General features: G+C 36.5%; 1 long non-coding RNA gene across 2 annotated transcripts; it reads right to left on the bottom strand.

Annotated features, from left to right (window-relative positions):
- Positions 1 to 54,223: 54,223 nt before the first annotated feature.
- Positions 54,224 to 188,112, bottom strand: LOC123575210 (uncharacterized). 2 transcript variants are annotated; one of them, XR_010577317.2, is made up of 4 exons: positions 188,026 to 188,112; positions 166,906 to 167,040; positions 123,463 to 123,565; positions 54,224 to 57,706 (listed from the first exon to the last, which is right to left on the bottom strand). It is a non-coding gene; the product is annotated as an uncharacterized lncRNA (long non-coding RNA). The 2 variants fall into 2 exon arrangements; XR_012416452.1 differs by lacking the exons at positions 54,224 to 57,706; positions 123,463 to 123,565; positions 166,906 to 167,040 and adding exons at positions 141,648 to 144,753; positions 182,815 to 182,849.
- Positions 188,113 to 288,358: the final 100,246 nt, after the last annotated feature.

The following is a 288,358-nucleotide window of genomic DNA, read 5'->3' as shown; positions in this document are numbered from 1 at the left end:
AATGCAAGACACATAAAATGAAAACTAAAAAATATTTTTGAAAGATATCAAGGAAACCTAAATAAATGGAAAGACATCCTGTGTTCATCATTGAAAGACTTAATATTATTTAGATAGCAATACCCAAATTGATATATGAATTTAATCCAATCCCTATCAAAATTCCAAATGCCATTTTGCACAAATGGACAAGCTAATTCTGTAATTTATATTGAATTGCAAGTTTTCCCAAATAGTCAAAATTTTTGAAAAAGAAAAACAACGTGGAAGGACTCAGACTGCCTGTTTTCAAAACTTAAAATAAGGCCACAATAATTAAAACAGTGTGGTACTGGTCTGAGGATAAATAAAGAGATCAGTGGAATGGAATTGAGAACCCATGAATAAATCCATATATCTATGGTCAATTGATTTTTGACAAGGGTGCCAAGATTATTAAGTGAAAATGTTGAAAAGAATAGTCTTTCCAACAAATAATACTAGGACAACTGTATGTCCATATTTAAAAGAATGAATTTGGACACTTACCTTACACTATATACCAAAGTTAACTCAAAATGTATCAAAGATTCTGAATTAAAAGCTAAAAATGTAAAGCTCTCAGAAGAAAGTATAAATGAAAATTCTCATGACCCTAGATTAGGAAACAGTGTTTTATGTATGACACTAAAAGCAGCAAAAAAAAAAAAAAAAAAAAAAAAAAAAGAGAGAGAGAGATAAATTGGACTTCATTAAAATTAAGAAGGTTGTACATCAAAGAATACCATGCAGAAAGTGAAAAAAACCTATGCAATGGGAGAAAATATTTGCTTGTCACATATCTGATAAGGGTCTAGTATACAGCATACATAAAGAATCCTTAATTACAAAAATACAAACAATGCTGTTTTAAAATGGAAAAAGATTTGAATAAATAATTATCCAAAAAATATAAAAATGGCTAATTATATACACGGTAAGATGTTTAAAACCATTAGTTATTAGGGAAACAAATCAAACCACAATGAGATACAACTTCATATCCACTAATATGGCTATATTTCTCAAAAATCTGAGAAATAACAAGTGTTGATGATGATGTAAAGAAATTTGAAACCTCGTGCATTGCTGGTGGCAATGTGAAATGGTATAGCCACTATGAAAAACAGGTTAGTGTTTCCTCATAATGTTGAGACACAGAATTACCTTTCGACCCAGCAATTCAATTTCTACATATATACCCAAGAGAAATGAAAGCAGTTGTCCAGACAAAAACTTGTACTTGAATGTTCATGCAGCACTATTTATAATAGCCAAACAATGGAAACAGCCCAAATGTCCTTTAACTGAGGAATGAATAAACAAAATGATCTATCCATACAGTGGTCTATTACTCAGCTATAAAAAGCAATGAAGTACTGATGCATGCTACAACATAACGGAGCCTCAAAGAAGCCAGCACAGAAAGTTACATATTGTATGATTCCATTTATATAAAATGTCCAGAATAGGCTAATTAATAGAAAAAAAAAAAGATTAGTAATTGCCAAAGAATATAAGGAAAGATATCTCAGGGTTTCTCAGAGAAACAGGACCAATAGGAGATGTATACTTATATAAGTATATATTTTACATATTTATACATATGTATATATTCTGTAGTAGATTAGATAGATAGATAGGTTGATAGATAGATAGATAGCTATCTTGTAAAATATGTAACATATATACATGTCAAGCATTCCAAATCTGAAAATGTTAAATATGAAATGCTCTAAAATAGAAAAATTCTTGGGTGCCATCATGATACTCAAAGGAAATGTTCATTAGAGCATTTTGGATTTCAGATTTTCAGATTTGACATGCTCAATTGGTGAGTATAATGTAAATATTTTAAAATCTGAAAAAATCTGAAGTACAAAACATCTCTGATTCCAAGCATTTTGAGGGATACTCAACCTGTACTATGTGTGCACACATACATATAACATAAGTCTAAATATATCTTATATAATGTATATATAGTATATATACGTGTTTTTCTCCCTCTGTCTCTCTCTGTATATACATGGAGAGAGATTTTGAGGAATTGGCCATGCAATTATGGAGGCTAAGAACTCCCACGATCCGCCATCTGCGAGCTGAAGACCCAGAAAAGTTGGTGAAGTAGTTCAGTTCGAATCTGAAGACCTCGGAATTAGAAGAGAAAATGGTGTGTGAATTTTAGACTGAGGCCTGGAGAAGGCCAATGTTCCAGCTCAAGCAGTAAAGCAAAAGGGGAAGAATTATTTCTCCCTCAGTGTTTTGTTCCATTCAGACCCTCAACAGATCAGCAGATACCTGCCCACATTTGGGAGGCTAATCTCATTTAGTGAGTCCCCTGATTCAAATGCTCATCTCATCCAGAAGCACCTTAACAGACACATCCAAAAATAATGGTTAGCCAAATACATGAATGTCCATGGCCCAGTTAAGTTGACACATACAATTAACTATTGCAAAGGTAGAGTGGAGGACAAACTTTAATCGATAGAGTTTCTGTGGGGTAAAAGTGTTATGAAATTAGTAGTGATGGTTGCATTTTGAGTATAATTAAAACAATCATTATGTACACTTGAAAATGGTTAAACTGATCAATCTTATGTGAATTTTATCTCAAATTGAAATACTATCGGCCTGTTGCAGTGGCTAACACCTGTAATTCCAGCACTTTGGGAGGCTGAGGCGGGCGGACCACTTAAAGTTAGGAGTTTGAGACCAACATGGCAAAATCCTGTCTCTACTAAAAATATACAGATTGAACTGGACACGGTGGTGCGTGCCTGTAATCCCAACTCCTTGGGAGGCTGAGGGAGGAGAACTACTTGAACCCGGGAGGTGGAGGTTGCAGTGAGCCGAGATTGTGCCACAGCACTCTGTTGCTCTGAGTAACAGAGCAGACTCAGTCTCAAAAGAAACAAACAAACAAAAAATCTGGGCATGGTGGCACTCACCTGTAATCCCAGCTACTCAGGAGGCTGAGGCAGGAGAACCACTTGCACCTGAGAGACGGAGGCTGCAGTGAGCCGAGATTGTGCCACTACACTCCAGGAAGAAATATATTTTGAAGTGTATTCATCAGTATCATCTTGGTGCTAAAGAATTTACAGTTAGCTCCCCTAGTGAAATTCATATTACTTTACATAATTAGCAACATAGAGAGTTCTGGGAAATAATTAAGCAAAGTCTTGAAGAAATTATGTAGAGCAATATGATTATAATAATGGAATGATGTTTTTCTATACAGAGGTAAAACTATCTATGGTAGGATTTTGGGGAGGGGGCTATTGGATTTAGAAAAATTTAGAATCCCATGGAAATAGAGAAAAGTCAAACACCCTGGCAATGTTTTTTCTTAATGCAACTTGAGTAGAATTAAGAACAGGACCAAGATTTCAGAACTTGGAGAATGCACTGCCAATTGCTTTGTTTTTTACACCGAAAAGTACTAGTACCAGATTGTCTGCCTGGCAAAGTTTTTTTGTGTCCTTACCCTTCCTTTCTACCTTTCCCTATCATCTTTCCACATTTATCAGGTGAAAAATTCTTTTTCAACTTACCAACAATAAAAACATGCTGAATTTCACTAGGGGAGCTAACTGTAAATTCTTTAACACCAAGATGATACCGATAAATGCACTTCAAATATATTTCTACGTGGAGGAATTTGCATTTTATCAGGTAGCAGAAGACCTGCAAAGGGTTGGATCTCTGTCAGGGGTATTTTAAACATTTTCTATGTATTCTTTTAGAGGTAGGAATATTTATAGGACCTCTAAGATTTTACCATGTGGGTATACACCTGCTCTGACCACCTGCAAGGTTAACCCTGTGTCTATTTGGTGCTCAAATCTCCCCTTACCACCTGGAATCTTCCTTCCAACAAAGCTCTGTGATTGAAAACATTCCATCCTGTGCTTCTGTTTTTCAATGTAATAGGAGGTTGAGAAGGGCACTGGTGACGGTTTGGATTGGTACGGAATCTATCCTGCTCTCCTGGATTTGTCTTTCCACTCCACAAGTACTTGTCTGCAGGCAGACATATTGCAGCCTGGGTTCTTATAGCTCTGTGGCAGATGCCGCGGGCTCCGTCCACTTGGTGCCCAAATCTTGGCAGTGCCGACAGAAACACACAGCAGGGATAAGCTGTTGGGCAAAAGTAGCATCTGCCCTTGTCACAGGTAGGAAGGGCTTGCTCTTCATATAGAGGAAAATAGGGCAAACAGGGCGGTGAGGCTATGTGTGAAAACTAAAATCTGCTCTTTGAGCAACGACCTCCAGAGATAGTTTGTCCTTCCTATAGGGCTAACATGGACACGTTTCTGTGCTCTCTAGCATAACATTCAAAAGAGAACGTTTTCTTAGCCAGCATTAGCTAGGGTTGCTCTAGGTGGATCACCATAAAGGAAAGATAGAAATAATTATGTACTTGAGAACAGAATTTTTAAGTGAGGGGGAAGGTATGTCTCATTTTTACATTGACAGTAATAGGAACAAAGTAGATAAAAGTGTAGAAAGAATGAAAGGTAACAGGAGTGGTTCAGTGGAGGGCAGTAGAGAAACTGGTAGCATTAGCATCAAAGGAGAAAACATAGTTCAAGGGGTGAACTATTTGGGAAGCTGAAGACAGGGAGGACACTTGCCTTAAAATGAGAAAACCAAAGGGAGCTCAGAGGAAAGGATATTCCAAAACCAAACCTAATACAGCTGCTTGGAATTTTTATTTAAATTTAATAGTAAATTCAGTGAAAAGGTTTTCGAAGTACAAATGAAAAGCCAGAGAATTTAGAAAGCCAGGTGGAGATAAAAGCAGAGAGGCAGCAGGACTTGAAAGGAAAGTAGTTGTATTTTACATCTTCTCCTAAGTTATTGTGATTTCATTATTTCTAGTTGGGAAATGACTAGAGAATTGTCCTTGCTTGTGGTTGTAACCAAGTAGTAATTTATTTCAGTTTTAGTGCCTCCATTTTGAAACTGACAGGTCCACCCAGAGAGGACTTTCCATCAGTATTTGAAGAGGCTGAATTTCTTCTTGTGCAAGAAAATAGAGCTTATCTAATTTTCTTCTGTCCTAGGGGTACTATCTAACATCTAATATTTACTCTGTAGGAAGCAAAGGTTTTTTTTTTTTTTTTTTTTTTTTTTTTTTAGGTTCACTATTCCCAGAATAGTGGAAAGATAGTCAGATATTCAGGCAAGTTGGTGCTGGCTAAATAATACCTGATATTTATCTGCATATCAGCAAATCAGCCAGTTATTTCTGTTCTGAATAATTTAGAAAAACAAAGCTGGCCTATCGCTTTGAATAGCAGCATTTCTTTCAAAACAGTCTCTCTAGATAAGCCCATATCTCAATGCTGTGTTAAAGACTGTCTATAATATAAAGAATCAAATTAATATCTAATCTTGCACTTGAACCTGCACAAAAAGGTTTTTGTAGAAAAGAGGAAAAACAATGCTGGAGAAAACTATACTTCCTGAGCTTTTCAGAGTCTTTTAATCATAACACAGCTGAGATGCTGCTTTCTGAGTAATGATCCTTTGTTTCAAACAATTAGCAAAGTTGTTTTAGTGTAAGTTTGATAATAAAATAAATAGGAAATAAAACCAATGTTGAAGCAGATTGCTTGCTAATTCTTTTCTTGGCTGCTCCAATTCTTTAAACCTTGCCTTTGCAAACATACAGGACAGAAAAATAGATTAGACACTGAGAATTGCTAAAGAGCCTTGAGGTCACAGACTCCCACCCGCCCTTTTTACCTATGGGTAAATTGAAGCTTAAAGTGTTAGGTGAATAGCTGTGGGTGGAGAGCTGCTGTGACTAGGTCTCAAGATTATTTTTCTCTGGCTATCATGTCCTTTTACGCCTGTCTTTGATATCCTTTCAGTGTACATTTCCCCAATCAAAGTACTTGGTACATGGTCTTATAAGTTCATGTTTGTCTTTCACTCTTACCAGGCTAAAATCTTCGTGAAGGTAGGAAACAAGATTGTAGGTTCTGAAATACACTGTATAGTTAATTTTATAAAGGTTTTCTCTCTCCTCCTTAACTGCAAGCTCTCTGGAGGTAGTCTATCACTTTCATTCCTCTTTTATATCCATGCTTACATCCCCAGTTCCTAGTATAACATCTTACATGTGGCAGACATGAAGATTTGCAAATGAAGAAAAATCATGCTCTGCAGTTCTTATGGAATGCATATTCGTGTCCACCTAAAATTCATACATTGCAACCCTAATCCCCAGTGAGATGGTATTTGGAAATAGTGCCTTTGGAAGGTGAGGGTGAGGGCCTTGAGGGTAGAGGCCTCCTGATGGGATTACTGCCCTTGTTGAGTGGCCTCTGGGCTGCCTTATGCTTATGGAATTTGGGGGGAGCAGTTTCTCAAGAAGTGTTTGGTTAAACACTAGTTTCTTGAGATGTTCCCACAAATAAAAGGATTCTGAGATCAAACCATTTTGAATATCCTGCTTTTTTATGCCTTCATCTGGAGATCCCCAAATGTACAATAGCATTTATTAAAGTCTCTAAATTCACAAGAAACCTATTTATAACAACTCAGTATTTTAAGACCTTCTTAAACAAGAAGATTTTAAAATACATAACATTTCTTAATATCCTGCAATACCACTTTTAGATAGGCAACACAGAAACACAAACCATGAACTGTTCCTAGTTAAATTTCTGAAAAAGAAAGATAGAGCATTAGAAAGTAGAACTTAATGAGCCCACTACAATGAACAAATATATATTTTTAAATAATAATTTTGAAAACTCTCATCTCGAAAATTCAAGATTGTTGCCCTCAGACTTGAGTTTAATAAATACATCTACAAAACAATGCTGTCATATACCTCCATTTAACAAGAAGATCTTATAACTCTTTTAATTTATCTGGATTTTAAAAGCATTTGCTTGACAGATTTTAGATGATCAGCTAATCTGTCATTTACAGAAGGGATAGTGATGAGTGGGGGCACTACTTAATTCATTCATATGCTCTTTTATCTGTTGATTTAATTTATTTAGCTCATTCTTTACTAAAAGTATTGACAGATGGGGAAAATATTCAATCACAATCTTGCAGGTTAAAAAAAGAGATGTTGATATCAGGCTCAGGACAGCGGGAGAAAGCTGGGATGTTTCTGATCCCAGGAGGAAAGGAAAATGTGATTGACTGATGGTTATCTGACCTATTTTATTCTGAATTGTCATGGATGCCACAATAGTGGTGAAGAGCTTCATGCATGTGACAGGTATTCACCAAAGGCTTTTTCTGCATTGTGTGTAATCATGAACACAATTTCTCGTCCACATTGTTTCTGGGTTGAATTTTTGTTAAGGTTAAGATTATTTTAGAATTCTTTGTTACGGTTGTGATTAAAAGGAATCAGAAGCGAGAACTGTGATGATATTTTATATATGGAGAGAAGGTCATTTCATGTTCCCTGGCCTTTAAAGGTTTTTTATTTAATGTGTTTATTCTATTTTCTATTTTAATTTTAATTTTTTAAAATTTAGTTCTTAGAATTATTGCTCATTGGCCATGAAGCTATCCAGAGAGTTAAAAATACACTATTTAAATGATAAAAACTGCTTTTGTTTTTTATTTTGTTGATTTTGATGGTTATAAAGCTACGGGTGAAAATATTTGGAATAGCAGTAAGAGGATTCAATTTCTATTCTTAAAAAACAGTAGTTTGCTTTTTAGTACAATTGAGAAAAATCACCCACACTAATAATTTTTGTGTGTGTGTGTGTGGTCTGATTAATCTTTGCTCTAATGGACACTGTTGAAGGAGAAATGTAGGCTTGCTTGGAAATAATAGAAAAATGGAGAGATCAATTTGGAGATTTCATAAGTTGAGGTAATGTAAGGTCCTATAGCTTTTGTGAAGACTGGTCTTGGATTCTGACTTGTTTCTGAATGAAATTCTTGAAATGTTACCCTCCAGTGGGGATTTCTCCCTCTGAGATATCTATTTACATGATCTCATGGTCACAAAGTCACAGGTAGAAGAGCTTTTGCACAAGTGCCAAGTATCTCAGAAAAGTTGACCCAAAGATCAAATTGAACAGGTATACATTCATTTAATAAGTACATATTGAGCATCTACTATTAAATTCTGGGTGTTGAGCAGTGAGCAAATGAGACTTGATTTCTGCTCTCATGGAGCTTGCAAAGTAGTGATAGAGATAAGATATAAGCCAATTCAACAAAAAAAGTACATATGTAATGTCTAATTGTGATAATACCAATAAGAGAAAAGGACAGTATTTTTTGAAGACTAACATAAGAAATCAAAATCAGATGGAGAAGAAGTCAGAGATGTTGCTTGAGGAACTGGTATTTAAGCTGAAATCAGAAAGATGAATAGATCATTAAGACAGGAGATGGTTTAGAGGGTGAGGGTAGAGCCAGAGGAGGGATAAATGTATTTTACACAGAAGAAACAGCACCTGTAAAAGGCCTTGCAGAAAGTGTGTGGAATTTCTGAGGAACTAAGAGAATGCCAGTGTGGCTCAATTTAATGCAAAAGAGAGAGGGTAAGTCAAAATGAAAGTGGAGAGAAAAGCAGTGTCAAAATCATCAGGTCTTATACACCCAGTTATTATGTTGGATTTTAGCCCTAATTGAGTGTTCTTAAATAAGTTGGGGGCTAAAGTTATATCATTTATGTTAAAAAAAATAGTGTGACTATTATATGAAGAACAGATGATAGAGTGGTAGCCATAGATATGACAAGATTGTAAGCAAAGAGAATAGTGAGAAATTATTGTACTACTCTATGTGAAAAATTACTGTCACTTGGACTAGAGTGATATTAGTGGGGACAAAACTAATTTGCATTTGCCATAATTGTAGAAAAATAATTGAAAGAACTTGATGATTCATTGGTTTGAGAACATAAGGAGGAGAGATTTGTCTAGAATAATTCTGTGTTCATGGCTTATGCAAAGAATGGATAGAGTTGTCATTTACTAAGATGAGGATGATCAAGGGTCAACTTGGGGAGGTAGTAAGCTTGAGATGTCCATGACACTTGAGCAGACATCCAAATGGCCATTTGCAACATAGAAAAGAAATCGTGCTGAAGATAAAAATTTCAGAGGTAACATACAAATGCTACTTAAAGCCATGGGGAAGATGAGATCACTGACAGAAAAAGCCTAATAGATAAGAGAAGAAGGTCTAGGACTTGGACAAGGGGCATCCAACATTTGGAGGTTAATGAAGGGAGACACAAGTTCTCTGGGTACTATTGCTGTGTAACAAACTACCCCCAAATTAGTGGTATAAAATAATAGCGATCGTTCACTACTATTATGGCACATTGTTCTGAGAGTTGACTGGACTCAGTGGATGTTTCTTACTCAGGCATTCTGTGAATGCCATCAGTCACTGATGAGGTTGGAATAATCTCAGAAACTCATTTTTGCAGATGATGCTCAAATAGCTGAGGGCTTGACTTGGTGAGGCTTCTCTGGCTTGTCTTCATCTTGAGGTCCTTATTCTTGTACAGCAATTTCAACATAGGCAGACTTCTCACTTGGCAGCTCAGGACTCCAAAAATATATTTCTCAAAAAAAAAAAAAAAAAAATAGAGGGCAAACCTTTAATGACAGAACTTGGAAGCTATATAGCTGGTTTCATTTATCATCCTATTTGTTAGAAATGAGTTACTAAGCCCAGTCCACATTTAAAGGGTGGGAGTTTAAGTTTCATGTGTTAAAGAGAAGACTGTCAAAAAAGTTATAAACAATGCATAAAATCCCACAATAACCTCAAAAGCACAAGCAACCCAAGCAAAAACGGACAAATGGGACCACATCAAGCTAAAAAGCTTCTGCACAGAAAAAAGAATAATCAACAAGGTGAAGGGACAACCTACAGAATGGGAGAAAATATTTGCAAATGACCCAGCTGAAAAGGGATTAGTAACCAAAATATATAAGGAGCTCAAACAACTTAATAGCAAAAAGCCAGGTAACCTGATTTAAAAATAGACAACGGATCTGAATAAACATGTCTCAAAAGAAGTCATACAATGGCCAACAGGTATATGAAAAAATGCTTATATCGCTAATCATCAGAGAAATGCAAATCAAAACCACAATGAGATGTTATCTCATTCTAGTTAAAATTGCTTTTATCAAAAAAGACAAAAAATAAATTCTGGGGAGAATGTGGAAAAAAGGGAACTCTTGTATACTGTTGATGGGAATGTAAGTTAGTACAGCTACTAAGAAAAATAGTATGAAAGTTCCTTAAAAAACTAAAAATAGAATTACCATATGATCCAGTAATCCCGCTACTGGGTACATATCCAAAACCCTAGGCAATCAGTATCAAAGAGCTATCTGCATTCCCATGTTTATTGTAGAGCTATTCACAGTAGTCTATAGTCAAGATATGGAACCAAACTGTGTCCATCAACAGATGAATAGATAAAGAAAATATGGCACATAGACATAATAAAATATTATTGAGTCATAAGAAATAATAAAATCTTGTCACTTGCAACAACATGGATGAAACTGGAGGAAATTATGATATGTGAAATAAGCTGGACACAGAAAGACAAATATCACATATTCTCACTCATACATGGGGGCTAAAAAAATGATCCCATGGAGATAGAGGGTAGAATCATGGTTACTGGAGGCTTGGAAGGGTACTGGGGAAGGGGAGGTAAAAATGGGTTGGTTAACGAGTACAAAAATACAGTTAGATAGTAAGATAGGATGTGGTATTTCATAGCACGAGGGGGTGACTATATTTAATAATTTATTATATATTTCAAAATAGCTAGGGGAATGAATTTAGAATGTTACCAACATGAAAAAATGATAAATGTTTGAGATGACAATGATAAATGTTTGTAATGATCCTGATTTGATCATTACATATTTTATGCTTATATCAAAATATCAAATGTTCCCCATATATTATGTACAACTATTATGTATGCATCAAATTTAAAAATAAAAAAGTTAAAATGAAAATAAACAACCCCTCCATCACAATAACTTAGAAAGAGAAGAGAATATAATTTTCTGGGAGCCAAAGGAATAAGTAGTTTAAGATTTTCTTTGCAAAACTTTTATTTTAGCAATCTACAGAGTCTTCACCCTCTTCTTTCTGATCTTCCCTTTTGTAGTTTTACAGAGAAATTGATCTGTAGCAAACAATTTGTGTTACCTACTTTAATTCAGATTGAGTATGTAAAAAGAAAGAGAATAATATGGGCTTTCAAGAAAAGTCAGTCTGAAGCAGAAGTAATTTAATTTATGAACTTAATATTGTAAACTATTGAGCCAGATCAGGGAGAGATGACTCTATTTTGAAGACTGTTTGTCCACAACTGAATTAACTTGGTGGTGTCAATCATTATTTTTTCAAAATGTTTTGATGAAAAGATAATGGAACCGCAGTAAAACATTTGATTATGTGTCAGTGTGTGAGTGAGCACCGCAGAGTCAGTCTTCAAGAGGTGCTTCACGCACTTGCTCAACTGAACAAACCAGAAAGAATGTTAGCCTCCAGTGGTTGAGAATTGGAGGCAGCCAACAAACAGTTATGAGGCCCCCTGTGCTCAGTCTTTGGACAAAGGCGATAGGGAAATCATCAACCACTGTCCCAGCCCAATCCCTGACTTGGTCCCTTCTCTAAGTTTTGCTTCATCTAACACTCTACCATACCCTCTTCTCTTCACCTTCCCCTCCTCCCACCACCAAATGTTTTATTTTTCTAGTTTAAAAAAAAAACACGCTGGAGCATTATGTGGAAGCTATTGATGTCAAATAATTAGTTAAAAGTCAATAAAATGTCCATTATTAAGCCTTCTTTCTTCTGTTCGTCCATCAATTTCACTCTTCACCATTTTCCACCCTGCCCTGTGTCCTGGGAGGCTCACTGTCTAGGTTTACATCAGTGGTGGATTTTCTTTTGTTTTGTCTTTCTCTATGACTTCAGGAATAGTGTAGGAGCTCTGAGGTAAGGAGGAGAGTGACCATGGGGTATTGTTTTCTTCTGCACCCCCACGCTGTGCCGAGGGCTGGCTACCTTCATTGTCAAAGAAACACAGATCCTCCCAAGTCCTCTTCACACAGTCTTCCCTGCCTGTCTCAGGGTCCAGCAGCCACTCCCTCCTGCTGTCCCTTCAGGCCTAGGATTGGGCTCTGGATTCTCACTGTCATTTCAGAAGCACTGCAATATTACTTGGTGGTTTCTTTGAATGCCACCCTCACCTTTGTAAATAGTTACTTGTTAAATTCTCTGTATATTACATAACCTGAGTATGTTTGAAATGACTTCTGAGTTTATGGCTTAAAAAACTAGAAAGATAAAGATTCCATTTACTATGATGAGGAAGATGAAAGGTTGGATCTGGAATAGACAACGTTAAGTTTAAGATGTCCATGACACCTGAGTAGATACGCAATTCCCGGTTTCAACTTTTCTTCTGGTTTCATCTTCTAAATAGGAAGTTGAAACCGGAAGAGAAATCTGTGCTGAAGATAAACATTTCAGATACATCACACAGATGCAGTATGCCAGAACTCTGACTCATACAGGAGAAGGCCAGTGGCTCACCTAGGTGGCAGGCACAGATGGAAGGACAGCTGATGAGGTGCTTAATGTAGTCAAGGCAAACTCTTTGCCAGCCAGGAAAAGGGCCACATTTTTTGTCACTAAACAGAGGAAAGGAGAGATGCCAGCTCCAGTGAAGGCTTGAGTGAGGGGTGGCTGCGAGCTGTGATTCAGCTTTGGTGTCTTCTAACATTACTAGGCTCCATTTCTCGGCTGTGTCTGAGCTTTCCCCTGTTAGATCTCTGCCTTCCCACCTGCCCCTTGTCGCCCAAGCTCCCCTTCTGTAAACCAGATCATTCCCTGGTCCATTTTTCTAGTTCCCCTTGAAGTCTCATTGTGGTTTATCCCCTTCTACTTTCCTTTGGAATCTTCTTTTTCTCTTGCTATTACTTAATAGACTTTGATGGACCATTAAACTCAAAGCACAAATCATTAGCCACTGAAAAACTCACTCTCTTCCCAAAGCCTCCTAGGGGAGAAAATATTTACATTTCATCCTTTTAGTGCAGCAAAGAAAGAGAGAGGAAAAAAAAAAAAAACAAACAAAAAAAAAACAGGGACCCTACCCCACTAAACATCCTAAAGGAAAATGGAGGATATGATCTGGACCCTTTGAGGTTTTACAATCTGATGAAGCTGGAAGAGATTGGTTGGTGACATAAAAATATAAAGCTTACAATGAAATTGTAGCATGAGTAAGTTCATGTATAAAAATCTACGTGAGAAAGAAAATTATAGATATTGAATCAGTTAAACTAGGAAGATTTTAAGGGGCAAGAAAATTGTGGATGACAATTGAAGAGCAAGAAAAATGTGAATCATAAGAAAGGAGGTTATCTTCGGTAGTAGAGAAATTAGGTAGTGTTTGAATGCACAAATTGAAACAAGAAAGTTGTATTTTGAATACCCAAGCAGATTTATTTTCTTTGCATAAATGGTGATGAAGAATAGTAAAACCAAGAAATGAAGAAAGTTTAAAGCTGAGCATTTGTATCTCAGGCCCAGAATTTCTTGGTATCATCAGTAACTCCTGTGAAGATTTAACAGGGGTTTCAACTTCCGTGTCATGACCCATAGATGTAGACAACTTTGACTCATCTGACTCCTCATCTTAGATCTGAAGGAAATCCTATGTTGATAAAAGAGCAAAGATGAGAAAACATGGCAACCCCTGGCCAAATCTCCTGGCCTAAGATGTTCAATCAGGTTCACAGCTAGACCATGAAGAAAGAGTTCATTCTCACCAGAAAAGTACCAAGCCAAGAATAGCTTATGGAGTATTGGAGAATACCTACAGAGGACACACTTATTACAAAAAGATAAAGATTTGGCTTGGTGAGATTTAATCAACGGTGCTCAGGACAAGAGAGGTAGCCCCTCTAGATTGAGAGGATTCTTGGATTGGGAACTGAATAAAAAGAAATTTTTTTTTTTACATGTAGGCATCAATATCACATCACAGTACTTATTATTTTATAAATTACCATAATCAAATTTTAATTTTGGAATTTTGTCATGTCTTCATAAAACATAAGTATCTGACAAGTCAACAAGAAATTAAGTAAGAAAGTGCAATTGAACCATCTCTCTGGTCGATTGAATTAATGTGTGTGTGAGTGATGTGCGTAAAGACTGCAGCCCAAGAGAGGGATGACATGTGACCTTGTGCTGACCTAGGCTCCTACAATAGCAGGAAAGCACCATCATCATTTTAATCTTGGAACCCTGTTTATTTTTTTTCCCTGTAAAGCAGACACTCGTTATGTGATAGTATTATGTTTTCTTTTAGCTCAGAAATAAAACGCAGCTTGAAGAAAACATTTTCCGTCGCAAATGTGATACAAACTAATTTCTGATTTCTCTGACTATTGAATTACAGGTATGAGCAATGAAAACACATAAAGGAGAAGTAAGCCCATCTGTTGGTCAGAAAAGAATGGGAAAATAAGCAGAGAGTTTAATAAAAAATATAAAGGGAAAATTATAAGTAAATTAAATTTAAACTCCACTGCACTGCAAACACACTGAGCAAAGAGGGTACTGATCCTTCACTATCAAATTCAAACGTCTAAAGGCTACATGGACTAGAGTGTCTTCCCAGTTGTTCTAGCTGTAAATGAAAAACACAACTACTACACAAAGAAAAATTAGTAATAAAAATTAACTACAACCTCCATAACATCCAAATGAATTGCAATTAATTACTTCATTAAAAAGTAAATAACTAAATAAAAAGCTTGCAGGAAGGTATGCCAAGTCTCAAGAAAATGACTTGTAATATTCTCGGTTAATTGCTGCACTTCCTAGTATCTTTCTAGCATCATATATTTCCTTGGTGCCGCTTGTGTAAAAAGTATTCTTTAAGAATTTTGAAGATCAGTTACAATGATATCCCATGTCATTGGAAGTTAGAGGACAAATTGAGAAAAAGAACCCCCCCCAAAAAAAAAACCCTAAAAAAAACAAGCACCTATTCATCAGATGATTAGCGCAGATTGTCTTCTATGTAGATTTTGGCAGTTGCCAGCCTGTTTCAGTTGTGGTTTTGGTTAAGAAACGATGTGAACTAAAGACCACAAGCACCATGAGACCCTGCATCTGAGAATCCATGGTCAAATAATTTAAGTCAAATCTAGATTAAACATGCAATGTCAACAGTTTTGCTTGTTTGTTGTACTACAGATCTTCGTGGATCTGATCTTCTCCTATGCAACAGTACGTTGTGATGTCTAAGAAGGGACAATGTCATACAGCATTTTCTGAGCATATTTAAAGATAGGATCCTTTTTTAAAATGAACCTATCACTAGTGTTGTCTGATACTATTTTTATTTCACAAAATATGTCATAAACTTTCATGGGAACTACTTTGGGAAGTTAATAGTGTGAAAACACTATGATCACAAGCAAAAAAAGCATTAAATGCATCTTGGACAAACCATGCAGTCCTGGAGTTTACTCTGCTATACACTAGTCAAGGATCTGGCTCAAATATTGAAAAAAAAAAAAAAATGAAGAAAAAATTTATTTCTGCCTGTGGGTGCAGTGACTTTATCACTTTTAGTGAGCAAGTAGAGAAGGAAGGACTCAGAAATAAAGGTGGGGTTAGAGAAAGTGTGGTCAGGGGTAATTCTAACCTCAACTCCTAACCGAGAAAATAGTATATATTTTTAAATGACTGATAATCTCCTATGGAAGATGGAATTTCTGCCCCAAGGAGCTAATAAAAAACTTGGGGAGACCTATAAGAAATTCAGCAAATATATCCAGTGGGATAATTTGGCTAAACACAAGGTTCTGAGAAAGGGATTGAGAGAAGATATAAACTTGTTTTGGAACAGGTGAGGATTGAGGGTTTGCTCAAGGAAGGCTTTCCAAATAAGTAGTCATAGAGAAAGCTGAATCCTAAGGGGTGAGTGTGAAGCAGCCAAAACCATTTTAGGGGGAAGGATACTTTATACAGAAGAATTTAAATACTCATGAAAGCATGGGCAACTGAAGAAAGGCCCCAACTTACTGAGAACTTGATACTCAGATAGGTCGAAAAGTCATTAATTATCAACCTATGCTGAGTAAATGAAAAAGATCTTATCTAAGAATGAGGTGATATATTTCAGTTCTAATGTACCTATTGAGTAACTGAATCTAAGTTCATGAAAATACTTGAAACTAGTTTCCTTTTCTCTCTACTGATGGTTACTTATAAGACTAGATGACCTTGGAAGCTAACTTCAGCTATAACAATAATATACAATAAAGCAGTATTAATAGTTAATGCTTAATAATGTTTACCAGGCCCTGTTTTTAGCACTTTGCATAAAATAACAAAGAGGAAACTGAGACCCACTGAATTTAAATGCCTTTTTCAAAGCCTCTCAATAGTAAAGACAGAAGTGGGACTCAAAATGAGGAAGCCTGGTTTCAGAGTTTGCACTCTTAACCACAGGATAAACTGTCTCCCAATATAGAAAATAAAGACAATAAAAATTATCAGATTTCTATAATTTTCTTTAAACCATAAGAGAGGGAAACAATAACAAGAAAGAGAAACAACATAAGTAAACTCCTTAAAATATAGCATATTTAGTTCAAAACTTTTTTTTAGTAGTGAAGAATTATGAGGCTACACAGTACTAAATAAATAGGTAAATATATTCTATTTATACTGAAATATATTCTAATCACTTAAGAAAATGATACTGTGTGATAATCCACATCCATTATTTCTAGAGATTCAAGCTAACATTCCAGCTAAGTTCCACATAGAAATTATAGAATTGGGCCATGCGTGGTGGCTCATGCCTGTAATCCCAGCACTTTGGGAGTCCAGGGCAGGTGGATCAGTTGAGGTCAGGAGTTTGAAACTAGCCTGGCCAACATGGCAAAACCTCATCTCTACTAATAATACAAAAAAGTAGCTCGGTGTGGTGGTGCATGCCTGTAATCCCAGCTACTCTGGAGGCTGAGGCAGGAGAATCGCTTGAATCCGGGAGGAGGAGGTTGCAGTGAGCCAAGATCGTGCCATTGCACTCCAGCCTGGGCAACAAGAGCAAAACTCTGTTGGGGGGCGGGGGGGAAGAAGAAGTTGCATAATTAGTCAGAGTTGATAGAAACACTGGAACAAAGACAGAAAGATAAGCTAATTTCAAATTAACTTTGTGATGCAAATGTTAAATTAACCCACCCTGGAGCCTTATTGCTATGCTATGTTTGAGGTTTATACCAAAAGATGTCTTTGAGAATCCAGTTATCATAGATCCTTTTTGTTCTTTAGTAACCAAGTCTTCATGCTTGAGTTTCAAGATATATGCATCTGTTTATCAAGAGTGTTATAGTCAAATTTCATTATTCTTAAGCCAATTCTTTCAAATAGTCCTTTAAATTAACTTTATTGTTGATATGAGGTGTTTTTATATATTTTAATGGCTAAATATATAATCAAAAACATCACACAACAACACAATGAATAATGATCCTTGGATTACCCAGTCATCTAAGAGAAGCATCTATCTGTAAAAAATAGTATTTTAAAATTTTAAAAATAGAAATATTTCTTTCTTTGCAAAGAAAGGGCATTTCTGGGGAGACCATATAGAGTGGAAAAAAACCTGGGTCTTAAAGAAACTGCACCTCTCTCACTTGCATAGGACAAATTATTTAGCTCTGCTGTGCTTCCATTTTCTCATCTGCAAAACGGAAACAATAGTACTTTGTGGGTAGGGGTTGGGAGGAAGGAGAGAATGAGAAAGAATAGCTAGTAGATGCTGGGCTTAATGCCTGGGTGATGGGATGATCTGTGCAGCACAGCACTATGTCCCACATTTACCTATGTAACAAACTTGCACATCCTACATATGCATCTCTTAACTTAAAATAAAAGTTGGAAAAATCAAAACAAAACTGTGGGGTGGCAAGGAAGGGAACAGAACATAAAACATACATTAAAAATCTAATAAATATATGCAGCTTTATAAAGGAAGCAAATCCTGACACATGCTACAACATGAATGAACCTTGAGGACACTATGTTAAGTTAAAAAAAAAAAAAACGAAGAAAGAAAAAAAAAGTACTCACTTTGCAACACTGAAAGACTAAATGTAAACATTAATGTGGTAAGGACACATCAATCATATAACGTACTTTCTGGCACATAAACATTGTTCAATTAAAGTTATTATATTACCATTGATGTTATTAAAAGGATTATTAGAATTTATAACAAAATTTCAATCGCCTATAAAACGTGTATTTTGACTTTTAGTGATTTATCTCATCATTTGAAAAATGTATTTTTTACATGAAAATTAGAGAGATATTTGATGCCAATCCAAGTTATCTAATTCTGTTAGCCATTTGTTTAGAGGGACATACTGATTCAATTCACAAAATTAATGTTGAGTTCCACTGATGGTTAAAAAAAGAGACGTATTTAAAAAACAATATGAGAAAAAAATGAAAAAGGATGTTGATGAGAGTCATTTGAGGATTTTCAGTTCACCATTGACAGTAAATATGCTGTAGCTTCTTTGTTGTAGATGAAATAAAATAGTCCCTATTGAGTAATGGAACTTAGTTTCTGTCTTGAAGGAATAATTACAGAATAATAATGGGATCATTAAGAAATTTATGAGAACAAAATACGTGTCTTTACCATAATACCAAGATATGATGAAGTAAAGAAAGTCAATGGACCCATCTCAAAGCCACTTAAAAGTGTTAATGTCTCCCGAATGTCAAAACAACACAATTTAGTTAAAAAATAGTCAAATTCCTTCACTGTGTGTTAACAAAACACATAAAATATATGCTTAAAAGACTAAAGTGTTTATTTTTAACCAGTTTCTTTGAAGTCCTCCAAAGAATTCCAAGGTATTACCTTATCGTGTCCCTAGTGCCAGGGCCAGCTTTATGGCATGAAAACCATACAGTCACCTAGGGCCCTGTCCTAAGAAGGGTCTCATGGTTGAGGTTTAATGCTTTGTGACTGCCATCTTAAAATTTCTTAACAATTTTATCTTTGAAATCGTTTATGTTTGTAATGAAGTCTTGTGGGACAATGGAATATGTGTCACAGGGTTGGAGCCTTGCTCACACATAATTTTGCCTCCTTCCTTCCTCCCTAATGTGCATTCCAGACTGCCCACTCCCCAATCCCTGGCACTCTAGGAACTACCTACCCTCCTCCTTGATGCCCCTGCCCATGGTAAGTGCTTATGTGCAGGAAGGGTTGGAACGAGATGTATTGGCTCCTGTGTCTTAGGGTGAAGCATGGTGGTAGCTATCCCAGTTCAAGGCTGGGAGCACTGCAGCACACTCGCAGGGGACTACCAAACCCCTCATCCACACCTGAAGCAGGTACCGAGCATACGCTGAAACAGAAGCTATAATTTATTGGGGTGGACTGTCCACCGTGAGCTGTAGCAGTTTTCCTGTGGGAAGGGGAGATGCCTAAGAAGTGGAGTACCCCATTGCCTGAGGGAGCATGACACTAAATAGCAAATGAAATAAATGAGGACAGGCCAAGAGAGTGAAAGAAAAGGATTGTATGTGTCAGTACCTTGAATAGCATTTCCCCCTGTTTTGGAATAATCAGTTCGACATTTTCATTTTTCACTGTGACCTACACATTGTATAACCAGCCCCTCCTACTGCCCATGATGCTGTGTATGCAGTAAGTACTCAGCACATATTTATTTAAAGGACGAGAAATATACTCTTCGCTAAAGAGACTGCCATTTGTTAATCTTGACAATTTTCACTTATCAAGTAATAAAAAATTACCTTATATTTCTTGATGAAGGAGGATTCATCCTGTTAGTTACAAAGGAGAGGAGAGTGATAATGGCTAGTGTCACATTTTTGGCTCATCAGAGAACCTCAACAGAGTCATTGTTCTTGTCCTTGCATAAGTCATAGAAAAAAAGTCAAAATTCAGGATTATGTAATGTTCAAATTCAGCACCCTTTACTCTTGCTTCATAACAAGAGCATTAAGGAGTCCGAGATATGGAGCTCAAAACGTCTTTTTTTTCAAATACTTTCAGCTTTATCCCTATTTTAAGATTGATTTTTGTATGAAATTTCCTTTGAAAAAAGTTTAAAAATTACTACCAGAAAAGGAAGCCTGGAGACTTCTAATTATGGGAAAATGAAGTGGACATTTAATTCATTTCTTCTCAGTAAATCTAAAATCTCTGGACATTATATATATTTAAAAAATAATGAGGACCTTAAAAGGTGGAGACAAGAAGGGACCACCCAGTTACCATGAGACCTGGAAATGAGGCTACAGCAAGTTCTCTGAATTTTCCTTTTGCCTCATATGTTCCAGACTTGATGCTGAAGAAGTTGTCAACTCAGAAATGTGAACACTTTTACACCAAAAATAAAAGAAAACAAAATAAGAAAGCTCCAAGAAAAGCCTGTTCTCTATAGCCAAAAACCAGGAAAGGGGCAGCCTACCAAAACAGGACCCTATTAAACAATAATCATTCTACTGTAGTCAAACAAGACAGAAAGAAACCGTGGTCCCACCCCCAACTATACCACCTAGGTCTGAGTGGGAAGCCTAAAATTCCACACTCATGAGGCTGTGACAAGGTGCCCCAGTTGCTACCAGGCTGGTATCAAAAAAAGCCAAGTAGGTAGCTAGGACTTTCATCCATCTGGTAATAAGCAGTCCCCCCCACCAATCCCTTACCCAATTCCATACAAAACAAAGTGGGGATCTTGAACTTCCATCTCTACTCAGAAATAATGAGATACTCATCCTCTTCATTGCTGGGGTGCTGTCAGAGGAAGCTCAGTGAGGGGTCAGGACCTTCAATATCAGCAAGCAGTAATGAGGTTACCCGATTGTGGTGTCTGTGGAAGCCATATGGGGAGCTGGAAATCTCACCTTTGCCCAGCAGCAATAAGCCCCCTATATTTTTTGTTTATTTTCTCAAATGTTCATATTAGGAAATTTGTATCATTCTATCTCTGTTTCATTGATTTCTTCTTTCTTCGGTTGATATCATAACTCAACAGAAGCTGAGTGCCTCTAATGAGATAGCCTTTCCCTTCCCTTAACAAAGCAAGATCATGGAAGACCAGTTAAAACAAAGTTTTAAATAGGATCCAAAGTCTCATATAATACAAAAATGGATAATAAAAAATTTCAATAGAAAATCACTTCCATACTTAGATATAAGAATATCTCAAACTGTGTAAAAAGTGGAAATCAATAGATGTCAACACTGAGATGGTAGACATTAGAATGATTTGACAAAGATTTTTAAGGCAGCCATGATACAAATGTTTTAATCAGCAATTACAAACATGCTTCAAACACAGGAAAGAATAAGAAGCCTCAGCAAGGTTATAGAAATCCTCAGCAAAGACATAGAAAATAGAAAGCAGAACCAAATGGAAATTCGAGAACTGAAAAATACAATAACTGGCATAAAATGCTTAATAGATATGCTGATAGCAGAATGTGGGAGACAGAAAAGAATCAATGAAATCTATGAAACAGAAGATGGAGTGATACATGCTACCTAATCTGGTTGAGAAAATAAACAAAAGAATAAATAAACAAATAAACAGAACCTCAGTAACTTGTATAGCATAACAAAATATATAACATTCCTATCAGAGTCCCATAAGAAGTGAAGAGGAGTGAGACTGAAAAAGAAATTGAAAGAATAGTGGTCGCAGAGTCCCAACTTTGGCAATAGATATATACTTACAGATTCAAAAAGCTGAATGAACACTAAACCGGGTAAAACCCTAAATATTTATTCCAAGACACAGTGTATTTACATTTCTGAAAACTGAAAACAAGGCAAAATTTGAAAATAGCTGGAGAAAAAAATACCTCATAAATATAGATGGAAAACAATTTGAGTGACACTGAAGATAACTTATCAGAAAGCACTGCGGCCAGAATAAAATGGCATAATATATTTCAAGTGTTGACAAAACAGAACTATCAAGCTAGAATTATATACCCAGTAAAAATATCCTTCAGCAATAAATGAAAAATTAACACATTCTCAGGTGAAGGGAAACTAAGAGAATTTATTATCTGTAGATCTACCTTAAAAGAATGACTAAAAGAAGTTCTATGAACATAAGGAAAATGATTTTTTAACAAAGTAACCTTAAAATATCTGAGGAAAGAAAGAACATGATAAACAAAAACATGGGTAAACTAAATGGGTTTTCTTCTCTCGAGGTTTCAAAATAATGTTTTAAAGTTGAAGCAAAAATTATGATGTCTACTGTGTTTCTAAGGATACATACAGAAAATATTTAAGACAATAATATTTTATATGGGTCAAGCTAAAGGGATGTAAAGGGAGTTAAGGTTTCTATACTCTATTTAAATCTCTATAATGATAACAACAATAACCTACATATTTAGTGGCTGCTATATAAAAAGAAACACTCAAAAACATCAGTAAATCAAAAGGGAATTTTAATAAATGTACAAGCAACTCACAGGAATGAATAAAAGAAAAAATAATAAATAGAACAAAAAAGCAAAAGAAAAAGAAAATAGTTGGCTTTAAACCTTAACTTAATTATATTAAATATGAATGACGTAAATAAACCAATCAAAAGACAGATATTGGAAGAATGGCTAAGAAAACGTTACCAAATATATGTTATTTATCATAATCTCACCTCAAATGTGATTATATAGACAGGTCAAATGGAAAAAACATCATGCAAATATTAATCCAAGAAAAGCAGGGTGGCTTTATTACTATCAGATGAAGTAGAGTTCAGAAGAAGAAAATTACCAGAGACAGAGAGAGGTGCAATATAGTAATAAAATGGTCAATTTACCAAGAAGACATAGCAATTCCAAACATGTATATACCAACAATAGAGTAGCAAAATATGCAAAGCAAAAGTTGATAGAATTGAAAGGGGAAATAGACAAATTCACAATTATGTAGAAAGATTTTAAAACCTCTCTCTCAACAATTAAGAGAACAGCTAGACAGGAAATCAGCAAGGATATAGAACTCATCAACACCACCAATCTGTAGGATCTAATCAATGTTTATAGTACACTCCACCCAACAGGAGCAGAACGCACATTCTTTTCAAGTTTTCTCGGAACTTATATGAAAATAAAACATATCCTGGGCCATCAAATGAAGCTTTACAAATTTCCAACCCAAGGGTGTCAAATTAGAAATCAATAAGAAAAATAACAGGAAAATCTCCAAGCACATGCAAACTAAACTATACACTTTAAATAATCTATTGGTCAAAGAGAAACTCTCAAGGAAAACAAAATGCATAGAACTGAATAAAAATAAAAATACAACATATCAAAATTTGTAAAACATAACCAAAACAGTGCTGACAGAGAAATTTATCACACATAAAGAATACATTAGAAAATAGGAAAACTCTCAGAGCAGTAACCTGAACACTCAAATCAAGAACCTGGGAAATAGGGCCGGGCGCGGTGGCTCAAGCCTGTAATCCCAGCACTTTGGGAGGCCGAGACGGACGGATCACGAGGTCAGGAGATCGAGACCATCCTGGCTAACACAGTGAAACCCCGTCTCTACTAAAAAAAAAAAAAAATACAAAAAACTAGCCGGGCGAGGTGGCAGGCGCCTGTAGTCCCAGCTACTCGGGAGGCTGAGGCAGGAGAATGGCGTGAACCCGGGAGGCGGAGCTTGCAGTGAGCTGAGATCCGGCCACTGCACTCCAGCCTGGGCGACAGAGCGAGACTCTGTCTCAAAAAAAAAAAAAAAAAAAAAAAAAAGAACCTGGGAAATGAAGAGTGAAATAAACCCAAGCAAACAGAAGAAATGCAATAATAAATTACAGAAATCAATACAATTTAAAACTGAAAATATAGATTGAATAAATGAAACAGAAATCTAGTTATTTTAAAAATCAATAAAATGACTCTTGGAAAACTGACAAGGAAAAGAAATAAGGCACAAATTACCAATAAATAAAGAATAAAACATTTTATGTTTTATGTTTTATTTTATGTTTAAAATTTTATTAAACATAAATAAAATAGAATGTATTGCTATAAGCCCTGTAGAGCTCAAAAGAAAAATATGATATTTCAAAGAACACCTCCACACACATAAATTTAACAACTTAGATGAAATAGACCAATTTCACAACAAACACAATCTATCACAACTGACTCCATATGAAACAGATAATTTGAATAGCACTGGAACTTTTTAAAAAAGAAATCTATAGACTGATACAAGTGCAAAAATTCTTAACAAATATTATAAAATAGTGTTCAGCAATATATTAAGAAATTATACAACACGACTAAGTGCAGCTTTTAATTTTTCCTACCCTAGGGATGTAAAGTTAGTTAGAAGTTCAAAACCTATCAATGTAATCCCACCATATCTACAGGCTAAAGTTGAAAAATTATATGACCATATTAATTAATGGAGAAAAACATTTCCAAAGTTCAACAATCACTTATGATTAAAGATTCTGAGAAAAATTGGAATAGAGAGGAATTTCCTCAAATTGATAAGGCATATCTACAAAAAACTTACAGATAACTTTGCATGTAGTAGAGAGAAACAATGTTTTCTCAAACATGGGAGGAAAAGCAAGGATATCTGTTCTTACCATTCTTATTCCACATAGTGTTGGAAATTTTAGCCTGTGCAATAAGGTAAGAAAAACAAAGAAAATACATACAGACAAGAAGGGAAGAAATAAAACTGTTCTTATTTTTAAGTGACATAATTGTTTGTATGGAAAATTCTCAGGAATTTACAAGAAAAAAAAAAATTCCTAGAACTCAGAAGTAAGATCAGCAAGGTGGCAGGACCCGAGATAAGCAAAAATTAATTTTATTTTTAAATACTAGCAATAAACACAAATAAAATTTTAAAATATAGTACAAGTGAAAACTGCTCAAAGTAAATGCAATACTTAGGTATAAATCTGGCAAAGCTCATATGGGACTATATCTAGAACACCTGGACCAGATTAAAGAAATGGAAACTTAAATGGAGAGATATACTGTGTTTATGGCTTGGAAGACTTAGCATATAAAGATGTCAGTTTGCCCTTAAATTAGCATACAGTTTTAACATTAGCATTACCAAAATCCCAGAATGATTTTTTTGTAGCTATAGATGGGCAAAGAAACTAAATAGCTAAACAATTTGATGAAGAAGGAGAAGGAGGAAAGAATACGTCTCTTTGATTTCTTTACAATAATCAAGATTGTGTGGTGGGGTAAAGGGAAAGACACATAGATGAATGAAAAAGAAAAGATAAACCAAAAATACACCATCTTAGGTTTTTTTTTGTGTATGTGTGTTTTTTTTTTTTTTTTTTTGACGGAGTCTTGCTCTGTCACCAGGCTGGAGTGCAGTGGCGCGATCTTGTTTCACTGCAAGCTCTGCCTCCTGGGTTCACACCATTCTCCTGCCTCAGCCTCCCGAGTAGCTGGGACCACAGGGGCCCGCCACCACGCCTGGCTATTTTTTTTTTTTTTTTTTTTTTTTTTTTTTTTTTTTTTTTTTTAGTAGAGATGGGGTTTCATCGTGTTAGCCAGGATGGTCTCAATCTCCTGACCTCGTTATCCGCCTGCCTCGGCCTCCCAAAGTGCTGGGATTATAGGTGGGAGCCACCACGCCCGGCCCCAACTGAGTTTTGACAAAGGAACTAAAAGTTCACCATTTTGACAGGGTGCAAGTTTAGAGTTTGACAAAGGTTCAAAAGCAATTTAATACAGGAAGGATATCCTTTTTAGCAAATGGTGCTCAAGACAAGAGAGAAAAAAAGAAAGAGAAAAATAAAAAGAGAAATTAAAAGAAAAGAACCTCAACCAAATTATCTCCACTTATACAAAAATGCCACTTAAAAATATCTTTAATATAAGTGTCCATCAACAGATGAATGGATAAAGAAAATGTGGTACGTGTATACAATGGAGTAGTATTCAGCCATAAAAAGAATGAAATTAAGTTATTTGCAAAAACATGAAAGGAACTGGAGATCATTAAGTTACGTGAAATAAGCCAGGCGCAAAAAGATAAACATTGCATGTCCTCGCTCATTTGTGGGATCTAAAAATCAAAACAATTAAACTCATGGAAATAGAGAATAGAAGGATGACTACCAGAGGCTGGGAATTGTAGTCAGGGGTTGTGGGGAGTGGTGAAGGGGATGCAGGGATGATTAATGGGTACAAAAAAATAGCATAAATGAATAGGGCCTAGTATTTGATAGCACAACAGGGTAACTACAGTCAAGAATAATTTATACATTAAAAATAACTAAAAGAGTATAATTGTTTGTAATACACAGGATAAATCCTTCAGGACGAGGAAACCCCATATGCCATTATGTGATTATTATGTGTTGCATACCCATATCAAAACATCTCATGTACCCCACAAATATATATACCTACTGTATACCCAAAATAACTAAAAATTAAAAACAATATGCATCACAAACTTACATGTAAAATATACAACTGTAAAACTTTTAGGAAAAAAAATGGAAAAGTGTTGGGATCTAGGCCTAGGCAAAAAATCCTCAGATTTGACACAAAGGGCACACAATACATAAAAGAAAAAAAAAAAAAGATGAAGTAGACTTCATCAAAATTCAAAACTTTTGCCGTGCAAAATACCCTGTTAAAAGGACGAAGAGATAAGCTACATGCTGGGAGAAAAATATCTGTGAACCATATATCTGACAAAGGATAATATCTAAAATATATAAAGAACTCTCAATTTCTTCAATAAAAAAGCAAACAATCCAATTAAAACGTGGACAAAAGATATAAAAAGACATTTCACTGAAGAAAGTATACAGATACAAAATACATGATTAGTAGGTATCATTAGAAATTATGGAGATGCAAATTAAAACTACAAATAGATACCATTACGCTATCAGAATGGCTAAAATAAAAAAGTAGTCACTGCACCAAATGATGGTCAGGATGCAGAGGAACTGGATTACTCATATTTTACTGGTGGGTACTGCTGGGAATATAAAACAGTAAAATCACTTTGGAAAATAGTTTGGCAGTTTCTTAAAAAAGTAAACATGCACTTAATATATGACCCAACAATTACACTCTTGAACTTTTATACCCCATAAATGAAAACTTGTGTGCACACAAACAGCTGTACACAAATATTTATTTTGTAACGCTTATTCATAATAGCCCTAAACTGGAGACAACCCAGTTGTCCTTCAGTGGGCAAATAGTAAACAAACTGTGCTACATCTACACCAAGGAATACTATAAAGGACTGAACTATTGAGGTAGGCATCTGCTTAGAAGAATCTTTACAGAGTGTGCTTAATGAAAAAGAAATGCAGTCCCCAAAGGTAAAATAGCCTACAATTCGAGTTATCTAACATTCAAGAAAGCAAAGTGACACAAACGGAGGAGACGTTTCCAGGGGCTAATGAGGGGTAAGAGGGAAGGGACTGTGGCTGTAAAAGGGCAACAAGAGGGATACCTGTAGTGAGAAAATGTTCAGTATCTTGCTTGTGTCAGTGTCAATCTTCTGGGTATAATACGCTATAGTTTTGCAAAACTATATAGTTTTGTAGTCATTGGAGGAAATGAAATAATGCTTATGTGGGATATTTCTGTATAATTTCTTACAACTGCATGTGAATCTACAATTTTCTACATATAATTTTTAATAAAAAAACTTTTAAAAATCATAAATTTGCGAGCGTTTAAGAAGGACTCATAGCAACTGCATAAAATAGAACCTAATAAATAATTAGGTTCATGAATATCTCAAAACTTAGCAAAGGGAAAAGCTTACCACCTGTATTTTTTAGAAGTCCTTTCTGTCTTGAACAACATCTAGCAGACTAAAGTGAAAAATTAGGTAACATAATTAGAAAACCTTTAATAGAACATTGTAAAGGATTTACATTTAGTATTTCCCAACAAAACAATGGAACTGGAAAGCTTTGTTTCCGTTGAAATCACTACAAAATTGCCACAAATAGGAATGTACCAAAAATTGGAGTGATGGAAAACCTGAAGGGGAATTCATTGAGCAATCTGAATCTTTCATAGTCATGAAAGTGTTAATGCACATTTCTAAAAATCCCAGTCCACATGCTTATGTACCTCCCAGGAACCTTTGCATTCTAGCTTTTTAATATATGCCTTGGGTGTTTATTAATAGGCACTTTGGAAAATCATTTAGGCCACTGGCTTCCTTCCTCTTAGTGCGGGGAAATAGTAATTTACTAAATAGCAACTCATTAATGTGAAAGAGTTAATGGAAAGACTATGTTATGCATTTTGATCATCGACTTCAGTAAATATAACTACATAATGATGATTATTTAGAAATATAAGTAGTAATAGTAAATCTAAATAAAGGCATTATTTATAAAGTTAGGGCCAGTCATATTTTCCTCTGTATTGGTAGGATAAAAGTGATTACTTTTAGTCGTTTTAAATCTAAACTGTTGGTAATTTGGAGTGAAGAAGAAAAATAAATCATTTCTGGGGAAGTCCGGAGAAAGAAGCTTGGAATAAGGATGATTATGGCAAGTTCTTTATCCTTGAAATTTTTCTGTGTGTTATCAGGTCATCTACTTTCCCTCTCCTTTTACTTTATTCACAAGGCGAAGCCTTCCAGCAAGTTCAATGGTGGGAGTCTCTCCCTGCTCTTCCTGCACAATCATTTCCCATTGAGGAAGAATATGAAAATGATGCACAGATGAGGGAGGCATACTATAAGACCACTTCTTACCTTTCGTTTCCCGGAGCCAATCTGAATGAAGACCCAGAGAGAGAAGGGAAAGAGAAGCTGACAAAAACAGACAATGGGAGAAAAGAAGTGAGCACCAAGAGCATCCTGGGATGAAAATGAGGAAGGCTGGAGATTTGTCATTGTCATTTTCTGTTGTATTTTAAATCTCAGAGCTCTTATGGTGGGAGTATATGTGCTGTTTTATAATAGCTTAGAGAAAATTTTTCATTGGATTTTTTAGTCCATTTATTCCTTAGCACTTAAAAAATTCACAGGCAAAAATCAAACATGCAAGCAAATCCCAAACTCTCTATATGTACAATGGTAGATTCTAATTATTTTTCAAATTTGTGCAGATGTTGTAGTTATGCAGTTGCTGCGTATTTGTATTTATCTTTTTTATTAAATACATATTAACTAGTCTGCCTGATTTATGATTGTTTTATTTAGCTTTCTTTACTCCTTGTTTGTACTTTGGGCCTGAAGTTTTAGAGGATGATCTGACAAAAGTGTATTTCAATCTGGGAGAAGTGATCATTAGTCAGTGACCCTGATTGATCATTGATCATTAACCATGGATTAGCCATGGGATGATTTGTCCTAGAGGATGAGGTTTTAGCCCCTATCATTGTCACTCTATCTTATGTGGGGCTTAGAATCTCATCAAAATTTTCTTTGATGCTTCTGGACTACCATTATCCATTTGCTCAGAATGTGTCAGTCCCAGCCCAGTGATGCCTAACTAGCAGCATTATTGGGTCACTGCACATAGTTTTGTAATTAATTCATTTAAAAATAAACTGTCCTTGAATTATACTGACTTGTGTCATCCATTTCCTGAAGAAATTCTGGTTGATATACCTAGTCAATAATTAGGTGTGAGACCAGCCTCTAAAAAGGGACTCTAGTTGGATACCTTACAGATACTGGATTTCCAGTGCCTGTGCTCCACTAATTTCTTGTATTAAAGAAAACTGGTAGAGATAACTTTTCAAAGAAAACAAAAGGAACATATTTGCTTCCTTGAAGAGTCCTTGGGGAAGGCAGATAGGTCTGGTGGGGATTTGCAACATTCTGCATAATGCTGTTAGCCTCTCTCTCTAAGAGGGCCTGGCACGCAGTCCATGCCAGATGTATTCTGTATTCTCCTGATCCATTTTTTCTTCCTTTTACACCTTGCTTTCTGCATATGAAGGCTGAATCTCGTGGACTACATCAACTGGCTCTGCACAGGCTATTAGTTGGGTTCAGCCAATGGGGAAGCTCGGCAAGAGAAAAAGGAAAAAGAAATGAGGTCAGGGCAAATATTGCCCTGGTTTCCTAAATAAGGTGTCATCTCAGGCTGACCATGTCCCTTCATGGAAAATCACTTCTCTCCGGATTCCTTTTGTATGTAACTATTCTGTATTTCAGTAATTTCTCCCATCTGTCATCCCTCAAGACGAGGGGCAATAAGAGCCCACCTGCTGTTACCCCTCTGTTCCTCAGCCATACTTTGTGAATTCCCTATACCCTGCACACACCTTTGTGATTAATTCAGATGAAAATAAACTCTCCTTGAATTATGCTAACGTTTGAGTGTCATCTGTTTCTTGTTGAAATCCTCATTGATATATCTAGTCAATAATTAATAGTTAATATTTATTGAATATTTACTATTCTAAAAGATGCATGGGTACTGACACATTAAATCATCCCAATAGGAAATATTAAGATATACTACTATTATCCTTATTTCAGAGCTTAAAAGAGATTAAGCCATATCTCTGGGGTGCACAACAAAAAAGTGGTGGAATGTGATTTGCCCCAGGGCGTTCTTCTCTCTCCAGAGTCTGGGCTTTGCACAAATGCCCATTGAATGAATGAATGCATACAAAAATACCTGAGAGTTTCAATTTTACTGTTCTTTCAAAAGTACTGGGTATGATCATTTATATTTTTAGCGACTGAAATCTAGAAAAGTTGCCTCATTTTAATTTGCATTTTGTTGATTAAAGATGAATATTTATTTCCGTATGTTATCCCTAGTTATTTGTCCTCAAAAGGGATTGTGTTTGTGGTATTTGACTGTTTATCTATTGAGATCTTTGAATGCTTTTTCTATTTAATGAGCTCTTTATGTAATAAAATTTTCCTTATTTTATGCATTTTAATTTTTATATTTTTAGAATGACAAAAATTTGTATTTTTATAATTTTATTCATTTAGAGAAAGATTGTTTTAAATATACAGTCATTGAAGTATGTTTATTAAACATATAGAAAGAAAAAAAAATTAATAAAATTCCTTTAGAATAGTCAGAGATAACCATTGTCCCCAATTTGAGCTACTTTCATATAGGTTTTGCTTGATATCTGTGAATGATGTTTTACAGTATAAACTGTTTTGAAACTTTTGAATTTAAAGTACTGTTAATATCTTTGCATTTCTTTACATTTTTGTTTATGTTATCTGATTTTATTTTAATTTATAAAATTTGTAATTAAAATAAAGAGCATGTTCATTGTAAAATATTAACTAATAAAGAAATGCCCTCCTGTTGTGACAGCCCACACTATACATGAGAAGATGCTCCTAATGGCTTGTTGTATGGGCACTGGATCTCTTTCTTTGTATGTACAAACGTATTTACATGTATGTATGCTATTGGCGTATTATTGGCTTAACTAGCCCTCTATTTTTGATATTTATGCTGTTTCCAGTGTTTTATTATGATATTGAAGCCCAAGGCTCTTGGTAGCTCATACTTAAGGCCAGTGTCTTTGAGAAAAAAATCAAACAAAATGCTAAAATTTCAACTTTTTGTGGGCTAAAAAGAATATATTTTCTTCTAGGAGTGCTCAAAGAGAAAATAGTGAAATAATGAGCCACATCTTTCACAACATACTAATAATAAAGTAAGAAAATAAAGTAAACTAATAAAGTAAATAAACTAAGAAAACCAATGAGTAATGAGAGCGAAATCCTAATATGAAGTCTCCCATCAAAGAAAGGCTCCGGACCTGATGGTTTCACTGCTGAATTCTACAAAATATTTTAAGAAGAAGTAATATTAATTCTAATAATAAACTTCGGAATTTGCTTCATAGAAAAATTTTCTTTTATAAGTTATATCTCATTATATAAATGACATTTATAATAGAAAGCTTAAACATTAAATATAAGAAATCTAAAGACAATAAAATTTCTTCATAATTCTTATTTCCTAGAGATAGTCACAGATCTCATTTTAATGTAAATTCATTTGTAATTTTCTCTCCTTGTGAAAAGATCATGCTTTACTTACTACTATGGAATATTTAAGGTCAGGAATAAATGGTTGGAGTGATTGGGTGTTGTGCTCAGTGAGCTTGTGTTTCTCTGCCTCCTACTGCATGGCAGTGTTTCTCAGAAGGCTCTGACCCCTTTTGATTCACTTCTTGCTACTATTGCTTCCTATTGATTATGATCACCAATATCCTTCCATTAAACCACAGAGTGGTTTCCATTACTTGATGCCAAGAATGGCAAATGATCCACTGTGAAGTGTCAGTTTCAATATTGCTTTTCCCAAATTACTTCGTAGTTCTCTCAACATCATTTATCGAATAGTCCTTACCTTTGTACTTTCTCACTCCTAGCATGCTGTTAAACAATTAGACTCTTTCTAGGCCACATTCTTCCTTTAATCAATCTGAATAATTTTCAATTTTGGCATTTATTTTTTAGTAGCACCTTCATATATTCAACAAATATTTATGGAGTAGCTACTATGTGTCAGTCATGACAGTGATTAAAACTGATAAGGATATAAAGACAGAAAATGTGGTGGGATATGCTGTTTCATTTAGAGTGGTCAGTGATTTCTCTGATAAAGTGAGAGTTGAGCCAAAAACTGAATAAAAGGAGGGAAGGAGCTATGTGACTATTTCAGGGAAGATCATTTCAATCGGAAGAAAAGACAAACACAAAAACCATGAGGTTTGAACAGGTCTGGTGCATCTATGAAAGGGTTTTGAGCAAGAGAATGAAAATCACTGACTTTTCTGCTATTATTTTGAAAATAGATTGTGGGGGGCTGGGCACAGTGAAAACTGGGATGGTAATTAAGAGATCCTCGCAATAATCCAGGTGAGAGTTTTATAATATGTGTCAAACATGGAGGGTACTCATTCTTGGATGGGGATAATGAGGATTAGCTGTGAACCTCTAAAGGACTAGCATCACAGCTTATTAATCATTATTTTCCTGGAATCCTCAAGTATGGGCTTGGCACTATGTTCAATAAATGCTCCTTGGATGAAGTCCATTATTGGAAGTTGGAGAATAATGTGGCCAAGGTCCTGTCCTGCTCGACTTTCAGGCCAGGGGTCTCAACTCTCTGCTAGCATCTCTCTAAATTTAGACCCTTACCCTGGAAGAAAATGTCCCAAAAAGTTGTCTTATTTTCTGTTCTCCCAGGCTTTTCTTAAACATTTCTTCTGATACGCCTTTTCTATGAACAACATTCTATCCTTTTAAAACATGAAGAATACAGTTCCAGGTACCATCCACTTGTTATTCAGCAGATATTTATTGAGCACTTCATATGTACTGGTCATTGTTTCAGGCTCTTGTAATGTAGCAGTAAGTAAAATAGAAAAAAAGTCTCCTCTAATAGAGATTACATTCTAGTAGGTGAAAGGAGAAGGTAAACAATGAAACATAAAAAATAAGTAAATAAGATGGTATAGTATGCTAGAAGTCAAGAAGTAAATTTCCACCCCCAATTTTTGTTTAATCCTTAAAACCTTTCTTGTGTGTTTCTTTTCAACTTATTTTGCTAAGGTTATGTCTGATACTAACTTTCTAGCACAATGGGGAATTTTACTAATTTGGGGAATTATAATAGTATTTTTTATTTTGCATAGTATTTCAGATATTTATATAGTATTTTATAGTTAACAAATTGCATTCATTCTTTAAAAAGATACTCATTAGACTTCATATTATTGCTGTGGGTTAGATATAATTTTCCCATTCTAAAAATAGAGATACTGAGAGAAATTTATAAGATTTTATACAGAAATATAAGTGACAGATGCAGAAATATAGTCTAACTTCCTGAGGAAAAAAATATTCTTGAAAATTATATCTTATGGTGATTTTTAATACAATTTTTTTTAGCTTTGGGTCATCATCCCACAGATGCAATCAGCATTCACATGATGTCAGCAAATTGTGTCGTTAAGTACATATTAACATGAATTAAAATCAAGGAAAGCAATGCTCACAAGGAGTATACGATTTGTCACCAACTATAAATATAGGATCAGAAATCTCAGGGTTCATGAGGTCCAATTTGTGAACTGAGAATTGCTATTTTGTTGTACACAGGCATATAATTTTTTTTTTTTTTTTAAGAGACAGGTCTCAAGATGTTGCTCAGGCTGACCTCAAACTCCTGGGCTCAAGCCATCCTCCCACTTCAGCCTCCTGAGTAGCTGGTATCACACATGTGTGTGCTACCATACCTGGCTGTTATCATTTTAATCTCATAATAATAAGAAAAAAAATGTGAAAAAAAGAGGCAAGAGGGAGAAATATTGCACGGATGGAGGATGGGAAGAAAATAGACTTGATTTTCATAACTTTCAAACAATCGCTAGAGTAGATCTTGAGAGGGCCCTCCTTACTGCAGGTCACCTGCACAGTTGCAAGTCAGATGGCTAGGAAGTCAGATGGCTTCCTCCTAGGGTAGAAGGCATCACTCCAGGCTCTTGAATCAATCACTGTTAGGAAATACAATGTTAATCTAAAGCCTACCTTCCCTCTGCAACATTCTCCCCATTTTAAATCTAGTTCTTGGTAAGTCATTTTTGTCTCTAATACAAAACCATGTGTCCGAAGCATGCTCAATGTGATGGTGTAAGTGGGCCTTTACTTATAAATTAATATGATAGAGGGTGATTTTTCCCTGGTTTGAACAGCAAAGACTAAATCTGTAACCTCTCACCTCCGTTTTTCACAAATGATTCTATAATGCTTTTGGGAGAAAATGCTAAATTATCCTAGTCTTATCACACAATGGGTGACACAAGGCCCGTTCCAGTAGGGCATCAAGAAGTGACAGTCACAGTGAGACCAATCCAAGAGAAAACAAAGACGGGGCTCCTTCTGACACCACTATGGTCTCCTGTGCATTCCATGGCAGTTTTAATGCCGGTAACTCTCTTTCTTCCACATTGCGATACCATCCTAATGGGTCATTTATTGGAGTAATTACCCCATCTCCTCCTACTGTGATACTATAGGGAAATACTTAGCTTTCCAACAGTTACATTTTCTATGCCATATTATATCATAATATAAGTTAATACTCCTTTTGGTTACTGATTTTATTTAAAAAGCAAAATTACTACTTTACAAAGCATTATAGAGAATCTTTTTTTTTTAAATAAAAAAAACTAAATATTCTGTACCAATGCCATAACAAAAAGTGTAAAATAGCCCAAATTCTCTGATTCATATATGGCTGTTGGCTCTGCTGATTATCCACAAAAATGTACATATCTGATGTTTTCTATTGAATTGTGTCACATGGTTTCACACAACAGCAGAGGAAGACAACTTGGAAATTACAGAAAGTATAAAACTTTAGAACAATGGCTTAAAGTGTTTAATGTACTATAAACAGCTTCTACTGTTTAAATGTCTATGAGCAGGGCAATGACAAAGAACAGCAAGGAATAGAAAACTGTGTAGTTTATAATTAGAGCTATTAGGAGTGCTAAAGTGAATATAGAAAGCAGCTACTGAAAGCGAGCTGCTCACCAAACCTTACACAAAGCCTATACTGGAGGGTGCGTCTACACTAGCCCTTTCAAAGGAAACACATTAAAGCACATTTATATCTGCTTGGTGTCAGCATGTAGGCAACAAGAATGCATCACACTCAAAGAATGCTTTCTATTATGTGCAGTAACATCTGTATTATACATCACAATGATGGGCATTATTGTGGTGTCACTGCCACAGCTTTCAACATTAGCACGAGGAGGAAAATGGACTCTTTCTGTGTACCTTAAGCTAAAAAATGCTCCATGAAAAAATAATGTTTATCGGTGAATTCATGTCACTCCCAAATAAATTTTGTTTGTCAATAATGCATAAACATGCCTAATGTATGTTCAAGATTTATCCCTTTTACTTTTATATTTAAAATATGTTGAACAACTTCATTTATTCCAAGTGAGTTTTTTCATGTTTATAGTGAGTGACTTGGTGTTGCTAATTATACTGTGCCTCGGAGTCTAAGGAGATCCATGTGTGAAAAGGGAGAGAGACGCTTTGCCAGAAACATGTCACACTCTTCATAGTGTCCATAATTCATAGTGTCCATAATCAAACAAAACAAAACAAAACAAACAAACAGAAACCACTGCTCTACAAGGATTGGTGCAGTCTTTGTTCATACCACAGTTATCTAAACTGCTTTGAAATTACTTCTTCATTCTACTGTATTATAGCATAGAGTGTCTGCAAATGGCAGTGGCAAAATCTATCAATATGGACAAGTTCAAGGGAAGTATGGTGACAATTGATTTTGATATTACAGATCGTTAATGGAATACAACTGAGTTTCCTAAGTAAGGCCTTTGTATTTGAAAGGGACGGGCTTGAGGGTCTATGAATCTTGGCTCAAAACTTACTCTATTACTAAGATGTTGGATGTCTTTGTATGTTGACTCAGTATCTCTGAATCTTGATTCCTTTTTTGTATCCTACTGCAGATTATGCTACTAAACTCAAGGTTTTTATTATATTAAGTAGTAGAACGTACATACACATATACACACATTAGTATTTGGGTCAATAGATTATAGTTCATCTCCTCAGCCATGTGTTCTAAGGGATAATGTTTGTTATTGTCTTTATATTGACCTAAGTCACAAAATCAGAAATTTTCCTCTCTCTTCTCAGGAAAGGAAATAAAATTCCATTAAGAGAGCTTGAGAAAGTGGACTTGACTAAGCTGGAGTAAGGAGTGCAGAGAGTGAGGAGACAGGATGCGAAACAAGAGTGTGTATTTTGTTATTGGGTTTAGTTTTCGGCTTTGATTTTTCTTCCAGTGGTTGCGTTCTTCTACTGCGTGAAAGAACCTGTAGTCCTGTTATTGTAGCTTGTTGTAAAGTTACCCACAGACTCTCTAACTACTCTGGAATTGATGGCTAAGAGCAGAACTTAGATCTTATCATGCTGTGGACTTCAGAAGCTTAATGCCACCTTGACCATGTCCACTTTGACTACCAGGTCTTTCTCTTGGTAACACTACTCTTCCCCAACCTCTACTGTCCTAGCTTCTACCTCCTTTCTTGTGGGTAAATTTCCTTAGGTGTTGTAAATACCCAGTTCCCTTGGGTATTTACCTACAAGAGAGGAGGTAGAAGCTAGGACAGTGGAGGCTGGGGAAGATTAGTGTTAGGAATTCTTATACAAGCCAGTACACTTTTGAAAGTGAAAAAAGTGCTATTAATAATTACATTAATAGTAGACACATAAACCACAGCTATCGCTAGCAAATAGACATGTGGGCACTCTACATATTGACCACGGGCCCTGATATGTTAACTAAATCATTGCTTCAGCACTATTTGTGAGCCACTAGAGGAATAAAAATGGGTATAAGACAAGACTCTAATCCTTGTAACAAATTAACAAATATGAAAGAAATAAAACTTGTAAACTGAAATATGATATACAGTCTAATGTGTAGGCATGCATAGTTTAGAAGCAGAGAATCTAGTTCAATAAGATAAGGCAATAAGAGAGAAGCAGTTCCTGAGTCAGATCTTGAATTGTGTTGAATTGACAGAGAGATGGTATATAGATGAGAAAACTTCAACAAAGGTGAAGAGAAATTGACTTAGTCTTTGATTGACTTCCTTTGTGACAGTTCTAAATCTTTATCCCTTTTCTCAAGGGTATTGTTACTGCTCCCAATCACTGCTCCCATCCCAATGTAAGCATTTGTTCGTACTTTAGAAAGAGGAAAGTGGACTCTAAGGAGGGAAGTGCCTTTCTTTTCCTCTCCTTACCTACATAGATATAATCTGTACCCAGTCTCATTTCCTCTTCATTTCCATAGAAAAGTGTGTCCCTCTAGTTGATAACTCCTCTCTGGGCTTTTAAATCCATTTTCTTCTTGTATCTTTCCAGATTTATCATATCATTTATTTCACTTCTCCCCTCTATATTTATCTTCTGTCTCTTTACTGGATCCTCCTGGGTCCTTCTCTGTTGTCTACAAACATGCTCAAATATCTCCCCTCTTACATTATATATATATATATATATATATATATATATATATATATATATATAGAGAGAGAGAGAGAGAGAGAGAGAGAGAGAGAGAGAGAGAGCACATCTTACATATATATACATATAGCATCCCTCCACTGCCATGCACTTTCTCTAATTAATGTCCTATTTATCTCCATGGTTATGCTCCTTAAAGAATATTCTGTAGATATTCATATTTCCTTCCATGAATTACCTCCACACAACCTGGCCCCCTTGCCTACCACACCACAAAAACTGCTCTAGAAAATATCTCTAGTATCACTGTAATGTACACCTAATGGCTAAATCCAAGCCACTCTTCATATGTTCTTAATTTTTGTGCAGTACTCAACACTACCAATCAACCCCTCTTCTCTTGACATCCATCTCAATTATTTCTCCATGACTCTCAGTATCCCTTGCTTACTTCTTTTCCATCTGCATTACACACTCCTATATCTGCTCAAGTCTTAATGTTCTCTAGAGTTTTGTCTTTACTCTCTATCTTGTATTATGCATTTTCTCAGAACAATTTTATTTTCTCCCTAAGCTTCAGCTACCACTTATATTCTGGTAAGTCCAAAACAAGCATCAACATCTGATAAGTCCCAAACAATACCAACAACATCTACAAAACATGCTAGATCTTTACTGAGTGCAAAACCTTTATCTCCAATTGTCTCTCACTTTCCACCTTGGATATCCAGGGGCAATTCAGGTGCAGGATGCTGATTCCTCCTGAGCCCCTCTCCCAGTGAATGGCATAAACTTCCAGTGAGGCAGGCTAGCTAGATGTAGGTAATCATTTTAAACATTTTTTTCTTTATTTTCCCAAGTGATTTAATACATCCAACAGCTTCTATATCTCAGGTGTCTCAAGTGTCTGCCAACTCCTACCCCCAGCAGCCTCAGATCCATAGCAAAGGTTACTCTGTTTAAAATCCCATAATTTATAGTCTGGAGTCGTTAAATAAATGCTCTTCCAGCCCTGTTACTGTTGGATACATTTCTCAAGTATCTTCAGAGATCTCCTTAGAATTTCCCTGCTTAAAGATCCAGTTGACAGAAAAGAGTCCACAATTTCTGCTGTATGTGTTTCCTGAGACAGTATGACAATTTACCACAAACTTGTTGGCTTAAAAGAACAGAAGTGTATTCCCTCAGCATTCTGGAAGTCATCAGGATAAAGCCAAGGTGTCATCAGGACCAAGGTCCCTACAGTCTTTAGAGTAAGACCTGTTTGGCCTCCTCCAGTGGTTAGTGGCTCCAGGTGCTCGTTGCATCACTCCAGTCTCTGTTTCCATGCCCACATAGCCTTCTCCTCTTCTGCCTGTCAAATCTCTTATGTCTATCTTTTATAAGGACCCTTGTCATTGGATCTAGGGCCCACCTGGATAATCCAGGATGATCTCTTCATATACATATCCTGGATTTAATTACATCTGCAATGGTCCTTTTTCTCAAATAATCATGTGTCCTTGGAGTTAAGACATGGACAAACCACTTTGGGGGTTGCGATTTACCCTCTATACCTGCTTAAGAAAAGAAATTTCAGATTACTTTATATAGCATCGAAAACCCTTCATCTAAATCTGTGCTTTACTGTTCCTCAAAATCCCTTGGATATTATGCTTAGCCATGCCAAACTGCTTGTCATTTCTTAGATGTCACTTCCTATTTACTCCTAGGGGATTTTGCTTACTGATTTATGTGCCCCACACTCTCTTCACTATTTTCTGCTTGCTAAATGCAGTGCATCCTTTAGGGTTCATTCAAGGATTATTTTCTTAATGAAATGTGTGCTAAGCCCAGAATAACCTCCGTTATCACTGGACCCTCCCTGCATTGTGACATTATTGTAATAATATGTCCTCATAGTACATTAACATTTTGAGCTCATATGTAATTATGTCTGCACCCTCTCACTTTCTATATCCTCCCTTTACCAACCTATTTTTTTTTTAATTTTACGTTTCATGGAATGTATATCTCCAGAGTCTAGTATGACACTTGTCATAAAGTAGGCTTTTAATAAAAGATTGATGAATAATGTTGGCGACGAAGTACCTAATATGTGGTAGTCATCATGCAGGGTATTTATATATGAGATATTTGTTGTAATCCTCAAAGTAAGACTGAAAGGCAAGTATTCCTGGTCCTAGTTTAAAAAGGAAAAACTAACACTTTAGAGGAGTAAATAGCTTGTCCAAGGCCACAGAGAAAATAATTGCCAAGCTTATTATTTCAGCTGAGATCTATCCAACTTTGACGCTATTTTCAGTTAAAAATATTGATTACCTAAAAATTACTATTAGAAATGTGTGTGAGTTATTGAAGTTGGTCAGCTTTTGATACTATAGAAACCTGAATTGCAGACAGAAATTTTTTTATTCAAAAATATTTTGTCGGTTACTTACAATGTGCTAGGTATTATTCTCACACCAGGGATATAGCTATGAACAAATAAGTCTGAGTCCCTGTTTTTGAAGAGTTTACATTTTAGTGGGGAGATAAGAGCAAATATATAAGTGGTAGTGATACGTACTGAGGAGAAGAAAATGAACCAAATTAAGGAAACATAAAATGATGCAGTGGTCCTTTGTTAGAGATCATCAGCAAAAGCCTCTCTGATCAGTTGCCATTTGAGCCAATATCTGAATAAAATAGTGGAAAATAACAGCCATGGGGCAAGCTGAGGAAAGACTATTCTGTGCCAGGAACAGCATGTGCAAAGGTCCTGCACTGGGGATGCGGGGTGGGGTCTGGATGAATTCAAGGAAAGCAAGGAAGCTAGAGTAAATAGAGTGGAATGGTCAGTGCAAAGGGTGGATGAGATCCATCCCAAAGGGAGTGAGTGAGTCTTGTCAGCTACAGTAAAGACAGTGGCTTTTATTCTAAGGGAGATAGGAAGCTGATGAAGATTTATTATTATTATTTAAATGTATAAACAACAGAAATTTATTTCTCACAGTTCTGGAGGTTGGGAAGTCCAAGATCACATCATTGGCACATTTGAGATCTGGTAAGGGCCTGCTTCCTGATTCATAGATGGTGCCTTCTAGTGCAGTCTCACATGGTGGAAGAAACTAGATAGCTCTTTATGATCTCTTTATTAGGACACTAATTCTATTCACGAGAGCAGAGGTCTCAGGACCTAATCACCTCCTGTACTAGGCAGGGTTCTCCAGAGAGACAGAACCAATAGAATCAAGTTTTTTGAGCAGAGGTGTGATTATGATCTGACTCAAGTTTTAAAAGATCATTTAGACTGCTGTGTATTGGGGTGTAAGAGAATGTAGGAGGCATTCAGATAGCTGGGACCAATGGTGATGGTGGCTTACAGCAGTGGGAGGTAGAGAAAGTGGGAGTAGTTAATGAGATTCTGGATATACACCAAAGCTAGAGCCAAGAGAATATCCTGTGGACTTGGGATATTGAAGTATCACCCTAAAGTTTGGGGGTCTTTCATCTATACATGTTATCTAAAGCCATGAGAATGAGCGAGGCTGTCTGTTGTCAACACCCAGTCCTGTGAAACTTCTTGATGTATTACAGCACTATCCAATAGAAATACAATAAGAGCCTTTGTGAACCACAAATATATTCATGAATTTTCTAGTGGCTACATTAAATAAAGTCAACAGAAAAAGAAGAAATTTATTCTGAAATATATTTTGCTTATCCTAGCACACCCAAAATACTATAATTTCCATGTGCAATCAATATCGAACTTTGTAATAAGATATTTAACTCTGTATCTCCAATATATTATCATTTCAACATGTAATCAAAGTAAATTACAGCCAATCTTTCTTGCTTGTAGATTCCATATTTGTGGATTCACCTACTAGCTAACATTTATTTGTAACCCCTAAATCAATACTTACAGCGTTTTGTGGTCATTCTCAGATGCACAGAACAGCAAAAATTTAAGCCACCTGATGTGTGTATTCCCAGCTGACATCAAACAAAAAGGTGATCTGCCTTCCTGTTCCAGTTCTCCTATGGGAAACAAATGTCCTTTTCATGATCTGTTTAGTGTCATATTTCTGCATTTTTGTGTGTTTTTTCTTAATAATTTTATGGTTTTAAATGTCCCCTAAGCATAGTGCTTGAAGTTCTGACTATTGTTCCTAAAAGAAAGATGCTATGATGTATCTTCCAAAGAAAATGTGTGTAAAATAAGGTTCATTTAAACCTGAGTTACAGTGCAGTGGGCTGGGAGTTCAATATTAAGGAATCAACAATTTGCATTTAAACAGAAACCTACATGACACAAAGTTATTTATTGATCCATTGATGACCAGAGGCTTGCAGGAACATAGCCCTCTATTTCCCTTGGGAACAATAGTTCAGAATTTGCTAATTCAGTGTTTCTGATACTTTATAGAACATTTATACTCTGAGTAATGAGAATCAACTGCATATTAATAAGATAGCTTACATTATTTTTCATACTAAGTGTTAAAAATCTGGTGTGTAGTTTACACTTACAACACATATTAATTCAAACTAGCCATGTTTCAAGTGTTCAATTGTCACAAGACTAGAGATTCAGAACTCAGGTAGAGGAGGAAAAAAAATGGCAAATAAGGTTCAAAAGGAATGGCCAGAGAGTAAGAAAAAGAAAGCCAGAAAAGTCTGATGGTATAGAAGAAGGCATGAAATGAGAAGGTGCACAAAGAGAAAATTTCATTCATGTGAAAAGGTACAAAGACATCAAGTAAGGTGTGTGCTTTATTACTGACTGCATGGACTTCATTGTTTATCTTAGCAAATGATGTGTTATTCAAAACTGGTGCCTGGGACCATATGGAGTCATGATTTGGAGTGAGATTGGGGAGAAAGTGGGTAGAAAACCTTTTTGAGAAGCTTGGCTGTTAACAAAATGTTTAGGTGCTGGTTGTATACATGAAAGGATAATGCCTACACCTCAAAGTGTAGGCAGTTGCTGTTGTATTTGAGAAACCAACTAAGATGAACCTGCTAGAGCTTTTTATTTTTTATTTTTTTCCGACACCAAAAAAGTACCAAATGCCCATTTTCTTCCCCTGGGGATGAATGCAGTCATAATGCAAAGCAACACAAACTTGATAGTTGTGCAACTTGCAACATGGAAAATGAAATTCAAATAAAGTCAGCTGCGCTGTGGCAGGGCTTCATTGGTAAGAAAATAACTCACTTTTCTCCTCACTGGGATTACAAAGTAATTCCTCCATGTAATAGAACTGAACTGATTCTCAACTTGCCAACTTAGAATTCTGTACAGAGTGATGAGGACCAAGCAGTTTCTTGAAAATGCTGCTTTTTGGTATTGCTGATTTTTCAGTATGTGTCATGTTTCATGTTGATGCTTATTATGCTCACATTATGGCATTGTGGACCCAAACAGGAAAAATATAAGAGTGCACATAGAACATCTTATAAACTCCGTGTTGGCCAATGTTTGTGTCTCTTGGTGACTGATGCTTAGCTTTGATAGCATGAGGCCTGCCAAAGCTACTGGCTGCTGGAGGATCCCTGGAGCCTAGGAGGGCCCAGGCACACAATTTCCTTACCTTGTAAACGACTCTGTAAAGTTCTTTCCCCTATTTATTTCCAAATGGGAAAACAAAGAGCTGCAGTTATCATGCCATCAACTCAAACAGCTACTTTCTCCATTTTGAGTGTGGATAGAAAGACATTTCAGGAAAGGACCTACTTTCTGCTTGATAAATAAGAATATTACACAATCATTATTTGAAGAAAGAATATAAAGAGAAGTTTTCACTATGTGTCAGAAGTGGTCACTGCAAAATAAGCCATAAGAAATAGTATAATTTCCTTAATAGATAATAGTCGCCCAAGAGTTCTCCTAAAATATCTATGTTGGTGTTTATTTGCTTAGAAATAACAATGCTCTTCTTTTATGGTGGTTAGGGGAATCCTTCTTTGAGAGGTCTCACCTCTGTCCCCAGTCTTTTTTGGGAGAAGTTTTAAGAAACCTACTCTGACACAGAAGTCAAGGCTCCTGTGCCTGTGTGAACAGGTGTTTGTCTCCTAACAAAATGGAGATGATTTTGAACCTGTGAGAAGGATGAATGGGGGAGAGAGAATGACTTTTCCGGGTACAAATGTAATACCCTTCTGGAGGGACCCCAAATCACTAGTGAAGAATATGAAACTGTTAATTGTTATTAAATGCTATGTGTGAACTTCAAAATGACCTACCTAGTTTGGAATACTGGTTCACAGGTGGCCTACATGGAGTCAGCCTACAGTGGACAGGGTAACAGCTAACACCAGGTACACTGAAATACATTCATTCACTTATACTGCACACCTCTTTTTATGAAAAAATTGGAGATACTTTATATTAAGTGTCACAAATAAAATAAAACGTAAAATAAACAAGGAAGTTCAGTTATAAAAGGAGAAAATTCAGTGATTTTACTATGCTCACAATGAGAAGTTTTTAAAATTTCATTCATGCTTCAAGAAAGACAAATGTATTCCTAGTTCCAAGAACATTTTCACCAAGAAATAGCCATATAAAACATGATTTTAACAGGAGAATTATTTTTAGCTCATCTAAATAAAGTTGAAGGTAAGAAGGAAGTATAACTCAAGAAAGGTAAGTCTACAGAGACAAAATGAATTTGGTCTAAGTTCATATCTGATCATCTGATCTGAGCTACTGATAGAACTTCAAACATCAGTACTAGAGGATGCGTATGTTTGTATCTCACCTACTTCCAGGTCTTCTCAATGTTCTGGTTTGGTTTTTCCTTATCTTGTTGCATTTAATATACTCAGTAATTATCTTGAAGTCTTCTATTCAAAAGAAAACACAATAAGGAGATTGCATGATACAGCAGAAAGAACCAGATTCTAGGGGTCATTTTAGGTCCAAATTTAGCATGGTTAAAGACACTATCAGGATGAGTTTGAGTAAATAAGGGGCTAAAGTGAGATTCATAAATATCTTAAAGAAAACCTGAATTTGATGAATATCCTGGAAATCAAATTGTGGAATTAAGAATCCCATAGACCCTACATTAAACCAGTCTGAGGAGAAGAAGGAGATACAGAGAAAGAGAATAAACTTTAGACATTAATACTTTAGGAGAAAAAAAGTGGGAGAGATGAAGAGAAGTTAAATGGTAGTTGTGATGGGAAAATAAGAATTCCTGTACATAAAGGAATATTTGAGTTTGCTGTCCATTTGTTCATTCTTTCAAACAACACATACTCATTGGGCTTCTATGTTACAGATTAGTCTTGGATGTGTCATATCCATACAAGTAATGATTGAGGTCAGAAAATGTTATGGTAGTTCATATTCATCACTTAGATGTCTCTAAATGTACACACAGCATATAGCATGTTGTCGTGTTTGAACAAACGTGAAGGGATCAGTTCATTCCCCTTGGAGAATCACTGACACAAGTATTGACCTCACTCCACCCCAAATTCTTCTGTGATTAGTTCCTTTTGTCATATTCATGACATTGAAATTAGACCATAACAATAATTTTTAGCCTCGTATAGACTAGTGCATTACCTTAATTTTTTTTTTAATGCCTGAGTTCTCTCTTCATTCTGAGTTTATCCAAAATGGTAGTTTATAGTGCCAGCATTAGTTTTTCAGCAAACTTATTTTTTCAACTATAGAAAAACTATCTGTGACTTCTGATGGACATGATTCTCTAAGCTTGAAATATTTACCAATGACACCTTTCTGCATATGCAGTGTGCCTACACAAAACAGATGGAATCAAATACAATTCCACTTTACTTCTTTTGTGACAGAGTAAAAAGTAGGATAGGACACCAAGAAGTTCCACAAAACTGGCTATATCATTTTAGAATAAAAATCTGGAGCAATTATTGAAGCAGTCAGTAGAGCAAGCCCATTTTAGTGCATGCCAGAGCAAAGCCTACCAGTATTTTGAGGCTGAAAGAAAATAAATAAATGGAAAATCCATAAAGGGTTATTCATAGCAGATGGGATGAGGAAGTCAAAGGATGAGAGCATTAGCAACATTTGAAGGCTAATTCGACATAGCTGGAAGTTGATTGCATCATACCATATACTTACTCAAATATATGTAGTTTACACAAGATTTTTAGTATACATTTGAATTTGTGACAGTGTGTTTTCTCTTTTCATGAGTTCTTAAACTCTTTCAGATCATTGAAGTATAATTTTGTGCACTGCAGACAAATTTATTAAACCGCTAAATGTTTCGAACATCACCTGCATACTTAAAAACAGTTTACATTCTCTCTTAGTGTTTAATGGATCTAAAATAGCTCTATACCAAATGCCATATATGTTTATTTTATTTGGTTGCATTAATTTTTGATAAAAACTAGGCTTTCAATTTCAGGTGCAGTCATACGTGAATTAAATGAGTATTATGTATGTCACACCACTTTGAAATTTAATGTTCATGCTTTAGTCACAAGTTTACCATCTCCCTTTGACTCAGAATCAGGTCTTTGTGTGTTCCACGTGAGCAGCTAAGAGTGCACTGATGCATTTCAGTAGCAACAAGAAAAACAACGGAATCAGGAAATAAAAAAATACACCCATGGTTGATTTTCACCCATGGTAGTTATAAGATCTTTCTTACTTTGCGCAATTTCTGTGTAAAGTTTATCATCTTCCAACAATAGCTAAAATGTTAATCTTAACACATTAATGATGTTTGCGCTGTATTTTAAGAAAGTTAATAAAGTGTTATGAAACTGGTTCAGCATTTCTTTAGAAACCTACAGTTTCCTCTTTAATGCTGCTTCATTTTGGAGGGTCTTCCTGTCTCATCGTTGAATTTCCACCTTTTTGCCTTTGCTAGAATTAGTCAGTACCAGTCAGACCTCTAATGATATTTTAATGTCGGGGGGGAGTGTTGGCTTAATTCAAATATATTTTCATTTTAAAGTTATAATGACTAAGTACACCTGCTCACTTAAAAATTAGCACCTAGTTAGGCAGTTTTCAATAGCCTAATCATCTTTTGATTGTCTCTACTTGTATCATAGGCAGTTCACCTGCTCTTCATCTAAACTTAAATGTTTCCTGTTTACACATCTGAAAACACTGAAAGATGATAATATTTAGAAAACAAAGAAAACTGAAACCTACATTTAAATACATTATTTATATAATTATCCTGTAATTAAAATAATTATAGTTTGTAAAAAACTCGTTTTTTTAAAAATTTTCATTTAGAGATTTCTCATGGAGTACTCTGTGAACATGTAGAAAACACACACACACACACACACATAAGTTATCAATGTTACCTGCACAATAAACAAATGTCACCTCCCGATTTAGGGATTTGAAATCTGTTTTATCTTTTCTGAAACAAATATACCTGGAAAGCCATACAGTGAGATAATCCTATAGAAGAGATTACCTAGATTGAACTTTGGAAAATCTTTAATCCTCTATAGTTTCAACAGCAACAATAAAAAAAAGTCACAGTTATACCTTGCTGAGCTATACACTGGTGCTACGGATAGGTGGTCGTGTCATATAAATAGTGAGTCTCCAGCATTTCCTATAACTAAGACAGTGTCAGATAAGGCCATGAGACATGAGTGTGCTTGAGGGTGTGCAGAGGCAATGCAGAATTTTCAAAGAGGTCCTGACAAGCACTCACAGTTGGATTTTCATTATCTTCAATGAGAAGGCATATCAGTCAGCTTTTTGCTATATAGTGCTATCCACATTACTGCTTTTTATATGATTTCAAAGTGGACAGCACAGTTTGTGTCCAGTTTTTCATTCTAAATATCCTATTCAATAGTTATTCTTCTTTTCTATACCTTTAAACAGATTTTTTTTTTTTTTTTAACCACAGTGAGATCACATCACACTTTGGGAGCATTAGCTTGAAAGTGAGTTAATAGATCTGGCTTGTAGACCATCTTCAGAGGCTCTTTTAAAGAAATACTTGGAATTGAACCACAAAAGTTTTATTTTCTCTATGTTTTTGATCAAGTTTTGTGGGAAGAAGTGAAAAGTACTCAGAATATCTTCATACAGTTTTCACAGAGAGATTCTATATTCTTGTCTGCGCCTCCATAACCCTCTTTAAATACCTGACTTCAGCTCTGCATGTAAGGACTCAGGTTGTCACATTTGTTGATTTTAAGACTAGGCCATCGTCATAGAAATTAAAGGAAATGTAGATGATGAAGAAAGTGCTACATAAATAATGATGAAGAAGGCTCTTTGAATCTTTCACTTTCAGGAAGCACTAGCGAAAGATCCCAGTGACCCCCAGCTCCTAGAAAAGAATGTCCATGGGTCATCCAGCACCTGAAGCCACACCTGCTGCTGTCATACATTCTTTGATGTATCAACTTCAACAGCTTAGAAATACCAAGAACAGGAGAAAAGGAGAGGGGATGTAATCAGTAATGCTATATCCCCAAACTTCAACATTTTCTCAGTTCATGACCCTAAGACCTGAAATCTCTCCCCGGGGATGAACATTCTTTGGCAGAGTGTCAAACAAGTGATTAATAAAAAAGCTAGAGCTTGAAGCATCATAGACTTTCCCACTCGGAGCAGTCTCTGTCTTGGACCTCTGGAATCCTGCACCCTGGAAGTTATCCCTAACTTCCCCTGGAAGTTAGACCCTTCAAAGCACTCGGACTTCTTTGACTTGTTTTCAGGTTAAAGTGCTCAACTCACATTATCTGAAAGTGGCCTTCAATCAAATTAGAAATACAAATAGTTCCACTGGTTGGATGGTGTTCATGACAATAATATCTTAGAACTAAGAAATGTAGAGTTATATTTAGTCAATCCAGTGCTGACCCAAGACTGATACTAAAAAGAGAAAAGGTCATAAATTTGGGGAAATATGTGGCAGCTTCTGAAACTTTGTAGAGGGGAGACATGTACTCCCATTTTACAGTAGCAAAGGTTCCATTTTGGTGAGCATTTTAAGACTGGAGAGATCCTACGAAGAGTAAGTTCAGGGAGAAGGCTGAATTGAAAAGAAAAACAACACTGCTTATCAAATTGAATGCATGAATCAGTTCCAGATCTTGTAGATATGCTCTGCAGTGGACCAAAAGAGAAGAGTAAATATTGGGCATTCATCTGGGCTTAGCTTCCTCTTGATACTTCTCTCACCCAAGAGTATTCTTTTCACATAACTTTCACTAAGGTCTTCTTTGCATGAAATATGTTTACCTCAGTCTCTGATAGTTGTGGACTGTTGGTTTCTCTGAAGATTGGGAACAAGTAACATCAGAAAGGCTTTTTTTTTCCTTTCAAATTTCCATTTGTTGGGCACTTAATATGCATCACACACTACGTTGAGGACTTTACCTCCCTTTTTCATTACAATGAGATTATCATTAGAGATTATTATTCCCATTTAACAGATGAAAAAACTGAGTCTCAGAGAAATTAGGCAAATTACTGGAAGTCAGACAACGAGAAAATAGAAAAAAACAAGGTTCAACCCCAAGTCCACCTAACTCTATAGCCTAGTAAGGCTATAGTTCATCCACATGTCCCATCTCAAGTCTTCTATGGTAAACTCAATTCTGCCTTCTAGTTGTTCCAGCAGGGCACACAGATACCCACTGATTCTACTCTAAGGAGTTTTCTCCAAATGTATGATGGGATCAATGTTCAGCAAGAAGCAAAAATAAAATACTGGCAAATGACAGAGCAATTTATTCCCTTAAAATTTTCAGACTTAGCTTTTAACAAGGGCCAGAGGAGAAAAGAGCATTTTTTTGTTTTTGTTTTTGTTTTTGTTTTTTTTCTTCCCTAGGCTATTAGAAACTCCATCTTCCCTGGCCACAATGAGTCTGGAACGCTCTCTCTTTCCATGCTTTATTCACTTGAAAAGACTTGATTTTATACTAGACTGAGCCTGGCAGCCCCACCTGACAAAAAGGAAAAAAAAAAAAAGAACATCTAAATAAATGTCTAAATTTAAAAGTCTACTTACTCATCCCTCATTGCTTCTGCCTAACAGAAGTCACTGCTGGCAATTTCTTCCTGCTACCTGAAAGTGATATCTTCATCTCAAGTCACACATATGTGTGCATATTAATTTACCCATTTTTACCATTTTGGGATTGCATCTAGCACACGGAGTCTTGAATCTTTCCTCCTTGGGGGTTTGGATGTGATGACAATCCTGGGTGTGAGCCCATTCATCACAGAACACACAGCAGTATCATTTCCATGCAGTGTGTAGGTATATTTTAATTAGCTTTTCTAGCTCAGAAAGAACTAATTAGAGGTGTGCACTAGAACAACGATGATCTTGAAGACAATAAATATTTCACCATTTTTCTTGCAGGGCATCTTTGGGTAGAAAATTTGTACTTGGTTTTCTTTCTTGATTTTAGACAGCCCAGAATCCCAATTCTACTTCTCCACTCACATGTCCACCAAATGTATGCATACACCCAGGCTCTTCTTTGTCTATTTGTTCTTTGTCTATGACAGATAAATGCTTCTTATTTCTCCATATTTGGCTGAGCCACTTAAAAGTCTGTCCCACAGTCTATTTAATCAATCTGACAACAATTCGTCACCAAGTATTCATCAAACACATACTAAACTGTCAATAGCACTAGGCTCAGCTGTGGGGAAAATAAATAGAACCAAAATAAAAGTAAAATACAAAGCTTCTGTCCAAGTTATTGTCAGTAATTTGTGTGCTTGTGTGTTCCAATTACAAAAAATTATGTATGTAATTGGCAATATTTCTCTGCTTTTTATCTAACAAATGGCAACTTTACATGGTTCAAATTAATATGTTCACATATATAATAATTGTAAGTTTTTTCGATTTACATAATTTGAGGCTACAATAGAATGAAGCATTAATTTTAGGTACAAAAAGTAAGTTTAAAATAGAAACTAAAGATTACTTTTGAATTTAGAAATAATATATTTTAAATAAGTCAACTTCTATGGTGGGCAAACATTTTAAGTGTCAAGTTTTCAGCTGTTACACTATTTTACTCCATGCCATCAAATGACTCAAACAGAAAAAACAATGAGCTACAAGTCCTGTGCTTCAGAAATGGAACAATAGGGACAAACTGATGAATCCCTGTATCACCACACATCCATGGATATTAAAAGACAGTTTCCTTCATCTAAGTTCATGTTAAGCTCAGTAAATAGAAATTGTAATTTGAGTGAATTCCACCAAACATTTATCTAAATGTCCAAATGGTTGATTTTTACTATCAATTAGATAATACTAAATATTTGAGGACAATGAAGAGGCCCAGAATATGCTACTGTGGCATAAAAAATATTTTTTAATAGAAGACATTTGAGTTCCTGAAATCGTTTTTCTGCTTATAAGCAGTGTCCCAAAAGAACTCAATCATCATAAGCCCTCTCCCTGAGAGCAATTCGACTCTCTTCACCAAAGAGGAGAGGTCTCCACACCACACCTAAACAGACATTGTCAAGAAAGGATCATATCTCCCATCTACTCCCCTAAGGGCTCATTCATATTATCTAAAAGTCATTTGTTTTTTGATAAATGTCCTTCACTCCCAACCCTTTCCCTATTAAAATGGTATATAAACCCCAATTTCTAATCACCTCTCTGAGCCACATATTTTTTTCTGTGAACTCTTGTATGTACCTGTGTGAATAAAAATCCATCTCTTCTCTTGCTAGTCTGCCTTTTGTCAGTTTAATTTACAAGCCTCCAAGTATTGAACCAAGAGGGTAGAATAAGTAACAGTAGCATCTATTTCACTTTATGGAAAACCTTCATGACATTATACTAATAAACAACTTCCTAAATATTTCTCCCTGTTACTTTCTGTTGCCCTTGGGTCACAGTTGCCTCGCCTAAGGCTAACAGATGATTCTACTGGGCTTCCACATTTAAAAGTTGATGGCCCATCTGTTTTCCTGTCCTCTGGAACTATTTGTCTGATTAAACTCATTGTTAAACAAAACAACTCAGTATGGCACTTCAGAATGGCAGTTGTGTCATATTGCAATTTACACCTTTAGAAAAGGGTTTAGAAGAACAATATTGTTTTGACACATTCCTTTCACTTTGGAGCCTTCATTCTGATTTATGACTCTGCTCCTTTGTTTTAATCTTGACAATCTGGAGGAGTTTTAAACTGAAAATAAATTTACTGTTCATTTTGTTGTTATAAAACATATAATTTCAAGAGTTGGAGAGGCCTTGAGACATTGCCATTTTATAGTATCTGAGGGACAGAGTTGTCAGGGCCTTGTCCAAAAGTACATAGCCAGACGGTGGCAAAGCCAAGCCTAGAGCTAAGATCCCCAGCCCTCGGGCCTAAAATCTTCCTATCCATGACTCCATACAGAAGACCTTATCCTAGTGGGAGCTAACGTTTTAAGAAACAAATTGCAAGGCTCACAGAATCTGCTACTTTACATTTATAAATTCTTATTTGATCAAAGCATTTTATTATTGGCATGTAGATGTCTCACAAAAGAATGCAACACTTTATGGTTTTCTCAACAGACTAATGCTAGTAAAATATTTAAAATTACGAAAAAATTAATTCTATAGATTGGGTCTTTAATTGTTCCATGCTGAATTACAAGAATATTTGAATGGCATATGTGGAAAGACTTTCCACCACTTTTGTTCCAGCAAAATATGTTAATGTTTTTCTCCACAAGAAAGTCGTGGAAAGTTCTTCCTCCGTATGTCATTTAAACAGAGCAAATCTTAGGTACCTTCTGGCCCAAGGGCAGGATGCTGGAATGGTTGATTTCTGGAAGAGCTAAACACCTTTTATTTATCAACTGTGCTTGTCTCAGTATAAATCTTGTATTGGTAACTATTTCTTGGCTCATGGATGATGAATTTCAGCTCACTTCGATTTAGTCTGATAAGCAGCTACTCTATAAACAGAGCAGTGTTCAGTGCCAAACAAACAGGCTCTTCATTAACTTCAATTGTCTGCAGTTCTTTAATGTATCTATGCTTTTTCAGTTCTGCACCATTGTTCCCTAAACTCGTTCTACCAGGGAGCCTTCCTGCAGGCAGCTGTATGCATACATTGTACCCAGTTTTCAAGGTAGATCTTGGAAGTAACTATTTTCATTGTTTAGCCTAATCTTGTCTCGTCCTGAAGTAAACTCATCTTTGTCTAAATGTGCATTTTTATTGTGCTTCCATCATAACATATTACATATTCTTCTGTACTAAAAATTATTTGTGTACATAATCTCCACAACTTGATCTGAAGGGCCTTGAGGACTATATATATATATATATCTTTTGGTTTTGGTTTCCTACAATACCTAATACAATACATGCTGGTTACATAAAAAAAAAAGTTTATAATTAGTCGAATGGCTGAGTTCAGAAAATTCTAATGTTTTCCACTGAAAATATCCTCCCAGATATTATTTGTTCTCTGTGTAGATATTGACATGAGATGTTCTTCTTGGTCACTTTGCAAACCAGGGAACTCCAGCCAGTGATGCCTCACCTTGGCCTCCCTTGGCAATGCTGCCTACTGCATGAAATGGCCCACCTACTCGGCCTACCCAGGCCAAGTCTGGCTTTCACACCAATTCCTGAGTTCTTGTCCCATGCCCAAGAAGAATGAGGATGTGCTGACAATTGAAGAACGAATAAGGCAGGGAGTTTTATTGAGTGATAAAATAGCTTTCAGCAGAGAGGGGACATGGGGGTGGTCCCCCTACCCAAAGGCAGAAAAGTCCCTCTAATATGGCTGAGGCTGGGGCTTTTATGGGGTCAGAATCAGGGAGGGGCAGGCCATAGGTAGTATTGGAAAAGGCAATGATTGGTTAAAAGGCATTATTCAGAAAGAATCAATCAGGAAAAGGAGGGGAAACAGGAACAGAAGTTCTTATTCTGGGTCACAGGTTTCACTGGGACCAGCAGTCCGGTATTTCAGCCTTCAGGCTGTTTTTGGTTGGAATGTGGGGTTTCACCAGGTACCCGTCCCTATCTGCCTAGGCATTTGGCTGACTCCTATCACAATCAATATCTGTAGAGATAGATAAAACTCCTTGCCATTTTAAATATTTATTTATGCCACAATATCTTCATATTACACTAAATCAGTACATATTACACTATTAAAGTATAAAAATAATCAAACATCAGAAGAAAACAATTTATTCAGGAATAAATCCATTGATCTCCTATGAGTAAGAAATACATATATGTTTTTGAACATTCCAGGAAAAATGAAGTCCCTAGTTAAAAGATACTATTCTATGAGTGCCTTCAGCTTCAGCAGATGCCGCCTCTTAAAAGTGGAAATATTTGGTTCACCAATAGTCCCTGAATTGATCGCAGTTGTCAAGTATCACCTTTATACAGCGGGGTTACAGCCATTGTAAAATGATCCAGGGAGTAAATTGAAACTCAGAAATTACTTTCCAGAAAAAAGTCACAAAACTCTTTTGCAGCATTACAACATCTTTTTTTTTTCTTCCTATATTTAGCCTTTAATGTTAAATCTCACCTTAATAGTTCAAAGTTACCTTCCATAAATTCATTCGTATCTGCCAACTGTATTTATTTATAAACACTTTAACTTTATAATGAACACTGAAAAAAATTCTTTTATTTTTCTCATTTAAAAAAGAACAGTGGGAAATGTAGTTTCAATTCTCAAATTTAGACATATTCATAAAACAAAATACTCAATAATTTTAATTGGCTTTGGGATTTGCAATGTATTTAACCTGCCACCTTTATGAGCTCTGGTGATGTTCCCAATCTATTAAGTGCTTATTTTGAATAAGGCTACTCATTTCATAAATGTTACTCATGAACCAAAATAATACTGATTCTTTTACCTTGAAAATGCTTACCTTTTGCAAGTTGTGCTGAGAACTGCAAGCTTTCAGTTTTGAGATTATCAAAGCTTTTAACATCTTTACTACCTTGGTTTTACTAGCAGATAGGGTATGTTGGTTTCTCAGATATATTTAGATGTCCTGCAGTAGCTTGAGTCCTGTTCTACTCTCTGGCTTAACTTAAATCAAAGTTACATTGAAGTCTTTCCTTCTTCTCAAAGGAAAGTCTCTTTATCTGTCTTATTCTCTGTGTGTTTGCTGGGCCTGGCAGAAACCCAAATATATTTGAAAAAGGAATGATGGAATCCCTTCTAGAGGCATGTATTCAGCAGGATGCCACCAGACTGTGATGACATTTTTTAAAAAAGTTATAAAGGAGAACATGATTCACCTTCTCACTATATAGCTCTCATCCTCTGTGAAATTTTTTTTTTTCGGTATCCCTTGAAGGTTACTAAAATCTGAATAGTATATATTTGCCCCTAGAATTGAACAGATGAAGAGACATCCTGTGGATAACCCACCTATGGGGTAGCACAGAGAAAACTTTACAACTTATTGAATCTAAAATTGCTTTTTGTACAGCCTGATATACAGATATATTCTAGTCTCTATCATTACTGCTTGGTACAGGCACATTACATGGAAGTTAAATAATAATAATAATAATAATAATGATAATAAGTCATTTGTTGAATTCCTCTTATATGTTCCACTCGCTGTTAATAAATCAAATATTCTGCACAATAATTCTATAAGTTAGATACTATTATTCGCCACATTTAACAGATGAGGAAACTGTAACATAAGTTAAATTGTGGAGAAAAAAATTTTAAAAATCAAATATATATATATATACACACATATATATTTATATATGCAGAAACTATATAAATGTATATACAGAAATTATATACATTTATATTAAAATTGTGATAAGTACTACCAAGGACAGTATAGAATACAGTGAAAAGGTATAGCAGGAATCTGAAGATTAAAATATTCTTCAAGGAATGCCAATTAAGAGTTAATTATGAAAACAATGGCTATGAAAAGGCAAAGGCAAATATGATACTGTCTCTATATTCAAGGATCATATAGGTTAGTCGGGGAGATTAAAAAGTACATAATTAACGTATACGACTTAAGTATCCTTTTAGAGTAGTCAGACAGCCAGACATGAGCAGGAAAGGTGAGCCCCCTGAGAAAAGGGAGTTCTGGAAAATATCATACTCCAGGGACCACCCAAAACATGCATGCTGGATATTAGCAGAGAGGAAGGAAAATACCTATGCAAGAAGGAATTCCCACTAGGATGGCCAGTAATCATTCACTCTGCAGCTAACCTGTCATAGTATAGCTAGATGCATGCTGGTAAGGAGAAGAGGGCAAAGAAGAAGTTCCTAAGAGATACCAGGCGTAATTCCTATCCAACACCAGGGCCACACATGCACACCAACTAATAGTAAGGGAGGGTCCTACAAGCCTGGAGTGGGAACTAGGTGGGGAACAAGAGAGGACTTAAGGCAGAATTGGGAAAACTAGACAGAGAAAAAAGGCAGAGGCTTGAGACAGAGGCATGAACTTCAAGAAAGTCCAACACCATAAAAACTCAACGCAGAACCCTCAGGGTACAGCTGGCTCACTCCCTTCAGCAGTATGCCAGGCTTTATCTTTTGGGAGTGTACTGCCTCTCTAGATAAACCCTATGCTCTGTATTATCCTTCCACAAATTCTCTTTTTTGCCTAAATCTGTTACTTATCAGAATTCTTACTCCAAGTAAGACTAAGAACCAAGGATTCTTGCACTTATCGGTGACAATTCTAGGAGAAGCATATATATGGAGAGAAAAGGAAACAGTTATTTACTTAACGCCTCTGGGCTTCAGTTATCTTACTGTCAAAATAAATGATCTTAGGATGATCATTGAGATTCCTTCCATTTGTAACAGTTTTTTCTATAATCTCTTGTGATTATTCCAACCCTCCTACAAAGTAGATAGGGTATGAAAATTCCTGTTTTTCGTAGGAATGCTGAGGTATAATGAACACCAATGACTTGCCGCAGACACACAGCAAAGTTCATGGTGGAATTATGTCAAAAACAGAAACTGTATGCCTTCTCATTATTTTCTCTTTCTAAATATTAAGAAAAAATTGTCTATTTTAATCAACAATTGATTATTTGAAAATTAGATGAGTCAATGTTGGCTTGTGCACATTAATAACATTCTTACAATAAAAGTCAGATTGTTAAAATAATCTGATAAAACAAGATTTATTTTATTCAGACACCTCAAAATACTTACCAGCATTAGGAATTAGGCATATTTTCAGTTTTAGATACATTTATTTTCCCAGGATCAGAAATTTGCAGAAAGCATACTTGCAAGTGGGGAGTAAAGTAATCCTCTTAAAATAGTGACAAAACCCATAGGTTGGTAGATTGTGCCCCCTTTGTGACAAACCCAGACGTTTTCTTTTCTTCTGGAGGTCTAGCGAGTGCATGAGCTGTAGTTACTACCCATGTGCAGCTCTTGTTCCAAGCAGGGGTGTTCAGGGAAGAGTACACAGTCATGGGATCTTAGCTTCTGTTTCTGGTTGGACCAGTAAAACCCCTTCTTCATCTCTCTTTTCTGCTTATCACTAGAGACAGAAACTAAAAACCACGGCTTCAGGTTGCTTTTAAAAGCCTAAAACGAAACAAAACAAAATAAAACAACAACAAAATAGGGCAAGTTGGACAAGCTTAAATGGCATCCCCTCTCCTTCATTGTATGTTTGATGATGTTTCCCACAGCAACCCAAAACATCTGTGGATTACCTGAAAAAGAAAACTTAATCATACTCTTGTCAAAAACAAACAAACAAAGCAAGGAAAGATGATGTCACCAACTAGAATGAAAGAGAAGCCAAAGCATTTGATAACAAGTATTCAGAAGTATTCACAAAACCAAGTTGACTTTACATGCGATCCATTTAATAGAGCTCCTCAAACAAAAATGAATCAATTTTTAAAATTACTGTATAATGTCGCATTCTTCAAGAATGCTTCCTAGTGTAAAATCCTTGGTAAAACACTGGAATAGTCTATTAAAAAAAAAAAAAAAAAAAAAAAAAAAAACAACTTTAGAAGTTAACAGGTTTTTATTCACTACGTACCACAGTAATATGTACCATTGAATTAGTTAAGCACAAGACTACATGAAACTTGCAGGAATAGAACTTCAAACACTACCAAGTAGCTGAAAATATGTTAACAAAGTAAAGATATTATAAGCAGGAAATATGAACAATAATTAAAAAGCTAAAGCCTGCAAATATCATAAAATATTTCCCATTGAAGATTGTATCTTTTTAAATAGAAAACATAATCGTTGCTACTACATAATGTTTTATTTGATAAAATGGGTTTGCTAAAATATTATGTTGCTTCTTTATATCTGCAATTGCTTGTTTGGAAGGTCTTTTAAAAACTCAGCAATTTATTTTTAAAGCATGTAAAGTTTATTTGTATGTTATGCTTTGCCAAACATACACTTTTAGCTATTTATTTTCTTCTTTATTTCCATGAAAATTACAAGTTTTAATTTATGGAGAATAATAATCTAAATATTAAAACTTTAGGATTACAAAAAGCTTTAAATTCACATAGAACCTTCATCATCTAAGTATCTTGTAAAAAATAACTACATCATAAGCATTTTCACCTTGAGAGTCACTTTTTTCTACTTTACATAAATAGTGTGTGGTGGAAAACATATGATTATAATCTATTCTAGTCAAAGAGAAACAGACCAATTTCAAATTAGTTCCAGAAAATGGTGACTATGTTTGTGTGTATGTGTGTTGGAGTGACAGGGGTGAGAGACGGGAAGAGGCTATCAAAGACTCAAAGTTTGCACAGTCACCACGAATGGCAAATGCAGCACAAGTGGGTCTCGTGCACATAGGAAAGGTGTCAGAAACCCAGGCCATACTCTCTTTTACTTAATGGCTATGTGAGCCCTTGGTTTTGCTTTTATGCATATGTTATTCATGATTTTTTTTCTGTCTTTCTCTATTCTCCAATCTTGCCACCAAACACCTTCCTCTACTTCTTCATTAGTTTATGCATGGTCCCAAATCATCCACTCCATTTTCCAAGACCAGCTGGCCTTCTGTATCTAGAATACACCACCAACTGACTTGAAGTAAAATTTTGTTTCAATTTCGAAATCCCAGGGAAGGCATTCAAGTGCCTTTGTTTCTTTGCTTAAGCTAAGTCTTAGATTTCAATGACATGCCTACCTCTGGTACAATTAGACATGCTAAAGAAATCATTTCACAGGGCTCTGGCAGGAATAGCTATGACTGTACTCTTCGACCCAACTCCTATAAATAAAGCCATTAAAAATGAAACGTGGGTCCCATGTATGGGCTTTAGGAAAACACTGTTTATTTAACAAGTTGTAAGAAATCTGTGAACCCTCTTGGAGAAAGCTCATAGCACTCATCAGGTTCTCTAAGTGTCCTATTTCTCTACCTCCCCACCCCCTCCACTGACAAATTAAGAATCATTTCTTCAAAGAAATCTTCAGGTTTATTCCCACAGTTTTTTCCCCCAATTGCACTTTAAGTTATTGGTATCAATCATCAAGGATCACAGAGCAAATTACCAAAATAGATAATTATCAAGGAACACACAGAAAATGTAGAGTTATTTTTGTTGTTTTGTTTCTATTTTCTTTTTATCTATTAATTTTCTGAATAACTGTTTGATGTATCCACTTCTACACTAACAATATTGTTGGTAGTAATTATATGAAATGAAAATCCACCCAAAGGACTTCGGTAAACAAATCAATGAATATTTATTGAATATCTATAATATACTTAGAACTGTGCTAGCAGCTATAGGGTACAACAGAAAAAAAAAGTTCCAGTGAATGCTCCTGGAAATCTTATCATCTAATTAGAGAGACAGAGCATCCATACATGAAACTGCTGCTGAGCCAGACAACATTATGAAAATGTTAAGCTATTTGTACAGAAGGGATTGTACAAGGTTCAGAGCTTGAAGGTCCCCTCAAGTTCCTCCTCATTTTACGTATCAGGGACCTGAGGCCCAGAGATATTAAGAGGTTTATGTTAGTAACTGACAAACACAAAAGTTTAAGCAAGGGCTCTTTCTATTATACCAGATAGGTATTAATCATTACACAAGGAGTTAAAGAATCAAGGTATTAATATGGGCAGAAAATGAAGAAATAAAGGAACTAGATCTTTAGAAATAGACACCCCATACAGATGAGCAAAGAGGTGGGAAAAGGAAGTCCAAGGGCAATCATTTTTAGCAATGGCTAGAAATAAGAGTGAGTATGGGATGCAGTGATGAGATACATTGCAGAAGTAAGAAGAGAGGGAAGACTCAGCACCAAAGCCTGCTCAAATGGACGTGAGATTCATGTTGGTTAAGAGGCAGGGTATAAAATAATTTATGAATCAAATATCTGCTTAGAGATTTATGGCCAAGGGCTGTCCATTATCATCATGCATGTTTTTTTGTTTAGCTCTGGTTTTAATCTGCTTGTCTGTGCTTGCACATGTGTACAGGCACTGACATGGATGTAGTGATATTGTTCAATGTTGTGAAGGGAAAGATGTGTAACTTCCCCCTATTTCAACACGTCCATGTGTGAATTTTGTACAATTAATTCAAATGATGCCACCTCATGTTAAATTACTAAGTCCCTTTACTCCATTCAGTTGTATTGTTTTCCAATTTTATTTCATGCTAACACTGAAATTTTCTATCACACATTTGGATTTAATTCACTTCTTTGTTTTTAAATACTAAATTAATATTTCATAAAAGAATAGCTAATTCAAAATCATTAAAGTTTTTTTAAGATGTCCTTCTTTTGGAACCAAAGCTATACATAAAATGTTTTCAACAAAGATTGTGGCAGTCCCCTTGCCTAGGGGTAAATATTACAATAAAACCAACCAAAAATATTGTAGTTATAAAATCTCCCTTAAAAATACCTATTTCAAATGTCATAGAAAAAAAGAAAATAAATTTTAATTTTTTTAAATAGGCATTTTTAATTATGTTTATGTTCTTGTGTGGATACTGCTCTTTTTTTTCTTTCTCAAAAACTATTGGCCCAGGGAAAATAAATATGATGGAGAATATATTGGGTGTTTAAAATAAGGCTTACCTTGGACCACTCTCCAATTCCACTGAAATTAGAGACTGTAAATAATAAACTTACCGTCTGTATTTTACTGACTACTTTGTGGAAAAGGAAGAAATAGAGTTACAATATGTAAAATCTTTGATTATCCCTTTACATGTACACTTTCTACTATCTCAGAGGTAATTGCTGAAATACAATTATTTTTCATCATCTATGCTGAAAAATTTAAACAGAAGGGGCAAGAGGGTTGCTCCCATCACCACCCAAATCCCTCCCAGCACAAATTACTGCCTGATTCTAATTACGGTTTTAACCACTGGCTGCTGATTCTTTCATGGGTGGTGAGGTAATCCAATCAGGTGGATTGGGAGCTCACGTTAAACACACCACACACAGAAATTAAAGTATGACTGATGGGTTTAAAAGCTGTTAATCAATATGTAGGGAGAGCTAATTCAATTCTCTTATGATTTCCCCCCCCCCCTTCTAAATCACTGCCCAGAGCTTATTGGAAGTTCTCACTCTTGATTGTAAGGAAATATAGGCGTGAGACTCACGTTTACCTCTTTTCTAACTTTTCAGACTGCTAGTCAGCTGAATTACGCCTACCTAACTTTTTTTTTTTAATCAGAGGCTTTGAGGTAATAGTATATTCACTAGGCATATTCACAGGTCAAGGCATTCCAGGTTTCATTAATGTGCACGTCTACATGACAGTTAATCTGCATCCATAATATATTCACTGGAAGATACAGTGGGTTTATTTCTTCAAGTATCTTTTTAACTGATACATTTGGAAGCATGCAAATAGCCAATTATCTTTACCTGAAGACCATTAAAAGTCTACCTGCATCAGGGACAGGCAGCAGTGGCTAAACCACAAGTATAAACTGGTAGCTTACCCAGAGTATAAGTGGGAAGGCTGCGATGAGGCACATGGTAATTAAAAACATTCTCGAAGTCTCCCTTTGAGAAATGTTCTTGGTTTTGGATAGTGCTGTATATGGGCTTTCAGCCACACATTCTCTTGTGGTGTGTGTGAGCAAGCCATAATTTGGAGACATCTTAAAAGAATTCCAGCAGAAACAAATGTGCTTTTATTTTTTGATCAGCACACTCTCATTTTTCTTAGAACCCAAAATTAATGAAGGTTGGGGGAGTGCCACTGGCTTTGTGATATATATCATGTAAGAATATTTTTGGTTTAGAAAGCTATTTACTTTGCAATGGATTGCTGATGTTTTTAGAGATTTGGAGTGAGAAGGAAAGCCTGGAATGAATGAAAAATTAGCATTTTGAGCAATGTTTTCTCCTTTTAAGATAGGTTTAGAAACAACAGTTTCAACCAAATAGGTTTTGGTTTTAGTAAAGAATCTGTTACATTACAGCAATGTCTGATATAAGAAAACTCCTGAGATTCCTCATTATCTCTTCCAAAAAATGAACATTTTTACAGATTGACTTATACAGAGCAAATACAAGTTTGCTCTAATTAGTGATTAGTAATTTGCAATCAAAATGTATGGTGTCATAGGGTGTTTTTAATGCAATCATTAGCTTACGCTGTTAAGACAAATTTTCAGTCTCCTGGTTTAGTCTCTATCTCTTAATTATTTCCACATTCTTGGACTGAAGCATAAACTTTTGTCATTGCGTGTATGCTTAGACTCCTCCTTGTTCCACTTTCCTGCCCTGCATGAACCTCCAGGTCCTACTCCTAACCTCATCCTTGACCTTGAATATTTCATGTGTTGATCTGTTTGGCCCTAACCTTCAATTGTGACCTCGACTCCTCCATTCAATATTATAAAAATCACTTAACTTTGCATTTGTGATTGAGTGCTATACCCACATTTTACCATAGACCCAACTAGTCTGTGGTTCTCACAACCTGGCATGGGCAAACTTGAAGAATTATTTTACTCCTTTCAAAATAATCAGAGAGTTTATGGTTGTTGTATCTATGTTCTTATGAGATATTGAGAAATTATTGCTCATAGCTGTTATGTAAGAGAAGATACATGGCAGATTTCAAAATGGATAGCCAATGATGATGGTAAAAGAAGCATCGTCTTAAGACCTAGGTTTGGCATTAACTGCTACCAAGGGCCTCAAATCCTTTCTTATAAAATGAGGGTTTTCCAAGTTTATAATGGTTACTATTGTCCAATGCTTACTGTGAGCCATGTTTTTCTCATTTTGTATTCAAGACAATTGTGCAAGGTATATGTCATTTTACAGATAAGGAAACTGGAACTTAGCAAGTAGCAGAGCCTAGATCCAAACCCAGGCATCATGTGCATTCTTAGGCAATATACTAGACTCCTTCTTAATTACTTTCTATAAGAAGGGATTCTATGATAATCCACTTTCCAGTATATATTCTAGCAGAAAAAAAAGAAAGTATTTAAGAAAAAGGAAGAAAAGAAGGCAAGAACTATCTGCATATGTGTTTTTCCTGTCCTCATATTCTAGGGCAGGTGCTTTTAGAAAGCAAGAACCACATTATATGTATAACTCTAATTTCTCCAAGGTGTCTAATGATCAGGCCTTGCACATTGTTGACACTATGACAGATCATGGTTGGCTGAGTGAGTATTAGGTTGAACAAATAATATCTAAGTTTAATTGAGGATGGGAGAATATTGTAGACACCCACTAAACTATTAAATGGGTCTTTGATTACTTGTAGAATAAAACCCTGGGAGGAAAGAAAAACTTTATACAAATACATAAATGTAAGGATATTTAAGAGTAGCCATCAATTAGGATGTTCTGATGGTAAATAAGAGGAATTCCGACTCAAATAAAATAAAACAAAGTAGAAATTTGTTTTTATTTTGTTTTGTTTTTTGGCTCATGTACACAAAAGTCCAGAAATCAGGCTGACTTTAAGAATGGATTGATCAAAAAACTTCAAGGTCTAAGTTTCTTCCCATCTCTCCACTGTGTTTATTGCATGGGCTTCTTTCTATCTGGTTCTCTTCATCTCATTAGGGTGCATGCCTCTTTATTCATTTTCAGCAAGGACATGACTTTGTTTTAGGGCACCCAACAAAGTGCTGAGGTTCTCTCACATGCATGCGCCTGAAACCTTATGCCCACTACTAGAGAAATCACTTCCTCCAGAATACTCTGTTTGGTTTAGCATAGATCACATGCTCCACCTAAAGCAGGAATAGAGACACCTTTTCTGGAATCACACTGATTACCAAAAAGTAAAAAAATAAAAAGGAGAAGGGGTGGTTGTTGGGATTGTTAAATGGGGATGCAAACTGGTACTGAGAATGCAGCCAGAAAATATCAATTAAAGAATCTTCCTAACCAGTTTAAGGCCAAGTGTCATGTTCAGGAATTTGGGTCATTTTTATTAACCAAATTCCCCAGGGGTGACATTTCACCTTGTCTGATTTACTTCAAAGATGAGTCTTGGGCTCCTTCCGATGCTCAAGCAGTGTTCTAGTAGTGCTCTTACCAGATGGGTAGTGGAGCAGGCCAGTGCCATGGACCAGACACAGCTGGGTAGACAGGTAACCAGCCGATTGGGAGCTCTCCATTCAGAGATCATTTTCAGAACTTGGGGGATCCTTCCCCCTTTCTTACAGCTGTATTCAGTCTGAGTCAGTTACAAAGTGTTTCTTTTATAAAGGGAGTTAAATGCTTTTGTAAAGGTACATTTTGTTTAAGGTTTATGAAAGTTGTTGCAACTGTGCTGAGGTGGCTTTGTCTCCTGGAACTCCCTGGACCAGAGTTGGAAATCCCCGGGCCAGGTTGCTTCGTAAGGTGACACAGTATCACCTGGGTGAGACGGGAGTAGGCCTAATGACTATCACTAATCTTGTAACTGCAATATGTCTCTTAAAGCAGACTATACTGAAGGGTTTTTTGTGATGATTGTTCAGGACACCGAAAGACCTTGCACAGGTGTCATTGTTGTTATCATGGTAAATTGATACTTGGCTTATACAAAAATGTGCTGGTTGGTTGTAAGCTTTCTCACATACCTGGAACCACTTCATTTACTAGCCCCACATTTTTCTGTGTGAAATACTCCAGGATTTGTAATTCCTTCAAAACACAAAATATAAACATTGTGATTTAATTATTCCCAAGCATTAACTTTATTCTTTAAACATCTTTTCATAGCATACACAGTTTCAAATTTAAATAACCTAAAGAGGAAGAAAAATTATAATTTATTCTGAGAAAGATATTTTCCATAGGTCTTTATGTTTATTTACATATTTCATATATATTTCTATATATCACATATATATTTCACATATATGTTTCTCATATATATACATATATAAAGATACAAAAACTAGCTTAAATGTCTCTAGGCACATTTCTAAACAATGTTTTGTATATTTCTTGTGTACTCAACTTTTGATGGTCCATTTTCTTTTGAGCCTTCTTGCTTAAAACAAATACACCTTTTTAATGATCTTAACCCACTCACAATATTTTCAAAGAACATATATGAAATAAGATTTCAAATATTTCCAGCTACTATTCATATAGTCAGTACTTTTTAGAAAAAAAAAATGATATCCTTTTTTTAGAAGATGTATAATCTTGAAGGTCCTGACCTTTAAGGCTGGATCTCATGAAGTCCATGAGCAACCAAAAATTGCTGCAAATATTTTTTTCTATGTGTTTTGTATTATTCTGCTAGAGCTTCCATAACAAAATTCCATATACTGGGGGACGTAAACAACAGAAATTTATTTTTCTCACAGTTCTGGAGGCTGGAAGTCTAAGATCAAATTCCTGTAGGGTTGGTGTCTCCTGAGGCTACTCATCTTGGTTTGCAGATGGCCACCTTCTCACTGTGTTCACACATGGACTTTTCTCTGTGTATACCCCTAGTATCTATTCTTCTTCTTCTAAGGACCCCTGCCCTATTGGATTGGGAACCCACCTTTAAGACCTCATTTATCCTTAATTAACTCTTTAAAAGCCCTATTTCCAAATGCAGTAACATTGGGCTGAGGGCTTCAACATATACATTTTTGGTGGAACACTGTTTAGTCCATGATATTGTTAGGCTTTGTGTCCCCACCCAAATCTCATCTTGAATTATAATCCTCATGTGTCAAGGGAGAGACCAGGTGGAGGTAAATGATGAGGTTCTCATGATAGTGGGTGAGTTCTCACACGAGTTGATGGTTTTATAAGGGACTCTGAAACTGGCTTTGTGAAATTATAACTGAGGAAATTATGACAGTGAAGGTAATCAGACCTAATTGACTCTATCTTGCTTCTAACTTTTAAGCTGTCCATGTTCATTCCTGGGCATACGTCAAACTAGCTTTAGGAAAGAATCCAGTTTATGGATTGACTCTGAAACAAAATTGATAACACCTCTTTTGCAAAAAGACACCCTTTTTGCCTGGGGACCAGTCTGCCTTTGCAGGACTAACAAACTAGCTACGAGATTAGAAATTACAGTTTAGGTGTCATGCAGCCTCTGGCTCCAAGAGTCTGAACCTTCCCAAATTGCACCTGGAGATAACATCACTACTGTAAAACTGAGGATCAGTGCTTAAGATATTTTGCAGACCTTTCACTTGATGAATCAGCTGACACAACCCAGACTGGTAATCTGGCTCAACCAGTTTTGCCATCCCATCCAGGAACAGAAGATAGCAAGAAACATTCACTTCAACCCTGTATGATTCCATCTCCAACTAGACCAATCAGCACTCCACACCTTCCAAGCCCCCACCCTACAAATTAGCTTTAAAAACTCTGATCCCCAAGTGCTCAGGGAGACTGATTTTAGTAATAATAAAACTCTGGTCTCCTGCAAAGGTGGTTCTGCGTGAATTACTCTTTCCCCATTGCAATTCCTTTGTCTTGATAATTCTGCTCCATCTAGGCAGTGGGCTAGGCGAACCCATTGTGAGGTTACAGCTCTTCCCTCTTCACTCAGCACTTCTCCTTCCTGCCATCCTGTGAAGAAGCTGCCTTACTTCACTTTCGCTTTCCTCTATGATTGTAAGTTTTCTGAGACCTCCCAGCCATGCTGAACTGTCAGTAAATTAAACCTTCTTCCTTTTTAAATTACCCAGTCTCAGGCAGTTCTCTATAGCAGTGTGAAAACAGAGCAATACAGTAAATTGGTAGCACAGAGAGTGGGATGCTGCTGTAAAGATACCAAAAAATGGGAAGTGACTTTGGAACTGGGTAACAGACAGAGGTTGAACCAGTTTGGAGGGGTCACATTAAGATAGAAAGATACAGGAAAATTTGGAACTTCCTAGAGACTTGTTGAATGGTTTTGACCAAAATGCTGGTAGTGATATGGTCAATAATGTCGAGACTGAAGTGGTCTCGGATGGAGATGAGGAACTTGTTAGGAACCGGAATAAAGATGACTCTTGTTATACTTTAGCAAAGAGACTGGTGGCATTTTGTCCCTGCCCTAGAAGTCTGTGGAACTTTGAACTTGAGAGAGATGATTTAGAGTATCTGGTGGAAAAAATTTCGAAGCAGCAAAACATTCAAGACATTACTTGGGTGCTCTTAAAAGCATTCAGTTTTATGCATGCATTCACAAAGAGGTGGTTTGGAATTGGAACTTATGTTTAAAAGGGAAGCAGAGCATTAAAGTTTGGGAAATTCACAGTATGAAAATGTGACAGAAAAGAAAAACCCATTTTCTGAGGAGAAATTCAAGCTTGCTGCAGAAATTTACATTAGTAATGAGGAGCCAAATATTCATCTCCAAGACAATGAAGAAAATGTCTCCAGGGTATGTCAGAGGTTTTCACAGCAGCCTCTCCTATCATAGCCTCAGAGGCCTAGGAGAAAAAAATGATTTCCTGGGCCAGGTCTAGGGCCTTGCTGCTTTATCCAGTCTTGGGACTTGATATCCTGCATCCCAGCTGTGGCTAAGGGGCCAAAATAGTGCTCAGACAATTGCTTCAGAGGGTGCAAGCCCCAAGCCTTGGTGGCTTACATGTAGTGTTGGGCCTGTGGGTGTGCAGAAGTCAATTGAGGTTTGGGAACCTCCACTTAAATTTCAGAGGATGTACAGAAATGACTGGATGTCCAGGCAGAAGTTTGCTGCAAGGATGGAGCCCTCATGGAGAATCTCTGCTAGGGCAGTGCAGAGGGAGAAATGTGGGGTTAGATCTCCCATACAGAGTCCACACTGGGTCACAGCCTACTGGAGCTGTGAGAAGAGAACCACCATCCTCCAGACACCACAATGGTAGATCCACTGACAGCTTGCATCATGCACCTGGAAAAGTCATACACCTGGAAAAGTCAATGCCAGCCCATGAAAGCAGCTAGGGGGGTATGGGGGCTCTTCCCTACGAAGGCACAGGGGTGGAGCTGCTTAAGACCATGGGAACCCACCTCTTACATCAGTATGACCTGAATATGAGACATGAAGTCAAAGAAGATAATTTCAGAGCCTTAAGATTTGATTGCCCCACTGCATTTCAGACTTGCATGGGGCCTATACCCCTTTGTTTTGGACAATTTATTCCATTTGGAATGGGTGTATTTACTCAATGCCTGTACTCCCATTTTATCTAGGAAGTAATTAATTTGCTCTTGATTTTACTGGCTTATAGGCAGAAGAAACTTGCCTTGTCTCAGATGAGACATTGGACTTGAACTTCTGGGTTAATGTTGGAATGAATTAAGACTTTGGAAGACTGTTGGGAAGGCATGATTGGTTTTGAAATGTGAAAGGGACATGAGATTTGGGAGAGGCTAGGAGTGGAATGATATGGTTAGACTTTGTGTTCCCACCCAAATCTCATCTTGAATTATAATTCCCGTAATTTCTATAATCCCTATATGTCGAGGAAAAGATCAGGTGAAGGTAAGTGGCTCATGAGGGAGGTTTCCTCAATGGTGTTCTCAAGATAGTGAATGAGTTATTACAAGATCTGATAGTTTTATAGAGGGCTTTTTCCCCTTCACTTGGCACTCCTCCTTTCTGCCTCCCTGTGAAGAACGTGCCTTGATTTCCCTTCACCTTCTGCCATGATTGTAAGTTTCTTGAGGCATCCCCAACCATGCTGAATTGTAAGTCAATTAAAACCCTTTCCTTTATGAATTACTCAGTCTCAGGCAGTTCTTCATAGAAGCATGAAAACGGACTAATACTGTTCATAGCATATATATTTGGATTTTTCAAAATGAGATTCAATATCATCATTAGATTCTGAAAATGATCTCTGATCACCAAATAGTTTAAAAACCACAGATTGAGACCAAATCTTTCATTTTATACATAAGAAAACTGAAGTCCAGAGAGATAAAATAGTCAGTCTTTTATCATACAGCAACTTTCTAATTAGGTGAAGTGAAAACCTGTTATTTGCCTGATATCTTGTGCAGTGAATTCCCTGTGGGACTCTGCAGTTAGTATTCATAACACCTGAAAGCTCATTTAATATGAATTCACAAGGAATGGGTGTGAATGTAGTGGGGTAGCTAAGCTGAGCCTAAATCAAGATTGCCTCAGTTATAATAGTTAGGGATAATGGAAAAGGAAACTGTTAGTACCTGATACCTGGGGCAGATTTAGGAAGATTTGAAAAAGTAGACACACTTTTAATTGGGAAAATGGCTTCCATCCAGCCAGTAAAACTGTCTCAAAGTCCCTATATAAAGCAAAAAGAGCTGTCTGAAAACAGATGATAAAACAGCTGCTTGAATAAGGAATCTTGTGAGATTTAGGACACAAGCAAAACAGTTTTTGTGCCCCAGTAATTAGTGAAGTCCTAGAAGTAGGAATGAGGATTCTCTCCATTTTCTCCCTAGAATTCAATAGCATCATGTGGAGATTCTGTAAGGGGCCCTCCCAAGACAGCAGCAGGCTGGGGAGACCAGGGACCACAGAGCCAGCATGGTTGTACTTCCCAAATGACTTCCAGTCAGTGGACTTCACTGAGAGCATCAAAATGAAAGGAGGCAATTCATGTAACATATCCTGGCTATTCCCAGAAATAACTAGTGTGAATTTAATAGGAGTGTTGATGTTCTATAGTCATAAAGACATGGGCCACAAGCAAGCCAGATTTGACAATTAAGTTATATGTACTTGCTGATACGCAAACTGGGAATGGGAAGTCCAGGGATATTCTCTCCCTCTCTCTCTCACTATATATATTTATATATACACACATACATACACACACTTTTCTACTGATGGTACTTTTCAGATGTGGATGAAAATTCTAATACAATGCAAATTCCAATAAAAATGAATCCCACTTCCATTTGCATAGACTGAGAGAAATTCTGTAAACACTAACACTTTATTAATTTCTATTGAATGGTGATAATATATGACTGTTAAGTGGCTCTTCTTTAGGATTAAATCATTTTCTTCAGGTGACCTGATTTCTTCTCCTATCACAAATGATTCACAAGGAAAATTAAAGATGCTAAATAAGGTTTCTTATTTTGTCTAGTTCCCATGATAACGTGAGCTGCTGTGATGATGTTAACATAACATGTAAAGGATTCAGTCCTCCTGGTGCCTCGAGTAACCACTTCTTGAATTATTAAGTAGTGAAAATACAGTTCAATTTCCCAAACAATCTGATATGTTTGAGAAGTGGTAAATGCTAACACATCTGTATCAATGCAAGGGCCTCCTCATAATTCTATTCCCTCTATTTCTGCTCTGCCAAAATCAGAGTGGCCCTCTGGCCACCCTCTCTTCAAACTCTACCACTGACATGTGGGAGGATCAGGTATGCAAAAGAGATCGTAAAATCTGGAAAGAGATAAACAACCTCTGCCAGAAGATCAGAGATCCCTTCCATATTACCTTTTGGTTTTCCTGAAACCTCAAACCCCATGGCCCCCTGTACTTGAGTCTTCATTGCCTCTGAGCTCAGCATGGGGCTCAAGGCTTGTTTGACTCTTAAGGGTGGAATAACTCTCAAATCATCAAACATTGTCTGATTTTTCCCCTGTTGATGAATGAATAAAGGTTTTCCTTTGCCTGCTTTGTCTATGAAGATTCACCTGATTTCTCAACCCTAGACTACCATCTCATCCTTGTTGAATGCCCTCTTTTTATTTCTGACCAAACAAGTCACCCAGAAAAAAAGAAGCTGTCTATAAACAAATAGCCATTAATAATTTTAAGTTAAGCACTATAAATTTGAAACAAAAATATCTGAACACTAAATAACAACCCTAAGGAAGAGTCAACTACACCTCCTGGTTCTAGTTCTCTTTTAGTAACTAATAAGAGTTCCCCAAAAACAGCTATTATATTTTGAGTATATACAATGTACCAGCAGGGTCTGGAATTTTCCACATATAATCTCATGTAATCCTGTCTTTCATCATACTAGGTAGGTATATGTAATCTTATTTTACGGTTGGCAAAAGTTCTTCATATTTCTTTCTTCCTACAAATAATAAGGAAATCATGTGATTCAATGAATTCACATATGTCTTTTTAATTATTGTTGTACTTTCTGTTTGTTAATTCAAATAAATCCTTAATAGTGGAATTTCAGATTTGGGGGAGAAAATGGGAGATGCAAGGACTATCTCCTTAAGCTGCAACAGATACTGCTGGTATGGTCAATTGTTAAGGTGAGCCAAAATACATAGAAAAAAAACAAAGACATGTGTATGGGCCTTGTTCTTTATGTCTTATCATAGTTAGAGGGAAGATGAATCCCTGAAAGATAACTGAACTGTTGTGACTATCCTAGAATAACACAAGCTCTAGCCTATTTTGGGATATGTATTTGAAAGAGGTGGCAAAAGGAGAGTTGATGTTGTTCAACCTCTTCCACTGCCTCAGAAAGTTTGGGTTCCTCTTTTTCTTGCACTTTTTCACTGAGGGCTTTTCAGATCTTCTTTGAGTTTCTTTTTGCCCTGCCATATGGCCAAAGAATCTTTCAAAGCAAAGGGAAGGGATCACATTTTACCTTAAGCTCAGCCAGTAATGTTCTTGAGGTTGAATTACTTATAACATGCATCACGCTCAGGTGGCAACTGTCAGTCTTAGCAGTTGGGTTCTGCCAAGGATAGGGTGTCTGGGAATTCAGAGAACTCCATATGGAATTCAGAGGACTCAGTATAGACAGGCTTCCACAAAGCAAAATATCTTTCCAGCATTCCCTTCTCCTCTTAGAAAACTAAAATAAATTATTTAACTAGTTGGAATTACAGCAACTCATGTAATTTATACAAATCTTATATACCTTCAGCATAATAACTAATAAGTTTAAGAACAAGCATTTGTCAGACTTTACTGCAAATGTATTAAATTACATCCTTTCAGGATATTTTGGCTTCAGAGCTTGTTGTTTACCTGGCATAGTCACCTTCCAAAAGGCTTTATTATTTATTTTAATGGAAAGAAATGATGGTGATAATGCACGCTTAGAACTCAAGGGAAGGAAATCAGACCAACATTCTGAGAGTATTGCAGATGGAAAAGGAGTTAAACTGCTATCTCCAGGAAGAAAGCTCACAGCATTAGCTTACTCCAGAAATGACTACTAAATTTTTCCCTTCATAGAAAGCCCTAGGGAGCAAAATTTATCTAGATTTTCTTATTATTATCTTCCAGATCTCTTTAGATAACACAGTTTCCAATCAATGAGTCCTGAGACCTAAATCCCCATAGATAGATTTGGTAAAATGAGTGAGGAGGGTTGGTGCTCAACGCCTGCACTGTGAAGCTACTTTCTACCCAGAATATGGCTTCCATCTACAGACATTGTAGACTGACAATCAGTTTTGTCTCTAACTGCTCTAACCAATGATGAAAAACCATATCAAATCATGATTACAAAACAAAACTAGTCTTTGAGATTTTGGTTTATGGATGTCTTAACATGAATTCCCCTTGAAATGACCATCGCTTTCCATTTGAGCTGAAATGATTTCCAACCAATCTGAAAACCTACAACATAAAACACCCTCATTGCATATTTCCTTTCTGGAGTTTAGTTTTCTGATTTTGGTAAAGGTTTGAGAGGCTAAGACGAATGAGGTCAGATTGGTTGAAACAGTCGTTTCAACCAATAACACTGTCAGCTTTTTGGAAATCAAGACACAGTACTTAACTGGCTCATGACTTTTAACTTGCGTAAGAAATTCTATCACATAAGACTGAATCCTTGGAGTTGGGTTGTGCCATGTTATAAAATGGGAACAATTATGGGAGATACACATGTCCAGATGACTAGCAATGACAATGATGAATTTGTAATTGGGCAGAAAAACAGCCACTGAATGGCTTTAAGCCAAATGTAATAAATATCATTATGGACGTGCCAATGCTACATACAGAAAGAAAAGTTATGGCTACAACCTCTAAGATTTACTACTGTGAAACTTTGCCCTCATCACAATAAACTTTAGAGAACAGTAGCTGCTAATCCAGTAACCAAAGTTTCAAAGATGTAATGCTTGAAGCTATTCTGGCAGTGACTTTTATTCAAGTATTAAGTACAGTCTTTGCTGCAGAGATACTCAATATTTATTGAATGAATAAATAAATATCTCCTTTATTATCCTTTAATAAGTTGGGAAATGTAATGCTTCAGAGGGTTGCTTAGAAAAGTTTCCTGAAAGTAGCCTTCACTCTGTATGAAATTTAAATGAATAAAGGCAAAATGTAATGAATTTTTGAAAGTTCTCTGTAGTAGAAAACTTCCAACATGGGCTAAAATCGTTTCAGGCCAGTGTAGAGGCCACGACAAGATTATCCAGCATCCCAAGATCTTATGACTCTAGTAGATCTATGAACATTTTTCAAAGTCAAATAAATCTGGATGATATTTAAAGGAGGCATTTAATAATTCTAAATACTTCATAAAATATTTGGCTTATTTTTTATTATAACTCTCATGTTGATAACTTTTAATATACAGTCTGATTTCATTTTTGCTCTCTGAAAAGTTAGTTCTTTTAAAAAATTGAAATCATAGATGTTTTCTTCCTTTATACTTAAAGACTACTAGAATAATTTATAAATAATTTAAAATTTGAAAGTAGGATGTTTATGTTTCTGAAGAGCTATATTTTTATCTGTATACACAGTTATATAATTTGAACTCTCATAAAATGTGTGACATCCATAACAATGACAAAGTTTACTGATTATCTGAACTGGAACATGAGCTTCAAGATTTCAGTAGACAGCTATGTATACATTCTGGTTAAGTCTCAAAGAATAGACTACTGATGCTCAAGGGGCCTAGTATGATGGTTAATTGTAGGTGTCAACTTGGCTGAGTTAACAGACACTGAGATAGCTGATAAAACATTATTTCTGAATGTGCCTATGAAGGTATTTTCAGAAGAGACTGGCATTTGAATCGCTGGACTGAGTAAGGAAGATTTGACCTCACCAATGTGGGCAGGCATCATCTAATCCATTGAGAGCTAGAATTGAACAAAAAGGCAGAGGAAGGGTGAAATCACTCTGTCTCCATCGTTTTTGGCACTGGGACATTCATCTCCTTCTGTCTTCAGGTGTCAGAACTCTAGGTTCTCTGGCCTTTGAACTCTGGCACTCATACCAACAGCCCACAGTTTCTCAGGCTGTTAGCTTCAGACTGAAAATACACTATCAACTCCACTGCTTCTCAGGCCTTTAGACTCAGACTGAAATATACCACCAGCTTCCCTGGTTCTTCAACTTGTTGACAGCATGTTGTATATTGCAGAACTTCTCTGCCTTCATAATTGCATGAGCCAATTCCCACTATAAATCCCCTCTTATATATCTATATCTAATTTGGTTAGGCTTTGTGTCCCCACCCAAATCTCATCTTGAATTGTAATCACCATAATCCCCATAATCCCCATGTGTCAGGGGAGAGACCAGGTAATGAATCATGGGGGCCGTTTCCCCCATGCTGTTCTCATGATAGTGAATGAGTTCTCATGAGAGCTGATGGCTTTAAAAGGGGCCTTTCCCCACTCACATGGCACTTCTTTTTCTTGCTGCCTTGTGAAGAAGGTGCCTTGCTTCCCATTCACCTTCTGCCTTGATTGTAAGTTTCTTGAGGCCTCCTCAGCCATGCTGAAATGTAAGCCAAGTAAACCTCTTTCCTTTATAAATTACAGAGTCTTGGGCAATTATTTACAGTAGTATGAAAATTGACTAATATAATATCTATATCTATCTCTCTCCAATATATCGATTTTGTTTTTCTGGAGAGCCCTGACTATATTTAATCAATTTGTGGATTGGAAGGGATGGCATTTCAGAAAAACCTTTCGTACCTCTTTCAGTTTTTCAAATAATAAATTTTGAAAATCCTTCAAGAATATAGAAGAAAACTAAGATTACCTGTAATTTTGTTAGCAAGATATAAGCATTTATATTAAAGATTACTTGTCTTGGGTGTCTTTCATTCTGTGTATAGGATAACTTGTTTTCCTATAATGTTGCCAGCACCAAGTTTTATGATTTTTAAAGCCTCATTTATCTGCTAAAGGACAAATGTCATCCAATTTTAATGTATACTTATTGGAGTACCAGTGAGGAAGAACACTTTCCATGTCCACTATTGGCAAGTTTTTTTCCTTCCCTTGTATAACAGCCTGAATAATGGCCCCATAAATATGTTCATGACCCAATCTCTGGAACTTGCAAGTGTTACTTACAGCAAAAGGGATTCTATGGATGTGAACAAATTAAAGGGTCTGAGATCTTGTTGGGACTAACATAATCACAATGGTCCTAAAAAGAGGGACATGGAAGGTGTGAGAGTTAGAGGAGGAGGTGATGTGATAATGGAAGCTGAGAGAAGAGGGATGCACTTTGAAGATGGAAAAGGGAGATAGAAACCGAGGAGACAAGTGGCCACAAGAAAGCTGAAAAAGGTAAGAAATCCCCTCAGATCCTCAGAAAGAAACCAGCCCTGTTAGCACTTCTACTTCAGCTCACTGAGACTGATTTTGGACTTTGACCTCCATTACTGTAAGAAATACATGTGCATTGTTTTAAGCCACTATGCTTGTGTTAATTTGTAACAATCTTGTGAAATTTTTTGTTATTGAGATATTTTTCTTATTGACTTGCAAAATATCTGGGTATATGAGGAAAATAACTTTTTTTGTAAACAGCTTTAGTGAAATATTTTGTTATTGAGATATTTTTCTCAGAGACTTGCAAATTATCTGGGTATATGAGGACAATAACTTTTTTTTTGTAAACAGCTTTAGTAAGGTATTATTGACATACCATAAATAGCACATACTTAAAGTGTACCATGTGACAAGTTTTGACACATGCATATATCCATGAAATCACTATAATCAAGATAGTGAAACTAACTGTCACACCCAAAATGTCTGAGTACCACTTTGTATTTCATCCTTACCCTACTTATCTGCCCACCCTCTTCAGGCAACCACTGGTGTTCCTGCCACTACAGATTAGTTTGCATTTTGAAGAGTTGTATGTAGGGAACCATACATAACATACTTTATTTTTCACATTTCCAGTGCCTTCAAATAGTTGTTTTAAAAATATTTCATCTAGAATTTAATAATTGGTATCTCTTGGAAAATAGTTGATAATTTGTTATTATTGAAAGCTGAACTTTAGAAGAATTATTACAATAACAAATCCCTGCAGGGTAGATTCTTTGGAGTGACAGTGTGTGATTTCATCCTGAAAACCATGCATAGAAATCGACAAATTTTAGATGTTAGTTAAATTTGTGTTTTAGAACTGTATCATGTTAGTAGCATTATGAATAGGCAGATTTGAAGGCCTATTATCGGTCCCGTCCTCAAGATAGATTTTCTTCTTAGCTGCATCCCTATTTATCTAAAAACTTACTGAATAACTCCTGTGAGTATCCCAACAGCACTTTGAACTTGACATGTCCAAATTTGACTCATTAGCTTTTCCTCCAAATATTCTCTATCTCAGTTGGTTTCTACGACCATTCATTCAGTCATCCATGCTACAAACTAAGAGGTCATTCTTGCCTCAATCTCCTTCTTTATTATCATATCAAATGCAGTTAGGGATAGGAGCAGCCTTATGATTGCAAGGAAAGCCTCTGAATGTGTTATAGGACTCAGAAAGGGTTATGGAAATGAATGCTTTGTGGCTGGCTCCATACTCAGCCAAGGGAAGGAGCCAAGGAAGAAGACTGGATTTATCATATGGAATGAATTGTGTGATGCAAGTTTTAAAGAAGAAGAAGAAAAAAAAAATTAAAAAACCTGGATTCCCAGGACGAGGAATGATAGCAAGTAAAAATAGAGCTTTTGGGAACATATCAGCACTGTAGTATGGCCATGGGCCTGAACAAGGGAAGTTCCCCAGGTGGAGAGGATGTGACAGCTAGACAAACGAGTATATATAGAACATCAAGATGAAAATGTATAAGGCTAGGAGCATGGGAGAAATGTGACAAAAAAAAAGGAAAGAAAAACAGTGTTGCTGTATTGGAAGGAATTTAATACGTTTTATGATAAGGCAACAATTGCCAACAGAGATTTAAATAAAGATATTAAGTGGACCGTATTTGTTGTTGTTTGGTTTTTAATTGTTTTATTAATGAAAATTATCCTATCCTGTTGACAGTTTGTATGATTGGATGTGGTGGGTGGAGAAATTAAAGTGTTAAAAATACTGTCGGAGGACTCTTGTAATAGTCCATGAGAGAGGATGTTGCTGTCTAAACAGACTCAGTGGTTATGAAGTAGAATGAAGAATCGAAGCAAATTTTAGACATGTTCTAAAGTAAAATTAAAAGGGGGATAAACTTATGTATTGGGGAAGACGGAAAGAGAAGGATAAAAATGACTTTAAGTTTTCTGGTTTACATAGTTATTTGATTTAGAGCATAGGGTTAAAGATTGTTTTAAACATATTGTAAAGCCTGGTGACGATTTTCAATTAGTAGCTGAATCTGAAGCCAAGATGAAAACATGACTTTTATGTCCTCAGCAGCTTTCATCAATAAAAAAATAAATGCTCATCTTGTGTATCAATTCAAGCAAATTGGTAGTGCCTGCCTGAAAGCCGTGCTGGGTTTGAATTTACTTCCAGGTTCAATGAAAACAATACACGTTTGGCAACTTTCATAATGGGTAGAAAGTAGGTGGTAGCAGCATGTATCTCAATTCTAAACATCATTACAGCATAAAGAGTACAAGAAGAAAAGGACTTCTAAGACAGAATTTTTTAAATTAAATTTTTATTGATTAATTGTAATTGTACATATTTATGGGGTACAAAGTGATGTTATTATATAGAGAGATATGTGTATAGTGTGTGGTGATTGAATCAAGTACCATATCCAGCACCTTAAATACTTATTTATTCCATATGTCTAACTGCAACTTTGTACTTTTTAGACATCATCTCCTCATTTTCCCTCCTCCCAGCCTCTGCTAACCATCATTCTACTCTGCTTCTATGAGTTTGCTTTTTAAAAATGTTATACATATAAGTGAGATCATGCAGTATTTGTCTTTCTGTGACTGGTTTGTTTCACTTAGCAAAATTTTCTTCAGACTTATCCATGTTAACTCAAATGACAGAATTCCCTTCATTTTGAAGGCTGAATATTAATCTGTTGTGTAGACATAGCACATTTTCTTTATCCATTCACCCATTAGTTGACACTTAAGTTGATTATATAACTTGGCTATTATAAATAATGCTGCAATAAATATGGGAGCAGAGATATGTCTTCAACTTAGTGATTTCAAGTCCTTTGAATATATACCGAGAAGTGAGATTGCTAGATCCGGGGGCAGAATTTTTGGAACATCAACATTTAAAGAGATTGATAGAGAAGAAATGCAAAAGAAAAGGGCAATAGGAATTAATGTAAAGAAAATAAGAGCAAAGCCAAGGGAAAAATTTCTTTTCCAGAAAAGGGAATAGTAAAAATCTCAACAATGAGCAGGATGAACTCTTCACTGGATCTTACAGGAGACCATAGGCCCTAATAATAGTTTCAGTTCCAGCTCTAAAATCTATAACTATTCCAATCTTTCCAGGCTTAAGGAAATTTTTTCCTGTATGATTTTTCTATACAACCTGTCACTGGATCCCTCCAAGACTTCTAAAATCAGCACAGGAAGCTGTAGAAAAATAAATTCTAAGTGCTAAATAACTGTATTTCAGTTAAACTTTGGAGATAAAATCTATTTCTCCATTGATCTTATCAATTGAGAGCAGCCTGATGTTATTAATATTGTATCTTCATATTTGGGGATAATTTTAATGATGCAAATATGGTGGGTGATATTTATAAATATCAATAATCAATAGCTATTGTGCAATAAATATTGTGCTACAGTAATATGACACTAGAAGACATGATAAGGCAGTCAGATGCTGGTCGCTAGAGGTAGAAGCACCTTGTAAAGACTGATACAGCTTATTGTACTAGTGACTCAAATTTCACAAGTGGCACTCTTACAAGGGACATGATGTTCTGACATGGTAAACAAGTCGTAGTAAATCTCCATTTAAAAAAAAGAGATTTTTCCTTCTATTTATAGAATAGTCACATTCTAGAAATGTAATGTTTTTAAAATGGTTCCAATACATTCTGTTTATATGTTAAATGATTTAGGTTCTTGAATTAGATCTATATCTATATATTTATATAAGCATAATATATAATATTAATGTAATAAATAGTTATATAAATTTTTATATTCGTTGGTCCTATTTGAATGTCCAGTGAGACTTCTGAAAATTATGAGGCTGAGGACAATTCTTCATACAGGACTATCCTGACTCCCTCCTACTACACATCCACAGCACGCTCCAATGCTATGAATAATATGCCCCCATAAATTTAAAAAATACTCCTTAGTGAACTGTACTATCCCTACCGAGAATCACTACTGCAGAGGATGCCTAACCTACATGCCGGCTGAGGTTTTTCTGCCTCTTAAGATAGAAACATCGGATTCACAGTTCATAGAGGTCCTTTGTACTCAAAGTGTTGATGAGAATTTCCAGATGTGGGGTGGGGGGTTGGTGCTTACTTTTGCAGGTCACCTGTGTCTCTAAAGGACTGCTTCTGCTGAATTAGTCCACTTTACAGGTCATCATTCCATCCATTGGCACCATCTCTGTTCCATACCTTTTCAACATGGATATGAAATGTTACAAGTTTCTTCAGCTTATGGAAGAGATTCTCACCCCACCCTTCCCAGAATGTATTTTTTTAAGATAAATTTGAATGAGTTTTGGTAAATAACATCGCCAAGACATAAACAACTTTTGTTCAATATTCACATTAGGAAGTTCAATATCTACCCCTCAATGCTTTCTCTTCTCTCTGCTTTTACCAATCTCTAATTTACTAATAATTTCTAATAAAGAGCCATATGGGGTGTGTGTGTGTGTGTGTGTGTGTGTGTGTGTGTGTGTCTGCATACTCATACCCTTACCTTCTATCACATTTATTCAGACTGGTATTTTCTGATGCTCACTCACTAGTTGGAATATCTACCTTCCTTATATTCCCATTAATAGGAGGATTATGTTCAAATCTGCATTTTTATTTGACTCACTGAACAAAACTGCCAGTTTCCAGAAAGGTGTCCTTTGATTTGAATGCCTTAAGGTCAGACGGGCCATGCAAGTGTGTTCAGCTGCATGTCCATAACTCAATAGGGTATGATAGTTACTGTGGGGAACAAAAGGGAAGCACCCTGCATTAACACCCAGAGGTATCAAAACAAAACTGATGTAAAAGTCTTCACTTATCACCAATTTATGTCCCCTGTCCTGTAACTTTTGTTTCCTACACATATAAATATAACACTGAATGCAGTTGCCATTAATAGTAAAAGTTCATGACACTGGAGAGAACTCTGACCAGAAGATAAGGAGTCTAGGCCCAACTTAAAAGGGCCTTGAAGCCCAGGGTGCACCCAGGAACACCTTCTGGTACTTGTGCCTCCTGGAATCACTGGGTTAATGGAATAAGGGCAAAGTCCTTTCTGGTTTGCAGAGTCTTAGGAGAATTTATGGAATGTGGGAGTAGTAGTCTGCGAGTAGGTCATGTTATTTTCCAATTCCACCCTGAGAAATAAGTTATAATAACAGTTTATATAGGCTACACCTGTCATCTTAAAAGTATTATAGTGTCTTTTCAGCTGAAATGTCTCCTGAAATAATACGAAGTAATTTCAATGTGATACAGGAAAAACGAACCTGAAAAATTGACTTTTAATTTCTAATTTAGAGATGGCTCTCAAGAGCCTTCTTGAAGTGATCTTATCATCTGTAGGTGGACTCTACATAGCTATGGGCATTTATCACCCAACTATTGGGAAAAGAAAGGTCTTTAGTTGCGTTTGGTACCACTCAGCATGCTGACACCACAGTTATCAGGCTTAGATCCACAGAGATCATGCATAGATCCCTCTACCAGGTAGCATCAGAATCAAGACAAATACGCACTTACGAGTATCCTTAGTGTCATTACCTCTGTGTTTAGGCTTAAATCTTACATAACAGAAGAACAGAAAACAAAAGAATAAAGCATCTACAAGTCATTTTCATCGTGTATCCAGGGTTAGGCAACCTGAAAGCACAGTGAGATCAAACAGGTCAGTGGAACACGTTTGCTCTTTGTGGGAACCAGTACCCAGGAACCCCAGCAATGCACTTTGTCTGGACAGTGGGAGGCCGGGGGCAGTGGGGAAGCAGAACTGTGAGAAGTGAGGCTGGAGAAATAGGTCAAGATCAGAAACTGGAGCACCAAGAATGCCAGGCTAAGTACATGGTGAGCCACTGGGAGTTTTTGAACTTGGAGTATTTATAACTAAAATTGTGCTTTAGAAAAAATTAATCTGGAATGGATGTTAGAAATAGACGAGCATTTCACATTGATTCTCAGAATAATTGGTTAACTCTGCATTTTGACCATATAGCTACTATTTAATTATGCTTAACTGTATAGGGTTATATTTTAACTTGTAAAGTTATTCCATAAAGAGTCAGAGGAAAAATGTGGTTGAAAGGCTATGATAGTAATCGTAACTCTATCATCAACATGCCATTGATGACAATTTTTTTTAGCTTGTCTGCTAAAATCTGCAAAATTCTAAACCAACTACTTACCAGTTTAATTATACTCAACCTATTTTCAAAAAGGATGCAAGTTATCTTAAATTGGAACATAGTTTTAGCAAAATAACGACAAAACTATGATTTCTTTCTAACCATTACTTACATGAAGTCTCCCTGAACTACTGACTCAAGGGACATATCCTCGATGTTCAAATACTAGAGCCATAGGGGGAAAAATCAATCTTTTATTTGCTAGATAAGAATTAGGTCAAAGAAAACATGCTTTATATTTTAGCTTCAGTTCAGATTTCTTTTTTAAAAAACTGGGAATCAAAACGATGTGTGACATATCGGGGACAAGCACACATACGCAAACCATGATTTTATTATCCTGCATCATTTCCCCAGGAATAGTCACAGAACATATTACATATCTTGAAAAGGATGAAGCTATTCAGAATTGATCTCTTTAGGCTAATATGAATTGGCATAGTATGTCAGCACAAATTCTATCATTTTGGGAAATCTCAAGATAATAGAATAATTTAACTGTATGTTCTAAAAATTTACAATGCCATTTCCCCAATCTTTGAGCATTGCCATGCTCCTTTTAAGCTTTTGTCTCCACATCTCTCCTTCTTCAGTTCTCACTTTCTCTTCCTTTCAATTCATCCCTTTCTCCCTCCCTCTTTGCAATCTTTTTAGTCTTTCCATCTTTGAAATGAGATTGGAGGAGCAGCCAGGAGAAAATACATGGTTCATTTTCTCCTAAATATACTCAAATTTCTATTTAAAATAATAGCTTCCTTCTATAATTGTTTTAGAAGCAGTAAGCTGACTCACAAACCACAGCTAATAACAAAAGCAACTCAATTTAGTTCTTTCTAGTAACTGCCTGAGGCACTGGCTAATGGTGAGAGAAAGCTACAAAGAATGTTCCAAAGAAGGGGAAACAGCTACCATTAAATAGCTTTTGTTAAACAAATGTTTTAAAAGGCATATACTACAATTATTAAGTGTGTTAAAGTTGGCAAGACTTTATAAGAGAAGAAATGGCAAAGGAAGGTCATTCCTCGTTAGCATCCTCACATCCTGCACAGGAAGGAGTGCTGATCTGAATTGACCAAAGCTAAGAACACTGGGCTCTAGTCACTGGGGCAGAGTTTTCTACTGAGTTAAGCCTTTCTCAATGTTTGTAATTTCATAGGCTCTCTCTAGAACACATAAAATACTGATAACACCAAGAAAGAGAACCAGGATTCCTTGGTAGAACTGGGGCTCCTTCCATTCCAAGGTATTCAAGATGGCTGACATCTTCTCAATGTTGTAACATGTAAATATATGACCAGTATTGTTCTAAAATATTTCTACAAACTCTTTGCTACTACTTTCCTTAAGAGATGGCCCTTAATTCACCTCTCCTTAATTGTGGACTGGACTTAGTGATTCACTTTTATCAATTAAGATATGGCAGAAGAAGGGCTGTCATTTCCAGTGTTAGGTTTTGAACAGCCTATAGCTTCTGCCTTGGACACTCTTTCTTTCTTGAATCATTTACTGTGGAGGAAGCCAGATGTTATATTGTGTAAGACAAATAGAGATGCCCGTGTGAAGTCAACTGAAGCTGCCAGAAAGAGTGTGGAAGCAGCTTCTCCAATCCTTTCAAATAATTGTAGTCCTGGTCAATAACCGGACTGCAATCTAGTAAGGAACCCTGAGTGGAAACCAAACTATCCCTCCTTGTTTCCTGACCTTGAGAAAATAAATGTTTGCTATTTAAGCTGCTATGTTTTGGAGCAATTTGTTATACAGCAATAGATGACTAACATAATTACCGATTTAAAAATATAAATAAGCTAATTACTTAATAAATTAAGTGGAAGTGAGAAGTTGTAGTACATGTGTCTCTATACACTCTCTTTGGTGTAACTTGTTTCTCCTGTGTTTGAGTGGTAGCACAGCTTGGAACTACTCCTAAAGGAAAGATGATCTGACCATTTCTTCTTTCTCAGCCCCCTTTCTACTCTCTCCCAGCATTTGAACAACACAGGAAGAATGCTCCGAGTCCAATTTCCCTGACCCAGCCAAATCGTTTCTTGATTGGGCTCCCCTTTGTCTAGGCTTATTTTCCCCGGGGGTTACTTGGTAAAAGAATGTCTTTTCTGCATCTGAAAAAGACCTGATGATATTTTACTTTGTTTTTCAATCTATGAATTTGAAAATAAGGTTGTTTTTACTACTGTTCTTTATCTCTCACTCTTCCCCATCGTCTTCCCACTAATATTTGATCTCAACTAGAGAAGGGAGTAGGTTAAACAGGCTTTTAAGTCAAAATAGAAGCTGTGGCCATCAGCATGTGCCACTCAGATCTCCTGCTGTAGGGGGTGTGGAAACAGATAGCACCAGTTGCTGTGTTCTGAATCTATCACTAAACCCACCCTTCTTAAGGCTGCTCTCAGTGGGAGGCTGGGAGAGCAGGGCAGGGATGCTAAGGCAAGCCTGTTTCTGTAAAATGTGGGGTCTCTTCCACAGGGGTCTCCTCTGACAGGTAACTATGTCTCAAGAACCTCCCATTGGCCTACCCAAAATATTCTTCCGACTATGCCTGAATCAGAAACTCTGCCTTTCCAATCCTCCTTCCTGAAAAGCTTCCTTCTTCACAGCGGTAACACACCTTCAGATCTCTGCACCTCCTCCAGTTCCCTCCACCTTTTCCCCCTTACACAGGCTTTTCCCAGTAAATATCTTGCACATAGTAATCTTGGAATCTGCTTCTAAGAAGACCCAACTAATACATTCCCCTTTCATTCTGATGCATTCAAGAGGCTGTTTAAGTAAAGGAGCTTTCTACCGTGCCAAATGCTGTGTCACTCAAATTAGATGTCATGGTTTGGGGGCCAATAACCTACACCTGATCTCGGTCAAAATGCTGAGAAGTGATAGGGGGGCCAATAACCTAAATCGTGATTAAGTGTTAATTTGCCTTATTTTGTTGTCTGTGCATATATCTCGGTCACGATTTTCACAGCAAAAAATCTTTGACCAAGAACAGAATGCACATAAATGTCTGGATTCCTACCCATTCTCCTTTTATTCTTAGTGACAGACTCATTACACACCAGGGCAGGGAGACACTCAGCCAAAAATACAATCACATTTTTCTTCTCTGCCTTGTAAAGTGTGGTTGTAGGGGAGGAGAAATAATTTTTCCTCTATCCATTCTATATTCGTGGCTGAGGCCCCTTTGACAAAAGACAGAGTAATAAGACAAAGTCTCACAAATTTACTTAATATAAGTTTGACATGACATGGAAACCTTAATAAGGCAATGAAGACCTAAGAAATGAGAAAATTTGGGTATGTTTGTGCTAGGTTTGATGAAGAAGTGAATAGTTGTGGAAAAGTTGCAGATTTTAGAAAGTATGATCTAATGGTAATAAACTGGGGAGAACTCAGCAAGGCCCGTTTATTCAGATTCTTCCCTGGGACCCTGTGCCTTCAGCGATGAGGATGTTCCTTTACTCTGCCTATCAGGAAGTCGCCTCCGGAATGAGGGTCTTATGACCTGCTTCAGGGAAGGGTCAGAAAATCTTTCTTAGGTTTTATTACATGCTTCAGGGGAAAAGGCTAGAGGAAGGGTGAGAGTGACCATCTTGCTTCTGCTGTTTTGTCAAATGTCACATCATGGGGTGGCTTGTCCTGAACGCTATCATTGTTCAAGGAGAAATCATTACTTTAAGGAAACTTTCATTGGGAGTGTTGAGGCAGCTGGGACACAAGGGATACTTTGGCCATTTATCCCTTCTCTTTCCCTTCTGTCTCTAATGACAATATGATAGCTGGAGTTTGAGAGGCCTTCTTCTGAACATGATTTGATTTTAAGAATAGAATTAACCCTTGAAATATGGTGAAGACTTCCCTTGGTGAAAGTAAGTAAATCTCTGTCTTGTTAAAGATACCAGTATTTGAAGTCACTGTTACTATCAATAAAACTCAATCCTAACTGGTAGATAGACCCATTCATTAATCTCTGATCAATGACCTTCTCTCCATGTTAACTTATTAATAGCACCCTATTGACCCCAATGGTTGATATAGTTAAAGGCACCCCATTACAAAACAACTTACAGTTCACAAGCAAAACCAATACAGAAAAATTTGACATTTTGAAAAGCTATATTAGAATGGTTAGTCATATAAAAGATTTTATGTCCCAAAGGTATTTGCTTTAGCACTTTCTTAAGTAAATTCTACTGTATCTCAAAATTCATTCATATATCATTTAATTCATGATATATACTGTTATTGGGGAAAGAGGCAGGAAGCCTGGTAGAAAAACTTAACACTAAATTGTGTAAAGATTTTCACACTGAAGAAGAATGAGAAAGGGAGACATAAGCTCTGCTAATGATAGGCCTAGTGTATGGCTGTTATCTCCACAATATGAGCTCTACTCATTTCTCATCTTAGTCTGTAGTAATTTGTTAGGTTCTGCTGACCATATTGTTTACATACCTGTAATAGAGTCTGCTAGTTGCCTACCAAGATCTTTTCTCCCTTTTCCTATTTGTTAATGGTTAGAGTTAAAGCTTATTTATGGCAAACTAGATAAAGACAATACTTCCCACCATTCTTGCAGCTAGGTTTGCGCCTGCAATTAATTTATTAGCTTCATTTGTTTAAAAGAAAACAGCTTTTGCTAAACTTCACTTTTTTTTTCTGGAAGCTGAAAGTGGAAGATGCCTACCACATGTGGCATTAGCCATGAAGAAGAGGGCAAAGTGGAATGGATTTGGAAGTCTATTTAGCAACTTCACAGGCATAGTATATCTGCATTTAAGTTTTTATAATTTCCTTCAATAATATTTTGTAGCTTTCAGTGCAGGAACATTTTCTTAGTTTTTTCCTAATAATGATTTTTAAATTTAACATTTTATTGCTTATTGCTAGCATATAGAAATAGTTTTGATTTTTATATATTAAACTTGCATCTAGCAGCTTTTCTCAATTCACTTACTAATTTTAATAGTTTATCTGTAGTGTCTTCAGATTTTTAAAATACATTATCAATTTGCCCTGAATCATGATATCTTATTTTCTTCCTTTCCAGACTTTGTACATGCTATCTTTCGATCTTGTCTTATCACAATTATTAAGACATTTTGTATAATAATAAATATAAGTGGTGTAAGGAAGTCTCGCTCATATTGCAATGTAAAACACTTGGAAATTTTCTTAAAATCCAAATTCTGATTAAGTAAGTTTATAGTGGGACCTGAAATTCTTCATTTCTTTCTTTCCTTTTTTAATTTGTATGTATTTTTTATTTTATTATTTATTTATTATTAGTATTATTATTTTGAGATAGAGTCTCACTCTGTCAGCCAAGCCGGAGTGCAGTGGTGAGGTCTTGGCTCACTGCAACCTCCACCTTCTGGGTTTAAGCGATTCTCCGACCTCAGCCTCTCAAGTAGCTGGGCTTAAGGCACGCGCCACCACTCCTGGCTATTTTTTTTTTTTTTTTTTTTTTTGTATTTTTGGTAGAGACAGGCTTTCGCCCCATTGGCCAGACTAGTCTTGAACTCCTAACCTCAAGTGATCCACCCACTTCAGCCTCCCAAAGTGCTGAGATTACAGGCGAGAGCCACCATGCCCAGCCAAAATTCTGTGTTTCTAAGAAGCTTCCAGGTGATGCCATGTTATCAATCTACAAACCTTATTTTAAGTAGCAGAGACGTAGTGATTATCCTTGTCTGATTCTCAGTATCAGGGATGGAGCATTCAATATTTTGGCCACAAGCATGGTGTGTGCTAGAAGTTTTTTGCTTGTTTGATTTTGTAGATATCATGTATCAGATTAAGATATTTCTTTTTGTTTCTAGTTGACTTGTCAAAATTACTGAATGTTGAATTTTATCAAATTGTTTGGCTACTTTTAATGAAATTCTTATATAATTTTTTGTAGTAGCTTGTTACTGTGGTGAATTACATTGATTGATTTTCAAACTTGAATCAACTTTGTATTCCTGAGATCAGTTCAACTGGGGTATGATACAGTATTCTGTTTATGTGTTGTTAGATTCAACTTGCTAATATGCTATTTAGGACTTTTATGTCTATGTTCATCAGCGAAATTGGAAAGTAATTTTCATTTCTTTTGATATCCCTTTCAGGTTATGGTATTATGATTACATTGACCTCATAATTTAATTTGGGAAATGGTCCCTTTATTTGTATGTGCTGAAAGGATTTGTGTAAGAATGGTTTCTTTCTTCCTTAACTGTTTGAAATAATTTACCATTAAAGCATGTAGGCCTGGAATTTTATTTTTGTACAAGTTTATAGTAAGGAATTTAATTAAAGTATTTTTAGTTTGTTTTATTTTTGTGTCAATTTTGGTAAACTTTGTTTTCCTAGGAAATTTTTCTTTTATTTAAATTTCCAAATTTATTGTCACAAAGTTGTTCATAGTATTTTCTTATGTTCTGAAGAATCTGTGGTGACATCTCTTTTCATTTCTGTGATTGGGAATCTGTACTTTATCTTTTTCTTGGTAAGCCTTGCCAATATTTATCAATTTCACTGTTTCTTAAAGTAACTGATTTGTTGTGTGGTTCATTCTCTCCATTTCCTTGTTTTCTACTGCATTAATTTATGGATTGTCTTTATTTTCTTCCTTTTATTTTCTTTGGGTTTCTTTTGCTGTACTTTTCTGACTTTTTGAGACAATATCTAGATTATCACATTTCCAGTCTTTCAGCTCTTCAAGTATAATGCATTTAAAGCTATAGTTTTCCTTCTACCAGTTTAGCTACATCTTATGAATTTTGATGTCTATTTTTATTATTATATATTAAATATATTTTCTATTATCTACTGAGAATGCTTCTTTGATACTTTAGCCAATTGCTATTTCTAGTTTTCCTAATCTTCAACATTTGGGGATATTTAGATTAACTTTTTGCTATCACTTTCAAGATTAATTCTACTATGATCAGAAATATTCTGAATGACTTTTTATTCTTTGAAAGATTTGGGGATTGGTTTTATGCTTAGTATATTGTCAGTTTTGATAAATGACTCATATGCATATTTACTTCCCTTCTATCCCCACATTTCATGTTACTGGCATCATAATTTGAAATCTATATATATTTTAAGTCTCATAGAAACACTATTGTGTTTTTGTTCCGTCGATATTTACTTATTTTTACCCACAGTTTTTTCTTTTTCCTTTATTAATTCCTGTAGTTTCGTGTTTTTGTCTAGAGTAAATTTTTGTCTTCCTGAAGCCCTATTTATTTATTTATTCAAATTCAGATCTTCTGGCAATGAATTTGTCAGTGTTTGTCTGCAGATGTCTATATTTAACTGGAACTGTTGAAAGATCATTTTTCAAGGGTACGATATTTAAGATTGTCACCTATTCTTGAACTCTTTAAAATTGCCATTCTATTGCAGACTGGCTTCCACCACTTTTATGATAAATTAACTGTATTTCTTGTTGCTTCTTTGAAGATAATACATTTTATTCTCCTCTGGCTGAGTTTAACGTTTTGCTTTATCTTTCTTTTTCAGAAATTATATGATATTGTATCCAGAGGTGGTTTGTTTGTGTTTATCCTATTTGGTGTTCATGTTTTCTCTTGAATTTTTGAGTTAATGTCTTTTATCAGTTTTAGAACTAATTTTTGTCGTTATCTTTTAAATATCTTTTCTTCACGTTTTCTCTTTCCTGCCCTCCTGAGACTTTAGTTGCACATATGTTAGATTATTTCACTGTTCCAATATGTCTCTTATGCTTTTTATAAATTTTCCATCCTTTTTCGTCTTTGTTTAAGCCTGAATATTTTCTACTATCACATTTTCAAATTTACAAAACCGTTCTTCTGCTGTGTCCAGCCTGTGGTCAAACCCATCTATTAGTTTTTTATCTTTATTATGCTGTTTTGTGATCTCTAGTTTTCATTTTATTCTTTTATGGATTTCAGTTCTCCACTGAAATATTTCATTTTTTTCATATATTGTTTTTAACATGATAATCTGTTATGGTAACGTGTATGTAAAATAACTCCTGGGAATTTTGGATACTTTTTTTTTCTCTTTACTCTGACATATCTGTAATTTTTTTTTTTTTTTTCTGAATGACAGATATCATACAAAAAAAAAAAACCAAAAACTGAGGTGGCTCTGGATGATACATTTACCTTATATTCTGGTAGACTGCCTGAGTCCGGGAAGATAATCTTAATCTAATCAAGAAATGAACCAACTGAATCACAATTTTATAGGTCTCTTCCACCTCTGATTCTACACTGTTTTCAGGCCTGACCTGATTTCTAGGCTTCTTTGATAAGTTCTGAACTCTAGCTAACATATCCTCAGCACTGGAAGATTGGAACAAACTCAGCTCCTTCACTGACTTTTGCTTGATTTCGTTGCCTATCACCTTATGCAGCATAAAATTTGTCAACTACACATGTGGGAGCTAAAACCTTCATCTTATGGATATAGAGAATAGAATGATAGATACCAGAGATTGGGAAGGGTGGATGGAAATGACAGGAGGGAAGAGGAGCAGTTGATTATGGATACAAACATACAGTTAGATAGAAGAAATAAGTTCTAATGTTTGACAGCAGGCTAGCGTGACTATGCTTAGCAACAATAGTGTGTATATTTCAGAGTAACTAGGAGAAAGGACTTGAAATGATACAAACATAAAAATAATAAACATTCAAGGTGATGACTACCCCAATGACTCTGACTTTATCATTACACATCCTTTGCATGTAACACTCAAATGTACCCCACAAACATGTAAATTATTATATATCAATAAAAGGAAAAAAAACCTGAAGAATTGGGAGCAAAATACTGTCAAATGCCTAGGGGGACAGTAAAAGTATCTTGGACTCCTTTCTCTGTGCTCTATGCATTCTTTCTCTCAGGGATCTCTTCCCTTATACTCCAGTCTCAGCATTTTTAAAAGTCAATTGTCAAATTTTGATAATTTTTGGAAATCCAGACTCTACGTTGGAAAATAAAAAAGTGAGAGCTTTAATTGCATAGTGAACCAGAACGATGTGAAAGAAGTTTAGTTGATATTTCTTCTCTCTATAGAGATCTATTTAATGTTATCAAAAATTTATAATTTTATTAAACAACAAATAGGCAGTGTCTAAGTGATAACCAACACTAAACTTAATAAACTCTAACATCCTTAGTTGATCCTACTTCTTAAGCTTACATAACTAGTAACCAACTGGTCAGGAAATAGCAAAAGTCAAAATGGAAAAGAAATACACTAGGAGCCACCTTACTCTTTGGCATATGCAATAGCTGGTGCTGAGATTTTCAAAATGGCTGATTTTGAGTCATTGACAGATAGTATTTTTAAAGTTGGTTGTTTTTATTACACGAAGAGTAAAGTTGGCACTCTGTTGAGATGAATTTCAGTGAGGTTTATGGTTGTTCTTTCCATTTCTGGGCTCTTGTCCTATGAGATATTATCCATTTCAAAAAGTTGTGCTATTTCAGCAATTTCTTGTTCAACATTGACAGTTGCCATTTCACAAATATTAGATAGATTGAAAAGACCTATAAGATCATTAAATCTATCCCCCTGGCACTGTAGGCGAAGCAAGTGAAGCAAAACTATTATTTTTTTGTGAGTTATATTTGGTAGGGTCGTTTCTAGTAAAAATAATATTAAGTGAAATGGATGAGGGTGCCTAGATAAGTAAAAAGTTTCTGGCAGGAAGTTTTATTGTTGCTTTTATTTCTTACCAATTTGAATATTATTAATCATTAGGTGCCTATTTTATTCCCAAATGCATATTTTAAAACAAAGTCTGAGTTCAATTTATACTCTTCATTTAAAGCCCACATTCTGGTTAATTTTAGCATTGATTTGATAAGCTGGTTTTGAATGGGATCCTACATCTGATAGTCTTGAAAATCATTACATCAGTGTGTAAAGCAATAAAAATTATAGACTGCATTATCTTTAATATAACAAAAAATAATTTCATAGATGTTTGTATTTTTCTAAAGTTTAACAGTGGCAAAAGGGTTCTAATTTGTATTAAATAGCTAAGTACTGTTGAATATTGTAAAATTCATTCTTTCACATTAATGTTCCAAAGGAAAATACAGTAAGGAGACATCTGTGTACAATTATTGAAATATTAGGGATGTCTATTCATCATATTTAATTAAAATTAAATTTTAGAAACTTAAGCATTTAATAAGTATCTGCTTTTTCATAAAGTATCCATGAATCCATTCTTTGGGTACAGAAAAATATCCAAAAATTAAATACCATATTTAAATACAAGAAAGATTTCTTTATAACCATACATCTAAAATATTTTTTATCTTTCTTGTTATTAAATACTATTTGATTAAATCCACCAAAAGTATTTTTCTAACATAAGGTTTGCAATACAAATCAAGCCACACATAAATGAGGAACAATCCCTCAGGAAATACCAAGACATCACCTCTTACAAATAAATTACAAGAAAAAAATAGCAAGAAAGTAAAGGAGACTACCTACCAGCAATTACACTGTCATTAATAGAAGCTAGTTCTGAAAGATTTATCTTCTAAGAACTCCTGAAATGAGGTGGAGGGGTGTGTGCAATTAAAGTTGTTTCTTTCAGTCCCTACTACATTATTTATTTAATTTTTGTTTATCGTGTTTGTAAAGCACAAATAATCAAACATTTTATAAAAATCCTTTATTGGCCTCCCAAAATGTTATAGAAAAAGTTATAAATCCCACTGTCACCATGCCTGATGGTAGACATATCCTAAAATGTCTAAATTTCTGATACAAAAAATTATATCATTAAATATAATTCAATATTATGTCATTATACTCTCAAAGCACACTCAGAAAACAGATACTGCAGGCAGTCTCAACTCCAAAGACAACCTTACAATACAGTGTGAAGTTCGAAGTTAAGCATGGGCTGTGGCTGCTCATACTCCAGTATGAAACAGTGAAATGCCATTTGCAAAATTCCATTCCTCTTATCCTGCTTTAACTGTGTAACCCAGTGTTATCTGAAAAACGGAACAGCTATTCATTAGTAAATGTTAAGTTCTCCTGGCATATATAACACTTAAATAATATGAATGAAGATTTCTATAGGTACAGAGTCCTTCTGTTGGGAGAGTAATCATGTAAATCTACATATGATATATTGATATTAATATTTTATCTCTGAAGATAGGGACTTTTTGGCAGGAGATTGACGGTTAATAGGTAAACAATAGGGTAAACCCATTAGGTCAAAGGAAGAAACTCTTGAGAAATAATTTTTTTTAAATCTATTCTAATTAGGAATTTTACAAATAGTTTAGTCTATACAAGGAGGATTCACTTGCTGTAGTAACATGAGATTCCATACTTCCACTTTCCAGGTCTTGTGAGAGATGCTCCTTCAGTTGATGTCAGGAGCATGGATTTTTTCTCATAATGTAAACATCTTTCGACAATGAGTGTGATTGTATTTTAATGCTATAGTACTTATTTTGAATATATCATTGCTCCTAAATGCAAAACGTCTCTTTTATATGATGCTCACCCTCCTGCCTCACCAAATACAGTCTGTTTCAGAATGAAAAAAACTGGCAGTGCTGGATTGATTGAGGATTTGCATGCTGATTTTCAACAGGTGTTCCCGCTAAAGAATGTCCAAGTGTAAATTTGGCCACACACCAATGTCATCTTCACTCTCTCTGCCTTGTCACCCTCTACCTAATCCACACTGTAACTATATGCTAGAATCTTAAATCTTTGGAACTTTGTAACCCATCTAATCTTATTCTCTCATTTAAAAGAAACAAAATCCAGGAAGAAGACTTAACTTGCCCAAGTTATAGTAGGTCCCAGTAAAGATACTACTACATACAAAGTGGTCTGCACTCCTGCCAATGATGTGTGACCTGTGGCATGTGGCTGTGCATGCCGGATGGTGCCTTCTCAAGTACTGGCACATCTTCTCCCAGCATCATTGTCAGGGATCACTCTTACTGTCCTGGAGATGAGGTGTACTTCTTGACCTTCGCATTGCTACCCCATTGGCTCCTATGCTGCCAAGCTGCAAGAAATTCTAGATTTCCATCCCTGAACAATGAAAACATAAATTTAAAAATGAAAATATTTAAAAGAGATCTAAATAAAATATAATTGCAGCAAGAACAACATAATACTGGTGAACTGGTTTTATAAATTTAGGATACCACAACTTTGAATGTTAAAATGCTAAATTAGAAATAAAGAATCTAGTTTTGGGCTTACTTGTAAATGCCATTTAAAGTTTTGGTAAATTTCTTAATCCCTCTGTTTCTCATTTGCCTTATCTGTAATTTCAGAGGATTGTATTAGGTGATCCTTAAGGTCTCTTCCAGGAAGAAATTTTTGTGATTCTTTATCATGCAAAGCAAAGTGGAAAATGGAGGCAACCACATAACAGTATCAAAGAGTAATCAATGCTCAATATTTTGCTGTACTTTTTTTGCATATTTTAAATAAAAATTGTTTTTAAATCATAAATGACCAGTGAAATTACCTCTGCTTTAACTTTACTCTGTGTGCCAATGGCTGCAGCTGGAACTCCATGCTTGCCTCATACCCACTGATCCTGTAGACCATGTTAAGCAGAATGTTAGCTTGAGCCACATGAAATTGGCATACACTGCACTTATATTAAAATGGATCCATACTCTCTGTGTCAGAATAAGATCAGCAATGCACACAAATATAAATAAATGGAAAACTTCAAGGCTTGTTTACATAACTACATTCTAGCTTATATGTGAAGGTTTTGCAATTAGGAAAACTTTGCTTGTCAAAACAGGTCATTTAATATTGGTTCTCACTTGCTCTTCCCTGTGACTTTTTTTTAACAATGATTTTTAATCACCTTCTTCACCAAAAATAAGTTTAAGTGTCTCTTCAATTCATTTGCACTTCTAGTTTTTCAGCTTTTCCTGGCGTTTTTTTTTTTTTTTTTTTTTTTTTTTTTTTTTTTTTCCTTGTATGTAGCATTAAATAGTTCTGCTCTGGTTCCCCTGTATTAACCCTGGGGCTGAATTTTGCTTTTTTATGCACATACCAACACATCAGTAGTAGAGTAAACTTTTAGTTGAGTCCTTCAAAGAATATTTGAGCCTATTATTAGAACAATGCATGCATCTAAAGAATAATTTGTTCACCATTTTTCACATTTCAAAAATTTTCCCAAGAACACCCACTTTTTAAAACCTCTGCTGTGAAATCCTCTATTTCCCATTGAGACTAAAATGGAAATAGTTTCCCAATTAAATATTTCCCTTTACTGTACCCCCATCCCCAAGCCTAGTCTCTTTTTTCTGTTTTTAGTCTGGCAGTGGACACTATATTCAAAATAGGAATCAAGTTAATGCCTTACAAAGGTATAGTATCACTCTTTCTTCTCATCTTCTTCCTCTTTGATGAGATAACCAAGTAAATCCAGGTTGCTTTTTCTAATGCAGTTGTGTTCTATGCTGATGGTTTTGCAGATTTTCCCACAATATCCTTCAAATCCTTTTCTGGGTATATGTTCTGCATAATTGGCTCCTTGATCCTGTACTTATTAGTTTATATCTTTATACCTGAACTGCATTTGGCATCCTCTGCCTTAATCACCTGCAATTCAAATCCTTTTCAATCTGATAATATTGCACCTTATTATTTGCTAAGACTTCAATTTTAGTATCACCAGCAAATTCAATGATCTTTTCTTCCCTGCACACGTCCCTGAATATGTAGGTCTTATTCCCAGAGCTCTGGAAAGCATCTGATTTCTTACCCCCTTGGAAGCTGAGCTTGCCATCTACGACTGCTTTTTGTCTACTACTCTTAAATTAGTTTTCTGCTACAATATGCTATTTTACCTCCCATTCCCTTAGTCTGCTTTAGATATAAATCTTCAATGTGAAACCTTGTCAAATGCTCTTTGAAAACATTTTTTTCTTATCTATTGAGGCAGCGATGCCATCCAAGAGCTCTGGAAGATTAGCTAAATATGGTCCCCCATGTGTGAGTCCTTCTTGACTATCTCCATGCAATCTTGCTAGAATTCTCTACTGACATTCAGAGCAAGCCAAGCAATCTCTTAAGGTAGACATTGGACAGACAAAGCAAGAAATAAGCATTTCTAGTTTTATTCCCCTACATGATTAGGGACAGAGGAATAGAGCCCAAATTTCCCGGGACTTATCTGGAGAGGACTACATGTTGGTGGAATGAGGTTTGTCACACAAGGGTCAGATGAGGGCAAAGTACAGTTGTGTGCAGCCCAGGAGTTTATGCAGGCACTCGGTGTGGCCTGTCCAGGCAGTCCAGTCTGGGCTGTTGAGCTGAGAGACTTTGTTAAGTGTTTACAGTATGGCAGACCCTGTTCTACTGTGTTTTTTTTTTTCTTTGTTTGTTTGTTTTTTTGATGGAGTTTCACTCTGTCACCCAGGCTGGAGTGCAGAGTGCAATGGCACAATCTCGGCTCACTGCAACCTCTGCCTCCCATGTTCAAGCAATTCTTCTGCCTCAGCCTCCTAAGTAGCTGGGATTACAGGCACATGCCACTATGCCTGGCTAATTTTTTGTATTTTTTTAGTGGAGACGGGATTTCACCATGTTGACCAGGCTGGTCTTGAACTCCTGAGCTCAAGGGATCCACCCGCCTTGGCCTCCCAAAGTGCTGGAATTATAGGCATGAGCCACTGCGCTTGGCCAAGCAGACCCTGTTCTAAACCATTTACAGCCTTTTAATCTAAGGACATTGTTTTGAAATAAATATAGGCTTACAGAAAAGTTGTAGAAATAATACAAAAAATTAGCAACTCTCTTTTACCTTGCTTCTTCTAATGATAGCATCTTGCATAATCATGGGATGATTATCAAAACTTAGAAATTAAATGGGTATAATATTATTAATGAAACTATAGACTATTACATTTTTTACAAGTTTTTCCCTTAATGTTCTTTTTCTGCACTAAGTTGTGCTTCATTAGTCTTTTCCAATCTGTGACAACTCCTTGCCTTTCTTTGTCTGGCCTGCGACAGTCTCGTTGTTTCTCATGATCTGACACACTTTTGAAGAGTATCACTTAGGTATTTTGTAGACTGACATCCAATGGTTTCCTTTTTCCTTCTGGTGTTATCTCACAATTACCTTAAGACATTGTGCAGTTTTTGGCAGTAATACCACAGAAATAATGTGTCCATTCCAGTGACAGGCACATCAAGGAATAATGTTAATCTTAATCATTTGGCAAGATAGTGTCTGCTAGCTTTCTCCATGGTAAAGTGACTATTTTTCCTTTTGTAAATAATAAAGATCTTAAGGAAAATACTTGGAAGTTATGCAAATGCTGTGTTTCTCCCCAAACTTCTGCACATTAATTTAAACATCCATCAGTGTAGCTTGCCTACAATTATTATTGCAATGGTTGCCTATTGGTGATTTTCAACTTCCCTCATTTCTTCTACATTTATTAATTGCAATTCTTCTGTTTAGAAAAGCATTTCTCTCTTCCTTTCTTCTCTTTTAAAGAAAATGATTTCACGTTAATATAATGCAATTATCCTTTTTATAAAATAAGAGCTTTCCTTTCCTATTTATTTATTTATTTATTTACATCAGTGTGAACTCATGGATATTTATTTTATTCTAAGGATGATGTATAAGAGACCCTCCAAAATTTTAACAATATGAAAGTATTAATAATTATGTGTGAGAATATCAGCAATACCTATGTAAAAAATGTATCTAGGAAAATATGTTTATAAGGTACTCAGCATGCATAGTTTAGCTGATGGATAAAATGGCTTATGAGTATTACCCCCAGTGACAACCAGATTTCCATCAATGAATTAAAAATTTAAAAAGCACCATCATTCCTGTATCTTACCTGAAGAAATGTAGGGTTGGAGGGAGGTGAAAACAGAGATATACAGATTCATTATCAGAAATGATTGTGTAGTTGATAATTCTAATAATCAGGAACAGGGAAGGTAGCAGAGTGTGATATTTGAACGGCACAAAATGATGCCCACAAGCTGTCTATGGAGGAAGTCAAGTCTGGGGAGTGGGAAGTACTGGCATATAGCAGAGAAAATTGAAACTGATAAGAGGGATGATGAAATAACTCTGCCAAACATGCCTTGCTCACCCAAGGTTGTTATTAATAAGTTGCTGACACATAGTTACAGAACTTATTGCTGATGCACCAGACCTTGGTAATCAACAAAACTGAATCCCAAAAGGATAGGACGGGGGGTACTGATATAACTTCTGTCCCTGTCATACCTAGTTAGGAACTAGCACAGGCCTGGTCCTACAGGTCTATCTGTCACCTGACCCAGTTGCAGGGAGTAGAAGACAAAAGCTGGAGAAATGAAGCAGATGGCGTGAATGCCTTTATCAAGCAGGGAATCAAAGTTTTATAGCAATATTTTTGTTGACCACATATATTCATCCATTATTCCATCTATCCTTTTGCTTCTTCAACAAATATTTATGGAGTACATATTGTATTTCAAAGACTGTGATAGGCTCTGATAACTCACTGGTAAACAAGGCATGATCCTTGCTCTTCAGAGGTATTTATAATCTTCAACTTTCCTCTAAGCCCCTGTTTGAAAATTCCTAACTCCAAATTATACATTCATCAATTCAAAATATTTGTAATTGAGATCTATAATGATTTGTAAACCATGATATGTTATAGAGATATAGAGATAAAGTCTGTGGATTTGTTCTACAGAACCAATCTCTTGTTATGCAGAGATAAGATAAAGTCTCTGGATCTAATACATAAACAAAGTTGGGATCAGCATAATAAGTTCTATGATGGAGATGTGCACAAGATCAGTGGCAAAAGATGGAAGAGGCACCTAACTCAGACCAGAAACATCTAAGGAGTTTTAATAGCGAAGACATTGCCCCAAGTCCTGAAAAGAGAGTGAAGGTTTTCAAGTTAAGCAAGTATTGAAAGGATTGCAAAAGATTAGCCAATTCTGGATGCAAGAGACAGCAAACTGCACTTGTTATAGCAAGTCATAGAGTGAGGTGGGAGTATAGTGATAGACCTCCTGGGCAGGAGAGAGCTAACATAAGAGAGTAGAGAAGTAGACAAGGAACAGATAATGAAGCACCTTGGAAAATCCTCTACAGAGATTAAATTTTATCCTGAAGGGCACCAGAAGCTATTTAGGGGGGAAACAAAAGGAAAAAGAAAAGGTGACTTGATCAGGTTTAGATTTGGGGTAACCACTTTGGAGGCAGTGTAAAGAATAGATATGAGAAGTAATACAATAGACGAGGTGGCAAGAAAGAACACCATGAAAATAAATCAGTCAAGAAATAATCAAACAATACAGAGGGCAGCCATCATGGTAGAAAGAATGGGATGGATTCTGTATGCATGTATGTGGAATGTATGAATGTAGTCACTGCATGACTGGGAAAATGGGGCACCATCCTCACAAAGAAGGAAAACTAGAGGTGCAGCAGGTAGAAGTGAAAAATCAATTTGCACATGATGAATTAGTGGTGCCTATAAAAAAATCAGGAAATGCCCAAATAAGAGTCATAATTCTGGGACTCAGAGAAATCTGAACCTAATATAGTGATTTGGGAAGCATGTATTTGACAAACAGTCATTTCTCATTTACTAGATGTCAGACTATGTTAGAAATGCCATTGAATGATAGGGATCAAGTCCCTGCCATCAAGGAACTTACAAACTGAAATATAGAAAACAGCAAGGCCAGAAAAATAGAAACAATCTTTGTGGAGTGGTATAAGAGATTGTTCTCAACTCTGTGTTTTCTTATCATTTCCAGTTTTTCTCAAACTTGCATGTGCATATGAATTGCCTGGGGATCATCTTTTTTTTTTTTTTTTTTTTTTTTCTTTTTGAGACGAGGTCTCACTCTGTCACCCAGACTGGAGTCTGGAGTGCAATGGCATGATCTCGGCTCACTGCAACCTCTGCTTCTTAAGTTCAAGCAATTCTCCTGCCTCCAGCATCCTGAGTAGCTGAGATTACAGGTGTGCACCACCATGCCCAGCTAATTTTTGTATTTTTAGTAGAGATAGGGTTTCACCATGTTGGCCAGGCTAGTCTCGAACTCCTGACCTGAAGTGATCCACCTGCCTTGGCCTCCCAAAGTGCTGGGATTACAGGCATGAGCCACTGCACCCAGTCCCCTGAGATCTTAATAAGGCAAAGATTCTGATTCCATAAGAGGTCTGAGGTGGAGCCTGAGGTTCTGCATTTCTGACAAATCCTCACATGATGATGATGAAGCTGCTGGTCCGTGGACCTCACTGTGAAGAGTATGGTTGGTACCCTCCAGTCAAAGTAGCTAAGAGGCATCATTAGAGAAGAGTGTTAGATCAAGCAAGGGAGGTGCTGACCACTGGGACAGGAGGAGGGATTGATGGCAGGGAAAGGAGAACCAATTCTCCATGAAAGAAGGCTTGCGACACCATTCACCACATGCCACTCACAAAACTTCCATGAATCTGCTCAACCAAATTCTGTTAATGAGTGAGATAAATATTATTAACACCCTTTTTTTTTCTTTTTTTTACTGATTTTTTTCTTTCAATGTAATATGAGGATCCTAGAAAAGGAGTGTGAAATGGAGTCAGAGCTTCAGTTTGAACCTCAGGTTTGTTTTATTGATGTGTTACATGGATGGTGTTTACTTTCTGTCTCCACGTCTCAGTTTCCTATTCTTCCAATTCCAAGATAGTACTTGCTATGGTCTGAATGTTTATGTCCCTCCAAAATTCTCATGATGAAACCCAGTTACCATTGTGATGGTTGTTAGGATGTGAGACCTTTGGGCAGAGATTAGGTCATGGAGGCAGAGCACTCAAGGATGGGACTGGTGTCCTTCTAACAGAGTCCAAGGGAGCTCCATCACCCCTTATGCCATGTGATGACACAATGAGAAGGCTCTGTTCTGTGAAATAGAAAGTGGGCCCTCACCAGCCACCCAATCTCCCAGCATGCTGATCTTGGACTTCCAGGCTTCAGAACAGTGAGAAACAAATCTGTGTTGTTTATCAATTTATGGTATTTTTGTCACAGCAGCCTGAATGAACGAAGACAGCACTTCTTTCCTCTTGGGGTGCTGTGAAGATCACAGAACTAAGGAACACTAAGATGGCTACTGCAGGACCAGGAAAAGAATCCTCGTTGCTTTTCCTATTTTGTTCATTCTTTCCTTTCTTTAGGGAAAAAGTTTTTCTCCATGTGAGAAAGATGATGTCCTGAGACTGGCACATAGAAGTGATGTGCTCACTATCACTGGGATAGGGAGTCTCTCCAAGTGTGACTCTCAGGCCAGTAGCACTGACATCACTGTGAGTGTGTAAGAAATGAGATTTCATGGGCCCTAAACTTACCACTGAATCTCTGGGGATGGGGCAAGGTCTCCAGGAGATTCTTATGGATGATAAAGTCCAAGAACCACTGTTCCACATGATCCCAGCCCCAGTGAGATGCCCTTACCCAGGATTTGTGGGTTATGGGTGCCCCAGGTTCATGTGTTTCTCCTCAGCCAGGTGAGGATCTGAGATCCCAAATAAGCCTAGGAAAGAAACACAGCTTCCTCCTCAGCCCTCAGGCCAGAACTAAGGGCTGGCCAGAACTTCTTCCAAATTCCCTCACACATGTTAATGTTAAATAAAACCACTTTCCGGTGATCTCATCATCACAGTTTTACACACTTATACATAACAAAGATTTCCCTTTATATTTATAAAAATAAATCAGAGAGGTCTCAGAGTGAAAAAGGAATACAGCTAAGTGGCTGGCCTGGGCTCCATACCAAAGCTTTGACTCCAATTATTTTTCTTACTACTTAAAAGAGATTCACAACAATAGCTTCCAGATTTGATTCCTTCCTCCTTTTCCCTAAAAAGATCCCTTATCAAATCAATACATTTCATGAACCAGACCACATCTGGTGTTTGTTTTGAAAGCCTGTACAATTTGGGCTCTGTCTTCAGAAAATTATCTTAGCTCTAAAAAAATTACCCTGAGCACATTGTCTTTCTTCTCTCAATTAGCAAAAGGCCTGCTCATGACTCAGTCACCAAAAAAATAAAAATATATGTCAGAAAAATGGAAAACTATTGTTCTCCCTTAGCCATTGCAGTAGAGCATAATGACATATGGGACAATGGAGAAATCTGCAGAAAGTCCTTCCGAATTTTAGCCTAAGGACAGGCCCAAATCACTAGTCAGTATTAAAACTATAATCCTAGACTACCTTTAAAATATACTTTGCCTGCATAACTGTGATGATCAAAATCCCACTTTAACCAACCCACCAAAAATTCAAATGCATAATGGAGAAAATACATAAAGAAAAAAGCTATACGACTTTGTAAATCAATGATTCTTTCTCTCTGACCCACACACAAACACACACATGTGCACACACATGCATACAGATACACAACATTAAAAGAAAAAATTACCAATAATTTTCTCCACACAAGACTAAACTCCGTTCCAAACACTTTTAAGGCAACAGAAAGTGGTGAGAAAATTTCCTCAGAGATCTGTGAACACCTGCAAGATTCCTTGTGACCGAAGGACTGCTTGTTTTGAAAACTAATGAGATTAATGAGTTCTCACTTCTGCAAGACTATGGGAACAACGAATGTCTAGCTCAGTTAGGATATCTGGTAAAACTTACTTTTTATGAAAACAGAGCATTGCTAACTTTTAAAACTTTATATAATAAATATTAAATACTGTATGCATATTGTGTGCATGAAATCATATTTCACATTACTATTAGGTTTCTAGAAGATAAGTGACAATGTTCGTACATAAGAAGATAAGTTCTTACATTAGAAAAGAACTTCAATGCTTCAAATTTAAAAAGTTAACCATGTTTTTTATTAATCAACTTATATATATATGTACTTGAAAATTAAAACAGGTAACATTTTTATGTTTCCCTCTTTAAACTATTTTTATATACATATTTCATTTTAGAACCTCACAAAAAAATTACTTCAGATAGTCATAATATCCACACTTTACAAATGAGTAAAATAAAACAAAAAGAAATTAAGTGAATTTCCCAAGTTTAGAAAACAAGCTAGTGTCAGAGGCAGGACCATAACCCAGGTTGCCTGACTCCAATTTTCAATATGATTATTCATATTGAAACTAATGAACAAAATGAAGATATTTGCGGAATATACCAGCCAGAACTGTTTCCAATCGTCCCCAAATGTAACTTTGATCATTCCAGATAATCCTTAATTTTTGATGTGAGTTACATCCTCTGCTGGTGGTCTAAAATCAAATTCAGAAATTCAGACAAAAAATACACATGCAAAAAAGTAGAATAATCCTAAGGATGTTATGTCTGAATATGATACTTGAACTGAAGGGTAAGAAGTAAAACTGAGAAATCACCATCTCAGGCACCATGTGTTCATTCAATTCAACCCAAATGACAAATATAATATGTCAACTCCTGCTAGGTGCAGAAAATGAAGTAGTTCCAGACTGCAAGAAACACATAATGTTATATGAATATTAGTTTAAAATGAAAGTATGGAATTACATATTTTAACCAAGCTGTAATCACTATTATATGGTGACAAATTGTTTTTACAGTAATTAGTTTATGTTGGTAGTTACTAGATTATTGTTATGTGCTTCTAATATGTTGCTGATGTTTTCTAATGATTCAGTTGAAATAGACAAGTTATTAATATAGATTGACAATCTCAAGTAGAAAAAGTTTATAGCTATACCAAATAGATGTATTTAATTTGAAATATTTAAATAATAAAAAAGTATATTTGAACAACCTAATTATTTTGAGAATCAAAAGATTAAATAACTGACACCTTTGGAAAAAAATAATAGGCTTCGCATGGCATTCTCTCATGCCCAATACTCTGCTGTGCTTTTTAAGGGAAATTACAGCTGCCAGAGTTAATTTAATTTAACATAATTTAATTGTTGAATTTGTATTTTGTACACATCATTGAAGGCCCTAAAGCAACAGTATGTTTTTCTTTAAATGAATCATGTTTTTTTACACAGTTTAAAGAAATGATTGGTTTTGAGGACAGCAGTGAACTGCAAAGAACTATCAAAGGATGCAAAATACCATCCAGCAAAGTTTCCCTGACACCAATCCACCAATGAATGTGCTAAAAAATTAAGAAATCTATTTCACTTCTTTTACAAAACATAATTTAGTCTTAATTCCCACTAAATAAAAACACCACAGTCACAGAGCTTGGATTAGACCTGATATCTCCCTCACAACTTACCTTCCCTCTCCCCGCTTTCTCCAGCATTCACCCCTGCCCACCTGCATGTTTTAACTCTCTGTGTACAAGAGGCATCCCATTGTCTATACATATGTGTCTCACATATAATGTATGCATTTTATAAGTTGTTGTAATTATCAATAAAAGCACAATAGTCTCTAATCCCAAACAAGCTAATGGATTTACTTAAGGATACTACAATTTAATGAAGAATGAAATATTATAAAAAATTATCTTATAACCAGCTTAGGTGATGAACAGTTGGGTGTGTAACTTCTGGATTCATCTGTTTTCAAGTCACAGCTTCTCTCTTCCTGCCTCCTTAAAAGCCCTCATCTTAACAGGTTTCCTGGTCTGAATCTCTAGGGTTCCAGAGTAAAAAAGCAGTGCCTGCCCTTGAAACTACGTGCTCCCCTTCCTTTTTGAAGGCAGAATGATACGCCTAAAAGCAAATGATTTTGTAATAAGATAGAGTTGCAAGACATATTTAAGTCCTTTTAAATACATGTATACAACGTATTTCTCAAATCTTACTGTGTTTTAGGAACTATATACTTAAGCATTCCTTTGCACTAGTAAAAGCAGCTACCATTATTATCTGCATTTTACTGATGTGTGACTTTCTGAAAGTTACAGTCACACTGCAAGTAAAGACACATAATTTTTTTGATGGTCATGATCAACCCTGAGCTGGTTTTCAGTGGGACGTTCAGTTGTTATATCTTGTTCTTTATGCTGCCTGACTTCTACATGGACATTCATTTAGAGAGCCGTGAATATAGATGATTGCCATATATGAAACTCATGCTGAATTCTGCTTTCATGTTTCCTCTTATGACAGGGAAGTTACTTTGATCTCCTGGCTTTTGCTTTCAGCCAAATGCTTTGCCTTTCTCAGGAACATAAGGAAAACATAGCCTCTCTCCTCTTTTCTGTAGGAGACTTGGTGAAAGTTCCTTAGGCCTCTCTGACACTGACCCACACAGCCATTTTTACTTTCCATGCCTTGATGGTCATAGGATAGAATTCCCAGAAGTTCTAGAAACAAGTTTGATTGTTCATTGTCCAGTAGTAGAACAGGCTTGGTCTATTTTACCCCCAGGCATCCAAATTTAGTAGAAGTTCTACTGATAATTCCTCTAGAAGCTGAACAGTGGAATGAGGTGGGCAGGAAGCCTCTTTCTCAAAGAATTTTATCAGTCCCTGTCACTTGTGGTGGTGCAGGGGAGCTGGCACAGCCTGACTTGTGAAAGCCAATTGTTAACATCTCTTCCCAACTTCACAATGAGTGCTGGCACATTGGTGGCTTGAAATCAGCCATGATAAGAGTATTTATACCACAGAACTGAAAACACTACAAATTGCAGCTTTCCACCCGCCTCCACCCCCACCCCCGAATGCTGCTTTTTAAACATTTGCCAGCATTGCTCAAGCTTCTCTTCAAGTTCCTTTTGCTTCCCCCAACCAGGAAGAGTTGTATTTTTGTTTTTCTGTGGTTAAGTGTGAACACATCAAGATCCACATGTATTCTCAAGTCTTCTAGTTTTATAGGTGCTGCAATCCTCCTTGGACTATTAGAGACCCTATATTTAGTGTTCTTAATGAAGAAGAGTAAACCATTTTAAAGAAAGTAGGAGAAAACTGATTTATACTTCACAAACTACATTCACGAAAATAAGATCATGCAGTTGCATATGAAACATGTCCTAGTATGTCCCAATGGGCATGGTGTTGCCAGAAGAGAGTAGCAGTCTCCTGGGTTTAGAAACTCATTAGAGTGGTCTTCTTTATGGCCTGCAGGGGCTGACACCAGTGCTTGATGCTTCAGGATGCAGACCCTAATTAAAATCCTGGTGATAAAATGTCATTGAAAAGTCCACTCCCAGAAATATGAAATAGGTATACATTTCCTATTCATTCTGCTAAATACAACTAAATGGACATTATACTTTAAGTAAACACAAGACTCTGGAAGGTGGGGACAAGAGGACAGGCTAGCTAGGGATCTCAGGACATGGGACTGGCACAATAATGAGTTCCCTGGGATTTCTCAGACACGGAGCTGAAATACTCAGCAACCCAGAAACCTAAGACCCAGACAAAAGAAGACCCAGCAGGATACTACTCTGTCTAGTCAAAGGACAAAGAAAGGGAAAGACTTTAGAAGGAAAACTTTTAGACAATCATTCTACTCCAGCCAAACATCACAAAAAAGCAAACAACAAATAAACAAAACCAAATAAACAAAAACTGAGACCTCAGCACCACCCATGATAGTAAAAACTAAATGTGAAGCTCAGATTTCTACCCTTCTGTGGCTGTTACAAGTGGCCCAACACCCCCACTGAGTTGGTGTCAAAGAAGGCAAAGGAAGTACCTGGAACTTTCACACTCACTAGCTGATGAAGAACTCCTTTCTTCCTTCATGGTATTAGTGGCAAAGGTAGAGACAATACGGGATCTCAAACTTCTACATCCTGCACTGCAACTGTCCCTAACATGGTGTCAGTGGAGACCAGTTGGAAAGTCAGACCTTCTGCTCCTGTCCAGCAGCCCAGCAGGACCAGAAATCATCTCCCTGCCACACACACACACACTCAGGGGTAAATGGAGGCCAGTGAAGAACCTGGGCTTCTACCTCCACCTGGCAGTAACAAGGTATCCTTCTCCTTCCCCTGCTGCAGTCTGTCAATAAGCTAAAAATGAATAAAATAAGATCCAGAGTCTCGTAAGATAAATACAAAATTATTCAGTTTTCCAAAAAATTACTCATAATACTAAGAACCAAAGGGTTCTCAAAATGAATGAAAAGTGTTTGAATAATCTGACAAAATTTTAAAACAGCCTGGGTAATAACAATTCAATGAGAAACTACAAACACGATTGAAACAAAGCCTGGCAGAGACACAACAATAAAGGACAATTTTAGACCAATATCCCTGATGAACATCGATGCAAAAATCCTCAATAAAATACTGGCAAACCGAATCCAGCAGCACATCAAAAAGCTTATCCACCACGATCAACTTGGCTTCATCCCTGGGATGCAAGGCTGGTTCAACATATGCAAATCAATAAACGTAATCCATCATATAAACAGAACCAAAAACAAAAACCACATGATTATCTCAATAGATGCAGAAAAGGCCTTTGACAAAATTCAACGCCCTTCATGCTAAAAATTCTCAATAAATTCAGTATTGATGGAACGTATCTCAAAATAATAAGAGCTACTTATGACAAACCAACAGCCAATATCATACCGAATGGGCAAAAACTGGAAGCATTCCCTTTGAAAACTGGCACAAGACAGGGATGCCCTCTCTCACCACTCCTGTTCAACATAGTGTTGGAATTTCTGGCCAGAGCAATCAGGCAGGAAAAAGAAATAAATGGTATTCAATTAGGAAAAGAGGAAGTCAAATTGTCTCTGTTTTCAGATGACATGATTGTATATTTAGAAAACCCCATCATCTAGTCCCAAATCTCCTTAAGCTAATAAGCAACTTCAGCAAAGTCTCAGGATACAAAATCAATGTGCAAAAATCACAAGCATTCCTATACACCAATAACAGACAAATAATGAGTTACACATTCACAATTGCTTCAAAGAGAATAAAATACCTAGGAATCCAACTTACAAGGGATGTGAAGGACCTCTTCAAGGAGAACTACAAACCACTGCTCAATGAAAAAAGAGGACATAAACAAATGGAAGAACATTCCATGTTCATGGATAGGAAGAACCAATATCATGAAAATGGCCATACTATCCAAGGTAATTTATAGATCCAGTGCCATCCCCATCAAGCTACCAATGACTGTTTTCACATAATTGGAAAAAACTACTTTAAAGTTCATATGGAACCAAAAAGGAGCCCGCATTGCCAAGACAATCCAAAGTGAAAAGAACAAAGCTGAAGTCATCACACTACCTGACTTCAAACTATATGACAAGGCTACAGTAACCAAAACAGCAAGATATTGGTACCAAAACAGAGATATAGACTGATGGAACAGAATGGAGACCTCAGAAATAATACCACACCTCTACAACCATCTGATCTTTGACAAACCTGACAAAAACAAGAAATAGGTAAAGGATTCTCTGTTTAATAAATGGTGCTGGGAAAACAGGCTACCCATATGTAGATAGCTGAAACTGGATCCTTTCCTTACAATTTACACAAAAATTAATTCAGGATGGATTAAAGACTTAAATGTTAGGTCTAAAACCATAAAAACCCTATGAGAAAACCTACGCAATTCCATTCAAGACATAGGCATGGGCAAGGACTTCATGACTAAACATCAAAAGCAATTGCAACAAAAGCCAAAATTGACAAATGGGATCTAATTAAACTAAACAGTTTCTGCATAGCAAAAGAAACTACCATCAGCGTGAACAGGTGACATACAGAATGGGAGAAAATTTTTGCAATCCACCTAACTGACAAAGGGCTAATATCCAGAATCTACAAATAACTTAAACAAATTTACAAGAAGAAATCAAACGACCTCATCAAAAAGTGGGCAAAGTATATGAACAGACACTTCTCAAAAGAAGACATTTATGCAGCCAACAGACATGTGAAAAACTGCTCATCGCTGGCCATCAGAGAAATGCAAATCAAAACCCCAAAGAGATACCATCTAACACCAGTTAGAATGGCGATCATTAAAAGTCAGGAAACAACAGGTGCTGGAGAGAATGTGGACAAGTAGGAACATTTTCACACTGTTGGTGGGACTGTAAACTAGTTCAACCATTGTGGAAGACAGTGTGGCGATTCCTCAAGGATCTAGAACTAGAAGTACCATTTGACCCAGTGATCCCATTACTGGGTATATACCTAAAGGAGTATAAATCATGCTACTATAAAGACACATGCACATGTATGTTTATTGTGGCACTATTCACAATAGCAAAGACTTGGAACCAACCCAAATGTCCATCAATGATAGATTGGATTAAGACAATGTGGCACATATATATTATGGAATACTATGCAGCCATAAAAAAGGGATGAGTTCATGTCCTTTGTAGGGACATGGATGAAACTGGAAGTCATCATTCCAATCAAACTATTGCAAGGTCAGAAAACCAAACACCACATGTTCTCACTCATAGGAGGGAATTGAACAATGAGATCACTTGGCTGCAGGGTGGGAAACATCACAAACCAGAACCTGTCATGGGGTGGGGGGAGTGGGGAGGGATAACATTAGGAGAAATACCTAATGTAAATGACGAGTTAATGGGTGCAGCACACCAACATGGCACATGTATACATATGTAACAAACCTGCATGTCGTGCCCATGTACCCTAGAACTTAAAGTATAATTTAAAAAAAGAGAGAGAGAGAGAGAAATACATCCACAGTTATAGTTGGGGACTTCAACATTCCTCTCTCAACAACTGATAGAACAAATAGGCAGAAAATCTGCAAGGATACAAAAGAAGTCAAAAACACCATTAACCAATAAGATCTAATTAATGTTCATGAAAAGTACACTCAACAGCATCAGAATACCCATTATTTTCAAGTGCCTGTAAAGCATATACCAAGATAGACCACATCTTGTATTATCAAACAAGCCTCAATAGATTTAAAATAAATGAAATCACAGAGAGTGTGTTCTGTGACCCAGTGGAATCAAACTAGAAACTAGTCATAGACAGATAACAGGAAATGCTCAAAATATCTGGAAACTAAACAAACCAAAATATCCTGTGGTCAAAAAAAAAAAAAAAATAGTCTCAACAGAAATTGGAAAAATGATACATTGAACTGAATAAAACTAAAAACACAATTTGTCAAAACTGCTGCAATACAACCATGGCAGTCTGAAGGGAAAATTTATCACACTACATTTATAAATTTAAAACAGAGGAAAATACTTTATAATCTGAGTATCCAACTCAAGTGCCTAGGAAAATAAGAGTAAAATAAACCCAAACCAACAGATGGAAGGAAATAATAAATATAAAATCATAAATTAATGAGATTGAAAGCCAAAAAAATAGAAAAGACAAATAAAACAAAAAGTTAGTTACTTGAGAAGATCAATAAAATTAACAATCTTCTAACAAGTGTTACCAAAAATAGAGAAGATACAAATTACTATTATCAAAAATGAAACAGGAGTTATTACTACAGACCTGCAGACATCAAAAAAGATAAAAAGGAAATTCTACAACAATTCTATACACATAAATTTGATGACTTAGATGAAATGGACCATTTCTCAATTAAAAAAAAACAAAATCTATCACAACTTACCCAACATAAAATATGTAATCTGAATTGCCATATAACTACTGAATTTGTAATTTAAAAAGTCCCCCAAATGATAACTGTAGGCCTGTATGATTTTAATGGAGAATTATATTAAATGTTTAAAGAAAAATTAACACCACTTCTATACAAAGTTTTCTGAACTAGAAGATAATGGAACACCTTCCAATTCATTTTATGAAGCTAGTATTACCCCGATAACAAATTCACCCAAAGACAGTACAAAAATAGAAAGCCACAGACCAAGGTACCTCATGACACAGAAAGCTTTAAAAAAATAGCAAATAGAATTTATCAACACATAAAACCAACCATACACCATGATCACATGGTAGTTATTCAAGGATACAAGGCTGGTTCAATATTTGAAAGTAAATCAATATAATCTACCACATTAATAGACTAAAGAAGAAAAATAACATGACCATATCAGTCAATGCAGAAAAAGCATTTGACAGAATTCCATGCTGATTCATGATAAAAACAAAACAAACAAACCAACAAAAAAACACTCCCAGGAAAATAGTAATAGAGGGAAACTTCCTCAATTTGATAAAGACCATCCAAAAGAAAACCTACAGCTAACACTATACTTAATGGCAAAATAGTCAATGCTTTCTCCATAAGATTGGGTATAAGGCAAAAATGACCTCTCCTATCACTTGTTTTCAACATAGTGCTGTAAGTTCTGACCAGAACAATAAGGCAAGAAAAGGAAGTAAAATTCATACGGATTAAAAAGGATGAAAGAAAATTGTATTTGTATGACATGATTGTCTATATAGAAAGTCCAAAAGAATTTTTTTAAATGCCTAGAACTAAGTTTAGCATATTCAAAGGGTATATAAATCTAAAATGATTGTATTGAAATTGAAAATTAAAAAACTAAGAAACAAGTTTAGCATATTCAAAGGGTATATAAATCTAAAATGATTGTATTGAAATTGAAAATAAAAAAACTAAGAAACAAGTTTAGCATATTCAAAGGATCTATAAATATAAAATAATTGTATTGAAATTGAAAATAAAAAATTTGTATTTCTATATACTAGCAATGAAGGTGTAGACAGCAAATTTAAAATATTATATTATTTATGATTGCTGAAAAAATAAAAAAGGAAATACTTAAGTGTAAATCTACCAAAATATGTATGAGATTTGTATCCTGAAAACCATGCAACACTGACGAAAGAAATTTTTTAAAAATCTAAGTAAATGGAGAGGCAAGTGGATTTATGGATTGGAAGTCTCAACATAGTATGTCAATACTCCCTAAATTGACAGATAGGTTTAATACAATTTCTATAAAAACCCAGCAATATATTGTATAGATACAAAAATTTTCTAAAATTTATATGAAAAGGTAAAGAACTGGAATAGCAAAAACAATTTTATAAAAGATGAAAGGTATCAGCCTACTTGACTTCAAGACTTACTATATAGCTATGGTAATCAAAACTGTGTGATTCTGGTGGTGGGATACAGGCATAAATCAATGAAATAGAATAGGGAATTCAGAAATAGACCCACCCACACAAACATGCTCAACTGAGTTTGACAAAAGTGCAAAAGCAATTCATTGCAGGAAAGACAACCTTTCCAACAAATGGTGCAGGAGCAATTAGACATCCACAGGCAAAAAAAAAAAAACAAAAAAAAAAACCTCAATTTATGCTTCACATCTCGTTAAAAATGCAAAATGTAAAACTATAAAACTTTCTTAAAAAGAAACATGAGAACACTCATAAGGATACAGGCCAAAGCATGAATTTCACAATGAAAGCATGCTCTATAAAATGAAATATTGACAAGTTGGAAACTTTTTCATTGAAAGACTGAAAAGATGATGAAGACAAGCTATGCAGTGGGAGAAAATATTTGCAAACAATGCATCTAATAAAAAAGACTAGTGTCTAGATTATATAAAGAATTTCCAAAACTCAACAGTAAAAACAATCCAACTGGACAAAGTACAAAAGACATGAAGAGGCATTTAACTAAAACAATCACATGAACAGATGATAAGGAGGGGTCCAAGATGGCCAATTAGAAGCAGCTGCAGTCTATGGCACTCATGGAGAGGAATAAAAGGGGCGAGTGCATATAGCACCTTCAACTGAAATATCCAGGTACTCACATTGAGACTGATCAGAGAAACAACTTGACCCACTGAGAATGAAGAAAAGCAGTGTGGGTTGACAGCCCACCTGGGAGTGATATGGAGCCAAGGGAATCACCACCCCAAGCAAAGGGAAGCAGTGAGTGATTGTACAACCCTGGAAAACCATGCTTCTCCCATTGATCTTTGCAACTGGCAGATCAGGAGGTCCACTTGTGGGCCCACACCACTAGGGCTTTGGGTCTGGCATACAGAGCTGTGTGGACTCTCAGCAGAGCAGCTGCTCAGGCATGCACAGAGACCCAGGAGTTTTACATTCCAGCCCCAGGACCCCTGGCAAAGGTGTCTGCAGCTCAGACAAGGTGGGAGGTCCATATATAACCCTAGGAAGGGAGCTTGACCCAGGGGCCTAAGCATTGTTGGTCCACGGGCCCCACTTCCACAGCACCTCACAAGATAGAACCCGCTAGCTTGGAATTCCAGTCAGCCACTGGCAACAGAACGGGGCCTGCCTGACACAAGACAAAGTCCCAGCAGGGAGGGGTGGGCCACCATCCCCTTTTTGGTCAACTCAAGACATTCCAGCCAGAGGACTTTGAAGAGTTCAAATGGTCCTAGTGATGTAGGCCCCCCCTCCCCCGAGGAGAGCATGGCTGCTTACCATAACATGGCCTGACTGCTTCTTTAAGCAGGACCCCGATCTATTCCTCCTCACTAGGCCAGATCTCCCAGTCAAGGCTTCCGGCCACCCCCACCTGCATTCCACAAACAGAGCTCTGATCTCTCCCTAGAAGAAAGTGCCAGCGGGGAGGGGCAGATCGCCACCTTGGTTGTGTGGACCACTCAGCCATTCTAGCTTGTGGGCTTTGGAGAGTTCAAGCCGACTGGGGCAGAGGTGGCTGCCCAGCATGACAGGGCTGCTTTGTCAAGCTGTGGCTAGACTGCTTCTTTAAACAGACCCAGATCTCACCAGGTGATATCTCCCTGCTGAGACCTTCAGCCACCCTCACCTGCACATACTCTACGGACAGAGCTCTGTTCTCTCCATGGGATGGAGTGTTGTAGTGGAGGAGTGGGGGGGGGGTGGTGGGAAGATGTGGGCTGCCAACTTGTTGTTTGGATGACTCAGTTGATCCAGCCTGTGGGCTGTAGAGAGTCCAGGCAGACAGGGGCAGAGGTGGTTCCCCAGCACTATAGGGCTGTTTTGTTGAGGCATGGCCAGCCTGCTTCTTTAAGCAGGATCCTATCCACTCCTTCTTGTGAGCGGGTCCTCCTAGCCAGGGCTTTCAGCCACCCCTGCCCATGTTCTATAGCAGACAGAATTACAATTTCTCCCTGGGTTGGTGTGCCCAGGGGGCAGGGCAGGCTACCATCTTGGCTGTTCAGACATCTCAGCCAGTCCAGACAGTGGGCCTTGGAGAGCCCAAACTGATCAAGGGCTGAAAGGATCCCCAACACAGAACAGCTGGTCTACCAAACAGCAGTCAGACTGTTTCTTTAAGTGGGTTTCTAATCCTGTTCCTCCTGACTGGGTGAGACCTTCCAACTGAGGTCTCCAGCCACCTCCTACAGGCACATTTTGACCAGTTACATGTCAGTACCCCTTTAGGACAAGGGGACAGAGCTTCCAGAGGAAGGAGCAGGCTGCCATCTTTGCTGTTTTGCAGACTTTACTGGTGATACCTCCAGGTACGGGAAAAACTGAGGCAACTAGGGTCTGGAACAGACCCCCAGCAAACCCCAGCAGCCCTATGGGACAGTGGCCAGACTGTTAAAAGAAAAACAAACAGAAAACAACAATTACAAATTACAAAAACTCTATCCAAAGGTCACTAATCTTAAAGATCTAAGGTAGATAAGCCCAACAAGATGAGAAAGAATCAATGGAAAAATGCTGAGAACTCAAAAATCCAGAGTGCCCCTTTTCTTCCAAATGACTACAACACCTCCCCAGCAAGGGCTCAGAACTAGACTGAGGATGAGATGGCTGAAATGACAGAAGTAGGCTTCAGAACATGGATAAAAACAAACTTTGCTGAGCTAAAGGAGAATGTTGTAACCCAATGGAAAAAAGTTAAGAATGATAATAAAACAATGAAGGAGCTGACAGCCAAAATGGTCAGTGTAGAGAGGAATATAACTGACTTGATAGAGCTGAAAAACACATTACAGGAACTTCACAGTGCAATAACAAGTATTAATAGCAGAATAGACCAAGTGGAGGAAAACATCTTAGAGCTTCAAGATGATCTTTCTGAAATAAGACAGGCAGACAAGAATAGAAAAAAAAAAAAAAAAAGAATGAAAAGGAATGAAAAAAACCCTTTAAGAAACATAGAATTATGTAAAAAGACTGAATCTGCAACTATTGGGGTACCTAAAAGAGATGGGCAGAATGGAACCAATTTGGAAAACATATTTCAGGATATCATCCAGGAGAATTTCCTGAACCTAGCAAGACAGGTCAACAATCAAATTCAGGAAATGTGGAGAATCCCAGTAAGATACTCTATGAGAAGATCATCCCCAGGACACATAATTGTCAGATTCTCCAAGTTGGAAATGAAAGAAAAAATGTTAAGAGCAGCCAGAAAGAAAGGCCAGATCACCTACAAAGGGAAGCCCATGGCTAATAACAGAACTTTCAGCCAAAACCCTGCAAACCAGCTGAGATTGGGGGTCAATATTCAACACACTTAAAGGAAGGAATTTCCAACCCAGAATTTCATTTTCAGCCAACATAAGCTTTATAAGTGAAGGAGAAATAAGATTCTTTTCAGACAGGCAAATACTGAGGGAATTTGTTACTACCGGAATTCCCTAACAGAGGCTCCTAAAGGAAGCACTAGATGTACAAAGGAAAATCCATTACCAGCCACTACAAAAACACACTTAAATACATAGACTAGTGACGCTATGAAGCAACCACATAAACAAGTCTGCAAAATAACCAGCTGGAATCATAACAGGATCAAATCCACAGATAAAAATACAAACCTTAAATATAAATTAGATAAATGCCCCAGCTAAAAGACACAGAATGGCGAGCTGTATAAAGAACCAAGACCCATCAGTATGCTCTCTTCAAGAGACCCATCTCACATGCAAAGACACACATGAGCTCGAAATAAAGGGATGGAGGGAAATTTACCAATTTTTCTAAAAGGATGGAGGAAAATTTGCCAAGCATATGGGAAACAGAAAAAAGCAGGAATCACAATCCTAGTTTCTGACAAAACAAAGGTTAAATCAGCAGAGGTCAAAAAAGACAGAAAAGGACATTACGTAATGGTAAAGGGTTCAATTAAACGAGAAGAGCTAACTATTCTGAATATACATGCATCCAATACAGGGGCACCCAGATCCCTAAAGCAGGTTCTTAGAGACCTACAAAGAGACTTAGACTCCTGCACAATAATAGTGGGAGACTTTAACACCCCAGTGACAATATTAGAGAGATTACTGAGACAGAAAATCAACCAAGATATTCAGGACCTGAGCTCAGCTCTAGAATAAGTGCACCTGAGAGACATCTACAGACTTCTCCACCCAAAACCAACATAATATACATTCTTCTCATTGCCACAAGGCTCTTACTCTAAAATTGATCACATAATAGGAAGTAAAAGACTCCTCAGTAAATACAAAAGAACTGAAATCATAACAGACAGCAACAGTCTCTCAGACCACAGCACAAGCAAATTAGAACTCAAGATTAAGAAGTTACTCAAAACTATACAACTACATGGAAATTGAAAAACCTGCTCCTGAGTGACTTTTGGGTAAATAATTAAATTAAGGCAGAAATTAAGAAGTTCTTTGAAACTAATGAGACCAAAGAGACAATGTAGCCAAATCTCTGAGACAAAGCTAAAGCAGTGTTAAAAGAAAATTTTATAGGACTAAATGCCCACATCAAAAAGCTAGAAAAATCTCAAGTTAACAACCTAACTTTACAACTAGAAAAACTAGAAAACCAAGAGTAAACAAACCCCAAAGCTAGCCAAATACAAGAAATAACCAAGATCAGAGCTCAACTGAAGAAGATAGAGACATGAAAAACCTTTCAAAAAAAAATCAATGAATCCAGGAGCTTTTTTTTTTTTTTTTTGAAAAAATTAATAAAATACATAGACCACTAGCTAGACTAATAAAGAAGAAAAAAGAGAAGATTCAAATAAACACAATTAGAAATATTGAAGAGAATGTTACTACTGACCCCAAAAGAAATAAAAATAACCATCAGAAACTACTAGGAACACCTCTAAACACACATCAGAAAAGCTAGAAGAGATAGAGAAATTCCTGGACACATACATTCTCCCAAGACTCAACCTGGAAGAAATTAAATCCCTGAATACACCAATAACAAGTTCTGAAATTGAGGCAGTAATAAATAGCCTACCAACCAAAAATAAACCTAGGACCAGACAGATTTACAGCTGAATTATACGAGAGGTACAAAGAAGAGCTGGTACCATTTCTACTGAAACTATTCCCAAAAATTGAGGAGAAGGGACTCCTCCATAAGTCACTCTATGAGGCCAGCATCCTACGGATACCAAAACCTGGCAAAGGTACAACGAAAAAGAAAACTTCAGGTCAATATATTTGATGAACGTCAATGCAAAAATCCTCAACAAAATACTGGCAAACCGAATCCAGCAGCACATCAAAAAGTTTATCCACCACAATCAAGTAGGCTTCATCCCTGGGATGCGAGGCTGCTTCAACATATGCAAATAAATAAATGTGATCCATCACAAAAAGAGAAAGAAAGACAAAAACCGCATGATTATCTCAGTAGATGCGGTAAAGGTCTTCAATAAAATTATACAACCTTTCGTGTCAAAAACTCTCAGAAAACTAGGTATTGAAGGAACATACCTCAAAATAATAAGAGCCATGTATGACAAACCCACAGCCAATATCATACTGAATGGACAAAAACTAGATGCCTTCCAAGTGAAAACCAGCACAAGACAAGGTTTTTCTCTCTCACAACTCCTATTCAACATAGTATTGGAAGTTCTGGCTGGGCATCAGGCAAGAGAAAGAAATAAGTGTATTCAAATAGGAAGAGAGGTAGTCAAACTATCTTTGTTTCCAGATGACGTGATCCTATATCTAGAAAACCCCATCGTCTCAGCCCAAAAGCTTCTTCAAGCAACTTCAAGAAAGTCTTAGGATCAATATGCAAATATTTCTAGCATTCCTATACACCAACAACAAGCAACCCAAAAGCAAAATCACAAATGAACTCCCATTCACAATTCTCACTAAAAAGAATAAAATACCTCAAATACAGCTAACAAGGAAAGTTAAGGATCTCTTCAGGGAGAACTACAGACCACTGCTCAAAGAAATCAGAGATAACACAAACAAATGGAAAAACTTTGCATACTCATGGATAGAGAGAATCAAATTGTGAAAATGACCATACTACCCAAAACAATTTATAGATTCAATGCTATTCCCATTAAACTACCATTGATGTTCTTCACAGAATTAAAAAAAGACAAAAACTATTTTAGAACTCATATGGAATCAAAATGAGCCCAAATGGCCAAGGCAACCCTAAGAAAAAGGAATAAAGCTGGAGGCATCATGCTACCCAACTTTCTATTCTACAGGGCTGCAGTAACCAGAACAACATGGTACTTGTACAAGAACAGACACATAGATTGATGAACCAAATAGAGAACCCAGAAATAAGACAGAACAACTACAACCATTTGATCTTTGACAAACCTGACAAAAACAAGCAATAGGAAATGATTCCCTAACTGATAAATGGTGCTGGAAGATCTGGTTTGCTACATGCAGAAAATTGAAACTAGACCCCTTCCTTACACCATATACAAAAATCAACTCAAGATGGATTAAATACTTAAATGTGAAACCCCAAACTTTAAAACCCTAGAAGAAAACCTAGTCAATACCATTAGGACATAGGCACAGGCAAAGATTTCATGACAAAGACACCAAAAACAATTGCAACAAAAGCCAAAATTAACAAATGTGATCTAATTAAACTAAAGAGCTTCTGCACAGCAAAAGAAACCATCATCAGGGTAAATAGGCAACCTACAGAATGGAAGAAAATTTTTGCAATCTATCCATCTGACAAAGGGCTAATATCTAGAATCTACAAAGAACTTAAACAAACTTACAAGAAATAAAACAACCTCATCAAAAAGTGGGCAAAGGATATGAACAGACACCTCTCAAAAGAAGACATTTATGTGGCCAACAAACGTATGAAAAAAAGTTCATCACTGGTCATTAGAGAAATGCAAGTCAAAACCACAGTGAAAGACCATCTCACACCAGTTAGAAGGATGATCATTAAAAAGTCAGGAAAACACAGATCTGGTCAGGTTGTGAAGAAAAATGAATGCTTTTACACTGTTGGTGGGAGTGTAAATTAGTTAAACCATGGAAGACAGGGTGATGATTCCTCAAAGATCTAGAGGCAGAAATACCATTTGATGCAGCAATCCCATTAAGGTGTATATAGCCAAAGGAATATAAATCATTATATTATAAAGATACATGTATGCATCTGTTCATTGCAGCACTGTTCACAATAGTAAAGACATGGAACCAACCTAAATGCCCATCAATGATAGACTGGATGAAGAAAATTTGGTACATGTACACCATGGAATACTATACGGCCATAAAAGGAATGCTATCATGTCCTTTGCAGAGACGTGGATGGAGCTGTGAGCCATTATGCTTAGCAAACTAATGCAGGAACAGAAAACCAGATTCCACATGTTCTTACTTATAAGTGGGAGCTGAATTATGAGAACACATGGACACATGACAGGAAGAGAAACACACACGGGGGCCTGGGAGAGGGTGAGGGGTGGGAGGAGGGAGAGCATCAGGAAGAATAGCTAATGGGTGCTGTATTTAATGTCTGGATGATGGGGATGATCTGTGCAGTAAATCACCATGGCATATGTTTACCTGTGTACCAAAATTGCACATCCTGCATATGTACCACTGAACTTAAAATAAGGTTGGGAATAAAAAAAAGAAAAGATGATCAATAGCATTAGCCAATGGGAAAATGCAAATTAAAAACACAAGTTATTACTCCATACTTAACAGAATCACTAGTATAAAAAATAGTTACAACACCAAAACCTGATAAGGATGCATAAAAACTGAGTCACTCATGCACTCATGTAAAATAATATAGCCATTTTGGAAACAGTTTGGTTATTTCTTAAAAATTTCAACATGCAACTACTACACAACCCAGCAATTGTACTCGTGGGCACTTATCCTAGAAAAACAATGACTTACATTTACACAAATACCTGTATGTAAAGTTTATAGAAGCTTATTTGTAAACTATGAATTATTTTGGCTAGTAATTTATAATAGCCCAAAACTGGAAAAAATCTCAGATGTCTTTCAATGGTTGAACGATTAAAGAGTCAGTACATTCACACGATGAAATACTATTTAACAGTAAAAAGACACAGACTATTGATACATAAAACAACCTGAATAAATCTGCAAAGAATGATGCCAAGAAAAAATACTCAATACCCAATGGTTACATACTATATGATACTATTATGTAACATAATAGAAATAACAAAATTATAGAAATAAAGAATAGTGGTTACCAAGGGTAAGGAAAGGATGGGGAAGAAAGAAAACAGATGTGAATAGACAATGGCCAATTGAAGGATCTGATGATGATGAAAATATTCTACACATTAACTATTTCAATAATGATGTCTCGATTGGGATACTGTACTACAGTTTTGCATGATGTTATCACTAGGAGAACCTGGATAAAGAATATATGAACTCTCTCTTTATTCTTTCATATAATTGTATGTGAATTTAAAATTACCTCAATATAAAAGAGCTTAATTAGAAAGAAAATCCGACCTAACCAAATTACGAGAACAGAGGTGCTGCTTGGTCTTCTTAGCTTGCCAATTCCATGCTGGGCTTGCCCCTGCATCATGCAGCAAACACTCATCTAGAGCAGCTGTGGATACCCTGGCAGTGTTCATGGCATGACGCTCACACAACTGCCCACAAGGCTTCTCATCCTGTGCATCCTAGACGTACCTGTTTCTGTCCTTATGATGTCTTCCTCTTTGTAATTCCAACTCATTACTTTATACCTACCACTTTAACCCCTTCTCTGCCTTCATCCTTTCACTGATTTCCTGGGCATCAGAATGCCCTTTCTGTTACTACCTAAATCTGTCCACTGTGTCTCTCTTGCCATGAGAAGAAAGGGTCTCCAGTGCTCCAATTCATAAGTGGAGCTGGATGTTCTGAGGGAAATTGCAAATCTTTATTTTTTTCATTTTTCTTCAGTATAATCCATAGGTTCAGAAGAAATTGAAATTCTTTAAAACAGGAGGCATAGAAATGAAACTAACACGAATTAGGTATAGATCACCAAGGCATAGTAATCAAAAATTAGAAAGCGAGGTATCTCCCTCTGGCTTGCTGTGCATTAATCTACCCATGTTTGTGGTCAGAAGCATTTTTGAACAAGACAATGAACTATGCTCTGCACCATATTCAGGCTCCTGAATGTTTCCTTTTTCTCAAATCATTCATAATTTATGTCTATTTAAAACCAAAGCCAAACAAACAATTGACAAACAGAGAGATAATTTTGGACTCTTTCTAATTTTAACTATTAAATGCTGTATTGTTAAAAAGTGCAAGTTTCTCATTTAAAAAGGGGGGGAAGAAAGCAAAACCAATATTCTCTGTTTCATTAACCTTGAGTCATGAATTCAGATGTTCCCTAAATTAACATCCTTATCTCCTGCTTGATGTGTATCGCCTACCCTGTGGTGCTGAGACGATGGTAAATATCCTGACTTCATTGGCCTTGTTTAAAACAATAAAAATGCACTGAGCAACAGCATCTGTTCTCTGATATATGGCGATACCAACATCGATTCTCACCGGAGAGAGTCGAATGAATATCATTGCTTTCAAGAAGTTTCCTTGCTGGCCTATGTTCTATCAGAGAGAAGAGCCAAGGAAGACACATCTCTTCCTGCCATTATTTACCTCCAGAGTAGATGAATGGCCCAGCTATAGCCTTGCCTTGTTTCAGGCACAGTTCTAGGCTTATATGAGAATAAAGAGCATGTGTGTGGAAAAAAAACAAAAAACAAAAAAAAAACCACTAGATTTATCCAATAGTGAAGATGGGCAGACAGTAAGCCGACAGATGTAGCAAATAAGTTCTTTATTTTTATACTATGTGTTGTAAACTCTATCAAAGAATAGGCTGGACATCATCTGTCTGCTCTGGGAAAATGCTCACTCTGCACATCTCGGCTGTGCTGAAACATGTTTCCCTGGAAGGAGAATTGGGTTTTCAAGCCCTTCTTGCATAATAACTGATCACAGAGGCAAAGACTATTCTCTCCACTCAGCCAGGCTAGTGTGCCTCATGCTCTGTGCACCAGCCTCAGGTCTTCTCTGGATGGGGACTCACTTCTCCATCCTGTAGAGGATGCAGGCACTGTTCTGAACCTGCTCTCTGGGTGTGTTAGATTCCATAACATTGCAACAAACATATCACTGAATTTACTCTTTAGAGGCAATGGGACAACCAACTCTTATAATATAAACAAAGCAGGGAAGAAATGGTGGTTCCCCTTTAAACAGCATTTCTTGGGGAAAGAGAAAGAAGAAATGCCCTAATATTCAGAGTCATGACTCCTGATTTCTGCTGAAATCAGAAGCACTTTTTAAAATAAGTCAAACAATCACCCTGGACTTTCTTCCATCCCCTCCCTCCAGTCTTCCCCTTCTTGTCTTTAATTGCATAGAATTTCATTTTCTAGTTTTCAAAATTATATTTGTAAAAATTTCAAACCATATTTGGGAAGGTTTACTTTAATTTTTTTCCCCAGCTACCCTTTTCAAACTAAAGAATCTTCATCTTAAAAGACACTAAAATATTAAATACTTTCCCAAATCCAAAAGGGAATGAAATTACACAACATTTCAAAGACACAGCCAGCCTCTGACCATGTTCCACAACAGGGAAACATGTGAGTAGAGTACCAAACAGAAATATTTTAAGAAGAATGCTTGCTGCTAAAATGTCAGCTAAAGCCGTAATTTCTATGTTTATTGACATTAACGTAGGGTGTTCTTTCAGGAAAAAAAAAAAATCAAACTATCCCACTCTCCTTTGTTGTTCTACATCTGCATTTGGAGCCAGTCAAACTTTGCAAGATACTTCTGATTTCTCTTTGTTACTGTTCCCTTACAACTGCATTCATTGTCCCCATTTTATTCCTAGCTTTCTCTTCACACCCAAGAGGTGACTCATTTCAGTGGTAAATGAACAAGAATATGCCCAAGGTTTGAAAATTTTCAAATGAGAATGTTAAGTGAATGCAGAAGATTATACTTAAAATACCTGTCACAACTCAGGTGGCATCTGTTTCAAGAGCACAAATAATCCAATATTTTGTCGTCTCATCATTCACGGCTCTTTCAGAGAAAACAGAAAGCAGAACGAGCTACGAGTGAAATCAAATAAACAAATTTTGGTTAGACAAGGGGGACAAACCAGGCTATTTTAAAACCTGAAAATGTAATCACCTTACTTGCTTATGTAAAATGCACATGTTTTGACAAAGTTCTAAAGCCTGCATTTTCTGAATTAACATGGTTATCCAAATACCAGTTGATTTAAAGTGAGAATGATAGTGGTGAGAGTGAAGATGGCATAGCTACTATGCTATATATAAGCTATATGTAAAAAATTACACTTTTACACACACATATAAACTTTTTAAGTGATTAGACAGGACTTCTTTAATACATATAATTAAAACAACCATATACATTTTGTTAGGGGTCAATGGATGCCTTTGGAGAATTTAAAATATATTAAAAATATAAATAATACAATTTATCTATTTTCTATTTTTTTCTATTTATATAAGCAAAACAAAATAGACATGTACTTCTTCAAGGCTGCCATGCAAGTTGCTGAGATGCATGATTCTATATAATTCCATCACTCCCATACTTATATCAATATTTAGAAATTTGCTCTAGAGAGAGATTGATTTACCATATGTGGTGATAACAACCATTACAAACTCCCAATATTTCACAAACCATGATATAAATTGACTTTACTTCACACTCCTGGATGCCATTAGGCTCCTCCCCTACCAGGGAAATTGTTTCCATGGTAACTGAAAGAGAAAAAGCACAGGGAGGAAAAAAAAAAAGGCATAAAAAGCTAACAAAATGAGATATCTATGGAATAAACAAAATATGGGAAAGTGTTGGATATCATAACACTTTTATTGCTTCTAGACCCATATACATCTAAAGATGCTAAGGCCACACTGTCTGACAGATGAGATGTAAAGGAAATTCTTTGCCTGAGGTTGGACTTGTTAAAATGGCCAACAATCAGCAGGGCTGCCTGCTATTTCCCATCGTAGAGGACGCTTTATAAATCAAGCCTGCTGAATCTTTCCATCCACCAACAACTCTGCAGAACCAGTGTGGACGTGGTCAGAATAATTCAGAGTATAGCAGATAGTTGGGTTGGAAGCAGAGTTGTTCACAGGGGCACCGAATCACCCTTCGTAAGGTAGCTGCAGTCCTTGTTTCCACAAACACAGAATTCTCTGGTGGGTGGGTGTCAAGTATTAAAATCCATTCAGATCTGTTGGGGCATTGAGGAAGCTCTCTTGAACGAAACATTAGGTTGCACCTGCTTGTATCTTTTTCCTCATGTTGCTGAAGTAAAATATGCAGCTAACGTAATTTAATTTTTATTAGATTCTGCATATATGTGGCTTTTAGAATGAACTCAGGGGAACGCACATTACTTATAAACATATACTTTTTAATTAATTTTTCTTTGTAATTCAAAGTAGATGTCTAATGCATTCATGGAACGATATGGGCTCCCTCTGGGGGGCAATTTTAATACCTGCAATTCCCTAGCTTGTTAATCAAAGACTTTTTAGCCTTGTAGATAATTTATATCTGCTTAATGTTCAAAAGGTTGAAATTGCAGCTATATGAAAAAAAAAATCCTTACCTCTGACAAAATCAGAAAAGATAAAAACTTCATGGACATTCTACAGAAATGAGAAATGCTAGAAATATTCTTTCTTTCTGAGCTTCGTTCTGTGAAAATATTTTACAGTTTTATGAAGAAAAAAAAAGTAGTTTTTCCAGAAGACACAATGAAATTGCCTGGCTTAAAATGTAGCAACGTCCAGGATTCCCCATCTCAGAACATGCCTATTTCCAGCAGTTTTGTATTTTGAAAGAATGCCTTTTTTGGTTCTTATAAAAATGTTATTGGCCAAAAAATTTCATAGAAGAAATTTAAATGCGAGTGTTTAGCTTAGGTTTTAGTTCATTTCTGTCAGCTCTGAAGCTCTCCTGTTGTGTTTATGCACCACCCTATCATTAAGCTCATTTTCAACTGAACATAGTCAGACCAGGTGATAACAATGGATCCCACTGCACCCACGGGAGTGACTTTACACACAAAACTCTACAGAAGAGGTGCCGTGAATCACAGAAGTAAAGGGGGTGGAAGGCCATGTTCTCTCCATCTGTGTTCCATCTCCATGGTGTGGCACTGGCTCCAACAGGTATGTGCATGGCTATGTGGGCATTTGCACACATACAAGCACATTCACACTTGGACACATACATGCACACATACCTACATACATATACACACAGTTTAAAATAGGTACACAGCTACATTTTAACTAAAAGTGGCAGCTCTACAATGGGGATAAGAAAAAGGAATTATGGACTCCCAGAGATGGAGGGAAGATTTGAGAATTTCCAGTCTAATCTTTCACACAGTGGTGGAATTTCCTATAGCAGCACTGAATGGGGGTCATTCAACCTAGAGTTAGAACTCCGGGCATGGGAATCTCACTAGCATATGAGCCAGCCTAGAGCATTATGGGACAACTGAAATTAGAAAGCTCTCCTTTTAACCAATGTCACATTTGCCTTTAAAAAAATTCTACTGTATTGTGCTCTGAAGCCAAAGAGAATAGATTGATTTTCTTTTCCATGAAGCCTGAAAGTCCTCAAATATGTTTGAACACAGTTGTTCTCTTACTTTTGAGAAAAACATTCTCCTTTGCCTCATTTCTTCCTCTCATGATAAGACTTCTAGAACCTTATCATCTTGGTTGCCATAGTTAAATCTGATTTGGCATCCAGACTCAATACTGTACTCCAGATATGGTTATAATTTACACAAACGAGAGTACACTGGACTCTGTTTTCCTTTCTTACCACATGATGCTTTTATTGGTGCAATCTAAGATCAGGTGGTCTTATTTTCACAGCCAGGTCATGCTGTCAGCTCACATTGAACTTGTAGTTACCTTAACCCTCCTACATCTTTTTACTGCTTGACTTCTGGCCTTCCCATTCTGCCCTAAGCCAGCTGACTTTCTGAAGCTAACTGCAGACCATTATGGTTATCACTACTACAATTTATCTCAGAGGTTTTAAGCCTTTCTTTTAGCCTGTTCATATCATTTTCAATCTTAGTTCTATTATTTTAGTATTTGCTGTTAATCTTGGATTTTGAATCAGTCACAAAGCTGGATGGGATGTGATTTATGACTCAATATACCTCCTCAGTAAAGTTTTACAGAGGCCCTGATGAAGAAATGATCTCTAGGCTGCTTCCAGAGACTTCTTTTGGAGGAACAGAAATACACACTCTCTGGTGCGATTCCACCTAGCTGTGCTATCAGATCTTATTTCTACACTTCACCCATAAAGGGAAACTGTGAAAGAGTTGTATAAATCCCTCTTGCAACTAAGGAATACTCTGATTCTCATTTATTGTTTGATGTGTATATACAAAGAAAGAAAATGTGATTAGTTTGGTGTGACTGATATAGCTTGTGTTGTTTCCAATATTCTTTCTTTTTGTTTACTCCTTAGATTTAATGGGCATTTCTTCTTACTAGTATTTTTCTATGTTACAATTATCTACCTCTGTAGAAATTATTGTCAGAATCTTACCCGGGCTTTTTTCTCCCTCGTTTGAGACTTCTGATAGTGTAAGAAAATCTCCTGCCAAAAGCATTCTTCCTGATCGTCATTAAACACTGCCAGTTCCTTACTGAGAACCCAGGTTTCAGGTTCACCACCTATAGTCTAAAAAGCTAAATTCTGTCTTTTAATACCATCTCTTTGGCCTGCTTAGAAGTCACTACATTCATAGGAATGAACTGATATTATCTACAACCTCAAGTCTTCAAAAATACTTTACTTTTAAATACCTATATTACCTCTTTGTGTAAATCTACAGAATTTGGAAAAAGGCCAATAGATTTGATGACTCTAGATAAGTCCTCTGTCCTTGAGACTGTGGTTTCTGTGATGAAATTTAGTACTTCCAAGAGCTAGGTCAGGACAATGGGTTCTTGGCTGCCTTTCTAACTGTGGTAAGAACTCTCCTCCAGTTGGTCAGGAGCTCAAATGGGATGAAAATACAAGAGAAGGGATAAAGCAGCATGAGGTAAGAGAACCAGAATGATTCTGGGTCCTACTGAGCTGAGAACTTACCAATTTCCCCACAGCCATGCAAGGCCATGGGTGCTAGGCAAAAGATAGCATGACTCCTCCCTGATGCTCAGATAATCCCTCCAGCTCCATATCGCACCCAGCACCTCCTAATTCAGAACACTTGTCTCTGCTCTGGTGCTCCAATTTCCAATGTGATTCCATGTGCCTTGTCTTGGACCATCTAATTCACCCTCTCACACTGGGGCTTTCTCTATGCTATCGGGTTTAATGCTAATTCCACTCTTGAAGTTATTTCTTAGATCTGTTATGTAGTATATTCAGGGGATCTTTTGATGCTATGGACATTTTGTGACTCTATGTGTAAGGAATGAAGTGAGAATTAAGGGATGGAGTAATTATTGCTTGCTAAGTATTTGTTTAGATGACCTTTATTTTCAGGACCACAGTATACCCACTGGACCAAAGAGGCTATATCAAAATGGTTATTTCAAAACCTTTCTCCTGGCTCTCTGTTCAGCTTCTGACCTCAACTCCATTGAAGTGGGACTACCCTGTATCACCTGACACACCTTGCACCCAGGCCTAGCCCCAGGAACCCAGCTCTGAGTTCTGACTCCTGCTTGCTGAGGAGAGGACGTTGAATAATTGCATGAAGCCATTGAGCTAGTTTTACACTATTTGACCGCTCCAGTTTCTTTGTTCTTATTATTGAGGGAAGAAAACCAAATTCTTTTTTATGCTGCTCAGTATTCCTTTGCCAGCCCACATAAGAACAGAATCTGGGACAACCAACACATGTTGGAAAGATTTGAGGGAGCATAAGAGCTCAAAAATGGAGCCTGATGATACAAATGTAATAGTGGCTTGATTTTGGGGCACCACAATATTCCCTAGATTTAGATAGTTATTTTTGTATAAGAGGGCAGTAGCATTCAGGTGGCTAGAAAAGGCGTGGGACACTGCCAGGCATCAGGGGTGAGCCACTGTAAGGGAAGAGGCTGTTCTTGTTGAGGATTGCAGTGAGACTAAGCAATAGGAAATGGGGCAGTAGGAGGATATTTGATTCTGTTCCTGAAGGAAGTTAGAATTTTCTCATGCCCCAATCTTTTTTTTTTTTTTTCTTTTAGACAGAGTCTCACTCTGTCACCCAGGCTGGAGTGTCGTGGCTCAATCTTGGCTCACTGCAACCTCCACCTCCCAGATTCAAGCAATTCTTCTGCCTCAGCCACCTGTGTAGCGCCACCACACCCGGCTAATTTTTGTAATTTTAGTAGAGACAGGGTTTCACCATGTTGGTCAGGCTGGTCTTAAAGTCTTAGTGTTGGGATTCCCTCAAACTGCTCAAGACAGTAAAGTGACTATACCTCCCAGGCATATAGTTCTGTGCTTTCATCTACTGCCCTTTGACTCACAAATGTGGATGTCCAGCCAAGACTCTCCCCAGAGTGACAAGGTGATCAATCTAACTCCCATGGATAACCTCAAAAGTGTCTAAAATTCAACAGACCCAGACTAGGATACTTGATTTACCTTCTTTTCTGAGCCTGCTCCCTATGTCAGTAAATAGGGATTCCCTATATGAGTGAATAGCATCACCATCCATCTACAAGCAAAGTCAAAAACAGTAGTTCTTCCTTCCTCCCACACCCACACCCAATTCAGCAGCAAGTGTTATTAGCACTTCCTCATAAATATTTCCTGTTGGTCTGTAGGATTTCATCACACATGCCGCCTGAAGATGTCCTACTTATTAATCTGCTCACTTCTTTACTTAGTTATTATCTGTCTCTTCTACATGTAAGTTCTATGAGAACAGAAGCTTATATGTCTATTTCACCATGATGTGTCTTTTGTTTGAAACAGGGTGCTCAGTAAATACCTGATGAATGCATGTCACACTGTGAAAATCACCTCTTCCTTAATTTCTAAATTCTCCTTATTTGAACAAGTTTAACAGTGCTTTCTGAATATCAACAAAATACAGTTTCTGAATATTAAGAAAATACATAAAATCTTAGCTCACAATGACAGTAAAGAGAATTAGTGATTCAAATAAAAATTATCTAGTTACTGAACCTTGTGCACTGACAATCATTGATTTATAATAGGAAAATGTTTCTAGTTAACATTTTCATGAGAAACCGTTAATTTTTAATCTTCTGTAAGACATTATATGAGAGTTCAACTTGATGCAAAGTAAAGTGAGTGGCAAGAGAAATCGACTTCTCCCTTGATAGTCTTACCTCAATACTTACTTATAGATGTCCTTTGAAGGGACATAAAATGTTATATGAAAAATCAATAGGAAACATTAATAAAGTATGATTTATAATCTGGAAGACATGATTTAACTGGGAATGATCTCGAAATCCGTATTTGAACAGTTGTGTGCACAGCTCAAATAAAAATCTATGCATAAATCTATAAGCATATAAATGAAAAACACTCAGTTTGAATGTATACCAAGTTTGTACATACAAATATCAGTCAACAAAAGCTCATTCAGGTAGAATAAGTAGTAGGTAAAAAGCCAAAAGGCTTGGATGCTAGCAAGTTGCTCATCAACCATTAATTAACTTGCCAGGCCTATAAAAACCAATATAATTAAACATTATAATCACCAGAGTTTATTGAGCAATTACTATACACCAGGCACTCCATTAGAAGCACTTTACAAAGTATTAATTCACTTAATTATCAAAACAATCTTATAAGACAGTGCTATATTAAAAAACCTTTTAACTAAAACCTCAAACCAAAAGATTTAAAGTAACAATCATTTATTATTAATTGCGATTTGGGGCTTGCTTGGCAGTTTATCTCTGGTTTCTCCTAGGATCACTAGTGCAACTGCATTCCTCTGGAGGATTCACTGGGATGGGAGGACTAAGATACCTAACTCATATATCTGACATCTGGCTTCTCTTTCAAAAATCTTGGGCTTCATCACAATATGGTGCTTTTAAAGCAAAAGCAGAATCTGCCAGGTCATTCACATAACGTCATTTACAGTGCATTTTATTTGTCAGAACAAGTCACAGGGTTAGCCCGGATTCAAAGAGATTACCCCTTGGTCAAGAGGATTAGCAAAGTCACATTACAGAGATGAGTATATAGTGGGATGGCAGACTTTGTGCTCATTAGACAATCAACCACAAATATGTATTATTGTTATTTGTATCTTACAGATGAGAAACCTAACCCAGAGAGAGATATGGTGGCTTGCCCAAGGTCACAGCAAGTAAGTAGTGGTGCTGATATTTGAACTCAGGCTCTCTAGCTGTAGAACCACCATACCTTCAAAACAGTATCGGATGAGGTCATGAGACATGACTCCTTTCCATATATTACTTTGAAAATGTTTTTTAAAAAAAGAAAGAAAAAGGGTTTGAGACATGGGACCATTGCTTAAGGAAGGGTGCACAATGGGGTTATACATCAACACTCTTAGGCTGATGTGTTCTGTGGGAGAGGGGCTCGGCAGAGGGCTCTGGCAGGCTGGAGGAGATCCATGGTATTGTTCAGGAGATAAATGAGGGATAGGGTGACTATCTTGGGACTCCCAAGAATTAGCCACTCTCCTATCCTACCTCTGTGTTTCATATTAACACAATAAAGAGGTTAGAGTTGAAGGCCTTTAGGTATTGTCCAACTTGAAGATGGCGTAGTCTTTCATTGTAATGAAGAAATTTTACACACACACACGCACACACACACACACACACGCACGCGCACTCGCGTTTTTCTTTTCAGATTGAATCAATTCCTGTGTCTATGCAAGTTTAAATCAGTAACCTTTTTTTTTTTAATTTTTATTTTTTAATTTATTTATTATTATTGCACTTTAAGTTGTAGGGTACATGTGCATAACGTGCAGGTTTGTTACATATGTATACTTGTGCCATGTTGGTGTGCTGCACCCATCAACTCATCATTTACATCAGGTATAACTCCCAATGCAATCCCTCCCCCCTCCACCCTCCCCATGATAGGCCCCGGTGTGTGATGTTCCCCTGCCTGAGTCCAAGTGATCTCATTGTTCAGTTCCCACCTATGAGTGAGAACATGCGGTGTTTGGTTTTCTGTTCTTGTGATAGTTTGCTAAGAATGATGGTTTCCAGCTGCATCCATGTCCCTACGAAGGACACAAACTCATCCTTTTTGATGGCTGCAAAGTATTCCATGGTGTATATGTGCCACATTTTCTTAATCCAATCTGTGACTGATGAACATTTGGGTTGATTCCAACTCTTTGCTGTTGTCAATAGTGCTGCAATAAACATACGTGTGCATGTGTCTTTATAGCAGCATAATTTATAATGCTTTGGGTATATACCCAGTAATGGGATGGCTGGGTCATATGGTACATCTAGTTCTAGATCCTTGAAGAATCGCCATACTGTTTTCCATAATGGTTGAACTAGTTTACAATCCCACCAACAGTGTAAAAGTGTCCCTATTTCTCCACATCCTCTCCAGAACCTGTTGTTTCCTGACTTTTTAATGATCGCCATTCTAACTGGTGTGAGATGGTATCTCATTGTGGTTTTGATTTGCATTTCTCTGATGGCCAGTGATGATGAGCATTATTTCATGTGTCTGTTGGCTGTATGAATGTCTTCTTTTGAGAAATGTCTGTTCATATCCTTTGCCCACTTTTTGATGGGGTTGTTTGTTTTTTTCTTGTAAATTTGTTTGAGTTCTTTGTAGGTTCTGGATATTAGCCCTTTGTCAGATGAGTAGATTGCAAAAATTTTCTCCCATTCTGTAGGTTGCCTGTTCACTCTGATGGTAGTTTCTTTTGCTGTGCAGAAGCTCTTTAATTTAATGAGATCCCATTTGTCAATTTTGGCTTTTGCTGCCGTTGCTTTTGGTGTTTTAGACATGAAGTCTTTGCCCATGCCTATGTCCTGAATGGTACTACCTAGGTTTTCCTCTAGGATTTTTATGGTATTAGGTCTAACATTTAAGTCTCTAATCCATCTTGAATTAATTTTCGTATAAGGAGTAAGGAAAGGATCCAGTTTCAGCTTTCTACTTATGGCTAGCCAATTTTCCCAGCACCATTTATTAAATAGGGAATCCTTTCCCCATTTCTTGTTTCTCTCAGGTTTGTCACAGATCAGATGGCTGTAGATGTGTGGTATTATTTCTGAGGACTCTGTTCTGTTCCATTGGTCTATATCTCTGTTTTGGTACCAGTACCATGCTGTTTTGGTTACTGTAGCCTTGTAGTATAGTTTGAAGTCAGGTAGCGTGATGCCTCCAGCTTTGTTCTTTTGACTTAGGATTGTCTTGGAGATGCGGGCTCTTTTTTGGTTCCATATGAACTTTAAAGCAGTTTTTTCCAATTCTGTGAAGAAACTCATTGGTAGCTTGATGGGGATGGCATTGAATCTATAAATTACCTTGGGCAGTATGGCCATTTTCACGATATTGATTCTTCCTATCCATGAGCATGGTATGTTCTTCCATTTGTTTGTGTCCTCTTTTATTTCACTGAGCAGTGGTTTGTAGTTCTCCTTGAAGAGGTCCTTTACATCCCTTGTAAGTTGGATTCCTAGGTATTTTATTCTCTTTGAAGCAATTGTGAATGGAAGTTCATTCCTGATTTGGCTCTCTGTTTGTCTGTTACTGGTGTATAAGAATGCTTGTGATTTTTGCACATTAATTTTGTATCCTGAGACTTTGCTGAAGTTGCTTATCAGCTTAAGGAGATTTTGGCTGAGACAATGGGGTTTTCTAAATATACAATCATGTCATCTGCAAACAGGGACAGTTTGACTTCTTCTTTTCCTAACTGAATACCCTTGATTTCTTTCTCTTGCCTAATTGCCCTAGCCAGAACTTCCAGCACTATGTTGAATAGGAGTGGTGAGAGAGGGCATCCCTGTCTTGTGCCAGTTTTCAAAGGGAATTTTTCCAGTTTTTGCCCATTCAGTATGATATTGGCTGTGGGTTTGTCATAAATAGCTCTTATGATTTTGAGGTACGTTCCATCAATACCGAATTTATTGAGCGTTTTTAGCATGAAGGGCTGTTGAATTTTGTCAAAAGCCTTTTCTGCATCTATTGAGATAATCATGTGGTTCTTGTCTTTGGTTCTGTTTATATGCTGGATTATGTTTATTGATTTGCGAATGTTGAACCAGCCTTGCCTCCCAGGGATGAAGCCCACTTGATCATGGTGGATAAGCTTTTTGATGTGTTGCTGAATCTGGTTTGCCAGTATTTTATCGAGGAATTTTGCATTGATGTTCATCAGGGATATTGGTCTAAAATTCTCGTTTTTGGTGTGTCTCTGCCAGGCTTTGGTATCAGGATGATGTTGGCCTCATAAAATGAGTTAGGGAGGATTCCCTCTTTTTCTATTGATTAGAATAGTTTCAGAAGGAATGGTACCAACTCCTCCTTGTACCTCTGGTAGAATTCAGCTGTGAATCCATCTGGTCCTGGACTTTTTTTGGTTGGTAGGCTATTAATTATTGCCTCAATTTCAGAGCCTGCTATTGGTCTATTCAGGGATTCAACTTCTTCCTGGTTTAGTCTTGGAAGAGTGTAAGTGTCCAGGAAATTATCCATTTCTTCTAGATTTTCCAGTTTATTTGCGTAGAGGTGTTTATAGTATTCTCTGATGGTAGTTTGTATTTCTGTGGGGTCGGTGGTGATATCCCCTTTTTCATTTTTAATTGCGTCGATTTGATTCTTCTCTCTTTTCTTCTTTATTAGTCTTGCTAGTGGTCTGTCAATTTTGTTGATCTTTTCAAAAAACCAACTCCTGGATTCATTGATTTTTTGGAGAGTTTTTTGTGTCTCTATCTCCTTCAGTTCTGCTCTGATCTTAGTTATTTCTAGCATTCTGCTAGCTTTCGAATGTGTTTGCTCTTGCTTCTCTAGTTCTTTTAATTGTGATGTTAGAGTGTCAATTTTAGATCTTTCCTGCTTTCTCTTGTGGGCATTTAGTGCTATAAATTTCCCTCTACACACTGCTTTAAATATGTCCCAGAGATTCTGGTATGTTGTATCTTTGTTCTCATTGGTTTCAAAGAACATCTTTATTTCTGCCTTCATTTTGTTATGTACCCAGTAGTCATTCAGGAGCAGGTTGTTCAGTTTCCATGTAGTTGAGCGGTTTTGATTGAGTTTCTTAGTCCTGAGTTCTAGTTTGATTGCACTGTGGTCTGAGAGACAGTTTGTTATAATTTCTGTTCTTGTACATTTGCTGAGGAGTGCTTTACTTCCAATTACGTGGTCGATTTTGGAGTAAGTACGATGTGGTGCTGAGAAGAATGTATATTCTGTTGATTTGGGGTGGAGAGTTCTATAGATGTCTATTAGGTCTGCTTGCTGCAGAGCTGAGTTCAATTCCTGGATATCCTTGTTAACTTTCTGTCTCGTTGATCTGTCTAATGTTGACAGTGGAGTGTTGAAGTCTCCCATTATTATTGTATGGGAGTCTAAGTCTCTTTGTAAGTCTCTAAGGACTTGCTTGATGAATCTGGGTGCTCCTGTATTGGGTGCATATATATTTAGGATAGTTAGCTCTTCCTGTTGAATTGATCCCTTTACCATTATGTAATGGCCTTCTTTGTCTCTTTTGATCTTTGATGGTTTAAAGTCTGTTTTATCAGAGACTAGTATTGCAACCCCCGCTTTTTTTTGTTCTCCATTTGCTTGGTAAATCTTCCTCCATCCCTTTATTTTGAGCCTATGTATGTCTCTGCGTGTGAGATGGGTCTCCTGAATACAGCAGACTGATGGGTCTTGACTCTTTATCCAGTTTGCCAGTCTGTGTCTTTTAATTGGAGCATTTAGTCCATTTACATTTAAGGTTAAGATTGTTATGTGTGAACTTGATCCTGCCATTATGATATTAACTGGTTATTTTGCTCGTTAGTTGATGCAGTTTCTTCCTAGCCTCGATGGTCTTTACATTTTGGCATGTTTTTGCAATGGCTGGTACCGGTTGTTCCTTTCCATGTTTAGTGCTTCCTTCAGGGTCTCTTGTAAGGCAGGCCTAGTGGTGACAAAATCTCTAAGCATTTGCTTATCTGTAAAGGATTTTATTTCTCCTTCACTTATGAAACTTAGTTTGGCTGGATATGAAATTCTGGGTTGAAAATTCTTTTCTTTAAGAATGTTGAATATTGGCCCCCACTCTCTTCTGGCTTGGAGAGTTTCTGCCGAGAGATCTGCTGTTAGTCTGATGGGCTTCCCTTTGTGGGTAACCCGACCTTTCTCTCTGGCTGCCCTTAAGATTTTTTCCTTCATTTCAACTTTGGTGAATCTGGCAATTATGTGTCTTGGAGTTGCTCTTCTCGAGGAGTATATTTGTGGCGTTCTCTGTATTTCCTGGATTTGAATGTTGGCCTGCCCTACTAGGTTGGGGAAGTTCTCCTGGATGATATCCTGAAGAGTGTTTTCCAACTTGGTTCCATTTTCCCCCTCACTTTCAGGCACCCCAATCAGACGTAGATTTGGTCTTTTTACATAATCCCATACTTCTTGCAGGCTTTGTTCATTTCTTTTTCTTCTTTGTTCTTTTGGTTTCTCTTCTCGCTTCATTTCATTCATTTGATCCTCAATCGCAGATACTCTTTCTTCCAGTTGATCGAGTCGGTTATTGAAGCTTGTGCATTTGTCACGTATTTCTCGTGTCATGGTTTTCATCTCTTTCATTTCGTTTATGACCTTCTCTGCATTAATTACTCTAGCCATCAATTCTTCCACTTTTTTTTCAAGATTTTTAGTTTCTTTGTGCTGGGTACGTAATTCCTCCTTTAGCTCTGAGAAATTTGATGGACTGAAGCCTTCTTCTCTCATCTCGTCAAAGTCATTCTCCGTCCAGCTTTGATCCATTGCTGGCGATGAGCTGCGCTCCTTTGCCGGGGGAGATGCGCTCTTATTTTTTGAATTTCCAGCTTTTCTGCCCTGCTTTTTCCCCATCTTTGTGGTTTTATCTGCCTCTGGTCTTTGATGATGGTGATGTACTGATGGGGTTTTGGTGTAGGTGTCCTTCCTGTTTGATAGTTTTCCTTCTAACAGTCAGGACCCTCAGCTGTAGGTCTGCTGGAGATTGCTTGAGGTCCACTCCAGACCCTGTTTGCCTGGGTATCAGCAGCAGAGGCAGCAGAAGATAGAATATTTCTGAACAGCGAGTGTACCTGTCTGATTCTTGCTTTGGAAGCTTCCTCTCAGGGGTGTACTCCACCCTGTGAGGTGTGGGGTGTCAGACTGCCCCTAGTGGGGGATGTCTCCCAGTTAGGCTACTCAGGGGTCAGGGACCCACTTGAGCAGGGAGTCTGTCACTTCTCAGATCTCAACCTCCGTGTTGGGAGATCCACTGCTCTCTTCAAAGCTGTCAGACAGAGTCGTTTGCGTCTGCAGAGGTTTCGGCTGTGTTTGTTATTGCCCTGTCCCCAGAGGTGGAGTCTACAGAGACAGGCAGGTTTCCTTGAGCTGCTGTGAGTTCCACCCATTTCGAGCTTCCCAGCAGCTTTGTTTACCTACTTAAGCCTCAGCAATGGCGGGCGCCCCTCCCCCAGCCTCGCTGCTGCCTTGCCGGTAGATCACAGACTGCTGTGCTAGCAATGAGGGAGGCTCCGTGGGTGTGGGACCCTCCCGGCCAGGTGTGGGATATGATCTCCTGGTGTGCCTGTTTGCTTAAAGCGCAGTATTGGGGTGGGAGTTACCCGATTTTCCAGGTGTTGTGTGTCTCAGTTCCCCTGGCTAGGAAAAGGGATTCCTTTCCCCCTTGCGCTTCCCAGGTGAGGCAATGCCTAGCCCTGCTTCAGCTCTCGCTGGTCGGGCTGCAGCAGCTGACCAGCACTGATGGTCCGGCACTCCCCAGTGAGATGAACCCAGTACCTCAGTTGAAAATGCAGAAATCACCGGTCTTCTGTGTCGCTCGCGCTGGGAGTTGGAGACTGGAGCTGTTCCTATTCGGCCATCTTGCTCCGCCCTCCATCAATAACCTTTTTCATATATGCTTGCTTCTGCAGAACGAGGTCTGTGACACCTAACGCAGCGTTTCAGTGTGAGGATACATAATTGGAAATGAAAGTAATCACTTGATTTAAGGCATTTTTACTTGTTACATTTATTTCTCATGTCCCACAATGGTGAAATTCTTTATTAAGAATTATAATCGGCCGGGCGTGGTGGCTCAAGCCTGTTATCCCAGCACTTTGGGAGGCCGAGGCGGGTGGATCACGAGGTCAGGAGATCGAGACCATCCTGGCTAACACGGTGAAACCCCGTCTCTACTAAAAAATACAAAAAACTAGCCGGGCGAGGTGGCAGGCACCTGTAGTCCCAGCTACTCCGGAGGCTGAGGCAGGAGAATGGCGTAAACCCAAGAGGCGGAGCTTGCAGTGAGCCGAGATCGCGCCACTGCACTCCAGCCTGGGTGACAGAGCCAGACTCCGTCTCAAAAAAAAAAAAAAAAAAAAAAAAGGAATTATAATCCACATAGATTTTTGGTATTATACAAGTAAACAGTAAGACACTACCACAATGTATATACTGAGATAACATTTTTGGGGGTGTCTGTTGTTCATAGAACAAACACTAAACTTAAACGTTGTCGTCTTTACATGTGTTCCCTCAGTGGCTTCTCTTTCTCTCCTTCAGGTCACCCTATCCTTCATTTATCTCCTGAACAATACCATGGATCTCCTCCAGCCGGCCAGAGCCCTCTGCAGAACCCCTCTCCCACAGAACACATCAGCCTTAGAGTGTTGATTTACAACCCCATTGTGCACCCTTCCTTAAGCAATGGTCCCATGCTTCGAACCCTTCTTCTTTCTTTTTTTGAAAAACATTTTTAAAGTCATATATAGAAGTTTTTTAAAATTTTACTTTACATGCAGAATATGCAGGTTTGTTACATAGGTATATGTGTGGATGGTGGTTTGCTGCACCTATTGACCTGTCCTCTAAGTTCCCGTCCCTCACCCCCCACTCTGCAATAGCTCCCGGTGTGTGTTTTTCCCCTCACTGTGTCCATGTATTCTCATTTCAAACCCTTTTCCAATATGACCTTGGCTCAGTTAACCATAATTTTGGGGATATAGCTGATAAAGAAACTTATGGCATATTAATTTTCCCAATTTAGGAAAGCCAAAGATTAGGTAATTGAGGGAGAAGATGATGTTAGTAAAAGCAAACAAACAAAAACTTCAGAATCAAGAGTAGAATCTGAGTGATATGTGGAATATCATTCAAATATCTTTTACCTTATGAAAAAAAGAGAAAATTAGACCAGGTCAGTAGCTGGTTTTCAGAAACTGGGAATTTGTAGAACAAACAGAAGGAACAGATTTTGAGAAAGGATAACGTGAGAGGCATAAAAGTCCTTGCAACATCCGAGGTCTTTACTTGGTCTATAAGGCCCCACGCAGGCTGACCTGTATCTTGCCTCAGACTCCTTTCTACCATTCTCATGGTGCATGCCAACTCTCTTGGCTTCCTGCTGTGCCTCCAACCCTCACGTTCCACCTCAGAGCCTTTATACTCTTCCTATCTCTGCCTGTAGTGCTCTCTCCCAGACAGTCTCCTCTATTCTGAGTGCACAGTTGGTACCTTCTTAATGATGCCTCCCTGCTCTTCCTGTTTGGTACTAAAACCTGTACCCCTCTGTCCCCAGCACTGCTGATCTACTAGTTCTATACAACCTTCTAGTTTCTTCCATAGCATTTATTACCTTCTCACATATTGTATAATTTCCTAACTTCATTACATGTAGTATTTATTTCCTTACTCTGAAACTTAGGGTGTAAGAGGGCATGAATTTTCATCTATTGTAATAGGCTCCAAAAAAAAATGTTCTCCATTTTTCAACCTTCTCTGTATTAGTCTGCTACATTAGTTTGCCATAACAAAATACCACAGACTGGGTGGCTTAAACAACAAACATTTATTTTCTCACAGCTCTGGAGGCTAAAAGTCCAAGATCAAGGTGCCTGCAGGTTTATTTTCTCCAGAGGCTTCTCTCTTTGAATTGCAGATGGCCAACTTCCTGCTGTGTCCTCAGATGGTCTATTCCTGCAGAGCAGACTGAGACTGCAGCAATGATCTAGCAAAACATGGCACAGCTCGTGACAGAGAGCCTGGCCTCAGCTATCTCCCATTCCTTTTTCACAGGCACACATAGGAAGGTATTTTTAAATTTGCAAAAGCTTATTTTAAAGGGAATAATAGATTAGACCTGTGAATACTTTTGCTTAGGGCTCCAAATCCCTAGCAATAAATCCTTACCGATGAACTATAATCTCCATTAAAAGAGGTCATGGACATAAGCAAAACTCTAGTGCCTACCATGACATCTGGCAAAAGCAGACTATTAATAAATATTTGCAGAATGAATGATTAAATGAATCAAGGGTTACAAAGAAAGGTTGCAAACACTGAGAGACTCTCAAAAATATGCTGGTAGTATCAGAGAAAGGCAGATTCCTTTCTAAATCTCCATTCTCATTACTAGAAAGCAACCAATAATTTCTTTCATTTTTAAAGCATCCGTACAGATGCCCAACCAATATGCTGAACCATCAATTAAAATAAACTGTACAAAATGCCCACTCTGCAAAGTGTGCCTGCCTCTGGCACATGTTCCATTTCAACACTGGAATCACCAAAATAACTAATGTGGCTGTTCAGTTCTAGGGTCAGCAACTTGTTCTCTCAATTTCTAAATCCCAAGGCAAACAGCTTTCAGATGCTAGAATGAAGAAAGCTGAAAAGAAATTGTCAGTTCTTTTGTTGTCTTATTAAGTCTGGTGTATTCTATTTAATCACATCTTCCTCTTGGAGAAATCAACTATTTGAAGAAAAATACATTCCTAGTATCTGAATGCTGTCTTTCAATAACTAGCAAAGATCAAAGAGGGTGTATTTTCTAATCTTTGAACATTAACAATGTCCCTTGTACTGCAAAATGGAATTACTTAGGGCTGTTACGGAGACCCCTGTAGTTTTGAGCATATAAATGAAATGTCTTAATACAGAATATGAAATTAATTGTAACATATTTAATATCCCTCAAATAAATTGAAAAGAACAAGATATTTGGAACTTGGATATTTATTTTAAACATTTTACCAAGTGCACAGGACCTTGTAATGTGTCTGTAATATTTAACAGAGATAAGATATCCTACCCAAGCTCAGCATTTTCTCCTCATGTTTGTAGTTTTTGTTATAAGAAAATTGGACAGTTTTATCACCAGGTGATATTTATTAAGCAGTGTCTGGGAAAGGGGAAAAGACAGTTTACTGCTGGATCAGCATGTGGCCTGCCAAGAAAATAAAAGGACACTCATAGTCAGTGATTTTAATCTGTTGGTCAGTGCCCTGATCAGGATGTCAGCTTTCTTTTAGGAAAATGCAGAGAAAAGGTTCAGAGTACACAGTACTAAAGGGTATAACTTCTGTTTTATGATTTGCAAAGGGTAGGACACTCATTGACTGGTGAATTTATTCTCTATGTTTGAAAGATAGCACTTTGATTTATTACCCGATGAAGATCTTCTCATTTTTGTAATCACCTTATCATTCCAAGAGGATTCCAGTGCATAGCTCATCTTTCCCTTCTTTCTGATGTCCCTTTACTTGTGCGTTTTAATCATAGGATACTTTGCCCAAGAATGCATTTTCAGAAAATTGAGATACACATTCTGTATGGATGAAGGCAACTGTGTCATCTACATTTTCCACGATTCAGCCATGCCCTTTGTTCTTGGACATGATAGAAAATCTGTTTTCACTCTCAATTGGAAAGCCAGCATGGGTTAGACCAGATGGCTGTTGACCTTCAGGCAATAGAGAATGGGAGAGATTCCCAACTGTTCTCATTACTCTGGGCAATGACCTCCTTTGGAGCAACAGCCTCAAGAAGCTGACACCTAGAAAACTTACTTTCTCCTTGAACACTAGACTCTCTGCTGGTTGTTTGTTGAGAAGCTTTAGGTTGCCTAATTGTCGTCGTGTCAATGCCTTGTGCCATTGTTATATGCATTACCCTTTATCCATTAAAGGCAAGCTGCTGGCATTGTAAAAGTCTTGATAAGTAAGTGAAGACATTTAAGTTTAGATGTCTGAGAATGTGATAATTTTTTTTTCAATTTTTATGGTCCTGTGCATGGATCATAGTAGACACTCAATATGTTTGTGGAGCGGGGAGGTGGGGAAGGGTGTTGAGAGTGTGTTTGGTTGATTGAATGCTTAAAAGATAAATGTTCTAAATGTATTATTTGTAAGATAGTTGCAGAAAATCTATTCATACAGAAACATAACACATTGCAAGCATTGTCTCACTTTCTTTTCCAATGGTGCTAGTGACTTTTGCTAGACCAAGAATTTAGAACTACGTAACTAGTGAGTACAAGAGATAGGACTTGATTAAGTTTCTCTGTCCAATTCTTATGCTCAAATGTTTAACTTACAATGTCCCTACTTCTTCCTCTTTTGTTACCATGGGGAAATGACTGACTAGAGTTAAATTTACATCCCCAAATCGTGGAATAATGTCTCTGTAAAATTTCTTCAAAAGCCCAACCCTACTCATTCTTTTTTTTTTTTTTTTTTTTTTTTTGAGACAGAGTCTCACTCTGTCGCCCAGGCTGGAGTTGCATACTTTAAAGAAATAAATGGCTACATGTGACTTTCATCAGTATACTGGCTACAAAGAATTGAAAGAACTGATGAATGCTTGACATAGATTAGAATAAGAATATTTTTCTCTTCTATTTCTATCAGGTTGCCTTTTCGATCTGATCTGATCTGACATCTCCCCCCAGGATGTCTGAGTGTGCAGGGTTATCAGTCCTCTGTCTTGCTCCTATCATCTAGTCCAAGAAAAACTGGCATCTTGCTGGGCTGGGTCTCTAGCTCTCTGGCCTGCATATATTAAATGAATAAAACTGAAAGAATTAGGTCACTGGAGCAAGTGTATCCACTTATTGGGCCACAGATGAAGAGAAATCTCAAATGTGCCCTTCATTATAGAATGTATCTGAATCCAGTGTTATATCATATATTGGTTGAAATGCAGACAGAACAGCCCTTTTCACCCACACAGTCATACAAATATAGCTTCTTGGAAAACTTACATTCACACACAAGGTGGCAGTAAGTAGAATTTTTTTAATGTTGATGTTAAAACAATCCATTTCCTTATACCTTAGTGCCATAATTCTGTCACCTGGATCAGCAAAAGTAATGATTCTTCAGGAGGCAGAGCAAAATGAGATTAACCTTCCTGATGAAGAGAGAAAAAAAAAATCCCACAATCCCAGGTCTCAGTGGACAGAGGGACTGATGGAGTATCTTGTGGCTCACTGGGCACATTTGTGCTGGTCCACTGGAGGGTAAGCTCCAAGTTAGAATGAGTAAAAATATCCATTTAGGTCTTATCCTTATTGTTAGCTCCTCCGTAGCAAAACCTCTGCAGGAAGCAAACACCTTTCTTCCTTGTGCTGTGTCTTATTTCCCTGGCACTGCTCATCCATCTGAGTATATCAGTTAACAAGTACTGACCAATTTAAAAAGGATTTTTGTTTATATAACTACACACTCAAAAGACAACCACTATACGTTTCAAAGTCCCCAGTTTTTTATCCTTAAAAAAGTGAAATTGGGCACAACGTTATTTACTGGGTACTTTTGAAAAGACCAGATAATAGCTCTTCAATATATCCTGCATTAAGCAGCATCAAAATGATGCATGAAAATAGTATCTGACAATGACTCGGTAAGTGTGTGTGTGTGTGTGTGTGTGTGTGTGTGTGTGTGTGTGTTCATGGTTATAGCATGTTAATGTATCTGCCTATAGTTTAGACTTCATTCACAAAATTGTTCTGATCTGCTTAGGGATATTTTTACTAGAATTTATATTTACTATTTGGCACAAACCTATTCATTTCATAGTCATCACTTTAAAACTAACACAATTGATATGAAACCATGTTGAATTTTGAAGGAAATTAACCAATCAATAATCAGATTTTTTTTAAAAAACCCATTATTGAAAAAGTGTGTATCTTGTTGCATTGCTAAGAAAACACCTCACAATACTTTTTTTCCTTTACTGAATAGCAAAGTTGTTTACAATGATGGCTTGCAGGGAAGACAAATACCCTCTTCCCTCTTCTGGCTATAATCCCATCAAAATTTCATTTGGCTAAGGGAAATAATAATAGATTTCAAGAGCCAACTCTTCCCTATTGGTTTTGGCTGCTTAGAATTTTGAGAAGAATTTTGAGGCTCCATCCAGACAAGGAGGAAAAGTGTTGTTATCAATTAGTGATGTTGTCTTTGAGAGCACAAGTAGGGAATTAAGTCACATATGCCATATAGTTGGCATCTGTGCTTTAAGGCTTTTCTTAAAGATAATCACTTTTATTGAGTTGAATCATTTGAAAAAAATAGTTGTATATAGTGAGTGATATAAATGGTTTACATTTATTGAATATCATGTTTTAAAGATTTAAATTTTCTATATGGCACAAAATAGAAGACATGGCAGAAATTTCATCAGTTTAATAAGTAACTTTCGTATTGCCTTTTCCAGGTTACAGAGCACACTTTAAGACATAATCTCATATATGCTCCAACAAGCCTATGAATAAAGTATTGTATTTTCCCTATTTATATATACTTGGTCTAAGACAGAAAAAAAATGCAATATTTTATCCAAAATTACACCCAGGATAAAAATGCATGCCTCACAAAAGTAGCAGAGTAAAGTTATTGAAAACTCAAGGAATCTTAAGAGAGTTATATTCTCTAATCATAAAGGATCTAAAACAAGTCTGAGAGGATGCCTTTTGGACATCCCAGTGAACGGTTGTTACATAATTGTTCTACTATATGATCCAACCAAATCAAACAGCTTATAGTTCCACAGTAAAATAAAACAACACAAAACTATAATTTTTGACAATCTGTCCCTTTGCTCTGAAATTTCCCCTCCCCACTTTTACTATCAGGTTAGCTTCTACATATAATTCAAGACAATTCAGGACTTTTGACTGCATTACTTCTTCTTTCCCACAACTGGAATCCATTTCATCTTCTATACATTGATCAACCAGGAATCTTCTACCACAACCTCACACCAGGAAGCTTTGATTTCTGCCCATCTTCTTAGCGTTCTCCTGGGAGGAAAAAATTGAGTTTTATATTTTGTTAGATTACCAGAACATCAATGGGCCATATGGAATCACCATGCTTTAAAATACCCAAAGATATGCTTGATGTAGTTTTCTTTATCTCTCTTGAAAATTCCCATTTTCTCACCTCCATGTGGTAAGTGGTACTTAGAAGGACCACTTCTAAGTTGCTACTGGGGGCCAAACAGGCAAGCTTTCTCATCCACTCCATGGAGGTGGATGGCTTATTAGATACAAAGATTTTGCTTTTCCCCTCACTCTTTCTCTGCTTCCAGAGATTGGCTCTAAAATTCAGAATATGGAGTCAAGAGAATGTCTTCACTTGGAGTCTTCACTTAAATCTTTAGGCACAAGAAACACTCCCTAATCCAAGTTTAGTGGAAACTCTTTATTAATATATTAGCTGAAAAAGTCACCTTGACACTTATTCCACTAGTGTGGCTTGTGGTAGTAATTCATCTAGGAAAGATTATTGACATGGAAGGCGGTGGTCACTCTGGATTCCCTGGCTATAATAGCATCCAATAACTACAAATCCCCAAGATCGTAATACTCCTTAGATAGATTTCTATAATTGTATTTACCAATTAATTGGAATAAAGTAAAACTTGCAACTAAAAACTCACTAACTTACCATATCCTTTTTCTTCAGTTTTTCTTAACTTTTCAAGATGTTACTTGATTTGATTCATTTGGTTATTTGATGTAGTAATCTCCTTCATGTTACCCCATTAACACAATTTAAAGTCATATTGAAGTTTTTGAGCCAATTCACTGAAATGTATAAATATACTTCCCCTGTAATTATGAGACAATGAGGGGATCATCACATGTTTAGTGGGAAGGTCACTATATGCAACTGTTAGCTCCTCTCATACGTTCTGTTTTACTGCTGTTATTATCATGATATGCAGTAAAACGGTGGTGCTGTGGGAAAGCCAAAGAGCTAAGATATCGATTCAGCTCCATCATTATTTCTTTTCCTTCTATTACATTTCTTCAGAATTCATCTTTCTTTGCAAAACATATAAACTAGACCAGATAGGATTCACCTCACCTTTACCCTGCTTGTTTGTAGATAATTTTTAAATGACTAGAAAAGCAAAGAAAGATATTGTAAAGGAAATATCAAGATTGAAAACATCTAAGTGTCTGTGCTAATATGTGGCAAATATAGTTCACTATAGGTAAATGCAAAATAATGAGCTTTCCAGTAAAGAACATAACATTGGAAACATCTGTCTAATGGAAAGGTGCTGTGGCATTCTGATTAGAAACACATTTGAGAAGTTGCTACAAAATTGTATCCATTTAGCCTTTAGACGATGCAGAATTGCAGAGAAAGAGGGAGTTAAATTACTAAAAACAAAGTATTGTAAATCAAAGGTAGAATTATGCAAACAAAGTATGCACTTGCTCTTAGAAAATACAAAGCGTGGGTCACTTTGTTTTTAAATCAAGATATCAAAATTACTGGAAATGGGCCACTTGATGGGTCCAAACTGACTAGAAATTTCAAAACAAGTTATACGAAATTAGGAGATACACTAATTTATAGAAATAGTAAAGTAAGTCCATTGGAAACAAATGAAAAGTAAAGAGATTCAATGTTACAGTATTGGGAAAAGGGGAAAAAAGTGTAAAACTTCACAAAGTTACATAAATGTGAATGTGTTTTTAAAATTCCTTGAAGCAAGATAATCAGTAAAATAAGAATACAGTTAAATACTATCCAAGCCAGGATTACAGAATCCTGAATGGAACAAATCAGAGTGTAGCACGAAATTCAATGGATCCAAATTAACTATTAGTTTTTCAGCTTTTGAAATGACACTGATATATTTTCAGTTAATCCATAGATAAGGTGAGCTGCTTTGCTAACCCCAAGACTACCAGTTGTATGAATAAGGATTTATTGAGAAAATCCTTAGCCATAGTACAAATGCACTACCCCAAGTATAGGACTGAAATATTGCAAATTTTACTTAATTTGCATCTAAATAATTAAAGTATGAGTTTTGTAAGACTTGTGTCTCAAAGGGAAAATGCTAGATATCCTAATATATGATCAGAAATATTGAGCAATTTTTTTTTATTCACAAAAAAGTGAAAGCTTCCCTAGCTAAAATGTAGGTCATAAGAGTTCCATTGTTGTGTCAGGTCCTATCTTTTCTATTTTCAAAAAAAGTATGAGTAAATTAATGAATTTATTTAAAGGAAAAAACACAAATCTTCATCAAAAAATTAAAATTTCTTATTTCATGAATTATGTTTGTAATTTCCTGAGATCTCATTGGAATTCTTGTTCTATCCATTAGTCTTCACATACAGATAAAGATATTTCATATTTATCATAGCTACAGAACATTTCTAACTACTTAGCAGATGGTTAAAATTCAGCTTTCCCAAAACGCTTTTACAATTTTAATACATATTTTCTTTGCTGTTGTTGCTGATTTTTAGTTAAATGTCCATTATGTTTGCTGCCATTGATTACCACAATACAATAGTATGGACATTAACAAGCAGCCCCCAAACATATACCTACCCATATTGTTTGAAAAACAAGAGCCACAAAGTCTGGATATTTGAATGAAAAGACAGGACTTCCATTCAATTTTATTTAAATTGATTTAGTGGTTATTTTTCCAGTGTCTATTTTGTACAAGGCAGTTTGATTTCTAAAACATGCCCCTAAAAGTCCACAAAATGGATAATCCCAACTTAGATCATCAAATGTGGGGCAGCTTTCATGTCCTTTGCTATGGGGGTTATCATGGCTTCCCAGTCTAATAAACATTTCTTCAGAGGTGCATCAGGGGCTTTTTATCTGGCTCACATGTCTGTGGGGTTAGTGCTGTTGGTGCTGAGAAAATGCCAGCGACATGGGTAACCTACAAAAATTGATCTTGATACCATAGTATAGGCCTGAAAAAGCTCCCAGTACTTGCACCCCACTTTTTCCATTTGCCCTTTAGAATCTGCGTGTTCGGAGTGTGGGCTGGAGATGAAGGCTAGGTGAATGAGAGGAGCATTTACAGAGCATCTCCCTCTGCTTTTCAGACTGAATCCTGAAACAGCTGCTCAATGCTCTTTTATGTTTATTATCTCTCTGAACTCCTTAATCCTCCCAACATCTCTATGAGGCAGGCTGTACTATTATCCTCAATGTACAAATGGGTGAAGTTTGAGAAAATGAATCATCTGTCCCTGCAAAGCTGTGCTTATCTCCTCATAGGAGCAGGGCCACCTGGTATGTGGTTCAGTCTCAGGGGTGGGCCAGCCAGTGCCGTGGGGAAGAAGAAGAAATAGGAAAACTTGATCTATGTCTTGCTGAAAGGAAATACTGGCAGACAACTTCACTACAGAGTTATCTTTTTCTCCTACAAAAATATAACCTTGACTAACTCATAGCCCCTCTCTAACTTTGGACATAGAGACAGTATAAGAACTCTCACTGATTTTTCTCCTGACATTTTTCTAAGTCCTATCTACAAAGGGAATACTGTATTCACTATCTAAATCTCCAAACAACAACCTAGGGGTTGGTAAATTTAATCTAGTCAAGTATTTGTCTTTTCTAAGAAATTATCCCAATTTCTGTGTTTGGCACTGCCCATTTTTGTTTTTTGGTTGTTGGTGCTGTTGTTTTTGTTTTTTTGTTTTTGTTTTTGTTCTTGTTTTTCCATTCATTTGGCAAATGTTTACCCAGCACCTACCGTGCTTCCTACATTATTTCTCACATCAAGGATCTAAAAAAAAAGAAAAGCTTCCTGCACTTACGACATTGATTTTCTATGAAATGAAATAAGTAATAAATATGGTGCAATAAGGTAAACTGCATGATCAAGATAAGTACAAGATATCCATGAGAATGTGAAGAAATGAAACTAAAACAGAAAAAGGTCAGAGAAATACTTTCAGGAATTTTGAAGGGTGAGGAAAGAGAATTGGTAAAAGAACAAAGCTGCGGGTAAGTTCCTGGGATGTTATTATGACTAGTGAACATTTATAGAATCCCGAGAGAAGATGAAAGTAGAGAGGAAGACAGGAGCCCTGATATGAAATATGAATTTTATCCTGAGGGCAGTGGAGAGCCATTGAAGGATTTAAAAGGGGAGATACATTTGATATAGATCGTTCTGACAGCAATGTGAAGAATGAGTTGGAAGAAGGAGACCTCATACATTAAGGAGTAACTGACACAACTATGATAGACTTAGAAACGTAAAGTCACTACCATTGAACATGAAAATTATTTGTAAGCTAGAAAAGGTTATTCTTCTGCCCTTTTAAGAACTATGCAACCAATGTTGATAAATGAGTTATATATTTCAGTCATATCTGATCATACTTAATGTCATATGTTTTCTGCAGGTCAAATGTTGCTTCAAAGTTTGAATACACTCTGGTTTCTCAATCTCCTTGTATTTAACTCTTAATGGTATTTATATGTTTACCAAGAAGTATATGTTGTCTTTGAAAAAACACCTGACTTGTAAGTAGAGGCAAAACCCAGCAACTCATATAAAGGGAGAAATCTGATAGGAATGTCATTATATACCTTGCACATATTCAGCCAGATATTGGATCTTATTTGCATATTGTTGTACATATTTTTTAAAAATCTAAGCCAAGCATGATGGCTCACACCTGTAGTCCCAGCTATGTAGGACACTGAAGCAGAAGGATCACTTGAACCCAGTAGTTCAAGGCTGAAGTTAGCTATGATCCTGCCACTGCACTCCAGCCTGAGTGACAAAGCGAGACTCCTTCTCTTAAAAAAGAAAACCTAGTGGTCATAGAATTCGAGCAAAATTTTATATGAAAGAAAATGTGTTCCAGACTGTAACGAAGTCCAGACACTATGTAAAGTATTTTGTTCTCTAGGTTAAAATTTGTCATTTATAAATGGAAATATAGATTCTATACACGGTCTGATTTTTGAACTCAAGTTAATTAGGGCAATGTCTGACATAATATGTTATCTACATTTTGCAGAAGAAGAGCAATTAAGATTCAGAGAGAGTAAGTAATTTTCCAAGGGTAACACAGCAAGGAAATGATAAACCTGACTCTTGTCTATATACTTGCTTCCACATCAAATGGATTATTTGTAAGTGCTTTGTATTCTACAAAATGCTTCCATATACATTTTCTTATTTGGTCCATTCTGTAGGTGAGAAAGTTGAATACAGTAGCTATAAAAATATTACATCACTTGGATATAACTACAGGTATAAGGGCAAGAAGTACTGAGCACGGCACTGAAATCCCATTTTCAGAATAGAGATTTTGCCTCCTTCCCCCTACATTCTATTCCTCTGGAATATATTTATAGAAAATAAAGACAAGAAATTACATGAAAGTATACTCAGAGAAAGGGAAAGACAGAGGTCTCAGGTATTGTGACTTTTCTGCCATTGTGATTTATTCTTGAGATGTACAACCCTACATAAAAGCTTCCTTCTACAAACAGTCAATGAAGAGCCCTCTTGTATTAAACTACAGAAAAAGGAAGGTAGAACCATTGAATACAGGTAAAAAATTTTAAAAGTGGCTCTCAGTATTTGCGTTTTATATAAAAATTAGAGCTCCATACACCTATGTGAATTCACACACACATACACACACACACACACACACCATGTGTACCTTCTGGTATTTCTTCTACAACTCTAAAAAGATGTGAAGAATGAAGATTTCTATAAATTCTGTTAAATAATCATACCCTGTAAACATAAGCTATGCAATACTAAGAAATAAAAGTCTTAGGTTTTCTGGGGTTTTTTCCCCTAATGACTAAACAAATTTAGTCAATTATTTGATGACTTTGAATGACTATATTTTCTAGCAAACATTAATGAGAAAATGGATTTTAAGTTGAAATGACAATTGGAAAACAACAACAAAAATCCCTGTAACAATATTAAAGGTATCAACTAATCCTTCCACAATAACTTTATCAGTTTATAAGATATCTACAATATTAAAATAAAATGGACACTCATGAATTCTAGTTCTGTTTCTGTCACTCTTAATTTGTTACCTTAGGCTAGTCTTCTCGATATTATTTGTCTATTAAAAAGAAATGATATTTTCTTACAAGTGTATCCCGTGAGTTTTTTTTTTTTTTTGACAAACAATATGATGTATCTAAAAAAGTCTTGAAATCTATGAAATGCCACCGTATAATATGTTGTTATTATTGCTGTTGTTTACTTATTTAGATTGAACTAATTTTTGCTCAACGTAGTCTTCTTAAGGGTTAAACATTTGACAATGCATAGTATTTTCATTACATTGAGAAAGACCTCATGGGTATAAGTGTATTAATTCAAAAGCAGAGATAAGCAATTGAAAAAATTAGGAGCAACAACTTCTTGTTTCTGACAATTATATATGAAAATATGTTCATTTCCCATACTTTTTTTTTTTTTTTTTTGAGACGGAGTCTCACTCTGTCATCCAGGCTGGAGTGCAGTGGCGTGATCTCGGCTCACTGCAAGCTCCGCCTCCCGGGTTCACGCCATTCTCCTGCCTCAGCCTCCCCAGTAGCTGGAACTACAGGCGCCCTCCACCGCACCCGGCTAATTTTTTTTGTATCTTTAGTAAAGATGGGTTTTCACCATGTTAGTCAGGATGGTCTCGATCTCCTGACCTCGTGATCCACCCGCCTCGGCCTCCCAAAGTGCTGGGATTACAGACGTGAGCCACCGTGCCCGGCTGTGTTCTTTGCTTTTATAATTTCTTTTTTTTTTTTTTTTGAGACGGAGTCTCGCTCTGTTGCCCAGGCTGGAGTGCAGTGGCGCGATCTCGGCTCACTGCAAGCTCTGCCTCCTGGGTTCACGCCATTCTCCTGCCTCAGCCTCCCGAGTAGCTGGGACTACAGGCGCCCGCCACCTCGCCCGGCTAGTTTTTTGTATTTTTTTTAGTAGAGACGGGGTTTCACCGTGTTACTTTTATAATTTCTTAGTCATCTTAATTCTAATGACTTTCAACTCTACACAAATTCAGCAACATACGCCCATGGACAGGTCTGAAATATTTTTGAATTGGCCTTTGAGGTCTCAATCTTCCAAAGTTCCCTGTTTTACCATAACCTCCCTTTTTCTAGTCCTCAGTTTCTCTCATCTCTACCCACCTATTCTTCAAGGCCACCAGTTCCTTGACCTTTTCATTGCTGTTTGATCAAGTCTTCTTGCTCCACTATTGAGCAATTAAACCATGGTCTATCTTTAGAATCACTCATCATTACTCTTACTTTTCTTACTCCCTTTTCATTTTACTCTACTGATCCAGCCCATTCCCAGAGTTGAATCCCAACAGGTATGCAGGGCTAGGCCTCAGGCAAACGTCACTATACCCATACATCACTATACCTGGACAGCTGCTGGACAACATTGTCACACAGATTGATGACACAAACAAATTACAGTTTTCAACCTAAGTGGTACACTGAATTAAGCGAGACTGTTTTTAGACTCTGAAGCTGATTGAACCTCATTTTATGTTCACTATGTATTACTCTATTATAACATGTGTCATATTATGATCCACACAGAGAGAGCACTTTTACCTACTCCCTCTTTGCTAATGCCAAAAGCTTCATTTCAAAGGCAGCTACCTCCATGTACCCCAAAGAGCTACCACACATCCCTGTCCTCATACTTATCTTCCAAAACTTCCCACTGTCCTTGGTTTCTTCAGTCTCTGTCCCTTTGGCTTAATATCACTCTTTCTATTTATTGAACATCTTTTTCTGTCAACAAGACAGTTCCTTGACCCTACATCCAAAAGGCTGATATCCCTCCCCAATTGAGACTTTCAGACAGATCAGAACACCAGGCCTCAGCCTGCCTGGGAATGGTGATTGGACATATTTATTACAATGACCTGTTTATATATCTGTATCTACTGCAAGACATTGAGACACTTGAGATCAACAACTACAGTTGAAGTCTACAACATAGGCATTAAACTCCATAAAATAGGGTTGTATTATTCAGGGTTCCCTAAAGGGACAGAACTAATAGGTTAGTAAGTATATAATATATATATACTTATTAAACTCCTATATAGGAGTTATATATATACTTATTAAACTCCTATATAGGAGTTATATATATATAGGAGTTTAATAAGTATTAATTTACATGATCACAAGGTCCCACGATAGGCTATCTGCAAGTTTGAGGAGCAAGGAGAGTCAGTCCAAGTCTCAAAACTGAAGAACCTGGAGTCCGATGTTTGAGGGCAGGAGGCATCCAGCACAGTAGAAAGATGTAGTCTGGGAGGCTGGGCCAATCTTGCCTTTTCAGGTTTTTCTGCCGGCTTTATATTTGCTGGTTGATTTTGCAGCTGATTACACTGTGCCCACCATATTAAGGGTGAGTCGGCCTTCCCCAGCCCACTGACTCAAATGTTAATCTCCTTTGGCAACACCCTCACAGGCACACCCAGGATCAATACTTTACATCCCTCAATCCAATCAAGTTGACACACAGTATTAACCATCACAAGTGTATTCTGTGGACAACCTGCTTCAAATTCACCTTGGATTTTTTTAAATGTCCTTTCCTGGACCCTACCCAATATCTATCATATTGCTGTCACGGGGCTGAGACAGAAACATGTAACAAGTTCCCTAGGTGGTTCTTATGCACTGTTTGGGAAGCTCTTCTCTCAAGACACATGTATAACAGTGGTGAGAAAGTAAGTGCTTTAGGAGATCCAGGCAGGTTATAAAAATGTAGAAGTAAGGGTGGCTTCTGGGTTGATGAAAAACCTCCTAGTATTTGGGTCTGGAAGACTGTTGGCTCCTCAATAAGATGGATTCAGGGGCTGGGCGCGGTGGCTCACGCCTGTAATCCCAGCACTTTGGGAGGCTGAGGCGGGCGGATCACAAGGTCAGGAGATCGAGACCACGGTGAAACCCCGTCTCTACTAAAAATACAAAAAATTAGCCGGGCGCGGTTGTGGGCGCCTGTAGTCCCAGCTACTCGGGAGGCTGAGGCAGGAGAATGGCGTGAACCCGGGAGGCGGAGCTTGCAGTGAGCCGAGATCGCGCCACTGCACTCCAGCCTGGGCAACAGAGCGAGACTCCGTCTCAAAAAAAAAAAAAAAAAAAAGGATGGATTCAGAATTGCTAAACCTTTTAATATCCTGAAGCCAGAAACCTGAATTTCTATGTGAAATCTGTTTCCATTCAATGGCATATTATTCACAATTTTCTTAAAAACTCTTTGAAGTAAACATGTCTTCAGCCAGATTGTAATTCTGATTTTAGAGCACTATAATCGAGTGTAACCAGAAAACAAAAGTATTTGAGGACCAAGCAAGGAAGGAGGGACACTTAATTGAAACAGTCCAGAAGCAAGGAGAAGTATGAGAAAGAGGTCAAGAGAAGAGAGGATTACAAATGAGGGATGGTCAGCAGTGTCAGGTGGCAGGAAGAGGTCAAGTAGGATGAAGACTGAAAATAGACAATTGGCAATTAGGAGGTCATTGGTGACTTTGGGGACAGCACTTTCAGAGTTATAAGGCAGAAGCCAGAGTGTAATGGGCTGAGGATGAGTGAGATTAAAACAGAGAAAGAAATATCAAGTCTAGATTATTCTTTCCAAACATTGGGCAGTGACATTAAGGAGGGAGATAATGCAGGGCATTGGATGAGTGGAGCAGTACAAACAAAGCTGCTTTTGTAACTATTGAATTATAACACAGAAATCTGAGCAAATCCCCAGTGTATACCTCAGTGAATTCTACCAAAGCAGACAACTCTTTAACAAAGGTTAAGACACAGATCAGAATGTCACCAGCATCACAGATTTCCTCCTCACACCCTCTGTCATGATTCTGTTCTTCATCACCACCAGAAATTGCTCTCCTGATCTTTAATGTTACAGATTAGTATTGCCTTTTGTAAACTTTGTGCAAATGAAATCATAGAGTATGTAATCCTTTGTGCTCATTTATGTAACTCACAATAATGTTCATAAGATTCATCCACATTATTGCATATATCTAGGGTTCATTTATTTCCATTGCTATATAATATGGATAAATTACAATGTATTTGGCATTTGGGGTTGATTTCTCCTTTTCCCGATTGTGAGTAGTGCTGCTATATACACTTAGTAGGACTTTATGCACATATGCATGCCATTCTCCTGATTATATGCCTATGAGTGGAATTGGTGGGTCATAAGGTAAGCACATGTTCAAATGAATAAACACTTTTCCATTTTTCAAGTAATTATACAATTTATACTTACATCTGCATTCCTATCATCAGCATATAGGAGAGCCTATTGCTCCTTATTCTTGCAGTATTTAGTATTATCTTTCTTAATATTAGTTACTTGGTGTTTTATAATGTTATTTCATTGTGACTTCTTGCATTTTCTTGATGATCAGTTAAGTCAGGCCACTTTGCATATGTTTGCTGGCCACTTGGTTATCTTCTTTTTACTAAAGTGCCTACTCAACTCAAGCCTTTGCCCATATTTTTTTTTCTACTGAGTGATCTGAATTGTTTATTATTGAATTAAAGAGGATTCCTTTATATATTCTTCAAATTACTAAAGGGTACAAGGGTCCCTTTTTAGTTACATGTGCTACAAATATTTTCTCCCACTCTGAACATTTATTTTCGCCCTTATTGGTGCCTTGTGATGAACAAAAGATCTTAATTTAACAGAGTCAAATTTGTCAATCTTTTCTTTACGTTTAGTGACATAAATCCTATAGCTCTTATAGAAAGTCTTTTTGTATTATTATTATTATACTTTAAGTTCTAGGGTACATGTGCACAACATGCAGATTTGTTACATATGTATACATGTGCCCTGTTGGTGTATACATGTGCCATGTTCCCCCCTCCCCACAATAGGACCTCATGTATGATGTTCCCCTTCCTGTGTCCAAGTGATCTCATTGTTCAGTTCCCACCTATGAGTGAGAACATGTGGTGTTTGGTTTTCTGTTCTTGCAATAGTGTGCTGAGAATGATGGTTTCCAGCTGCATCCATGTCCCTACAAAGGACTCAAACTCATCCTTTTTTATGGCTGCATAGTAATCCATGGTGTATATGTGCCACATTTTCTTCATACAGTCTGTCACTGATGGACATTTGGGTTGATTCCAAGTCTTTGCTATTGTGAATAGTGCCGCAATAAACATATGTGTGCGTGTGTCTGTATAACAGCATGATTTATAATCCTTTGGGCATATACCCAGTAATGGGATGATGGGTCAAATGGTATTTCTAGTTCTAGATCCTTGAGGAATCATCACACTGTTTTCCACAATAGTTGAACTAGTTTACAATCCCACCAACAGTGTAAAAGTGTCCCTATTTCTCCACATCCTCTCCAGAACCTGTTGTTTCCTGATTTTTTAATGATTGCCATTCTAACTGGTGTGAGATGGTACCTTATTGTGGTTTTGATTTGCATTTCTCTGATGGCCAGTGATGATGAGCATTTTTTCACGTGTCTGTTGGATGTATAAATGTCTTCTTTTGAGAACTGTCTCTTCATATCCTTTGCCCACTTTTTGATGGGGTTATTTGTTTTTTTCTTGTAAATTTGTTTGAGTTCTTTGTAGGTTCTGGATATTAGTCCTTTGTCAGATGAGTAGATTGTAAAAATTTTCTCCCATTCTGTAGGTTGCCTATTCACTCTGATGGTAGTTTCTTTTGCTGTGCAGAATCTCTTTAGTTTAATTAGATCCCATTTGTCAATTTTGGCTTTTGTTGCCATTGCTTTTGGTGTTTTAGACATGAAGTCCTCACCCATGCCTATGTCCTCAATGGTATTACCTAGGTTTTCTTCTAGGGTTTTTATGGTTTTAGGTCTAACATTTAAGTCTCTAATCCATCTTGAATTGATTTTCATATAAGGAGTGAGGAAAGGATCCAGTTTCAGCTTTCTACTTATGGCTAGCCAGTTTTCCCAGCACCATTTATTAAATAGGGAATCCTTTCCCCATTTCTTGTTTTTGTCAGGCTTGTCAAAGATCAGATGGCTGTAGATGTGTGGTATTATTTCTAAGGGTTCTGTTCTGTTCCATTGGTCTATATCTCTGTTTTGCTACTAGTACCATGCTGTTTTGGTTACTGTAGCCTTGTAGTATTGTTTGAAGTCAGGTGGCATGATGCCTCCAGCTTTGTTCTTTTGGCTTAGGATTGTCTTGGCAATGCGGGATCTTTTTTGGTTCCATATGAACTTTAAAGCAGTTTTTTCCAATTCTGTGAAGAAAGTCACTGGTAGCTTAATGGGGATGGCACTGAATCTATAAATTACTTTGGGCAGTATGGCCATTTTCACGATATTGATTCTTTCTATCCATGAGCATGGTATGTTCTTCCATTTGCTTGTGTCCTCTTTTATTTCACTGAGCAGTGGTTTGTAGTTCTCCTTGAAGAGGTCCTTTACATCCCTTGTAAGTTGGATCCTAGGTGTTTTATTCTCTTTGAAGCTATTGTGAATGGGAGTTCATTCATGATTTGGCTCTCTGTTTGTCTGTTACTGGTGTATAAGAATGCTTGTGATTTTTGCACATTGATTTTGTATCCTGAGACTTTGCTGAAGTTGCATATCAGCTTAAGGATATTTTGGGCTGAGACAACGGGGTTTTCTAAATATACAATCATGTCATCTGCAAACAGGGACAATTTGACTTCTTCTTTTCCTAGTCGAATACCCTTTATTTCTTTCTCTTGCCTGATTGCCCTAGCCAGAACTTCCAACAGTATGTTGAATAGGAGTGTTGAGAGAGGGCATCCCTGTCTTGTGCCAGTTTTCAAAGGGAATGCTTCCAGTTTTTGCCCATTCAGTATCACATTGGCTTTGCGTTTGTCATAAATAGCTCTTATTATTTTGAGATACGTTCCATCAATACCGAATTTATTGAGCGTTTTTAGCATGAAGGGCTGTTGAATTCTGTCAAAGGCCTTTTCTGCATCTATTGAGATAATCATGTGGTTTTTGTCTTTGGTTCTGTTTGTATGCTGGATTACCTTTATTGATTTGCATATGTTGAACCAGCCTTGCATCCCAGGGATGAAGCCCACTTGATCATGTTGGATAAGCTTTTTGATGTGCTGCTGGATTTGGTTTGCCAGTATTTTATTGAGGATTTTTTCATCGATGTTTATCAGGGATATTGGTCTAAAATTCTCTTTTTTTGTTGCGTCTTTGCCAGGCTTTGGTATCAGGATGATGTTGGCTTCATAAAATGAATTAGGGAGGATTCCCTCTTTTTCCATTGATTGGGATAGTTGCAGAGGGAATGCTACCAGCTCCTCTTTCTACCTCTGGTAGAATTTGGCTGTGAATCCTTCTGGTCCTTGAATTTTTTTGGTTGGTAGGCTATTAATTATTGCCTCAATTTCAGAACCTGTTATTGGTCAATTCAGATATTCAGATTCTTCCTGGTTTAGTCTTGGAGGGTGTATGTGTCCAGGAATTTATCAATTTCTTCTAGATTTTCTCATTTATTTGCTTAGAAGTGTTTATAGTATTCTCTGATAGTAGTTTGTATTTCTGTGGGATTCGTGGTGATATCCCCTTTATAATTTTTTGTTGTGTTTATTAGATTCTTCTCTCCTTTTTTCTTTATTAGTCTTGCTAGCAGTCTATCTATTTTGTTGATCTTTTCAAAAAACCAGCTCCTGGATTCATTGATTTTTTGAAGGGTTTTTTTGTGTCTCTATCTCCATCCCAGTTCTGCTCTGATCTTAGTTATTTCTTGCCTTCTGCTAGTTTTGAATGTGTTTGCTCTTGCTTCTCTAGTTGTTTTAATTGTGATGTTAGGGTGTCAATTTTAGATCTTTCCTGTTTTCTTTTGTGGGCAATTAGTGCTATAAATTTCCCTCTACACACTGCTTTAAATGTGTCCCAGAGATTCTGGTATGTTGTATCTTTGTTCTCTTTGGTTTCAAAGAACATCTTTATCTCTGCCTTCATTTTGTTACATACCCAATAATCATTCAGGAGCAGGTTGTTCAGTTTCCATGTAGTTGAGAGGTTTTGATTGAATTTCTTAGTCCTGAGTTCTAGTTTGATTGCACTGTGGTCTGAGAGACAGTTTGTTGTAATTTCTGTTCTTTTACATTTGCTGAGGAGTGCTTTACTTCCAACTATGTGGTCAATTTTGGAATAAGTGCGGTGTGGTGCTGGGAAGAATGTAGCTGAGGTTCCTGACTGTTAGAAGGAAAACTAACAAACAGAAAGGACACCAACACCAAAACCCCATCAGTATAGTAATTCTTGATGTCTAGTAGAGTATCCTTTTTCTACCCTGCTTTTCTTTTCCAAATATGTCTTTACTATTTTTGGCCGTTGCATTCCAATATAAACTTTATAACTAAACTATCAACTTACACACTGACATACATGAGCATGTGTGTGCACACACACACGCAAATGAAACCATCTGTCATTTTTATGAGAATTTTATAGAATTTATGGATGAATTTGAGAATTCACCTATTTTTAACACTAAGTCTTCTAGTCTACAAACATACACCTCCATCTATTTAGGTCTCTATTACTTTCTCTCAATATATTTTGTAGCTATCTATGCAGAGGTTAGATTTATTCTAAAAAATATTGATGTATTTTGATGCTCCTATAAATTGTATAAGTTTTTAAATGTTATTTTCTAGTTGTTAATTGAAACCTTGGTAAAGTTGCCTATTAATCTTAATAATTTATTTGTAAATTTTAATATTTTCTGCATAAACATTCAGGTCACTTAAAAATGTTGAGAGTGGCCAGGCGCGGTGGCTCACGCCTGTAATCCCAGCACTTTGGGAGGCCGAGGCGGGTGGATCACGAGGTCAGGAAATTGAGACCATCCTGGCCAACCCAGTGTAACTCCCTCTCTACTAAAAATACAAAAAATAAATAAATAAATAAATAAATAATAATAAGAAGAAGAAATTAGCCAGGCGTTCTTTTGGCTGCCTGTAGTCTCAGCTACTCGGGAGGCTGAGGCAGGAGAATGGCGTGAACCCGGGAGGCGGAGCTTGCAGTGAGCCGAGATCGTGCCACCGCACTCCAGCCTGGGCGACAGAGCAAGACTCTGTCTCAAAACAAAACAAAAAAAAGAATAAAATGATGAGAGTTTTATTTCTTTGCCTCTAATCTTTACCCTACAATGTCGTTCCTTGCTTTTCAAGCTCTCTGAAACTTCCCTACAATGTTGAAAAGACGGGTGGTAACAGTCATACTTCCTTTGTTCCTGACCTCAGGTGGAAAACCTTAAATGTTTCCCCATTAGTTCTGTTTATATTATGGATTTTTAACCTTTCCTCTTTCTAATTAATAAATTTAAGGTTTTAGCTACTTCTCATTGGTTTTTATATGAAATAATTCAAAATCTGTTTAAAATTTTCATTCTATTTTCTCTTTTAACCAATTATCAATATAGAAGTGTTTAAATTTTCCAAATAGAAATTTTCTAGTTATCTTATTATTTATTTTTAAATTTTACCAGGATCAGAGATCGTGTTAAGTATAATTTAAACTGTTAAGATATATGTAAAGATTAACTGTTTAGTGCAAGATATGGTTAATATTTGTAAAAGTTTTATGTACATTTGGAAAAAATATGGGTTCTTCAGTTTTTGAAAGCAATATTCTATCTATGTCATTTAGGTCAACTTTGTTAATTATGTTATTTAAATCTATAGTCATATTAACATTTTTTTCAGATTGTTCTGTCAGTTTGAGAGAGAAATGTATTAAAACTTCTTTCTATAATTACCAATTTGCCTATTTCATTTGTAGTTTTGTTAATGTTTTGTGCATATACTTTGAGGCCACATTATTAATTGAATGTTATTTTAATATTATTGTATATTTCCAGTGAATCAAATTTTTTGTTATTAGAAAAGATGACAAGACATCACGATTATTTATGCCATTGTAATTATTTTTACTGCTCAAATACTTCTGATTTTTGGCTTTTATTTCTTCCTGTATCTCCAAATATTCATCTTAGATTATTTGTCTTGTGCCTAAAGAATTCTCTTTTGATTGCATCTTTGTGGCAATTTTGCCCAGGTTGTCTTCATCTGAAAAGGTTTTCATATCACCTTTATTTTTTAAGGACATATGCATTGCATATAGAATTTGATGCTGGCAATTATTATCTCCTTGAACATTAAAGAGAGCATTTCTTTGTATTTTAGTTTCCTTTTGGTATGTTGGCAAATGGACTGTTTTCCTGATAGTGGCTCCTTTCAAACTAATGTGTCTTTTCGTCTCTGCATGTTTTTATCATATTTGCCTTTGCATTTTTTTCAATAGTTTTTCTATGTGTGCCTACTTGTGATTTTCCTTGCGTTGATCCAGCTTAGATCATTAGGGTTCACAGTGCTTCTTGAATTTGTGTTTTATTTCTTTGCTCAGCTTTAGAAAATCCCCAGTTATTTTGTAACTATTTCCTCTTTTTTGAGACTTCAATTGCATGTATTTTTACTGTATATCCCGTCTTTTGTGTTTTCTTCTCTTTTTTTTTTATCTTTCCATCCTTTTGTATGTCTCTGTTTCCTTGTGACTGTTTTCTTCTGTTCTGTCTTCTAGTTCTCCAATCCTCTTTTCAACTATATCTCTTCTGCTGTTATCCAACTATTGAATTAATTTTCATGAAGGAAATTTTCAGTTTGAGAGTTTTAATTTGTTTCTTACTTATAATTTTCAGTTCTATGTAAAATTGTCAAACTTTTTTCACTTCCATGATCATATTAGGCGTAATTAGTTTAAAATCTTTGTCAGGTAATCTCATTATCATGATCTCTTGTGAATCATTTTCTATTATGTTCCTTTTTCTTTTACTTTTTATCAACTTGTTTTGTTTCTTCATTTGCCTGAATACTTTTGATTGGGTGCTGATCATCATCTATGAAAAATAGTAGAAATAATTTAAAGCCTGAAATTATATTCCTACGCACCAGGTCAAATTTATCTTTATTTCCAGCAGGTGGCTAGGGACGTTCGCAATCTTAGATAATCTAAATATAAACCGAGGCTGAGATAACTTAAAGCTGACTTTCGGTCCCTGTAAAAGAAAGTTTGTTTCTGCCTTAATCTTACTCTTGAATACTGACCTTTGGTTTTCAATATAAAGGCTGAACAATATAGCAAGAGATCACGTTTAAAAAAAGATCTTGGACAAGGATGTTGGTAGCAGTAGAACTAGTAGGTAGTGGTTATGTTGAAAATATATTTCACAGATTAAAACAAGAAGATTTGCTGGTGAATTGGATCTTGAAAGAAGTAAAAACAATTTTTCCTCAGTTTCTGACATGAGTAATTGAATACTATATACTGAGATAAATAGAAATAATGGAAGAATGCACTTGGTGAGTATCAAGAATGTTACTGTAAACCTGTTAAGTGTTGAGAGGATTATGATACATGTTATTTACCAGGCAAATACACAGTAGCAATAATATGACTCTAGCATCCTATCTACTAAGAAAATATATATATACTCACAGTGCAATCATGGGTAAACCATCTTTACCTGAAACTTGTAAGAGTTCTTAATCTAACAATTACCATGACTCAGCTTGTAGCACTATTGACATTATCTATCTAATATACATCCCTGCCTGAGAGGACATCTCTCATGTCTTCTCAAAGTAACTTCTGCTGTATTAATTGTTACTCCATGTATGATGTAGAAGGGAGAGAAATACACTCTAAGACTGGGAATAAAGAGGAGAAGAATTGTGATTCAGACTTTAGCTGACAGATACTCAAAACATGCAATTAGAGAGTGAGAAAGTGCCAAGCTGAAGATCCTAAGCAGCATCTACCGTGGACTCCTTAAGCCCTGGAAATGTATCTGACCTATAGGTACCATCTCAAGAAGCATCAAAGGATAATGAATGGCTGCAAATTTGAGTTGACAGCACTGTGAAGTCATTTGTGTCTTTTTATTTTTACAAACACAAATCCACAGGATCTTGCATAACATTTTCTCTAACAGTAACCTTCTAAAAGGTTTGTGGAGGGTCATCTGAATGGAGTTTTCCCTGTCTTTAGAGATCAAGAGGAATATTTTGTCTAAGTTACATCAGTAGTACAAGCGTATTACATCTTGAAACACATTTCTTACCCACAATTAGCTCAGACAGCATAGGCATCAAAAGACTGAAAGTTTAATTTTCCAAAGCTATTTCCAGCATTACCATGAAACTATACTGCTGATCCTTCCACTGATTCAACATCTGAGAGTAGAAGTACCTCTTATCACTTTAGTTTATACAGATATATTTAAGAAACTAAAGGATATAAAATACTCCAGAAAAATAGTACTCAATATCTTCATTACTATTATGCTCCTTCTTTCAAAAGTGCAGAATAGATAAGAGGGTAACTGATACCTAGAGGAGATCATGGTAAAACGAAAGACTTAGAAAGTAGTAGAAGAGAGAACTTGAAATGTTCCTGACACATAGAAATGATAAATACTCAAGGTGATGGATATTCCAGATATTCTTACTTGATCGTTACACATTCTATGCATATAACAAAATATGACTTATATCCTATAAATATGTAAAATATTATATATCAATAATTATTGCTTGTTAAATTAGTGTTTTTAATGTGGGATTCCATAGGTACTTATCTGTGTCATAGAACAACCATAACTATTTATTCTTTTCCCAAAAAATAAACACTGAATTTTCCTTCCACTTTTCCAACTTCTGTAATTTAGGAAACAGGCCAAAAAAGGGTGATATACTGATGATAAATCTGTTCATAGTCAATTTCTCTCATTTAAATTTAAAAAATAAACAAAAATCAATAGATGATGTCTCCCTGGAAAACAAATTCACTGAAACTGAAAGTAAATGAACAAGTATTTTTTCTTTTTACAACAATCTATAATGTTAATTTTAGATGCATAACTAATATTTAAAGGGATAGCCACATTAGCTATCAGGTTTGGGAATTCTTTGCTAACATGACCAGTTCAATACTAAAATCCTAGAGGGCAAAAATTTTAATGAATTTGGTTTGTGTTGGGTTTTGTTTATATCTATCACAATCAAACCTATTATTGAAAATGTTGGGTCACCATTTGATATCTCTTGCTAGTTGTGTATTTTACAATTGTCCCTTCATTTTGTCAACAATACAGAAAATCTACATGTTGAATAAAAAGAACAACAATTATTTTCTTTTTAAACAAAGAAATTAGATGAGAATGATTCCTGTCCCAAAGATCATATTACAGGAAGCTTATAAGTAGCTTTCCAATCTTTATTCCATGAGATTCTATATGCTAGCGAGAACATATTAGAACACGAAATAATTTGACATAAGGCAGTTTTGGCAATAGAGTGAAACAATGGCTTTTGCCAAGGACACCTGGAATGAAACGGTAAAGAAGTTATATGAGATGAAATGAATTTTACCCATGCTGTAACATTCCATCTACATCTTCTATGATAAGAAAGAGAAAAAAATATTTGAATACTTTATCATATACTTAACATTATAGGAGATAGTTAAACCAATAGACTAAGTAATAATTACACTTCTGTCATTTGCTATAGATGCTATATAATTTAACTCTTACGTTTTAAATGATCAATTTTCCCCTGTAATATACTTTGAACAATCACTTCCTCATTCTATTGGTTAAAAGCTAGAAGAAAAAATTGCTGTAGTAACTTGGGTTTATTTTCTTAAAAAGAATACATTCAAATTTGGGGGATCAAAAATCAATATTTTACATAGTAAGTATGAGAAGAGGGTAGCAGATTTCATGTCTATGTGCACACAAACACATACATGCAAGTACATGTATACATAAACACACACTCACACATCCTCCATTTTATGTAAATACAGCATGGAGCCTTATCTTTTCACTGTTGGAACATCCAGGGCAGCACAGAACTTATACCTCCCTTACAAAGTTACAAAACACACAATTGTTACTCTATAAAGTGAATTTTGTATCATGTTTTTGTGGTTATTCAGTTAACTAAAATGTACTTTCAGGTTTTTAAACCTAATATCTAGAATATTTAATATAAGTAAAAAAGGAAAAGTCCAATAAAACTGAAAAAGAATACATTACTGTTTCTGCCAATGTCTTACCCCAGCACTTTTCAATAAAAATATAATGTGAACCACATATGTAATTTTAAATTTTCTAGTAACCACATTAAAAAACAAATATGAAAAAGAAAAAATGAAACATATTAATAATAGATTTTACTTAGCTCAAGATAGACAAAATACATTCATTTCCATGTATAGTCAATATAAAAATTATTGAACCATCTTGTGTGTTCTTTCAGATTAGCTTTCAGAATCCAGCGTGTAAATTACTCTTAAAGCACATCTTACTTTGAACTAGATTTATTTCAAGTGCTCAGGAGCCACATGAGATGTAGTCCTGTGAAGACTAGTGTTGATTTCCAAATCAACACCTTTTCTTAATCTCTCTCCTAATTTCCTTACTCATATTCCCAACTGCTACCATTCATCTCCAACTACACGAATATACTATGGCTAATAGTAATATTTTTGTCCTCCCTCTCCAAATTAATTGCTTCTCCTCTTATATTCCCTGATTTTGGTTAATAGCATTACTAACCACACTCACATAATTGTACAAATTAAAAATCTGAAGGATGTTCTCCACTTTTCCTTCTCCCTCATGTATCTTCAATTTAATGTACATCAAAGACATACTGAATTTGCACCCTCTTGTGTTTTCCCATTGTCTTTAAGTTGCTAAAACCGTAAACATAGATATCTAAATTCTTGAAGACTTCCCAACTCGTCTTGCTATATCATCCATCCATCCTAAATTATTCAGATCACGCTCTACACTGAAGGGAAACTGATCCCTTGAGCAAATGTGCTATTAGCTTTAAAAAATTAAAAAATTAAAATGGAGGCCGGGTGCAGTGGCTCACACCTGTAATCCCAGCACTTTGGGAGGCCAAGGCAGGTGGATCACCTGAGGTCAGAAGTTCAATGCCAGCCTGGCCAACATGGTGAAACCCCGTCTCTACTAAAAATACAAAAATTAGCCTGATGTGGTGGCGCATGCCTGTGTAATCCCAGCTACTCAGGAGACTGAGGCAGGAGAATCGCTTGAACCTGGGAGGCGGAGGTTGCAGTGAGCCTTGCACCATTGTACTCCAGTCTGGGCAAAAGCAAGACTCCGTTTCAAAAAAAATTAAAATTTAATTATACTACTCTCTTAAATATGTCCTACAGATTATTTTACCTATATCTTTTATTTAAAAAAACATACTGTATTTTCTCTATGTATTAATTGTTAGAGATATAGCAGCAAACAGTACAATTTTCTTCCTGTTTTCAAAGAGCTCAAAGTATAGTGTCTACGGCACGCCCACTCAAAAAAATTTTTTAAATATGAGCCCAGACTATATTTCCAGTTCCCCTGTTCACGTAGACACTTTACTAGGTTGAGCAACCAAACCCCAAGTCATCATCTTTAGTGATCTAAGACTTTCAACACATATTTTCATCAAAATCACTAGGCACGAAGTGGTTGATTTCAAGGCACATCAAGCTTTTTTCTTAGGTAAGTAATGAATACTCCAGTTTATTATTGTACAAACTAAGATTTTGTACAGAAATCTTTAAAGGGAAGAGAAATGGTTCTAATTTTAAATAAGAGTGTTAAATATTATTTTCTGATTATATTTTATATATCAACCATAATAATATTGGACTGTGGTCTCTTATACATATCACACTCTTAAATTTATCTTTTACCTTGTTTATTTGTTTCAATTCCCTCATTTCTTCCCAGTTCTAATCTACATTTATTGTTATTATGCTTGTTTTTACTCCTATAGAAATATACAAAATAAGAACCTCTGGATTATGAGAAATAATATATCTTTTGGGGTACATATTCCACTCAATAAAATTCGTGTGACTCGCACTACAAAGTTGGATAACTCTTAAGGCACTTTGTTATAGAGTAAAATGTACCATTACCTTAAGTATGGGCCTATTCAAAGAACATAAATGAGAAGCATTTCAGAAACTCCGAACGTATTGGAATAAGATGAATAAATTACGTATAAAGGCATTTAAATTTATCTTTACCTCAAAAAATATGATTACCAGCCAGGCACGGTGGCTCATGCCTGTAATCCCAGCACCTTGGGAAGCCAAAGAGGGAGGATCACGAGGTCAGGAGATCGACACCATCCCAGCCAACTTGGTGAAACCCCGTCTCTACTAAAAATACAAATAATAATAATAATAATAATAAATAACTGGGTGTGGTGGCACGTGCCTGTAATCCCAGTTACTTGGGAGGCTGAGGCAGGAGAATCGCTTGAACCCGGGAGGTGGAGATTGTCGTGAGCCGAGATCGCACCACTGCACTCCAGCCTGGCAACAGAGAGAGACTCCGTCTCAGAAACAAACAAACAAAAAAAAGGATTCTCTAGTTTTAGATTAAAACTAGTTATAGCTAACAATTAGTTTTGTTTAACAGAATCCTGGTTGAAACAATACTGCGATGCTTTCTTCTTGTTGTTACTGTTATTCCTTTTTCTTTTTTGGTCATTGCCTACATAATCATTATTTAATCAAGCAAACAACCAAAAAAAGTCTCTTTCTGATCCTATTTATGTTATGTTTGGCCTTTTATTATGATTGATGCTGATTGATAAACTAGCTGATAGCAGAAATTTAGAAAGAAGAAACTCTCATAGAGCCCTTCTGAGGGCCAAGTATCACTCTGCCCAGTATTTTCTGAGGTTTTTTTCCAATTTGTCTCCATGAATACTCTTCGTGTACTAGTCAGGATACATTAATATCTGTAAGAAGCAATCCCAAAATCTCACTGGCTTTACTATAATAAATAATTATTTTTCACTGACGTTGTTATTTAACATATATCGAAAGGATGAGAATAAAAGAACTAAAATTCCATTGAAGCATTCAGGAATCCATGTTCTTTCTACCTAATAATTCTGCCATCCCTTGGGGCTTCTTTTTCCTTCAATAGATCTTTTGGATGTGCCTGGAGCACAAAGAAATTAAGAGTGGGAAGAAATGTCCAGGAAGTTTTATGAGCCAGGCTTGGAAATGGTGAACTTCACTTCCAATACTTTGTCGGCCAGCATGCAATTACAGGATCTTGTAAGTTAGTGTTCTTGGATGCCAAGGAGGAAAAAGAAAAGGTTTTTGCATACAACGCTGTATTTGTGGCATGTGAGGAACTCAATATTTTTATTCTCATTTTGTAAAAGAGAATAAGAGATATTAAGTACCTTGCCCAAAATCACATAGCTAATAGAGACAATGATAGCATTCAAACCTCAGTTGTCTGACCCTAAAGCCATTTCTCTTTCTACAGTTTGTTTCAGGTTGATTATTCCTTTCTTAGACCTTCCAAAATAACGGGGAGACACTGGCTGCTCTATTCTCACTCCATCACTCTTTTTAGTAACTTATTTGATTTATGTCTTTGAAACAAGCACTCAAACATGCTTGACACAGTTCTTCTAACCTGCTTAAAGCAACCAGGTTTCAGAACATTCTTGTTCATCTGCCTGCTATATGGGAAGTGCCTGCCTAGTCAGGAACACCTTACAGCTCTTCCTGAGATTAGGGTTTGGAGTGAAGAGGAAGTTTTAGGTCATGAATCCAAACCACTTCCCCCAGTAAAAATTTTCAGTAATATAATTTATATCTTAATCTTTTCATCTAGATTTTCTCTCCCTAATGGTTCCAAACTTCTGCGGGGGCAGAATAGAGTATTATTAGCCTTATAGTCATCTACTCTTGTATTTATTTTTCTCTAGAGTAACAATTTATTAAAGTGCAAAATGAAAGTGAATGTATGTCTAAGGTGACTAACTCTTTCCCATAAGGAAATGTAGTTATTGGTAAGTCCAAGATAATTAAAACAATAGAGAATTTTTATTTATTACACCATACTTAATGGTTTTATTTTTAATTGTGCTATTTGACCTTGAATATAACCAGTAATAAAGCAGTACCTTGAAATGGGTGGTAGGTAGCAGAAATAAAACCAAGAAGAGCTTTGTCTTAGTTTGGAATGCATACAAGCATGCACTCAGCATGAACAGGTGATTAATGCAGATCCCTGACATGAGAGGGGAAGAAACTGAATCTTGGAGAGAACAGACTAGGCAAAAAGTTTGTGGCAAAAGAGGAATGAGGACAAGAACCCCCTGAGACTTGGTACAGTTTTCATTATTTAATTGTTGAAAGCAAATTTATTCTTTATTAGTAGTACTTAAATCACTTGTATCGAAAGAACATATCCAACATATACTCAATGGCAGAAGATTAATATTTCACTTCAATCAACCCATGAATTCAATTAATTAGGGCTGGACATCAGATCATATTTTTAATAAGATTATTATTTTTAAATGAATATCTCTGTTTTTACAGTGGAAAACAAAGAAGTTTAAGTAACACTCTCTAGGCCATATTATAAGTGCAAAGCTGAGCTAGGAAATAAGCTAAAAGCCCTTGTCTATCCCTTATAAGTACAACATAATAAAATTCATTATAATAGCAGTCTAGTTTCATCATAAAACCATAACAAACCATACTTATGTTAAAAACAAAGTAATATTTTGCCTAGTAAAACTATAGTAAATTGGTTCTAGTAATAGCAACACCATAATAATCATACTGAAAAATAGCTGCATGTTGCAATACATATATTTACTACACTATTATAATAATTATAGTTCCACCATAGATTTCTTTTAACAAAAGCTAAATTTACTCCAGTAATTGCATTTTCTTTTTCTGCTCCATAATTATAAATATAAAAGTGTAACTTTTGATGTGATGTATGAAAGCTTCAAATTTATTTCTTACCATTATTAAATTATTTAGAATTAAGAATCATTATTTGGAAAAAAAAAAAAATTTCCCAGAACAAATATATCTACCTGCATAAGAACAGAAAATTTTTCGTAGGATGCCAAAATTAAAAAAAAAAAAAGAGTTAATGATGAAATTTAAGCATGAAAACCAGTTTCATATAAAGGGGAACAGCACACACTGGGTCCTATGAGAGGGTGGAGGGTGGGAGGAGGAAGAGAATCAGGAAAAATCACTAAGGGGTACTAAGCTTAATTCCTGGGTGATGAAATAATCTACATAACATGCCCTCATGACACACATCTACCTATGTAACAAACCTGCACATGTACCTCTGAACTTAATATAAAAGTTAAAAAAAGGTTAAAAAATGGGGCATGCCCAAGATGGCCAAATAGGAACAGCTCCAGCCTCCAGCTCCCAGTGTGAGCGACACAGAAGATGAGTGATTTCTGCATTTTCAACTGAGGTACTGGGTTCATCTCACTGGGGCATGTCGGACAGTTAGCAGTTCGTGCTGGTCCACGAGTGCAACCTGACCAGCGAGAGCTGAAGCAGGAGGAGGTATTGCCTCACCAGGGAAGTGCAAGGGGGAAGGGAATTTCTTTTCCTAGCCAAAGGAAATTGAGACACACGACACCTGGAAAATCGAGTAACTCCCACTCTAATTCTGAGCTTTACCAAGGGTCTTAGCAAACGGGCACACCAGGAGATTATATCCCACACCTGGCCCAGAGGATCCCATGCCCACGGAGCCTCCCTCATTGCTAGCACAGCAGTCTGAGATCTAACTGCAAGGCAGCAGCGAGGCTGGGGGAGGGACACCTGCCATTGCTGAGGCTTAAGTAGGTAAATAAAGCTCCTGGGAAGCTCAAATTGGGTGGAGCCCACCACAGCTCAAGGAGGCCTGCCTGCCTCTATAGACTCCACCTCTGGGGACAGGGCATAGCTAAACAAAAAGCAGCAGAAACCTCCGCAGAAATAAATGTCCCTGTCTGACAGCTTTGAAGAGAGCAGTGGAACTTCTAGCATGGAGGTTGAGATCTAAGAATGGACAGACTGCCTGCTCAAGTGGGTCCCTGACCCCTGAGTAGCCTAATTGGGAGACATCCCCTACTAGGTGCAGACTGACACCTCACACCTCACACGGTGGAGTACACCCCTGAGACGAAGCTTCCAGAGCAAGAGTCAGACAGCAACACTCATTGTTCTGCAATATTCTATATTTTGCAGCCTCCACTGCTGATACCCAGGCAAACAGGGTCTGGAGTGGACCTCAAGCAAACTCCAACAGACCTGCAGCTGAGGGTCCTGACTGTTAGAAAGAAAACTAACAAACAGAAAGGACACCCACACCAAAACCCCATCAGTACATCACCATCATCAAAGACCAAAGGCAGATAAAACCACAAAGATGGGGAAAAATCAGTGCAGAAAAGCTGGAAATTCAAAAAATCAGAGCCCATCTCACCCTCCAAAGGAACACAGCTCATCGCCAGCAATGGAACAAAGCTGGATGGAGAATGACTTTGATGAGTTGAAAGAAGAAGGCTTCAGTTGATCAAACTTCTTAGAGCTAAAGGAGGAACTCTGTAACTAGCGCAAAGAAACTAAAAACCTTGAAAAACTATTTGGCGAATGGCTAACTAGAATAACCAATGTAGAGAAGTCCTTAAAAGAACTCACAGAGATGAAAACCGTAACACCTGAGAAGTACGTGACAAATGCACAAGCTTTAGTAACTGACTCAATCAACTGGAAGAAAGAGTATCAGCAATTGAAGATCAAATGAATGACATGAAGTAAGAATGGAAGTGTAGAGAAAAAAGAGTAAAAAGAAATGAACAAAGCCTCCAAGAAATATGGGATTATGTGAAAAGAACCAATCTACATCTGATTGGTGTGTCTGAAAGTGACGGGAAAATGGAACCAAGTTGGAAACGCTCTGCAGGATAGCATCCAGGAGAACTTCACCAACCTACTAAGGCAAGTCAACATTCAAATTCCAGAAATACAGAGAGCACCACAAAGATACTCCTCGAGAAGAACAACTCCAAGACACATAATTGTCAGATTCATGAAAGTTGAAATGAAGGAATAAAATGTTAAGGGCAGACAGAGAGAAAGGTCGGGTTACACACAAAGGGAAGCCCATCAGACTAACAGCAGATCTCTCGGCAGAAACTCTCCAAGCCAGAAGAGAGTGGGGGCCAATATTCAACATTCTTAAAGAAAAGAATTTTAAACCCAGAATTTCATATCCAGCCAAACTAAGTTTCATAAGTGAAGGAGAAATAAAATCCTTTACAGACAAGCAAATGCTTAGAGATTTTTGTCACCACCAGGCCTGCCTTACAAGATCCTGAAGGAAGCACTAAACATGGAAAGGAACAACCGATACCAGTCATTGCAAGAACATGCCAAAATGTAAAGTCCATTGATGCTAGGAAGAAACTGCATCAACTTACGAGCAAAATAACCAGCTAATATCATAATGACAAGATCAAGTTCACACATAACAATATTAACCTTAAATGTAAATAGACGAAATGGTCCAATTAAAAGACACAGACTGGCAAATTGGATAAAGAGTAAAGACCCATCAGTTTGCTGTATTCAGGAGACCCATCTCACATGCAGAGACACACATAGGCTCAAAATAAAGGCATGGAGGAAGATCTACCAAGCAAATGGAAAACAAAAAAAAGCAGGGGTTGCAATCCTAGTCTCTGATAAAACAGACTTTAAACCATCAAAGATCAAAAGGGACAAAGAAGGCCATTACATAATGGTAAGGGATCAATTCATCAGGAAGAGCTAACTATCCAAAATATATATGCATCCAATACAGGAGCACCCAGATACACAAAGCATGTCCTTAGAGACTTACAAAGAGACTTACACTTCCATACAATAATAATGGGAGACTTTACCACCCTACTGTCAACATTAGACAGAGCAACAAGATAGAAAGTTATCAAGGATATCCAGTAATAGAACTCAACTCTGCACCAAGTGGACCTAATAGACATCTATAGAACTCTCCACCCCAAAGCAACAGAATATACATTCTTCTCAGCATCACATCACACTTATTCCAAAATTGGCCACATAGTTGGAAATAAACCACTCCTCAGCAAATGTAAAAGAACAAAAATAACAACAAACTGTCTCTCAGACCACAGTGCAATCAAACTAGAACTCAGGACTGAGAAACTCAATCAAAACTGCTCAACTACATGGAAACTGAACAACCTGCTCCTGAATGACTACTGGGTACATAATGAAATGAAGGCAGAAATACAGATGTTCTTTGAAACCAATGAGAACAAAGATACAACATACCAGAATCTCTGGGACACATTTAAAGTAATGTGTAGAGGGAAATTTATAGCACTAATTGTCCACAAGAGAAAACAGGTGAGATCAAAAATTGACACCCTAACATCACAATTAAAAGAACTAGAGAAGCAAGAGCAAACACACACAAAAGCTAGCAGAAGGCAAGAAATAACTAAGATCAGAGCAGAACTGAAGGAGATAGAGACACAGAAAACCCTCCAAAAAATCAATGAATCCAGGAGCTGGTTTTTTGAAAAGATCAACAAAATTGATAGACTACTAGTAAGACTAATAAAGAAGAAAAGAGAGAAGAATCAAATAGACGCAATAAAAAGTGATAAAGGGGTTATCACCACCAAGCACAGAGAAATACAAACTACCATCAGAGAATACTATAAAAACCTCTATGTAAATAAACTAGAAAACCTAGAAGAAATGGATAATTTCGTGGACACTTGCACTCTCCCAAGACTAAACCAGGAAGAAGTTAAATCCCTGAATAGATCAATAGCAGATTCTGAAATTGAGGCAATAATTAATAGCCTACCAACCAAAAAAAGTCCAGGACCAGATGGATTCACAGCTGAATTCTAACAAAGGTACAAGGAGGAGTTGGTACGATTCCTCTTGAAACTATTCACACCAATAGAAAAAGAGGGAATCCTCCCTAACTCATTTTATGAGGCCAACATCATTCTGAAGCCAAAGCCTAGCAGAGACACACACAAAAAAGAGAATTTTAGAGCAATATCCCTGATGAACATCAATGCAAAATTTCTCAATAAAATACAGACAAACAGAATCCAGTAGGACATCAAAAAGCTTATCCAACGTGATCAAGTGAGCTTCATCCCTGGGATGCAAGGCTGGTTTAACATATGCAAATCAATAGACATAATCCAGCATATAAACAGAACCAAAGACAAAAACCACGATTATCTCAACAGATGCAGAAAAGGCCTTTGACAAAATTTAACAGCCCTTCATGCTAAAGACCCTCAATAAATTAGGTATTGATGGAATGTATCTCAAAACAATAAGAGTTATTTATGACAAACCCAAAGCGAATGTGATACTGAATGGGCAAAAACTGGAAGTGTTCCCTTTGAAAACTGGCACAAGACAGGGATGCCCTCTCTCAACACTCCTATTCAACATCCTGTTGGAAGTTCTGGCTAGGGCAATCAGGCAAGAGAAAGAAATCAAGGATATTCAGTTAGGAAAAGAAGAAGTCAAATTGTCCCTGTCTGCAGATGACATGATTGTATATTTAGAAAACCACATTGTCTCAGCCCAAAATCTCCTTAAGCTGATATGCAACTTCAGCAAAGTCTCAGGATACAAAATCAATGTGCAAAAATCACAAGTATTCTTATACACCAGTTACAGACAGAGAGTCCAATCATGAATGAACTCCCATTCACAATAGCTTCAAAGAGAATAAAATACCTAGGAATCCAACTTACAAGGGATGTAAAAGATGTCTTCAAGGAGAACTACAAACCACTGCTCAGTGAAATAAGAGAGAACACAAACAAATGGAAGAACATACCATGCTCATGGATAGGAAGAATCAATATTGTGAAAATTGTCATACTGCCCAAGGTAATTTATAGATTCAATGCCATCCCCATCAAGCTACCAATGACTTTCTTCACAGAATTGGAAAAAACTGCTTTAAAGTTCATATGGAACCAAAAAAGAGCCCGCATTGCCAAGAAAATCTTAAGCCAAAAGAACGAAGCTGGAGGCATCATGCTACCTGACTTCAAACTATACTATAAGGCTACAGGAACCAAAACAGCATGATACTGGCAGCAAAACAGAGATATAGACCAATGGAACAGAACAGAGCCCTCAGAAATAATACCACACATCTACAGCCATCTGATCTTCAACAAACCTGACAAGAACAAGAAATGGGGAAAGCATTCCCTATTTAATAAATGGTGCTGGGAAAACTGGCTAGCCATAAGTAGAAAGCTGAAACTGGATCCTTTCCTTACTCCTTATGTGAAAATCAATTCAAGATGGATTAGAGACTTAAATGTTAGACCTAAAACCATAAAAACCCTAGAAGAAAACCTAGGTAATACCATTCAGGACATAGGCATGGGCAAGGACTTCATGTCTAAAACACCAGAAGCAATGGCAACAAAAGCCAAAATTGACAAATGGGATCTCATTAAACTAAAGAGATTCTGCACAGCAAAATAAAGTACCATCAGAGTGAACAGGCAACCACAGAATGGGAGAAAAATTTTGCAATCTACTCATCTGACAAAAGGCTAATATCCAGAACCCACAAAGAACTCAAACAAATTTACAAGATAAAAACAAACAACCCCATCAAAAAGTGGGCAAAGGATATGAACAGGCACTTCTCAAAAGATGACATTCATACAGCCAACAGACACATTAAAAAATGCTCATCATCACTCGCTATCAGAGAAATGCAAATCAAAACCACAATGAGATACCATCTCACACCAGTTAGAATGGCAATCACTAAAAAATCAGGAAACAACAGGTGCTAGAGAGGATGTAGAGAAATAGAAACATTTTTACACTGTTGATGGGACTGTCAACTAGTTCAACCATTGTGGAAATCAGTGTGGTGATTCCTCAAGGATCTAGAACTAGAAATACCATTGGACCCATCCATCCCATTACTGGGGATATACCCAAAAGATTGTAAGTTATGTGGCTATAAAGATACATGCACACGTATGTTTACTGCAGCACTATTCACAATAGCAAATACTTGGAATCAACCCAAATGTCCATCAGTGACAGACTGGATTAAGAAAATGTGGCACATATACACCATGGAATACTATGCAGCCATAAAAACGGATGAGTTTGTATCCTTTGTAGGGACATGGATGCAGCTGGAAACCATCATTCTCAGCAAACTATTGCAAGAACAGAAAACCAAATACCACATGTTCTCACTCATAGGTGGCAATTGAACAATGAGATCACTTGGACACAGGAAGGGGAACATCACACACTGGTTCCTATTTTGGAGAGGGGACGGGGGGAGGGATAGCATTAGGAGATATATGTAATGTAAATGATGAGTTGATGGGTGCAGCACACCAACATGGCACATGTATACATATGTAACAAACCTGCACGTTGTGCACATGTACCCTAGAACTTAAAGTATAATTTAAAAAAAAAAAGTTAAAATAATAGTCAGTTATATATAGAATACAGAATAACCTGAAGTAACTGCACTTAACAGAAAATAAGTTATTTAATCCAGTTCATGTCATCTCCATGAGAAGACCAGCTTTTCCTCAAGTGTTGATATGGACCCATGAACCTGGACTCTGCCTGCTTCTCCAGCCCTCAGAGAAGAATGAGGACTTCCCAGGAATTTGTAAGAATAAAAGTTGACCTAAAGGAGCTCATCAACATGCTCTGGGGAATGTAATACACTGCCAAACAGCAATGAGCCTGGGAAGAAACCCAAACAGCTTCTTGGCCATGGCTAAGCTTAGCTCATTAAGTATAGACATCTATTATGAGAATTCAGGTCTGAAAAGTTTTAACAAAAGAAACTTCCACTTCTACAGAAAGCAAAGTTCCTCTTCCTCTGTCCTTCAACTGGAGTGTTCATACTGTGCCACAGACTAGCCTGATGCTCATCAAATCTGTTTCCATTTCCTGAACATAAACTCTACTGTCCAGCCTGTAGATGATTAGGAGGGGTTCACAGGACCAGACCAAGGGAACATGGGTGGAGCTGGGTTTTGCCACTTCCAGGATCATGCACTTGTGATCCTCACTGTGCTGTTTTCCTTTTATAGTAAGTAAACATGTAGCACTAAGAGATAAAAAGTGCCCAAGTCTCCAAGTCTCCTGCTCACAGGAGTGCTTCCCAACCCACATGGGCCGTTACTTGGGCATGCAATTAATCCTCACGGCATTACGCCACTGAGAATCTGGCGATGTTTGTTTTAGCAGTTAACCTTTTTTGATATAAGAAGCCAAATGCCAGTGCCCTCACTACATTCTGCTTTAACGCTATTGGTAGAAGCAGTCACAGAAAACAGTTTACTGTATTATTTTTTCTCTCTTTCCTTCCTCCCTTCCTTTTTTAATCTCTCTCTCTCCCTCCATCTTTCCCCCCTTTCCTTTCTTTCTTGCTTCTTCCCATTTTTTTTCCCTCCTTGTGAATGGAGTTGGGTAGGTAGAGAGCTGCAATTCTCCCTCATCCCTTATCTCCATGTTTTTCCTTTCTTTCACTTCTCAGTACTATCTCATTACTTGTGTTTTGAATTGTATTTAGAATAATACTATAAACTACAACATATAATGTTTTGATTGTAACCTACAAAGAACCTCTGTCAAATATCTATACAAATCTAGCACAGAGATTTAAGCAATAAAAGGTTTACGTATAAACTGTCTAAATAGCTTAAGGATGTATTGCAACGGAGAATTTCCCATTATTTAACACTACTTAAAGTAAGGTAGAAAAACATCAGCGATTTTAATTTCGAGCTCTATAATTCCTAAGGCAGAAAAAAAGAATTATGTTTCATTCTGTTTACAGGGTTTTTTTTCCCTGTGATTTCCTGCCTATTGCTTGTTTTCAGAACTTGCATTGCATTGTCTCCTTCAATTCAGCTTCTTGTGCACACCTCTGGCTCTGCAGTTCAAGATGATCTCTTTTCTTTTTGCAAGAGAATTCACATATCCAGCTGCCTATCCCCACATAGCTGCTGTATTTCATATGAGTTGTTTCAGAATATTCCCACAATTGAAATAGGTTATCTCACTGTCTTCCCATTGCTTTTGTTTTCTTAAATAGAATTCATCTTACCATACCTCTTATAGCCTGTTACAAAGTATTATCCAGAACATACAAATATGTATCAGGGACATTCTGTCTTTAGTAAATTTCCTCTCAGGAAAAACCTTGATAGAAGGAAAAGCAGTAAAGCCTCAAGTGCAATATAGGTGTATGTATCAGGCTAGGTTACTATTTTTCAAAATTATCTAGAAGTACATTTTTTACAGAAACTGTTAAAAGCTAGCTTTGCTCTAAATGAAGTTTAATTTTTTTTATACATTGCTAACCTAAAACATAACAATTAACATCTGGTTAATTGGTTTGTAAGTCAGAAGCACGGGAAGCCCAGCCCACTGCTTCATGTCTCTGCTCCCCAACCTGAAGAAAGCACTCTAGGTTATCCTTTAAGTGGTCCCTGAGAGCGACACTTTATAATCCTTACTGCAGTATTAAATGCAGTTGTGATCAACTAATCAGAATTAAACCTCAAGTTAAAACCTACTTGCTATATCTTTATTACAGAATTACTGAATATGAGCTTTAAGATCAGAAAAGCCTATGTTCAAATCTCTGCCACTAACTTTTTGCTAAACAAGAGGACATTTGGAGCATTACTGCTAACTGGTGGCAGTTTAACAATTGGCCTCTAGAAGTGAGCCTAGAACATGGTGTGAGGCACTCATCTTTCTCTTTGTTGCTCAGCCCCCTTTGGGGCAAGAAGGTAGCCTCAGAGGGTAAAGTCAAATCTAGCCCAGGCACCTGCCATCTTGTGGGTCCAGAGCCCTGACAATTTTCCTTTACTCCAGATTTGCGGGCATCTTTTTAAAACCCCTAATGCAAAAAGTCTTATTTTCATCCACCCTTAGATGGAGGAATTGCCAGCACATCTACTGAAGTGTGGCTACACTTCTGTCCAGGGAGTTTATATATGTCCTTCTTATGATATCATCCAAAATGTGACCTACTTGGGGGACTTCTTGTGCTATAGCAAAATACTCACACATGTGTGCATGTGTACTCACACATGAAACTTCAACCCCTGCTACATATGTCAATTACCTAAAGCAAAGTCCTGCAAGTGATCAAGTGTAACATATATGTTATTTCACTTGTCTTTATGAGGGTATCTATTGTGTATTGCTCTTCAGACTACTTCATACTATATCACAGGGGCTTGAGGCACGATGTCTCAACCAAACAATTCTACTCCACTTTAGATAATTGAGATTCTAGGTGCTTGGATTTAGAAATGGTGATCTCTGATCACTAGAAATAGGCTTATGAGGGAGTTTCCTTTAAATTTTATTAATTATGTAAATGCAAGGGCCAAATAACTACCTCTAGTATTGAGAGAACAATGGAATAAGAAGGTTCATAAATTTGTTTTTTTTAGAATGCCATGAACAATGTACATAAGATACTCAGGGGCTTTCAGACATCCATTAAGGGGGATATAGATGTTCCACTGAAGGCCCAATGTCAAGGAAGAGCAATAATGCTCCTAAAATAAAACTACCTTAGAAACAAAAGAATCTAGATTAATGTCCTGCTCTCTCTACAAGTCTAAATTAAGTGTTTTTTGAAGAGAGTTTTTGTATGTTTTTTGCTACTGTAAATGCCAGGTTCTGGAAGCTTCTACTGACCCAGCCACTCTGTACAATTGTGGGAGCTTAGAAAACAATGAGCAAGCTTGGGAGTGTGTATTAATCTGCTCTCATGCTGCTAATAAATACATACTTGAGACTGTGTAATTTATAAAAGAAAGAGGTTTAATGGACCCACAGTTCCACATGGTGGGGGAGGCCTCACAATCTTGTGGAAGACAAAGGAAGAGCACAGGAACTTCTTACATGGTAGCAGACAAGAGAGCATGTGCAAGGGAACTCTTATTTATAAAACAATCAGATCTCGTGAGACTTATTCACTCTCACAAGAACAGAATGGGAGGGACCCGTTCCCATGATTCAATTATCTCCAACCAGTCCCTCCCACAACACGTGGGAATTCAAGATGAGATTTGGGTGAAGACACAGCCAAACCATAACATTCTGCCCTTGGCCCCTCCCAAATCCCATGTCCTCACATTCCAAAACCAATCATGCCTTCTCAACAGTCCCCCAAAGTTTTAACTCATTTCAGCATTAACTCAAAAGTTAATGAAGAATGGAAAGGAGAAAACAATTGTTCAAATTGGTACAAGTAATTGAAAGTACAAACATGTTAATTTGGGACAATTAATTTAGAGAAAAAAATGTTTCAAGCAGTTTTATACACTTATTCAACATGCAAAACAAATTTTTAAATAAATGCATAAAGAAAGACCTTTGTAAAACAGAAGTCTACGTTTCATTATGTCTCTATTGGATACCCCTCCTCAGGGTAATAATGCCTTTCTGGGTTAAAATATGAGATATCCACCAAATAACATACTCTCCACACCTCTGCAGCCACAGAGTAGGAGGACACAGAAAGTTAGCTTACAGCCATGAGTTGTTAATTATTGAACAAGATAATAGTAATAATTACCATACTTCAAAGAAAGCAAGTATAGTATAGCTTGCTCTCTTGATTGTGTTAAGTGAGCATCGGCTCTGGTCTGACTGTAAGAACTATAGTCACAAAAATAAGTTGAAAAGCTGAGAGAAGTGCTGGTTATTCTATAGCTTTTGGTATTAACTTCCTCTTTGGATTCATTTTCTTCTATACAATGACTTTAGTCAGAAGTTACAGTGAAAAAAGAGGAATGCAAAAATACTAGTTTTTGTGTCCTGCAAGGGGTAAACAGGGAAGAAAGGGAAGTCTTTCTTAGGAAGATAGACATGCATATAGATTTTAGAAGAAAGTGTTTTTGTGTGTGTTTAAACTAATATTCTACAAGGGTGCTCATTTACTTGTTTTCTGTAACTAGTACCAAATTTGGCAGTTCTTTTCTCTCAAGTGCTCTATTCTTTTTGTTGTTGTTGTTTGTTTGTTTTTATCAGTGCTTGAGAAAAGGGGTCCAAATATCAAAACAATTGCTGGTTCAAAAACTAATTCATTACCTGATTAAAAAAAATTATTTTGAGACCACATTAAAAACACTACATGAAGAGTACGTCCCAACTCAGAAGAAACCAAAAAATGACTAATGATCTTACCGCATTCAGAATACAAGGATTAGTCAATGAATCATTATTCTTTGGCTTGCTCTGACTCTTTAAAATGAGGCCCATTTTTCTGTCTCCATTTTTCCATTGGCACTGTCTGCTAATTTTAAATTTTTACTTTTTTGTGTTGAGGGGGAGTGATTTTCATATAACCTTTCAATGACGCAGAAGAAAAACTAGAGTTTTCAGTTTGCATGAGGTAGTGCTTCACATTAGTAACTGTATCTCATATCAACACCTATGCTTAGAAACAAACTCCTGCCAAGTGACCAATGGCAATAACAAAGGGGAAAGAGAAATAACAGCACATGCAAAAAAAAAAAAGAGCCTCCCGCAACAGGGAGAAAGAGAGTACTGACAGTGTTAGAGAAAATGAAGTTACTATGTCATCGTTTTTTTAAAGAGGAATAATACGTATTCATACAAACACAACTGCTAAAAGGATGAGGACACTGTATATAGTTGTCTTACTGTAATGCGTGGTTTACTGCATGAATATCATAGGCTCTTCTATTAGGATATTTTAGGCTAGCCATCATATCCTGATCTTATTGGTACAAATTGTTTACACTGACTATTAGAATATATAGTATTTTCTTTCTACTTTTGTAAGCATATTTTTTTCTAATTACAAAAGTTATATTTTCATATTGGAGAAAATTAAGAGTTTACAGGAAAGGATGAAGAAAGAAGAAATCAATCATAATCTCACAGTCTAGAGATAATTTTGTTAGCATTTCACCTTTTTTTCTTACACATGTATGTATATGTATGTGCACACAATATAAAAATGTATACTTTGATTATTTTTAAAACTCAATTTTATTACAGAAATAGTAGGTAGTTATTGTAGGAAAACCAGAAAATGTGAGAAAAGCTTTTAAAAAGAAAAATTACTAATAATTCTACTATCTGTATATTTGGGTATTAAAACTCTACATCTTGTTTTAACCTATTTATTTATTTATTTATTTATTTATTTATTTATTTATTTTGAGATGGAGTCTCACTCTGTTGCCAGGCTGGAGTGCTGTGGCGCAATCTTGACTGACTGCAACCTCTGCCTCCCGGTTCAAACGAATTTCCTGCCTCAGCCTCCCGAGTAGCTGGGATTACAGGCACGAGCAACCATGCCTGGCTAATTTTCATATTTTTAGTAGAGACGGGGTTTCACCATGTTGGCCAGAATTGTCTCTATTTCCTGATCTCATGGTCCACTCAGTCTCCCAAAGTGCTGGGATTACAGGCATGAGCCACCGTGCCCAGCTTTAACCTACTCTTAGTTTAACAATATGTAATGTATATTTGACCAAGTCATCAATTATTTTCCTATAACATGTCTGTTAATGGCTAAATAACATTCTACTGAAGAGCTATACAATCATTTAGCCAATATACTGTAGGATATTTGAGTTATGTAAATGATCATTTTCTAACACTTTTTTAATTATAGGTTGTTGTACATTGAGGGTTGTGTGCATGTGATTGGGAGCAGTACATGATAAGAGTATCTAGTCTTCAATTAGAGAACCAAGAGATTCAATTGGTGCTTGGATCTAACTCAATGCCAACAGTGCTACACCTGCCTGGCTGCCATTGACTGAGATTTTAACAGTAGGACTTGCTAAACAACAACTTAAAAAAACAGCAACTTTTGTGCAGAGCAGCCACCCTTGGCCCAAATAGAAAGGTCTGTATTAGCCCCTTTCTCCTGTACAACAGCACTCACTAAGTTCACAATGAGAATAGGAGGGGTACTTGACATTTCATAATCAAACATCCTTTCATAAATGCCCATATGCAAACTCACACTGATCACTGAAATTAATTACTACTCACAGCAACTGTCTGAAGTCACTTTCTCTTTCCAAGTTCTGTAAATGGAAAACATAAATAGACATAAGACAAGGGGGCTTTCATAAAATAATAGAGGAAATCACAAGTAAAATGCCCCTACTGTTTCTTTTGCTGCCCCATTTAGAAAGGAAGTAAAACTAAAATGAGAAACTTCAATGAGAAAGCATGTTAAGAATGTTTTTCTGAGAGGAAAACATAGAGAGAGGCTTACTCTTATAGAGAGGTTTACTCTTTTCAAAAGCATCTGGGCAATCAGGACACAAAGCTAAATAATTTATTTAATCAAATCTATCAAAATATTAGTTAATTTTAACTGTATCATCAAACTGGTTATTAGTGCTCATTATATAAAACCCCCAAGGAAGGGAATGTGCTTGTGTTCCTGTAAATGTGTAGTATACAATTTTTACATTTTATTGCACTTTTTGATTAAGCCAATCAATAATTTTTAATCAAGTAAACAAAAAAAAATACTGGTTAAATCAAGCAATATGATCAAATGGTCATCAGTGTTTATTTAAGTCCCCAGTGATAAGGACTACTGTGTAAATATAGCTATGTGCAGAATGTGTACATATAATTGCTTTTTCCATTTTAAATTCACATATATCTTCCCATTGGAAAGAAAAATGCTGCTCTATCTATAATGCTGCATAAGACTATCACCTCTTCTTTCCAGAAACCTGAGGAACAGACAGTCTGGGGTCTTCCCTGTAGAAATCCTACTGGACAATATTTCTAATACTGACCATTCAACTAAAGCAAACTCCTTTTCTTCCATCAAAAGCATTTAAAAATTGAATCAAAATAATTGAACTAGAATCTTCAAAGGACAACATTCTAAAGTCTTTGTAGGTTTCATAGAACAGAAACAATTTTATTTTAAAGGCAAAAGATTCAGTGAAAGAGAAAGTGTAGAAGAATCCTCACAGCAACAGTACTCAACTAAAAATAAGCAGCAGAGATTCAGCCATGTGGAAGAGTTTCTACTTTACAAATCCTTAAGGGTTTGAATAAGAAAGCTTAGAATAATAGCTGTGTGTGGCGCAGTGGAGGAAGTAACACAGCGTATGGTTGGGTTAGGATGTGTCCAGTCAAGTTGTTGTTCGTTTCCTCTGTCAGAGAAACAGGATTCTTGAGCTCCACAAGGAAAAAAAAAAAAAAAAAAAAAAAAAACCAAGCCGGTTATATTTCTGTGCAGTACTGACGATGCTTATTATTCTTTGTTCCTAATATATAGAGGCACAATGCTGCTAAGACCCCTGGGCTTCAGAACTAGGATAGCTGGGTTTAAGTCCCATACCAGCTGTGTGGTCTTACTTGGGCTTATAGCTCTGAATTTCAGCTTCTTTCCTTGTAAAATAAAAATGGTAATGCCTGTCCACCTTTCAGGGCAGATATAAGTAGTAAATGATACACTATGAGTGGGGAAAAGCATAGCACAACACCAGGTATCTGCTAGATATTCAACAAATGTTAGCTTTTTTCCTTTCCTTTTTTAAAAAACACTTTAAGATTTGGGCATTTCTCAATTTTCTGCATTATCAAGTTCAAAGAATTCCCTTTGTTTATCCATGTTTTTCCCATACTTCACCCTGTTTATCATCACTTGATATATATTTGCTTGCTTGTTCTCTACTTTCTGCCATTAGAACACTAGCTACAAGAGGGCAGGAACTTTGTTCTTCACCACTGAAAAATATGCCTATCTCATAGTGAGTGCCGAAGAGGTATTTGTTGAAATAAAGAATAAATGGCTTATAAATTTGTTTCATTTAAAGCTGTTTCAAGCATTTCTTACTAAAATAGTCGACAAAAATACACCCAACTATTTGTAAATAATATGTACATGAATGGTTATCCTGATATATGCTTTTACAGCTCCATACAAAATTAATAGTGCCCTGAACATAATCAACATTTAATCAATATTTGTGAAATGTATTAATAATAAGCTTCTTATTCAACCAATATGTATGCATGAGCATGTCTTGAGATGGCAGAAAAGCATCATTCCTCATTTTTGTCCAGAGAAATTAGTGTTCTTTGTGGAGATAAAATACTACAACCATATATTGCCTGATTACATATATTCATAATTTACCATAACAAGTACTACGGGAGTCTTGTGAAATACAATAACCTGAAATTGAGTTGTCATGCATGCATGTACATACTCACAAATATAATGCCGTAAATGTATAGGTGTGTTATGTGTGAATATGTGTATGTGCTTGTTAAATGGATCCTTGCCGTCTATTTGTTGAATAATTCATTAACATAGTCACATATGTGTATATAAAACAAGCTATAAAAATGTTTAGACATTGCGGAATAATATCATAAATGCTGGGGTAAATGCTATATGCCAAATGTCACTGGAATGAATTATGAGGGAAAAAGAACGCTGAAGATTGATCAAAATATTAGATAAACCACGTGAAATAAGCTTAAAAGAAGAAAGGTTGTCTATCATGTTTTTATTTACCATCCTATTAATGTAATTTTTTGCCATAGGTAAGAGAAAGAGAGAGTCAGAAGCAGAGAAACAGGGAGGAATGAAAAAGATTTCCTAAAAAAAATTCTTAATAGATTTGTATTGTCATTCAAAATGAAAACCTATGAGCATGCTCCCCTTAGCTATGGGTCTTTGGAAAATGGGAGACTAGAAACAGAGAGTGAGAAGTTCTGCTTACAGAGAGAACATGGCCAACCTCCCTCCCCGACACCCCCAGCACTTCAACTCCTGCCAGGCAGGAACTAGAATCTTTTGTAGAACACCATTATAGTATTAGAAAGTAACATAATCATGAAGGAGAGAAGAAAGGCTTGATGTACATCGCCTTGTGACTCTAAAAGGCCCCCTGTGCCGAATATTCGAATATCGCGGCAGCGCGGAGTCGAAGGAAAGGCCTGCCCAGCTCAACTGTCAGGCCTAAGAGCAGCTCCGAAGCTGGTGAGGAAAAACATTCCTCCCCCAAAAGGCTTTTATTTATTATACTTTTTAAAGGTAGTACAAGAGATAATGCAGCACATTTGTGTAATTTCATCCTGAAGCTTGACACTCTCAATCGCTAAGGGCTCTCAGATCTCACACGTGCATGTCTCAGTTCTCATCCCACCCGCTTCAGGAGAGACTCACGCTTCTCTTGTGAAATGTGCTTGAGAGGTTATCATGGGCATTGGCAGACAAGGGTAATATTGATAGATAATTCAGACCTATAAGTTTGCTTGGGCGCGCACACATACACAAACACACACACTCTCTATACACAAGCTTAGAAGCTTCTCATCTCCTTGCTCTGTTATCTCATGTAACTCCAATCCCACATCACCTTATCCTGGTCCCCTCATCTTCCTCTCGCCCCAACCCCCGCCCTGGAGAACAGATTTACATCTTCCAACTTGGTCTGTTACCTCCTTAGTAGGGAAACAGGAAAAATCCAATAAAATAATATTTAACATCCTGTTATGCACTGCCTCCCCCACAATATCTCCTTCCTCCACATACACACATAAACATGCACACACCCGAATTTTTGCCCCACCTTACAATGAAATTCTGGCTGTTTCCTAGGCCTTTGCAGATGCTAAGGCCCAGTACATCTGAAATCTACAAGCTGAGAGTAAAATAAATACTAGGTGTGCAAAGGAGCCAGAAGGAACCATTGCCTTTTCCCAGATCAGAGTCAGGGAGAACAAGCATGTAATTCCTTCCCCATAACAGGACTGTGAAAATTATTCCTAAAATGGGGAGATAGAAGAGGGGCAAGAAAAGGTTAAAGAAAAATGGACAACCATAAAAAGATTTATAATTTACTTTTGAAATAAATCAGCAAAGGGAGGCCCAATCTGCCATTTACTCGGAGGGCTCTGGGATTCCACATTGAATAATGTGCCATGGCCCATTTTGATCTGCACTGAAATTAACAATCAGTCCACCACTTTATGAAATATTATCTTTGTTAGCTTTACCACTAACAAAAATACTCTTCCAATTTTTCACATCCACACACTACATCTATTAAAGCAATCTGGGAAATTAGTTTGAGATAAACTGTACAGCAATTTTATTCATAGCTTCCCTGTATCTCACACTGTTAATCTGCATCACAGCTCACTAAATAGTGCCTAATGTTTATTGCATTTAACTGAATGTATACGATTCTGAGGGTACGCCAGGGACCGATTATCATAATTATACATGTTTCTATGGAAACCCACAAGTCTATCAGTTTTGATTCATTATATTGTTATACCTTCTAGCACTTTCTAATTATTAGGTGCCCATAAAAAGTCTCAGTCTTGCTGTTACTATAGAAATGAGCTATAGACAGGCCTCAATTGTTAACCCTTAAAGAACCAAAATATATAGACTCAGACAGCTGGTAAGCTATTCATGAAACTGAAATAGCTAATAATTTTACCTATTACTTAAATTTATAATTGATTTGCTGTTATTAATTTCTGAAACTCTTTCACTTAGACAACTCATGAATAATCACCTCAGATTTTATAAAATTGCCCTGACTTTGAGGTCCCCTGTCCTTGATATACACCCTCAGGTATGATAAAAGATACACAAAAACTCATGCAACACTGAATTAGTGAGCACAAAGTGCAAAATGAAAAGTCTTTCAGGACCGATTCTTTATTTCATAGATAAAGACACATTTGCTGGTGTAAACATAGAATTATATGTTAACTGATAAAACAGATAAATCTGAATATAATAGTGAGAACTCAAATGCACTGAGAGTCTTTAAATCAAGCATCTAAAATTGCTTCAGAGCAATATGGCTATTTAAGTATAATTTAATATTGCTGCTTAAATTGCAATTTGTAATTTAATATTTTCATTTTACTTTTTCTTCTACATTCACTAACAGAATCCTGTGAAAATTGAAAGGGACCAAGCAGTTTCATTGTCTCTCTAACCCTCCTGCTATTATAGTTTTCAATTAGAAGTGCCTTTTAATTTAGATCAGGAAAGCTCTCCTAAAGTGACAGCTCGCCCTTCACACTGCATATCTATTTATTTCGGAAGTCAACACACCATTCAATAACCTGAGAACAGCCCTGATTGCTATGCTAATAGTATTCAGAAATATGTCGACACCGATCGAAACAAGTAAACTAAGGCTAATTCATAAAGTGAATAATAAAAGGCAGAGGAAAGCCTTTCATACTTACTACTTCAGCTGGAATCTTAAGCTTACAAATTTAATTTTTTCTCCTCCCTTAGGGAAATGAACGCTATGTGATAACCAAACTGAAATTAGATTTTACCTAATATTACAGCCTAGCCTATTTGACGCGGCTTGTTTTATTATATAAAGCTGCAGTGGGAAGCAGCAGAGACAATGACCGTATATGTTAATGCCTGTGTGAGCTGAGAGATGCTTGCTCCAGCCGCAGCTTTCTTCAGCTCAAAGCTAAATGCATTTTGCTTTTCGAGGTTGGGGGAGGAGAGGGAAAGCCACAGAATTTTAAATGTATGCCCACATTAAAAAACAACAGCACATGTTAGGTAACCATTTTTTTCATATTACAAGCCCAAACCACCAACATCCATAGCAACTCCCCGCCAATTAGGAATAAATCAAATTGTATAAGCAACAAAAGATACAGACATTTGCATGTTTAAGTTCAAACTCTTTAAAAAAAAAAACAAAAAACAGAGAACGGATCAAAGCCTTTTGTTCACAGCTCTTGTATAGCTGTTAGCATTAGAGAAAGGTAGATTTACTACTAAATAGGAAATTTAAAGTAGATTAGGAGTAAATTGAGTTAGATACTTTTAAAAACCCATTCATCGGTACATGCATATATTATTGCATATATGTGTACAGTCTGGAAATTAAATATGTTTATTTCACATTAAAATTAGTATCCTCCCCATATTCAGACATTGGTTATTCAAAATAATTCAACTATATCTACATTTTTTTACTTAACTGTAAAAATTAAACTAAACTTCAACAATAAACATTGTATTTTTCACCTTGTTTATGCTTTCACTCCCATAATAATCAATTAGTTTTTCAACCCAATTCACCAACCTTTTTAAAAAATCTCTAGAGCCTATTCATATATTTATAACTAGGCAAATATATACATAGATTGATAAACTCTAACAAAATACTTAAGTATGCAGAAACTACACTAACATTTCTAGATGAGTAAAAGAACTGTATGAGGAGAATAATGCTACTAGGGCCAAAATTTCATACACTTGATAAATAAGCCTTAAAAGTGACAATAAAAGATTCTGAAAGCAAGCGGAACCTGGCGTGTGCTTTTAGAGAATACCTAAAGATCACTGTTAGGTTAGTGAATCCTCGGGGATTTGTATGGGGGTCATATGTTAGGGTCATGAGGGTGATTAGGCAAAGAAAGCAGAGAAAGTACGGCGTTCAAGCAGCAGGCATACTACCACCTGGGATTTCATTTATTTCCTAGAGATAGAGTCAAGTTAGGTCCCTGCATGGCAAAACTATGAATTAATTATATTCTGTCCCCACCCAGTGAGCATTAAGTGCTCAAATTCTCTTTTTGGGTGGTGGGGGAAAAATGACTTATCATTCACGGTTGGATGTTAAAATCCCAGAGGAGAGAACCAATAAAAGCAGCTCGTAGTGACAAAAATCCAGTAGCTGTACCATGACTATCCATCAAACTGAAATGTTTTAGGATTCATATTTATTTGCACCACTTTGCCACTGAGGAAAATGTCTAGTCAACTAGAGAACGTCTAAATTCTTGCTTTTTGATTCTTATAGGAAAGGTGAAAAGACATCAGTGAGTTGCGATTTCCATCAGCAGCGAACGAGTTCCGTTGAGAAGGCTGGTCAGTGGCACAGGCGGCTCACAAACCCACACGGCAGGCCTTGGGCATGGTTGCTAACCCCACGGGTCATTTCTCCAGACCACTGCTGGCCAGGCCCTGGACAGAGGGGCCAGTCCAGGCTACCCCTCCTTGAGTGTCAAGGGTGAAGTGAGAAGATAACGTTGTCTCTGAGGTTTGTTATTCAGGGACCCTTGGGCAATGAGTCCTTTTCCAGTTTAATTACTGGAAATCGGGAAAGGAGATAGACGGCTTTCTTCCCCGTTAGGAAATAGCCTAATGGTCACAGAGTAGAGTCAGATAAAAGAAAATGGATTCTGCACCAACTGAAGGAGGGCATTCTGAGGAGAAAAGTACAGGAAGAGAAAAAAGAGAAGACTCAGCTTAGCAGCAGCCACAAACAACAACAACAACAAAAAACTCAACCTACTTGATTCCTTCTAATCCCCTTCTTTGCTGATTTTCTTCCTTGTACATTTAACATAGGCAAATGTGTGCCTTTTAACTGTCAATTCCCATGTCTATATAAGCACTATGATTCGGGGCAGAACTGGGCTGCAAAAATTAAGACGATAAAAGAGCTTCTCCCGTAGTAGATAAAATATGATTACTATACAAGAAGAGATCAAAGCACTTTAATGCGTTTATTTTTCACAGCCCCTGTGTGTCATTTCATTAAGGTACTGTAATGCTTAAGCTTGAGTAACACAAAAATTCAGGCACCTTAGTTTTTCCTATTTACACACATAAAGAAAGAATATAGTTCTCTCTCTCTCTCTCTCTCTCTCTCTCTCTCTCTCTCTCTCTCACTGTATCAGTGCATGAGCAAAGCATTCATTATTATTCACTCTGAAAAATAGTCATTTAAGGAGGCTAATTAGCAATACTTACAATTTATTTTAGTTTTTATGCTACTTGGAGTTTAAAAACAAAAAATAGCCATTATACACAAATGTTTGTTTATGTCTTGCTGATAGGAAGAATTCCTTGGATAGTCCACTTACAGCATATATGGCACACATGTGTTCCCTTCTGTTCCAGGGATAGTGCATGGGTACCCAACCGTTAAAGAGACAAGGTGTATTGATCGATAGATTAAGGAGTTTGAATATTATTCCATTATTCTATTGTTAATAGGAAGTCATTAACAATATTTTTATTGGGAGATGTAGATTACACTTTGAGGAAAAATAACTTGGAAGTCATGTGCCAGGGCCTAAAATGAGGGAAGTCTTTGGCTAAGAAACTAGTTAGAGACTATTACACTACTACAGGCAGGAGGTTTATATCACATTGTTCACAGTGAAAGGAAAAAAGAAATGAGCATAATGAAAGATAAATAAATTGAACACAGTTTGTGAGGAGAGATGATGGGTCTAACTAAACAAGGCAAAGTCATAAATGGAATGAGGCGGCATTCTGGAAATGTGTTTTAGGGGTAAGAGAACTAGGTTGACTTTCAACACATTGTTTGAGATGATAGTAAAAGCCCGCAGGTAGTAAGACTGAAGATCCAAAAACTATCTTGAGAGAAATCATTAATTTTTATTCTCATGGTCATACATGTAGTTATTGTTTTGTTTTTCAGATGAGCAAATAAGTGAATGGATATGAATGAATGAAAAGGACTGAACTGTAGACATGCTATGATATTTGACACCACAAGAATGAATAAATTCTATAAGAAAATGTGAAAAGAGAAAAATGTGTAAATAAGAATTGAATCTTAAGATTTTCATCCATCTATGGCAAGGGAAGGAGTAAAATAAGGAAAAAAAAAGGAAATGGGAGTAGTCACAAAAATCAAAGGAGAACAAAGACAATGGGATGTCAAAGAAAGATAGAAATTGAATATAGCCTAAGATGGGTATCAAAGCTGAAAGAAGTTCTGGTGGCATTAAGAGAGAGAGAGAGAGACAGAGAGAGAGAGAGAGAGAGAGAGAGAGAGAGAGAGAGAGTGTCTGCGTGTCTATGTGTAAAATAAAACAAAAATGATGCACATTTAAAAGAATAAGGGACAACACTGGCAAAAGACAGATGAAATGTTCTACTGTGAGAAGCATTAGTTGATGCAGCAAACACCAGAGGAGAGGGATAAGGATGGGAAGTCGGGAGTGTCCCAGAAGGACTTTAGACCTGGAAATGGGGAACTTCTTCTTCTGAAAAGGAAAGAAGAGAAAATAGATGATGATCCAGATATATTTTGAGGTTTGAAGAGGGTATATACCCAAATATATAAGTAGGGAAGAAGAAGAAATGCATGCCAGATGGTTTCAAACTAGGGGGAAAAAATGGGTGGATAAAGCAGACTTTAAAGAACCAACTAAACGAGGCCAAAAGGGGAAATTAGGATTGAAAAGTGAAGTGGCAGGGACCTAATATTGCTCATGTGAACAATAGTCGCCAGGATTTTTACTCCTTAGTTAAGCTTTCGTCTACAAACCATGGAAGACTGTCAAATAGAAACAGTGAAGCAAACAGAACTGTCAGCCAAAAAAAAAAAAAAAAAAAGGAACATCTTAAAACTCAATTCAAAATATATTTCTTGAGTGTTGATTGCATGCCAGGCACTATATGAGCTATTAGCAAGGAAATTTTAATGGACTTCTAGAACCTGGAAGGGTACAAAAAAATGAAATTTTAAAACATTTGTGCTAATTTCTTAAAACTATAAAAATGAACACACTCTAAAAAGGATGACTCAAGATGGCATGCGCCTGACCTCAGATGATCCCTTTATTTTTTCTGTATTAGCTTTTTGATAGAATTCTACATTTCCAGCAAAGAAAAAAGGAGAAAAAGAAAATTTTAAAGTGGAGGATCAGATAAATTAAGATTCTACTACTAATAATGCTATTGTGTCACCAAAAGCCAGACAGATATTGTGTGGGCCTATTACCGGCCTATTTCCTTCTTTCACTAACCCCAGTGGCTGTAGGCTTCCTTATGGCCTGCAACAAAGCATCAACAGGGAACACACTGAAATGCTATTCTACAATAGTTAACACATATAAAATGCCCACTGCATTATGAACAGTTTCAGGTCATCTCATTTAATCTATTATATCAGTAATTCCCAAGACAGATATTACTATCAACTCCATGTTTTACATTTATTTTATTTTATTATTTTTTTGAGACACAGTCTGGCTCTGTTGCCCAGGCTGCAGTCCAGTGGCATGAGCTTGGCTCACTGCAACCTCCACCTCCCAGTTTCAAGAGATTCTTATGCTTCAACCTCCCAAATAGCTGGGATTACACATGTGTGCTACTATGCCTGGGTTTTTTTTTTTGTTGTGTTTTTTTTTGTTTGTTTGTTTTGTATTTTTAGTAGAGATGGGGTTTCTCCATGTTGTCCACGCTGGTCTTGAACTGAGGTAAGAAAGGCTATATAACTCACTAAGATGACTAAACCAGTAAGTGCTCAAGCACAGATTCAAACATAGCTTCATCTTGTTCCAAAACCTGTAATTTTTCTCCCTAAACTAGTGACACCCAATCTTGGTTGCATATTAGAATAATGTAGAGAAGTTTCAAAACGTATCAATGCCTGGGCCTCATCACAGACCAATTAAACCAGAATGTGTGTACATGTGGAGCTGGCATCTGTATGTTTAATAATCTTCCTAAGTGATCCTAATATGTAGTTATGACTGAGTTTCACCTTCTTACACCAAGCTCCTATATTTCGGTCCTCTTTTCTTCCCTCTGTTTTTATCTGACTTCCTCAAAGTCAGTCTGTTTCTTTCTTTCTTTTTTTTTTTTTTTTTTTTTTTTTTTTTTAACCAACTTGTTTTCTCTAGACAAGAAGAGCAAAAACTGTTTCTTAGGGATCTTACATTTTTAAATTCCTGATTTTCTTATCCATAATTATCCATTTTAGCTGAGAGTTTATAATTCTGTGATCAGTATTTATAAAATATCTTTTATTTTAAATCTAAGTTGAGTTATATATATATATGTTTATTATAAACATTATATTCATTATTCTTAGAAAACACTGATAATATACCCACTATTTTTTAAGCACTGTTCTGGAAGCTAAAGATATGGTGGGGGAAAGGTAACACAGGTTATCAAAAAGTCAGGATTTCATGTGTCTGTTGGCTGTATGCATGTCTTCTTTTGAGAAATGTCTGTTCATATTCTTTGCCCACTTTTTGATGGGGTTGGTTGTTTTTTTCTTGTAAATTTGTTTGAGTTCTTTGTGGGTTCTGGATATTAGCCCTTTGTCAGATGAGTAGATTGCAAAAATTTTCTCCCATTCTGTAGGTTGCCTGTTCACTCTGATGGTAGTTTATTTTGCTGTGCAGAAGCTCTTTAGTTTAATTAGATCCCATTTGTCAATTTTGGCTTTTGCTGCCATTGCTTTTGGTGTTTTAGACATGAAGTCCTTGCCCATGCCTATGTCCTGAATGGTATTACCTAGGTTTTCTTCTAGGGTTTTTATGGTATTAGGTCTAACATTTAAGTCTCTAATCCATCTTGAATTAATTTTTGTATAAGGAGTAAGGAAAGGATCCAGTTTCAGCTTTCTACTTATGGCTAGCCAATTTTCCCAGCACCATTTATTAAATAGGGAATCCTTTCCCCATTTCTTGTTTTTCTCATGTCTGTCAAAGATCAGATGGCTGTAGATGTATGGTATTATTTCTGAGGACTCTGTTCTGTCCCATTGGTCTATATCTCTGTTTTGGTACCAGTACCATGCTGTTTTGGTTACTGTAGCCTTGTAGTATAGTTTGAAGTCAGGTAGCATGTTGCCTCCAGCTTTGTTCCTTTTGGTTAGGATTGTCTTGGCAATGCGGGCTCTTTTTTGGTTCCATATGAACTTTAAAGCAGTTTTTTCCAATTCTGTGAAGAAAGTCATTGGTAGCTTAATGGGGATGGCACTGAATCTATAAATTACCTTGGGCAGTATGGCCATTTTCACGATATTGATTCTTCCTATCCATGAGCATGGTATGTTCTTCCATTTGTTTGTGTTCTCTCTTATTTCACTGAGCAGTGGTTTGTAGTTCTCCTTGAAGACCTCCTTTACATCCCTTGTAAGTTGGATTCCTAGGTATTTTATTCTCTTTGAAGCTATTGTGAATGGGAGTTCATTCATGATCGGACTCTCTGTCTGTAACTGGTGTATAAGAATACTTGTGATTTTTGCACATTGATTTTGTATCCTGAGACTTTGCTGAAGTTGCTTATCAGCTTAAGGAGATTTTGGGCTGAGACAATGGGGTTTTCTAAATATACAATCATGTCATCTGCAGACAGGGACAATTTGGCTTCTTCTTTTCCTAACTGAATACTCTTTCTTTCTTTCTCTTGCCTGATTGCCCTAGCCAGAACTTCCAACACTATGTTGAATAGGAGTGTTGAGAGAGGGCATCCCTGTCTTGTGCCCATTTTCAAAGGGAATACTTCCAGTTTTTGCCCATTCAGTATGATATTGGCTGTGCGTTTGTCATAAATAGCTCTTATTATTTTGAGATACATTCCATCAATGTCAAATTTATTGAGAGTTTTTAGCATGAAGGGCTGTTAAATTTTGTCAAAGGCCTTTTCTGCATCTATTGAGATAATCATGTGGATTTTGTTTTTGGTTCTATTTATATGCTGGATTACGTTTATTGATTTGCGTATGTTGAACCAGCCTTGCATCCCAGGGATGAAGCTCACTTGATCACGTTGGATAAGCTTTTTGATGTGCTGCTGGATTCTGTTTGTCTGTATTTTATTGAGGAATTTTGCATTGATGTTCATCAGGGATATTGCTCTAAAATTCTCTTTTTTGTGTGTGTCTCTGCTAGGCTTTGGCTTCAGAATGATGTTGGCCTTATAAAATGAGTTAGGGAGGATTCCCTCTTTTTCTATTGATTGGAATAGTTTCAGAAGGAATGGTACCAACTCCTCCTTGTACCTCTGGTAGAATTCGGCTTTGAATTCATCTGGTCCTGGACTTTTTTTGGTTGATAGGCTATTGATTATTGCCTCAATTTCAGAGCCTGCTATTGGTCTATTCAGGGATTCAACTTCTTCCTGGTTTAGTCTTTGGAGAGTGTAAGGGTCCAGGAAATTATCCATTTCTTCTAGATTTTCTAGTTTATTTGCATAGAGGTGTTTATAGTATTCTCTGATGGTAGTTTGTATTTCTGTGGGGTTGGTGGTGATATCCCCTTTATCATTTTTTATTGCGTCTATTTGATTCTTCTCTCTTTTCTTCTTTATTAGTCTTGCTAGTGGTCTATCAATTTTGTGGATCTTTTCAAAAAAACCAACTCCTGGATTCATTGATTTTTTGGAGGGTTTTTTGTGTCTCTATCTCCTCAGTTCTGCTCTGATCTTAGTTATTTCTAGCCTTCTGCTAGCTTTGGAATGTGTTTGCTCTTGCTTCTCTAGGTCTTCTAGTTGTGATGTTAGAGTGTCAATTTTAGAACTTTCCAGCTTTCTCTTGTGGGCATTTAGTGCTATCAATTTCCCTCTACATGCTGCTTTAAATGTGTCCCAGAGATTCTGGTATGTTGTATCTTTATTCTCACTGGTTTCAAAGAATATCTTTATTTCTGCCTTCATTTTGTTATGTACCCAGTAGTCATTCAGGAGCAGGTTGTTCAGTTTCCATGTAGTTGAGTGGTTTCGATTGAGTTTCTTAGTCCTGAGTTCTAGTTTGATTGCAAAGTGGTCTGAGAGACAGTTTGTTATAATTTCTGTTCTTGTACATTTGCTGAGGAGTGCTTTACTTCCAATTATGTGGTCAATTTTGGAATAAGTGCGATGTGGTGCTGAGAAGAATGTATATTCTGTTGATTTGGGGTGGAGAGTTCTGTAGATGTCTATTAGGTCTGCTTGGTGTAGAGATTAGTTCAACTCCTGGATATCCTTGTTAAGTTTCTGTCTCGTTGATCTGTCTAATGTTGAAAGTGGGGTGTTGAAGTCTCCCATTATTATTGTATGGGAGTCTAAATCTCTTTGTAGGTCTCTAAGGACTTGCTTTATGAATCTGGGTGCTCCTGTATTGGGTGCATATATATTTAGGATAGTTAGCTCTTCCTGTTGAATTGATCCCTTTACCATTATGTAATGGCCTTCTTTGTCTCTTTTGATCTTTGATGGTTTAAAATCTGTTTTATCAGAGAGTCGTATTGCAACCCCTGAATGCTTGTCATCACTGGCCATCAGAGAAATGCAAATCAAAACCACAATAAGATACCATCTCAAACCAGTTAGAATGGCAATTCATTAAAAGTCAGGAAACAACAGGTGCTGGAGAAGATGTGGAGAAATAGAAACACTTTTACACTGTTGGTGGGATTATAAACTAATTCAACTATTATGGAAAACAATATGGCAATTCCTCAAGGATCTAGAACTAGAGGTACCATATGACCCAGCCATCCCATTACTGGGTGTATACCCAAAGGATTATAAATCATGCTGCTATAAAGACACATGCACACGTATGTTCATTGTGGCACTATTCACAATAGCAAAGACTTGGAATCAACCCAAATGTCCATCAGTGACAGACTGGATTAAGAAAATGTGGCATATATACAGCATGGAATACTATGCAGTCATAAAAAAGGATGAGTTTGGGTCCTTTGTAGGGACATGGATGCAGCTGGAAACTATCATTCTCAGCAAACTATCACAAGAACAGAAAACCAAACACTGCATGTTCTCACTCATAGGTGGGAATTGAACAATGAGATCACTTGGACTTGGAATGGGGACGGGGGAGGGGGGAGGGATTTCACTGGGAGTTATACCTGATATAAATGACGAGTTGATGGGTGCTGACGAGTTGATGGGTGCAGCACACCAACATGGCACAAGTATACATATGTAACAGACCTGCACGTTATGCACATGTACCCTAGAACTTAAAGTATAATAATAATTTTAAAAAATGTAAAAAAAAAAAAGTCAGGGTTTCAATTCACCCTTTTAAGCCTAGATTCAGTCCTCTTTCTACTCCCTTACACTGATACAAAGTATATTTATGAACCTAAAATTGCTACAGGAAGGTTTCTATAATCCTGAGGTTGCCTAGGCAAACATGAAGTACATACAGTAAGTATTTTGTGATTTTAAGGGCACAATAAGACACCATTTAATCCAAAACATTTTCCTACTTATCTGTCTGTTCTAATTTTCTTCCAATATAAAACCTGAAATTCCCACTACTGTTTTAAAATAGACATCAAACATAGAATGATGATGCTTTGGCAGGAATTACTATCACCAGTTACAGAATGCCTATTAAGAGGAGCTTAAGTAAATCAGCTTTTTCCTACCAAGAAGTCTAAAGACGGGTGGCCATTGACATTGGTTCAGTGACTCACAGATAGCAGAGCCAGTATCTCTATAATTCTCACGAACCGTGATAAAATGGCTGCTGCATCATCATCACTTACATCTGCATCCAAGGCAAGATAAAAGAAAAACAAGTGTCCAGCTGTGTTAAGAAAGAAAAATCTACCCTGAAACTCTAGTTTACTTCTGCTTGTATCAAATTTAAACTGTGCTACATGGTCATCCCTAGCTACAAGAGAGACTTAGAAATTGTGTTTTTAGCTTTTGTTGCATCTTTAGAATTAAGCATAGGAGAATAAGTTCATAATGGTTGTTTGGTTAGACAACTTATAGGCTCAAAGTCACACAGTTTTTAGAACCCATGTTCAAAATGTACTGTACTTGTGAGGAGAGGTGAACCCTAAGGGTTTATAGCCTTACCCTGTCTGTTTGGATCAGTTTATTAAACAAGCTGAATGTTTTTTGGAAAGCACAGAGCTTCCCAATGAAGGAAACCAGGAGTTTTTAGGCAAAATGTCAAAGGTCAATGGTAGCTCTATGTACTGGAAGCACCAAAAAAGTTTGAGTATTTCTGTTCTTATGATGGGGAGTAAGGGAAGCAGCTGCTCAAAAATAAAGAGCTCCAAAGAAAACGGCTGCCACTAGATGGTGGAAACATGAGGACACAGTTTGGATGGAAGTTTTCCCTCTCTCCATGAAAAACCACTTCTAATATGGCAAAAATCACTTTATCTTGTAATGATTTTATTGAGATAATTTAAATACCATACAATTCACATATTTAAAGTGTACATTTCAATGATTTTTTAGCATATTCATGGACATGTGCAAACATTTCCACAGCCAATTTTGGAACATTGTCATCATCTCAAAAGGAAGCACTGTACCCTCGAGCTATTGCCTTTATATCCCCCCCAACCTATCTTAAGGTGGGGGGGATATAAAGTCCTAAACAACCACCAATCTACTTTCTATCTCTATAAATTTACCTATTCTGGACATGTCATATAAAGGAAGTCATACAATATGTGGCCTTTTGGGTCTAACTTCCTTCATTTGGTACAATGTTTTCAAGGTTCATCCACGTGATAATACACATTATTACTTCATTTCTTTATATGTTTGAATAATATTCCATTATATGAATACCCTACACTTTGTTTATCTGTTCATTAGTTGACAGACATTTGGGTTCTTTCTGCCTTTTGGCTGTTGTGAATAATGCTGCCATAAACATTTGCATACAAGTTTTTGTGTGGACATATGTTTTTATTTCTCTTGAAATATATCTAGGAATATAATTTATAGGTCATATGGTAATCTTATGTTAACCATTCAAGGAATTGTCAGAGTGTTTTCTACAGTGGCTGTACCATTTTACATTTTCATAGCCGTGTATAAGAGTTCTGATTTCTCTGCATTCTCGCCAACACTTGTTATCTGACTTTTTTATTCCACCCAACCTACTGGGTGTAAAATGATATCTCACTGTGGTTTTCATTTGCATATTTCTGTTTACTAATGCTGTCAAGTATCTTTTCATGTGTTTGTTGGTCATTTTTACATATTCTTTGAATAAATATCTGTTCAAATCCTTTGTCCGTTATTATTTGGGTTATTTGTCTTTTTATTAGTAACTTGTAAGTGTTCTTTGCATATTATAATTACAAGTCTCTTATTAGATATATGATTTAAAAATATTTTTACCCATTCTTTGGATTGTCTTTTCACTTTATTTCTAGCTTCCTTTGAAGTACAAACATTTTTCAATTTTATTGATGTTCATTTTATCTATTGTTTTTATTTTGTTGTTCACACTTTTGGTGTCATATCCAAAAAAAGCATTGCCAAATCTAAATAAACCACCACAAATAAACCACTGTCTTTTATTCTGTGACAGTTTTATGATTTTAGCTCTTACATTTAGATTTTTTATTTATTTTGAATTAACTTTTGTATATGGTGTGAGGTAAGGGTCTTTTATTTTCATGTGCCTATCCATTTGTTAAAAACACTACTTTTTGCTCATTGAATGGCCTTGCTACCCTTCTTGAAAATGAATTGAGTATAAATATGTCAGTTTATTTCTAAACTCACAATTCTATTTCATCATTCTTTATGTCTGTCATTGTGCCAGTTCCACATTGTCTTGATTACTATTGCTTTGTACTTAAGTCTTGAAATCAGAAAGTATGAGTTCTCCAGTATGAGTTTTTCAGACAATCTTTTTCAAGATTGTGTCACCATTTTGAGTTCCTTGCAATTACATATGAGTTTTATAATTGGTCTTCCAATTTCTATAAGAAAGACAGCTGGGATTCTGATAACCATTGCCTTGTATCTGTATGTCAATTTGGAGAGCATTGCTATCTTAAAAATATTAAATCTTCTGATCCATAAACTGCTTTTAATATTGCAAAATACATTTTTACTGTCTCTTTGCTTTATTTAACCCATTTTCACTTTATTAGTCATGTGTGAAAGAGGAGTATAATAGGGAAATAGAGAGTTTAAGTATAGTGGTATGGAGAACAGAACCCTAGTTTAAAAAATCAGAACATGGTGCCTGTGAGTAAATTCAAGTAGAATAGTTCCCTGTAAGATCAATCCTTTTTAGTTGTTTTGGGAGAAATCCTCAAGGCCCCATTCCAATGCCTCATTTGGGGTCATCTCTTTTTTCCACATGCTGCATCCCCTGGACTCCCTTCCTTTTTACTACTGTCACTGCCATGGCAATGGTTCACATAGGCTGGAAGAGAGATGAGGCCTCTCTGGAGCCATCATTAGTGGTACTCTGGCCAGCAGGGGGTGCCAAGAAGGGCAGTCACTCCCATCTTCTATTTGTGACTATTCACCCCCCCCACACACCCACAACCCCCATTCCCAGGTGAAAGCCTGGATATGATAACATGATAATACACATTATTAATTCATTTCTTTATATGTTTGAATAATATTCCATTATATGAACACCCTACACTTTGTTTATCTGTTTACTTGTATGCAAATGCCATAAACATTTGCATAAAAGCTTTTGTGTGGACATATGTTTTTATTTCTCTTGAGAATATATCTATGAATGTAAACCTGAAACTGACTGAGAGGTGGCCTGTGTGCTGTTGCAAGAAGGAGACCATGAGCTCTCTGGAGAGGTTTGCATGAATTTGTGAGGATTTTGCTAGGAATTCATGTCAGAACATGATTTATAAGTGATTACCTTGTAGATAGCAAAACTTCTTATTTTCACTATACAATAATTAATTTTTACATTTTCTGAACTGAAAAGATCCACACATTAGCTTCTCCCCTCCTGCTGCACGGTGCATTGAACGTCCTAGGGAGGTAATAAATGTTTATCAAGATGAGTTTCAATGCCTTGTCTCTAGATGCTGAAGCAAGCTCTGTTTCCATTCAGGGTACATCAGTGGATCACTGCCCCCGCTCCCCATTCCTTTCCTAGTACAATAGTATGAATTTCAAGAGGACATGGGGTGTATATTTGAGCATTCTATTTCATGTATGCACCAGAATATTTACTTTATACACATGGGCAGACAAGCAGCTATTAATTAAAATGTGATACCAAATACACTATAGAAGAACTGTGGGGACAAGGCAGTGGCCTCTTGTTACTCTCTTAGAATAACACTGGGTGGCTAGTCATGGATTTATAGTTCTGGATTTATGTTATATGGAATAATTTACACATCTCTGGCTTGTGATCATGAAATCTCCTAATCTTTGATGCCTATGACTGGCAGTTTTTACCTTTGCAAATTATTTGGTATGCAACCAATGCTGCCTGATACACATGGTGACTAAATATTTATCAAATATTCAGACACTTACTCAGCGGATTAATTATTAAACAAGCTTTCACTGAACTATCTTTCTTTTTGCTATGGCAAATTCTCTGTTGCTCAGTTGACATATGTTCTGAGGAGGCAGGGAAATAGCCAACTCAGCAAATTTTATTACTTTCAAGGTTATGCATTTAAGTGTGTGAAGGCAAGATACACATGAAAGCCCATGTCACTAATTTGGCATGCTTAAAAGAGTGTTTCAAAATATAGGTGAACCTCCTAATGGCTTTGACTTACTTGCTTTTTTAGCACATTTAATTTTTTAAAAGTAAATCATTAGTAACGCATTAACTGACAAGAAAAAAATAATCTTCTAACAGATAAAATAATTTTTTCTATAAAACATTATTACAAGATATTCTCCTGTACATTATTTTATTTTCCCTATTAAACCCAGCACGGTTTCTGTACTTCCATTTTATAAATAAAGAAGAGGCGGTTCTAAGCGGCCAAACAGGCCCTGGAACCTGTATTCTGTTTTATGCAGCATAAAATAGCTATGTTATTAAAGAAAAAGATAAAAAGAGTTGCTACTTAGATACATAGGATTTTATTTTAGCAATATCTTTTATCATTCTCTGTACTCAAACTAAAATTATACTATGGACAGTTCCTCTCATTTTTGATAGACTCTGCCAAAAATAAGTTACTGTTTTCTTAAACCAGATAAGAATAAATTGGAGGAAGAAGTGAGTACTTTGGATTTGTCTAAAGCAGCTCTACTATGACATCACGATAGTCAGAAGCAGGATGGGCAGGTCTCCATTGATCAAGTGATCATATAGTAAAAACCAGAATCAGTCATCCAAAAACTGGTAACTTTAGAGAGAATTGTAGAAATAAGACAGTAGGGGTAGGGAGGAAAAAAGAAACCAATTTCTGTCACTATCGAACTGTGGCAGAGTATTAAGCAATAAGAATCTGTTTTGTGTCTTTAACATAGAATTTGCACTCCTCTGAAGAATATCAGTTCTTTTACAAGTTTGATATCTGCCTTCAGTTAAATCTAGGTAATTTTATATCTCTCTGATAAGAACAATAGATCTCAGGCTACCATGTATCATACATCCAGCATTTTTATATTCAAATCCAATAATGGGGTCATCTGGTATTTTCCCTTAGATAACCTCAACAAATCACTACAATTAACTTCCAAATGCCAACTCTCTTGCCTTTTCTTTAATATTCATAACCTACCCTTTTTGACAGTCTGCTTAGTCTTGTAAAATAAAACTTTAAACTATAGTCTCCAAATCACGGTAAATAAATAGTATGGAAATGAGGTATTTTAACATGCTTCCAAATTATTTTTTGTGAAAAAAATATTTAAAATCACACTATTTTCTATACATGTGATAATTAATGTCTATTCTAAATAGGTCAAGATATTAGTTTTATATTACTGACCTACTCATTAATTATTAATGTATTGTTTCAAATAAATAATAATAATACAAGTTACAACATTATCAGCAGATGTGTTCATGTTGTAAAACAGGAATGGTATATTTAATTAGTTGTAAGTAATACAAATGCTTGACGTAAACTCTTGAGACTTCAGATGTGGAGATGTTTTGTGAGAAGCTTTGAAATCCACTGGCATACGCCATTCCTTCATTCAAGACAAATATGTGGGAGAATCAGCAGGAGTCCATTCTGGCTTCCAGAGAGTGCCCTGGAGCGGTCCACGGGAAGGTGCTGGAAGAGGCAGCCGCAGATGGTCCAGGTACACAATTATTTCAGCCTGAAATGCAGCAGAATAATCAGACTAGTGTTAAAGTATTGCTACAGTGTACATGACCTGGAAACTGTTTTATGAAGGTTGCAGAGACATCCTAGATCTCCTTTGATAATTACAAAGAAAAGATGCTTTCTCTAGAAAATAAGGAGAAGATTCAAATACAAGGCATCATTTATTTAGTCTTAGAGATATAAATGACATTTCTAATAAGTACTTGGATGAATTGTTAAGTAACTGACATTTTACCCCAGAACTTTTAAGTTCTTTATAGAAAAATAAAAGTTCACATTCTACGGATTTTTCTGGTATTTCCAACTCTATGCTGGAAAATAAAATGGCATGTAAAAAATCAGCAGTTCACCCCCAATAGGATTGCCCACCAAGTAAACTGAAAGGAGAGGGGACGAAAGGATTTGTAGTGTTAGCAATATACAAGGACTGACTTTCAGATCCATGGTAAAGGTCAAGTGTAATATTCAAAAACAAATTAAAAGGCAGCCATTCTATTGGACTCAGAAGATTCCAGCAAATGCTGGGCACCCATGGGCATTGGATCCAAACATGTTTATTGTGATCACACCCCAGATGATGCTGCAAGCACTATTAAAGACCCTATTCACCACCATCCTTCTTGCATTATGTATGCAGTTATTGTTTTGCATTATGCACTATCTAAAATGATACAAAAACATTTTGCTAAAAAATAAACCACTGGTTTTATGCTTAGCACCAGGATTACAAAATGTGATGTCATGAATTATTCATATCATTCGATTTAATGTAATCATTTTCTCCCCAGCGCTAAGCCTCTGCGAATGGTGTCCTATGCAGCCACTGTTTTGAAGAACTTAATACTAGGGGGAGAAACACCTGGCTTTAACTGACAGTGAATTAGGCTCATTGTCACTTTGGAAAAAAATTGCAATTTAATCTTTGATCTTCTGTACATCCTAATTCCAAGGTACATTTATCAGCACTATGGAATAAACCAACCTTAGAAATTTATAGAATTATTGACCTCGACATTTCGATGTAGACATATATATAAGTACACACTTACATTTGAAATTTGAACTATAGAATGGAATTCATCTTTGTTACATTCAAAGCAATAGTGGGACATATTTCTAATTTGCTCTAATAACAAATAGATTTTGATACACATTTATAATTTATTTAGATCAAATCTTTCAAAGTACTGACCTTAGGACAAAGCATTTTGAGAAAGATAAATACATCAATGCAACTTAGCCCACAGATTAAAGTAATTTATCTTCAAGGCAGCCCCAAAATACCAAAACCAAGAGAACAGAGAGCTTCCAAAAGTTTTTAACTCTACAGAGAAAGGACAAACATCAGCTCAAAATTAGTAGAAGCAATTTTTAAAAATCAGAATCTCCTTATGATAGCCTGTGTTTGATTTTTAAACTATGTTTTAAAATGGTAAAGCTATACTAAAATGTTTTCATTACTCTTAAATTAGAAAATGGTTCATTTGGGGGCTGAATATACGATCCTATTACTATGACAAGAACAGTCAGTCAGCGAACCTGATTCCGAAGCCAAATCCCTTTCACTGTCCAGCCCTTGAGCCTTTAAAAAAATAATGATATCACCTCCCCAGTCACCCTCAGGATGTTGCAGGAAGACGTAGATGACATACTGGGAGGTAAAATGTCAAAAACTCTGACGTCATCCCCAAATACGGGGAATTATAATTTAAAACCACCATCATCTATAGTCCATACAGATCTTTAATGGATAGAAGTATAAGAATGAATAAGCAAAGATATTTATGTACATCAATAATAAAGTAAGAAAGGTAAAAAAATCATGTAATAAGAAAAAATAACAACATAGAAATTTAAGAATTAAGTGGTAGTCAAATCTAATTGGAATAACTCACCTCTGTAAAAAACAAGAGGAAGAAAACTTTATACATAGCTCTGGAAAATATCACAATTATGTTCTAAGAACAATGTCTATCTCCCACAGCGTCCAACTTAGTGTCATGCACACAGTTGGGACTCAGCCACTGTTGCCTGATTGATAATGAAGACAGTCACCGTGGTCAACCCAACTGTAATTGAACATTTATTTTTTATAAGGTCAATATAAAATATGTCTACTGCACCTTTGTGATAACAAATGCATAAAAAGCTTAAAACTCCATCTTTAACAAAGAAGAACAAATTGATGATGTTCACTGATTTCCAAAACAGCAATGAGGCATTTTAATGGGAGGGGGTATGGAGCAAAGAAGGCAGGGTGGTAGATAGAAAATACTCCTTAAGCTAATGGTTTGCTCAATTTACTTCTAAAATACACCCTTTTCTACTTAACAGCCTTAGGTAAAGAAAGTTCCTCTTTCCCCTAAATAAAAATTATTAGGCATTTTGTCTATTAATCTTAGTAGCATGCTTCAACTAGAGTCTCATTAACATTGTGAACTGGGCCAGAAGATACTGTGTTGCGTTATAAGAGCTGACATCCTTTCATTTCAAGAGCACCTTGACCTTCTCCAGCAGTGGCATCATGTTGTCCTATCAATGCGGCTGCCTGGTCTCCCTAGAGCCCAAGAGCCATCAGCACAGGGTGGTCCCTGAGGCGGCCTGCACAGGAAGCCGCTGGGTTGAGTTTTAATGTGCTCACTCACACACTCACTCACAATTTTAAAAAATTATCATGTATTCAAATCCAAATAAAAAAAAAAAATGTTTGTGCTTAAAAAAAAAAAAAAAGTCTGGAGAACTGAGAACCAGAGCCAGTGCTTTAAGTCTCTTGGTGAAGCTACAGCCTAATTACTGCCTGCTGTGTGGCGCAGTTAAACACAATCAGTCAGAAAGCCTTAAAGATACAATATCCCTTTTCACAAACTGTCTGCTTGTCAATTCCAAGTCACCCCCCTGCTTTAAATCAACCAACCACAGAGCTGTTATGAACAGCAACTGATTTTCCATGCAGTGCTGCAAAACAAAATCACACCGTATCCTATTTTTAATGGCCACAGTTTTTCAACTGCATAACAAGAGTTAGCTGGCACTGCTGAGCTGAACGGTATCAAAAAAATGGGTTCAAGTAGAAATAGCATGGAACCCTTGAAGTGAACAAGTACAGACCCAATTACAAGTGCATTGTGGTGCTCAGTACCAATTACATCCAAATAACAGTGGAGCAAATTTCCCCTTAATAGTTATATTGTAGACATCAACTTCTTTTATTTTTGTTCCTGCAGGATACAGCTTGATATTGAAAAGAAAAAAAAACCTGAATCATAAATATTATTTTATTAACACACAGTCTATTTATGCAGAGAGACTCTTCTTTGATGTCAAGGTAGGAACATGGTAGCCTGGCCACCAGAGAGGGGTGTTCTGCTTCTTTACAAAGAATCTGTGGTTTGTCAGAAATTTCACTTGGGAAAATTGGATTTTCTTGCTTGTGTATTGCTTGATAGAAGTGATCTTTTCTCAAACATTATGCTTTTTAATTATTTGAGGCCTAGGGACATAAACACGCAGTTTGATGTTTCTTTTTAAAAGAAACCTTAGCCCCATCTCCAAAGTAATGAGCAAAATTAGTCAGTCAATGAATTGAGGAAGCTGCCACTTGGGACTCCAGGGGTTGACATTTGAAAGGTTTCTTAAAAGCTAGAAGAAGAAAGAAAGAAACAGGTAAACAAATGAGACTGAATGGGAGCAGAGGTGATAGGAAAGGCGGCATGCACAGCAAAGTAATCCTCAAAACCTTGGAGCTACAACATGGGGAAAGAAGAGGTCAGGAGACCAGACAAAACAAAACAGAACCAAGAAAATGCAGCCAATGAATATGGATTGTGTTTTGCTGACTATCATAGAGTCAGAGAAACAAGGGCCTGGCAAGGTCAGCCTGTGTAATCCTGGACCACGCGTTATCCCAGTGGCTGCCCTCACTCTGCTGGAAAGATCTGCTGCCAATGGCCAGCTTTCATTTGTTCCTTGGGTACTGGCTTCACTTTTAATTTCTTCTAAATCCACTAGTAGTTACAAAATGCCACATCTTCTGGAGGCTGACCAATCAGGCTGGAGAAAGGTTGCAAGAAAAATAAGTTATTTCCAGGGCATTGTCAACATGCTGCCAAGGATGAGAGCACAATGTGAGCAAATAGATATTTATCTGTCCCTATCTTCTCCCCATTTTCTCTTTATTTGGCACCATGAGGTGAAGCACATGGTCCAGTATTTTCCCCAGCTTTGATCCTTTGCTTTTTCCTTTTTTCCTACTCAGTGTGAGCTTCATCTGGAAACACAAAACAAAATATGTTATTTAGGTAGAAGACAAAATTCAAAAGTTTTATTTCAAATGAAAAATAAATGGGAGATGCCACGAATTAAAGGTAAACATTAGAACTACTAACTTATCCAACCCTCTCATTTTAGAGATGAGGAAACTGAGACCTGAGAACAACGTGAATTCTACAATACACTTCCTGTCAGAAGGCAGTGGTGTCAATGGCCATGACGACACCTGGAACTGATTCCAAGACACGTGGTTGCCGTGGGAATGCTATTTATTGTACATAGTGACTCACAAATCTAGGTTATGTGAACTATAAAAAGTCTGACTCAGAACTCCAGAGAGTAAGGAGCTAATACTATTTGAAATATAGGCCATAGACTGTGATATAACGACGTTTGTAGAGTTATTTCTCAAGGCAGCATCATTCAAAGCAGCATTCGACGTAGTCATACATCCATTAATGAATATGTGTCATGACATTAACCAAAATAGCTTTGGATAACAATTAGCAAACGTACTTCTGGGCATTTTTGGTGAGAGAGAGGGAAGTAGAGGTAGGGCTGAGGTTGGAGGTGTGGGAAGGGAGAGGGACTCAAAGAAAGAAGGGTGGGTGCTGTGGATAACGAGGACTTCCGGAGGCCAGTGAGGGAGGGGAGCTGAGGCCAGGATCTGCCAACAGCCCAGGTCTGAGTTGCGAGGAGGACTGGAGGGTCTGGGAGAAGGACCATGAACCTTTCTTCTGCCCCAGCTCAACTTCCATGTCACCCAAAAATGTTAAGTTTCCCTTCAGATCCTGCATTTAAATGATTTTAGTTCTTCCTCCCTTACCCCAAATTTCCCCAACATTTATCAATAGCTGACATTCCTTTAGATACTGAGAATTAAAATGACCTAAAATGCAAAGGCTTGGAAAAGACAATGGTCCCTTAGTGGAAATAAAAAATAGAACCAATGCATCAAAGGGAAAAGACTGAGGTGTGATCATTTCCTGTTTTGACTAAAGGAGAGAATCTGGAAACAGAAGGATACCAGCTACCTCATCTAGGGGCAAAGAAGGAATAAGGTTTTAAAAAGAGGGACACGAAGACACAGAATGAAAGTTTCAGTAGCATCACGACTCACAGTGGGGTTGTGGAAGGAGCTAAGCACCAAGTGTACCATACTCTGCAGCCAGGAAAAGGGAGTTTTACCCATAAATGATTTATGAAGATTTTTGTGGGGGTGTTTTGTACATGTTATTGGGAGTTTTATTGTTTGCTACTTCTGTTGTTTTTAACATCACTAGCTTCCTATAAAGAATTTTTCCCCCCAGGGGATTCTATCCCTGTAACTATATTGACTTAATTCTGGAGCACCAGTGCAATTAAAAGACAGTTCTAATTAATAGGCAATAGAATGGTTGTATGTAAAAGATTTCAGCAGTTTATGCCTGGTGCACTAAACGAATCTGAACAAAGTCACAAAAGGCATCAGAGCTCCATTAGAATTTATCAGCTGAGATGCTTGGAATATTTTTCACACTAGGTAGTCACATCACTCCCTGCAGTTGAAATTGAACTGAAAGAAAAAAAGGTCGACATATTTTTCTGTACCGGTGGCAGTAAAATGGCTTCTCATTTCAACTGAGAAGTACCATCTACCAGAGCAAAAGCACCTTTACAGCAGGAATTCTACTTCTGACCCACCATGGAAAAACACGATATAATCACTGTCTCTAATTTTTCAGCCAGCAGCCGGACTAACTGGGTCTGACTGTAGGATTTGGGATCAGACTGCCTCTGGCCACGAAGAATAAGTAGAATCATGGGCAGATAAACTGAATCTCTCCGCTTTCATGTCCTCATCTGCAAAATGGGATAATAACAGTGCCTTCCTCCTAGGACTGTGGTAAAGACTGCATGAATAACTCAAATAACGCATTCAGAATGCTGTCTAGCAGCACAGAGAGCACTCGATGAATTTTGTGCTATGATTATTACCCAGGTCCATCATTAGACACTGTGATGGGGTGTAAAGAAACTGCATGATTAAGCACATTCCATACTTCATATCATAATCCAATCTAATAATGCACAGTTGGGGGTGGAGAGGAAGAGGTTCTGAACCCTCAACTCCCAAATAAATGAAGTTCTGTCATGAAACACAGTACAAACCATGACAATTCCACGTACTCTTCTATTAATGCCAATGATTTCCAATCACTTGAACAAAAGAGGATCGTTGATTATCCACATAGGCTAAAGGTAGTAAATCTTTCACATTGTATTGTATTATCACTTATGTACTTCTTGAAAACCATTTTATTGAGGTATGATTGACATACAAAAAGCTGTTCATATTTAACCTATACAACTCAGGGATTTTGGAGATGAATATATACCCGTGAAACTATCACTACTATCTATGCCACAAACCTATCACCTCCAAAACTTCCTTTATTATAATTATTTTTATGAAAACAGTACTTAATATAAGATCTACCCTCTTAGCAAATTTTTCAGTATACTATCCAGTATTGTTAAGTACAGGCACTATGCTGTAGATCTCCAGGACTTATTCATCGTGAATAACTTTAAAAAGTAACATCCTTGATAGTCTTACTCCTACATGCAGTCTTTCTATAAACTTGCAATAAAAAGCATTATTAAGAAACTGAAACACTTAATTCCCTACCTATCCCAGGACATCTTAGAAAAGCAACACATTTATTGAGTTTTTGGTCTTTGCATGAGTCTAAGAGTAAGAAAGTATGAATTAAGATGGTCAAGATGTACTGTGGGTCATTTTGCTAATCTTGTCAGCTTCCCAGGTTTTGAAATCCCTGCCTGTGTTTAGAGAATCCTCCCCTTATTTGGCACAGTGTGCCATTCTCACAGTCACAGCATCGGCATGAGTCCTAGCCATACCCAGATCGTGAATGGAAAAAATTGGATAGCTGCTCTGCAGCATCCAGACAGCAGCAGCTATGACTCCAGGCAAAGCTCCAAGTTCCAAGTTCTGTGGTGTAGGAAGTAAAGCTATGGAACCCAGTGCCCAGTGGCAGTGGTCGCTCCACCAGAATCCCCCTTGAAACGCAATCTGGGGCTCCATTCTTGGTCATGTAAACTCTGAGCCTAGTTCTCTGGCCCTGGCAGAGAGGCTGTAACCTACCCAGTATCTTTTGAACAACTTTTAATTTTTCTCCATGTATCAGTAGCAATGAGTTTCTGCTACTTATGGCTAAGGACTCTGATTGATAACGTGGCCAAATGGGATCTATTTCAAGCCAGACACATTCATTCATAAAGCCTCGGCAACATTCCCTGGTTACTTCCTGATCAGGGCACATCTGGAAATTGCATTAATCCTGAGTGTCAGGTTTTGCACAAAATATCATCATGCTAGAACTTGATACCAATGGAGCAAAGCTAAAATAACAGTACTGGAAGCAGTACCGATAAGGGAGCTACTGAGGATATTTCTCTAGAGCATTGTTTCCAGGCTGAAATAAAAGAGTAACTGCAAATCTCACTTATTTGATCATACAACATAATCTTCAAAAGATCATCTCCCTAGAGCAAATGTCCTCAGAGATTTCAGCATGGAGTAGCAAGTTAAGTTAGGTTACATCTGAGATCCCTTCTCATTCTGAAAGGCTATGTGTGCTTTGGAAGACCTAAGTTGCAAAACACTGTCTACTGCCCAGTAGAAATTACATTTAATCATCAGTATTACTATCTGCTACAAAGGAGGAAGAATATTTGACAATACAGGTAAATTTTCATGTCCATTTACCAGTTTTTATTTTTTAATTTTTCAAAGTTATGGGTGGACTATAATACATTGAACATCCAGTAGGAACTCAATCAATACTGCACTGAATTGAACTGAATCATGTCCACAGCTCCATTCAGGCAAGGCCATCTTTTCCAATTTCTCAGTTTATCACCCTCACTGGTTCCCTGACTCTGTGTTCACTCTCTTCCTGACCCTAAGTTCACTGGCACCGCTTTAATCACTCAGTCTTCTTGGTCTATCCCCTGCAGACAAGCTTGTTTCAGCTTCCTCCAGACCCTGGATCACCAGCTTTCTTTGCCAACTTTGTTTTCTTCCCTTTCAGTTCATCTAGTACAGTGACCCAGGAGTCTCCTATGGCTGCCCAAGTACCTTTCTTAGGGTAAAGGCTCAGGGACTATTTGTTGAATAAATTAATAATTTACTATCTTATAATGATTTTAGCACCCACTAGCTTAAAACAATTATCATCTTTTGGATATTTTCTATATTTTAATGAAGTAATTTTAAACTCTTCTTGATAAGGCAAAATGTATTAGTTTAAGAGCTTTCAAACATTACATTTGTACTGTTTAATTCTGAGTCAAAGAACATGCTTAGAAGTCAGGCTTAAAATGCTGTCTGGGGTAAACATTCTATAAACTTTCAAAATGATAGCTCATTTTTCAATGCCATGGTCTATAAATTTATCATATTCCTAAAATTATGTGATATAATGGTGATAATTAGCATTGCTGTAGACAAAGCTTCTTTTTATAATATAAAATAAATGTAGAGCTCTGCCCCCTTCATTTAATCAAACCAAGGCCACTTTGACCTTTTAAAAAGATATTGATATTAAATGATTAAATATGGGGCTTTCCCAACTTCATTTGAAGACTGGAAGTACTAGTAAGGTGACGTGTAACTCTTTCACTTTAAACATTCCATCACAACATTTGGGAAAATAATCGTACTTCCACTTCACTCACAACTGCTCAACTGTTTGATAAGACACAAAGAGCTGGATTCATCAAAGTGATGATAGCAGGTGGTCTTTCAAAATTTTAACCACTAAAAATGCATTTCTATTAATTTTTATCTTCCTCCAAATATTAATGAATAGTTCCAGTGATAATTAGCAATTTTCCCTAATTACAGAAAATTGGCACTTCACAAATAACAAACTCTGATATTATCTAGTATTGTGCCAGTTTTCCTATTAATTTGGAAATTCAGCAATTATCACCAGAACCATGTAGGTTAAAGTGTGTCAGATTCTGGATAAACAACCTAAAATACCCAACCATATGAGTTTTGATGTCAGGTAAAGTTCAATATTGACATTTGAAGAAAAAAATATGTTAGTGACCAAGCCTTGCTATTGAAGCACTATGGGAAAGCTTTCCAAGTTTATTTCAGCCTAGCCCCTGTGGATGACATCAGGTGCAAAACCTGGACAGTTTGTCTCATTGTAAATTTGAAGAAAACAATACAAAAGTTTAGGAAATTTCTCAAATTCGAAAGCAGCATATATTAAAGGGCTATATGATATCTTAAGTGTACATTGATTTAATTTTCTTCTAAATCCAACAAAATTTAGGAAGACAAGAACCCTTCAGTATCTTTATCAGTTGAGAAATAACAAACACTTCATGTACTTATCAACTCCTGACATGCAAATATTTTTGCTGAATGTCAACCCAACTATACATAAACTCTGTGTTCTTGAGGTGCAGCTTGGTGTTAAGAAGTCAGGAGGTGGAGAAATGCACTGTTTCTTTTTTAATTTTGGAGTAGTTTAATGCTGACCAATCAGAAGCCTATAATTAACTCTGGACAATGCTAGGAATTTTAAGATCAATATCATTTTTTCATTTTAATTGTCATGTAACTCTCAGCACAATGTCACATACTTTTATTCGGAATGAATCTTCACAAGTTCAACAGTTGAAAGCAAATACATGATTAGGCCTCTCAGCTTTCAGAAGACTTTGCTGAACTCAATGGTTCTGAGACCAAAATTTGGACTGATTTTGCATGCCACCAGTGTAACTGGTTTTTAAAAATGTATACAATTCTGTACAATGAATCAATTTACCAGAAGTCAAATCAATTTGATGGATTTCTTAATTAAATTGACATGTAGTATGTATGTCACCCCTCGTCCCAAAAGGAAAGATGAGTTCAGGTGACAAGGGAGCTAAAATTTCTGTTAAAGTGATACATCAAACTAGTTTCCAATAAGACCCTTCAGAAATTAAGAACAGATTAAAAGTCAAACTATGACTACATTGAAAAATATCACAGTTTTTTGCCTATTTTCATGGAGAAAAGACAAGAGAAGAAATAGACTTACATTCTAATAAAATAAATTTAAATCACATCAAAACCAAATCTTCCAATCCTTGAGAGTTAGGAAATAATGAAATGCATTAGATAGAGTGAGATAGTAGAAAATATTTTTTTTCTTCTGATATTATTTCCTTTCCATCAGAATTTAGAAATGAGGGGGATTAGTTTTTGAATCATTCCCCTACGAAAAAAGAAACATCGCAATGGTTCTCCATTTTTCCTCTGAAACAAGTCCAGTCCAATAGCATTGATGCCACCTAACCTATTCGAACGTCCCTTCCTATTCCCCCTCCACTCTTTCTCTGACACAGACACTGCATCTATTCCTATCCACTGCAGCTGTAACTTAGATGGCCCTTTCTTCTTTTCTCTATTTATGCAAATCTCATCATATTTTAGCAAGTCTACATACTAACATTATATAGAATATATCATATAAACCAATGCTGCTTCCTCCAGTTAGACAGTGCAGTTGAACATATTTCCTCTATCTGAATCCTATCAGTATTTATATTTCCATCTAAAATCCCACCTCTTTCTTGAAACTTTTTCTAAAAACTCAAGTGACAATGACCTCTCCTCCCTGACAGTCTCATAATACCATACACATTGTAGCATATACTCGACATACAAATTTGATGTTAGAATTTTATTATTTCACTAACTAGTACCATCTTCTAGTTATTTTTCGTACATGAGACTTGTCACCCTAATAAGAGTACAGCATCATTGAGGGCAAGAACAAATCACACTTCTTTTGTATCATGGAAAGACCCCAGTAAGAACTTGGCAGAAGAGTGTAATGATTTATAGTAAAGCACAGAGATTGGATCAGATACTATTCTAATCATTTATCACTTACCAGATAGTTTATGTGGTATAAGTTGTTAAGTTTCATCTGTAAAAGGGACAGAGTACTTTCTAACCTCAGTTATTTGTTGAGGGAATTGAATAAAATAATTCAAAAACTAGAAATTTATAAGTTTAGGGTAGTATGGTAAATAGTAGGAAGCTATTATTATTTTGTCATAGGCTGTCTTACATTATAACTTACATTTGTATTATAAATATTTGCATTCTAATTTGAAGACAGAGGACTCAATCTGAAGCCTATTTTATTTTTTAAATAAAATACTGTATGCTTTTTTATTTCATGTTTTTTTTTTTTAAATAGCACTTGAATGCTTATTACCTATAGGCCATCTCATTTCTTCATGTAACTGATGTTTTTCCTTTTATCTAAGGTGTCTAATCATCCTGGTTTGTCTAGAGTAGTGGGAGATGTCAACATAATAAACAAGTGTGATCTAACTATATACAACAAATAGAGAATACATACATGTTTTCTCAAGAAAATCTAAAGCATTTACAATACTTGATTATTATTAAGATTATAAAGCAATACACAAAAAAAATCACAGAATTATCATCAGACTAACCATATATTCTGACCACAATTTTATTAAGTCAATAAATTTTAAAACACTATATATTTGGAAATTAAAAGACAAACAGGCACTTCGTTAAATAACTCAGGGGCCAAAGAAGAAATAATGATGGAAAAATAAATTAAATTATAATAAACTATAATTAAATTTTATTACTAAAAGGTAATAATAAGAATATGAAAAGTTTGCAAGATAGTAAAAACAGTATTTACAGGAAAATTTAGAGTTTTAAAATTCTTACTTTGGAAAAGAGAAAAAGCTAAAAATTAATAGGTATCCAATTTTAAAAGTTATAAGGTATAACAAAATAAATTCAGACAAATTAAAAAGAGGGGTAAATAAAATTAAGGGTACTAATCCATAAATATTTTTAAAATCCTAGAAAAAATCAATCAAAACAAAATTTTTAAATCCTAATAAAGTAGAAAAAAATGTTAGCTAGACTGTTCAAGGGGAGAAAAGATGTTTATAAACGAATAAACTAAACTGGGCATGGTGGCTCACGCCTGTAATGCCAGCAGTTTGGGAGCCCAAGGCGGCAAGATCACGAGGTCAGGAGTTCAAGACCAGCCTGGTCAATACGGTGAAACCCCGTCTCTATTAAAAATACAAAAATTAGCCACCTGTAGTGGTGCATGTCTGTAGTCCCAGCTACTCGGGAGGCTGGGGCAGAAGAATCACTTGAGCCCGGGAGGTGGAGGTTGCAGTGAGCCAAGATTGCACTAGTGCACTCCAGCCTGGGTGACAGAGTGAGACTCCGTTTCAAAAAAAAAAAGAATAAACTATATTAGAATTGAATTGGTGCCAATAAGACAAGAATTGCAAATATAACTATCTGTAAGAAAAAATTGTGACTTGCTTTTGCCAGCATATCACAATTTGAAACTTTTGATGAAATAGACAAAGACTTAGACATATATAATATGAAAAGGAGTTAGAAAGAATGAGAAAGCTTGAAAAGTCCTGTAACTATTAAGGAGGCTGAAATAGATGTTTAAAATCCTCACACAATAAAAGTACAGACAGTTGTGTAAGTTAATTCTACCACCACGTTTTAAGGTAGATACTGTCTTTCATAATGTTATATTGCTCTATCATAAAACAGAAAAAGGCGGAATGCTTCCCAATCCACAAATGATATTCGTCTAACGTAACTATCAAGTACCTTGTATGAGAAATGCAAATTACTCCCAACCCTACTTACCATGTAGACAGTTTATATGAGTGAAATTTTTGTCTCATAATGGGTCATCACTGGACACTGTAGTACTTTAAAATCAAGGGAGAGAAGAATAACCATGTTATTTAAAAATTTGGGTATAACCAATAAAACTAACAACAGATACAAAAATGTACCCTCCGGTGAGTAAGAACAGAGTTGGTGTGCAGGAAAACTTCCTGAGCACATTTGAACTGTTTGACCTATAACCGAATGCTAAAACGTGTATTTTATCAAAAACAAAAGAAGAGAATGTGTGGTTAAGAAATAAAGATTGCAATGGGAATATCGTATTTGCAAGAAGAGAAATAAGTCAAGGGGTGTCTGAAAGTTTAGATCTTGTGTTCTTCCTCCATTATGAAGCTTCCTGTTTCATGGTTGTCTGGGACAGGCCTGAACATGGAACTAGAACTCACATACAAGCACTATGTCAGTCAGGGTTCATATCTTTAGATCTTTCATCCATTTTTGAAAATAGTGATCCAAGGCATTGCTCTAAAATAAGTTGTCTCCTTTCTCCACTTTGTTTTGTGTTTCTTGAATCACTCTAATTATTTGGATAAATGTACACTTTTCTTTCATTTGCTATTATAAGTAGCTTAATAACATGGTAGACACCCAGTAAATATAACTTTTTCTCTATCTGTTTGTGCTCTCTAACCCACTTGCTGCTTTTCAGTGGAAGAATTGAGTAGGGAGATAGGATAAAATTCAATTTTGTAGACTATAGTTGAGCACTGTCATTTCCTTAAAATGCATATTTTGTATTACTACAGCCCATGACCGATATTTACATTCCAGAGTTTTCCTTAATATGTAATAAATACTCCATTCTGTTTATATATTCTTAATGAACTAGTATGTTGGAATTATTTCATTGCATAAAATAAATCACATTAAATCATTTTTTGTGGATGCCAAATTAAGGAGCACCCAAATAGTTATAACCTACCAAGGATCAAAATTACTCAAATTAGTACAAATAGAGAAAACAACAGATAGGAGCTCTGAATTCTTGAATACCTTTGCTCTGTTGCTATTATTGTATGCAATGACAAAAAGAAATCCCTCTTGTGATTCTCACATTAATAAAACATTACAGACAGCGCTCAATGTCTTTAATTATGTCTATTTCTGAAAATATTGTTATTATTTCTATTTTCCTAGCTATAGACAGCTTTTTCCTAGCTCTTACAGCTAACAACAGTTTCTATTTTGCAGGGAATGAGGTAAGTCCAAATGAGCTCTGGGGAAGAAATGATCCCCGAAAATATTTTCTAACATCGGAAAGGTAACTTCCTTGGCCATTAATCTTTAGGGTGCAAAGTGGTGTTAATTTCCTTTAGTTGCTTGAAACAAATTAGAAATAAAGACACCCAAGTAGGCTCAGCCAAGGAAGAAAAAAAGCATCATATGTTCAAGTATAATACTGCAGTTCAAAATGAAACTGAATTTTGGAGTCACTGTCCTTTGGGTCAGATGAATGAGAACTGAAGATCAAGTGATACTCTCCTTTTTTGCTAAACTTTTGTTACTGCAGAATGTTGAGGTGGGATCTTAAATTATTTTCTGTATTTTGTGACTGCTGTGTAGCATTCTAGAGCCTCCTATGTAAAGAAAATTCATGACAATCAAATATGAAGTAAGAAGTGGAGACGATGAATCCCCCATCTAAGATTATTTGGACCAGCAGCCAGAGAAGATGCTATACGATGTCTAGAGTTCATTACAGGTTTATGAGTCAAAGGACCAAGAAGTAAAGACAAAATTCATATGCCTTCAATTACTGAGGTGGTAGCTAATAGGCGAACAAGAAATCCAGACACTTGGCTGAATATTTCTCATTTTATCAGGATTTCTGAAATCATTCAGATGTTGAAATTTTATTCCACTTTCCTATAAACGATAAGTGTGTGCACCTGCTTAAAAAGTTCACTTAAAAGAAATTTGATGAAAGATTTGATGGTTTGATCATTTCCTATTTCCTCCAGCCTGTGGACATTTGGCAATGCACAGTAAAATAGGGTCTTCACAGAGCATGAGTCAAGCATCTATGCCATTTTTCATCACCATCTAAAGTCTGAGCCTATTGAACAACAGATATTTAGACTAACTTTGTGAGAAAAAAAAATGAACTCAGTAGTCTATAACCTGTAAGTTATTGTGGGGTAGAGAAATAATAACTCTGAGAAATAAAAAAGAAAAGGAAACATACTCCCCAGAGGCATTAGCTCTATTCTTTCTTTCCTTCCGTGTCATATGTCGTAATTTATAACGTGGGATAGCTCTGCTTGCACATAGATATTTCAATAAAGTTGTTGAAATTCAGATTGTGAACCTCACTACACTACCTTATGGAATTTTTATATTTATGCATTCCTCTACACAGGAGCTTTCTCTATGGATGGGATGAATGCTGCCTGTTTGTGAAGTCCCAAATGGGTCTTCTTGTGACAAAGCCTATTATGCTATCACTACATTTCCATGTCTTTGAGTCCTGAAAACTTTCTGTATTCAGAAGTTCCCGATTATACTTGTACCCAACACTCCTCAAGTCTGTGTTTCTAAAATTGCAGTAGATGTACCACCTGGCACATGCAGAATTATGTCAAGGGAATGAGAAACTATATAGTAAATATGACATCTCCTCCTGGAAAATAAATTTTACTTGAAAATTTTGAGGCAGACAGTTAAGTAATTTGAATGATAATTTAAACATGTTTTATATTTAAAAATATATAGTTATATTGTGGAATTGAATGCTAAATGTGTATGAATTGTTAGGCTAAAACCAAAAACTTCAAAGAATTTCAAGGACACAGGTTTTGCATTAGTGAATCAGTAAGGACTTTGTGTATGTTCATTTCAAATGGCAATGTGTGTCCAAAGTGGTTTAAACACAAAAGGAACAACTTTACTTATATAAATAAAAAGCCTGTGGGTGGGACCGGCTTTAGGGTTAGCTTACCTGGACGTTTTTCTTCATCTCATTTTACAATCTTCTCTCCTCCATATTGACTTCATTATTATAAACAAAAGATGGATGTCAGAGAGCTCTGCTTCAAAATTCAGGGAAAAAAGCAAGAATCATTTTTCCTAGAAGTCCCGGGGGGAAAAATCTTTAAGTCTCACTGGATCCAGTTGTGTCACTGAAGTAGTCACTGTGGCTAGCTGAATAATGTTCTGATTGGCCAACCTCATGCCCACAGTAGAACTTCAACAAAAGTCTATAAATTGAGAGTACAAGAATATTCCTCGACCCCCAAGTAAATTATTGTATACTTTCCAGAATGAAGGTGAACAGTGTCAGGTGGCATGCTTCACACATGCACATGCACACATGTACACACACGCACACATGAGCTATACATGCACACGCATGCACACACAGAGCTGACCACCTGAGACCACTTACTTCATCCCATAAACACCCAGCCCTTCCCAGATTGAGTTCTGTTACCAACGGTACATAGATGGAAAAATCTAAGAAGCATGGTTTTAACTTTTCCACTAGAACTTAAAAGCTGGTAGAACCTAGCCAGGCTCCCTGGCAATAGGATAGAAGTAACTACATGAGAGGCTTCAGGAATGAGCCCTGATAACAAGCATAGAAGAGATTTTGATCTATATGCCCGCCCAACACGATTTTGTTTCATGCCTTTCCCACCTAATCAGTTCCTGATTGGAGGAAACCTAGCTGACTTAGTCAGAATAGGCAAAGCTGGAGAAATGTTCGCAGGACGAGAGGCTTTTTGAACCCATCTTCAAGGTTGGCCAAGACAGTTGCAAACAGTATAATGAACCATAGTAATGACACTGCAGAGACCAATAAAATGCAAGATGATCAATGCTGAGCTCAGAAAGCATCTGATCATCTGGGTAAACCACACAACTGGGAAATTCCTTGGCAATGGGATGAACTTTGTGTCTCTTAAAACTTCAAAAGCAGTAAATGCTGTTCCACATGCTATAGCATTGCACCATATATTTCCAAGTTTGTTTTTCCCAAAGAGCAGAAATCCTGCTCTGCCTCAAGGGATTATGTTGAGAATATGTTTTTTTGCAATTCATTTGCTAATTTCTACTTGCTAAAATTGATTAAGAAATACTGTAGGCTACTGGCATCATTTGGTCAGCAGCTAATTGAGAACAATAGATATTAGAGAAAAGGTTAACTGCTGGGGTTTCTGGAAAGGGAAAGGAGCCCTTGAAAAATTATGGCCACTAAAAATCTTTGCCACTCTCTCTGCCACTTTCTTTGCCCTGCACAATTAAAGGAATTTTTTCACTTTATAATTCATTGAAGAGACATTGAGTATTACTTTTGTTTCTTTCCATCTTCTGTAGGCTGAGTGGTATTTCCAGCAATATATTCATTTTATGACACACATATTTTTTGATGCATATGACTTACCATGTATCTAGTTATTGGTGTAAGCATCAATTTTAAAGGTTAGCTGAACTCTTAAATGTTATTTTTAATTTTTTTCTTGTAGTTTAATCTTCTTATTTAAACCACCTTAGCTTTAGTTTGTGAAGAAAAAATCCATAATACTTTACATCATGATGAAATTCTAAGAACACTTGTTCACCTCACCTTCAACTCAAATATTGTATAACCAAAATTATATATTTGTAAGTATGAATTTATAGCAGAGCTGTGTCTCTATTTAAAAGGCTGAGAATGTTAGAATAAGGGGAAAATGCAATGATGCTATCTAAATACAAACACATATGCAATGCACATACAAAGAGACACACAAATTTGAATTATAAGCTATTTGCAAAAGGCACATCAAGAACATAACACCAAAAATTGGAAAATAAAGATGTATTAAATAAGAAAGATAAGTATAACAGTATTTTCTGACAGATAAAATTTGAAGTGACAAGCATCAAACAGGATAAAGATGAATATTTCATATCGCCAAATTGTACATTGATTATAAAGAGATAACAGTTTTAAACCTTTATGTACCTTATAGCAGAGCTTAGAAATACATACAAATAAAAACAAAATTACATAAAAGAGTAATAGAAAAACCTATAATAATAGTTAAATATTTTATTACACATCTTCCAAAACTCAACAAATCAAATAAGGATGTCAATAACTTGAATTATATAGTTAATAATGTGATCCATTTTGATATAGGAGAATATAGCAAGTATGCAATTATGTTGATGTTCTAAGTTAAAAATTTTAGTGTATGAAAACAACGTATAAAGATAAATTCATACAAAATAGTAAAAAACTATAATGGTAACTTTGAATTGAAAATAGTATGAAATTGTGACTATTTTCTTTAAGCATATGCATTTTCTAGTACTGTCCACTGATGAGGTTTAAAAGCAACAGTAACTCAGTAGCAAGGACAGCTCATATATGAAGACTGTGCTCCATAAATACCAAAGTTCTTTAGAGAAGTAGCTGGATACCTGCCTGAAGTATAAAATCTAGATTTTCCTGGGACATCTTGTTCCAGAAAGCAAGAACACTATCCCACACTAATGGAGTTGTGTCCAAATGACACAAGAACCAACATGGAGAAAGATAGGATACATATTACCAAAGCAGATGAAGTCTAATTACTGAAATCTATTGACTGGAAAACTCATGCATTTGAAAGAAAAAGCTAATTTATAATTACACTTAATAAGAGAAAGTTAAAATCATACAAACACAAATATTGCACATCATTGGAAATAACTATTACAACAGAAGAAATCTAGCATATAAATGTGGAAGAAAAGATAAAATTTTTTAAACTATTATATTTCAACCCCAAAAACAAATAATTGACTTAGGTAGTGGTCATCAATAGATAAAACATGAAATAAAACTTGATGGCAAACTTAGCAATGGAAGGATCAATCTTTTACCACCTGAAACCGTTGATCAATTTTGACTTCTATGAAGTAGAACAACCATACGTTACATACCTTCTGAAGTTATCCAATATAAAATACATGTATCTATCTATGAAATATTCTTGCCCCCAAAAAGTTAAACATGAATCAAATCAAGCTTTTAAGAACAACTTTCCAATTTATAGAAAATATAGATTATACAAGATGTTATATGTCATTATGTGTAAGCAATAAGCAAATCAGAATATAAGACATTTTATATAACAGCTGAACTAGTTTCTTGAACAAGTTCAATGGCATATAAAAGCAGGGAGTAGGAGAAGATGGACTAGGTTAGAGTAAATCAACTTACATTATAAAACAACTCAATGCAATATGTGGACTTGGAGATCCTAATTAAAATATGTTAATTATAAAAAGGGACTTCTTGAGACAATTGAAGAATTCGACTTGTACCAGGTATTGGGTAAAACCAAAGATTACTGTTGATTTTGTTAAGTGAGATCGTGTCATTGTGGTTGTATAAAAAAAATCTTTAGAGATATCCCTAAAGTATGTGGGAGTTAAATGAAATGATACATATTATTTGCTTTTAAAAAATTCAGTAAAAATAAAATGAAAGAAAAAAAGAATTCAGAAAATTAAAAAGAAAGAAATAAAACAAGCTTGGTAAAATCTTTATCCAAACTCTTGACTCTAGGTGATGAGTACACATAGTTCATTTTACTAATCTTTTTTGTGTATTTTGTGTAATTTTTGTGTATTATGAACATGTTCATAATAGCATATTGAAAAGAGTGAAGCTTCTCAGATCTAGCAATCATCTTGTGAAAGGTGGCACTAGTAGTCATGTGGCTGTGTTAGGAAGGCTAGCGTCCAAGAAAATTGGTTGGGACTTGATGCATCTGCTGTTTCTCTATGTAACCACTTTCCTTCTAATTAGTTAATTTGTGTTTGGCTAAATACTTTGGAAATGCAATACAATATATGTGGGGAAGAGATCATGTCTTTAATACAATTTATAGTTCATCTAAAATACTACATAAGAGTAACAAAAGCATTCTACCTGCCACAACTGATTAAATCAGGATAAAATTATGGTTTTAGATTCTCAGATTTGATATCAAGAAACAGAAAAAATAAATTAGCCAATTATGAAACTCAACAATCTATTTCTTAATAAATTAACTCAGAAAAGAAAATATAAATTTTTGCTGACTTGATCCAAAAATAAATGAAGAGAGAATATAAAAAGACAGCATTAGAAAAAAAAATGGGACCTAGGGGACACAAAAGAAATGTTTAATTACAAGAAATACTATAAATATGTAGAAAATTTGAAAGGTTAAAACTTCAGCAAATATTACAAAATTGAGATTAGAAGAAATAGAACGCTAGATTTGCAAAAATGTAAACAAAAGCTACATTTTTTCATTCTTTTTGAAAATAAGTTATTATTTTTCATAAATGTATATGCATGTTAAAATGTAATGCTGTTTTTATTTTTAAATGTAACAATAAACTTGTTAATGTTTTTTAAATTTCTAATAGAGTATCAACAAATAAATATCTAACTCACATACAAAATCATGTTGAGTGTAAAGATATCACATGACCAGAAAGTTTGAAAACCACTGGTCTAAACATTCAAATTAAAAGGAAGAGATTGTCAGACTGGATTAAAAAAAACAAAACCCAACTCTACCTTGCCTATATAAGATACATTTAAATACAATGACCTACATAAGTTAATAATAAAACCATTTTTTAAAGCTATACATTTAATATAAATAAAAAGAAAGCTAGAATAGCTATGACTGTATCAGAGAACATAGATTTCAGAGCAACGATTAGTACCACATTTAAGGAGGATATTTTAAAATGACAAAAGAGTTGTTTCACCAAGAAGACAGTTACAATAGTACTAAATGTGTTTGTGATGGCAGCAGCAGTCCATCTGGAGTGGCCGCTTGCATGATGCTGGCTATGGTGGGGGAAGCGCTGTTGGGGCTGTGTGCTCCATGGAGATGGTGGGAGCTGGGAACAGGCAGAAGTCCCGCCCCCTTCCAGTTGGAGGGGCAGAAGCCCCACCATTCTGGGCACAGCTGCGCATGCCCACCTGCATCTCCGGACCTGGAATCTCTGCACTCTCTCAGGTCCAGGAAGTCCCCATTTCCCCACAGGCTTGGAAGTGCCTGCTCCCACTGCCTGGCCTCTCCCGCTCCTGGCACCTGCTCCAATTTCGGAGTGAAGTTGTGGCTGAGCCTGGGCACTGTCACTACCTGGCCTGCTATGTGAGTGATCAGGGCAGTGCTTTCACGCCAGTCCCCTGCTGCCTTAGTCCCCTGGCATACCCGCAAGCATGAGACGGAGCCCGAAGGAGGGCTAAGGGTGGCTCAGCATGGACCTGCAGGCACCCTTTGGCATCAACAGTCTGGGTGCCATGGGCACTGTGATGGCAGGTCAATGGCAGCAGGAGGCAAATAGGCTCCTGGGTGGAAAGGGGCAGATCCCCAGTGAAACCCCACCTTCAGGCCTGGAACAGCCTGAGGTCAGTGGGATGGGCTGCCAGTTGCCCAGACTGGAGTGAGAACTTATGGTGCTTTTTCCAGCCTATCCATGGCTGTCCATGGAACAATCAGCATGCACTTCCTCCCCTCTGAAACCAGTAACACTCCCCAACTCAGCCAGACTCAGGCAGACAATGGGATAACCTTCCTGCAGTGAGGAGCTTCCCACTGTGGGTCTCCTCTGAGTTGTTCTGTTCTCAATAAGGCACCTCTTCACCTTGTTCACCCCTCACTTGTCTGTGTATCTCATTCTTCCTGGACATGAGACAAGAATTCAAGGACCCACCTAATGGTGGGGCTGAAAGAGCTGTAACACAAACAGGTCTTAAACATGCCTCTTGCATACCATGTTGCAGGTGACAAGAAGGACAGAAGAGCTTTAGCCCTTCAGGGAGCACAGACTTAGGAGCTCACTGAGCCAGAGCTGTGACACCCTCTTTGAGGCTCTGTGGTTTCTGGCATCTCCAGGTTTCTGGGTGCCACTGCATTCCCAGTGCCAACCTGGAAGCTGCTTGCAGTATGCCTGCTCCAGCCACAGCATCACAGGGAGTCGGTGCCTCTGCTGGCACCTGGAGCTGCCCTCTCCTTCACAGCTGGCATGCCTGGCTGTGCTCAGTGGCCAGATCTCATGCTCACTCACTCACACACTGCTCACCACTCCACATCTGGCTTGCCCTTGGCAGGTGTGGGATCCAGGCTGGTAGCATGAGCCAAGCGCAGTCTGCCAGGCTGAGTGGGCAGAACAAGCCCAGTGTGCCCAAGCAAAACTCGGGCAAAGGTTCCACTGGCCACAGAGGTTTCCAGCTGGAAAAGTGACACCCTAAGGAACCTGTGACATTTTTATTTAAAAATAAAGCATCAAAATATAAGAAGCAAAAACTGGTAGAATTGAAAAATAAAATAGACAAATCCAAACTATCCTTGGAGATTTCCACAGAAAACTCCCAACAATTGCTAGAATTGTGAAGATCAGAAAAAATAGAGACACTTGAAAACCTCATCAACCAATATTGTCTAACTGATATTTATAGAGCACTCTACCCAACAATAGAAAACCCACACCTTTCAAATGCACATAAAACACCAAAATAATCTGGGCCATAAAACAAGATTCAATAAATGTAAGGGGGTTATACTCATACAAAGGATGTTCTCTACATGTAACAAAATTAACCTAGAAATGAGTAACAGCAAAATATATGAAAATTTCTTAAATATTTGAAATTATACAACAGGCTCCAAACAATCTATGCATTACAGAAGAAATCACAAGAGAAATTAAAAAAAAATTGAACTAGGTTAAAATCATAATATCACATATCAAAACCTGGTAGATGTAGCTGAATAGTTGTATTAGAAAAGAAATAAAAGGCTTTGTATTAATGATTTGAGGTTGTACCTTAAAGGAACTAGTGAAACAAGAATAAATTAAACCTTAAGTAAGCAGAGAGAGTGAAATAATGAAGACAAGAGCATAAATCAATGCAGTAGAATAAATGCAACAAAGTAAAAGAGAAAAATCAAAGCTGGCTTATTGAAAAGATGAACAACATTGATAAAATTCTAGTGAAACTGATCAAGAAAAAAAAATTGGCAATTTCAGGAATTAAAGAGTTTATAAGTTCGTTTTCACACTGCTGGTAAAGACATACCAAAGACTGGGAAGAAAAACATTTAATTGGACTTACAGTTACACATGTCTGGGGAGGCCTCAGAATCATGGCAGGAGGTGAAAGGCACTTCTTACATGGCGGCAAGAGAAAACGAGGGAGAGGCAAAAGTGGAAATCCCTGAAAAAACCATCAGATCTCGTGAGACTTATTCACTACCATGAGAATAGGAGGGGGGAATGCACCCCATGATTCAAATTATCTCCCACTGGATCCCTCCCACAGCATGTGGGAATTATGAGAGTACAATTGAAGATGAGATTTGGGTAGGAACACAGAGCCAAACCATATCATTCCACCACTGGCCCCTCCAAATCTCATGTACTCACATTTCAAAACCAATCACGCCTTCCCAGCAGTCCCCCAAAGTTTTCACTCATTTCAGGATTAACCTGAAAGTCCATAGTCCAAAGTCTCATCTGAGACAAGGTAAGTCCCTTTTGCCTATGAGCGTATAAAATCAAAAGCAAGCTAGTTACTTCCTAGATACAATGGGGGTACAGGTATTGAGTAAATACAGTCATTCCAAATGGGAAAAATGGGCCAAAACAAAGGGTTTGCAGGCCACATGCAAGTCCAAAATCCAGTCGAGTAGTCAAATTTTAAAGTTCCAAAATGATCTCCTTTGACTCCAGGTCTCACATCCAGGTCACACTGATGCAAGAGGTGGGTTCCTATGGTCTTGGGCAGCTCTGTCCCTGTGACTTTGCAGGGCATAGCCTCCTTCCTGCTTGTTTTCATGGCCTCGTGTTGAGTGTCTGAGGCTTTTCCAAGCACACAGCACAAGCTGTAGGTGGATCTTTAATTCTCAATTTTGGAGGACAGTGGCCCTCTTCTCACAGTTCCACTAGGCAGTGCAACATTAGGGACTCTGTGTGGGGACTCCAACCCCACATTTCCCTTCTGCACTGCCCTAGCAAAGGTTCTCCATGAGAGCCCTGCCACTGCAGAAAACTTCTGCCTGGGCATCCAGGCATTTCCATATGTCTTCTAAAATCTATGTGGAGGTTCCCAAACCCTAATTCCTGACTTATGTTCATTGGCAGGTGTAACACCACATGGAAGCTGCCAAGGCTTGAGACTTGCACCCTCTGAAGCCATGGCCCGAGCTCTACATTGGCCCCTTTCAACCACAGCTGGAGTGGCCGGGACACAGGGCACCAAGTCCCTAGGCTGCATGCAGCAAGGGACTCGGCCCAGCTCACAAAACCACTTTATTCTCTTAGGCCTCCGGGCCTGTGGTGGGAGGAGCTGCCGTAAAGGTCTCTGTCATGCTCTGGAGACATTTTTGTCAGTGTTGTGAGGATTAACATTTGGCTCCTCGTTACTTATGCAAATTTCTACACCCAGCTTGAATTTCTCTTCAGAAAATGTGATTTTCTTTTCTATTGCATTGTCTGGTTGCAAATTTTCCAAACTTTTATGCTCCGCTATCCTTATAAAACGGAATGCCTTTAACAACATCCAAATCATCTCTTGAATGCTTTGCTGCTTAGAAATTTCTTCTACCAGACACCCTAAATCATCTCTCTCAAGTTCAAAATTCCCCAAATCTCTAGGACAGGGGCAAAATGCCGCCAGTATCTTTGCTAAAACATAACAAGAGCCACCTTTATTACAGTACCCAACAAGTTTTTCATTTACATCTGAAACCACCTAGGCCTGTACTTTATTGTCCATATTACTATCAGAATTTTAGGCAAAGCTTTTCAACAAGTCTCTAGGAAGTTCCGAACCTTCCCACACTTTCCTGTCTTCTTCTGAGCCCTCCAAACTGTTCCAACATCTGCTTGTTACCAAGTTCCAGAGGTGCTTCCACATTTTTGGATATCTGTTCAGCAGTACCACACTTCTGGTACCAATTTACTGTATTACTTCATTTTCACCTTGCTGATAAAGACATACCTAAGACTGGGAAGAAAAAGAGGTTTAATTGGACTTACAGTTCTACATGGCTGGGGAGGCCTGAAAATCATGATGGGAGGTGAAAGGCACTTCTCACATGGCAGTGGCCAGAAAATGAGGGAGATGCAAAAGTGGAAACCCCTGATAAAATCATCAGATGTCATGAGACTTGTTCACTACCACGAGAATAGTGAGTAGGAAACCACCCCCATGATTCAAATTTTCTCCCACCAGGTCCGTCCCACAACACATGGAAATTACAGGAGTACAATTCAAGATGAGATTTGGGTGGGGACACAGAGCCAAACCATATTAAGGGGGCAATAATATCACAGATTAATCATATATTAAACAGATATTAAGGAAATATTAAAAATAACTATATAGCAATAAAATTGGCCACTTGAATGAAATGGACAGTTTTCTAAAGAAATAAGTTAAAGAAGCTAACTTGAGCTGTAATACATAATTAGTATTGCCTTCTATCTTTTAAATACATTGAATTTGCAGCTAAAATCCTTTTCTACAATGAAAATGTCATACTCAGAAGACTTCAGTATTGAAGTCTACTAAATATTCAGGGAAGGAATAATATCAATTCTAAGCCAGTACATCTAAAAACTAGAAAAGGAGCCATATTCTAACATGATATAAAACCAGACAAAAGACTTTTAAAAAAGAAACAAGTATAGATTCTTACATTCATAACACATATGCAAATACCTTTAACAAAAAATTTTAAACTTCCATTCGGCTAAATAAATATATAAAGGAGACATATTATAAAATGATACAAAACCAGACAAAAGATTTTTTTTCTTGTAGGCAACAATTAGTCTAGTGGTGATTTAATTTTTTTTATTTCTATACATTTTGGGGGAACAGGTGGTATTTGCACACATAAGTTCTTTAGAGGTGATTTCTGAGATTTTCGTGCACCCATCACCCTAGCAGTATACATTGTACCCAATTTGTAGTCTTTTATCCTTCATCCCCTCCCACCATTTCCCTCCAAGTCCTCAAAGTCCATTGTATCATTCCTATGAGTGAGAACATAGAATATTTGGTTTTCCATTCCTGAGTTACTTCACTTAGAATAATGGTCTCCAATTCCATCCAAGTCACTGCTAATGCCATTATTTTCTTCCTTTTTATGGCTAAGTAGTATTCCATGGTGTATATATATACATACCACAATTTCATTATCCACTCATTGATTGAAGGGCATTTGTGCTGATTCCATATTTTTGCAATTGCCAATTGTGCTGCTATAAACGTGTGTGCAAGTATCTTTTTTATATAATGACTCTTTTCTTCTGGGTATATACCCAGTAGTGGGATTCCTGGATCAAATGGCAGTTCCATTTTTATTTCCTTAAGGAATCTCCATACTGTTTTTCATAGTAGTTGTACTAGTTTATACTCCCACCAGCCATGTAAAAATTTTCCTTTTTCACCACATCCCCACCAACATTTATTTATTTTTTTATTTTTTGATTATGAAACTCTTGCAAGAGCAAGGTCGTATCATGTTGTGATTTTGATTTGCATTTCCCTGATGATTAGTGATGTTGAGCATTTTTTCATATGTTTGTTGGCCATTTGTTTTTCTTCTTTTGAGAATTGTGTATTCATGTCCTTAACCCACTTTTTGATGGGACTGTATCTTTTCTTCTTGCTAATTTATTTGAGTTCCTTGTAGATTCTGGATGTTGGTCCCTTGTCAGATGTACAGAATGTGAAGATTTTCTCCCACTCTGTGGGTTATCTGTTTTATCTGCTGATTGTTTCTTTTGTTGTGCAGAAGTTTTTTAGTTTAACTATCATTTATTTTTATATTTGTTCTTGTTGCATTTGCTTTTGGGTTATTGGTCACGAAGTCTTTGCCTAAGTCCATGTCTAGAAGTGTTTTTCTGATGTTATCTTCTAGAATGTTTATGGTTCAGTTATCAGATTTAAGTTCTTGATTCATCTTGAGTTGATTTTTGTATACAGTGAGAGATGAGTATCCAGTTTCCTTCCACTACATGTAGCTTGCCGATTATCCCAGCACCATTTGTTGAATAGAGTATAATTTTCCCACTTTATGTTTTTGTTTGTTTTGTGGAAGATTAGTTGACTGTAAGTATTTGCCTTTATTTATGGGTTCTCTATTCTGTTCCATTGGTCTATGCGCCTATTTTTATACCAGTTCCATGCTGTCTTCATGACTATGGTCTTATAGTATAGTTTGAAGTGAGGTAATGTGATGCCTCCAGATTTTTTCTTTTTGCATGGTCTTGCTTTCACTGTGTGGGCTCCTTTTTGGTTCCATATGAATCTTAGGATATTTTTAGTTCTGTGATGAATGATGGTGGTATTTTGATGGGAACTGCATTGAATTTGTAGATTTCTTTTGGCAGTATGGTCATTTTCACAATATTTATTCTATCCATCAATGAGCATAGGATGTGTTTCAGTTTGTTTGTGTCATCTATGATTTCATTCAGCAGCAATAGATTGCAGGTTTCCTTGTAGAGGTCTTTCACCTTCTTGATTAGGTATATTCCTAAATATTTTATTTTTTCACCTATTATAAAAGACTTTGAGTTCTTTATTTGATTATCAGTTTGGTTGTTGTTGGTGTATAGCAGAGCTACTAATTTATGTGCATTAATTTTCTATCTTGAAACTTTGCTGAATTTATCAGTTCTAGGAGCTTTTTGCAGGAGTCTTTAGGGTTTCTAGGTATACAATCATATCAGCAAACAACTACAGTTAGACTTCCTCTTTACTGGTTTGGATATCCTTTAATTCTTCATCTTGTCTGATTGCTCTAGCTAGAACTTCCAGTATTATGTTGAATAGAAGTGGTGAAAGTGGACATTCTTGTCTTGTTCCAGTTCTCAGGGGGAGTGCTTTCAACTTTTCCCCATTCAGTATTATGTTGCATTTGTCATAGGAGGCTTTTACTACGTTAAGGTAAGTCTCTTCTATGCTGATTTTACTGAGAGCAAAACCAGACAAAAGACTTTTAGATGAGAAACAACTATAGGTTCCTGTACTCATAACTTATATGCAAATATCTTCAACAAAATATTCAAAACTTCTGCAAGTTAAATAAATACATAAAGTATAAAATATCATGATCTTTTTTGGTTTATCCAATGAATTCAAAGTTGGTTTTACATCTAAAAATCAATGTAATTCACTATATGAATATATTAAAACAAATCATATAATCATCTCAATTCGTGCATAAAAAGCATTTGACAAAATTTGATACCCATTCATGTTAGAAAATCTAAGCAAAACAGGAACAGAAAGGAATTTCCTCAAGCTGACAAAGAATATTTACAAAGATCCTACTGCCAACAACAAATTTAATAGTGAAAAATTTAAGGCTTTCCCACTAAGACTGAGCTCAAGGCAAGAATATCTCTCACCACCACTGACTTTAAACCAGGTGAAAATATTTTATAATTTCCCTTGTAATTTCTTCTTTCTCCTCCTCCTCCTCCTCCTCCTCCTCCTCCTCCTCCTCCTCTTCTTCTTCTTCTTCTTCTTCTTCTTCTTCTTCTTCTTCTTCTTCTTCTTCTTCTTCTTTTTCTTCTTCTTCTTCTTCTTCCTCTTTTTCCTCTTCTTCCTCTTCTTTCTCTTCTTCCTCTTCTTCCTCCTCTTCTTTTCTTCTTCACAGTCTGGAGTGCAATGGCACAATCTCTGCTCACTGCATCCTCCGCCTCCCGGGTTAAAGTGATACTCGTGCCTCAGCCTCCCAATTAGCTGAGATTACAGGCTTCCACCACCACATCCAGCTAATTTTTGTATTTTTAGTAGAGACGGGGTTTCACCATGTTGGCCAGGCTGCTTTTGAACTCCTGACCTCAGGTGATCCACCTGTCTTGGCCTCCCAAAGTTCTGGGATTACAGGTATGAGCCACCATGCCCAGTCTTATGGTTTCTTCCTTAACGATTATACTGGAAGTCCTGAAAGGTACAACATGGCAAGATAAATAAATCAAATGAAATACATAAAAGACATAGAGATTGGACAGGAAGAAATAGAACTGTTTTTATTTTCTATGACATAGGCGTCTATCTAGAAAAATCCTAAGTGACCCTCAAAAAAGCTAGTAGAATGAATTAATTGAAAAGGTGTATGGATAAAGGATCACTATTACAAAAATCATTTCTATCTGTATGGGCTGGTATCACAGAATTGGAAATAAAAATTTAAATACCATTCAAAACAGCATTTAAAAACATGAAATACTTGGGGCAAATTTAACAACAGACACTCAAGAGTTGTACTAAAAACTACATATTATTGCTTCAAAAAAATTAAAGAGCTAGCTCAATGGGGAGAAATGATATATGCATAGATTAGACGACTCAATATTGTCAAATCTCCCCAAATTTATGTTGAGATTCCACAAAACCTTGACCAAAATCCCAGCAAATGTTTGAAATAAAATTTGTAAGTTAATTTTAAAATTCATAGAACTGTAAGAGAAGCAGAATATCAAGAAGGATTCTGAAGCAAAACATAGTTGGATGATTTATACTACCTGATTTCAGGATTTAGAATAAAGCTACCATATTAAAGTAGTGTGGAGTTGGCAAAAGAATAAACATGTGAATCAAGGAAAATGAAACCAGGATTAGATACCCACATAATCAATCGATTTTCTACAGTGTGCCAAGATAATTCAGGTAATCCAATGGTTATAAAATAATCATCTACATAAATTGTGCTAGAGCAGTTAGATTACACATGTGGAAAAAAACCTCAACTCTTACTCAACATCAATTCCATAAATTTTCTCAAAATAGATTATAAACCAAATTATAAGAGGCAAACCATAAAATGTCTGAAAGCAAACACAGAGGCACTCTTTGTGACTTTGCAACACAAACTATAAAAAATCAAAACGCTGTTAAATACTGATGAATTAAATTTTATGAAAATTAAAAATGTTCCTCAAAATAAATGTAAAATAAATTAAGAGGCAGTCACAGAATAGGAGAAAATATTTGAAAACAATATATCTGATGAACAACTCATAACCAGAACATACAAAATATTTGAAAATATATAACGAATATTTATGAAGACAAATAACCAATTGTTTAAAATTAGCTTAATAGTTAACAGATATTTCAACAAAGAAGATATATGAATAGCAAATAGGCACATGTCAAAAATGTTGAACCTTATTAATTAGAGAAGTATAAGTTAATACCACAATGAGATACCACTGCATACCTACTGTAATAACTAAAATTTAATATACTGATGATATCAAGTGTTGGAAGGGATGCAGAACAACTGGAACTCTCATACATTGTTGGTATGAATGAGAAATGCCACAGCCATTTTAGAAACCTATTTGGTAATTTTTATAAGATAAAACCTACACTTATCATTCAACCTAGAAATTCCACTGCTAAGCATTTAAAGAATAAAAATAAAAACATATGTCCACAAACACCTGCCAAATGTCCATCAACTAATGAAGGAATATATAATTGTCATATTGTATATCCATACAAGGGAATACTCTCTAGCTATAACAAAATGAATTATGGATACATGCAATTATATGAATGAACATCAAAAGCATTATTCTAACTGGAAAAAAAAAGATTAAAAAGACTACATATATTACACTATCATTTATATGACATTCTATGACAGTTAGGCTTGCTCCTCAAGCACATTTTCCTGTCTTGAGATGAAATGCACTTTTCCTCTTTACCTGGAAAATTCAACTTATTATTCAAAGTACATCCCTCCTCCAAAATATATCAATCATTTGTTTCTCATGAAACTTGTTGGAAGCTTCAGTTATAGAAATTACATTGCTTTTGAGGGTTTTTTTCCCCTCTGCATTCCCTAGTTAATATGAATTTTTCAAGGACAGGGACCCTGTCTCCTTTGTATCTCTAGTGTTTAACAATGACTGATACATGATGGTAGAACCTCAATACATGCTGAACTGAATATGTTTTGTTTTCTGTGTTTGAGATCCCCTCTGGCCAGCATTTCTATAATGAAAAACAATTAAACTATAATTAAATCTTTTCTATTTTAATTTATTAGTATTATCTAAGTAAATAGAATATTACAGAGAACCAGAGAATGTCTTATCTTAAGAACGCTTACTAGAGTTTTGATATAAACAAATTTTATTTTTCCTATACAGGATGTGAAAATTGACCATATAAATTGGGTCATTCCAGTCATACCCAAGTAAAACAGAGTGGAAAAGTCAGAGATTGAAAGCAGTCAGACCAATAACATTGCTCCAAGAATGTAATTCTCTGCCAGCCTGGCTGCTGAAACTGCCTGCTGTAACTTGAAGCTAGTTTTATTTCATGGCTTCTGAAACAACTTGCTACAAGTCTAAGACTAGTTTTACTACCATCCTCATTCACCAGTCAGAGCTTTCCAGCTCCCAAAACTTTGCTAGTGACAATGAACTTTCTCGAAAAACAGTACATAACATTTCTCCTTTTTATAAAACCTCCAACCTTCTGTTTGTTCTTTGGATGTACCAAACACCAATCAGTCTGCATGTATGCCCCAAATTACAATTCTTGTATCCTAAATAAGATGGTAAATTTAGAGATATGTCTACATATTTTATTTGGCTTTGTCAAGTAATATAGTTTTAAGTAAATTTTTCTTTTGGTCATTTGATAGAAAAAATCAATTGCCTTTTCTTATTTCCCTCCCTTCTTTCCTTCCTTATTTCCTTCCCTCTCTCCCTCTTTCCCTCCTTCCTTCCTTCCTTCCTTCCTTGTCAATATGTCCAGCTGAAGGAAAAATAAGATCATATTTAAATAGGTACAGAAGAGATACAGAAATCTATTTAATGAACATCCAGATTCTGAGAGTTACTGTGTGATGAGGCTTGTGATAGCTATATTTTCACAGATACATTTACCATTGATATTTAAGCAAAATACACTGAAAGGAAATGCTTATAGAAACATGGCATTTCATTTCCATTTTTGAGCAAATTACAAATTCCAAACACTTCTTCAGAAAAGACCAATATGAATTCTCATTCATTTGGTGGATTTGATTGCTTTTGAGAAAATGGCTAAAGGTTTTTGTTTTGTTTTAGTTTGTTAACATATAAACATGTGTCTACTTATACAGGCATAATTAAGAGAAGTATGCATAATTAAAATGACTTTTATAGCTTAATAAAAGATACTTTTATTTAAGTGCCTTAAGATAAAAGTATGATAGAATATAAAGCTAATGACAACATTTGAAATAACCAAGACCAAGAAAAAGAAAACAAAAAGCATCCAAAGAAATATTTCACACACACACACACACACACACATATCATCCTTTCAGAAGAAATTTATTTTAAAGGAAAACTTTTTAATATTATGCACATTTAACGAAGTTAAGTTTTCAGGATAAGAATAAGCAAGAAAAATTTAAAATATGGGCTCTCCACAGTTTGCTTTGCTAAAACTACTCTTCACACAACCCCTGTATAGTATAGTCTTGGACTAGTCTCATGGGGAGAGTGGTGAGACCATGGTGAAAGGAAAAAGAGAGTAACACATCCCAATACTCATGGTCCAAAGCAATCAACAGTTTCTTTCACTGCTCCTACCTGCCCCAGTTCCTCTCATAGGATGCCTCCTCTTGCCTCCCATGACCTCAGGAACTGCTCCAGAAGCCCCCAGCTCCAGCTTGCCAGTTCAGCATTGCTATCCTTTTGCCTGGCCTCTCCTTGCTCTCAAGGACCCATAGCTTCACATTGCTCTTCTCCCCCTGTCCCCACCCACTTCTAGAATACTACTGAATTTTCCCTCTATGCTCCATAATGGGCCAGTTTTACCCATTCTATGGAACTCAGTTCAAATTCCTGGAACCCAGTGTGGGAAAGCCTTGAAGGGCAGAAAGAGCCAAACTGCAGCCTGTTTTATGTTACAAGAGCAAGTCTTTGCATTTCTCTAGCAAGTAGGAAGGGCCCTCCACCTCCCTGATTTGCCTCAGCTTCCTCAGGAAGGAACCCAAAGGCACTAAGAATCAGCACACTGGAGTTCTGGATGTAGGCTGAGGAATATAAAACAAATGTCAAACATAACCACAAGGAAAAGATCCAAAACAGGAATAAATACTGGCAGAGAAGGTCACAGATATCCATGTAACTCCTAGAACATTCTGTTTCTCCACCTGAACTTTCTGCAAAATAAAATGTTCCTAGTTGTGAAAAAATGTCAAGGTAGCCAGAAGGGCCCTTGAGATGTTTTGGTTTCTAAGAGGTGTTAACTCCTAAAGCTTGAAGGAGCTTCAATTCCTGATGATTCTGCATCTCCTGAGACCATTGGGTTAAAGGGAGGGGAAGACTTTTCTATGGCACTGAGCTCAAGAAATACACTACATCCCAGAAAAGCAGCAGCTGGGACAAATGGTTAGAATTGACTCCGGTGGAAGTATAGTTAATATTTGAATTCCTTTTTGTGCTGCCCCTGCTTATCAGGAGGCAGGATTTCAAGGCAAAAGTCGTATCTATAAATTAACAAGATGAATTTTTCAGAAACATTTACTGTGCATCTCTTGGGGCCTCACCTTGTGACATGGACAGTGCTCAGAGCAGTGAGGCACTTTAATAGTCTCCATGCAAAACCCCTGTCAGAAAGTTTGCAGGAGGAAATTATCTCCACACAAATTATGAAAATGCATAACCTGAGTCCTTTTATGGCCCAGGGGAGAGATGGAGTGACAAACTTACAATTCATCAAGTCCTCCCAAAATATCATAAAGTGTGAGAATAAATAAGTTTATAGTATAAACAAAGTCACCTCAATGCAATACAGAATATTAGTTAGTGGCCATTAATCTGGTACCTCTTTGAACTCTTGGACAACCAGCCTCCCAAATGTATAGCTCTCTCTGCAAAATATAGCACTTAGAGTTAGAATCCTCATAAACGGGCATGACGGTGACCCAAAAACTTCTTCTAAAATTTAGATGAGATAATACAGTGCCTGGTACATAGGAAATGCTAAATAAATTGTTTTCTTTTTTCTGTTAATACCTATTTCCCATCATCCTGACTTTTTCTTTTTACATATGCTGCCGTAAAGATCCCCAAACTCAAATTTACATAACCTCAATTAATTTCCCAAATTCCCGATTCCATCACATACCATGTCAGAAAGACCTATCACTGGTTTATTAGAGATAATGACTTCTATACCACCCTTAACACTGTGGATATGGGAGATATAAATCAGCTACAGTTGTATTTTAATATAAATGGAGATGCAAAACACAGATGTAACAGATGTAATAGCAAGTTAAGGAATGTTTACCTCAGCAGCTATTAAATTACATATACCAAAAACTATAATAGTATAGCATCTACCCATCCAGGAAACATTCCTTTACTTGCTGTTTGAAAGTAATGATTTCTATAGTTGAATTATGTACAATTAGTTCTTCAGCAACTGCAGGTCTGCTTAAAGTGATTTAAGAGCTCAGAAAAGTCCCATTGATGTGACCATAAGGCAGGGATTGCAGTTAGAATATTATCAAATTGCCTCTAGAATTCAAGTTAGCAACATTAACAGATTTCTTTCATTTAACAAATTTCCTAGCGCCCTGTGCTAGGACAATAAAGACCAATAAGACAGGACAGAGCCTGCCAAGGAGCTATGAGAGACAAAGAAGCCAATGGCTTCAATACCATGTTAAATTGAGTGTTATGACAGAGAAGGAACACTAGATTCAGCCGTCATTGGAGTGAGGAGATGGAGATGTGACTGCTTGTAAGAAGCAATGTATGAGAAGGGTCCTAGACAGTGAGTGACACTAACCAAGAAAGAGTGTGGAGCAGAGTTGAGTGCCTGAGGCGGGAGGGAAGCAAGAGAGGGGCAATCAGCAGGAGGCAGAAAGAGCTGGTCCCAGGGCATGGAGAACCTTGCTTTCTATATCCTATGAAGGAGCTGAGAGTGAAAGTTATGGTGGGTAGAGAGCTGCTGGGAAGATTAGGCAAAGGAATCATGGTTAAAGTTGTCATCTGGGTAGATGATTCTAGTAATCCATTTAAACAGATGTGCTCCTATAGTTAGGAAGTCATTAGAGCAGCACCAAAAGAGGGTAATAAAGGTACAATTTAGAATAGAAGCTGTAGGTTTGGAGGAGAGAAGATACTTTGAAAATACACAGGAAGTAAAAAACACAGTACTGGGCTATTCATTGTATATAGGAGGTAGGGGAGAGAATGAGTCCAGGGGGCTCCACTGGAGTGAATAGCAATGCCAACAAACATGACAGGAATACAGAGTCATTCTCTTAACTAATTTGCTGCCACAGAACATCAGGGAAATTACAGAATATTGATGAAGAGCATGAGCTTTTGAGCCAAAGTGGCTGAGTTCGAGTTCCACCTCCAAAACCTACTTGGAACACAAGTTAACTTGAGCATGCTCCTCAATCCCTCTATGCCAATTTACTCACCTGTAAAAAAGAGGCAGCAATGGTAGTGCCCATTTTATATATTTGCTATGATGATAAGTAAATATGTTTAATATACTTAGAATAGTTTCTGGGAAACAGCAAGCAATAAATAACAACACACATATTTTCAACAATATATATGAGAAGCACTCAAAGTGAGAAGATAAGTGGTACAAAACCCAGTCCTCAGAGAACACCGACATTCAGGGACACAGAGAGGAAGTGGGGCATGAGGTGGATCAAGGAGAGAAGGAAGACAAGCTGAGAGGTATCAGAAAGTCCAAAGGAGAAAGGAGGAGAGCGTTTCAGAGAGGAGGAGTGAGCAAGTGTCACGTGCAGTTACAAGATTAAGCAAAATACAAATAGTAAAGGATTTTAAAGGTAGCAGGAAGGTATACAGTAAATACAGTAAAATATAACTTCTCACACTCTTTTTTCAGAGGAGGCACTGTTGTATTTTAAAATAAAAAATTTTAACTACTACTCTCTAAATTATGGTCAGTTCCCTTTATCCAAACCAGTAAAAGACAAGAGAGCAAATGTGAGTTGGGACAATTGGCTAACTCTTTAGGGAAAATAAAACAACTAAACCGAATCCTACGTCTCCGTTCATATCAAATTAAATCTCAGGTATATACAAGATTGATATGTAAATATGAGGCAAAAATATATAACAATAAGTGCAGGAACATTTTTGCAATCTAGGAGTAAAAAGACACTTTCTCTAAACGTGACAAAATGTTCAGACACTGTAAAGACAATGATTTACAACTTCTCTATAGAAAAGTTTCATAAAGAAACTTATAAAAAATACACTAGAACTGGAAATAAATTTGTGTTAAGACTTGCGATCATATGGCTAAGATCTCTAATATGGGAAAAAATTAACGAATTCATAAGAAAAGTCCAAAATGTCAGTAGAAAAAATGGACAAAGATTATGAGTGAGCAATTCACAAAAATGAAAGACAAATAAATAATAAATCTGAAAATATTTCCAATGTAAATTGAATTCATAAAGCAGTTCTATCCATTACCATCTAGATAGGCAAAGGTTAGCAAGAGAAAACTATCTTCTAAAGTCAAGGCTATTAGAAAAAATAGTCACTAACATTCACTAGTATTAGACGTATATATTATTTAAATATTTTAGGGATCACTTATCAATGACAATTAAATTTAATTGCAAATATCAATTAACTCATCTCACAAAATACCTGACCAGTATGCTTTAGAAATGCCAAGGTAATGGGAAATAAGTGAGGAGTGAAAACTAGCTGCAGACCAGAAAATCAAAGGAATTGTGACAACTAAATACAATTTAATAACCTGGACTGGATTCTGGAACAGCAGCAATGAAATACATTAGTAAAAGAAGTTCTACTGAAATCCAGAGCTTCATTAATAGTAACGTACCAATATTGGTTTCTTAGTTTGGCAACTATGCATAGTTTATTATATTATCATGCTAATGTAACATGTTAATATTAGAGGAAACTGGGTGAAGGGTGTATTATCATTGCAACTTTTCTGTATATCTAAAATAGTCTCCAAATTAAATGTTTGTTAAAAAAATAAATTAGCCAGTAATTCCCTTTCTGAAAAATGTATCCAATAGAAATATTTTAACAAGTATGAAAATACAGATACAAAAATACATACTATACAGTAATTGGAAGAAATCCAAATGTTGTAGAAAAAGGTATTAAATAATTAAGTGAGGCCATAGCTATAAAATGGAACATTATGCATCCATTAGAAAGGATGTATGCTAGAATTATAAATAATAGCAAGGAAGTTATCTATGGTGTTTTGTTAAAAGATAAAAGCAAGTTAGTATATAGAGAGATTAGATGATAGACAGCTAGATAGATAGATATTAATAGATTAGATAGTGATATAGTTTGGATCTGTGTCCCGCCTAATTCTGTAGTAGAATTGCAATCCCCAGTGTTGAAGGTGGGGCCTGGTAGGAGGTGACTGGATCTTGGGAGTGGAGTTCTTGTGAATGGATTGGCTCCATCCCCTGTGTGCTAATAGTAAGTGAATTATCATGAGATCTGGTCATTTAAATGTCCCTCCTCACTCTCTCTCTTGCTCTTGCTCCTGCTCCTGTCATGTAAGATGCCTGCTCTGCCTTCTGCCATGAGCAAAAGCTCCCTGAGGCCTCCCCAGAGGCAGATGCTGCTATACTTCTTGTACAGTCTGTGGAACTGTGGGCAAATTAAACCCTTTTTTTTAAATAAATTAACAGTCTCACGCATTTCTTTATAGCAGTGCAAGAACTGACTAATACAGATAGATAAATAGATATAAACTTATTTATCACTAAAACATATGTGCAAATATGTATTATATAATACATATGAAAAATCTGGAAAAATACATAAAATTGTTTTTTGAGAGGTAGGAAAATGGATGACTTTCATTTTCCAAGTTTTTCAGTATCTATTATTTGAATTTTTTCCATTGAACAGTATCCTTTAGTTATCAGATTGTATAACCGTACATGTTTCTTTTTAAAACTGGTTTTGTAATGAAAAGAATAATGAACAATTAAAAATTGAAGCATGTTGGAGAGTCCCAGTTTGGTCATTGGCTAGCTACATGTTTGTGCATGTGGCTTAATTTATCTGGCCTCGATAACAGGAGGTGGGATTTGATTACTTCTTAAGATCTTTCCCATATGTAAAATTCTATTAGTCTATGGTTTTGAAGATTAGGTGATTCTCCCACTCTAACTGCAGAAATTTATGTATTTGCTCTCACAGTATCTTTGTTAGAGGGTTGTAAATGTTATCTTTTAGCAGATAGAGCAGGAAGTATGGGATATAAACAGGATATTTTAACTCATCTACTCAAGGAAGTTCATGAAAGCAACTTGAGACTCTTATATTCAATTCATAATGTACATAGCAGGTTTGCTGGAAATACCTTAGGTTACTTGAAACATTTATCTTTTAGAAAATAATTTAACCAAATGACTGGACAACATCAGCCTAAGAGACTACATATACTCTCAGTGGTTAATGGACATTTCCAAGGCATCATGATTCAAACTTTCTTTAAACTCTTTTATGCACTTTAATGAGTTGTTCCTAGTCAACATTGAGCACACTCATTACCAAGGAGAATTCAAACACGTTCTTTCCATTCCTAACAATTATATATTTTTCTAAAATCTATTCAGTTATTGTAGGCAGTGTAGGTTTATCAATTACCTCTCCAAGCTGTCCATTATCTATTTTGAGAGTATAATTTGTTTCCCGCATAGAGTATGTGTTAGCAGCATGATGCGTTTTACATTTGTAATTAATTTTGAACTGACAAAGAAGGTAGGAAAAATTCTCCCATAAATAAAAGTAATGAATTCAAGTATTTAAACAAAAGGTCCTAGTAATTTCCAGCAACTTAAAAAGAAAGAAAAAAACTCAATCTGCTGTATCTTTTAAACTAAAAATACCAAGATATCTTTTGTTCCTTCTTCATGACACACTGGAGATTTTGAAATTCTAATACTAAAAAGGATAATAAATGACAGGTAGGCACACTACATTGAATCTGTGAATAAGAAACTGTTTACTTCTCAATAAAACTAATAATACCAGTTTAACTATACATGACTAATTGGCTAGTTCACACAAAGTTTTATCGGAAAATCATTTTTGTAGACATAAATTCCTACCTATGATGAAACTAAATATTTTGCTACTCGTAGCACTTTAAGATGATAGAGAGCTTGAAATTAAATTACACTAAATGCCTTTATATTTATTCGGCATTAAACCTTATTTTCCTTACTGTCATTCTGCCAGCGTGATATCATCGGAGTTGAAGAGGGATGCTAATGCTATTTATATTACACTGCACTGTCCTCTAATTGACCTTGTTTGTGCAATGGAATGGCTGCTTTTCTCAAGCTGCCAGCCCTTTATTGCAGCATTTTGACCATGCACTAGTGGCTCTTTGTGCTGCTGCTGAGTTCAAGAATCAATACTGGATTCCCCACAGCCAATAAAGGCAGCTGACAGCATGAATTAACTGAGTGTGGCCAGTTGCATGGAGGGCCATTGTCTTTAAGGAAAATCTGGACGTGATTACCAACCTCCATCTCTGAGTGAAGGTTTTAATGCAAAGTGCGAGGTTGCTGTAATTTAATTTTGGCCTGCTGCTCTGACACACTCCCCTTTGCCACTGCTTCATGGAATCCAAGCTATTAATGGCTGCAAACCAAAACACATATGGAGACAAAGGCAAATACTCACAGTCATACAATAGCAGCGATTTCACCTGACTTGACCATTCTTTCCTGATAGTATTCTTATAGCAGATTCTGTTTCTTCAAGCCAGTCTTCTTACTATAGGAATAAGTCATATCAAAGTTAAAAATGAAATGTGCTATGACCTATACATCACTGAAGCTTTCGTACGTGGCAGAGTTGAAAAATCTGCACAAGGAACTCATTGCCTTTGATTAGACTGTCAAAATTATGGAAAAATGCATTTATACTTCCTTATCTCCCACACTTTGCAAGATGATTTCCACCCCCTCTACTCCACAGAACATATTTTCCCCTGAAACAAAATCCAGTTGATTCTATTCAGTCTTTATCTTCTCAACAGCATTTGATATTGAACACTTCCTTCTTTAGAAAACATTCACATTTCTTGGGTTCTGGTTCCTCTGATCCTGTCTCCTCAGTGTTGGTGTTCCTTGCATTTTATCTTAGGCCTTCTTTTTGTCTCACTTTAATTTGCCCTCCTCCATGTAAAACCTCATTCTTTTTCATACCTGAAAGCATTATTATTATTATTAATTTTTTTTTTGAGACGGAGTCTCACTCTGTCGCCTAGGCTGGAGTACAGTGGTGCAATCTCAGCTCACTGCAAGCTCCACCTTCCAGGTTCATGCCATTCTCCTGCCTCAGTCTCCCTAGTAGCTGGGACTACAGGTGCCCATTAACACGCCTGGCTAATTTTTTGTGTGTATTTTTAGTAGAGACGGGGTTTCACCATGTTAGCCAGCAAGATCTCGCTCTCCTGACCTCGTGATCTGCCCACCTTGGCTTCCCAAAGTGCTGGAATTACAGGTGTGAGCCCCCATGCCCGGCCCATACCTGCAATTATTTTTGATTGCCATATATTGACTCCCAAATCTTTATCTCCAGCTCAGATCCATTAACAAGTTTGGCTGTCCCATCAGTGTTTTGAGCTCCACATACCTCAAACTGGATGCATCATCTCCTGTTGTGTTTTCTACTTCAGTAAATTGCCATCTGTTACATATGCAGGAACATGGACCTTACCTTTGAATCATCTCTTTTCTTTACTCTGCGTACCCATCACTTATCAAGTCTTGTTAATCTACTCCTTAGTCTCTCCGTTTATCCATCCACTAATCTCCATCATTTCTCTTGCCTTAACACTAGTCAGGCACTCCATGTCTTCTTGCCTTCAAGGCCTTCATAACCAGATCCCAGCCTTGGCCCCGCCTCCACCACTGAACTCTCCACCCTGAAACTAACCTTGTCTTTCTAAAAATAAAATCTATTCACTTTCCTTTTCTGCTTACAACATTTCGACTACTTCGCACTATGACTTTACCTCTTCAGCTTTACATTTTACAGTGTTTTCTCTTTTCCTCCTCCCCAATGACATACATATTTGTTCTGCTGCCACTAACTGAGTGATTTTAATACAAGGACATGGACCACAGCAGAGACTTAGTTTGTAACCGGAACAAAGGAAAGCACCTATTAGACACTTGACTGCAATCATGATGCTCTATGAGGTGCAGCTACTGCCTAAGCTTCCACAAGTATGTTAGACAAAAGAAAAATCCACAGAATAATAAAGTGGGATTTATGTAAGCCTTTAAAAGGGGAAATGACATGTCATTTCTTTCTTTATCAAAAGACCTATATTTCTGAGAGAATTTTGGTATTGACAACATCAGTTCTGTTTATAACAGGTAATGTTCTTCGTTGAAATTAATTCAAGCAGAGTTATTCAAGGGACAGTGTATTATATACAAACCATTTAACTTGAGCTTTAAAACGATTTTTCATGTCTGAGAATTATCAAGAAGATACCAGTTTGGATCAACACTTTCCATAAACTGGAACAAAACCTATGGTTTTAAAGGCTCTTATCTTAAATGCAAGCAATTTGGGAGACTATTAAGGGCACATTGTCTGATCTATTCCTACTCTCACATTTTGTTGCAATCATTAATTTTTTAGAAATATTTTATTATATTTTCATTGTTTCCAAAATGAACATCAAGGCCATAAAAACAGGAATTAAAATATATAATTATTACATTCCCACTTCTGGAAAGGCTGAAATGAGGATAGTCATGCTACAGCTACCTCAGTTGATTCCTTGACTGTGTAGACATAAGCTAAGACATAGTTGTGTTCAGCTTCAAATCATCATGTGGTGGTCCTCCTTGGATCCCTGAAGCAAAGATGTGTGTTGCTGCCCTATCTTTTCTCCCTACCAGTTCTCTCCTTTTTCATAGCATTTTCTTCCCTGGCCAGAGAATCTTCAAGGATTTATGACTTGGCAGCTCATCATCATTTGAGTGGTCTGCTGAGAGTGAAAGAGAGAGGTAAAAAGGAAGCACACACAATTCCTTGTCCTTCTGCCTGCATCTCAAAGTCATAGCTTGGAGGAAGATTATGAGGCTATCCCCATAGAGCCCACATTGCTACTCATTATAATGTATGACGAGGCGTTGAGCAGAGGTGGGAGAGCAACTTGGCAATGCACAGATACATTCACTTTGCCATCAGTAGAAGAGGAAACTGGCCCAAGGAGGCCAAGGAAGAATCACCAAGTACATATACAACAAGCCACATCCTAAGCCCATCTTTGCCTATACTGTCGGGAGCCTGGGGGTATTGAAGTGTGGCAACTAGCTCCTGACAACAGCACTGCAAAAAGAACGTGGACATAAAGGAGACAAGGTCTTGCCCTCTCCATACGCAGAAAGACACATTTGTGTGGCCATCCCCAAGACTTCAAAGTGATTAATTAAACCAATTGAGTATCTTTGCCATTGATCTATTTTACCTAAAACATTTTTCTGAGTAGCAAGATAATTTTTACCTAGTTTCCTTCATCAAAAGCAACATTCTCCAGATAAGATCTTCCTAAAAATGAAAAATGTATTTCATATGGTCAGCATATGTTCTACCTTCCTGAAATAACCCTACGTTTTTAACAACAATTGTGGTGGCCTGGTCTCCCAGCCTGCTAAGAGAGCAATAGCACCTCACTTTCTTACCATGACAGGTTTGGATGGGGGGTGGGAGAAGTGGAGAGCCATTCATCAAAGTCCTCTCTATGGGCAAGCCTTCAAGACTTGCTGTATACCCAAACCTGAAACTATGTCTCCCCATTCTCTTTTTGGCAATATGCAAAAGTCCTGTTTCATTATTTGTTTATTTGTTCCCCACCCTTGTCCCCACCCTAAAAGTAATGTTTCTATTAATACACCAATTTCACTGCTTTTTATCTTTCAGTCCAAGCCTTTGAGTCAATCATCTGGCCACAGCAAAAGATCAGGGAGCCGTCTGGATGTTCTTGATATATGAGAAGCCTACATGGCATCAGCTGGGAAAACTGCAGTCAACATTGGAATAATCAAAAGTGACCACATGCAATAATAGTCTTTGTGACAGTGAAGAGGGGACACCAGGAAGCAGGTGTTCTATATAACAGAGGATCAATACTCCTGTTGAGGAGATAAGATAGATTCCAAATGGAAAATAAACTCATGGAGAATACGAACAGGGAGACAAGAGAAAGGGAGGGAAAGTGAGACAAGACTGCAGGAAACAACACAACAAAGGGAATGTAGGGGTGTGTACAAGGCCCACAGCTGACTGGCTGATGAAAACTGACTGCATGAGAGTGTGGGATAGGACAGTCAATACAGATTTGCTTCCATGACAAGGAAAGAGGACAAAGCGCACATTTAGAAGCTTGAGCTACACAAATTAGCTAGGATCTTCTACATTCTAATTTAACGTGCTTGCAGAAAAATTTCATCATTTGTAACATGTGTTGACAGCCTCAAAAACTTGATTTTGCTTAGCAAGGCCTAGTTTTTAGTAAGAAAAGGACAACCCATATTTCATTACTTTTGAAAATATATTTCAATGAAAAGGGAGATGGATAGAGGTAAACCTAATTTGCATTATTTAGTTCAAAAGAAATGTTGCTTTGATGCCACTGTGTGTATTTGCAGCGCTTCCTTTCTCTCTTGGGAGCTGGTGTGTATTAACATTCCATTCCTCTTTTTCATTATTGCTATCATATAAATTAACACACACACACACACACACACACACACACACACACACACACAGAGGATTAGCTGATAAAGCCATAACAGCAACCTTCAATATGAGAACTTCTTCCAGAAACTCAATGCTACACATAAATAAAACTACTCAGGCAAATGTTAAATAAAATTTCATTCCATTAAAAAAAGAGAAAACACTGGAATTTCCTTATTCTCTGTTTCTATTGTGGGTTGTGTGAATCTGTGTTTTCAAGGTGTCACACTAGTCTGTAGTCAGGCCTGGGGATATTTCAGACCTCATGCAAATGATGAAACATTGTGTTATCTACAGCATCATCTTGATTCTGTCCTTTTTTTCTTTATAAGTGAATGTCTCAATGCTTTGTTGTTCCTATGTCAGGGGAGTAGTGGAGCATTTCATTTTCCTATGGCTTGTGAAAACACAGGGGGAGGATTTTTCTCCTGACCCCTGAAAGCCTAGGTGGATATTAGAAGTCAAGGGCTGTGATCTTCCTAAAGAAACAGCTTTATAAACCTCTAGCTATTCCTGCAATGCAGCAGATGTGTGGGCTGCTGCCAAGCTCCAGCTCACTCTGGAAAATGCTGACATGAGGGCTGCAACTCTGCAAGGAACCAAGGAATGTTTACACAGAGCCCTTAGGGTCGATCAGATGTTCTCCTTGGAGCGCCCTTCCAGCATATATCTTCCTCCCTGCACCTCCACATAGCTCACATGCTCTTGCTTTCCTGATCTTGCTTTCTCTGCCTTGATTATGAACTCCATGAGGGCAGGCCTGTGTGTGCCTCTCACAGTGATCACAGAGCTGGGCACAAAGTCGGAACTCTACAACTACTTGCTGGGTGAATAAATGGAATAAATAGCCCTGAAGAAGCCTCTTAAAAGGAAAATCACTTCCTGAATTTGCCAGGTAGCCCTGTGTCCCTAAAGGAGGACATAAAATTGAGAACAGCCACTTTCCCATCTGCCTGGAATGGAAGAAAAGCCAGTGTGAGCATTTTCCCCTGATGCCAGGCTCCTTCATGACTTCCTGCAAACCATTTGGAGCACTCAGCCTGTGTTTCTCAATACAGCTCTCAGTTGCATGCTGCCCTGTGCTGGTCTTTGTTTCCTGACCAGAATTCCTTTGCTGCTAAGGATAAATATTAGCAGTCGTGTGAGCAGCTTGTACATCTCTCATCCTAACCAGTGAGTGCAATGCTGCTTACCAAGCTGAAATCACAGTTGAGCTTTTTCCTCTTGACCCTGCTATTTTAATATTTGGTGTGTAATAAAAAGTTAAGACGATACCTGGATTATTACAGCTCCCCTCACTCCAGGCCTGATATAAATGGCCTGGAGAGACTGTGTGCCCCTCCTACTATTCCCTTCCTCCTGCTTCCCCAGTGACCGCCTGCCCAGATGAAAATGTGACAATGCTTGATTCATGGCTGAGTCGTTCTAACGAATAGGGCTTTTGCTGTGGTCTGCACATCTGCTGTATCCTAAGAAGAGCCCATGTTTTATCAAGTCTTTCCCTTAGGAAGATCACAAACCACTTTATGCACAATCATCTCTTCATTCAGCCCCGTCACTTGGGAAGTGAAGACCACAGGGAGCCTTAGATGAAGAGGCTGTAATAACTAACTAAAAATCTGGCTGGTACATTGAGGGTTACTCCGTCCTCCAACAGAACATGCCATATGTTCCCCTGTAAGCACAAGTGACTGAATCCTTGAATTTATTCTTTATCTGAAAGATAGTTAAAATGAGTTGTCAAACACTTTTGGTTCAGTATCATATTCAAGACTCCTTTTCTTTTTTTCAAATGCTGTTTGGGTAATTAGGACATTCTTAAGTATCTTTAATCTACTTATCTATTGAATAATTTTCAAATTTAACTGTCAGAGCCAATCAAGGAAGATATCTAATATAGAAATGCCTTCAATCATTAAACTATGCATTTAATCCCCAGAGCATTTTAGATAAACATTTTTGTGTGGGGCAGGTGAACAATGATGACAGTTCTCCCCATGTGAACAAACATGTGAACATGTATGCATATACAATGATGTGCACACATGTGCATGCACACAAAAATAACTTTCTGAAAATTGCTGCAAAATCTTATTTTATGTCACAGACTACAGTGTATGTAAACTGAGAATAACGTTCTTTGTGGTTTAGTAATGAATTAAATGAAAAGATTCAGTTTTTTTTTTTGCTCAAATCCCAGCCTCTGTTTGTTCATCCAGTGTGGGTTTGCAGTGACCCCTGCTTCCCAAAGTCTTAATTATGTAATCTCATTCTCTGTGAACCACCTGTGAGGACCTCACCGTGGGGACGCTAAGACTTTGTGGGAAGTGTCAAGGATGTTTAAAAAGGAAAATTATTTTTCACTCCTTTGAGGCTATCAAAGATAGAAAAGGAGTGCTTTTCTATGTTTTAACGTATGATCCTGGAGATAATTCACTTAGCCAAATAAGGAAGCTTTTCTGATTTGACTTCTGTGTGTGCTTGTTGTTCACTTGAACCCAACCACCTGCTGTCATATACAAATTAGTAACATGGGATTTTTTGTTCTGTTCCTTAATTCATCAAATCCCATCATGATTCCTGAAAAAATAAATGTTCTAATAAAAAATTTGGAAAATGTCTGCTTACGTCTCTTTTATTGAATAGAGAAAAACAAAAGACTTAGCATGAATAAGGGACTTGAAAATGAAAGTGTGGCTTTATAATAAGTTCTTCACAATCTGGGTAACAAAATGCACCCCAGATGAAATTTATTTTGTAGAATAGTGGATGATTTAATTGATGCTTTGAACTCAAATTATATGAGCATTTCCAGGTACTTTATCTGGACACCTGGAAAGGCTTTTGGAGTCCATAAAATTTATTTTGCTTCACTTCTGAACATCATTTATTTTTCTCATCGATACCTTTAAAGGAAAAAGGAAACAAATAAACAAAAATAAAACTTACTAAAGCAAGAACGTAACAAATGTGTCCCTGAATAGGAATGGCTATAGAAAGCAGCCCTTCACATTTACTTACTTTCTTTTCTTGTGTGAAAAACAAAAACAAGTTGAAGATATTTTCACTTGAATGCCACAAAATGATTTATATTCTCAGAATTATCAAAATGATTTTGTGTTCTCAGAAGTATCAATTCATAGAAAAATTAGAACTACTAACCTACTGGTAATGATTATCTTAAAGAATGAAAAAGAGACAACTGAGGAGAAAATTGTTCTGATTAAAAATGCCAGTGTAGAAGAACCAGGAGACCAAAATGGCCTGTATGTCTTACAGCCAGATTTTTAAAATAATAATTTAGTAACCTGGATCTCTAGAGTTTTGCCTTTTTATTCTAAATTCATTGTATGTATTTTCATTTAATCTTACTGTTTTATAAGGTTTAAGTTAAATTTTCTTATATAAAGCTACTGAACTGCACAAATGACATTTGTTTGATTAATGTCTCTGACAGGCAGGGACTCTGTGACCTCTGCATATTTCTGTCAGGTATCATTTAGGTTACAGTTAAATTTGGATTAGGATCGAGGAGAGACTCGATTTCACTGTAGCGATGAGTCCCATTTGCAGATAATTAGTGTGAACTCATTTTTTTATAGGTATGGGAAGCCATGATAAAAGGGGGAGCATTAACCACAAAAGTGAATACACACAGCAGATTTTATTTCTAAAATAAAATACAGTACATTTTCAATAATTCTCTGTCACACTCACCTATTTGACATTTATTTATTTCATCATTTACCATATTGTATGTTTTCAGTTACCCATATTAAACCAATTTACATTATTTTGGAGAAAACTGGGTTAATAATTTAGATTGCCATAATTATTATTTCCCAAATATAATATATTCAGTTAGTAGCTAATATAGACAGTTATAATAAGATTATAGTTATAATCTCTCCTTTACTTATTAGGAATGTATTTAGCTGCAAGTAACAAAGCATTCAACTACATTCAACTATAACATTTTAACAAAATAGTTTTGTTCCACACGAAAAAATAGAAGTCAAAAGATAGACTGTTTTTTTGGTGTGTCTTCAACAGCTCCATGGCGCCAGGCCCAACATCTCTGTTCATCAACTTATAGTTACAAACCAGCTGCACAGCTCCAGGTACTACATCTGCATTTAAAACAGGAAAAGATGTGGAAAGTGACAGCCAGACATACCTGGGTGCTTTAATCAGAAAGAGAAAAGCTTTTCTGGAAACAATGTTAATAGACTCCTTAAATTCCATTGGCAGGACTGAGATGTGCAGCCACCCCTTATGCCATAAAGACTGAGAAGGCAAGAAAATAATTATCACCGTTGGCTTTGACCAATTGTGATCCAAATCAGATCCTGGGTGGCAAAGTACATTATCATTCTGAACAAATGTGGAGCTCTGTTAGAAAGGAAGATGGGAGAAAGGATGTTGAGCAAGCAATAAAATTGCCTGTCCTACATTCATAAATAGAAATTAATGATTCACTCACTCATTGCCAAAATCTGAAACCTGGCATATAGGCTCCAATCTTCAAATTCAAAGTACTTAGCACACTGACAAGTCAAGCACATCATCTTGGCATGGAAAGAAGAGTGCTTCCTGCTGATTTCCATGGGGTCCTTAATATTTGTCATAAGAACTGAGGCTACATGACAGCAAAACTTAACTGATATAAACTTTTATTTTTCTGTCATCATTTGTAAAGAGCAATAAGGTGTAAAATAATAAGATGCAGATTATTTGCTTTGCCATATAGTGCCCAGGTCATTGTCAATGGCTGTTATCGAGTTGACAGAACTGAATGGGAAATTCATAGACACTGCATAAGACAAATCTGGGCTTGCCTCTAATTTCTTCTCTTCCTTTCTACCTGATTGTTGGTAGGTTACTCATCCTCTTTCTTCCTCATTTTTTTTTTTTTTTTTTTTTTTGTCTGTGTGTGAGCATAATCATCCCTAACTTGTACCAAAGCCTTGAGGATGGAATGGATAAGGTAGATGAGCATTCGGGATGCATCCTTGTGTACCCTTCTGTTTCTCTCCCTCAAAATGAAACTTACCATGTGAGCCAACCGAGAACTAAGGAGAACTCCTGTCTCTCATGGGATTTCAGTGCTGGTTTTCAATCTTTTCTGTAAGCTTACAGATAAATCCCTTCATTTCCTGTTACAAAAACACTTTTCTTTTACTGAGATAAAGAATTGATTGAAGCCCTTCCAAGTTTAAATCCATAGTCCTAGAAAGTAGAAAACAGCCTTGACAATTCTTATAATTTAGAGTGTGGAAGTTTATAAAAACATATATCTCAGTCGCCAGAGATGAAGGAGGGGAAGTGAGCTACCATAAAGGAGAAGGTGAGCAGGTTCTCAAATTGCCATCATCTTTCCAGGCTGTGTAAGATCTTTCTGTTCTGACATCTTCAGCCCTCAGTAAAGCCACTAATCTCTCTCTTCTCTCATCTCTTTCTATCTCTGAGCTTATTTTATGTACAATCTAACTTATAAGTTTTTAAATGATTTTATATATGTTATTTGCTTTCTCCGCTTTAAAAATGGGTACTAATAACACCTTTTTCAGTGGAATTCTGTGGAGCAGAGAGGGCAATAAATGAGATAATGCAAGTAAAAGTGCCTAGCACAGTGCTGGACTCATTTTCAGTCCTTCATATGTGTGCGTGTGTGTGTGTGCGTGTGCTTGCTTGCTGACTACTTACTCATCAGAACTTTTGAGAGTAATTTTCATCATTCTTTGAATAGTTTTTGGGTTGCTATAAATTTCCAACTTTTTCCATTTTATTCATTATAGTCTTTCAGAAATCTTCCCAAGGGATATAAGGTACCAACAGATGCTCTGCCTACACTGAATAAACATTTCTAAACCATTACATTTATTTTTTAAATCTTTTTTTATCTATCTGTAAAATTTTGTCTACAACAAAGACTGCTAAAGTTAAATCAATGGGGAATAGACTTGATGTGACTTTTGTCTGGAAATACCTCCTAAAAACAGCAAAATCCACTTCTCTACAGGAAAGTTGTGATGAAAAGACTTGCAGGGCAGAACTGATTCTCATATTAAAAAACTAACACCCTGCATGCGCCAGTAATTCCTTCCCAAACATTCATTTTATGATGGGTAGACACAGTCTTAATGGCAAGTTAAAACTGTATTTGAAGGATTGTTTTTGAAAATTGGAGGCACATTAGGCATGAATCTCATTTATGTAGAACTAGAAAGAACAGCTATGCTACTTACAAAGCATTAGAACAAAATGCGTATCATAAATAAAATAAAAAGTCAGACTTAGGGTTTTATGGCTAAATTGATTATGCTGATTTGGGTACCTTTTCTTTCCTGTTCTGAAAAATATTTAAGTAATAAAGTTTTAATTGCTATGTGTACCAATTAAGAGTTCTAGGCAAATTCTTTCCAAGCAAATAATAAGTGATTCAAAGCTATAAATAAAATGAAAATAGGCTAAAACAGCAATGATAGACTGTACATACAAATGAGAACACTGGGGGCTTCCCTGCAGAAGATAAGAAAAACCCCCCTCTTTTTACCATCACCACTTTTTTATGCAGCGAGGGAAAAGGCAGCGTTAGCAAACAAAAATTGCTTTTCACTTTGCCAACAAGATAAATAGAAAGAAATTTCAATGAAAATGACTGGAAAAATGTACATGATTGATGCTAAATTTGCAAAAATTCCAAAGATATGGGTACAGTTTGTCATAAAAATGATGTCAAAATCTTTTTGTTTTGTCAGAAAAATTATGCAAAGAAAAAAAATTGCCAATTTTCCTCCTCCAGCTCTAGTCCTTGCCTATTCTAGAATCTGTTTGCTTTTTGAAGAAAAGAGACAGGAATATTTTTACTTTCAAATTTTTTATTTCACTAATCACTAAGAACATGTAGCAGATATGTTTCCGTGGGAGCTTTCATGAAGATAATGGGCCTGCAGCTGTCCCTCACCGCATCAGGGGTGCACCAAGGGAGAAACCGCACATGAAAGCCCTTTGCAAACTTCAAAATGGCCCCAGAATGTTCGTTATCCTTATTAGCTCAACGTTGAGTTAGATACATTCAAATACTGTTTGTGGGACAGAAAATGGGATTCTAAACTCTGAATCAAAGAGAAATTAGATATCCTCAGAAGTGAGGATGGAAGATAAGAAAAACAAACATGATTTGACTAAGATGTGTAGATTTGGTCTGTTCTCAGTCCTTATCTGTTATAACAACAGTAACTTTTTTTTTTTCTTTCACAAATCAGAAGACCACAGACTGTAGTATGCCTGAAACTTCTCTAAATTCTCTAAATGTCCAGCCCTTAAAATGTTGGAAGTCTAGCATAGGAAGCCTATAAACACATTTTCAATAAATGAATGAATGTGTACTAACGAACCAGGCATAAGACTGGATTCTTTACTGGCAGTATCTTATATAATCCTTACTTTAAAATATAAAATAAGCTTGATGCTCAATTTTTTATTTTAAAAAATGCTGAAACTTGAAAAGGTGCTGGCTAATGTGTCAGGCACTGTTCTAATTATTTCACATAATTGTATCGTTTAACTTTCGCTGCAATTCAATGGGGTAAACTCTAATATTCTCATTAAATGATAAGAAAACCGACACAGAAAGAAGTAAAACTACCTGCCCAACAAAGAGGTTCACTAAACAAGATTTTAACCCTGGCAATCTGCCCTCAGAGACCTCACCCCTAACGTTAATACCGTGCTGCTTGCCCTGTTGCACACACAGCAAGAATGTGGTAAAAACAGGATGCTGTGTTATATACAACCCTGCCTGACTCCAAAGCATGATTTCTTTCCATTCCATCTCCAGGAGAGCATTTCAAAAAATTCCTCAAGCAGAATATTGGAGCAAAAGAAAGTTGCAGGACTGAGAAATCTCTGCAGAAAAAAACTGAAGTTGATAAGCTCAGGGGTCAGTTTTGTTAAAGGTGCCAAGGAGCAAACAGGCAAACGGGTTGACATGGAGGAAGTTTACCAGACCCAGAAGAGGGTCTGCATTCCATTATTTAGGAGCAGATGACATTGAGCTCATTAATGCAACTGGTCCTTAACAGAGAATCAAGTACAAGGGCAAAACAAATGCTTTACAACTCAATTTTTATACTAAGCTAGATATATGAAACTAGGAAGATGTCACTGTTAGAGAAGGCAGTGTGGTTTAATTCTTGTATAGGAACTATTAGCTATATTTGAAAGTCAGATACAGCATGTCTTGTTTGGTAGGAAAGAACATGTGATGTTCAGTTTTGTTTAATTTAAAGGCCCTTCTGGAAATCAACTATAATCTTCAGTTGGGTCATAGTGTTGCTTTCTTTTAAAAAATTAAATAAATACAGATTGCACTAGAGCAAAGGTCGTTAAAAATTCAATCATTTTCTTTTCAAATTAGAAACAAAGTTCTTCTTTAGACATTCATACAGCCAACAGACACATGAAAAAATGCTCATCATCACTGGCCATCAGAGAAATGCAAATCAAAACCACAATGAGATACCATCTCACACCAGTTAGAATGGCAATCATTAAAAAGTCAGGAAACAACAGGTGCTGGAGAGGATGTGGAGAAATAGGAACACTTTTACACTGTTGGTGGGATTGTAAACTAGTTCAACCATTATGGAAAACAGTATGGCGATTCCTCAAGGATCTAGAACTAGATGTACCATATGACCCAGCCATCCCATTACGGGGTATATACCCAAGGGATTATAAATCATGCTGCTATAAAGACACATGCATACGTATGTTTATTGCGGCACTATTCACAATAGCAAAGACTTGGAATCAACCCAAATGTCCATCAGTGACAGACTGGATTAAGAAAATGTGGCACATATACACCATGGAAGACTATGCAGCCATAAAAAAGGATGAGTTTGTGTCCTTTGTAGGGACATGGATGCAGCTGGAAACCATCATTCTTAGCAAACTATCACAAGAACAGAAAACCAAACACCGCATGTTCTCACTCATAGGTGGGAACTGAACAATGAGATCACTTGGACTCGGGAAGGGGGACATCACACACCGGGGCCTATCATGGGGAGGGGGTAGGGGGGAGGGATTGCATTGGGAGTTATTCCGCAACCGTGAGCTGGAAATGCACTTTGATATACATTAAAACAAAAGAAGCATGGGTGCAGCACAGCAACATGGCACAAGTATACATATGTAACAAACCTGCACGTTATGCACATGTACCCTAGAACTTAAAGTATAATAATAAAAAATAATTAAAAAAAAAAAGAATTGCATCTGTAAAAAAAAAAAAAAGAAAAAGAAACAAAGTTCTTCTTTAAAGAATCAAAAAATCATAACAATGAAAGAGACTTTAGAAACACAATTAATTCAACCCAGTGGCTTTACACCCTATTTCCTCTAAACTTCTTTGAACTAGTTCAACTGCAAACTCCTTCAATCAACTAGTCCATTGAATACTCATTGTAACAATAACATTTGTGCACAATACTATGTGCCAGGTACAGCATTACTTGAAATGAAAATAAAAGGAGTACAAAACCACATATATACTTTTTACATGATTCACATATCCTTAAAATTTTACTCAAATGCTTCATTTTCTGTGTGACAGGTAGATAGATTAGATAGATAGATAGATAGATAGATAGATAGATAGATAGATAGATAGGTAGGTAGAGTAGGTAAGTAGGTAGATAGGTAGGTAGGTAGGTAGGTAGGTAGGTAGTTGGATTTCCACCACCTTTCTTTGTCTGTTATGACATTGACAAACTTGAAGAAAATCGTCTCTTTTTTCCCCATTGAGACATTCTTCATTTTGTGTTTGCCTGATGTTTCCTCATGAATAAATTCAGTTTATGCATTCCAGGCTGGAATGATACATAAGGGATGTGTCCTTCTCAAGTGTTCATACCTGGAGGCCCATGAAGTCACGTTCCTTTCATTGGTAATGTTAGTTTGTATCACACGGTCAAGATTTGTACTATTTCACCACTATATAATTAATATTAAGTAAAAACTATGTTGTATAGAATTATAAAGAACTATGTAATTTATATGGCTATATTATAAAAACTATGCGCAAAGTCTATAATTATATATAACTATCACATTCTATAATACCAACCACATAGTTACTATTATATCAGTACCACTTTTTCTCTTACAACTATAAGAAATCTGTGGGGACACATTTTAATGTCATGCAAATATCTTGCTCTTAATCGAAATTTCTCTCTGGATTGATGTTTCTTTTTGAATCTAATCCTTAGTATGAGGTTGTGAAATGTTGATTTTCTAATTGCAGTACCTTCTCCATATTTACCAGCGGCACTTGGGATTCTACTGTAGGCAAGAGATCTCCCTTTTTTCCCACTTATTTATTTATCTCTATTTTTGGCAAGGACTCACAAATTTTTATTTTTTCAATAGTTTATTACTCTATCTAATTGTCTTGGTGCTCAGATTGTCTTAGATTTGGCCAGTGGGAACCCCTTCTAGCTGTTTCTGTGTCTGTCTGTGTAATATGTCTATGTCTCATTCTTTTTTTTTTTTTTTTTAACATTTTCTCACTTTCTGGAAAAACAAGGTATTCCCAGCTCACCTTGTGTCTACCCTGCCTCAACCATGCCATGGAATCAATATTTTGTTGAGGAGTCCTAATTCCTTTCTGCAGGGAATAGTATTAGAGACCAGGATCTAGTTGCTAGTATGATAAACTTTATTTTCAGTTGTTTGTCATTCCTTAATGTAGAATTTTTTAAAGAAATAGAGTTGTCAGGAGTCTTCCACCGATTAGACCATGAACTCTTTCCCACGTGCGTGGGATTTTAGTGAGTCCTTGAAGAAGCTATAGGAGGGTAAAGGAAGGAGAAGTATAGGAGATGGGAACATAATAAAGACCTCTCTGAATCCCATTCCTGACTTTTTCAGAAAAAAATCTCACCTCTAAACATCAAGAAGTCATTTTATAAGTCCTAAGCTAAATGTTTTATGAAGAAATTTCACCCCAGTCTGCTTTTGTGCTGTAGTTTTTATTATCATTTCTTAATGTTTACTCAGTAAAAACTAGTTCTATAAGATCCATTTTATAAAAATAAAAAAAGCATTATGGTCAAATAAGTTTTGACAATGATGCTTACCAAAACCCCCTACACAGATTCACAGCACACATTAGCAAGTTTTAAAGGCGCTGATAAATCCTGTATTAGAGGCACAAGTGGTTAACTTTAATCCAATATTCCCACTCTTACTTGAATCTCCCTAGTAATATCTGTCATCATCCTTCAGAGCATTATTTGGAAATGCTAATTTGCACATTTGAAGGTAGTAGCAAGTTGCCTTTAAGGTAATTCTTTTCCATGATTTAATCTTACACAACCCTGGAGCATCTCTCTATCATAGCTTTTAGTAAATTGCTCTGTAACCAGTTATTTGCGTATCAAACAGTTCTATTTGACAGAAACATCCTAAAAAACAGAAATGTGTTATTTGCCTTTTCTTTTCTTTTTTTTTTTTTTTTTTTTTTTTTTTTGAGACAGGGTCTCACTCCATCACCCAGGCAGGAGTGCAGTGGTGCAATCATGTCTCACCACAGCCTCAACCTCCCAGGCTTAGGTGATCCTCCCTCCTCAGCCTCCTAAGTAGCTGGAGCTATAGACGTGCACCACAATGCCTGGCTAAGTTTTTTGTATTTTTTTTGTTGAGGCAGGGTTTTGCTATGTTTCCCAGGCTTGTCTCAAACCCTGAGCTCAAACAATCCATCCTCCTTGGCCTCCCAAAGTGCTGGGGTTACGGGAGTGAGCCACCACACCCAGCCTTATTTGCCATTTCTCCTACAGTGTTTGGTATTTAGCAGGCATTCAAAAAATGTAGTTAAATTAAAATACTAAATTTCCTAAAAGATAACAAATTCTTTTGAAATTTTACCCTAGTTCAGGAGTTTCTCTTCCCCTACTTCTATCCTCCGGAAACAACCACAATTACTCTCCTTCATCCTTAAAGAATAGATGCCCAGTTTGGAAAGCAAAGTAAAATTAAAAATTTAGTACTGAGAGTTCATTTAGCCACTTGGAGCAGTGACATTTTAAGTGATGGGCATGGCCTCCACCTCCATGTGGCCCGTGACTACATCGAATCCAGTGTGCAGAGCAATTTGTTCATCACTCCCCATGTCCTTTCACGCCCTTCTAGGTGCTGCAGTTTCAGTGGTAAATAAGACAGACAGGATTCCTTCTCCCATGGAGCTAACATTCTAGTGGGTGAAAACAAAAAGGAAATGAGTAAAGAAACAAACCAGAAAAACCTACAGAGCCCTAAGCACTTTGAAGACAACAAAACAACCTAATAAGCTAATAAGTAGAGTGAGTGGGGCTAAAACTTCAAGGATGAGAAGAAGCCAATGCTATGAAAATCTGGGAGCTGAGAATCTCAGGAAAAGAGATGGGTAAGTGCAAAGGTCCTGAGGCGGGAAGTGAGTGGAGAGCAGAGCACCATAAGTGGCCCATGAATCACAGGCATCATATGACATTCCATCACTGTGCTGCAGGGAGAGGCTATTCTTAGCAACAACCTGTGAGAGAGGGATGGGATGAGAGAGTAAATGATAAGGAAAGATCTAAGAGCTGTGAACAACCATAAATAAATTCGGCAAGGTTTTAAAGGTACATGATGGGTGATAATATACAGGACCTAAGTCAGTGATGCAGTGGGAAAACTGCCGCTGCCTCAGCTGCTTAAGCCTCTAAATCTCCTTGCACCTCTCCTTTCACTTTTCGCTTTGTGTCTGTGTCTCTCATGAATATCCTTCCTTCTGGGTTTGCCTCCTGCAACCCACCAGCCGGTCGGGTCTCTCTCTTCTATTTTGTTCTCTCTTCTCCCTTTGCCTTTGCTTGTTTTTTCTGTGGGTCTCAGCTTCCCCTTTAGTTTGCCTTTTTCACTCATGTTAATGTATTTGACAAATCTTCACTAAATCATTTCTATAGACAGTCACTCTTCTGAGTACCTGAAGAAGATGTTAAGATGAATGAGCTTTAACGGGCTCTGCCTTCAGGAAACTTGTTGGTTTCTATGAGAGACAGATTAGAACGACTGCAATGCAGTCTGTGCTATATAGAGGCACATATTCACTGTTGGCGTCTTACCACCATAGCTCTTTCTCTCTGCCGTAAGCAATTGTAATATAGCAAGAGTAACTTGATAGTCCTGTTTTAGCTTTCTGCCCTGAAATCTATTTTACATGCTGTCTTAAAATCAATCTCCCTGAAACACTGCTGTTGTAATTTTCTAAGCCAAAGTATGCCTCCAAAAAATAAAAACTAAAGGCAATGTGGGCCCCTGGATAAGGTCCTGGAACAGAAAAAGAGTACATCAGTGAAAAGAAAAAAGAAAAGAAAAGAAAGAAGGAGGGAGGGGTGAGAGAGAGAGAGAAGGAAAAAAAGAAGAAAGAAAGAAAGAAGAAAGAAAGAAAGAAAGAAAGAAAGAAAGAAAGAAAGAAAGAAAGAGAGTTAAAATCAAAGAGGTCTGCAGATTAGTGAATGATATTGAACCAATGTTCACTTCCTAGCCTTCATTCATTGTCCTATGATTTTATAACATGTTAACATAAGGAGAAGCAAGGTCAGAAGTATGCAAGAACACTCTGCATAATTTTTGCAACTTTTCCGTATATCTAATATTCATTGAAAATATTAAATATTAGTTAACATTGGATTTTAAAATAAGAAAGATAATCATGTGGATTTTGTCTTTGCTTCTGTTTATATGCTGGATTGTGTTTATTGATTTGCGTATGTTGAACCAGCCTTGCATCCTAGGGATGAAGCCCACTTGATCATGGTGGATAAGCTTTTTGATGTGCTGCTGAATCCGGTTTGCCAGTATTTTATTGAGGATTTTTGCATCGATGTTCATCAGGGATACTGGTCTAAAATTCTCTTTTTTGTTGTGTCTCTGCCAGGCTTTGGTATCAAGATGATGCTGGCCTCATAAAATGAGATAGGTAGGATTCCCTCTTTTTCTATTGATTGGAATAGTTTCAGAAGGAATGGTACCAGCTCCTCCTCGTACCTCTGGTAGAATTCAGCTGTGAATCCATCTGGCCCTGGACTTTTTTTGGTTGGTAGGCTATTAATTATTGCCTCAATTTCAGAGCCTGCTATTGGTCTATTTAGGGATTCAACTTCTTCCTGGTTTAGTCTTGGGAGAGTGTAATTGTCCAGGAAATTATCCATTTCTTCTAGATTTTCTAGTTTATTTGTGTAGAGGTGTTTATAGTATTCTCTGATGGTAGTTTGTATTTCTGTGGGGTCAGTGGTGATATCCCCTTTATCATTTTTTATTGCATCTATTTGATTCTTCTCTCTTTTCTTCTTTATTAGTCTTGCTAGCGGTCTATCAATTTTGTGGATCTTTTGAAAAAACCAGCTCCTGGATTCATTGATTTTTTGAAGAGTTTTTGTGTCTCTATCTCCTTCAGTTCTGCTCTGATATTTCTTGCCTTCTGCTAGCTTTTGAATGTGTTTGCTCTTGCTTCTCTAGTTCTTTTAATTGTGATGTTAGGGTGTCAATTTTAGATCTTTTCTGCTTTCTCTTGTGGGCATTTAATGCTGTAAATTTTCCTCTACACACTGCTTTAAATGTGTCCCAGAGATTCTGGTATGTTGTGTCTTTGTTCTCACTGGTTTCAAAGAGCATCTTTATTTCTGTCATCATTTCGTTATACATAACGATGTATGTAGTAGTCATTCAGAAGCCAGTAGTCATTCAGAAGCAGGATTATAAATCATGCTGCTATAAAGACACATGCACATGTATGTTTATAGTGGCACTATTCACAATAGCAAAGACTTGGAACCAACCCAAATGTCCATCAATGATGGACTGGATTAAGAAAATGTGGCACCTACACACCATGGAATACTATGTGGCCATAAAAAAGGATGAGTTCGTATCCTTTGTAGGGACATGGATGAAACTGGAAACCATCAGTCTCAGCAAACTACCACAAGAACAGAAAACCAAACACCGCATGTTCTCACTCATAGGTGGGAACCGAACAATGAGAACACTTGGACACAGGAAGGGGAACATCGCACACCAGGGCCTGTCATGGGGTGAGGGGAGTGGGGAGGGATAACATTAGGTGATATACCTAAAGTAAATGATGAGTTAATGGGTGCAGCACATCAACATGGCACATGTATACCTACGTAACACACCTGCACGTTGTGCACATGTACCCTAGAACTTAGAGTATAGTAATAATAATAAATAAATTTTAAAAATAAAACAAAACCACAAAAAAGAGTGCATTCCTCAAATGTAGTTTTGTTTTTAGAATATGTCAACAAATATTTGTTGAACATGTATTATATACAAATTTAAATTAAGTTTTCTTATTTCTATTCAATGTTTTTGGAAGCCATTAAAATTTCGTATGAGTTTTGCAAATAAATAAATAAATAAATAAATAAATAAAATAAGAAAAAACACCTATCATTTTAAAATATTCAGGGACAGAAAACAACATATTGTTTCTAGGGGCATCATTCTTATAGCAAAAAAACTAAAAGAACCCAAAGGCCAAACAAAAAACTGTCCACCAAAAAATTATTCACACAATAGAAATCAGTGCAGCAGTGAAAACGAGTGACCTTCACATTCACCCGTCAACACAGATGGATCTCATCAATGAGCTTAGAACCAAATAAGCAAACCAGAGAAATGCATATGGTGTGAGCTCCTATGTCTTAAGTCCAAAAGCAGGCAAAACTACGTAAAATACCATGTAGAGACATGTCCATGAGTGGTAGAAATATGAGGAAAAGCACAGGGTAATAACCACAGAAGTCAGGCTGGGCTACTTCTGGTGAAGAAAAGTGGACACACAAAACAGAGGGAGCTCTAAGATTCGGGCCATCCTCTTGACCTGGTGGTGCACGTATGTGTATCTGTTCATTATCTTTCTTCCTTGTACCTATACATTTTATTACCCTTCTGAATTAGTATTGTGCCTGATGGTGTAAAGTAAATACATAAATCATGTATCATTCAAAAATAAATGCATGCTCCAATACTAGCAAGCTGTGTGACTCTGAGCAAATTACTTTTCTTGCTTATTTCTCACTGATTGTCATGAAGATTAAATAAAATAATGGGTAAAAACACTTAAGAATGCTTGGTCCATAGTGAACACTCAATAAATGTTAGTGTTAAAATTGTTTACTTTTGATAATAATAATAATCAAGAAATAAGAAAGGGTCTTCTCAAGCCATAGTAAACCATTTTTTAAAAATTATTCTTACTATTATTGTTATTGTGGTGTTAAAGTAATAATGGCTAACATTTCTTGAGCCAACACTATGTTTCAGCAGCTGTGCTAATTCTAAAGGAGCCCAGGAATCTGGATATTTAATTATTTGGGTGATTCCACTACAGATGGTCAGTGGATCACATTTAGAGAAACAGGTCTCTAAAACAGCATTGTCCCCCAGATATAGGATACAAGTATTTTTAAATGTAGGGTTTTTTATTATTCAAGTATGGTAAAGCCAACAGATCAGAAGACAACTGCCATTGAAAAGATAACTTGTTATACTCACAGATCCCACGAGAAGAGGTCACATGGGGAAGAGTGAGGCAGTCAGGAGGCAGAGGGAGCAACGGGAAAGTGTGAGCAAGAACCTTTACTGTGTTTTCTGCAGGAAGGAACAGTGAGGCAGAGTAAGAGGCTTGGGACTGTCTACTCTGAATAATTATAGCAGGTTCTGGGGCCCAGGGACTGTCACTAGCTTCCTAGTACCTGCATCTGGGGTGATTAGGACAGAGGAATAGAGGCCCAGAGTGTAACAGCCCAATAAAGAGATGGCTGTGGCTATAGTAGATTGATTGCTATGCACGCGAAAGGTGTCTTAGAAGTGAATCCTTTACTATCTCTAGGAATTGGCTAGTCCTGAGAGGGACAAGCCCCTCAAGGTCAGTGAGGCCCCAAGATGCTAAAGCATCAAATACAGAAACTAGAAAATGTGGTTATTATAGGCAGTCACTGATGTATTTTTTAATTTCCTAAGAGCCATTTTATTAAAGTGAAAAATGCTTCTAATGAACTATTTTAAGACCATATATGCAAGATATTATTCCTTTCAACATGTAATTGATATTAAAATTATTGAGATATTTTCTGTTTAAAAAATACTTTTTGACACTACACCTTTTAAATCCAGTGTGTATTTTACCCTCAAAGCATGTGTCAATTTGGACTAGATGTGTATGGCTAGTGCTACTGTTTTTGGACAGTGTAGAACTAGAGAACCATGGAAAAATTCATTGGGGTTGATGGAGACTTAAGAGAAATCTGAGCATCTGTTTGGTGGTGGCAGCCATGTGGCTCATTAAAGTAATCTCTGTCCTCTCACCCTCTGACCCCGCCCCAGCATATCATCAGCACTGCTCTTGTCTTTTCCTAGGCCCCTCCCCCTTTCCCTCACCTCATTACCATGTCTCCATTTCCCTGTCATCTTCTCAGTCCCTGTGTCTCCCTGTTAGTCATCTTTCCTGGGTTAGACAAAGGAAAGATGCTACTATGGCTTTTCTCCAGTTGCTATCATAGAAATCATTGTTCCTTGGGAAGGGGCTGACCTTGGTTGAGAGAGGGGTGCTGCAGGAACTTCCTGGACTGGCTTAAGGTGCCAAAAAACAAAAGTAAAAAATATAATCATGAGTCCTTGTATTTAGTGCTGTAAGCACAGGCAATACCCACCCAACAATAGAGCTTCCTGGTGATTTGGATATAAAGAAGGAAAACAGATTCGTTTTTGTTGTTGGTATTGCAATATATACATCAGCTAAAGGATCACAAAGTTAATTTATATTATATTAAAGGGAAAATAATAAGTAGCTCGCTGGTCTGAAGAAATAATAACTTCAAATAATGGGATCATGTCTGCTCTTTGTTTTAATGTGACACTTTTTTGCCTCCAATCATTTGCAAGTTTTACCAGCTCTCTTGGCGAGATTTAAGACAATTCAAGCAGTTTTAATGCCCAAATCAACAATGCCCAAGCCAGACGCCACATGACAAGCTAAGTTCCCCATATAGTGTTCCCTTGGTTCCAAGCTCGCTCGTCCTTGATCTCTATTTTTAAGGTGTAAATCTGGCACACAGAAAAGTGAGAAATATGTAGCTTTGTCCTGAGCCAGGAATCCTGTGAATATATCCCAGACCAGAGAATCCACAGAGCTCAGCACAGACCCTGTGACCTGAGAGATGCTCCTGTCTTTGCTGTGTTTCCTATAAATAGTTGTTGACTACTGAGCTTCATAGAAAATGCTAGCAACAGCAACATTTTCCAGGACTAAGAATTTAGGCCTACCTCTTAAAATCTTATAAAAGATTAACAGAAATCTGGCTATGTATGGTGATTGACAATGTAACTTGGGTAGCATGTGGAAAAAAAAAAATCTGGTTTCCATTCTTATTTTCAATCAAGTTACCCCTCATGAATACCTCTTGTAAAATTCCCTGAAAGGACAGGATGAACTTGAACTTTAAATGATCTTGAAAATAATACATTGCTTTTTCTTATAAAGTTTGGCTTAAACACACACATTGGCTATGTTAAAATGGAAAGCAAAAAATATGGCTGAGTTCTCATCTCAATTACTCAAGTAACAGAGAACAGGATTCTTCAAAAGATTTCTCAGAAATGGTCTACCTTCATAATTTCAAGTGAAATCACTAGCTTATCTTCAGAACACAAGTTTGCACTAGCAGAATATCTGCCTGATAAAAGGACACAACCCAGTACAAGGTAATCATTAGGGAGACATTATTATTATTTTGCTAATTAGTAAAAAATCATTGGATTTCCCGTGGCTTCTTCCTGCTGAGCAATCATTTGATCTTGCTTATGTTGACAAACACGCACGTCACCAATTCTGCCTCATTTATCATTTGACAGGGACAGTGTTTGCTTCTTCGTGTGTGAAGAAAGGAAAATTTAGGGTAAGCAAATAGGCAACAGGAATCAAGCAATAACTCAAACTCATTTTCTTTCTTAAAAATAAATAAATAGAGAGCTAGGTAAATTAATGAAACGAGTGCAATACCTTGTTTTTTTAAACAAACTGACTTTTATATGCTTTGGCCAATGCTAACATAGATGTCATATTCTTTAAGAAAAAAATAAATCAGAAAGTGAGGAATTTTTGTGTCTTTAATATTGAGAAAGAAAGCATTTGATAACCTAACAAAAGAGAAAAAAATCTTATTAAATAGTCAAAATTTTGGGATGTTCTTCTTTCTATTTGAATTAATAATATTGAACATGCATTTGGTTAGGAAAAAAGATAAAAAGGACCTTCTCCTTGCTTCTCCTTGGTTAAAATATAAGAAAAATGTTACATTCTGTGTAAAACAGACTTTCAAATTCAGTGTGACGATCATTTGAAATTCCAATCAGGCTGCTTAGATTCTGTTGCTAAAAAAAAAAAAAAAAAAAAAATCAGTAACTAAAATAAGGTGTCTAATAACTACTTTGGGAAAGATGCATTTGCTTCCATTGCTTCCGTAGAAGAATACCTCAGATGGATTTGGCAAAATTTTGTGGTTTGGGCAGCCCTGACTAGTTAAGAAGAGCAAATGTTTGGTTGACCGATTACGGAGAAATCATCATTATGATAAGATAAAAAAGTTGATTGGAGGTTTTCAAGTAAGAGGGCATTTGTATGTGAATAAAATAGCAAGTCAAGACAAGAGTGGGGAGAGTGGGGAGTTATGCATGTTCCAGCTTAGAATAAACTGGGGAGATTAGCCACATATTTAAAGTGAAGAGTTGAATTGAGAGCCTAAAGTTCCCAAATAGCCTATTGGTTCTATGTTCTCTGTAATCTATCATGGATTAAAACTTTACTTTCTTTATCTGCGAAATGAAATCACATTGTCATTTCACCCAGATGTGAAGATTTAGCTTTAGATGGACCTAAAATTCTTAAAAATGCCAGTGCAGTGGCTCCTCCATGAAGAGTGAAAACAATCTTAGATAAAAGATTGAATAGCTCCTGAGATGTGAGAAACACAAGTCAAGGGAAAGTCCCTGTGTCCTTAAATTCATTTTTAAAGTACATCTTCAGTGATACCAATACAATAAATCTTCCTTTATGTAAATTTCTTCTAATTTTACTAATTTTACTAAAGTTTGTTCATGAATTTCACTTGTGAGTATAATTTAGTATTGAGGAAACAGGACCAAACTGCATTTTAAAACAACTTCCCTCCTGCTCTAACATTAATATTTTACAATTTATTTATGCTATGAGACTAAATATGAAGCATTCAGCATTCAATAATTTCAACTTTCTTGAATGGTATCCCAACAAATACTAGATTTTTCATGAAACAGGAAGAAACAAAAAAAGAAAAAAATAATAGTTCATAGATAATTTGCATGGCAATTTTCAAAAGGTTGAATGTGTTACTGCCCTTTCACATAGGAATTCTAAAAAGTGAGATATTTTTCTAATTCATGTGATATTGACATCTGTGGAATCCAGGTGGCCTGGATGTCATGCTTTAAGTTAGAAAATAGTTATTAGCTAAAAAGAAAAAAAAGTTAAATTATGGTGCTATGTAAACTTCATTTAAAGTGCTTTTTAAGCCATTTTAATAAATGAAAGCAAATTTACCATAATGAAAGATTAAGCACAAACAAAAAAAAAATCCTTTCTTTTATTTATATAATTATAGCTCCAGAAGATGCTGAGTATACGTTGTTTAGGTACCACTTAAGTGCCATTTCGAATGCTTTCAATGTTTGTTAAATGATCAGGATGAGCTTAGCATAGTATTTGTACATGACTTTATTTCTACCCCAAAATTTTGCAAGAAAAACAAAGTGCCAGTGCCCTTATGCCCCTAGGTACCTCTCTGGGACACGTTTCTTAGCTCACGTTTTTACAGATAAGATCAACTCCTTAAGAATAAGATGTTTTCTTCAGAATGTTTGACAATTTTACAGAGAAAAATCCATATTTTATTCACTATTTGCCAAAAAAAATAAAATAAAATACTTGTTCTCATTTTAAATGGATGCATGATATTAGCAAACAGAACATTCAAGGCTTAACTCAAATGATTAAAAACTGTAGCGGTCTCATTAATATAGGATTTTAAGGTAATGGCACAACGGCTCATTGGTTCTTTGTGTGAATAATGTGATCAAATGAAAGGGGGAGGGGAGGAAGGCTAAAAGACTATGGAATCATGAGAGGTTATTTCCATTGCCCAAGAGGAAAATATATAGAATAGATTCCCCCCTCCCCTTTCTGTTCTCCATGACAATGATTTTGAAATGTTGAAATATACTTTTCCAGGCTAATGTTTGTCAATATTGATGGCTAAAATGTACCTGGAGGAAAAAGCAAACAAACAATATGCTTATTAACTTGGATTATTAACAATAGACAACCTAATTCTTTTCTGCTTGAAATTATGATGGTTATTTTGATTTTGATTATAACTGGTGTATGAGTCTCCAGGTATGATGAGCAAAGGAACACACACACACACACACACACACACTCCTGACCTACTGCCTTTATTTGTTATCTATCAACACATAATTTCACGTTTCCCCATTTGAATAGCATCTTTGTTCCAAATCTAGGAAATTATTTCACAAACAATACCAATTAGTTCCTATCACAATCATTCTCCTACTAGGAAATATCCCATTTTCCAGATCCAAAAGTGAAATCACAGGAAAAATTATTTTCCAAACAAGAACTAAAAGTGATTTTTAAAATACAACTCCTTACTCATTATTTTTTCTCAAGTTTTTACACCATTTCTTATCTCTCTGAAAAATCTACAAGCATGCAATAGAGGCTTTAAATCATGTTATATGGCCATTGAGTTTGCTACGTAAGAAGAGAGAAACATACCACATTTATGTAAAGTAATAATTTCATGCTTTGTCAGCATGTCCTGTACTATCAAAATTATGGACAAGTACCCAGATTAATCTGTCCAACAGTAGGGTATCACTGCTTACAATATAAGGTTATGGAGGTTTTTTTCCCTTTTTTTATTTCAAATCCTATAAAATAGAGCAAAAATAAACAAAAGAATTATATGAGATATATACACATAATGTGTAATCTGTGTTTTTAAAGAGGCAGTTTACCACATAAACATAACAAGTGTTTCTCTAGAAATACTGACTCAAAGAAAACTCAAGTCAGTTTTAAGTAGACAATGGAAAAATTAAAAGGCATCATGGCTGACTATATCTCTCACACTGCAGATGTATTTTTAGGGTTAAGTGGGCAGCTAGTGAGGCTCCTGCAATCTCAGCATTCTGGAAGGCAGTGTACTACAGGCCTTGGGGGCTTCTCCCTACGCTTGGTCTCTGCCATTGCTTTGCCCTGCCTCCCTGTGTCCAACGTCAAAATCACATGCAGGCAACAAGAAGAAAGCCCTCTGCTTCAGCAGTCTTTGTGAGTGATGATAACACACCAGGACAATGGCAAAAGTGCCGGGGAAAGGGTGCTACCTTCCATCACTGGCAATTATCAGAGAGGCCCCCTGAATTCTGCTCTAAATTCCAGGCTCTTGGAGGGAGCTGTTCTGGAGAACAGAGAACAATTTCATCTTGAGATTTCTATACTATGCATTTTTAGCCTTCTTTTCATGAGGACTAGAAAAATACCATCTCATATTTATTTCTAGTGAATGTCACAAATGTGTTCTCAGACTAAAATATTCTTTTCAAGAGAGGATGCAAAAATCCCAAAGCTGACAGCTAATATTTCTGTTCCATTTTAATTAAATGTCTAAAACCCTAAAGCCGTCCACAGTATTCATTCCAAGAGTTATTTATCTAGATAAACTGTGTATTAGTGTAGGTGAGAGATTATCATTTTATCACATTTTATAAATTATGCGTGGCTACATGCCTGCATATCAGAGTCTCCATTACCAGCAGACATGGTAGTTGCTAAAGAAAAAAAAGACAGCACTTTATTTTTTATAAAACAGTTTTTAGAAATATGCAGTGCCACACTTTATTTACAATATAGGTCAGGTACATAATTCTGCTGTATAGAGGTATAGCTGGATAATGATGCTATATCTAACATACCTAAACAGGCTTACCATTGCAAAAAGAGAGCTTAGGCTTAAATTTCATGATAAGGAATTGAGTATATTTTCACAACCTGTACACATTCCTAAAGGCAGATAGTGCTGTGGCCTCCCCCATAAGCAATGCAGCAGGTGTCTGCATATCTGCATAAGATGCTGCAGTGTGATGAGTGCTGGAATCATTTCCAGAATGAGGGAGCATTCATGATTGGTCCGGTTGAACACTGCAGTTGCTTGATATTACATAAAAGGCTGGTGTTGAAGCATATGGATTGGATAATAATCAGAGTTGTTCTGACATGGTCTATTTAATAATTCAAAAAGGAAAATTTGAAAATGATTCTGCACAAAGCTGCAGCACCCAGTCAACACTTTATTTATATCAATGCTCTTTGTGTAGTTTTTGAGCTGTGCAGATTGCCTGTTTGATGTAGTTATTTTTCTAAAACATCAATATTCCAAATCACCATCAGCAAACAATCAGATGCATCACCTGTCACTACAAAAGTTAAAATGTTCAGCTTCTTTATATGCTAATGTAGCAAAAACCAACCTATAGGGAAACCACCATTTATGAATATATCCAAAATGCAACCTAGGATAGAGATAAAAGCCGTGTGAACTTGCTTAGTTAACTTGAAAAAAGTGCTTATTAGTAACATTCAGATGTGATCAGAATGTTTCTATTTAATAGCTCCTTCATACTGATTCACTTGAAAAATACAGGGAAAAACAACAACAACAACAACAAAACAACAACAACTGTAGTTCGATTAGCTATGCTAACTTCCGCTCAGGTGAGCACCAAGTAAGACTGTTTCAATTACTTCGAAATAGGAACCAGAGGTTCATGGTTCCCTAAGATAAGTCCAAACCCTTAAAAAGACTCCGAGTACAATGAGACCAGGGCAGGCTGGTGTCCTCATTTCCAACTGGTACCTCTCTCAACTATGCTTAGGACTTTTATTGGAGGGAGTGCTCCACGGTGATCCTTTTGGCTCCCATAATACCACTGTTCTCTCACCATCTGTGGACCCCATTTCCCACACCTATGACGTGGAAATACTGCTGCAATATAGCATAAGCTTCCTGTCTGACTACTCTAACCAAAGAGATGATTCAGATGCCCCTAGGGAATTTTTAAAATATGCTTTGTAAATACTAAATAGTATCAATAATTTAAGTTATCAAAAGCAAAGCCTATCATTATTGAAGGGCATAAAAAATACTATTCTCTTATATTAAACTTGCATACTTATGTTTTTAGTCCTAAAAATTAATCACAACCTACAGCACCTTCACACACATGCAAGTTCACAACATATAAAAGCAAATAAGATTTTGACACAATAAACTAGTGGAGACCACATGGTGCAATAACCACATGTCATTTTATATGCTGAATTCGCTTCCTAATGATTTTTCTCATTAAAAAATTATCTGAAAGATTTTAAATCTTGGAGAAAAGCTGCGATCTTTAGTATGTCTTCTATTCCTTTGTACTTCATCCTGTAAGAATTGATGCGTGAAATGCTGACATATAGCTAGTCCCAGAATGAACTTGTTTCAATAGACACGACCCTTACCTCTTGGCTGCAACATCAAAATGTATTCATCAAACATCTGATTGTCAAAGGTAATGTTTTTCAATGTACAAAATAATTTTATGATCATTTTCTCTTTTCTGTAAATGAATGTAAGCAAGACAGATGACAATCAGCATACAAGGGACTTTTTTTTTTTTTTTTTTTTTTTTTTGGAGTCTCTCTCTGTAGCCCGGGCTGGAGTGCAGTGGCTGGATCGGCTCACTGCAAGCTCCGCCTCCCGGGTTCACGCCATTCTCCTGCCTCAGCCTCCCGAGTAGCTGGGACTACAGGCGCCCGCCACCTCGCCAGGCTAGTTTTTTGTATTTTTTAGTAGAGACGGGGTTTCACCGTGTTAGCTAGGATGGTCTCGATCTCCTGACCTCGTGATCCGCCCGTTTTGGCCTCCCAAAGTGCTGGGATTACAGGCTTGAGCCACCGCGCCCGGCCACAAGGGACTTCTAAACTGAAAATAAAACAAGTGAATTGATACAGAGACAGTAAAGTTACGTTCACACACACTCAAACGGTCTACCTTTCCTGGCATAAAAGTTCTTGATTCCAATACCCAAGCTATTCATAACTCATAGTTAAGATTATCTGCTACAAGCAATATTTGAGATGAGGCAGTATGAGGTGGAATGCCATTATATTTTCCAAAGTTATCCTCATTTTAAACAATAAATAAACATACCTAGTTTACATACAGCATAAGTGTCAAAGCACCCAAAGAGCTCTCAGGGAAAAGAAGTTAAATCCTGACTTCTGAATAAAAACAAACACTTTTTCTTGCAAGTTCTTCCCACCATGATAAAGCAGTTGCAGGAGGCTCCATTGTTTCAATGCAAAGTTGGACTTTGATTTTCCGAAGAACACTCTGGGTGGATTTAATGAATAAGAAAGTTAGGGACACACAGTATTAAGATCAATTAACGAGGCCTAGGACCTAAAATCATAGGTTCTACTTTTCCTTTCTGATCAAAACGTTTAACTTCTGCAAAAGAGAATGTAATCAAGTGGGAACATGAAAGTTCCTAAACCAAAAAAAGACCATGACACCCATGTGTAGGAGATTTTTATTCCAGGATCTGGGTCCAAGTATCTGGATGCTAACAGGAGTGACTGATAATATTCTTTACCCTAATCTGTACTATTCCCTGGCCACACTGAGATCACCTTTAATTTGATCTGTTCATCTCCCGAATGAATAAAACAAAGGTATAAAGGCCTGCATTGGCTTCTTTCATATATGCAATCTAATTTCATCCCAAAAAATACTTAATGAATTAAGTGTCATTAATCCCATTTTATCAATGATGAGCCTGAACCCTAGAAAAGTTAAATAACCTACCCAGGGTCAGGTGTCCACTAAAGTGGCGAAGATGCGTTTTAAACCTTGGGCTTTAGAATTCAAATTTGATGACTTGTACCCGAACTAAACCATAGATAATAAATGAGCAATGCATATGTCATAAGCCTGGCTAACCAGCACCCTCTCGTTATATACAGGATAGTCCACTCAGTTATCTATGCTTATTGATTTTAAAAATGATTAATAAGGACAATCATACTGCCTATTGTGATTCATAAAATTGAGCCTATAACACAAAATAGTAATCACAGGAATATGATGGAAGAGATGGGGAGTTAGTCAAAGGCTGTCTTAACCAACCTCCCACAAGACAAAAGTCAAAAACATGGAGATTATTTAATGACAACCCAGTATTTTTTTGTAGGAGCCTATCTCAGGGGTGGGGCTACTTTTCCTTTTCCCTGCAATACTTGTACTATTTTTAGACTGGCTTCTAAAGGGAGAAATTCAAAGATTTTTTTTTCCTCCTATAAAGATTAATCTCATCTCTTACTACTTCCAGGCCAAGGAGAAGCTTATGGGCAGCCTGTGTGAAATACTTTTCAGCCCTCTAGCAACAATGGTCCACAGCCTCAAAAATAAACCTCAATGTAGGCAATACATACATCCTGTAAATGTCAATAAAATATGCTTTTTAAAAAAACCCAGCAATTTTATACTTATTGGAATATATGACTAAAGAAAAATAATTGGTGAATGCTTTCACAACTTCAAGCACTGTTTTACAAAAGTTAGTGGAAAGGACACAGTTTAGAGTGAGAATGCCTGGATTCAGGGTCCGCTTTTGCCACTTACTACCTATTAGCCTTTAGCAAGCCATTGTCAATGGTCTCATCTTTACTATGGAAATCCTTTTTCACAGGATTGCTTTGAGGATTTATTAAGACAATTCATGTGAAAGTACATTGTAAACTAAATCTATACTATGCAACGTACATTATTATCAATATTTCCTAACTTAACCTTTTGTAAACTCAGACATTTTTGTAACTATTTCCTCACAGACAGATCCAATACCTTTTAAAAATGAAATCAAGTACCCTCAAGATCAAAAATAAAATAAAATGAAGAGGTCTTGTCTGACATCACTTTCCACCTCAGTCTAAATTAGAACCCTGTTATACTTCCTGCAATTTATCTCTACAGTTCTTATTGAAGACTCTTTAAAAAAAAAAAAAAAAAAAAAAAGGTATGTGAACTATTGGCTTGAGTCTCCAAATTCCCAGCCTGTGAGAATCCAGAGTATTCCCCATACTTTCTACTAATCCCAGATCAAACAAACATCACAGCCTGCCAGTTCCCTTGTGCCATCTTGCTTTAATCTCCCACTGACCCGGGCACAAAAGGCAACTCTGTTCTAGTTTCTCCATAGAAAATTCACTCTACCAAAGTTTTCCTAATTTCGAAGGATCACAGATCCCCTGTTTTTAGTTCTGCCACCAAGTCCCTTCTCCGTCTTTCCATATAAGACAATTGGTGAACCCCATTTTTGTTTTTCAACTAATGGATCCACCCATACTTAGCACTTTCAGTAGCTCCATTCCCACACCTCCCAAGAGTTCTTTTCAGGATTTTTCCAAATAATTATGATTCCTTTCATAGAATAATTTACATTGTCAGTTATTAATATGACCTCTTCTCTTCTTGTTACATTCATATTTATTTGTGTAATTATTTGTTGACTGTATCTCCATTCAGACTCCAGTTCCATGAAAGATCATGTCTGTTTTGCTCATCACCAAATTTCTAGCACCCATATCTAAATGTTCAGTAAACACATGTTGTTGGAAATTAATAAGTAAGAATGAATAGTATCTACAGGGGAAATAGGAAAGAAGAACATAATGCAGATAATTGTATATTTACACTGATTTTCAGTGAAGTTTTCTTTAGTTGCCTATGCTTTAAATGTTGTTTTCTCCCCATATTCCATCCTACTTGAAAAAGAAGAAGAAAGGAAAGGAGGAAGAAGCGGGAGAGGTGAAACAAACAAAATAATGGTCAATATTTTGATCAGATTAAATCTGTTAATGACATATCTACTATTTTCTGTTATTAAATAGCAGAAAATTTCTATTTTAGTTTCTAGTTAGTGTATTTTGGTAGAGAGTCAATGAATAGACATCTTGTTTGATATACATTAGTAACAAAAAACAGTAAAAAAAACCCCACAATTTTTAATGTGCTGGAAATTCTAAAAATACATTCAGATACTTTTATCATTTTGTGTTAAGCTTTAACAAATAGGAATGCTATTTATTGCACTGAATGTGGAATTCAATAAAATCCCTTCTGATCCCTGTTATGTTTTAAAGAACTTCTCAATTCCTGTTTGGAATTAAATCAAAATCCAGATCGGGTGGTATATGTCCTTTTTCTATATAAAATAAAGAAACATACCAAATGGCACAATAGGCTTTAATATTATGGGGAAACGCATCTGCCATTTGGTCTACTTTCATTCTGATGAAATGGTTTGGGGTCAGCGCACAGTTGCAGCTCCTAAATGCAAATCACTGCATGATCCCAGCACATGGAATTACATCAGCGCTTTTGATGAGAGAACAGAATCAATACAGAGGTCAAAAGTGCACAATTGGGAGGAGAGCGGCAATCAGGCACAGGGATTCCCCAAGATTACAATTCCCCTGATGAGACGGCGTAGTTGCAAGAGCTTTCTTAATGTGGAAGGGCTACCTACCCACCACGCAAAGGACTCGTCCGCAAAGGGTTTATCTCTACCCACACTCATCTCTGCGCTGATTTGATTGGATTATGTTGCAAAGTTTGCCAACAAAATGCTGACATGTAAGACAAAACTTTCAGAAAATCAATACCAAATAATTGCCCAGGCCATGCTAAAAGATAAACTTATCCTGCATATTATGTACCTTCAGTTCTAGAGTGGGTTAGCCACGGAGTCCAGAGAACTAAGCTGTTCTTACTGTGCATAATATACCTTTATATATCAGCAGGCAGCACAAATCATTTCCTTCCCTGCTGCTCAATACCCAGTGATTCTATCTCTTCTATATTCATTTTTTTTTTTTTCACCAGACTGATGCCCTTAAATGCTATGCTGCTGTCAATTCTTGGATATTCCTTACCTGGCAGCCAAAGGGAGTGATTACGAATGACTCTCTTGTCCCCACAGTAAATGTCTCTTAGCGTTGGTATAGTTATATAAGTTTAAGAAATAGACCACAATGTCTACCATACTGTATTTTCCATAACATTTTGTCCTACAGAATGCACTCCTCAATTTATTTTTATACTGAATGGATCAGTGATGAGGTGAAACAGATATCAGAGGCCCTTTGTTATTGCAATGTTTCAGTAAAATGATTTCTGTATCAAGCAATAATAAAAAGCAAGATATCAAACCAATTATAAATATAACATATATGTTTTCTTATATTTCATATTTCAGTGGCCAGACTTGTTCTATTACATAAATTTGGGTAAAAACTATAAAATCCCTCACACTCCTAAATTTAATTTTCCCCTCCCCCATTAAAAAGGAAAAAAAATTATCTTTTGGGTCATAGCTGTGTGTCTTCTGTATTATTGGTTCCAAAAAGTGATTTCAAGCTTAGACAACAAAGCAATGACCTAGGAAAAAGCGGTTCAGTTGCCAAATGTATGAACTCATAATTCCTACTCCACACACGGTCTTTGTTATTATTGTGTTAAGAAAAATAGATAGCTGAAAATATTTCGAGAAAAATAACAGACATGCCTGTTCAAAACAGTTCTGATGATAAATTCTTGCCAAACTTGTTCATCTCAAAGATACCATATTTCCATTTATAGAAAAAAATTACCATATAATATAATTTGAAGATGCAGGCATAGAATGGGGGCTGGGGAGGAAGCCAGGAATAAAGAAAATATGTCAAGGTATTTTAGCATGAAATTGGCTTGAAAAAGAAAAAAAGGTGGGGGTTATAATAGCTGATGCTGAAATGCATATTCTCCTCCTTAAGAATATATTAATTTTACATAATTGTTTCTTTTGCACTTTATGACAGAAACAAAGACCCTGTTAACATTAGTCCAGCTTCATCTTTAATCACATTAATTCGGTAACGTGTTGTAATTGGAAGATGAAAGCCTACTGCTTTATTTACATAAATATAAGCAATAAATGAATGAGCAATTCTTGAATTGGATCAAATCAATACACACTGTATTGTCATATTGACCTCACTAGTATTGAGGTCAATAAATGTGTGAATCCGCAGAATAATATTCCATCAAAACCAGAGTCAAATCTCCAAGACTCCAGGGATGTTTCCACTACTTTTTTATCTACTAGTCTGAGGCTAGCTGATGAATGAGTGACAATGTGGGATAGATGGAATGCAATATTTAGAATGAAGAAAGAAAGATCAGCTTTGGTGATCCCTTTGGCTGATATCTAGCATGTATTGTTTGATACAGCTGATAAGGGTTAGTTAAGATGCTGTTGTTCACCAAGTAAGTGAACCACAAATGGAAACACTCACTGACTTTTCAGCTTAGCATACTGATGTGCTGACCAAGAATGTAGTTTATTAACAACTAGAAACCTGGCACAGTTAAAGACACAGTATCTAAAACAACTCATTGGAATTTTCCTTTTGCCACCAAATTGTGCTTTTCTGCCAGGATGTTGCAAACTTGTGAAGAATATGTATGTTTCTTGTCCTTGTTAATAACTCATGATGCAATCAATTACTTAACATTATCTTGAACTGCGTTAAGAAATTGGACCAGCCTAAGGTTATAGAGAGACAAAAACTACAACAAATATAGCAGCTTATTGAAAAAGAAAGGGAAGATTACTCTTACATAGCTAAATCAAGATTACTTTTATATAGCAAATCATAAACTGCTATCAAAACTGTGCTAACCACAATAACCAAATTAAAATAAAATCAACAAATACGTATCGACTACCTACAAATTCAGACTGTTCATTAGAATAGAGTTTCAGGATCATTTACTCTTTGAAGGCAATTTATCATCTGATGGCAGATTAACAAAATGAGAATACTGGGCGGGTTGAAAAGATTCATGGGAAAACAACCCCCCCCCAAAAAAAAGCCAATGCATTAGAAAAGACTGTTTTGCTATCATATCCCTGAGGCAACTTGAAAACGAGTTCACCTTTGAAAGATAAAAAATTATACAAGTTAAGCGAAAAAAAATGATCTCCATTTCTACCTATATGGAAGCTAAGAATTAGTTAGTTTCAAAACAAGATGGCATGTGGAAGAGTGTTCAAGGAAAAGTGTTTTACATGAAGAATTTTAAAAAATATACACTCTGAATATATACTTTTAAATATACACTGGATATGTAAAATATTTAAAAATTATAGTTAATTTTTAGATGGGATATGGAATTATGATTGCTTTTATTTTTTAGAGTATACATTACAATTATAGAAGAAAGTATGATGTCTGGAATTTGCTTTGAAAGAATCCAGACAGAGAGAAAAATGAGAAGCTGTGTTTATGAAACAAGATTAACCATGAGTTGATAACTGTTAAGGCTTGTTGATGGAGCCTTGGGAGGAATTCATCATACTCTTCTCTCTACTTTTGTACACACTTGAAGTTTTGTATAATATCATTTGTATATGTACATGCATGTATGTTTTAAATATGTATAAATCATAAATACATATGTATATATGTTAGTTTGTGATTTGTATATATGTGTGTATAAATTTGTTTACATGTATATAATGCATATTCATATTGGTAAGACATTGAAGTAAGTTTCTCTCTACCCAACACTGGACTTCAACTTCTTCTGATGAAAGTCTTAATGTCTGTCATCCTTGCTGAGATGTTTTCATGAGTAATTCATTCTATACCCAGCATATGTCAGACCCCATGTTAGGGGATCACTGATGACGTTGCTGCCTTCATGGAGCTTACATTTTAGAGGAGGAGACAGACAATTATCAAGCACACAAATGAATAAGCAAGATAAGTCCAGAATGTGATAAATGCTTTGAGGAAAATAAACAGAGAAATCAGAGAGAGAGAAATTGCAGAAAGCCACTTGAAGGAAGGTAGTCAGAGTTTCTCTTTATGAAGGTGACACTGGAGCCAAGCCCTGAAGAATGAAAACAAGACACCAAGAAGATGTTGGAAAATATGGAAGGCAGCTGAATGAGCTTAAGCCAGGATCACAAGATGGGAATAAACATGTGTTCAAGTAACCAAAGAAAGTCAGTTTTGTTAGAACATAGGACTAGATTGACCACAACTGATGACAGATTACATATAAAGCATGAGGAAAATAGCATGAAGTTTCATCTTTATTTGACAAATATATGTTTATATTAATGCTTCATAGGTAGATACAGATATATTAATATATTACTTAATACAAATATATCTTTCACATACTAAACATGAAATAGATTATTTTATTTTTAAAATACATTTTTAATGCTCAACATCACCAATCATTAGAAAATGTAATTCAAAACCACAATGAGATACCACCTCACACCAGTCAGAATGTCTACTTTTAGAAAGTCAAAAAATAATAGAAGCTAGCAAGGCTGCAGAGAAAAGGGAAGGTTTATACACTGTTGTTAGGAATGTAAATTAGTTCAGCCACTGTGTAAAGCAAGTTGGAGATTTCTCAAAGAACTTAAAAACAGAACTACCATTCAACCCAGCAATCCCATTCCTAGGTACATTCCCAAAGGAAAATAAATCATACTACCAAAAAGATGCATGCACTTGTATGTTTATTGCAGTGCTATTCACAATAGCAGAGACATTCAATCAACCTAGGTGCTTGTTCATGGTGGATTGGATAAAGAAATTACAGTACATATACACCATGGAATACCATGCAGCCATAAAAAGGAATAGTCCTGTTCTTTGCAGCAACACGGATATAGCTGGAGGTCATTATTCTAAGCAAATTAACTAGAGAAAACCAAATACTGCATACTTCTACTCATAAGTGGGAGCTAAACATTGGGTACACGTGGACACAAAGATAAGAACAATAGACAATGGGGCCTATTAGAGTGGGGAGGAAGGGATGGGAGCAGGGGCTGAAAATCTCCCTATTAAGTACTTTGTTCAGTACCTGGTGATGAGATCAGTGATACCCCAAACTTCAGAATCATGCAAAATACCAGTGTAACAAACCATCACATGTACAACTTGAACCTAAAAGTTAAATAAAATAAAATACATTTTTATTTTTACAAAGACAATACAAGTTCATTGAAGAAACATTAGAAAGTAAGCAAACAGAGAAAAGTAAAATGAAACATCCCTAATCTCATTACCCAAAGAAAGTCATAATTACCATATTATTCTTTCAATACTTTTCTCCCATAATTATGCTTAGACTGCATATATATATATATATATATGCATTCTAATTTGATTTATTTCACTTAACAATATGGTGTGAATAGCTTTCCATTTAAACTATTCATTACACATTGCATTGTTTGGATAATTTATTTAATGCATTCTCCAACATTTGGCATGTAGATTATTTACATTTTTCACTATTATAAATAACACTGAGATGAACACTTACAGAAAACTCTGCATATCCTTAACCACTTCCTTGGTATACAATCTTTAAAGAGAAATGGCTGAGCCAAAACACATATGCATTGTTCAAGACAAGTGCTTGCTTTTGCTGGAGGAAATATGCTTCGCTAGAAAGGTAATTGTTTCCAGTTTCCTCCAAACTCCTTCCTGTTATATTTCATTCTAGATCTTTCGACTTCTACTCTCTGCTGGCTTGTCTTCATATAAAAATAATTTTCCCAAAATGACATTTAAGTACAAATTTACAGAAATGGACCTTGATATTTCTTTTAATAAGATGTACTGAACTCATCCTTCACCTAAAGTAAAAAAGGGGGAGAGGCAGAAGGTATTTGTTTTTGTTTCTTTTGCTTAGGGGCTATATTTAACCTAAGTGATAAACCCTAAGTTAACTTAGTCGCTAACAATTAGAATTGGAAGATAACTTAGAAATTTCTTTATCTTATCCTTCTCTGTTCAGTGAATTTGTCAATGTAAAATATAGTACTCCGAAATGGACATGATGTTATTTCCCATTACATGAATATTATATTTCTGAATACTAATACTGCTGGAAGTTGGAATTGTATTTCATCCTTCCGTCATAAGATGAAAAACAGATTTTCTTTACTAGTTTTCCTTCAATTTTCTCCTAATAACTTCAAGATTATCTGGTCAAGATTTCTGTATCTGCGTCTACTGTACACACACCCTGAGCTCGTTGCCTTTTAACTGTTTTTGAGACGTTTCTGAATTTTTCTACATTTAAGCCATTGCTCCTCTTCTTTTTTCTAGCTGTTTCCTTTCCTGCAGCTACCCTCTTTCTTCTGTTAAATGGATGCTTTCAGGGCCTTGCTTTTCTGGAAAGGTGAAATAGATGTGAAACTGTGCAAGAAAATAGTGGGCCATCCACTCCCAAGTTTTGACCCAAGACAAGCCCAGAGGAACTTGCCCTTGTTCACTTTAGATGAAGCAGCCCTAGTATGTACTTAAAAGGAGGGTACACAATGACTTTTAAAAGAAAATGGAACATTTTACCAGGACTAAACCATCTTAATGTTTGTCACTGGGAACAAAGCTAATGGAACTCCTCAGGCATGGGTGAAAGATTGTAAGTATTTATTTACACATCCCACACTCGCAATAGACTATGACTTCCTCAGAATCAGGGGCTTTGTTTTACTGATCCTTTTTTCCTCAGAACTCTTAAAAGTGCCTGGCACAAAGGATTACTAGAAATATTTGTTGAATGAGTGATTAATAAGCAAATGGATGACTAGATTTTGTGGTACAAATCCTTTTTGTATTTATAGAGTATGAGGATTGATTTTCAAATATGGGATTTCAGGTTAAATTAATGTGTGTAAAAACCATTTGTCTCTACTTATATCACAGTGAGCACAAGATTCAGCAACATATATAAACCCTCCACAATTATTTTTCTTTTTAACTCTTTAAATGTACTAACCTATGCTTATTCTTTTGTGCTTATCTAAATGTTCTCTATAAAAATATTAATCACTGGTATACAAAGTTAACATGTCCACAATTGCTGTTCTATTGCTTCAGCAATTTATTTTGAAACTGAAAAACACTTTCTCAAATATCATTTGCTATAAATCATTTGACCTGTTAAGCACAAAGTAATTCTTAATTTCAAGTTGAAGTTTTTTAAATAAGTAAGGTTGAAAGAATTCTCTATTATTACTTTTTCTTAAAACTTCAGGTGATGTTCACAATGAGAATGAAAGCAAACAGTCCGGTTTACTTTTGGAATTATTGGACAGACTTTTCTTAAGACTTTTAATTATTTGTGTAGACCTTTCCTTATTATTTGATGGTTTCTTAAGCAAAATTGGTATCTTGTTCAAAGGAAAATCCTCTGGACTTCAGAGCAGTGGTTTTGGTTTGTTTTGCTTCGGTAGTTCTTCATCTGCTTTCTGAACTTAAGTCCATATGAATAAACTTGCTCTCTTATCAATTTATACTAACCTATTAATCTCCTCCACCCTTCTCAGTTTATGAAAAGTGCCTCCCAAAATGTCTTCGCTTAGAATGGAGTGCAATATTGTCTTCTCTTGGGAATCTTTGTTCTCAACCCAGAACTACCTTATTTTCCAACTGTGAAAGCTACTCTGGTTTGCCATTTCAAAGTCAATGCATTTATTTCTCTGTCCCCCATTTTTAAATTATGAATGCCATCTCATTTGTAATTCATGTTTCCAAAGTTTTTCAGCCCAAAGCTGAAGGATGCAAAAGGGTGTACCTTATCACTCTTTGTAATTGAAGGTACAACTTTATTTTTATGTTTATAAATGTGGCTAACCTTTGAAGTTTGGCCTTCTGTCTTTTCCATAGTTAGCTCCAGATGGTAGATTTAGAGTTCAGTCCCACCACCCTCACCAAGAATGTTCGTGGCTCTAAATACTGCTATATGACCTTAGGGAAAACCTGTCTAGCCTTTCCTTTCCAGCTCACCGAGAAGGCTTCTTTGATTCCTGAAAGAAATGGCAGTCACCGGTTCCTTGTGCTGTTGGGGCAGCCATCTATGAAGCTTGCTGATCTTGATAGCACTGTTGCTTTTCTATGATGACATCACCTTTGGAGGAGCATCCCCTTCACCTGCTTCCACTCCACATGCTCCTCCAAAGAGGACGTCTTCATAGAATGTATATCTCTAGAGCTTATACTACGCCTTCAGCAGCTCCTGATACAGGCCTGAGGAATTGGCATATTCCATTCATTCCATTCCCATGGCCTTGGTGATTGGTTCAGGAAAGGTATAAGATCTACAACAAGGCCCACATGAATTATTTCAGGGACTTTTACTGGAACTGATGAGAAAAATATGTTTCCTTTTACTGAGGTTGCTAAGTGGAAAATGATAACATCCTGGAACTTCTGGAAGATTTGCTATAATGAGTGATCACTTGATCTAGAAGCCAAGGCAGAGGAAAGATGAACTGAAAGGGAGAAATAGAGATGAAGAGCTGGAGCGGGAGGTACAGGAAGACAGAGAGGCAGAGAGAGACCAAAAGCTGACTTGCTTCACTGCCCGAATCCTGTTACGCTTCTCTACTCACACTGCCAGTGTTATCTGTAAGCAGGTCCATATCATAAACTGTACTATGAGCTCCTCAAGGGTATCACTCATGCTCAATGGGGTTTTGGATTTTTTTTTCATACATCTCTCAACAGGGCCCCCTCTATGAACCACAAACCACACACACAGTGATTTTATGGCCATTTTAAAAATTTGTCCAGGATGTTACATAGCTAATATCATTCTAGATAAACAGGAATAAAATTAATTCCTTAAACACAACGGATGCCAAAGGACACTCAGCCTTGATTTGCTCACAGACCTTCCTCCTTTGAAAAAGCTTTAATTCTTTGCTGTGGTTTCTAATGAGTTTTGTACTTTCATACACAAAATATTTTCATTTTCCCCATATTACCCAGATCTCATTTCTATACTCTAGACCTTTGTAGATATATCCAATTGGTTCATCAAATCCTATAGGTACAAACATGAACTCATTATACTTTTACCTGAAAGTGTTCCTCTCTGGATTTCCCAGCCCAGGCAATGTTATCAGAAAGTGGGTAGTCATTCTAAACTACTTCCTTATCCTAAACACCTTAATGGTACTTATTCTTTCAAACTTCCCTAATGTTTCTTAAATATGTACTTCCAATTCAATTTCTATTGCCCTTGCCTAAGTTGAGCTCATTACTTCGTGTATAAACTGTTTCAAACATCTAAATGTAAATGTTTTTCCTGCTCTCCACCTCTATTCCTCCACATCCATCCTTCATAGCACTACAAAGACCATCTCTCTAAAATACAACTCTTAACTTGCATTCTTTCCTCCTCCAACTCTGTCTGAGCCACAGTTACAATTCAAACCAGGTTTGCCTGTTCCAAAGCCTACCTACCTCTATGTTACCATGCTGCAACTCTTGAGTATATTTAGAGTATATTAGAGCAAAAATTTTCAAACTTTTTTCAGCTGTGGAGTCATGCTTTAAAAGAAAAAAAGAAAAGAAAAATCATGGGCAAATCAAAACAGAAAATGCAAATTAGAGTCAATATAGCTAAAACCTGGGGGAAAAAAAAACTAGAAACCATGACCGTCAGCCTCTTTATGACATCCCTATACCTGCACAAGCTGTTGTTTGCAAATCACGGACCCACGTTACAGATGAGAAAACTGAGGCCTGTCAAGATTCAGTGCCTTGCCCTGTCATCGTTGCTCTCATCTTGTGGTTCAGTTATCTTGCCACTCTAGCAATCTGCCTCCCTGAAAGATCATACATAAACTATGTGAAGTGTTCATAAACAAGGGGAACTATTTTTTTAATTGAAACTGCTGAAAATTTTTTAATAAAGCAGATAATTATTTGCTAATTTCAGATATTCACCCCTTTGGTTCACGTGTTTCAGAAGTTTCATTGGCACTTACCAATTTTTTCTATAGCTTACATTTCACTATCACTTGATCTATCTAGAACTTGCTGCTACATCACACCTCTCTGTGACAGCCTGCCTATTTGTGACGAGCTTATTTGACCTCTATTTTATTTCTTATGGGTAAGTATCATTGAAAAAGCAGAATTTGTTGATGGCCTTTACCTCTGTCTCCTTTGAATAAGTGTGATTATTTTATGACTTACCAGAGCTTTATCCAAACTCAACTAATTCTACTAAGCAGGTTGTATTTCATTGCATAAACCTAAAGTGATCAAAAGTTTGAGTAAACTACAATTCCTCATAAAACTTGAAATAAATTATGTGTGTGTATATAGATTTCCCACTCCGTCTCCTCGCCTTTTGAAATTCATTTTGTATGCAGAGCTGTTCCATGTTGAAAATTATTTCCGTGCAGTAAATGGTGATGATGGTACATGAGATATATAATGCAAATGCTGGACAATTGTGGTTCATGTGTAGGAGAAATGAGTGGAGGAGAACCTACCAGAAACACAGGACCTGGAACAAAAAAAAAGTAAGTGAGGACTGATAAGCCAGGAATATTAGAAACAGGCTGCTTAGGAGGCAGGAATAATGTTCAGGAACCTCAGACCCAGAGTGAGAGCATGAGTGAGGAAGAAGTTCAAGGTGTGAGGCTGGGTTGGGTTAATAATGTGAGAGAAATAACTTGGCAATGAAGATGTGACTGAGACCTGTCTTTGATATGTAGCACCCCATGGGTTCCAGTGTAGGTTTTGGTCAACATGGATGGCGAGGCATCTGTTTCTTCACCTTTCTTACTCCTCCAGGGCCATGCCCCTGAAGCTGTGACCTGGGTCAGATGGGACCATTCACTCAGACTTGACTATAACTGCAAAGCCACAACATTCTTAGGTGGAATTACATTTCTAAATGTAATTTTTTTTCTTTCATTAAAATAATGTTTCATTCCAACCTTAGGCTCTGAAGAAATTTTCCAAAGTTCTTTTCCTCATCCCACCACAATCAAAAGCAATTTGGTATATATTCTGTTTTCATTTAAAATGTTGTATATCATAGTATCATTTTTCCCTAAAATTGCCTCTAGTGAAAGATATCTATCTTCTTTCTTATACTGTTAGTTGGAAGACAATTGTAACGTATTTTTCCCCATTACCAATATTAGCCATAATAGCCCTGAAGTTAAGCATATAGAAGGTGCTGCAATAAACAATTCAAAGACCATGTGCATTTCAGTGTCTTTGGTGTCAGTAACTCCCAAGCAGGAAGCTGCAAGCTGAGAGCCTGATTTTGTGGCAGCTTTTTCACAACCCTCAGAAATGGGTGGTCACTGAAGCTATTTCAAAACTCACTGGGGCGGGGAGGATTAATTTAGCCTGTGTATTCAGGATAGCCCTTGATAATACACTGCTCCATATTTCTTATACAAAATGCCCTCATACCCAGAACTAAACTAAAAACCCATTGAAGGGAAGAAATCCCTTCCCAGTGTTAGCAAGACACAGGAAATCAATATATATTCCTTGAATCAAGATTCAAATTAATTCATCTTGTTTTTTAAGATCTACCAAAATTAAATGAGAGAGAAATCCAAGCTATAATTTAATCCAAGAGGAAATCTTCAACTTTTTTTAACCAACAAAAAGAGCATTTCAGAGAGAGGCTTGTTACTAATTATATTTTGCTGACATATGCCACTTATATTCAGCAATATTGTTCCCCCAGCCTGTTGGGTCACGTAACAGCCTGAGAGAACAATGATGCTGAATTAACGATTGCAATGAAAGCTTTCAAGAATCTCTTACTCAATTAGATGCTGACAAATCTACCTGCAAGTCATAAAAAGTTTATGAAATTTAAATAGTTTTACAAAGTACATGTACTTCACACAGTTAACACAGCCCTGAGAGATGAAGTCTATGTTTTTACATTTATAATGTTCCTTTCTTTATTTAAGTGACTTAGGAATTGACTTTTAGTCATTTCATCACATAATGTATATACTCAGTCATCTCTGCAAGTTATTTTAAACTGATGTAGAAAATATAATTTAACAATTAAATGGTCTTCCAGTGGCATCCAGTTATTTTATGATAATAAGCAAATTGTTTAACCTTCAGATGTCTTGTGGTGATAGATGCTGAAGAAAAATTAACCACAAATACCGCAATTAAGCCAAAAGGTAAATGTTTTTCAACATTCATGACATTCATGATGGAAAAATAGGAGAATGTCTTCATAACCATTGGGCATACAGAAAAGTAGAGATACAGGGCCAGGATTCATGATAATGGTATCACATAGAAAGCCTTACACACAATGAAAAGGGCTGCAAGAATTTATCTGGATTTGATGTTGATCTTCCTCTTTCAGTAATAAGTTCAAAGAGCACTCAAACCTTGAGAACACAGAGTGACAAAAATCTTAAAGAATATAAGATCACGATCTTAAATCCCTATATTGTACTCCTTTGGTTGATTGAATAAATATTACATATGTATGTCTTTATATACAGATATAAATAGTAAACACCTTGGAAACAAGAACTGGATTTAGCATGCTTAAGTTACCAACAGCAAAAACTATTATCTTGATTTAAAGTGAGCTTTAGTGATTCCATGTGGAAAAAATTATGGTGGATTTCTGGTCCTTGGCCTATATGGTCTAACTTTACATACCATAAAAATCATATTTGATCAAGTCAGGTTCTTATCTTCCT

The sequence above is a fragment of the Macaca fascicularis genome, chromosome 8 (genome assembly GCF_037993035.2).
Source record: "Macaca fascicularis isolate 582-1 chromosome 8, T2T-MFA8v1.1".
NCBI lineage: Eukaryota > Metazoa > Chordata > Mammalia > Primates > Cercopithecidae > Macaca > Macaca fascicularis.
Note: the sequence above shows the minus strand (reverse complement) of the source record. Positions and strands in the feature narration are given on the sequence as shown.